Source organism: Periophthalmus magnuspinnatus, chromosome 11, assembly GCF_009829125.3.
Source record: "Periophthalmus magnuspinnatus isolate fPerMag1 chromosome 11, fPerMag1.2.pri, whole genome shotgun sequence".
NCBI lineage: Eukaryota > Metazoa > Chordata > Actinopteri > Gobiiformes > Gobiidae > Periophthalmus > Periophthalmus magnuspinnatus.
In genome coordinates, this window is record NC_047136.2 from 3318685 (window position 1) to 3605414 (window position 286730).

A 286730-nucleotide genomic window follows, 5' to 3' on the forward strand; every position below is an offset into this window, starting at 1 on the left:
GGGTCAAATACAGACTTTTCAACTGTTAGCCCGCCATTAGCATTAGCCACCTCCTCTGACGCACCAACAGAAGCATCAGATAATAGTATTTATACATGTTTTATTACTTAATCTTTGTGCTTTTTATCTGAGAGTTATTATAATAATCATTTTTCTACCAGTTAATGTTGACAAATGGTTATTAAAGAAACGTTTCACCCTCTGACTTCAGTCCTAACTGTCTTTAACTGAAACTCAGCATCATAAAAATTTTGGATTTGAATGTTTCTTACATAAACATCTGCGTTTGGCTTCACGTTTCACACTATTCTCCCTGTAAACACGATCGTTTCTCTCTGTTTCATAGTGAAATCTTCAGCAGACTGAAACTCCAGGGCAGGGGGGTTAAACACATTTTTGCCAAGGGCCACATCCGCAAAATGGCTGCCGTCGAAGGACCAGATGTAAAATAAATGTAACTACTTTTTTAAATTGTTAATTAACGGTTTCTATATTTATTACTTGTTCAAGTTACAGATATGACACATGCATTTGTAAAGATGTAAAAATATAGCTGTGTAACCGTATGTCTCCTGATAAATTGACTTTTTAAGGCAGTCATACCTTTTAATTTACCTTGTCGAGGGCCACAAAAAATGATTGGGAGGGCCACATTTAGCCCGTGGGCCTTGAGTTTGACACATGTTCTCCAGGGTCTGAGATTAACGTCGACGCTAAAGCTTTGACCGCAACTGCAACGACAACATGAACCATTTTGAAATCATTTTACTGCAGAATTAATAACGTGATGCTGTTAATTACATTCAAAATATGTCATGGCGTTATTTAAATATCACTATTATGGTCGTTAAAAGCAATTAGCACGTTTATGGGGAAGAATTAACACATCAGCAGTTCATTATAATCTAACCCAGAATTGAGTAGAAAAAATAACCCAAAAGTTGTTAAAAGAATAACCCAAACTGCTGGGTGAAAATGTCCCAGAGCTGTGTTGGGTTACTCATTTACACAGGTATGGGTTATTTTACAGGTTGGGTTATTTTATTTTTCAGTTTTTAAAAATGTAGATCGTATTTTTACAATGTTTTTCACAGATAAAACTCGCAAGTGCTTTTACATTAATAAAAGTACTGTGCTTTTACTGAAATAGAACTATATAAAACACAAAAAATGTAATTAAGTAAACAACCCAAGGCACTAAACTCCTTTTAAAATCAGTGTCTTCCGTTGCTTATTAATACTTTGTCTTTTTTAATTCAAAAGCTTCAGAACAGATAAACACAATCCTTAATATTGTGTTTATTTAATTTCCTTTGCATATGATGTTACATAACTATTGTACATATATACGCAAACATATATTGAATAAAGTAAAAACTATACCAACTGGGGGGCCCTGAATATGGTGTATTTACAACTTTTTAAAAATGTGTATGGGATGTTTTTTTGTTCATCAAATTACTGGTATTGTCCCATGTAATTATCCAGTCTTAAAAGTCCTGGATTACGTGAAATGGACTCACATAAATCCATGTTTTTAATCCATGTTTTAATGCTATTCCCTCCTCAAATTACTCTGTCTACATCTCCAAAGCTCAAAACGCTCTGTTCCACCTTGTGATGTCATGAAGCGGTTGTTTTCACGTTAACAGCTGCGTTTTACTTTTGATTCAGTAGTAGATTGGCAGTTGCAGGGGCGGAAATATCCTGAAATCATCCAAATATCTCTAGTGAAGGTGTGTGGAGTTTAAAAACACAGTGGAGCACTTCCTGTGTTATCACTTGATGACATCACAAATTGGAACAGAGCTGGATCCTTTTATTATCTGTCTTCAGTTGCCTCTTAATACAATATGGGAGTGACATCTAGTGGCGGATCACACGTACTGCACTTCAGAACAGCTACATCCTTAATATTGTGTTTATTTAATTGCATTTGTATATGACATTACGTAGCTTTTGTACATATATTTACGTATTTATATTCTACATACAGTATTTAGGACGTTTACTTTTCATTTACATCTGCTTTAAAACTTTTGCGTGTCGTTCTTTTTGTTGCATCTGTTGTAGATCACTCTGCACAAAGCGTAGAAGGGCAGGGCCAAACTGGGGACGCCGGCCAACAGAAAGACCACAGCGTAAACCCAGTCTGGATAAGGAACTGATGCCAGAGATGGGAAATTATCCTGGGAAAACACGGAGCTAAAGTGAGTAACTGCTTTTAAAATCAAGCATAAGGAATATTACAGATGTTTTAACTTACAGAACTGGGGTCCCACACTAAATAGGTCAGTTCTCCTTGTGCTTGCGTTACCAGGTAGAAAATTAAAATAACCAGTATGATGAGAGGACTGACGAACCTCCACGTGACTTGCCAGAATATTCCAGGTTTAGACCCAATCATAAACTTGATATCTTCATTAAACCTGCGAGACATTTGATCGTATTTGACGTTTTCTCAGGCGTAAGTGTCAGAGTCGCTCGTACGTACCTGTCGACACCGTAGACGTAGACCACGATTACGATCTCAAACAAACCGATGCAAAGGAGAGGGACTGATCCGGCGAAGTTATCGAAGAGAGTGACCCAGTAAAACCCAGAATGTTGTGCAAACAGCAAAGTGATGATGAAGGCAGTGAGAAATGTTACACCTGAAACACAGAGATTTATTCGTGGCATTGAAGTAAAACTGCTCTGTGTACGAAAGTGTCTGGTGGAACGAAGTACAAGTAATATTTAGGTATCTGTACTGTACTTAAGCGCATTTTACAGTGGATCCTTTTTACTTTGACTTCAGTACATTTGAGAGCAGGATCTGTACTTTCTACTCCACTACATTTTTGAACAGAACTGCAAAGTAAAAAGTACTTTTCATATGATTTGAGGGAGTATTTGTACCATGTTTGTGGAAACTTCCTGACTAAAGTTTTTCGAGATCAAGCTTCGGCTTTGAGCAAAACAAAAATAAACACACACAGTTCATAAGAAAAATTAAGAAATGTATTTGTAAGAAAAGTATTTGTATTGTTAATCTGTTGTTAAAATCTGTCAATTTTTAATCAATATCACAAAATGTTTCACTTTAAGAGTAAAAATGTCTCCGTAAACCCTCAGTTGTCCAGGTTGTTAAAAGTAAAAAGTAAAAGCATTTCACAAGTATTGTTAATTTGTTCAAGTACATTTTTTAAACAGGTACTTAAATACTTTTACTTAAGTTGATGAGTTTTTCATGTGACACTTTTTTTGAGTAACTTTTTACCTCTATATCTGTACTTTTACTTAGCAAAATTGAGCACTTCAAATAAAAATTAATAAATATTTAAAATTGAGGCAGTAGACAGGGGTCAGGGGGTCAGAGGTTAAGGGGTTAGGGTCACGCAGTGGACAGGGAGCTGTGCGTGGATGTCACTGACAACATGTTAAACACGACACAAATGAAATTAATACTTTACCAGAGACTCTGCGTTTAGAAAGAGACATGTTTGTGTCTCAATGCTAACGCTAATGCTAACTTTGAGGCATAATAAACATTAAAACAACACCACAAACGGAAGTATTCTACATAAAAATAATCGCGCAGACTTTATTTTAATTAATTTGAACTTGAATAGGTCATTTACTTTATATTTAATCCGATTTTAATAAAAGTGACCGCTAGCTTTGAGTCACAGCGAGCTAGCTAGCGTGCTACTGTACACAGAGCCTATTGGAATAGAAGAAACAGGAAATCACCAGCTACTACTTCCTGCGGCCATGATTTAGGGAACACGTGGAGGTCTCTTAACGGGACGATCACTCCCTCAAACGTTCCAATGAGAGTCGAGAGTCCCAAACACAGGAGCATGATGAAAAACAGTACGGCCCACGCTGGAGAGGCCGGCATGTTGATAATGGCCTCTGTGAACACGATGAACGCCAGACCTGGTCCCTCCACTCCCTGAAACGACATGAAGGACATATGACTTGCGTGTAGTACTTCAAGCAACGCTAAAAAACTGTATAAGTACCTCACTAAGAAACTTTTGCATGTCACAGGTGAGAATATCCAGCCCCATAACTGTCTCTGGATACGTGCTGTTTAAATGTTTATAGGCTTCCTCGTAGTTGCCATGTGTGATGTTGTTTTCCGCTAAATCGAAGGCGTTTAATAAAGTCACGATGTTGCTGTGCGGAAAAACATAGCAAGAAGTTTAAATGTGTTACACGGCACCTACAGACTGTATAAAAAAAGTGCATTAAGTGAGTGTGACGTCACCCACAGCGTTCAGTTCCAAATGAAGCTAATCGAGGCTAGCAGTTATAGCGGCGAATTTGGAGCAAAGGTTCATATTTGGGATTTTGTCCGCGAGTATCATAGCAACGAAAAGAGCCAATCTGGAGCGAGGATATTGAAGATAACGGCCCTTTCCGCTCGCACCGCTGGTTTAGCAGGGAGTGGGCGATTAGCAACGCTGTCAGTCATACCTGTTGCTAACATTTACAGGAGCGACCGCGGCAAAAGAAGGCGCCTGATTTGTCTGTTATTAATGTTCATATCTTTGATTTACAGAGACAATCGCGAAATAAAAACCCCAGGATCATGTAGAGCGGGTTAATACGAACATTTAAGACCAAAATGACGAGTCTGACAGTGTTTTTTAAATGTAAAATGAACGCCCATGATCACTTCCTACTTGGAACGCGGCGGCTAGCAGGTTAGCTATGTCCATTTATATAAACAGTCTATGATGGCGCCCAGCAAAGAAATTCACCCAGGCCGTGTCTTACAGCTGTTAGAAAAATGAAACAGAAGAGAAAATAAAATGCTAACACTACTTTCTATGTTAGCAGTACTTACCCATCGATGCACTGATCATATTTAGCTGTAGCTCTGAACCCTATGATCGTGTAGGTCACCATAGCCGCGTAGACTGAGGTAGCAGCAGTAACAACCGACAAGATTATGGCATCATTCTTGCAGTTGTTGCTGAAAATAAAAAAAAAATAAAACTACTAAACGCTCAGAGAAAGAGGCGTCCTAGCGGTTGCGTTCTTACTGCAGTGGGTTGTAGCTGGAGAAAGAAATGAGTCCTCCCCAAGCTAATCCAAAAGAGAAGAAGACCTGCGCTCCGGCGTCCAGCCACGTGTTTGGGTTGATTAACTCCTCAACCTACGACATGTGTTCAGTCAGTCACAGTTTATTTTTTGTAATAGGCTCCGTGCACAACCGCATGCTAGCTAGCTCACTGTGTCCCAAAGCTAATGCTAACGTTTATTAAAAGCGTAAAATATAAAATAAACAACCCATTAAAAGTTAAATTGATTCATGTAAAGACTAACAGATTTTTTACGTGGATTATTTGAGTTTGTGGTGTTGTTACGCCTCAAAGTTAGCATTAGCATCTAAACAAAGACGTGTCTCCGGTGAAGTATTCGTTTTATTTGTGTGGTGTTTAACATGTTGGCAGTGACATCCACCCGCAGCTCCTTGTCCACTGTCTGATCTTTAAATATTTATTAACTTTAGCACAAATTGGGCAGGACGTAGAGACGCTAACAGTGAGTTTACAGTTACAGTTGTGCACAGAGCTAATAGTTGTCATGATTTGTTTTTACAGAGACTCACGACTGGTGTGAAGAGGAACTTGACTCCGTTCAGAGCACCTTTAAGTGTCAGTCCCCGGATCAGGAAAATGGCCAGAACAAAGTAAGGTAGGACTGCAGTGACGTACACAGCCTGAGAATGAATCAAACAAAATTAATTTCTGTGACATATTTAGGCTCTCTCTAAAATAGTAAAATTAATCCAGCATAATGTTCTGATGAGGCAGATTTACTAAATACACATATTGGGATATTTACTGATTTACTCGTCACAAACAGACCTGGAGTTGTGTTTTTTTTGTTTCATTCGCACATGTTTAACACACAAGCTGCATATTTAGGCTGAGTTCTTCTTCTCGCAAACTGAAAACACCCTATTCCACCTTGTGATGTCATCATGTGGCGATACAGGAAGTGCTCCACTGTGTTTTTAAACTCCACACACCTTCACTGGAATCATTTGGATCATTTCAGTCCTGGAATTGCCACTTATCTCTACTGAACTAAAGGTAAAAGGAGCTGTTAAGTTGAAAACTACCACTTCGTGACATCACAAGGTGGAAGAGAGCATTTTGAGCTTTGGAGATGTAGACAGAGTAATGATAAAATTGTACTCAAACGTGTGTGAATGAAACAAAACACAACTCGAGGTATGTTTTTGAGGAGGTAACATAACACAACTTAAAGCTCACAAGAGTAAATTTTGTGTTTATTTAAGACCTTTACCGTAAATTTGGGACTATAGAGCGCACCTGAATATAAGCCGCACCAGTTAAATTTGAAAAGAAAATCAATTTTGTACATATATAAGCCGCACCTGAATATAAGCCGCAGGTTTTTGTGTTGTAACATGTGACATTTACACAGAAAGACGGTACACAGAAGGTTTTTTTAGTTTAAATTTAGGAAACGCTTTTTTTTTTTTTTTAAACTGTGTCTGAAAAGCAGTTCAGTTCATAATCTTTCCCCATGTCTCACTTTTGCGTTTAGTGTTAGAGTGTCCCCCAGTGGCCGTTAGGCAGTAAAAATCTTTAAATAGTTTGCACTGTTGTATAAGCCGCAGGGTTCAAAGTGTGGGAAAAAAAAGTAGCGGCTTATAGTCCGAAATTTACGGTCATTTCTTTACAATTCAACGAACCTTCCCTGCCGTGCTGATCCCCCTAATGCAGCAGATAAATATGATCGTCCAGGCGGCTAACAGGCTAACGACCATTGGCCAGTGAATACCTCCAGAGTCACCTATCGAGGACGAGCTGTTCAAAGTGACTCTGTAGAAGAAGTAATCAACCGTGGAACTGTCTTGACATTCGGCCACGTAACCTAAAGCAAAAGACATGTTGTATGTTGATGTTTGGACATATTACGATACGTTCTGCGTTATTTTCTACCTGTTTTATTGTCATTAAGGGGGCACTGATTCCAGGGAAGGGGATCTTGAAATGAGTTAAACAAATACCACAAGATCCACGCAGTTATGGTGTTGTAGTACAGCCCAATCAAGAAGGACACTAGCATAGACGAGATGCCTAAAAACACACAGTTTATTATCTGTTTTCTGTCCATTCTCTGTGCAAACTTCTACAACATTTTAACTCACCAAGACCGGTCAGATAAGGATTAATTGCACGCCACACTCCCACGCTGCCTTTCCTCAAACGCTGGCCAATAGCGAACTCCAAAAGCAGCAGAGGCGTTCCCTCCAGCACGAGCAGGATTAGATAAGGAATCAAGAAAGCGCCTGGAAACGTTACTATAATAATTCATGTTCTCTTGACCCAAAGGTTACGAGTTTTACATTTTAGATTTGAAGAATAAAAGTCACAGTCATTTTTCTGTTCAAGTGGATGCATTTAGGCGTTTTGTGCTGTGTGTGCATGTGTGTGTCTTGTATTGTGGATTACATAAGTGCGTCATCAAAGCAGTTCATTAATCATTTGCCTGAGTATCGGTGAGTATTTAACCACGCATCCCAGCACAGTAACTGCAAATCTTTAGCGAAATATGTGAAAAAAGAGGCTTCAACTATGTCTTTTTTCAGTGATTTCTTTACAAGACATTTCAATTTTACATAGAATAGAATTTAAATGACGTAAACACAATATTTCGCTCAGACAGTACCAGCTTATAACTTTGATAGCGCTTTAGACGGCTTACGAGCTGATTCAGCGGACAAAGACGATACTCTTCTTCCTTTTTCGAAAGATGAGGTTGCAAAATATTAATTACGCTGCGTCCTTTTGCAGCCCTGTAGACCCGGGGCTGCTTGCACCATCGAAGTACAGTACTCCAGACATTCCCGTCACGTCAAATCAACAGGACGGAACTTTTGATCATTAGGAATTATTTATTTCATTGACTTTCAGACTGTGGAACTTGGGGTACACAAGCTCCCTCTGGTGGCGTGTGGGGTCCTCTGCAGTTTGAGTTTGCCTGCTTAAGTCCAAGTCCATTCCCATATGTGTCGTTCTTTGGCTAAATTCCTAAATGGAATGATAGTAAGTCCTGTTTTAGACCTAGGAATGGTTCTGTTTTGGACCTGGTTTAGATCTGGTGTTGCCCAAAAAGTAAATTAATTTCATGTGATACTTGAATAAACTGAGAGCAGCTGATCTAAACCATCACTATGTCACAATAACGCATTTTTGTAGTGCGTTATACTGTATTGATGGAGTAAATATAGATGATAAATGATAATATTCAAACAAATTTATGCCAAAATCATGAGCTGCAATAAAAAAAACAGCAGAATTAAACACTTTAGTACTTAGTTTGCATCTGTAATGAGTCATAAGTTATTTATTCAAACTTTTACAGCTTAAATCTTATTGTATATCTAAAAAAAAATACTAAAAATGTCCCAGTATTGCAAAAATATTGTTCCAGCTTTCATGTACTGAACGAGAAGTCGATATTGATTATAATGACAGGCCTTTCCATCGCAACCGCAGTGTATTCTCTTACCTCCTCCATGGCTTTGGCACAGGTAGGGGAAGCGCCACACGTTTCCAAGTCCTATACAAAACCCCACACAGGTGAGGATGTACTGGGCCTTGTTGTCCCACTTGGGCCGGCCTTGGAGCTCCTGTTGTTCCAGTTTTTCCACTTTCTCATAGTCTGGTATCCGCTGCTCGAGCCCGGGATTCGGTAGCACCAGCCTCATGGTGGGGTAGTGTGTGCTCACAATAGCCCTATCTGTAGGACGACTCATGTACTGTGTTGTACAATGCCATTATCTGTTCATAGATTAGATCTGCACCTTTGCCTTTTACTGCCTTTTAAATATTCTAGTGAAATATTTGTACAGTTAGTATCTTTGGCTTCTGTGTGTGAGAGAGCAAAAACAAACTGTTTTTGTAACCTGATCTTTATTTTAACTCTTTTGTTAATGAGTTTCAAAACATCTAAGCAACCAGCACAACATTTACAGCAAGTGTCTTCTACCCGTCAGACGTAGGAACAGGGGCGGCGCCAGACATTTTAAAGGTTAAAGGCGATAAGGAGTGGCTAAGGTTTTCGATATGGTTTTCACTTAACATATTAATTTAGAGCCTTTTAACTCTGGAGCACACCCCCCCATCCCTCTACTATGTTTGTTTCACTATTTTTCAACCATTTTGCTCTAAAATTGGGACCAAAATCTTTGAGGGAGCTGTGGGGGAGCATTCTAAGGGAGGTTAGTGCCCCCTTGAGCCCCCCCGCTGGCGCCGCCCCTGTGTAGGAACATCACAAATCACAAATGTTTAATCAAATGAATCTAGTGTAAACAATATTACTTTTGTACAATATCTATAGAAAGAGACTACTTGTTTTTACTTGACATTAACTAGTCTAGACTTGTCTAGGGTTGAATAAATACGTTCTACGGCTAATTATTGCGCCTTTTTTTTTTTCTAGCTCAGGCCTTTTGGATAATACTGATTGAAAAACTGGTTCGCTGGGATTATCTTGCTTTGTGTCAGTGGAATAAAGTAGCTTCAGCATAAGTGTTTTTTGCAATATTTCTATGAAGAAGTGGACTAAGTGAGTGTGTCGTCACCAAAGCGTTCGGCTCCAGTCAAATGAAGCTCATCGAGGATAGCGGTTATAGCAGCTAATTTGGAGCCAAGCTGGACGCTTAGCAACGCTGTCAATCAAACCTGTTGCTAACGTTAGCGGGAGTGACCTCAGGGAAAGAAAACAGCTGATTTGTCTGGTGTAAATGTTCATATTTTGAGTTACAGACACAATAGTGAAATAAAAACACCAGGATAACGTAGAGCGGGTTAATACGAACATTTTAAGAAAGGAGCAGTAGTTACAGAAAGAGGAGTGACAGTTTTCTAATGTAAAAATAACTGGAGTAAGAGTCGATGGAGCCTGAACCGTGCCCATGTTCACTTCCTGTTTGGAACGCGACGGCTAGCAGGTTAGCTACGTCCATTTATATATCCAGTCTATGTTAGCGCTACATTTCGTGCTACAAAATGTGTTATCATGACAGGCCTGACATTAATAGCAATAAAATAAAGTTACAAAACAGACATGCATCTACTTTCGCTAAATCAGGATTAAATTACACAATATACAATAATAACAAGGCAATTACTGTACGTCATAAAAGTTATAGTACATATAATGGAAGAAATGAGCAGCAGAATACACAAACGACATCGTCCGTTCATCTTACTCAGGTACAGTTAGCCTTGGGTTCAGGCTTTCCCGTTCATCTCCACTTTAGCCGAGATCGAGTCCACGGAGTCGCTGTAGTTATCCTTGTGTTTGCAGCATCTCCTCTGGATAAACTTGTAAAGTGCAAAAGCCGGAATGCTTAAACTGGGAATGCCGGCCAGGATGAATATGATGGCGTAGACAAACGTCGGATAGGGCTGTTTTTCTAGCGTCGGGAACGTCTCCTGTAGCCGAAGAAACAAAATGGCGTCAGTTCTTGAGGAGATGTTGTTGCGTAATCTCTCAGTCGTCCAAGTGTGAGTCGTAGTAATCGTAGGAGCGAAGACGTTTGGCTGCTCATCCAAGCCGCGGCTTGGATGAGCAGCCAAACGTCTTCGCTCCTACAACTTTTTGGCGTCTCAAACACAACACCGTACTCACCGAAGCCGTATCCCACACCAGATACGTGACGCTTTTGGAGACTTGCGTGACAAAGTAGAAGATGAGGATGAAGACCATGATGAGGGGGCTGACCACTCTCCATGCGATCTGCCAGAAAATGTTGGGCTTGTGGCCGATCATAAACTCAATGTCCTTATTGAATCTGATTGGACGCAGAGAAAGGAAGTGGAAAAGTTAAGTACCAGGCGAAATGGTGGTAAAAGCAAACATAAAAGTGACCTTGTACTTTTATTAGTCCCGTAAATGCTAAAAGGAGCCAGTTATGACCACTGTAAGAGCTGTTACGGTGTTGTTAAAAGCAACATTTGCAAAACGTCATGGAAATAGTGTTGAATAATACACATATATAACGTATTTTTGTAGTTTGGTTGGTTGAATGTAAGGATTTATTTACAAGAATATATAAGGAACAAACACATTTTTCCCAGTGTGAGCGTAATAGTAAACCCTGTACGATAAGAAGTACAGCATTTTGTCTGAACCTCAAGGCCAAAGGAAACTGTCTGAGGTTTTAACAGGAACCGTTGCCATTAGCAGTAGTGTTTTATCGTGCTTCGTGTGACTCAGACAGTTCTTAAGGTTTATGGTATATGTTGTTTAACTCCACGCACACTTACCGGTCTATTCCGTAGATGTAGATAACTGCGATCATTTCACAGAAGCCGATGACCAGCAGAGGGATAGATCCAGCGTAATTATCAAACAGGGCCAGCCAGTAGTTTCCAGAGCGTAGAGCGAAAATGAGTCCGAGTGCAAACGAGATGAGGCAGGTCAGAGCTAAATCACAGAAATGTTCAAATTATAGAGTGAAACAATATTTAGACAGAACATTATGACCAGGAGTGTAGCACCAAATGCTGGGCCCTGGGTAAAAATCATATCCGGGGGTCCGCACTACATTGTCTTATGAACAATGCGTATTATAGAGTTTGTGAGGGGCCCTTTCCTGCTCTGAGACCTGAGTAAACGGCAGGCTTTACCCCCCCAGTCTGACGCCCCTGATCATGACCACTTCAAATGCCATATTATATCACACATAGGAATCGGCCAGTAAATAATAATAACAAATAATATTGTTTATTATGTTTAAAAGGCTCGGCCATAATCATTGAGAATCGCCAATAAAGATAACCGCTGTAACATCAGCAGAATGTGCAGAACAAACTTCTCCTGATTATCTCTTTTACATCACTATTGTTTTCACTTATGGCAAAGCCCAATACTATAACAGATTTTGAAAATATGGAATCTATTCATAATATTGAACTTGAACTTGAAAACTTGAATCGTTAATCGCAAGTATTTTGATCATGATAAAAAAAAAAGTGAGACCAAATTTCTATATCATCCCATGCCAAATCGAACCCCATTTTTCATACCAGAGCGTTAGCATAGACTGTATAAAGAAGTGGACTAAGTGAGTGTTCGGCTCCAGTCAAATGAAGCTCATCGAGGCTAGAGCAGTTATAGCGGCAAATTTGGGGAAGAGTTCCATATGAGGAATTCCGACCCCGAGTATCATAGCAACCAAAGAGCCAATCCGGAGCGAGGTTATTGAGGGTAATGCCCCCTTTTAGCAAAGCTGTCAATCAAACCTCTTGTTAGCGGGAGTGTCCTCAGGGAAAGAAGGCGCCTGATTTGTCTGTTATTAATGTTCATATCTTGAATCATGTAGAGCAAGTTAATTTGAACATTCAAGACCAAAATGACAAGTCTGACACGAGTTGGAGGAGCAGTCGATGGAGCCAGAAGCGTGCCCGTGCTCACATTCGATTTGTAACATAGTGGCTAGCAGGTTAGCCATGTCCATTTATATATACAGTCTATATTAGTAACGCGGCAGTCATGATGTTGCCCGAATGAGCAGAAAAAAATATTTACCACAAAAGACTTCTTTCGGCCAGCTTTTGGGCAGAACGTTGAGGTCCTGCAGAGGGACCACCACTCCCTCAATGTTTCCAAACATAGTGGACAGACCGAGGCAAAACAGCATGACGAAGAACAACACGGCCCACATGGGAGAAATGGGCATTCGGATGATGGCTTCTGTAAACACTATAAAGGCCAGGCCTGTTCCCTCCACTCCCTGGACAACATGGAAAGGTTAATGACTTACTGCAATAAAAGACACGGTCCATGTTGTGAGATCTGCTTACCTGGCTGAGGAAAAACTTCATGTCACAAGTTTCTAGGTTCAAGCTGTCGACTAAAGCGGGGTTGGTCTGATTGAGGAGGGTCAGGGACTGGTCGTAGTTGATGTCAGTGATGTTGTTCTCCGGCAAATTAAAGGCATTCATCAGCTTCAGTATATTGCTATGAAAGGCAAATGTGAACGTCAACAGTGAGAGTGAGACTTAGAGCGTGACGTGAACTTTCCAACCATTTGCACTCACTCTGACATGCAGTCGTCGAAGTTCTGTGTGGCCCTGAACCCGATGATGGAGTAGATCACGGTGGCCGAGTACACCGACGTACAGCCGTTGATGATGGAGATCAGAACTGCGTCTTGTTCGCAGTTGTTGCTGTTAAAATACACGACATCTGGCAAACTGCAAGTCAGTGGAAATGCACAAATATTGGGATTTGGACTCACTGAACAGAGTTGTAGCTGGAGAAGGAGATGAGACCTCCAAAGGCCAAGGAGAACGAGTAGAACACCTGAGCTCCTGCGTCCAGCCATGTCGTTGGATTCATGAGTTCATTCACCTGGAGGAGAACAGTTTAATGCCTATTGCGTTCTTTTGTTGTAGAGTAAAACGATCTCATAAACCAAGAAAATCCAGTGCCCGGGGTTGGATTGTGAATGGTTGGTCTGGCATTTTAAAAGTACTTATTTTATGACCAATTGTAGTTCTGCTCTATATTTAGTACAGCCCCATGCACTTTCAGCCTCTGATATCATAAAGCCCTTTGGACACCTTGATGAACTCTGTACTTTTTGATTCCCTGGTCCCATGGTTGTAAATATAAAGTAATACAACTTTGATGAGCTTTTAACTTTGAGTAAGATGGTGATAAAGGGCCATTGAGCAAAATTAAATCCTGCTTTTGAGGATGGAATGTTCAGAAAATTGATTACTCCAGGTCGTTATTATGGAAGTATAATACATGAAGGCATGAGCTCATTGGTTCGAAATGCCTTTTACATTACTTCCTGAATACTGGCCTAGCTCCGCCCACTGTGCACCAGCGGATCACCTCTGACCAATCAGAGCGATAGCTGCTAGAGCGGAGCTAGCGCAGGCTCAGAGCGAAGCTAGGCTAAATCTTACAAAGCTAAATTGCAGGTGCTTTGAGGATTTAAAATTTTGAAATGCCCATGTTGTAAAAATACAGAAGAATCCTGCAAAACCCAACCTTTGTGAAAGCTGGAGCCCTGTCAGACAAACACGGGCAGTTTGTCGTGGGAGCTGCAGTACCTGGGGCAGCCACTAGTCGATCTCGCCCCAGGACTGACTTTTTCAGTTCTTATTATAGGTCTATGGTCGTTATACACCAACGTCTAGAAATGCTGCATTTTTCAAACATTGAAACACTGAATTTAAATGTGCCGCTCGCTCCAGTGACAAAAAGAAGAGTCATTTGAACAGAAAAACATGACCTGTGTTTTTGATGGTTTATGACTGTTTCTGGGATCAACACAAATGACTAAAAACTTACATCTGGCGTGAAGAGGAACTTGATTCCTTCTACCGAGCCTTTGAGGGTGAGGCCTCTGATGAGGAAGATGGTGAGGACCAGATAGGGAAGGGTGGACGTGATGTACACAGCCTATGGAGCGACAGGATGAAGTAAAGAGACATAAAACATCACAGACTCGTTGAATAATACGATTTGAAATTTGACTTTAAGACCTTTCCCGTGGTCTCAATTCCTCGGATGGTGCAGACATACAGCAGTGTCCAGGCAGCTACCAGGGCGCACACCATCCACCACTGAAGCCCCCCAGCGTCCTCAATGCCTGTAGATGTGTTCAAAGTCTCCCTGTACCAGAAGTAGTCCACTGTGCTGCTACGGGCGCACTCATCCACCAGACCTGCAGATGGCGATATCAGTGATCAGAATGCATAAATATAATGTTCAAAATTTACAGTAGATACGGACCAGTTTTGTTGGCGTTAAGGGGACATTGACTCCAAGGCAGCGGGCTTTGGAACGAGTTGAAGAGGTACCACATGATCCACGCCATGATGGTGTTGTAATACATCCCCACCAAGAAAGACACCATCAGAGAGGCAATTCCTGTGAAAAATGATGGGTTTATTTTTATGTTTTAATGCACACGGGAAAAGGAAAATAGAATCTGTCAACTGGACAAATCGTTGTAGGAGCGAAGATGTTTTAAAGAAGCAATTTTTGTCAGGAAAGACAATCCATCCTTGAACAAGAATGAGGGTTTCGGACATCATCCATCCTTTTTCTATAACTCCATCCTCAGACCCAAAGCAAACAAAGGAAACAAAGAGAATCATATGGCTGGCCAGGATGCTAAAAAGTGTGAAATCACTCATTAGTGCCTTGAATGATTATGGTAAGTAGGACTCAGGCACAGTGCACACTAATTGACCAAACAGAAACTCTAAAAAAAAATAGGTGTTTTGAGTTTCAGTGTCGTTAACTCCTCCCTTCAGACAGATATAAGGCAGTGTCCAGCAGTAATCTGACCAGAACTGAAGAAGTGGCTTGGATGAGCAGCCAAACGTCTTCACTCCTACAACATTTTGTCCAGCTGACAGATTTTATTTTTCTGCTATGGCTCAGACCTGGACGACTGAAGGATTACACCGATATCTTTTAATGCACAGTAATAAAACAATGAACAGTTAAAACGGTACTCACCCACTCCAGTGAGATAAGGGTTTATGGACCTCCACACCCCCACGCTGCCCTTTCTGAGTCTCTGACCAATCGCGAACTCCAGGTACAGCAGCGGGATGCCCTCCAGAACCAGAAGAATTAGGAACGGGATCATGAAGGCACCTGGAAAAGCAGCATTTACTTTTATTGGCATGCAAAGCTGATGATTGAGTTGTTTGGTTACATGAAAGTCGTTCAGGCATGCTTCGTATTAAAAGAAAATTTCTGTTCTGTAAAGTGGACTTTTTTTTTTTTTTGGAGCGAAGATGTTTGGCTTGGATGAGCAGCCAAACATCTTCGCTCCAAAAAACCCCCTTTTGTCCACTTTTATTATAGTTAAGTTACATTAAGACTGAGGCAGGTGGAGATTTTAATTCCATTTTGCATCTACGTCTTCGGGCTGGCAGTCGTTTCGTTGCTCTTTACCCTCTGATCCAAAGGTTACCAGTTCAAGTCCCGCTCTGCACATAAACTATGCTGAACGAGCGGTCAAATCCGTTGACCCACAGGTTAGCGGTTCAGTCTCCCATAGATATATACGGTTGTTATGTCCTTTGAGCAATACACTTAATCCCCCTTGCTCCCAGTGTCTGTTTACTGCACAAAAGTGTGTGTGATTGTGTTGAGTACTTTAAGTGTCTTGAAGGCATTATCTAATCTGTCCATTTATGACCATTTATTTGCGTTTTAAATTGGAGCAATCAGGAAACTCCGAAGACTTTTTAGCAAACAAGAACGAATAGTTGTGTACAAAGTATTTAAAATAATCCTCTTTTTGACAATACCATTTTTTTTGTGAGATGGAATTAGACGCCAGTAACACAAAAAGTCGCACAACCGTCCATTTTATGTATCAGTTTATCTAATATTTGAGTTCATATTGAGTTAATGTGATTTTGTTTGGATCAAAAAGAGCATTCTAGTTGTACATTTTCCAGGAACTTCCATAATTAGTTTTTCTTGTTAACTACGTGAGTTAATAAGTACATAGAGTCCCGTACAATCTTTCATCTGGTCGTACTGTTACGGGCCTTTCTGCACACACAGTACTGTAACTCACCTCCTCCGTGGCTCTGGCATAAATACGGGAACCTCCAGACGTTCCCCAGCCCCACGCAGAATCCCACACAGGTGAGCAGGTACTGGGCCTTGTTGTCCCACTTGGGCCTGTCTCCAGCCTCTTCCGTCTCCATCCTCTCCAGGTCCGCATGACTGGGAATCCTCCTGTCCAAACCGGGATTCGGTAGCTTTAACTTCATCGTTTCTTAACTGAATTTAAATTAAAAAGAAAGAAAATCTATATATCGGGTTGGTCTTGTGTTATGGTCCTTGTTTCATGCCCGTGTCGGCTGTTACTGATTCTCCCGTCGGCTTCTGTCCTTGTGTCTTCCAGCTCTGAAACATTTACTTTGACCCCTGGCACCTAAACCTCACTTATCAGTAGCTTATTAAAGTCTGTGCTATATTGTGTGAAGTCAGCAAGTGTCAGCGGATGCGATGGTTAAAGCTTCACATGACATCACTGACGGGTTCGAACACGCGGCTGATTTCAACGTTCATTAAGAATTTACCAATGAGAGGAAGCAAAAGGCTGATCGCTACCAACGTCACCAAAGGGGATTAGCGAATCTTATCTCATGTCCTTGAAAGGGGAATATTTTTTTATTGAAAGGGGCCATAGGCTAATGCGAGACAGTAAACAAGAACTATATCCTCTGCTACTGTGTGCGCATGATAGGATTTTGGATGTGCGCAGAATAAAATGGGGGGAAAAAACGGGAGTAAAACTGTCAAACAAGTGTATTTTATTTTCTACAGACAAGAAACCCAAGCAAACAGATATGTAAAACACACAACCTTTCAAATAAACTAAAAAACATGCTGAATGTTCACATATTTTAATGCAAAAGATCATTACGAGCCAGTGAGGTTAGTCTAATCTAATCACTTTATCCGTTTATTATAATAAGTAACTAAGGATTTGGCAGTTGCGTTGTTCAGGCCCATAGAGGGAGATGACGCGCTTTTTTCTAGCTCGTTCGTAGTTAAGTTAAGGCCGGTAATCGTTTGAGTCTTTTTAATGTTCCCGCTTGTATCTTAGGAGCCATTGTGTGGTTTATCATCATAGACATTATAAACTTGTGCATGTCTATAGACCTGCGGACATGTGTAACTGATAAGAGCGACAAAACGTGAAAACAGTTCAAGGATAAAACACACAACACGGTCATATGGTGCATTTTTACACAAAAGAAAATGAACATGATTTGACAGTCAGTTGGTCTAAACATCAAAGATCATTAAAGAAAATCATAACTAAAAAAGTCCAAATTCTTTTTAATAGTATTGGTTATCTTGTGTCTTATTGGTGGGTTTCAGGCGACATCACAACATTCTATTGGGCAATTATATTTAATACAGATGGGGGCAGCCAAAATGAATATCATTATAAGTTTTATAAGTATGAGTTCTGTAGACTGTATAAAGAAGTGGACTAAGTGAGTTTGACTTCACCCACAGCGTTCGTCTCCAGTCAAGTGAAGCTAATCGACGCTAGCAGTTATAGTAGCCAATTTGTAGGCGTGTTTCATCATTTTAATTCCAACCATGAGTATCATAGCAACCAAAGAGCCAATCCAGAGCGAGGCCGTTGAAGGTAACGCCCCTTCCCGCCCGCACAGGCTGGTTTAGCAGGGAGCGGGTGCTTAGCAACGCTGTCAATCAAACCTGTTGGACACATTGGGGGGACACCTTGGGGTCTCACCGGAGGAGCTGGAGGAAGAGTCTGAGTTGAGGGAAGTCTGGGATTCCCCGCTTAGACTGTTGGTGGAAAAGTGCTACAGTTGTCCGTCACTATATCGCGGTTCACCTTTCGTGGTGTCGCTGTTTCGCTGATTATTTAGTCAAATTTTTACAGTGTATGATCGTGCATTGTGTTCTGCGTCCTGATTGGCTGTTGGACTGTAGACTGCTCTGTTCTGTGTCCTACAAATTTACATAAACGTTGGATCTCAGTGTGACTCTGAAGTGCTGTACGTTTGCAATTTGTTTTCTCCCCGACAAAACCCACAATGTCGATGAAACGTTCTGCACCGACAAAGACGCCTACGAAGGTTTGAACTTTGAGAGAGTTTAAACGAGAGAGAAATGTGAGAAAATGTTAACGCCTGTGTGAGAAAAGTGTATAAAGTGTGTGGTGAGGAGTTTTACAGACAAAAACAGAGAGAATAATGTAAAAAATAAAGCTGATACTTCACGGATTTCGTCTATTGTGGGTTATTTTTAGAACGTAATCCCCGCGATAAAGTACAACATGGACTATGTATGACCATCATCCAATTTTAGAGTCTGAAAACCACAACTATAAAGTGCAAGTGAAAAGACACAAGCGTCACACGTGTTTATATTAAAAGTGGATTTTGTGTGTGTTTTTGTTGCAGATGCATTTTTGGAGCCACTTGTACAGAGCAAACACGGGAATGATCAGACTCGGCGCTCCAGAAAGAATGAATATGATCACATAGACCCAGTCAGGATAAGACAACTCCTCCAGCTTTGGGAAGTTTTCCTGTGGACAAAAAACAAACAATCAATCAATCAGGAAAAGAACGTCTGGTCCTCCTGTGTCCTGATCCCTCGAGATGGTTCCACTCACCGACGCTGGATTCCATGTGATGTAAGTCAATTTAGAACTGATTTTACTGACGAGGTAGAACACAAAGATGAACAGAACAATGAGAGGGCTGACCACTCTCCACGTGGCCTGCCAGAAGAGGTTCGGCTTGTGCCCGATCATGAACTCAATGTCTTTGTTGAACCTGGTGACAAAACAGTGACTATTAGAACAGCAATAATTGAAATGGAGTAAGTTTTGCTGCAGTTTTCTGAGTGACTTTAGTTGAATTCACTTATAAAAGCTACCATCTGTGTACTCAGTTTAGATAGATAAATACTTTATTAATCCCCAGCCAGGGAAATTCACCTGTCCAGCAGCAAAACAGAGACACAACACAAATTGCACACAGGTATAAAATCACAAAAGATACAAAGATAAGAATACAAAGATAAGATAATAAAGTGCACCCGATCAACAAGAGCTGTTATACAGTCTTAAAGTTTTGTTACTTAAGTAAAATTGTAGACACTAGGGCAAAAAAAAAAACTCAAGTAGAAGTAAAAGTATCAACTGAAAAATAAGTGAAATAAGTAAAATATTGAAGGGCCTGTTTAAAAATGTACTTAAAGAGTAAAAAGTTAACGTATTTCACACAGATTTTGAGTCTTGTAAAGCTTCAAATGTGGTGATTTTGATACAGATTTGAGCTGAATTTTGTTCAACAGAAACAATTGAATCAATGTTTTTTTTTTCTCCCAGCTGTTTTTATTTATATATTTTTGTTTTGATCAAATTATGAACATAAAATTAAACCCCAAGCCTTTTCAGCAGGTCTCAAACTACGATGAAAAATACTTTCACTTTTCAGTCCTGTTCAAAAATGTAGTGGAGTAGGAAGTACAGATACCGCTCTCAAATGTACTGAAGTAAAAGTAATTAAGTAAGTACTTAAATACAGTATTTTACTACTTTTGCATCACCACTGCTGTATACATAGTTGGAAATCAAGCAAGAAATCCTAATGATTTTGTGATTAGTGCAATGCTCCGCCCCCTTTTAGTCATTAACTGGCACACACGCCATGGTTTTGATGAACAGAATGTCTTTAATTGACACAGCTCCAGAAGTGATAAAATACGAGGTTTAATATTGCAGCAGCACGTTAAGCATCCGTAGTGCATTGCCTCGTTTGTTTACATTTTAAAATCAAGGTTTTTTGTAGAACCTTCCCACCTTCAAGTCTCTCAAAGCGCTTTACATCAAGGAACCACCAACACTTAACCCACGTCGCCCCCTGGTGTCTGTGTACGCCGCTGTATGAATGTGTGTGTTTCCTTGATATAAAACACTTCAAAATGACTTAAAGGTGGAAAAAACGCTACGTAAAACTGTAACCATCATTTTTTATGTCTCGTTTCTTTTCTTCCTTTTTTCCAGACAGATAATGCATTTTCTGGTGTTCCAACGATAATAACAATCATTTTTACACATTCCACGCTCATATTTGACATAAAACGACGCCGTACCTGTCAATTCCATAGATGTAGACCACAGCCACCATTTCGCAAAAAGCAATAATGAGCAAAGGGACAGAACCGGCAAAACTGTCAAACAGAGCGAGCCAGTAGTCCCCCGAGCGCATCGAGAAGATCAACGCGATCAGGAAACTTACAGCACACACTATGCCTGAAAACGCACAAAACACACAGCTGTAGTTAACGTTTTTGATCGAAAAAAAAATATGTTTGCGCCGTTCAGTTTGTCGTCCTTACCGGTGAGCGCCTCTTTCGGGAAGTTTTTAGGGAAAATTCTAAGATCCTGCAAAGGAACGACTACGCCTTCGATACTTCCAAACATGGTGGAAAGTCCGAGGCAGAACAGCATGACGAAGAACAGCACGGCCCACAGTGGAGAGACGGGCATTTTTGTGATGGCTTCTGTGAAAACGATGAACGCCAGACCTGTCCCCTCCACTCCCTAAAACACAAACGCACACGCAACCACGGTTTGATCTTAGTAAAACAAAATAAAAACAGTAATATCAGACAGGACGTAGATACTTGCCTCACTCAGAAACGTCTGGAGGTCGCAGGAGGACAGGCTCAGCTCTTGGATTATCGGGTGGTAAACGTCTGAACTGTTGAGCCTCTGTAAACTTTCGGTGTAGTTGTTCCGTGTGATGGAGCCTTCTGCCAGGTCCAGCGTGTTCATCAGCGTCTGAATGTTTCTGTCACATTCGGTTGAAATATATTTACATTTCTCCAGATTTTTGAAGCTTTATTTAAGTTTCGGTGTTCACTAGGCCTGTCACGATAACACATTTGGAAGTTTAATATATATCGCTGAAGGGATATTTTGAATATTTGATTTTTATATTGGATTTTCTTGACAAACTCACTGTATCTGTTGCTTTTTCTGCAAATAATCCCACTGCTTTTGAGTGACATTTGAACTGTTTTAAAGCTCTTCTGGAGACTGCTGCTTGTGAATTAACCCAACGCTGTGATACTCGCGCTAGATTACTGAAGCAGTTTTAGTCTGTTTGTTGTATCTGTCCCTTTTCAAATTAAACAAAAATATATAAAGAAAAAAAATTAAATAAAATAAAAAAAAATTAAGTAAAAAAAATAATAAATGAATGAATTACTACTACTACTAATAATAATATATAATTAAAACTGCAAGCAGTGATAAAGGCCCTCGCCACCCCTTGCGACCGCGGGGTACACGCCACCGTGAAGCTCCTGCGCTTCGTTCCCGCTTACATCGCCCCTCCCCCCAAAATAAGCGTCTCAGTAATACTACTCCATTCATTCCAATGAGACCATTTATGACGTCACGCCTGAACGGTTGGAAATAGAGGTATATCCTCATTGGCTTTTTTGTTCAGTATGACGAGAGGAATATGTGTACCAACTTTCAATAGTCTATGACAAAGTAATTATTTTTCATCCCAGTTAACCAAAACCCATGTATTTCAATGAGAAATGTCAGACGTTGCCATGGCAACACCTTTGAAAATAGAGGTATGTTCTATTTGGCTTTTTTGTTCAGTATGGCAATAGGGATGTCCATGCCAAATTTTGAAATGCTTGTGACAAAGTAATTTTTTTGAGTACAATTCAAAAGTTCAAGGGGGCGCTGTGGAGCAATGTAATGTTTGACATGTGTAAATTGCATATCTATGCACTCAGATCAAGATTTTGAACAAAATGTATATTAATGCCGGAAAATAGGACACTGCATGTTTGAGGTACTGGCCATTTAAAACTTCAAAAAACGTCTTTTTTCTTTGAAGGATGGCCACACCCACATTTTATGAGTTAAACTTTTTTTAGGAGAGTAGCCTATATTCCCACATGGATCTAGTTCATTTTGACCAATTTGCAAGTTTCTTGAATGAAAATCTGTGGCATTTTTTGCCAATGTTGAATTTTAGGCCATAGTTTGATTCGTGTAGAGCATCTATTTAGTCTACAACAAAGTCCAGTACTCTGAACCCCATTCATTTCAATGACACATTTATAATGTTGCCACGGTAACATGGTTGCAAATAGAGGTATGTTCTCATTGGCTTTTTTGAACAGCATGTGAAGGATATATGTGCCAAATTTCAATTGTCTAAGAGAAACTTTGTACAAAAAAAATGAATTGGGGTTGTTAGGGGGCGCTACCGAGTCATTTTTCAATATTTTTCAGTAGGAATTTCAAAAAACAAAATTTTTCGGCCATCTTGAATTTTGGGTCCAATAAAATTGACTTTTCGTTAACGTTCAGGGGGTCAAAAGTGGCTTCAATTCGGCCACCAAAATAGTAGTAATAATGGAAACGCATTTTCCACCCATTATTTTTCTCCTAAACCATAACAGCTACAGTCATGTGACTTTCTCACATTGTGCCCCGTCACAAATAAGGCCCCTGTGAATTTTTTCACACGTCCATGACAAATCGATTGTCTTCTACGAATTTTTGAAAATGAAATTTGAAGAGGGCGCTAGAGAGCCATTTTGTGAGAGAGTGTCTTTATTTGCATATCATTGCGTTCATGTCACAAATGTGCATAAACGCTGTATTAGCGTTTTCCCAACAGAAAATGTGTGAAAGATAAATATTTTTTTGAAATATTCCAAAATTTGCAATTTTGTTGAAAATTCACCCTGACCACACCCAAAGTCATAATCAAAATGTAATTGATAATCTTTAATCACACATGGGTTTAGTGGGATTTGGCCAAATTTGAAGTGTTTGTGATGAAAACTGCGAGAAAATGTCCTGAATGTGAGGGTGTGCACTTTTGTCGTTCCCGGGTTTGATCCAATATGGCCGACTTCCTGTACATTTTAGGGCGGGGCCATAATATCATTTTTGTCATGTCCCGACACGTACTATTTTTTGATGTGAGTTCCAGATTTTTATGTTGACTTTTTTCCAAGTCGGGCTCCCATTGGCCCCATGAAAATCAAAGTTTGAGGTGGCGCTACCGAGTCGGCTTTCGATATTTTTTCTCGGGGTCTTTTGTGACAATTAGAGCTCGGCGAGTTCTAATTTTTGACACCACTCACTGCCATGTCGGGGCGTGTTTACTACTTGATTTTTGCCATTTTCCATGCTCCAGACGCGGTTTTAATGAGTCCCTCGCCGGGACGTAGTCCCAGACTCGGGCCTAACTAGCACCAGCCAGTTGCTTTGTTACTGGCTCAGACTAATAATGTCAATGAAACATCCCAATCTAGTCTTAGATTGGGACAGATCATGTTGAAAAGTAAGTTGAACAGTTCAGTTATACTCATATGAACTCTGAAAAACCATAAAACTTATAAATTAAAACCAAGCAGTGATAAAGGGTCCAGAAGGGCACGCTTCAATGGGAGGGCTATGTATCGACTCTGGCTTGACATTTGATTCAAAATGGCCACAGTGAAAATAGATTTTTCCCACACATTTTAACTCTGCAGAGGGTGCTGGAGAGCTATTTTACCACAAGACTCAAATCACAATTAAAACTTTAAGTGTGATAAAGGTCCCCAACCCTTGTGATGGCAGATGGCATTGCAGGGGGCGCTGGAGAGACATTTTAAAGGTACAAGTTTAATTCACAAATCATTATGTCCAGCTCATCAAACCACACAAGTGCTACATTGGGTCCATCCAGATCTGATCATTTTTGCAAAAGTCACTTGGATTTTTATACTTTCAAAATGTCTGTTTTGTTAAGATGTCATTATGTTGAGTCGACTATATGTCCTGATGAGGCTGCTTCAGTTTGGAGTCTGTCAGATAAAAACCCTACAAGTTTGTTAAAGTACATTAGCTAGATTTTAGATATTTAGACTCAAGTTTAACCCAATATTGCCGACACCTAAAATAGACTAAACCATGGATAAGGTGGTTCAAATAATAATTAACCCAAAAGAAGACAAAAAAAATGAATGGATTTTTTTATTTTTATTAAACAATAACTCAAAAACCTTTTTTTTGAGTTATTGTTCATGTGCAGAACAGGGTGGGGGGTTGAGAAAGGGTCTAAACGCGGAACAGTCTCCTGTACCATTTCCTCTTCCTCTTTTCCAGCATTATGCTCATCTCCTCCAGCAGGGAGCGCCGTTCTTCTGTTCTCCTCAGCTTTTCCTCCAACGCACTGCATCTTTCAGCCTGTAGGGAGCTCTCTGCCTTTAGCTCCTCACAGGTCTTTAAGAGAGCCGTCTTCTCCTCCTCTAGTTCTGTTTTAATTTGTTTCCCTTGTTCTATCTGTTGCTGTAACATGTTGTTCTTAATGACCAGCAGGGAGCGCTCTTCCTCTGCTCTTGTCAACTGCTGGTCTGACGCACTGCATCTCTCCAGCAGCAGGGAGCGCTCTAACCTTAGGTCTTCGTATGTCCTCAACATGGCGGCCTTGTCTTTGTGTAGTTCAGATGTGACATTTTTCTCTTGCGCCAACTCCTTCTGAAAAACACGGTTTCGTTCCTCATGCAAGGCGCGCTCTTCCTGTGTTGTACTCAGCTCCAGCTCCAGAGCACTGCATTTCTCCATCAGCAGGGAGCGCTCTTTCTGTGTCTTTCTCAGATCCTCCTTCAACTCCTCACAGATCTTCAAAATGCCGTCCTTCTCCTCGTCCATCTTTCGGATCTGCATATCTTTGTCTTCTATTTGCCGCAACATCTGGACCTTCTGGACAGCCGCCTCTTGTTTTTTGGTTTCCAGTTCATGTTTCAGAGCAGACATGTCCGTTCTGAAATCTGCCAGTGCACGCTTCAGTTGAGAGTTCTGCTCAATCAGCTCTGTATTCTCTGAAGATTTTTTCTGGAGTTTGGAGTTCATATTGGCAGCGTCCTTCTGAAGATTCCGTTTTTTGTTTTCCCACTGTTTGGATTTTTGTCTGGAATCTTTTCGAATTTGCTCCAACATGTCTTTCATTTCAGCGACTTGTTTCTGCAGAGCCTCAATAGCGCCATCTTTGGACTGAAGTTGGCCCTTCAGTTCATCTGACTGGTGTATAAATGCTGCTCTCTCGTCTTTCACGTTGTTCAGTTCAATTTGGAGTTCTTGGATTATTCTGTCCTTTTTCTTCATTTCAGTGTTATGATCTTGAATAATCCGCTTCATTTTCCTCTTGTCCTCCTCATGCTGTTCGACAAGCTGGTTTACTTCTCCATCTTTGATCTGAATCCTACGTTTCAGTTCCTCAGATTCTCTCACTAATTGTCTGTTCTCCTTTTTCACTGTGTGCAGTTCAGATTTGAAGCCTTGGAGTTGCTTCTTATGATCTGCAATGATCAGCTCAGTTTTGTTCAATAACTTGAGCTTCTCCTCCTGGTGCTGTTCGTGGTCAATTTCTTGAACATACCTGAGGTCTTCCAGTTCTTGGAGAAGACGTTCCTCTCTGGCATCTAAAGCCTGAGCAGCGTTAGAGGCCGTGTCAAATTCGAGCATGATTAAGGCCAAGCTCTGGTCTTCTTCCTCTTCAGACCTCTGTTGGGTTTGAGGCTCCAACTGCTCCCTCTCCAACTCTTCAAGAGTTACAGAGGTTTGGACCACCTCCTCAGATGGTCCAGAGGTCTGGTCCTGATTGGCGAGTTCCTTCTCCAGGTCGAATTCCTGGCTGTAGAGGAGTTCGTCGTCCTCAGAAGTATAATCACACCAGTTTTTGGACATGTTTGCTTCAGTGAGTTCGATTGCTGCGTGCTCGTTCGAGTGCTGAGTTCAAATGAGGTTTTACAGGACTTGTGCTACACTTACAGAGTTTCAAATAGAATCTTTGTTTTGTCATAAAGAAATAGAATGAGTGATGTCACTTGTTGCTAGGTGATGTCACATAGTGGGTTGCTATAGTTACCTATGAATTGCCAGTATATCATAGATTTATTCATTGTTTTTAAAGCAAAACTTAGTAAAATTTTTAATTTTTTTTCATTAAATGTCTCTGTAAGTCTATGATGATTAAATATATATTTTTGAGCAGTTTGGATGACCCTAGAGCAAAAACTTAAAACAAAGGAATTTTCAGCTAAATTTTGACAATTTCTGTCAAAGTCATTTTTTTCTCTCCAGTCCTATAGATGGCGCTGTAGCACTGAGCATTAAGTATGAAGTATAAGTACAGTGTACACTGGTCATATGATTATTATCAAGTTACATTTAGGCCAGGATCCCACAATTATTATTCAAATTTGAGCAGTGTACACTGGTCATATGATTATTATCAAGTTACATTTAGGCCAGGATCCCACAATTATTATTCAAATTTGAGCTAGCTATCAATAGTCTATGACAAAGTAATTATTTTTCATCCCAGTTAACCAAAACCCATGTATTTCAATGAGAAATGTCAGACGTTGCCATGGCAACACCTTTGAAAATAGAGGTATGTTCTATTTGGCTTTTTTGTTCAGTATGGCAATAGGGATGTCCATGCCAAATTTTGAAATGCTTGTGACAAAGTAATTTTTTTGAGTACAATTCAAAAGTTCAAGGGGAGCGCTGTGGAGCAATGTAATGTTTGACATGTGTAAATTGCATATCTATGCACTCAGATCAAGATTTTGAACAAAATGTATATTAATGCCGGAAAATAGGACACTGCATGTTTGAGGTACTGGCCATTTAAAACTTCAAAAAACGTCTTTTTTCTTTGAAGGATGGCCACACCCACATTTTATGAGTTAAACTTTTTTTAGGAGAGTAGCCTATATTCCCACATGGATCTAGTTCATTTTGACCAATTTGCAAGTTTCTTGAATGAAAATCTGTGGCATTTTTTGCCAATGTTGAATTTTAGGCCATAGTTTGATTCGTGTAGAGCATCTATTTAGTCTACAACAAAGTCCAGTACTCTGAACCCCATTCATTTCAATGACACATTTATAATGTTGCCACGGTAACATGGTTGCAAATAGAGGTATGTTCTCATTGGCTTTTTTGAACAGCATGTGAAGGATATATGTGCCAAATTTCAATTGTCTAAGAGAAACTTTGTACAAAAAAAATGAATTGGGGTTGTTAGGGGGCGCTACCGAGTCATTTTTCAATATTTTTCAGTAGGAATTTCAAAAAACAAAATTTTTCGGCCATCTTGAATTTTGGGTCCAATAAAATTGACTTTTCGTTAACGTTCAGGGGGTCAAAAGTGGCTTCAATTCGGCCACCAAAATAGTAGTAATAATGGAAACGCATTTTCCACCCATTATTTTTCTCCTAAACCATAACAGCTACAGTCATGTGACTTTCTCACATTGTGCCCCGTCACAAATAAGGCCCCTGTGAATTTTTTCACACGTCCATGACAAATCGATTGTCTTCTACGAATTTTTGAAAATGAAATTTGAAGAGGGCGCTAGAGAGCCATTTTGTGAGAGAGTGTCTTTATTTGCATATCATTGCGTTCATGTCACAAATGTGCATAAACGCTGTATTAGCGTTTTCCCAACAGAAAATGTGTGAAAGATAAATATTTTTTTGAAATATTCCAAAATTTGCAATTTTGTTGAAAATTCACCCTGACCACACCCAAAGTCATAATCAAAATGTAATTGATAATCTTTAATCACACATGGGTTTAGTGGGATTTGGCCAAATTTGAAGTGTTTGTGATGAAAACTGTGCGAGAAAATGTCCTGAATGTGAGGGTGTGCACTTTTGTCGTTCCCGGGTTTGATCCAATATGGCTGACGTCCTGTACATTTTAGGGCGGGGCCATAATATCATTTTTGTCATGTCCCGACACGTACTATTTTTTGATGTGAGTTCCAGATTTTTATGTTGACTTTTTTCCAAGTCGGGCTCCCATTGGCTCCATGAAAATCAAAGTTTGAGGTGGCGCTACCGAGTCGGCTTTCGATATTTTTTCTCGGGGTCTTTTGTGACAATTAGAGCTCGGCGAGTTCTAATTTTTGACACCACTCACTGCCATGTCGGGGCGTGTTTACTACTTGATTTTTGCCATTTTCCACGCTCCAGACGCGGTTTTAATGAGTCCCTCGCCGGGACGTAGTCCCAGGCTCGGGCCTAACTAGCACCAGCCAGTTGCTTTGTTACTGGCTCAGACTAATAATGTCAATGAAACATCCCAATCTAGTCTTAGATTGGGACAGATCATGTTGAAAAGTAAGTTGAACAGTTCAGTTATACTCATATGAACTCTGAAAAACCATAAAACTTATAAATTAAAACCAAGCAGTGATAAAGGGTCCAGAAGGGCACGCTTCAATGGGAGGGCTATGTATCGACTCTGGCTTGACATTTGATTCAAAATGGCCACAGTGAAAATAGATTTTTCCCACACATTTTAACTCTGCAGAGGGTGCTGGAGAGCTATTTTACCACAAGACTCAAATCACAATTAAAACTTTAAGTGTGATAAAGGTCCCCAACCCTTGTGATGGCAGATGGCATTGCAGGGGGCGCTGGAGAGACATTTTAAAGGTACAAGTTTAATTCACAAATCATTATGTCCAGCTCATCAAACCACACAAGTGCTACATTGGGTCCATCCAGATCTGATCATTTTTGCAAAAGTCACTTGGATTTTTATACTTTCAAAATGTCTGTTTTGTTAAGATGTCATTATGTTGAGTCGACTATATGTCCTGATGAGGCTGCTTCAGTTTGGAGTCTGTCAGATAAAAACCCTACAAGTTTGTTAAAGTACATTAGCTAGATTTTAGATATTTAGACTCAAGTTTAACCCAATATTGCCGACACCTAAAATAGACTAAACCATGGATAAGGTGGTTCAAATAATAATTAACCCAAAAGAAGACAAAAAAAATGAATGGATTTTTTTATTTTTATTAAACAATAACTCAAAAACCTTTTTTTTGAGTTATTGTTCATGTGCAGAACAGGGTGGGGGGTTGAGAAAGGGTCTAAACGCGGAACAGTCTCCTGTACCATTTCCTCTTCCTCTTTTCCAGCATTATGCTCATCTCCTCCAGCAGGGAGCGCCGTTCTTCTGTTCTCCTCAGCTTTTCCTCCAACGCACTGCATCTTTCAGCCTGTAGGGAGCTCTCTGCCTTTAGCTCCTCACAGGTCTTTAAGAGAGCCGTCTTCTCCTCCTCTAGTTCTGTTTTAATTTGTTTCCCTTGTTCTATCTGTTGCTGTAACATGTTGTTCTTAATGACCAGCAGGGAGCGCTCTTCCTCTGCTCTTGTCAACTGCTGGTCTGACGCACTGCATCTCTCCAGCAGCAGGGAGCGCTCTAACCTTAGGTCTTCGTATGTCCTCAACATGGCGGCCTTGTCTTTGTGTAGTTCAGATGTGACATTTTTCTCTTGCGCCAACTCCTTCTGAAAAACACGGTTTCGTTCCTCATGCAAGGCGCGCTCTTCCTGTGTTGTACTCAGCTCCAGCTCCAGAGCACTGCATTTCTCCATCAGCAGGGAGCGCTCTTTCTGTGTCTTTCTCAGATCCTCCTTCAACTCCTCACAGATCTTCAAAATGCCGTCCTTCTCCTCGTCCATCTTTCGGATCTGCATATCTTTGTCTTCTATTTGCCGCAACATCTGGACCTTCTGGACAGCCGCCTCTTGTTTTTTGGTTTCCAGTTCATGTTTCAGAGCAGACATGTCCGTTCTGAAATCTGCCAGTGCACGCTTCAGTTGAGAGTTCTGCTCAATCAGCTCTGTATTCTCTGAAGATTTTTTCTGGAGTTTGGAGTTCATATTGGCAGCGTCCTTCTGAAGATTCCGTTTTTTGTTTTCCCACTGTTTGGATTTTTGTCTGGAATCTTTTCGAATTTGCTCCAACATGTCTTTCATTTCAGCGACTTGTTTCTGCAGAGCCTCAATAGCGCCATCTTTGGACTGAAGTTGGCCCTTCAGTTCATCTGACTGGTGTATAAATGCTGCTCTCTCGTCTTTCACGTTGTTCAGTTCAATTTGGAGTTCTTGGATTATTCTGTCCTTTTTCTTCATTTCAGTGTTATGATCTTGAATAATCCGCTTCATTTTCCTCTTGTCCTCCTCATGCTGTTCGACAAGCTGGTTTACTTCTCCATCTTTGATCTGAATCCTACGTTTCAGTTCCTCAGATTCTCTCACTAATTGTCTGTTCTCCTTTTTCACTGTGTGCAGTTCAGATTTGAAGCCTTGGAGTTGCTTCTTATGATCTGCAATGATCAGCTCAGTTTTGTTCAATAACTTGAGCTTCTCCTCCTGGTGCTGTTCGTGGTCAATTTCTTGAACATACCTGAGGTCTTCCAGTTCTTGGAGAAGACGTTCCTCTCTGGCATCTAAAGCCTGAGCAGCTTTAGAGGCCTTTTCAAATTCGAGCATGATTAAGGCCAAGCTCTGGTCTTCTTCCTCTTCAGACCTCTGTTGGGTTTGAGGCTCCAACTGCTCCCTCTCCAACTCTTCAAGAGTTACAGAGGTTTGGACCACCTCCTCAGATGGTCCAGAGGTCTGGTCCTGATTGGCGAGTTCCTTCTCCAGGTCGAATTCCTGGCTGTAGAGGAGTTCGTCGTCCTCAGAAGTATAATCACACCAGTTTTTGGACATGTTTGCTTCAGTGAGTTCGATTGCTGCGTGCTCGTTCGAGTGCTGAGTTCAAATGAGGTTTTACAGGACTTGTGCTACACTTACAGAGTTTCAAATAGAATCTTTGTTTTGTCATAAAGAAATAGAATGTGTGATGTCACTTGTTGCCAGGTGATGTCACATAGTGTGTTGCTATAGTTACCTATGAATTGCCAGTATATCACAGATTTATTCATTGTTTTTTAAAGCAAAACTTAGTAAAATTTTTAATTTTTTTTCATTAAATGTCTCTGTAAGTCTATGATGATTAAATATATATTTTTGAGCAGTTTGGATGACCCTAGAGCAAAAACTTAAAACATAAAGGAATTTTCAGCTAAATTTTGACAATTTCTGTCAAAGTCATTTTTTTCTCCCCAGTCCTATAGATGGCGCTGTAGCACTGAGCATTAAGTATGAAGTATAAGTACAGTGTACACTGGTCATATGATTATTATCAAGTTACATTTAGGCCAGGATCCCACAATTATTATTCAAATTTGAGCAGTGTACACTGGTCATATGATTATTATCAAGTTACATTTAGGCCAGGATCCCACAATTATTATTCAAATTTGAGCTAGCTATCAATAGTCTATGACAAAGTAATTATTTTTCATCCCAGTTAACCAAAACCCATGTATTTCAATGAGAAATGTCAGACGTTGCCATGGCAACACCTTTGAAAATAGAGGTATGTTCTATTTGGCTTTTTTGTTCAGTATGGCAATAGGGATGTCCATGCCAAATTTTGAAATGCTTGTGACAAAGTAATTTTTTTGAGTACAATTCAAAAGTTCAAGGGGGCGCTGTGGAGCAATGTAATGTTTGACATGTGTAAATTGCATATCTATGCACTCAGATCAAGATTTTGAACAAAATGTATATTAATGCCGGAAAATAGGACACTGCATGTTTGAGGTACTGGCCATTTAAAACTTCAAAAAACGTCTTTTTTCTTTGAAGGATGGCCACACCCACATTTTATGAGTTAAACTTTTTTTAGGAGAGTAGCCTATATTCCCACATGGATCTAGTTCATTTTGACCAATTTGCAAGTTTCTTGAATGAAAATCTGTGGCATTTTTTGCCAATGTTGAATTTTAGGCCATAGTTTGATTCGTGTAGAGCATCTATTTAGTCTACAACAAAGTCCAGTACTCTGAACCCCATTCATTTCAATGACACATTTATTATGTTGCCACGGTAACATGGTTGCAAATAGAGGTATGTTCTCATTGGCTTTTTTGATCAGCATGTGAAGAAGGATATATGTGCCAAATTTCAATTGTCTAAGAGAAACTTTCTACAAAAAAAATGAATTGGGGTTGTTAGGGGGCGCTACCGAGTCATTTTTCAATATTTTTCAGTAGGAATTTCAAAAAACAAAATTTTTCGGCCATCTTGAATTTTGGGTCCAATAAAATTGACTTTTCGTTAACGTTCAGGGGGTCAAAAGTGGCTTCAATTCGGCCACCAAAATAGTAGTAATAATGGAAACGCATTTTCCACCCATTATTTTTCTCCTAAACCATAACAGCTACAGTCATGTGACTTTCTCACATTGTGCCCCGTCACAAATAAGGCCCCTGTGAATTTTTTCACACGTCCATGACAAATCGATTGTCTTCTACGAATTTTTGAAAATGAAATTTGAAGAGGGCGCTAGAGAGCCATTTTGTGAGAGAGTGTCTTTATTTGCATATCATTGCGTTCATGTCACAAATGTGCATAAACGCTGTATTAGCGTTTTCCCAACAGAAAATGTGTGAAAGATAAATATTTTTTTGAAATATTCCAAAATTTGCAATTTTGTTGAAAATTCACCCTGACCACACCCAAAGTCATAATCAAAATGTAATTGATAATCTTTAATCACACATGGGTTTAGTGGGATTTGGCCAAATTTGAAGTGTTTGTGATGAAAACTGTGCGAGAAAATGTCCTGAATGTGAGGGTGTGCACTTTTGTCGTTCCCGGGTTTGATCCAATATGGCTGACGTCCTGTACATTTTAGGGCGGGGCCATAATATCATTTTTGTCATGTCCCGACACGTACTATTTTTTGATGTGAGTTCCAGATTTTTATGTTGACTTTTTTCCAAGTCGGGCTCCCATTGGCTCCATGAAAATCAAAGTTTGAGGTGGCGCTACCGAGTCGGCTTTCGATATTTTTTCTCGGGGTCTTTTGTGACAATTAGAGCTCGGCGAGTTCTAATTTTTGACACCACTCACTGCCATGTCGGGGCGTGTTTACTACTTGATTTTTGCCATTTTCCACGCTCCAGACGCGGTTTTAATGAGTCCCTCGCCGGGACGTAGTCCCAGGCTCGGGCCTAACTAGCACCAGCCAGTTGCTTTGTTACTGGCTCAGACTAATAATGTCAATGAAACATCCCAATCTAGTCTTAGATTGGGACAGATCATGTTGAAAAGTAAGTTGAACAGTTCAGTTATACTCATATGAACTCTGAAAAACCATAAAACTTATAAATTAAAACCAAGCAGTGATAAAGGGTCCAGAAGGGCACGCTTCAATGGGAGGGCTATGTATCGACTCTGGCTTGACATTTGATTCAAAATGGCCACAGTGAAAATAGATTTTTCCCACACATTTTAACTCTGCAGAGGGTGCTGGAGAGCTATTTTACCACAAGACTCAAATCACAATTAAAACTTTAAGTGTGATAAAGGTCCCCAACCCTTGTGATGGCAGATGGCATTGCAGGGGGCGCTGGAGAGACATTTTAAAGGTACAAGTTTAATTCACAAATCATTATGTCCAGCTCATCAAACCACACAAGTGCTACATTGGGTCCATCCAGATCTGATCATTTTTGCAAAAGTCACTTGGATTTTTATACTTTCAAAATGTCTGTTTTGTTAAGATGTCATTATGTTGAGTCGACTATATGTCCTGATGAGGCTGCTTCAGTTTGGAGTCTGTCAGATAAAAACCCTACAAGTTTGTTAAAGTACATTAGCTAGATTTTAGATATTTAGACTCAAGTTTAACCCAATATTGCCGACACCTAAAATAGACTAAACCATGGATAAGGTGGTTCAAATAATAATTAACCCAAAAGAAGACAAAAAAAATGAATGGATTTTTTTATTTTTATTAAACAATAACTCAAAAACCTTTTTTTTGAGTTATTGTTCATGTGCAGAACAGGGTGGGGGGTTGAGAAAGGGTCTAAACGCGGAACAGTCTCCTGTACCATTTCCTCTTCCTCTTCTCCAGCATTATGCTCATCTCCTCCAGCAGGGAGCGCCGTTCTTCTGTTCTCCTCAGCTTTTCCTCCAACGCACTGCATCTTTCAGCCTGTAGGGAGCTCTCTGCCTTTAGCTCCTCACAGGTCTTTAAGAGAGCCGTCTTCTCCTCCTCTAGTTCTGTTTTAATTTGTTTCCCTTGTTCTATCTGTTGCTGTAACATGTTGTTCTTAATGACCAGCAGGGAGCGCTCTTCCTCTGCTCTTGTCAACTGCTGGTCTGACGCACTGCATCTCTCCAGCAGCAGGGAGCGCTCTAACCTTAGGTCTTCGCATGTCCTCAACATGGCGGCCTTGTCTTTGTGTAGTTCAGATGTGACATTTTTCTCTTGCGCCAACTCCTTCTGAAAAACACGGTTTCGTTCCTCATGCAAGGCGCGCTCTTCCTGTGTTGTACTCAGCTCCAGCTCCAGAGCACTGCATTTCTCCAGCAGCAGGGAGCGCTCTTTCTGTGTCTTTCTCAGATCCTCCTTCAACTCCTCACAGATCTTCAAAATGCCGTCCTTCTCCTCGTCCATCTTTCGGATCTGCATATCTTTGTCTTCTATTTGCCGCAACATCTGGACCTTCTGGACAGCCGCCTCTTGTTTTTTGGTTTCCAGTTCATGTTTCAGAGCAGACATGTCCGTTCTGAAATCTGCCAGTGCACGCTTCAGTTGAGAGTTCTGCTCAATCAGCTCTGTATTCTCTGAAGATTTTTTCTGGAGTTTGGAGTTCATATTGGCAGCGTCCTTCTGAAGATTCCGTTTTTTGTTTTCCCACTGTTTGGATTTTTGTCTGGAATCTTTTCGAATTTGCTCCAACATGTCTTTCATTTCAGCGACTTGTTTCTGCAGAGCCTCAATAGCGCCATCTTTGGACTGAAGTTGGCCCTTCAGTTCATCTGACTGGTGTATAAATGCTGCTCTCTCGTCTTTCACGTTGTTCAGTTCAATTTGGAGTTCTTGGATTATTCTGTCCTTTTTCTTCATTTCAGTGTTATGATCTTGAATAATCCGCTTCATTTTCCTCTTGTCCTCCTCATGCTGTTCGACAAGCTGGTTTACCTCTCCATCTTTGATCTGAATCCTACGTTTCAGTTCCTCAGATTCTCTCACTAATTGTCTGTTCTCCTTTTTCACTGTGTGCAGTTCAGATTTGAAGCCTTGGAGTTGCTTCTTATGATCTGCAATGATCAGCTCAGTTTTGTTCAATAACTTGAGCTGCTCCTCCTGGTGCTGTTCGTGGTCAATTTCTTGAACATACCTGAGGTCTTCCAGTTCTTGGAGAAGACGTTCCTCTCTGGCATCTAAAGCCTGAGCAGCTTTAGAGGCCTTTTCAAATTCGAGCATGATTAAGGCCAAGCTCTGGTCTTCTTCCTCTTCAGACCTCTGTTGGGTTTGAGGCTCCAACTGCTCCCTCTCCAACTCTTCAAGAGTTACAGAGGTTTGGACCACCTCCTCAGATGGTCCAGAGGTCTGGTCCTGATTGGCGAGTTCCTTCTCCAGGTCGAATTCCTGGCTGTAGAGGAGTTCGTCGTCCTCAGAAGTATAATCACACCAGTTTTTGGACATGTTTGCTTCAGTGAGTTCGATTGCTGCGTGCTCGTTCGAGTGCTGAGTTCAAATGAGGTTTTACAGGACTTGTGCTACACTTACAGAGTTTCAAATAGAATCTTTGTTTTGTCATAAAGAAATAGAATGTGTGATGTCACTTGTTGCTAGGTGATGTCACATAGTGGGTTGCTATAGTTACCTATGAATTGCCAGTATATCATAGATTTATTCATTGTTTTTAAAGCAAAACTTAGTAAAATTTTTAATTTTTTTTCATTAAATGTCTCTGTAAGTCTATGATGATTAAATATATATTTTTGAGCAGTTTGGATGACCCTAGAGCAAAAACTTAAAACAAAGGAATTTTCAGCTAAATTTTGACAATTTCTGTCAAAGTCATTTTTTTCTCTCCAGTCCTATAGATGGCGCTGTAGCACTGAGCATTAAGTATGAAGTATAAGTACAGTGTACACTGGTCATATGATTATTATCAAGTTACATTTAGGCCAGGATCCCACAATTATTATTCAAATTTGAGCAGTGTACACTGGTCATATGATTATTATCAAGTTACATTTAGGCCAGGATCCCACAATTATTATTCAAATTTGAGCTAGCTATCAATAGTCTATGACAAAGTAATTATTTTTCATCCCAGTTAACCAAAACCCATGTATTTCAATGAGAAATGTCAGATGTTGCCATGGCAACACCTTTGAAAATAGAGGTATGTTCTATTTGGCTTTTTTGTTCAGTATGGCAATAGGGATGTCCATGCCAAATTTTGAAATGCTTGTGACAAAGTAATTTTTTTGAGTACAATTCAAAAGTTCAAGGGGGCGCTGTGGAGCAATGTAATGTTTGACATGTGTAAATTGCATATCTATGCACTCAGATCAAGATTTTGAACAAAATGTATATTAATGCCGGAAAATAGGACACTGCATGTTTGAGGTACTGGCCATTTAAAACTTCAAAAAACGTCTTTTTTCTTTGAAGGATGGCCACACCCACATTTTATGAGTTAAACTTTTTTTAGGAGAGTAGCCTATATTCCCACATGGATCTAGTTCATTTTGACCAATTTGCAAGTTTCTTGAATGAAAATCTGTGGCATTTTTTGCCAATGTTGAATTTTAGGCCATAGTTTGATTCGTGTAGAGCATCTATTTAGTCTACAACAAAGTCCAGTACTCTGAACCCCATTCATTTCAATGACACATTTATTATGTTGCCACGGTAACATGGTTGCAAATAGAGGTATGTTCTCATTGGCTTTTTTGATCAGCATGTGAAGAAGGATATATGTGCCAAATTTCAATTGTCTAAGAGAAACTTTCTACAAAAAAAATGAATTGGGGTTGTTAGGGGGCGCTACCGAGTCATTTTTCAATATTTTTCAGTAGGAATTTCAAAAAACAAAATTTTTCGGCCATCTTGAATTTTGGGTCCAATAAAATTGACTTTTCGTTAACGTTCAGGGGGTCAAAAGTGGCTTCAATTCGGCCACCAAAATAGTAGTAATAATGGAAACGCATTTTCCACCCATTATTTTTCTCCTAAACCATAACAGCTACAGTCATGTGACTTTCTCACATTGTGCCCCGTCACAAATAAGGCCCCTGTGAATTTTTTCACACGTCCATGACAAATCGATTGTCTTCTACGAATTTTTGAAAATGAAATTTGAAGAGGGCGCTAGAGAGCCATTTTGTGAGAGAGTGTCTTTATTTGCATATCATTGCGTTCATGTCACAAATGTGCATAAACGCTGTATTAGCGTTTTCCCAACAGAAAATGTGTGAAAGATAAATATTTTTTTGAAATATTCCAAAATTTGCAATTTTGTTGAAAATTCACCCTGACCACACCCAAAGTCATAATCAAAATGTAATTGATAATCTTTAATCACACATGGGTTTAGTGGGATTTGGCCAAATTTGAAGTGTTTGTGATGAAAACTGCGAGAAAATGTCCTGAATGTGAGGGTGTGCACTTTTGTCGTTCCCGGGTTTGATCCAATATGGCCGACTTCCTGTACATTTTAGGGCGGGGCCATAATATCATTTTTGTCATGTCCCGACACGTACTATTTTTTGATGTGAGTTCCAGATTTTTATGTTGACTTTTTTCCAAGTCGGGCTCCCATTGGCCCCATGAAAATCAAAGTTTGAGGTGGCGCTACCGAGTCGGCTTTCGATATTTTTTCTCGGGGTCTTTTGTGACAATTAGAGCTCGGCGAGTTCTAATTTTTGACACCACTCACTGCCATGTCGGGGCGTGTTTACTACTTGATTTTTGCCATTTTCCATGCTCCAGACGCGGTTTTAATGAGTCCCTCGCCGGGACGTAGTCCCAGACTCGGGCCTAACTAGCACCAGCCAGTTGCTTTGTTACTGGCTCAGACTAATAATGTCAATGAAACATCCCAATCTAGTCTTAGATTGGGACAGATCATGTTGAAAAGTAAGTTGAACAGTTCAGTTATACTCATATGAACTCTGAAAAACCATAAAACTTATAAATTAAAACCAAGCAGTGATAAAGGGTCCAGAAGGGCACGCTTCAATGGGAGGGCTATGTATCGACTCTGGCTTGACATTTGATTCAAAATGGCCACAGTGAAAATAGATTTTTCCCACACATTTTAACTCTGCAGAGGGTGCTGGAGAGCTATTTTACCACAAGACTCAAATCACAATTAAAACTTTAAGTGTGATAAAGGTCCCCAACCCTTGTGATGGCAGATGGCATTGCAGGGGGCGCTGGAGAGACATTTTAAAGGTACAAGTTTAATTCACAAATCATTATGTCCAGCTCATCAAACCACACAAGTGCTACATTGGGTCCATCCAGATCTGATCATTTTTGCAAAAGTCACTTGGATTTTTATACTTTCAAAATGTCTGTTTTGTTAAGATGTCATTATGTTGAGTCGACTATATGTCCTGATGAGGCTGCTTCAGTTTGGAGTCTGTCAGATAAAAACCCTACAAGTTTGTTAAAGTACATTAGCTAGATTTTAGATATTTAGACTCAAGTTTAACCCAATATTGCCGACACCTAAAATAGACTAAACCATGGATAAGGTGGTTCAAATAATAATTAACCCAAAAGAAGACAAAAAAAATGAATGGATTTTTTTATTTTTATTAAACAATAACTCAAAAACCTTTTTTTTGAGTTATTGTTCATGTGCAGAACAGGGTGGGGGGTTGAGAAAGGGTCTAAACGCGGAACAGTCTCCTGTACCATTTCCTCTTCCTCTTCTCCAGCATTATGCTCATCTCCTCCAGCAGGGAGCGCCGTTCTTCTGTTCTCCTCAGCTTTTCCTCCAACGCACTGCATCTTTCAGCCTGTAGGGAGCTCTCTGCCTTTAGCTCCTCACAGGTCTTTAAGAGAGCCGTCTTCTCCTCCTCTAGTTCTGTTTTAATTTGTTTCCCTTGTTCTATCTGTTGCTGTAACATGTTGTTCTTAATGACCAGCAGGGAGCGCTCTTCCTCTGCTCTTGTCAACTGCTGGTCTGACGCACTGCATCTCTCCAGCAGCAGGGAGCGCTCTAACCTTAGGTCTTCGCATGTCCTCAACATGGCGGCCTTGTCTTTGTGTAGTTCAGATGTGACATTTTTCTCTTGCGCCAACTCCTTCTGAAAAACACGGTTTCGTTCCTCATGCAAGGCGCGCTCTTCCTGTGTTGTACTCAGCTCCAGCTCCAGAGCACTGCATTTCTCCATCAGCAGGGAGCGCTCTTTCTGTGTCTTTCTCAGATCCTCCTTCAACTCCTCACAGATCTTCAAAATGCCGTCCTTCTCCTCGTCCATCTTTCGGATCTGCATATCTTTGTCTTCTATTTGCCGCAACATCTGGACCTTCTGGACAGCCGCCTCTTGTTTTTTGGTTTCCAGTTCATGTTTCAGAGCAGACATGTCCGTTCTGAAATCTGCCAGTGCACGCTTCAGTTGAGAGTTCTGCTCAATCAGCTCTGTATTCTCTGAAGATTTTTTCTGGAGTTTGGAGTTCATATTGGCAGCGTCCTTCTGAAGATTCCGTTTTTTGTTTTCCCACTGTTTGGATTTTTGTCTGGAATCTTTTCGAATTTGCTCCAACATGTCTTTCATTTCAGCGACTTGTTTCTGCAGAGCCTCAATAGCGCCATCTTTGGACTGAAGTTGGCCCTTCAGTTCATCTGACTGGTGTATAAATGCTGCTCTCTCGTCTTTCACGTTGTTCAGTTCAATTTGGAGTTCTTGGATTATTCTGTCCTTTTTCTTCATTTCAGTGTTATGATCTTGAATAATCCGCTTCATTTTCCTCTTGTCCTCCTCATGCTGTTCGACAAGCTGGTTTACCTCTCCATCTTTGATCTGAATCCTACGTTTCAGTTCCTCAGATTCTCTCACTAATTGTCTGTTCTCCTTTTTCACTGTGTGCAGTTCAGATTTGAAGCCTTGGAGTTGCTTCTTATGATCTGCAATGATCAGCTCAGTTTTGTTCAATAACTTGAGCTGCTCCTCCTGGTGCTGTTCGTGGTCAATTTCTTGAACATACCTGAGGTCTTCCAGTTCTTGGAGAAGACGTTCCTCTCTGGCATCTAAAGCCTGAGCAGCTTTAGAGGCCTTTTCAAATTCGAGCATGATTAAGGCCAAGCTCTGGTCTTCTTCCTCTTCAGACCTCTGTTGGGTTTGAGGCTCCAACTGCTCCCTCTCCAACTCTTCAAGAGTTACAGAGGTTTGGACCACCTCCTCAGATGGTCCAGAGGTCTGGTCCTGATTGGCGAGTTCCTTCTCCAGGTCGAATTCCTGGCTGTAGAGGAGTTCGTCGTCCTCAGAAGTATAATCACACCAGTTTTTGGACATGTTTGCTTCAGTGAGTTCGATTGCTGCGTGCTCGTTCGAGTGCTGAGTTCAAATGAGGTTTTACAGGACTTGTGCTACACTTACAGAGTTTCAAATAGAATCTTTGTTTTGTCATAAAGAAATAGAATGTGTGATGTCACTTGTTGCTAGGTGATGTCACATAGTGGGTTGCTATAGTTACCTATGAATTGCCAGTATATCATAGATTTATTCATTGTTTTTAAAGCAAAACTTAGTAAAATTTTTAATTTTTTTTCATTAAATGTCTCTGTAAGTCTATGATGATTAAATATATATTTTTGAGCAGTTTGGATGACCCTAGAGCAAAAACTTAAAACAAAGGAATTTTCAGCTAAATTTTGACAATTTCTGTCAAAGTCATTTTTTTCTCTCCAGTCCTATAGATGGCGCTGTAGCACTGAGCATTAAGTATGAAGTATAAGTACAGTGTACACTGGTCATATGATTATTATCAAGTTACATTTAGGCCAGGATCCCACAATTATTATTCAAATTTGAGCAGTGTACACTGGTCATATGATTATTATCAAGTTACATTTAGGCCAGGATCCCACAATTATTATTCAAATTTGAGCTAGCTATCAATAGTCTATGACAAAGTAATTATTTTTCATCCCAGTTAACCAAAACCCATGTATTTCAATGAGAAATGTCAGATGTTGCCATGGCAACACCTTTGAAAATAGAGGTATGTTCTATTTGGCTTTTTTGTTCAGTATGGCAATAGGGATGTCCATGCCAAATTTTGAAATGCTTGTGACAAAGTAATTTTTTTGAGTACAATTCAAAAGTTCAAGGGGGCGCTGTGGAGCAATGTAATGTTTGACATGTGTAAATTGCATATCTATGCACTCAGATCAAGATTTTGAACAAAATGTATATTAATGCCGGAAAATAGGACACTGCATGTTTGAGGTACTGGCCATTTAAAACTTCAAAAAACGTCTTTTTTCTTTGAAGGATGGCCACACCCACATTTTATGAGTTAAAATTTTTTTAGGAGAGTAGCCTATATTCCCACATGGATCTAGTTCATTTTGACCAATTTGCAAGTTTCTTGAATGAAAATCTGTGGCATTTTTTGCCAATGTTGAATTTTAGGCCATAGTTTGATGAGTGTAGAGCATCTATTTAGTCTACAACAAAGTCCAGTACTCTGAACCCCATTCATTTCAATGACACATTTATAATGTTGCCACGGTAACATGGTTGCAAATAGAGGTATGTTCTCATTGGCTTTTTTGAACAGCATGTGAAGGATATATGTGCCAAATTTCAATTGTCTAAGAGAAACTTTGTACAAAAAAAATTAATTGGGGTTGTTAGGGGGCGCTACCGAGTCATTTTTCAATATTTTTCAGTAGGAATTTCAAAAAACAAAATTTTTCGGCCATCTTGAATTTTGGGTCCAATAAAATTGACTTTTCGTTAACGTTTAGGGGGTCAAAAGTGGCTTCAAAGCGGCCACCAAAATAATAATAATAATGGAAACGCATTTTCCACCCATTATTTTTCTCCTAAACCATAACAGCTACAGTCATGTGACTTTCTCACATTGTGCCCCGTCACAAATAAGGCCCCTGTGAATTTTTTCACACGTCCATGACAAATCGATTGTCTTCTACGAATTTTTGAAAATGAAATCTGAAGAGGGCGCTAGAGAGTCATTTTGTGAGAGAGTGTCTTTATTTGCATATCATTGCGTTCAGCTCACCAATGTGCATAAACGCTGTATTAGCGTTTTCCCAACAAAAAATGTGTGAAAGAGAAATATTTTTTTGAAATATTCCAAAATTTGCAATTTTGTTGAAAATTCACCCTGACCACACCCAAAGTCATAATCAAAATGTAATTGTTAATCTTTAATCACACATGGGTTTAGAGGGATTTGGCCAAATTTGACGTGTTTGTGATGAAAACTGTGCGAGAAAATGTCCTGAATGTGAGGGTGTGCACTTTTGTCGTTCCCGGGTTTGATCCAATATGACTGACTTCCTGTACATTTTAGGGCGGGGCCATAATATCATTTTTGTCATGTCCCGACACGTACTATTTTTTGATGTGAGTTCCAGATTTTTATGTTGACTTTTTTCCGAGTCGGGCTCCCATTGGCTCCATGAAAATCAAAGTTTGAGGTGGCGCTACCGAGTCGGCTTTCGATATTTTTTCTCGGGGTCTTTTGTGACAATTAGAGCTCGGCGAGTTCTAATTTTTGACACCACTTACTGCCATGTCGGGGCGTGTTTACTACTTGATTTTTGCCATTTTCCATGCTCCAGACGTGTTTTTTTAAATTAAAAAACAATAAAATGAAAAAATACGTAAAAAATTTTATAATAATATTTAAAAAAAACAATAAAATGAAAAAATACATAAAAAATATAATAATAATAATTTAAAAAAAACTGTTAAATGAAAAAATATGTAAAAAATAAATATAATAATAATAATAATAATAATAATAATAATAATAATAATAATAATAATAATAGTATGACAATAGTATTAATTTGTGGGGGCTGGAATCGCACCACCAACCTGTGAGGGAGTAGTGGATTTGACTGTTCTACCAATGAGGTTTATGTCGAAAATGGGATTTGAACTGCCAATTTTCAGATCAGTGAACAGTCCCACTTCCCAATTGGGAAATAAACAATAATATTGAAACTGATTTACGCCACTAACACAAAAACCTAAGAGCAGATTTAAACCACAAAAACTATTCTAAATCTACAATATTGTTAAAAATCATGAGCTGCAATAAACAAACAGCAGAATGAAACACTTTAGTCGTTAGTTTGCATCTGTAATGAGCCAAAGAAGTTATTTATTAAACCTTTTATGGCTTAAATCTTATCATATAACCAAACTAACTAAAAATCTCCCTGTGGCGCAAAGAAAAAGTAACTTAATAATAGTGACGCTCAACCAATACTGTTCCATAGTGTCTGGTACATAGAACGATAAGTGGATCTAGTGATTATAGTGACAGGCCGAGTGTTTTACCCATCGAGACAAGCGTTGAACTGCTCTGTGGCCCTGAAGCCGATGATGGAGTAGATCACTGTGGCGGCGTACACAGACGTACATCCGTTTATAATGGAGATGATCACGGCGTCCTGCTCACAGTTATTACTGAAGCAGAAACAGAAAATATTTTAGAAACAGCTACACCTTTATCTGATTAAACTGGGTAAAAGTAAACATATTTTTGTGTAAGTGCAGTAGTGGATGGAGTACGCAATGTTGTTACTCAAGTAAAAGTACAGATACAGAGGTAAAAAGTTGCTTGTGTAAAAGTAAAAGTATCACATGAAATCTACTGAAGTAAAAGTATTAAAGTACCTGTTTAAAACTGTACTTTAAGAGTAGAAAGTAAAAGTATTTCACAGTGTTGTTCATTTGTTTAAGTGGAACTGTAGCGATACTGATTTAAAATGAGACATATTTTGGTCACAGTAAAAATACAAATCGATTTCTTAGTTTTTCTTATGATTTTTGTGGGGGTTTTTTTGTTTTGCTCAAAGCCGAAGCTCAAACTCGAAAACTTTAGTCAGGATGTTTCCACGAACATGGTAAAAATACTCCCTCAAATCATATGAAAAGTACTTTTTACTTTTCAGTCCTGTTCAAAAATGTAGTGAAGTAGAAAGTACAGATACTGCTCTCAAATGTACTGAAGTAAAAGTAAAAATTATCCATTGTAAATGTACTTAAGTAAAGTACAAATACAGAGGTAAAAAGTTGAGTAAAAATATAATAAAAAAATCTACTTGAGTAACTTTTTACCTCTGTATCTGTAGCTGTACTTTTACTTGAGTAAAAGTGTAAGTATCACATAAAAAAATGTAATTAAGTAAGAAGTAAGTACAGATACAGATAGAGATACAAAAATATCACAAAAGTAAATCACATGAAACATGATACACATGAAAAAAATCAGCTCAAGTAAAAATATCCAAATACTTGTTTAAAAATGTACATGAAAACTACATTTTACTTTTCAGTCCAATTAAAAAATGTAGTGGAGTAGAAAGTACAGATACTGCTCTCAAATGCACTCCAAGTAAAAGTAAAGTATCCAGTGTAAAATGTACTTAAGTAAAGTACAGACACTTTAAAAGTTCCACCACTGTAAATGTGTAAAAATATCTGAACCTCACAAATCAAAACAGACAAAAAAGAACGTCGATTTGTCTGCGTTTTTTAGTTTCTTATTTCTATCCTGAAGTGTTTTTTTTAAAGCAAACATTAACCGTTTGTGCACTCCTTGCATGTGAAGTGTTAGGTGTTGTTTTTTTCGTATCAGCTCAGATAAGATTAGAGCAGAAGTGACTCACTGCACAGAGTTATAACTGGAGAAGGAGATGAGCCCTCCGAAGGCCAGCGAGAACGAGTAGAACACCTGAGCTCCTGCGTCCAGCCATGTGCTCGGATTTATGAGCTCGTTCAACTGTGGAGAGACAAAAAAGAGCTTTACAATACACTGTGTACTTTTAGCTCCAGGACGTGTCGCTCCACTAACATCAGGCGTGAACAGAAACTTAATTCCTTCTAAAGAACCTTCCAGCGTCAGTCCTCTGATCAGAAAGATGGTGAGGACGGCGTAGGGCAGCGTGGACGTGACGTACACAGCCTAAACGAGCACAAAAGGCGTATAATTTCTCGTATCGCCGTAAAAATCCAGCCGTAGACAAGTACGTTCAGAACCTTCCCCGTCGTCTCAATGCCCCTGATGCAGCAGACGTACAAAACGGACCAAGCGGCGACCAAACACAGCACCATGGACCACTGCAGCCCGCCCGACTCCTCGATCGACGTGGAAATGTTCAGCGTTTGTCTGTACCAGAAATAGTCAACGGAGCTGCTGCGGGCGCACTCCGAAACTAGATCTGTAGAAACAAAAGCACAAGTTAGCTGCTGTCGGAAGTCGGAAATATATTTGTACGCTGCCTGGCCAAAAAAAGTCGCCACCAAAAAAAAAAAAAAAGCTGTGGCATTGTTTTGATTTCGCTTCTGCAACGTCACAAGATTTATTTCCGTCCAGTGTTGCATTAATGTTTCACCTGTTTCATTGATGATGGTCGAGTCTGACGCTGCAGCTTCTCCAGCTCATCCCAAAGATTCTCACTGGGGTTAAGGTCTGGACTCTGTGGTGGACGATCCATGTGTGAAAATGATGTCTCTGTCTTTTCCTCTCTCTGTCTCTCTCTTTCTGCTTCTCCCTCTCTCTGCTTCTCTCTCCCTCCCTCTTTCTCGCTCTCTCTCTGTCTCTCTGTGCATCTTTCTGTCTGCCTCTGTTTCTACCTCTTTCTCTCTCTCCCTCTCTGCTTCTATTTCTCTCTTCCTCCCTCTCTCTTTCTCTCTCTCACTGTGCATCTCTCTCTCTCTGCCTATTTCTCCCTCTCTCTGCTTTCTCTCTCTGTCTGTCTCTCTCTCTGCTTCTCTTTCTCTCTCCCCCCTCTCTGCTTCCATTTCTCTCTCTCCCTCTTTCTCTCACTGTGTATCTCTCTCTCCGCCTCTGTTTCTCCCTCTCTCTGATTTCTCTCTCTCACCCCCTTTCCCTCTCTCTGTCTCTCTCTCCCTGCTTCTCTTTCTCTCCCTTTTCCTCCCTCTCTCTTTGTCTGTCTCTCTGTGTCTCATGCTCCTGATTCTCTCTTTCACAGTTTAATCCTGATAAATCCTGACATTGTCGTCTTGGAATCTGCCCAAAAATCCCCTGATGGAATAACCTGGTCATTCAGTATATTCAGGTGTCAGCTGACCTCATTCTGCTGAACCTCGACCGGACCAACTGCAGCAGGAGACGACGTATTTGCTGAGTTAAATCCAAATGGCGACTTTTTTTTTGGCCAGGCGGTTTACATTAACCAAATGGATTCATAAATTATATCCTGCCTGTTTTATTTTCCGTGAGTGGACATTGGCTCCAGGGCAGGGGGCTCTGGAAAGAGTTGAAGAAATACCATAACACCCAGGCGATGATCGTGTTGTAGTACATTCCCACTAAGAACGACACAACCATGGATGCGATTCCTACAAAAAAAAACAAAAAAAAAACACCAAATAAATCTGTAAACACGTGTTACTACAGCCGTACAATTACCGTAAATTTCGGACTATAAGCCGCTACTTTTTTCCCACACTTTGAACACTGCGGCTAATTTAAAGATTTTTACTGCCTAATGGCCACAGGGGGGCGCTCTAACACTAAACGCAAAAGTGAGACATGGGGAAAGATTATGAACTGATGCTTTTCAGACACAGTTAAAAAAAAAAAAAAAAGCATTTCCTAAATTTAAACTAAAAAAATCTTCTGTGTACCGTCTTTCTGTGTAAATATCACATGTTACAACACAAAAACCTGCGGCTTATATTCAGGTGTGGCTTATATATGTACAAAATTGATTTTCTTTTCAAATTTAGCTGGTGCGGCTTATATTCAGGTGCGCTCTATAGTCCCAAATTTACGGTACAACTTCTGACTTCACTCACCCACGCCGGTCAGGTAGGGGTTAATACTACCCCAGACGCTCAGGCTTCCCTTTCGGAGGCGTTGGCCAATTGCAAATTCTAAGTGCAGTAACGGGATACCCTCCAGAACGAGTAGAATCAGGAAAGGGATCATGAAAGCCCCTAAAGAGTTAATAAACGTTAATATTTTGCGTTGTAAATTGTGTAATCGTCGTGGGTTCTTATTATCAGCACATAGTTTGCCGTGCATCCCTGGCAAACCGCCCGCTGTCGTATCAAATAAGACCCGATCTCTTTATGCTCCTTATCTCTGAGGCAGGTGGAGCGCGCTGAAAGGTCACTGTGTTGTTATGGAATCAGATGAAAACAAGGTGATTAGAAACGGCTGATTCACAACTATGGACGGGATATGGAGGGTTTTGGATTGAAGATCAGCTTTAAAACACAAAATAGGAAGACTTTTTGTACAATTTGACTGAAGGGTTCATTGACAGACACTTACAAACACACTTCAGCTGATGTTTATTGTAAAAAGACTGTGTCGAAATACCAAAATACCCAAGACAAGACCTCGCTTCGTTTATAAAAGGTACTTGAATTAAAGAGCGACTGACTGATTCCTCATGTTGTACCCGTTGTGGGAATATTTTCATTCAATCTTTCTCTCCATTATTAACAAACTCACATCATTAAAGACAGAGATTTTCTAAAAAAACAGGGATTGTTTTTGCCATGGATTCCAAAAGAGCAAATCCATTTAAGGAACAAACTACGGTCACACTCCAGATCTGCTCGTTCACAAATCGACTGGAAAATGAAATGCGAACACGTGTTTGATTTTAAGCCGTCAAATTCACTAAACTTTGCCAAAAACTGAAGAAATCTGCAGGTGTTATAGCCGAGCCGATGACCCAGACTTTTAACTTGATTCTCTTTTCAAACGTCATCCCTAAAAAAAAAACGGAAAACACCACAAATTCCACCTTTATTTAAACGAGTCCCATCAAATATGAACTGTCGATCGATTTTAAAGCTTTAAACCCTGACACAGATCTTTAATTTACAGATAAAACTCAAACAAATCTCAGTCTGGCTTCAGAAGTGGCCGTAGCACAGTCGCGTCACAAATGATCGGGACAAAAGCGACTCAGCAGCTTAATTTGTGGATTTTTTTAAGCGTTTTTTTCACTGCTCGCTCTTAAATAAATAAAGATCAGTTTGGCTCAGGCTAAAACCGAGTAAATTATTCAAAAATGATGTTACAGACCATGTGTGTGCTGCCAGAGCGCCACAGATCACACAGTGTTAACAGTGTGCGAGGGTTCCACAGGGATCAGTCGTAGCACCTGCATTATTCACTATCTTTTATAAATGATTTGGGAAAAGAGCTGCCAAATATGAGACGATACAGTGGTTTACTCCCAAGGTCTGTCTATCACCGAGGCAAAAACTAGAGTCAGCATTTCATTGGGACAAACACTGCTACGTTGACGCTAAAACACTCTAAAAACTCAAAAAACGAAAGGTAAATTATTCTCAGAAGGTCGTTCAAGGGAAGATCACAACATCTTTACATTTGAAATAGTCCAATAGTTCAAATAATCATACAAATACTGGGGTATGCAATGATTTTCTTACATTTAAAGTTCATATTTCAGCCCTAATCTAAAAACTCAAACTAAAGATTATTTCTCTTTTACACCCAAACTGTTTTTCTTTCTGTTATGGACTACGGTGATGTTTTGTATGTGCTTCCTTTTCCACTTCACCGGACTCTACATCACGCCTCATTGAAGTTTATGGCCAATGCTAAATCCCTCACTCATCTCTGGTGTCTTTATGGTTTCGTTGGCTGGACGTCGCTCACAATTCTTAGAAAACAGTGTTGGGTCGTACAGTATTTATCTATAAAGCCAAACTGGAGGCTTTGGTGACCTCGTCTCCAGTTCCTTTCCCAGTTCCTTTTCGATGTCGCTGGGAAAATCTGTAGAAATAATCTACGTAAAGATCTTAAAAATGGAGTCAACTACTTATTTATCTGTCCAATGAATTTACAGTGACTTTATGGTAAAAATGACGGTATAAATCATACTCCTCTCAAATGTAGCTTTACATTTTGGCTCCTGTTGGTAATGACAGCGCCCCCTTGTGTGTTTCTTCTTTTTTTTTCTTTTTTTCCTTTTTTTCCTTAACGTATTTGTGTATTTATATGTGTAGATGCAAGTATTCGTATGTATATGGGTGTATGTGTAAATATGTGCATGTGTATTTTATATGCATTTTGAATTTATGTATTTATTTATTTATTATTATTGTATTTATTTATTATTGTATTTATGTATTTGTATGTTTTTATTATTATTGTATTTATTTATTTATTGTATTTATGTATTTATTTATTATTATTATTGTATTTATTATTTATTTATGTTTTTTTCTTATATGTATTTTATTTTAATTTATTATTATATAAAAAAAAGTTTTCTCTTTTCTCTTGTTTCTATATTTGTGTTATTATTAATATATTTGTATGTATGATTTTTTATTTTTTTTATTGCGAAAACCATGAAAATAAACAGTTTTAAAAAAAAAAGAAGGAGTTTATGGATTCAAAAGTGCGTTGATCAGGTGTATGTGAGATGTAACTATGTTTATAATGTGATATTTTGTGATTTTTAGTTCAGTTTCGATCGTGTCGGCTGCTCCTACGATCTGCGACTTCCTGGTTAAATGAAGGTCGGATTAAACGCGTAAAACATGTGGTCCAGATGTTGGGTAAGGTCTTAAACAAAATGAGAAAGACAGTTCCTCTTTACAGAACATCTTACGTAATATAATGTATTTTCAAATCGCTTGTGTCTATTCATAGTCTGTACCGTCTGAGCATATTAAACTTATTTTATTGTTAAACTGCAGGTGGTTTCAAAGCGTCTGAAATGAGATGAAGGATAATAACAGCGATGGGCACTTCAGTCTAAACTCTAGATCCTACAGCAATAAACTTTAAACAAACATGAGGGTTTTCTGTAGTATCTTAATTAATAATGTTGTTTTTATTGCATTCATTTATTTATTCATTTCGAGCTCGTATCAGGCACATTTCACAGATTTGTTCCGATACAAACTCGAAAAAGGAGTGGGAAGAACAAAACTTAAAGCACGAATGTTACGCTGTTTCTGATCTGTTCTAATGTCGTTTCCTCATCAAAAACAGACCTGGAGTTGTGTTTTGTTTCATTCACACACGTTTAACGCACAAACTCTGCACATTTAGGCTGTGTTCTTGTCTCAAACCGTAAAAAACGCTTTGTTCCACCTTGTGACGTCATCATGTGGTGATACAGGAAGTGCTTTTCTGTGTTTTTAAACTCCACACACCTTCATTTCTGGAATCATTTGGATCATTTCAGCTTCTGGAATTGACAATTTACTACTGAAATAACGGTTAAAAAAAAAGGAGATGTTAACTTGAAAACTACCACTTCATGACATCACAAGGTGGAACGGGGCATTTTGAGCTTTGGAGATGTTACAGACTAATAATAAAGAAACAAAACACAACTCCAGGTGTGTTTTTGAGCAGGAAACAACATTATAACATGACTAAAAGCTCAAAAGAGTCAATTTTGTGCAATAAAAGTATGAACTTTTTTTGTTTATTTTTTGTATAATTTCATTTTACGCTTCAAAACTGTAAAATCTTAATAAAAAAACACGTCCTTCCGTTCACCCACTGCAGCGTAACAAACCAAAGTGACCATGTTTTTATTGTTACTCCATTTTTATAATCATATTCTCATTTTAATCATATATAATGCAACACTTTAATGTTCTTACGTGTCATTTATTTGATTCTTTTTTATGTTTTTTTTGCGTTGAATAGGATCCTAAAGCCGACCTACCTCCTCCGTGGCTCTGGCATAAATACGGGAACCTCCAGACGTTCCCCAGCCCGACGCAGAACCCCACACAGGTGAGCAGGTACTGGGCCTTGTTGTCCCATTTGGGCCGGTCTCCCACCTCCGTCTCCAGGTTCTCGTACGAGGGGATCCTGTCCTCGAGCCCGGGGTTGGGTAAAGCAAACTTCATGTTGTCCTTCCCCAGCTGCGCCGTAAATGGTCATGGGTCTGTCACTTCACTGGGTTTGTAGGTGACAGTTTCCAGGTCACCTATTAAACTGGACTTGCACCATGTGTCCTGCCATAAACGGGACAAAACCTCATCTTGTGTGTCATTTTATCCCTTAATTTAAAAAAATGTGATTTCCCTGCAGCCTCTGTGAATATGTAACTAACAGACGAGAAAACATTTAGTTCAAATTAGCTACAAAATTGACTTATTAACACTGGTTTAATTATTCTCAAGGATTTAACTCCGTGTAGCTGCTAAGTTAATGTTCTTTTTTTTTTGCACTCGTAAAAATGTGTTGATAAGAAACTGATCAAGTCACTGATTGCCAGGGTGGTTTTTACAGCGGTCCGTTAGCAACCACAATCAGAAAGGAAAAAAAGTGATTATATTTCACCCAAAGTAGCGTCTAGGTTGTTTTTTATCTTTATGAACTTATCTCATGTTATAATATTGTGCGCCTATAAGTGGAATCTACAGATATTTTTAATAATTTTCGTTTTTATTCCACACTTTTCTCCTTTAATGTTAGTTTTATGATGATTATTTGTGATTTTTTAATGTTTTGGATTTGCTGTATTGTGATTTGAATGTCTTTTATTCTGTAAAGCACTTTGAATTACTTTGTGTATGAATTGTACTACATGAATAAACGTGTCTTGTGTTGCTTTAACAGAACAGCTCTTTTGAATCCCTTTATGCAATGGAAAATGTGGAGTCACCATTAGCTGTTTAAAAAAAAAAAAGTAAAATAAGAAAATAATAATAATAAATCAGGCAAAATAGTCTATGAAAAATATAATTATTTTTCATTAATTTCTTTCATTTTTTTATTAATTTCGTGCAGATTAACAAACACAAGAAGCCAGTATACATGCATCCAGTTCATTTAATGCACATTTCACATATTTTTTTGTTATTTAAGCTTGAAAATAGAGAAGAAAATGTGTTAAATCCCACCTCTGTGTCCCTTTAGTCCAATTTTCACAAGTGGAATTAACACAAGAGCTGCGTTTGCTGTTGTTCGCCACTAGAGGGAGCCACTGCAGCGTCAATTACAACAGTCATAAACTCATCAGTGGATTTGAGACGTGAAGGAGCACTTGCCTCTGCGTTTTACCCCCACACCACGGGCTATGAGCTGCTGAATATCAGATCCAGACCTTCTTTCTGCAGTTTAGTCACGATTGTTACAGTAATGACCCATAGTCGTGTCACTTCTACAGTTTACGCATAAGAGACACAGTGGATTTAGATAAACATTTGCCACATGCGCAGTTGTTGTAGCTCAGTTTAAAGCGTTTATTGTTTTGTGTGTTGTTTATTTTCATGCAGGAATCTGGTGCTAAGCTGAGACAGTGATTTGAAGAGAGGAGGAGGAGGAGGAGGAGGAGGAGGAGATGAGGCAGAGGGGGAAAATAGATATGGGGCTGGATTTAGTGGGACTAGACAGACAGCAGACCGGCTGTCCCAAGCTGCTCTGATCCTGAGTCTGCGGCCACCTGCCTCCACCAGAATAACAGCAGGAGTCCAGGGAAGAGTCTAGTGAAGATTTCAAGGTAGAGTCCAGGGAAGAGTCCACAGAGGAGTCAAGAGTCCAGGAAAGCGCGCAGGGAAGTGTCCAGAGAAGTGTCCTGCGCCTCCCCACGCCTCCTCACGCCTCCCCACGCGTCCCCTGACCCCCCCTGTCCCGCTAGGGCCAGTCTGTCCCGTGCGCACTTCTCTTGGAGACGTGGGTTTGTTGTCGTTACCAGGACAGGACCGTGTGTGTGTGTGTGTGTGTGTTTGTTTGTGCGCGCGCCGCCGCTGCTGCCGGAGCCACAGACGCTGCGCAGAGACGCTGCATGGATGAGCCATGGCCACGTTTGTGTGCAGGGTTCAATTTTTAGACGATACCGATCCTTTTAACAGCACAAACTTCCCGGAACCGACCAGACCTCCGCTGTACACCTTCAGAGAGGACATCCCGCTCATCAACCAGCTCGCGGGCATCCACAGACTCCTCAAAGCCCCCCACAAGGTACTCCCCCACTCTGCAGCACTCAGGACATCCAGGATCAGGTTTTGAGGTTTTGAGGTTTAGTTTAGAAAGTTTACACGTTGATTTATTTAATTTTATCCCACTGTTCCCGCTGGTTTAATAGGAACAGGTCACGTGACACCATATTCAGTAACCTCAAGCTGAACTCAATGCAGCTTAAAACTAATATTTAACCCAAGATCTTGCTTTTTTTTGCCTGTCCAACCACCCCCCCCCAAATAAACTTCCAGGGCCACACATCTATATTTAACACCAGCAACAAGTGATTGGCTCTGCAGCTCCAGGAATGCAGCAAGCTTCCAAATGTTAAGAGACCTAAGCAACATCTAACCCCGATCGCTCCAAAATAGACTGAGATTAATCTGACACAATAATCTCATAATGTGACTGTGTGAAACGGCGAGCAGGTGCGTCTCAGCCACAGCCACACGAGCTCTTCTGAGTGCGGTTTAAGCCAGAGTTTCAGCAGGTCGGGGGGATGAAGGACCTCAGATTGTGCAGGATAACTGAGGATTTTTGGAAACAGAAGAAGAAAACGACACAAAGATGAGAAGCGTATGGAGCGTTTTGCTATTCCAACTCTCTAGTCTCTCAAAAATCACTTCACTTCCACTGCAAAGACGTCCCACGCTTGTATATTTAAACTTGCATTCGCACAAACGACTTGAAAATATCTAGAGTTATGCCTTAGAACCAACTTCCCTCGGTCAAATCTATGGCCGCCGCCGCCGCCGAGACGGATTTGAAGACTCTAAACCGGCTTTCAGCGGCAAAGCACTTTTCCAGCCCAGTGTATTTTGCCCCGTCTTAGAAAAGCCACAACACAAATGAAAAATGGCCCGAGGAGCAGAAAAGCCCATGATTATACCTCTACAGGGACATGGCACCGGCCCCTGTTCTTGTTTGCAATTTTGTTCCCATCAGATGAGTCCAAAGAGCTCTGCAAAAGTCTAATGCTTTTTGATTATACACGCGCCGAGCTGTACTGAAGATGCTAACGGGACCGCTAGCTTAAAGCAGACGTATCCTGCAAAATGGACTTTTCAGAGGTTTTAACCACGTTTCTAGTCGTTTCCGTCTCATTTTACAATCTGAAAGTTGTATTTGGAGTGATTCATGTTTGAGGACTGTATTTTCCAGCCAAAAAATGCAAAATAATGGAAAAAAACAACCATATATTTCACATATAAGTCGCATCTGAGTATAAGTCGCACCCCTGAAAAACTATGAAAAAAGTGCGATTTATACTTTATTTATGCGGAAAATACGGTCATCTTTAATCGCTTATTTTCAAGACGCCATTTTGCCGATCAACCTCGTTTTCATCTCCACTGGTACACGCCCACTGTGACGTACGGACACGCCCACTGTGATGTAGTCGCACACTGTGACACGCCCGCTGTGACGTACATACACGGCCACTGTATCATATGCGCCCACTGCGACGTACACGCCCACTGTGACATCCGTAAGCACACACTGTGACGTACGCGACCGCTGTGACGTACCTACACACCCACTATGACGTTCGTACGCGTCCACTGTGACGTATGCGGTCGCTGTGACATACACGCCCACTTTGACGTACGCACTTCCTTCTCTAGTTTTCTTAATCGGCAATACTCGTAGGATTCGGCAGCGTCGCGTCGTCATTTTGGTACAAATTTAAAAATAAAAACATCCACGGTTCGCTAGTGTGACTTGCAGCTATCCATAGGGGGCGCCAACAGCTCCACGCCTCTTTGTTGTCATGACGTTTACGCCGACGTCAGCTCCCGTTGGACACCGTGGTCTTCTAACGCATAAACCAATGGACTTGTTTCTTTTATTAAGTTGTTTTAGATGAAGATTGTGATTTAAAACGTGTAAATTACAACATAACGATCCACACGTGTCATAAATTAAAACTTTAGAGCGTCACAAGGACAAAACCGGTCAGATTTTACCTACTGACCCAGGTGAAGAAACGTCTCCTCGTCTCTTTGTTTTTCTCACGGGCTCCGCAGTGTGTGATTATATTGTGATGATAGCTGAGTGCGTATATGGCTCGCTGCCTCACATGTAAAGTATAGGTCACTTGTCCCAGAATTCTTGTGGTCACCGTCTGGATACTTTGTTCTCTCCTGACCGTCCCCTCCCCGCGGCGTCCACATCCATCCACTCCACCTCAGTAGTGTCACCGCAGAATCCAGCTCACACTCCTCCTCCTCCTCCTCCTGCTGCTGCTGACAGAGCCAACCTGCTACTGTAGTACTCAGCTGGTTGCAAATACTGTTACTTTGTCATCAACTTTCACTAGGGATGTGATGCTAACCGGAGGCACTGGTCCGTCTGGGGCGCGTTAGACTTTAATCTGATCTTTGTTTTAACACAAACTGACTATACAGAGCTGAACTATAACAGATGAGCTGCTTTGTGCTGTTACATAAGTCTCTCACACGTAACAATACAGTCACGAGCTAGCTAGCATTAGCATTAGCGTTAGCCAACAATATTTCTGTTAGTTACTCTCACCTTTTTGTTGAAAATCAAACTCCTAAACAGAACCATAAATACTCAGATTGATCACAAGCTCCTGAAAATGTGCTGTTTGAATCCGTTTTGTGTTTTTTTTTTTGGTTTTTTGGGCATTTTCAGACTTAAAACTTGCTTGCGTTTGCTAATGTGTGCATTGTGTCTCCATGGTAACTTCTAGGAGTACGCAAAAATATCAAAATATCGGCATATTGTATCGTTTAATTATGGTTATGTTCATTCATCTTCAGTAAACAGAAGATAAATGCTCCATTTATGTTTATTTTGTGTGGTTTTGATCATTAATGGTCACAAAAGCTTATATTTTTCCCTGAATCATATCGAATCCATTTGAAATATATCGTATCGTATTGTATCAAATCGAAAAAGTACTGTATCGAGGTATGTATCGGATCGGGAAAATCTTAACGATACCCAGCCTTAGTAACTTCTGAACTTTTATAAATACATTCCAGACTATTTAAAAACTTTTTCGTCAGCGTTTGCTAATGTGTACATTGTGTCACCATGGTAACTAAAGAACATTCCACCACGCACATACATGTACAACACCCCCAGAGTGACGTCACCGCAAAGTGTCAATACGCCTGGTAAAAACAAAACAAGTAATTTTTGTTGTAGCGTTTATCTGTCACATGATAATCTACATCTCCAAACGTCAAAACGCTCCGTTCCACCTTGTGATGTCATGAAGTGGTAGTTTTCAAGTTAACGTCTACCTTTTGTACCTTTACTTCAGTAGAAATCGGCAATTCCAGAGCTGAAATGATCCAAATGATTCTAGAAATGAAGGTTTGTGGGGTTTAAAAACACAGCGGAGCACTTCCTGTATTACCACATGATGACATCACAAGGTGGAACAGAGTGTTTTCAGTTTGAGAAGAAGAACTCAGTCTAAATCTGCAGGGTTTGTGCGTTAAACATGCGTGAATGAAACAAAAAAAACACAACTCCAGTCCGTTTGTGACGAGGAAACGACATTATAGCACAGAGAATAGCGTAATACATGCACTTTAATGTCAAACTCTGCGAGAAAAGTTACATAATACACCTTTAAGCATCTTGAACGAGCTGGATATGCTGCTGAGAAATACCTCCAAAGTTAAGTCACTTCCCCCTTTAAACTGCTCTCCCAAACAATCCAACATTTATGGAATTATTCAGAGCCGCTCATTAAATGTATATTAGCTGATTTTACGGCAGCACAGAGCACGCCCTCGTTTATCTTCAAAGAGCGTTTTGCTTTTGGGACTTTTAACGGTAAATACAAGAGTTCCTAAAGTTCCCAGTTACGTAAAGGCATCGTTAACAGTTCGCCAGCCTCTGTGTTGTTTTAACATGTTAGTAATTACTCCGTTCGCCCTCGTCGCTGCCCTCTGCTGACGGGTTTTAATGTAAGAGCGTGCGGTTGTGCTCACTCTGATGGATTTTGTTTTGTTGTTTCTTATTACAAAATGAAGTGTTTTTGGACTCGCTGACATTAAAATCTTACATTACAAAGCGTCTAGTTGCCCGCGCAGTGTTCATCTGTGGGTTATAGCGGCTAATTTGGAGCCGGGTTACGTATTTGGAATTCCCACCGCGAGTATCATAGCAACCAAAGAGCCAATCCAGAGCGACGCTGTTGAAGGTAACCGCCGGCACCGCTGGTTTAGCTGGTAAAGGGTCAATCAAACCTGTTGCTAACGCTAACAAAATAAATGTGCATTTCTCAAATCATAATTTCTGTGACATTAGAGGAGCTTTGACCCAGTTTACCACACGGTTGCTAGGTGACACTTCTGATGTCACGATTTACAACCAGGAAGTAAAATTTTAAACTTGAAAAATATCACCAAACTGGGAAAAGTTTTTAAAATTTGTATAAAAATCTTAAATATAATGATCTTAATCTTGTTTTAGTGAAAAGAGTCGTCCAATCTGATACTTTAAAGCTTCACTGTGTAACCTTTTCCGGTGGAGTGTCTGTTATCTTCTTGTCTCCATGGTGACGTTATCACTTTGGGATGTTCCAAAGCAAATATATCTTGTGTTTATTCAATCGCAGCTGTTTTTATTTCTCAAAACTACCGCAAAAACACGCTTTATTACTGCGTGAGCTTCTCCACAGATCTGACCTGTAACTGTAACTTGACCTGGTGATGTGGCCAGCTCGTCTCCATGGAGATAGTTAAATTAAATGCCATACTGAAGAACATTAAAGGAAAAAACAAAACAAAACATGGAGTCAAGGAGGTGGTTGAGTTACACAGACACTGAAAAGTTACACAGTACGTCTTTAAGTTGTCAGGGAAAAACCTCAGGGAAAGAAGGCGCCTGATTTGTCCGTTATTAATGTTTATATCTCGATTTACAGACACAATAGTGAAATAAAACACCCAGGATCATGTAGAGGGTTAATACGAACATTTAAGACCAAAATGACGAGTCTGAAGCAGCAGAGACAGAGAGAGCGGTGACAGTTTTTCAATAGAAAGTGAATTGGAGCCAGAGTTGATTGAGCCGGAAGCGCGTCCATGCTCACTTCCCATAACCGGCTAGCAGGTTAGCTAGGTCCACTTATACAAACAGTCTATGCTCCGCGCTCACATGTAAACAGATGAATATAAGTATTGTTCCTGGATAATGGTGAAACGTGCTTAAAGGGAAGTGGGGCACTGGGGCAGGTTGTGATTAAGTTCCCCCGTCCCCCCCATGTGGACCCCCCCCCCCCCCCCCGCTTGCCTGCGACCCCTTTATTCGATCACTCCTTTGTTTTAAGATTACCCCAGAGCGACCGTATCCTGAAATGAAAGAGTCCACAGTGTTTAGTTCTAATTAAAGTTGTCACCGGGCGTCACAGGCTCTTCATTTAGGAGTCAGATTTGTTGTACTAACTAGAAAATGTGAAAGATATTTTAAAGGTGCACTGTGAAACTTTTTCCGGCGGAGTGTCTGTTATCTACTTGTCTCCATGGTGACGTTATCACTTTGGGATGTTCCAAAGCAAATATATCTTGTGTTTATTCAATCACAGGTGTTTTTATTTCTCAAAACAACTGCAAAAACACGCTTTATTAGTGCGTGAGCTTCTCCACAGATCTGACCTGTAACTGTAACTTGACCTGGTGATGTGGCCTGTTCGTCACCATGGAGATAGTTAAATTAAATGCCATACTGAAGAACATTAAAGGAACAAAACAACAAAACATGGAGTGAAAGAGGTGGTAGAGTTGCACAGACACTGAAAAACCGACACTGAAAAGTTACACAATGCGGCTTTAAGTTGTCTGGGAAATGAAATAACACTAAATGGTAAAAAAAAAAAACTCCCACCTCCGCTCCTCTCGGCTACTGGGCTTCTGCAGACACACCCACCCGAGCTCCCGTTAGCGCGGCTGCCTCAGAGCGGTGTAAATATAGCTGAGTTATATTTAAGCCTGAGTCCATCCAGCAGACTGCGTCTCACTTACCCCAAGAGAGGGAGGGAACGACGGAGGAAAAGACGGAGGAAAAGACGAGAGCAGAGCAGAGGGCTGGTGATCGGGACCCAAGTGTCGTCATGAAGCCTGAGCACAATGCCACATGTCGCTTTTAAAAGTCCAGTTCAAGTTAAACGCTGAATAAACCCCGGGAGCGTGGACTTAAGAGTGTTTTTATTTACACTCTGACACGGGCCTGTTACAATAGAACAGTTTAAAGTGGGATTAGCAAATACAGACCCGTGATTCTCAAGCTGCGGGTTCGGTCCTCTCCGGAGACTCTTCCTCTAGATTTTCCGGGTCGATCCAAACAGACTCAGGCTCAGCTTTGTTCAGTTCAGTTAACGAGTGCAGGGCTCAGGCAGCGACGACGAAAGACACGAGTATTAAGTGTAGTAACAAGTGTATTTGTGTTTGTCCAGACACTGAATGATGAAGTGAACTCAAATGTCACGTCTTCACATTGTTAAACTCAACGCTCCGTGTGCAGTCTGCTCTGTTCTGTGTAAAAAGCCGAGGAAAAGTCCACTAGCATGAGGCGCAAGCTAATGCTAACATGTCAATTTCTGAAAAAAAACTTGTTAACACTTTTGTTGCCACACTCGCTTTATCTCTGCGATTTACCCTGGTATAAACTTATTAAAATCTTAGCCCCGCCCCCTGCTGTTTTCAGTCGCCGCGATCACGAATCTTTTTGAGACAAACTCGGCGCAACGATTGTCTCAAAACTCGTTAGAGCGTAATTTTCAGTTTGTACATGTAAAATTACTAAGTTGTCAGAGTAAAACGATATTAGAGTAAGAGTAATATGATACTTGTATATTATATTATCTTGTATATTTATATTATTTTTATTTGCCATTGTACAAATCAACATTTACGTGTTCAAACTTTCTGGAACATTTGTACGTTCACACCAAAACGTGTCCAGCGAGGCCTCCAGGTATCAGTTTATGTTTTTATTTTTTACCGATAGTGCAAAAAATAATAGATTTGTTGGGTAAAACATGTTTGTAGGTAAAAGAACAAGATGGAGAGGCTGAGGGGGTGGAGTTTTCTGCTGCTGCGGTACAGATTCGCCGCAGGGAAAGGAGAAGAATGGGCGATGCTGGAAACGTGGATTCAGGAGGTTAACAGTATTTTAGCTTGTGTAATGATATTTAAAAATTACGATACTTTTTACAGCATTAGTCCAAATCCGAGTACAAGGCGACAGTGGTTTAGTCGGTCGAGCGTTTGTCCACCGATCTTGAAGGTTCGTGGTTGGAATCGACATAAACTCGCGAGCCTCTGTTGCGTAATTATGCAAACACAAGTCGATCCTTACTTCAGTCTTGTCATTTTCGCATAAGCAAATGTTCAAACAAATGAGATTTCTGCGTCTCGTCCCACTGCGGGGTTGGTCTTCGGGCTTAACAGCTTCATCGCTCTAATCCCTTTAACAGTAATGCACAAAACAGAGCCACCTCACCACACTGAAAAGCAGCTTCTTTTTCTGCACCATTGTACTTGTTCAAACGACCGGGTCCCATAAAACAACGTTATTTTACAAGAGAGTGGTTTTAAGAACAGGGCGAGAGACACACGGACTGGCGAAGAGCGGGGACCATAGACTAACTGTACATAGACATGGACGTAGCTAACCTGCTAGCCGCCGCGTTACAAACAGGAAGTGATCACATAACTGCTGCCGTCAGACTCGTCCTTTCGGTCGTAAATGTTCGTATTAACCCTCTACATGATCCTGCGGTTTTTATTTCACTATTGTGTCTGTAAATCAAGATGTGAACTTTAATAACGGACAAATCAGGCGCCTTCTTTCCCCGAGGTCACTCCTGTTAGCGTTAGCAACAGGTTTGATTGACAGTGTTGCTAAGCGCTCGCTCCCTGATAAACCAGTGTTGTGACACAATTCATACGCAAAGTAATTTAAAGTGTTTTACAGAATAAAAAAGACATTAAAATCACAATACAACAAATCAAAACATAAATCATCATTAAAGTAACATTAAAGGAGAAAAGTGCAGAATAAACCCCTTTCAGTCACATTCACAGATAAACAGAACAGTTTGAGTCTGGATTTAAACATTGTCAAAGCCGAGGCCTGAGTCACATCTTCAGAAAGAATGTTCCAGGTTTAAACTGCACAAAAGTCCTGCTTTAGTCCTAGTTTAGTCCTAGTTTAGTCCTGGTGTAGACCTGGTTTAGTCCTGGTTTATTCCTGGATTAGTCCTGGTGCAGACCTGGTTTAGTCCTGGTTTAGTCCTGGTTTAGTCCTGCTTTAGTCCTGGTTTAGTCCTGGTGCAGACCTGGTTTAGTCCTGGTTTAGTCCTGCTTTAGTCCTGGTTTAGTCCTGGTGCAGACCTGGTTTAGTCCTGGTTTAGTCCTGGTTTAGTCCTGGTTTAGTCCTGGTTTAGTCCTGGTTTATTCCTGGATTAGTCCTGGTGCAGACCTGGTTTAGTCCTGGTGTAGACCTGGTTTAGTCCTGGTTTAGTCCTGCTTTAGTCCTGGTTTAGTCCTGGTTTAGTCCTGGTTTAGTCCTGACTGGGCGACAGGCTGAAGTGTCACTTGTTTCATAAAGGTTGTAAACTGCACACGTCTCACTCCACTCTTCACTTTTATTCACACATCAATGTTTTCGGTCCCTCTGAAACCTGAGGAACGTCAGAGTGACACGGTGTGCGGGAGTTTTCTTAACCTTTCTGAATCAAGCGTTACCTTCAACAGCCTCGCTCCTGATTGGCTCTTTCGTTGCTATGATACTGTTGGTCGGAATTTGGCTCCAAAATTCACCTTTAGACCTGCTCTGGCCTCGAGGAGCTTCATTTGACTGAACGCCGTGGGTGACGTCACACTCACTCAGTCCACGTCTTTTTACAGTGTGCGGTGGGGCTGGCGGGGCTGGTGGGGCTGGTGGTGCTGGTGGGGCTGGTGGTGCTGGTGGGGCTGGTGGGATCGGTGGGGTCATTCCTGTGGCTGGAGTGCGCACATCACACCTCCACCCGGAGAGTGACCATGCCATTCCTCTGTGTTCATGTCCACGACGCAATCACAGTTTCCAAAGACTATTTATGTTTGTATCAATGTGCCTGGATCAGAGGGTTTAGTTTACAGAGAATAGTCAGGGGCGAACACCACGGGCCACAACGGGTCTAACATCTGACAGAGGGGCGGGGCCAGAAGATGTATATGTTTATATTAAATCATGTATATGTGTATATTACATTAGAGATTTGTCCTGTAACATGTAGCAAAGCATAAATATTCAAAGCTCATTGTACAAATTGTTTTCCAAATGCATTAATTAAATCTGTAAATTGGCTGCGACCCTCTGAGCCTGTTCCTGCGTTGATTGTTTGCTAGCGTAGTTAACGTGCTTCGTAGCAAAGTGACGGCTGACAGTTTCTTCATACCGCATTTGATCAGACTTCAGTGAAAAAATATTTTGTTGTCCGCTCCGTATTAAACACTCGGCGCTCGTTGTCCACTTTTCTTTTCTTTGATAAGCTCATTTTTGCAGAAGGGCTGATAAAAGTAACACGCGCGAACAAGGTTGATGTCGCTGACGTGCGCCATCTTTTGGGGAAACGTTGGTATTACAGGAGAAAGATAAATCGAACAAGTTTTACTCTTACCTATTTTAATATAATTTGGTCACGTTCGGCGGCCCGGATTAATAAACCCAAAGGTCCGTGTGTTGCCCCCGGGCCGTAGTTTGCCCATGTCTGGTCTAAGTCAAAACACTGCACTGGAAAAATAAAACTGTAGTAAACACTGAAACGCTGATTGTGAGGCGACAGTGGCTCAGTTGGTAGCGTGTTCGCCCACTGACCCACAGGTTGGCGGTGCGATTCCAGCTCCTACACATGAATCCTGTCGTCGTGTCCTTGAGCAAGACACTTAACCCCCAGTGTCTATGGTGAAATGCTACTCTGAAGGGGCAGAGACTGGTTTTGGATCAGTATTGCAGTTTATAACAAAATAAAAACGTTAAATAATTACGTTCGCCCGCACGACCTTCTTGTAGTACCAGTGAAGTCGTCGCGTGTTAACGTTTTAGCCTACAGGGGGCGACAGAGAGGTAGAGAGTTTGGAGATTGACGTTTCAAATTCTGCTTTTAACATACAAAATAACACTACTTTGTTTATTTTACATTAGCATTAGTCTAAAAATGTTAAGAAAAGGTCAAATTTGGTGCCGTTTATGTGAAATCGAACTAACCTGCGGAAATGAGTGTCTAGTTTCAGTCCTAGTTTTAGTTTTTTTATTGTTTTCTTATTATCGATACTCGAGTTCTACGACTACTAAGGATGAACTTAACAGGAGACACTACAGACACAGCCCTTTTCTTTTGTATATTTTGGTTTTGGTCAGTTTTGTCTCTCAGCAACAAGTTTTTTTTTATATGGAAACAGTGAAATGATCCACTCTGCTCTGAAACATGTTTTAATATTTCATTTAGTCCACCTGCCTCCATAGAGATATATGAGACACTGAAGGTTCAAAGGTCGTTTTCTCCAAATACATTTCCTCCATAGAGACATAAGGATCAGCTCTTAAAGTAGCACCGACACACACCAAACTTTACAACGTCGTATTTAACAAGATTTAGATGAAACGTACAGAAGGATTTTTTGATTTCTTATTCCAAATCTGATTTATTCAAGTTTTAACCAAAAAAAATGAGGCAAAATTGCAATTTTTAGGCAAATTTTCAGTCAGATCTATTTTACTCAAAAACTAAATAAGATCCAAAATCACCTCTGTGTATTTTTTTTTTTTTTTTTTTTTTTTTTTGTCTCTAATACGACAATAAAAAGAAGCAAGGCATTTAAACCTGGCTCTGTTCATGTTTCTGTTTTGAATGGGCCAAAAATGGTCAGTTTTGGCTGTTTTTACACATAAAACGCCTTATTTTTATATAAAAACATGACATGATGAAAAACCTGTAATACATTTGTTTCTTACATTTATGTGAGTGAACGACAGGAGAAGATTTCAAATGGATATCTCGAAATTTACGATTTTAACTTAAAGCGCTCATATTACGATGTTTTCTGATCTGTTCTAATGTCGTTTCCTCGTCGCAAACAGACCTGAAGTTGTGTTTTTCTGTTTCATTCACACATGTTTAACGCACAAACCCTGCAGATTTAGGCTGAGTTCTTCTTCTCTCAAACTGAAAACACTCTGTTCCACCTTGTGATGTCATCATGTGGCGATACAGGAAGTGCTCCGCTGTGTTTTTAAACTCCACACATCTTCATTTTTAGAATCATTTGGATCATTTCAGCCTTGGAATAACTGCCAATCTACTACTGAGCGAAAGGTAAAAGGAGCTGTTAACTTGAAACTTGAAAACTACCACTTGATGACATCACAAGGTGGAACAGAGCGTTTTGAGCTTTGGAGAATACTAATAATAAAGTGCTACTCAAACATGTGTGAATGAAACAAAACACAACTCCAGGTCTGTTTTTTGATGACGTAACAGCTTTATAACGTGACTTAAACCTCACACAAGTCCATTTTCTGTAATGTCGTCCCTTTAACCTCATCACGTCCTTATAAAAAACACGGCGTATCTCGATTATAATGTTTTTTTGCGTGTGTTTTTGTTTTCACAGCTCGACGACTGCGCGCTCCAGCTGTCTCACAATGGCACCTATCTGGATTTGGAGTCGTCCCTGGCCGAGCAGAGAGACGAGTTGGAGGGATTTCAGCAGGACGACACAGGGTACGAACGGTTTCTCACACCTCCACACGCCAAGTCCTCACTGTCAAAACACCTTTACCTCTCCGGGCCGTCCCGTCGCCGTCCCGTTCGGTGCCGTGGCCCTCAGACGCGCGCACTTCTCGCATGATTTGTTGCTTTTCAAATGGGAAGAATCATAAGCTGCTGGATGAGGAGTTCTTGGAAGACTGTGTCCACGGAAAATATGAAACGCTTTGGAAACCCAGACTGATAGACCCTCAGATTCTCCAGCTACTGCCATTTTACAGTCTACAGCTTTATACTGTTTCATTTTCCTCCAAATGAACAGATTTAAACCCAGTAAATCAAATACCTTAGTTAATAGAGGAGGGCGAATGTAAACGTCTGTGGGATTTCGGTGAAGCTGCGTTTCCAAGATAATTTAAAGCTTCTATGTTACAGAAAACTGACTCTTGTGAGGTTTAATCTGTGTTGTCTCCTCAAAAACAGACCTGGAGTTGTGTTTTGTTTCATTCCCACATGTTTGAGTAACACTTTATTATTAGTCTGTTCTAAATTTGTCAGCGCAAAATGGTCTGTTCCACCTTGTGATGTCATAAAGTAGTTGTTTTCAAGTTAACGTCTACCTTTTTTACCTTTAGTTCAGTAATAGATCGGCAATTCCAGGGCTCAAATGATCCAAATGATTCTAGAAATGAAGGTGTGTGGAGTTTAAAAACACAGCGGAGCACTTCCTGTATCATCACATGATGACATCACAAGGTGGAACAGAGTGTTTTCAGTTTGAGAGAAGAAGAACTCAGCCTAAATATGCAGGTTTGGGTGTTAAACATGTGTGAATGAAACAAAAAACACAACTTCAGGTCTGTTTGTGATGAAGAAACAACATTAGAACAGATCAGAAAACATCGTGACATGGACGCTTTAAGTTATTAAGTTGAGACGCTGCAGGTGAAAAGGAAAAAATCTTAAATTTCGAGATATCCATTTGAAATCTCTCCTGTCGTTCACTCACATAAATGTAAGAAACAAATGTATTACAGGTTTTTCATCATGTCGTGTTTTTATATAAAACTAAGACATTTTATGTGTAAAAACAGCCAAAACTGACCATTTTTGGCCCATTCAAAACAGAAATATGAACAGAGCCAGGTCTAAATGTCTTGCTTCTTTTTGTTGTCGTATTAGAGACAAAAAAAATACACAGAGGTGATTTTATGTTAGCATCTGAGTAAACTGGATCTGACTGAAAATGTGCCTAAAAATTCAAATTTCGCCTCATTTTTTTGAGTTAACAGCCCCTTTTACCTTTAGTTCAGCAGTAGATTTACAATTCCAGGCCTGAAATGATCCAAATGATTCTAGTGAAGGTGTGTAAAGTTTAAAAACACAGTGGAGCGCTTCCTGTATTACCACACAATGACATCACAAGGTGGAACAGAGTGTTTTCTTGACTATTCCAATGCCTAACTTGATTTAAATGTCGTCAGTCAGTTGCGGGTGTTGCCTTGACGACGCTTTCTGTTGTCGCTTGTTGCCTGGTTACGTCCAGTGTTAGAACGTAATGAAGTAAAAGTAGTAAAGTACTGCACTTAAGTATACATTTTAGGTATCTGTACTTTACTTAAGTACATTTTACAGTGGATACTTTTTAGTTTTACTTGAGTACATTTGAGAGCAGTATCTGTACTTTCTACTCCACTACACTTTTGAACAGGACTGAAAAGAAAAACTTTCATCATTTGATAAAACAAAAATATACAAATAAAAACAGCTGGAAAAATGATCGATTCAATTGTTTCTGTTGAACAAAATTCAGCTCAAATCTTTATCAAAATCACCATTTGGAGCTTTATAAGACTCAAAATCTGTGTGAAAAACTTTTACTTTTTACTCTTTAAGTACGTTTTTAAAGTGGTACTACGTTACCTTACCTTATTTTTACTTAAGTAGACTTTTTCCTGTGATACTTTACTTTTACTTTAGTACATTTTTGCTGTGGTATCTGTACTTTTACTTCAGCTGTGACAAACTTCTCGACTGTGTGTAAACATGAAGACGCTGGGACGCTGAGATGTTTGACACTTAGCCATTGTTTTTAGTGACGTCACTCTGGGGGTGTTGTACATGTTTGTGCGTGGTGGCATGTCCTTTAGTTACCATGGTGACACAATGCGCACATTATCAAACACTGTCCAAAAAAGCTTTTAAATAGTCTGGGAACCTGTGATCAATACTCGCGTTCACGGTCTTGTTTAGGAGAGCGATTAACTGAAAAACTGTCGGCTAATGCTAGCTAGCTTGTGACTGTAATGTTACGTGAAAGAGACTCGTTTAACGGCACAAATCGAGCTAAAATCAGTAAATCCTGACAGATCGGACGGTGGACAGGGAGCTGCACTTTACAAATGTGCGGAAAACTTCAGCAGAGGAAGTTTTTGTGTTTAGAAAGAGACGACGTCAGCGTTCAGCTCCGGTCAAATGAAGCTCATCGAGGCCAGAGCAGCTACAGGAAATTCTGACCACGAGTATCATAGCAACCTAAGAGCATGGCTGGGGGCGGGGCTGTTGAAGGTAACGCCCCTTCCTGGCCACACCACTGGTTTAGCAGGGAGCGGGCGCTTAGCAACACGATCAATCAAACATGTTGCTAACGCTAGCGGGCGCAACCTGTGGGAAGAAGACGACTGATTTGTCTGTTATTAATGTTCATATCTTGATTTACAGACACAATAGAGAAATAAAAACCCCAGGATCATGTAGAGGGTTAATATGAACATTTAAGACCAAAATAACGAGTCTGACAGCAGCAGGTACTTCCTATTTGTAGCATGGCGGCTAGCAGGTTAACTACGTCCATGTATATATACTGTCTATGGAGTCAATGCTAATGTTAATGCTAACTTCTATCCAAATATTAAATACAACATAACAACAAAATGTAATTTGTTGTAAGGACGATTATTTTTAGGTGTTGATCATTTCAGTCAGCGGCGTTATTTAAATATTTATTAGACTTCGAAATTAGCATTAGCATTAGCATCGACACAAAAAGACGTCGCTTTGTAAACACAGACATATCCTCCGATTTGTAAAGTGTTAAACATGTTATCAGTGACGTCAACCTGCAGCTCCGTGTCCAGTGTCTGACCCTAACCTCCTGACCTCCTGACCTCTGACCCCTAACCCACCTGCAGCCCACGATCTGATCTGTCATTTAGCGATTTTAGCGCAGCTCATAGACATTAAGAGTGGAACTAGCCGCTGCCGTCGCGCACAGAGACAATTAATTAAATGTGCCTCAAGTTGTCGGAACAAATTTGAGGTAAATCTTTCAAATCGAATCAAAGTTCAGATAAAATATGAGTATTCTTTTGCTGTTATAAAATGTTGTATCTGAAACGAGGTGGACTCATGTTTCCACAGACCTGCATGTCACTTATCGCTCATTATCACCGGGACGATCAGGACCCAGACCAGCTGTTTGGACTGGGACTATGAGCAAAAGAAAGAAAATGAACCCCCATTCTGGACACTGCCTGTATCCTGCCGTATCACACACGTGTTTTTTTCCACAGTTGAGTGAGTGTTTGTGTGTTAGCATGCCGGTATAAGGACGTGTGTGTGTCTAAGTGTGTGTTGTGTCTATCTACTGTGCGTCGTCCTCAGGGCCCGGGAGATGTGCATCAGTATAAGTGGGAACGCTGCTCGTGCGCAATTTTATGGAAACTGTTTGGAATTTGTATCCCCACGCTGTAAAAACAACTAACTACCGTATTTTCCGGAATATAAGTCGCACTTTTTTTCATAGTTTATCCGGGGGTGCGACTTATACTCACATGCGACTTATATGTGAAATTATTAAAGTATATATATTCACATCTGTGTACCAGTGTCTACTACGCTACTATGATTTAGTGATTTGGAGTGAGATCCAGAGTAAACTTGTTGCTTGTTTTTTCTGCTTTATTTATCTGATTAACTGTTAATATCTTACGTTAACAAACCAGACACGTGTTCAGTTCTGTCTGTGCTTCATGTCGCTGAATAAATATAAATGTGTGACGTTAGCGTGATGTACTGATATTCAGCCTGTCGTTCCACATTTTATTTTTAATATTATAACTTACCTTTAACGATAAAATGTCTGTTCTTGGTCTCGGATTTTGTAAAGTAAATCTCCCTTATACTCCAGTGCGACTTATATATGTTTTTTTCTTCATTATTATGCATTTTTTGGCTGGTGCGACTTATACTCCAGAGCGACGTGTAGTCTGTACTTCCTCAGTGATTTTGAAAACGTCATGTCCAGGTGTAATGATGAGAATTTGTTTGGCTGACAACAAGTTTAGTTCACACTTTGACCAAGAAGTGTTTATATTTGAGCGTTCATATTGTCTCTAAGGCAGTGGCTCGACACAGTGGGTTTGGACATTTATATCTGACCAGCTGAAGGTTGTGTGACCCCTAAATTAAAAAAAAAAAAAATTAAAAATAAATAGCATTGCATTGGGCGGAGGCTGTCATTTGTCATGTTTCATAATTTTTCTCTTTGAATGCAGTTGAAACGCATTTCCCCGCGCACTTCTCTTCTCTGATACTGTGCAGCTGATGTCATCAACATTCCCTGGGGGTGTGATGCTAACTGTAAGCACTGCTCTGTCTACAGCTGTTACTCAATTTGATCTGAGCTTTAGTTTTTATTTGCATTGGGCGTCACGCAGGTCGATGTGGTGATAAAAATCCAATCATGATCTGACCCTCATGACGATCTTGTATCATTTTGTCATACCGTGAGTCGCAAATTTTTCCTGGGGGTGTGATGCTAACTGTAAGCACTGCTCTGTCTGCAGCTGTTCCTCAGTTTAGACTTTAATCTGAGTTTTATTTTAACACAATCTGACCAGAACGAGCTGATTTGTGCTGTTAAACGAGTCCCTCTCACATAATATTACACTCACGATCTAGCTAGCGTTAGCCAACAGTTTTTCAGTCAGTCACTAAATGCCTAAACAGTGTGTCACCACGGTACCTGCTGAGTATTCCGCCATAGACAAACATGTAGAACACCCGCAGCGTTATGTCACCGTAAAGTATCAGTCGAACAGCGTCCTCGAGTGTGAGCGACAATCATGGTGAAGTGTGAACTTTCAGAAGAAACAGATGACTTTGTTTTACCTCTTAATTCACTGAAATTAACTGAAGAATACTACCATAAATTTCAGATTATAAGGTGCTACTTTTCCCCCACGCTTTGAACCCTGCGGCTTATACAACGTTGCAGCTTATTTATAGATTTTTACCGGCTAAGGGCCACCGGCTTTTAAAATTTAGCAGGTGCGGCTTATATTCATGTGCGCATTATAGTCTGGAATTCCGGAAAAATTAACTGTGATCTGGCTGCAAGAAAATCGTGGTATTTACTTGTTTTTGAGTCTCCTGGTTATGAGCCTTGTCCCAGTTCTGACAGTTTTCTGGTGTGACGTTTACATGCGCTCGGAGAAACCAGGATACTCTACTGTGTATATATGAGGAATCTTGGATAATTAGAGAGGTACAGAGTGAGCCTGGTGTTAAAATGTGATCGTATTAAACAGTAGGTGGCTTTATTTTGGTATAAACAGGCCTGGTGACAGAAATATGGGGGCCCAGGGCAAGAAGCCTCACATGGACCCCCTCTAATATGAATGAATAACAGGAAGAGGGTCTAATTCTGGGCCCCTAAGACCCCTTTGTCCCCCCTGTTGACCGCCCTGGGTATAAAATAACGCTTTAATCCTGCTAGAAGTTTGAGTCGTTTTGGTAAAGTTGCTCTTCCTACTTCAGTTCGCACATGCTCAGTACAGCACCAGCGTCAGACCTCGTGTTGGAGCCTTGTGCAAATATTTATCACGCACTACAATGTCATTTCATTTGTCACACCCAATATTTCTTTCATGCTGATCACAAAATCCAACCTCAGCGATTTGTTTTGTTTTGTTTGGTACTGAGCGCTGACATCTTTCATCTCTGTCCCCCCTCAGATCCAGAGGCAAGAAGCACAGCGTCATTTTACGCACCCAGCTGACAGTCCGAGTCCACGCTTGCATCGGTGAGTCTCCACTGTGTTGGAAATACCATCGACTGTTTATATAAATGTACATCGCTAACCTGCTAGCTGCCACGTTCTAAACAGGAAGTGATCATGGACAACCACAACCAATTCATAACCCGCTCTACATGATCCTGTGGTTTTTATTTCGCTATTTTGTCAAGATATGAACATTAATAACAGACAAATCAGGCGCCTTCTTTCCCCGAGGCCGCTCCCACTAGCGTTAGCAACAGGTTTGATTGACAGTGTTGCTATGGAAGGGGTGTTACTTTCATCAGCCTCGCTCTGGATTGGCTCTTTGGTTGCTATGATACCTGTGTCACCTTCTCCCTCATGGTCGGCTCTTTACATATATATATTTTTTGTTAGAATCAGGATCTAACTGTGTGGAAAACATAATGATTTTAGTTGCAGTCACTTTTGTTAGCTTAAGCTCGTGTCAGGCTGAAGGAGCTCAACTCTTGACCTGGATCACTGGCACCTGCTCTGTACATCTAGGCTAAATATATAAATAGCCAAACATGTTAAAGTCTCACGTGAGCGCTACAGTTTACACTTAAAGGTCCTTATATGACGCCAAACGGACCCTCATCGACTTTAAACCTCGTTATAATGCAGTTATTTCTTCAAAAACAGACCTGGAGTTGTGTTTTGTTTCATTCACACATGTTTGAGTGACAGTCAAAATGCTCTGTTCCACCTTGTGATGTCATGAAGTGGGTGTTTTCAAGTTAACAGCTCCTTTTAGCTTTAGTTCAGCAGAGACATTAGAACAGAGATCAGAAAATAGTGTAACGTGGGCCGTTTAAAGTAAAGAGTAGAGCGGCTCATTTGTAAAACAGATATTTCACAATGGTCAAAATGAAATGGTCAGTTATGTAATAAACTATAACCTGTGTATAAGTCCATACTGTACTGTACTGTACTGTACTGTACTGTACTGTGCTGTGCTGTACTGTACTTTGCTGTGCTGTGAGGAGGCTGCTGTCTGCTGTGTGTGTGTCTGGATTAACTGAATTTGTGAATTACATAAATGCGACTCGTGAATGATTTTCAAACACTAATTCCACGGATGTTCTGCAGCTTAGAGGTTGTTTACTCAGTTCCTGCGTCTAGTGTCCTGTGTCATATCTGCACCATAGACTGTATATATAAATGGGCAGAGCTATCCTGCTAGCCACTGTGTTACAATTAGGAAGTGATCATGTGTGCACCTCCGGCTCAATCAACTCTGGCTCCAGTTCAGTTTTTGATAAACTGTGTCCTCTCTCTGTCTCTGCTGCTGTCAGACTCATTTTGGTCTTAAATGTTCGTATTAACCCTCTACATGATCCTGGGGTTTTTATTTTGCTATTGTGTTAAGATATTGTTGAGGAAATCAGCCTTTTCCTTTTGTGTTCGTTGGACAAAGAATAACCTTGACCCATAGATGAAATTCAAAGAAGAATTTACTTGATCAGCCAGTGAAGAGTAATACTTGTACAGAGTCTGTGTCACTGACATTCCCAGGCAGAGTCTGAATGTTTACACCTGTACAATGAGTTTTATACACATGGTTTAGACTTAGCGCCTCTTCGTTGGTGCACAGGCTCTTGGCACGTTGCACAGTCTTATCAGAATGAGATGAACATCCTCGCGGGGGGGTGTCTCTTGCTCCGATTGCTGAAACATATGTTGCTGAAACATATTTTGCCGGCTTGACCAGGGTGACGAGTCATGAGTCAGTAAATGCCTATCAATAGGTCATTGCCCTACTTAGTTATTTGATTAGATACATAGATAGATATAGAATATCTTGTACATTTCCTGAACATGTATCTGTGTCACACAGTGAGGTCTAGAGCTGAACGCTGTGGTGACGTCACACTCACCCAGTCCATGTCTTTACACAGTCTGTGTGTGTGTACTATTACTTATATTTACAGTACCATACTACAGCACATGTCTCAACATTTTGCTCATTGAATGGCTAAACTTTGAGATCAGTTTTAATATACAGGGGTGGGATTTAACAAGTTTTTTTCTTCCCGCTCCTTTTTGAGCTTAAATAAGAAAAAAATAGAAGATACATGTATACTGACTGCGTGTGTTCATTAATCTGCTTGAAATCATTTACATTAATACATTTGTTTCTCAGCTGATCAGTTTCTTTAAAGCATTTTTTACATTTTCAGGCTCCACATATGTTGTTACTTATAAACTGCAGATTTGTTTTTCTGTCCCGTTGGAAGTGTCTCAATGAGCTGCTTCAGTGCTGTTCTCATCACCCTCGATTAATGCGCTCTAATCCCTCAGAGCCTTGACCTTAAACTCGCCCGGATGGTGGTCAGCGCGCTCGCCACTAAATGAGAACGCTGCTGCATCCGACTGCGCGGCTTCAGTTCAGTTTTTTCCAGTGTTCCGTCGAGCTTTGCTCCCCCATCGAGTTTGGCTCTGGCTTTTATTTCTACGATTCAGTGAAGTATTCATCCCATCTCAGGAAGCACAATTTTATGTTACAATTTCACAAATGAACTGAAGAACATTTGAGCTCATGATTATTAAACATGTTTTATTTTACATTATAAATATTAAAAACTTTTAGAACAGGTGACCACAAGTTAGTGCTGCTGCTGATCTGTTATAATAATGACAGCACTATTTTACTAAACTTAATACTTTACTTTTTGGATGAGGCTAACTTTTTTTTTTATTATTACAATTTCAACTAGAAAATATCAATGTAAAAATGTAGAAATATGAATAATTTCTTGGTAAAATTACAACATTTGTAATTTATGTACAAGAAACAGCAGAGTTTTGGCTTCAGTGTTGTGAGCGTGTGCAGTAGTGTTCAGTAGTGTTCTGAGAATGTGCAGTAGTGTTCTGAGCATGTGCAGTAGTGTTCAGTAGCGTTCAGACCGTGTGCAGTAGTGTTCAGTAGTGTTCTGAGAATGTGCAGTAGTGTTCTGAGCACGTGCAGTAGTGTTCAGTAGTGTTCAGACCGTGTGCAGTAGTGTTCAGTAGCGTTCTGAGCATGTGCAGTAGTGTTCAGTAGCGTTCAGACCGTGTTCAGTAGCATTCTGAGCGTGTGCAGTAGTGTTCAGTAGCGTTCTGAGCGTGTGCAGGGGTGTTCAGTAGTGTTCAGAGCATGTGCAGTAGTGTTCAGTAGCATTCTGAGCATGTGCAGTAGTGTTCAGACCGTGTGCAGTAGTGTTCAGAGCATGTGCAGTAGTGTTCAGTAGCGTTCTGACCATGTGCAGTAGTGTTCAGACCGTGTGCAGTAGTGTTCAGTAGCGTTCTGAGCGTGTGCAGTAGCATTCAGTAGTGTTCAGACCGTGTGCAGTAGTGTTCAAACCGTGTGCAGTAGCGTTCAGTAGCGTTCTGAGCATGTGCAGTAGCGTTCAGTAGCGTTCTGAGCATGTGCAGTAGTGTTCAGTAGCGTTCAGACCGTGTGCAGTAGCGTTCAGTAGTGTTCTGAGCATGTGCAGTAGCGTTCAGACCGTGTGCAGTAGTGTTCAAACCGTGTGCAGTAGCGTTCAGTAGCGTTCTGAGCATGTGCAGTAGCGTTCAGTAGCGTTCTGAGCATGTGCAGTAGTGTTCAGTAGCGTTCAGACCGTGTGCAGTAGTGTTCAGTAGCGTTCTGAGCATGTGCAGTAGCGTTCAGTAGCGTTCTGAGCATGTGCAGTAGTGTTCAGTAGCGTTCTGAGCATGTGCAGTAGCGTTCAGTAGCGTTCTGAGCATGTGCAGTAGTGTTCAGTAGTGTTCAGACCGTGTGCAGTAGTGTTCAAACCGTGTGCAGTAGCGTTCAGTAGCGTTCTGAGCATGTGCAGTAGTGTTGGGACATACATCTTAACACATTTTGAATTCTGATATATCGCTGAAGTAAATACAGACGATAAACGATAATAGTGAAACTAATTTACGTCACTGACACAAAAACACAAGAGCAGATTTAAACCACAGAACTATTATAAATCTACAAAATGTTAAAACTCATGAGCTGCAATAAATAAACAGCAGAATGAAACAGTTTAGTACCACAGAAGTTGTTAAATTCAATCTTCTGTGGCTCAAATCTTATTATACAGCCAAAAAATAACCAGAAATTTCCCAGTAGTGTAAAGAAAATAAACACATGATAAATACTGACCCCAAAACGATTATTCTATGTAACATAAACTGAACGATGAGTCGACAGAGTGTGACAGGTTTAATCCGTTGGTGCTTTAGCTCTTGAAATGAAACATTCTTGTTTTGTTTTTTTAACTGGATTAGAGATTTTTTTGTTGGTAATCTTCTGTTTCAGATGATGTCTGGGGATTTGGTTGTATTGGGGACAAACGTTACAGAGGTTGTTGTGTAATCATTTATTCTTCAATTGATCCTCCTTAAAGGTCCTGTATTACACAAACATGACTCTGTGGGGTTTAAATCGTGTTATAATGCTGTTACCTCCTCAAAAACAGACCTGGAGTTGCGTTTTGTTTCTTTATTATTAGTCTGTCACATCTCCACACCTCAAAACGCTCCATTCCACCTTGTGATGTCATGAAGTGGTAGTTTTCAAGTTAACAGCTACCTTTTTTTTTACCTTTAGTTCAGTAGTAGATCAGCAATTCCAGAGCTGAAATGATCCAAATGATTCTAGAAATGAAGGTGTGTGGAGTTTAGAAACACAGCGGAGCACTTCCTGTATTACCACATGATGACATCACAAGGTGGAACAGAGTGTTTTCAGTTTGAGTGAACATTATCAGTTTGGGATCACTCTCTCTGAAAGCCATCGGGAAAGTGTTTTTTTTAAGTTTTTTTTAATGTATCGCTCTGGTCGGGCAAAGCGTTAAACTTTGGCTTAAACCCGCCCTGTTGAGGTTGTGTCTCTATGGTTCTCACTTACGTTATAATTTACACATTTTAAATCACAACATTCATCTAAAAACGACATAATAAAAGCAACAAGTCCGCCGATTTACGCGTCGGAAAACTGCGGCGTCCAACGGGAACTGACGTCGCCGTAAACGTCATCACAACAAAGCGGCGTGTAGCTGTTAGCGCCCCCTACGGACAGCTGCGTTTGTACCAAAATGACGCCGCGACGCCGCAGAATCCTACGAGTATCAGCGATTAAGAAAATAAAACTGGAGAAGGAAGTGCGTACGTCACAGTGGAGGTGAAAACGGGGGCAGATAAACAAAATGGCGTCTTGAAAATAGTCGTTTTTGAAGTTGTATTTGGAGCGATTCATGTTTGAGTAAATCTTTAGAGGCTCAATGAAGGAAAAAAACGACTATAACGTGTTTAAAACCTCTGAAAAGTCCATTTTGCAGCACAGTTCTGCTTTAAACTCCAGTCCAGACCTCTTTTTCTGGACTCACATGCACACACCACTCCGCTCGTTGTATTTATGTGTATTTCTGTTATATTGAGTCCACATTCGTCTGCGTTGCCATGTTTGCTTTGGTTTGTTTGGGTGCTTCTGTCCAAACCACAGTGCTGCCCTGTGATTGGTCACATGGGTCCCAGCCGCCGGCGGATTCAAGCTCAAACGCAGCAGTGGGAGCGGGTTTTTACATCCAGACAATGCTCCAAAAAGATCCTTGTGTTTGCGAACTAATATTACGAGAACTGAGCGGAAACGGGGACACGCTAACGTTATTATTAGCGTTTCTTGGAATAGTCGACGTAAAACTGGGAATCGCGGGGTCCGTCATGATTCGATGCACGATATATGGCTCGCGGTACGATATTATCACGATTTTTTGTTTTGTTTTTTAAGAACCAAATCCATTTTATCAACAACATTTCTTCGTTAAACTGCTACGTTTGCAAATTAATATGAAATGCTTCTATTTTAAAAGGCACATTTGACGCTGTTTTCTGATGTTTTAATGTTGTTTCCTCCTCACAAACAGACCTGGAATTGGGTTTTTTTTTTGTTTCATTCACACAAACCCTGCATATTTAGGCTTCTCTCAAACAGAAAACACTCTGTTCCACCTTGTGATGTCATCATGTGGCGATACAGGAAGTGCTCCGCTGTGTTTTTAAACTCCACACACCTTCATTTCTAGAATCATTTGGATCATTTTAGCCCTGGATTTGCACCAATCTCTACTAAACTAAAGATAAAAGGAGCTGTTAACAACTGTTGACAACTACCACTTGATGACATCACAAGGTGGAACGGAGCATTTTGAGCTTTGGAGACATTATAGTCTAATAATAAAGTGTGACTCAAACATGTGTGAATGAAACAAAACACGACTCAGGTCTGTTTTTCTTTATTCTACATGAAGGGCATAGTATAAACACGGTCGAGTCTTTGTCTTCTGATCTGAAGGTTGCCGGTTCGAACGCCGCTTTCGATATAAACATCATCAATTGAGCGTTCGTTGTTGTGTCCTTGGGCAAGACACTTAACGCGCCTCGGCCCCAGTGTCTGTGTACTCTGTTTGTGAATGTGTGAGTGGTTCCTTGATGCAAAGCTCTATATAAAAATGTGACCGTTTACCATTTAAAACACCCCAAAAAATCCTCTTGGCGATATATCGATACACAAGCCCACGATAATGATACTGTACCAAGTATCACGATATTTCAAAATTCTTATATTTTAGCTGTTTTTTATTGAGTAGTGTGTATAAACCTGCCATGATCACAAAAGAAATTATATGAAAACTGAAACGATATATAATGGGGCTCAATTTTTTATCATAATCATAATTGTTTTGATTTTTTTGCAGACCGTTTTTTTGTTCTAAAACGATAAGATCTGACTTGTAGAGCTGTGAATAACTTCATTTTATGGCTAACTATTGGTACATTCTGCTTTTTATACGTCTTTTAATGAAACGATCTATTTAAAAAACGGTTCACTGTGATTATCTTGCATTATAAAGTCGTTTCAATATTACCGTTTATCGCGATATTCCTCTGTAGCGACACATCGAGCTTCCAAATGTGTTATCATGACAGGTCTAAGTGCGTCCGAGCCAATCACTGCGGTCAGAGGCATAGTTTGGCCGGGGCTCCGTGTATCTCTTGGCGTTCCGGCGGCGTGGGCCTGTGCGTCGGGGTTAAGTTTAGCCCCCGGGGTGAGTTTGATGCAGGCTCTCGGCAGCAGCGGAGGGGTGGAGACAGGAGGTGGTGCCGGCACGGAGCAGAGGTGGAGGTGTTATCTTTAGAAAGTGTTGACAGCGCAGACACATGTGAGGAAGAGCCGTGCCAAGCTGCGGCTCGGCTCATTAGACGCTGGAAATTAAAGAAACAAATGACATCATACGGAGAGGTTTTGTTAAAGTCGACGCGGACACGGACCACACAGACTATCCCCGACTGTTTTTGTAACAGCCACTTTTGTTATCCTATTTTTAACGTAATTACATGTTTACGTTCGCGAAGTCTAACAATATCTGTAAAGCTGAACAAAAGCGCGTGTGTTTTGAGTCCGTAGCTTAGCGTTTTTCGAGGTCTTTCGTTCGGCCTCGCTGCTGAAGAACACGTCGAGGAAAAGGGTCGATTACAAGTCACACGATTAGATTTTAGTCTTGTGCATAAACCGTACACACTGATATGGGATTTAACCATCGACTATACGCGTAAATAGACGTAGCTAACCTGCTAGCCGCCGCCTTCACGCAGGTTAAACTGGACTCAAATGCAACACAAAGAAATACTGTACCGCCACACGTCTTAGTCTCAGTGAATAAAGAAGGTTTATTCAGGAAACGGAGCCTGCGTGTGTCTCTCGTGATGGAACAAATGAAATGACAATCCAGCAACGACGCAATGAGCAATGAATATAGGCTCCCCTGGGCTGATTAGCGAAAAGAAAACAAGGAAAACAGGGAGGTAACAATAAGAAGGACTGGAACAGACGGGAAAATTAAAGAACAGGTCACTCAGACAGAGATTAATACAAGTTCAAAATGCAGACGGGCAAATAACAGATACGTGTCTTTCAAACTGGCAGAACTGTGACACCCGCGTTCTGGCTCCAATTCACTTTCTACTGAAAAACTGTCATCCTTCTCTCTGTCCCTGCTGCTGTCAGACTCGTCATTTTGGTCTTAAATGTTCGTATTAACCCTCTACATGATCCTGGGGTTTTTATTTCACTATTGTGTCTGTAAATTAAGATATGAACATTAATAATAGACAAATCAGGCGCCTTTTCTTTCCCCGAGGTTGCTCCTACTAGCGTTAGCAACAGTTTGATTGACAGTGTTGCTAAGCGCCCGCTCCCTGTTAAACCTCGCTCCTGATTGGCCGTTTGGTTGCTATGATACTCGCGGTCGGAGCTGCAAATATGAAACTCTGCTCCAAATTGGCCGCTTTAACCGTTAGCCTCGATGAGCTTCATTTGACTGGAGCTGAACGCTGTGGGTGACGTCACACTCACCTCTTTGTCCAGTCTGTGGATTTAACTGATTTCTTTTACACAAAAACAGTATTATGTCCTTCGCACCTATTGAATCCAGCCTCATTTCTGTGGCTGGACAATGGAGGAAACTCAATAATAACAGTGTAAGTGTGACGAGAGAAAAAACACGTGCCTCCGGTTTCTAGAAAATGGTTTACTGGACACTCCTTCCCTTTGACCTATGAGGACTGTAGGCCAGCGGTTACACCCGATTAACAATACCACTGCTTTTCTCGTAATTATAAATCCAACAATACTAGTACAACATAAGTTACAACTAAAATATTTTCTTGTTTTTTTATAACATTTAAAACAGGAACATTATTAAGGATGTAAAATGAGTTGCAAAGAGTATTTCACATTCAAATTCCACTCAGTGCCACCTTTATTTTAAATGTGAAATCATTCTGTCGCGCCCCCTGGCTAGTGTTCGCATCGTAAACTGTAAAAAGAAGTGGACTAAGTGAGTGTGACGTCACCCACGGCGTTTAGCTCCAGTCAAATGAAGCTCATCGAGGTTAGAGCGGTTATAGCGGCGAATCTGGAGCCAAGTTCTGACCACGAGTATCATAGCAACCAAAGAGCCAATCCAGAGTGAGGCTGTTGAAAGTAACACCCCTTCCCGACCGCACCGCTGGTTTAGCAACGCTGGTTTAGCAACGCTGTTAATCAAGCCTGTTGCTAATGCTAGCAGGAGCAACCATGGGGAAGGTTGCTCCTGCTAGCTAGATTCGTCTGTTATTAATGTTCATATCTTGATTTACAGACACAACAGTGAAATAAAAACCCCAGGATCATGTAGAGGGTTAATATGAACATTTAAGACCAAAATGAGTCTGACAGCAGCAGGTACAGAGAGAGGAGACACGGTTTTTCAATAGAAAGTGAATTGGAGCCAGAAGTTCGCCCATGATCGCTTCCTATTTGGATATTTGGAACGCGACAGCTAGCAGGTTAGCTCCATTTATCTATACAGTCTATAGTTAGCATATTCCCGTACCCCTGATTGAGTAACACAGCTGTATATTGCTTTTTATATTTGACCAAAATGAGTAATCGATTCTACATCAATTTATTCAGGGTAAAACTGAAAATAGATGTTGTTTAGTTCAGTTAAACATGATCAAAAGTTCATTCAGCAGAACTCAAACAGCACCCTCCTCTCTAAGACGTCTGTTTGTGAGCGTAAACCGTTATCGTCCCACGCGTTCACAGCAGCCGACAGCAGTCACCGGCGTATGTTCCTCTCCCGAAGGCGTATTGTTGTTGACGTTTCCTGAAGAAGCGACACAAGAGGGAGGTCCCCAGCTGCTCGTAACAGCGCTCCAGTGCGAGCCGGCCCCGCTCTGGGAGATAAGGCCTGGTAATGGCATCGTGTGACTCAGAGATAATGCGCAGTAATGGTCCAGTTTGAGCCGACAGCTGGGCCCGGGGTAAAGCCGGAGTCAAACAAGTTTTTCTGACACACTGGAGTCAAAAGTGGGCCGCGCTCACACACACGGCACTGGGCTCTTGTTGCTCCAAATGTTTCTATTACCAGCTGTATATTTATGGCTGTCAGACGGGGCAGCTGCCATTATGAGGACTTTTTTAAAATGTTTTATTTATTTAATGCAAGACGGACAAATATAGTGACACATTTACAGGAGCGACAAGTGATAAGACATGGCCCCTAACCTTTAAATATTTATTCTTTTTAGCATGACTCGGTAAAAACCTTATAGAGATAAAGCTGGACAGGAAGTAGTGACGCTAACAGAGAGGTCGCCGGGCGCTACTGTGCACAGTTGTCCCTCGCTACGTCGCGGTTCACCTTTCTCGGTCTCGCTGTTTCGCAGATAAACGTTGGATCGCAGTGTGACTCTGAAGTGCTGTACGTTTGCAATTTGTTTTCTCCACCGACAAAACCCACAATGTCGATGAAACGTTCTGCACCGACAAAGACGCCTACGAAGGTTTGAACTTTGAGAGAGAAATGTGAGAAAATGTTAACGCCTGTGTGAGAAAAGTGTATAAAGTGTGTGGTGAGGGGTTTTACAGACAAAAACATAGAGAATAATTGTAAAAAATAAAGGTAATACTTCACCTATTTCGTCTATTACGGGTTATTTTTAGAACGTAACCCCAGTTTATCCAATCAAACGCTAGAATACAGAATCCAGATGGTTCTAGTGCTGGTGTAAAGGAAAGGGTGGAGGTTTTAATAAGCCTCTGTCTCTTCTGTTTGTTTTTTTTCTTTTGTGATCTCATAAATGTTCTGGACAAACCACAAGAATGATGCTAAAACGACAGCCACACCATCCACGTTTACAGACACACTCACTGTACTTCATCTAGTTTAAATAAAGTACTTTTACCCTGGTCAAGATAATTCAAGATATCACCAGACTTGCCCCAGACATTAAAAGTTTTACATATATATCACACAAAACGGACTCTTGTGAGGTTTAATCTGTGTTATAATGCTGTTATTTCATCAAAAACAGACATGAAGTTGTGTTTTGTTTCATTCACACGTGTTCCGTTCCACTCTGTGATGTCACGAAGTGCTAGTTTTCAAGTTAACAGCTACTTTTAACCTTTCGCTTAGTGGAAATTCGCAATTCCAGACGCTGAAATCACTACAACTGATTCTAGTGAACTTGTACCCCGTTTAAAAACACAGTGGAGCACTTCCTGTATCACCACACGATGACATCATAAGGTGGAACAGAGTGGGTTTTTTTTCAGTTTCAGAGAAGAACTTAGCCTAAATATGTGCTTAAACATGTATGAATGAAACAAAACACAACTCCAGGTCTGTTTGTGACGAGGAAACGACATTAGAACATAAAGAGAATAGAGAGAATAGTCTATAACCTCGAATATTTAAAGTGCACATAGTTTCCTCCGGTGATTGACAGCAGAGGTCTGGACGCTCTGATCCGCACGAGCCAAACGCACCGGCTCAGCACAGGCTCGGCGCTGTCACTCATCCACTTTAATCTCCCTCTCTGTGATATCTTTAGTGTAACCGGGTTCGCTGTTTGTGTTTTGCGGCGTGTGTTTGACTTTCAATGAGTGGTTATACATCCTAAACAAACAAACCGTGTTCCTTCCTTTGGTTCTTGTTCACAGAGGCAAAGCGCTACGTAAAAAAAATCATGAGAAATATTTTCCCCTCTGTCTGACCAGCCCTTAGACCCCGAGGAGTGACTGCGCTGTACCCACATGAGTCATGGCTCACGGGCTGCTGACATGGAGCTGATGGGGCTTTGGGGAAGGAAGAGCAGAGCGAAGAAATGGGAGAATAACTTAACGGCATAAGCTGCTGCTGCTGCTCCTAAACGCTAAACGCGAGCTCGTAACAGGCATCGATCCTGCAGCTGTTCACATGTTTCTGCTGTACGGGACGAGGACGCAGACGGGGCGATGGGTGGAAAGGATCTGTGTGACTCTGTGAAGTGTGGAGAATCAGGCCACACAGTCGTTCTTTTTAGAATAAGTCCCGGTTATACTAAAGATAAAAGAAAATCTATATTTAATTTGAGAAAGTAAAGTCACGTTTTTGGTGGGAGAGCAGCTCCAGGTCGTGTCTCTCCAAGAACATTACAGTAAAACAAAAATTCAAATCTGTCAACTGGACAAAACGTTGTAGAAGTGAAGACGTTTGGCGGCTTCTTCAGTTCTGGTCAGATTACTGCTGCATTGTGTTCTGTGTTCTGATTGGCAGGGGGGTTACGTTCTAAAAATAACCCGAAATCTGCGAAGTATCAGCTTTATTTTTTACAATTATTCTCCATGTTTTATGTCTGTAAAACCCCTCACCACACACTTTATACACTTTTCTCACACAGGCGTTAACATTTTCTCACATTTCTCTCTCGTTTAAACTCTCTCAAAGTTCAAACCTTCGTAGGCGTCTTTGTCGGTGCAGAACGTTTCATCGACATTGTGGGTTTTGTCGGGGAGAAAACAAATTGCAAACGTACAGCACTTCAGAGTCACACTGAGATCCAACGTTTATGTAAATTTGTCTGAACACAATACACGCTCATAGGGGGTAAAAAAAAAGCATGCAAAAGTGCATTAAAACGTTCTGCAAAACAACGAGACCACGAAAGGTGAACCACAATATAGTGATGGACAACTGTATTGTCCTAAGTGTATGATATTATAGTGTGAGGAATGTTGAGACGTGTGAATGGCACACAGCCTGCAGTCCTACAGAACAATGACTGTCATAACTGTGGATGTGGCAGCTTTGTGTCTAAGCTCTCGTTTCACTCAAACAGGAGCAGCCAGCTGTTGGGATCTGGCAGCACAGGCTGCTGTTTGGGGTTAGCTCTCCCAAGGCACGCTTCATTTACTGGAATCAAGCACAAAATATATCACTGGAAATCTGCGTATGTGAGCATCACGGCTCAGTGGTCCACATGCACCCCTGTGTGCCTACACAAACCCGGCTCTGGTCTGTTTGAGTACTTTTCAGCCTATTACATAACATAATAAAACATTACAGTGGCTGAAGGTAAACATGCCCCAAACACAGCGGAGAATGTGCAGGCTTGGCATCTGAGGCGGACGTGAGTTTGAGACGTGATGGCTTTAAGAGATGTGAGGAATGAGACAGGCACAGGGAGAGTTTCCAGAGAGCTGCTCCATCGCTTTGGTGAGGAACACAAGGGAAAACGAAGCAGGAGCAAATGCACCTGCCAGATTATGACAGGAGTGTCGACCTGTCAATCATGTGCAGGTGCAAAAGGCACAAAGAATCCAACGAATCCACTTCCACAGAGGCGTTCTGTTTGTTCTGCTTATTTCCATATAGCCACAGTTGCTCTGTCTCAAAATATTGTTAAGACAGTTGATACTTTGCAGTGACATCACGCGGGGGGGGGGGGGGGGGGGGTTCTATATGTATGTGTATGGTGGAATGTTCAGCAGTTACAGAATGAATGAATCTATTTTACTATTGTGTCTCGCAATAAATACCGAGCTCTTTAATGAGCTTATAAAACACCATTAACAAAATACAGTAAAATACAACATGCCTGTTACCATGGCGACACAATGCACACATTAGCAAACACTGCTCAAAAAGAGTTTAGTCTGAAACTCAAGAAAAAACACAAAATAAATTTAAACAGCACATTTTCAGGAGCCTGTGATCAATCCAAGCGTTCATGGTCGTGTTTACGAGTTTGATTTTACACAAAAAGGTGAGAGGGACTAATTAAAAAACTGCTGACTAATGCTAATGCTAATGCTAGCTAGCTTGTGACTGTAATGTTATTTGAAGCGGAATTGTTTAACGGCACAAATCAGCTCATCTGCTGTAGTTCCAGCTAAATCAGTTCTTTCTGGTCAGATCATGTTGAAATAAAGCACAGATTAAAGTCTTCAGACATAGCAGTGCCTAAGGTTAGCATGACACATAGGGCTCTTACATTTAAACTACATCAGTTCATTATAAAGTGGTTTGAACTGACAAAAGCATACATGTGATTCTATATGAGGGTTAGTTTTGTGTAGTTTTGTCAGTAAAAGAGAGAATAAACAGGTGATGTTGAGCAGGGGCGGTGCAGGTGGGGGGGTCTTGAGGGGCCCTAGCCTCCCCTAGAATGGCCAATGCTCCCCCATAGCTCCCCCAAAGACTTTTCCTCACTTTCATAGTACATCCAGTTTCAACTAAAGTTTTTCAAATGGCAACCACAGAAATCCACCTTAGTTTTTATAAGTCACTGCATTTAAATGTGTTTGAAACAGTGAAACACACATGTTGGGGGTGGGGCTCTGCTGTTAAAAGGCTCTAAATGAACTTGTTAAGTGAGTACCCACATTGAAGACCTTAGCCCCCCTCCCCCTCCTTACCTCCTCCAAACAAAAATGTCTGGTCTTACGTTTCATAATGAGCCCTGAAACAAGGCCTGGGACAATATTGAAATTTTGTGTGATGATTAATAACTGTGATTAACGATTATGTCACGATTATGATTAAAGTTGTTATGGATATGAATAATTTTAACTTTAACAGATAATATTATAGATGAGCAGGGCCGTCAACTGAAATTTGGAGGCCCTGGGCAATAAGCCTCACATGGGCCCCCTGTAATACAAATTAATAAGAAGAGGGTCTAATTCTGGGCCCCCTAACATCTTGGGCTCCCGGACAACAGCCCCCTTTGTCCCCCCTTGACGACTCCCCTGTGGATAAGTCATTTTTCTGCACGTTCAGGTGATATAAAGACGATTATCTTTGTTGGAGATTATCACAATTATATAAAATGTCCCATGAGCGTTTATTGCCGACCCTTTTTAATCACGATTAAACAACATTATTGTTTATTGTTTATTGCTCCATCCCTAGCGGGCACATGCGCCACCGCTGCACATGGACCAATTAGCGAGGACGCTCCAGAAAGCTCTAGAAAAACAAAGACCCGTGAAGGGAAGGACGTACATGGGGACAGTGGGATGTTGTTGTGCACGTGCGTCGCTGTATGTGGGAATGGACCTCGTAATATTTCTCACAATCGCCTGTTGTGTGGGGCAACTGGGTCAGGTTCACAAGTGTAGGATCAGCAATTTAAAGAGGCATTGTGGAGCTTTTCTGCTGGTCTGTCGTGTAATTATTCACTCACTCACCCGTGTTTTATTGTTAAATCAGACCTGTTGTGCTTGTTATGTTAGAATTTGCACATTTTAAATCAAAATATTCATCTAAAACAAGTTAATAAAAGAAGTGAATCCGCTGATTTCCACGTCGGAAAACTGCGGCGTCCAGTGGGAGCTGACGTCGCCGTAAACGTCCTCACAACAAAGCGCCGTGTAGCTGTCAGCGCCCCCTATGGATAACTGCACAACACACTAACGAGCAGCACATTTTTTTTAAAGTTGTGCCCAAATAACGACGCGATGTTTCATGATTTATAAACTAAAACTGGAGAAGGAAGAGCGTATGTCACAGTGGGCGTGTACCAGTGGGCGTGTCACAGTGGGCGTGTCAAAGTGGGCGAGTACCAGTGTCCGTGTACATCACAGTGGGCGTGTACGTCACAGTGGGCGTGTCCCAGTGGGCGTGTCCCAGTGGAGGTTAAACAGGGGTAAATCAACAAAATGGCGTCTTGAAAATAGCTGATTAAACATTTCGCCTGAGCTAAAACCCAACAAAAACTCCACAACACAGATGAAGGAAACCCAAAGTCAAACGTCTGGAGGAACTCACTGCTACACAAACAAACACGTTTCCCTGAACATGTGCTTCAGCCGCAGAGCGACCAGAGGCAGAGCGCTGTGCCCTTCACTCGGCCCTGGCATCTCTGTCCCAGTCAAAGCCACCTCCAAGAATAGTCTCCCACAACACAAACAAACCCAACGTCAGCCTGCGCTCCCCATGTGTTACCACGGCGATGACAGGCCAGAGCCGACCGAGCGGGGCACTCACACCGGATATTTTAATTGACACTGTTATGCTATCGTTAGCTGTTCACTAATTATTTCACAAAGCTCTAATAAAACTCTTGTGGTTTTGGATGTAAGATGCAAGATTTGTGTAGAAAAAAATCTGTACTGTTTGAACCTGGACTTTTCATCTGTTGACGTACGGCTAGCTACAAACAATAGCTTCGTTAGCGTTAGCATTTTGAGACTGCTGCCTTATGCACGATTACGGAAATAAATACGAGAATCTCTGAGCATGTTTTTGAGGAGAAAACTATTTAACATAAAGGCTAAAAGTGAAAAAAGTTGATTTTGTTTAAAGATGCACAATGACGCTGAGCTTCCCTGTCTCCACGGAAACAAGCAAGTCAAAGGTCAGATCTGTGGAGAGGTGACCCCGCTGAACAAAGTAAAAAATAAAAATAAAAAATTAGACCTTTTCTGCAAACTGGACTTTTCAGAGCTTTTAACCATGTTCTAGTCGTTTCTTCTCACTGAGCGTCTGAAGTTGTATTTGGAGTGATTCATGTTCGAGTTTAATCTTTAATCGACTATTTTAAAGACGCCATTTTGCCGATCTACGCCCGTTTAACCTCCACTGTGACGAACACACTTCCTTGTCCAGTTTTATTTTATTAATCGGTGATACTCGTAGGATTTGGCAGCATTACGTCTTAATTTTGGTGTGAATGAAAAAAAAAAATCTGCTGCTCGCTAGTGTGACCTGCATCTGTCCATAGGGGGCGCCGACAGCTACACGGCTCTTTGTTGTGATGACGTTTACGGTGACGTCGGCTCCCGTTGGACACCGCAGTTTTCTAACGTGGAACTCGGCGGATTTGTTTCTTTTGTTAAGTCGTTTTAGATGAATATTGTGATTTCAAATGTGTAAATTATAACACAAGCACAACAGGTCTGATTTACGTTAGTCAAATGCCACTACCACCTCTTTTTTTTGTGATTATAATTATGAAAATGGGAATTATCCAAAAGTTAGAGATGGTCAATCCTCTGTATCTTTATGGGGGATTCTGGGATGACTTCATGTACTGGTGTAGGTAACATTTCCAGGCCAGTATTTTTCTTCTTCTGCAGATTTTGGCTATTTATAATAAAAATATAGTCACAATGAGGAGGCTGTGTGTTATATAGATCATAATCAAAAGTACTGCACATTACATTACATCTAAGAACATGTATTTATTTACTTCATGTGGACCAGAGATGTTCAAATAGTGATTTTTATATCTGCAAATATTTGTTACCGGCCACAACAGCGAGACAAATAGGAGACATTAGTATAGCTGAAAAAAAACATACTGCATTTTCCAGACTATAATGTGTATATGTGTATATTTTATCATTATTATAACTTAACTTTAAAGATAAAATGTCTGTTCTTGGTCTTGGATAAAGTAAAATTCCGATGCACGACTTATATGTGTTTTTTTTCTTCATTATTTTGCATTTTTTGGCTGGTGCGACTTATATTCTGGAAATTATGGTACATGCTTTTGCTTAACTAGAAGTAAAGTTGATTCTATTTGCTGCAGTCTGTATTATGGAACAGCGCCCTCTACCTGTCGGATCGTCTCAGTCTTTAGCGCAGTGTAAGACTAGACTAAAAACCCACCTCTTCTCCCTGGTATTTAACACAATTTACACAGAATATCTTGGTGTTTTATTGTTTTTTTCTCTACGTATCTTGTGGTTTTATGTTTGTTTTGTTTTATGTGAAGCACTTTGCTGAGCTCCAGTCGTTTTAAATGTGTTTTATTCTGTAGTTTATAAAGCTTTTTTTACTATTAGCTCCTGGGTTCTGCAAATATTTAAACCTCTTGAGCTAATCGTTTAAATAAACACATTGCCGGGTCGTCTTTGTCATATTCGTTTCCATTCTCTCACGGATCCATTGAGACTTTGTTGATGTCGTTCTCCGCTGCGCCACTGTCATGATCTGCGCCGCCCTCGTCATCGCTCTGGCCCTCGCCGTCTGCACCAACAGTAACAAACTCAAAACAAACACTGAATATCCAAGTCAGCTTCTGCGATCTCCGCGAGCTGCCAATTAATACTTTTCCAACCGTTTGAGCAAAGAAATAATGCGTTATTGTCAAAGCAACGGCCGATCGTGGTTTTATTTATGCTGAAACAAATGAAACGTGAAAAGCTGCACAGTATTATGGGAAATATTCAAGATACAGCTTCCCAATTCCCCATTTTGTTCAGATACAGAAGTAAGACGTTACTCAAGGAAACGTAAAATTATCCCATGAAAAAATCAACTTAATTAAAAGTATTAAAGTATCTGTTTTAAAATGTACTTTAAGAGTAAAAAGTAAAAGCGTTGTTCATTTGTTAAACTGTTAAATGTAGTGATATTGATTCAAATGAGACGTATTTTGATCACAGTAACAATACACATCTTTTTTTTTTTTTCTCATGAATTTTGTGTATTTATTTTTCTTTTGCTCAAAGCCGAAGCTTAAACTCGAAAACTTTAGTCAGGATGTTTCCACGAACATGGTAAAAAATAACCCCTGAAATCCCCTGAAATATGAAAAGTACTTTTTACTTTTCAGTCCTGTTCAAAAATGTAGTGGAGTAGAAAGTACAGATACTGCTCTCAAATGTACTCAAGTAAAAGTAAAAAGTATCCACCGTAAAATGCACTTAAGTAAAGCACAGATACCTAAACATTCGACTTAAGTACAGTACTTTACTACTTGTACTTCTTTACTTTTCACCATGAGAAACAACATAAGGAGAATATAACAGTCACAACAAAATCTGGATGTTTGAAATAGTTGTAGAATAAACTGCAGTAGCCCGACAGCAGAAGAGAAGAAGTGTGACGCAAGAGAGGTTTATTTACCCCGAGTCCAGGACCCAGCCCCCGGAGACACGACCCCTCGAGGCTCTGACGCACTGGTACAGTCCAATCCATAGACTGTTTATATAAATGGACATAGCTAACCCGCTAGCCGTTGCATTCCGAACAGGAAGTGATCTTGGCAACGCTTCCGGCTCCATTAACTCTGGCTCAATCGGGTGCCTTCTTTCCTTGAGGTCACTCCTGCCACGGTGGTACGTTCAACAGCCTCGCTCCGATTGGCTCTTTGGTTGCTATGATACTTGTGGTAGGAACTCCAAATATGAAACTATGCTCCAAATTAGCCGCTATAACTGCTAGCCTCGATTAGCTTCATTTGACCAAACGCTGTGGGCGACGTCACACTCACTTAGTCCACGTCTTTATACAGTCGATATCTTCAGAATAATAATATCTGTATTTATTAACCAATGCTCTTTGACATACTTCAAGACCTCACTGGTAATTAAACTATTAACTAATTAAATTAACAACTTAAAATAAAACAAAATTCTGAAGTGAGTTCCTGTATCTGTAGAGATGTTACTGCTTGATTGACAGCGATGCTAAGTGCCGTTGTGGGCGGAAAGGGGCGTTACCTTCCACATCCTCGCTCCTGATTGGCTCTTTGGTTGCTATGATACTTGCGGTCAGAATCCTAAATATCAAACTCTGCTCCAAATTAGTCGTTATAACTGCTCTAGCCTCGATGAGCTTCATTTGACTGGAGCTGAACACTGTGGGCGACGTCACACTCACTTAGTCCACTTCTTTACGCAGTTGTAGGGAGTATTATACCTCTAATAATGTAGGCCAACATAACAAGGGCTGAGCTGAGTGAGACAGATGCCCTGGATACAGCACAGAAATGGAATACTGTTTATCTGTATCTTATTTCCTGCAGATAAAATGAACAGTAGTTTGTCAGTTGTGTTTGGTTTGTACTGTGTGACCTGGGCATCGAGTGACCCCTGTGCGTATGTTTAACACACTGCTCCTATATTTAGAGTGATACTGACACCCAAAGGCAGAGGCTTCCTGAGATCAGCTCCACACTGTGTCATTGGCACGTCTTTATTTTAGATCCCACTGAAGACCTAGTTCCAAGTCGACTGACTGATCGGCCCGGACAGCCGGGCGGCCATGCTTTTTACAGAGGGCGTCTATGTTCAAGTCTCCTTCAAACACGAGTCAGCACTTCTAAGTGGCATGAACGCCAGCCCCCCACTGTGGCATCACCTTTGAATGACACCGTTTAACACACCCAGCGCTCATGGGCCTGATAATAATAGAGCGTCTGAAAATCCACACAGGCCATGGGCTGATAAAATGGATTAAGTACTGCTGTTAATATCAACTTGTACCAGGAAAAGTTTATTTGTATAACACAATGTATAAATAATCAGTCATACGCACCGATAAACAGAGGAGTCTGGAGACCGGATTTAAACATTGGCAAAGTCGAGGTCTGTCTCACATCTTCAGGAAGAATGTTACAGGTTTAAACTGAACAAAACTGAAACACTGATTCAACATGTTAGCCCTGGTTTAGTCCTGGTTTAGTCCTGGTTCAGTCCTGGTTCAGTCCTGGTTCAGTCCTGGTTCAGCCCTGGTTTAGTCCTGGTTCAGTCCTGGTTCAGTCCTGGTTCAGTCCTGGTTTAGTCCTGGTTCAGTCCTGGTTTAGCCCTGGTTTAGTCCTGGTTTAGTCCTGGTTTAGTCCTGGTTTAATCCTGGTTTAGTTCTGGTTCAGTCCTGGTTCAGTCCTGGTTTAGTTCTGGTTTAGTGCTGATTTAGCTCTGGTTTAGTCCTGGTTTAGTCCCGGTTTAGTCCATGTTTAGTCCTAATTTAGTCCTGGATTAGTCCATGTTTTGTCCTAGTTTACTCCTGGTTTAGTCCTGGTTCAGTCCTGGTTCAGTCCTGGTTTAGTTTTGGTTTAGTTTTGGTTTAGTCCTGGTTCAGTCCTGGTTCAGTCCTAGTTCAGTCCTGGTTTAGTTGATGTTTAGTCCCAGTTTAGTTCCGTTTTAGTCCTGGTTTAGCCCTGGACTTCTACTTCTACTACTATTACTCCTTTCTGCTTATTTCTGCTGATGCCAGTTATGGTCCTGCATAAACAGAATATTGATTTGTGTAATAAAGTCGTTTGAAAACATCACAGTCCTGGATGAATAGACTCTGTGGCTTCCCCTTCTGTCCTATTTCTCTTTCTCTTCCTTTTAAACCCGTCCTTCACAAACGCTCTGCTGATATGCGGCTGATGTGGCGTTGGCGTTATAGACGAGGATGGTGCAGTACATGTTGCAGGATTATTCTGAGCTGAAGGGTAATCTCATTATGGCAGGACCACAGCAGTGGGACTAAGCTCAGGTCGTCTGGGGAATCCCTGTGTTAAACTGGAGCTCACACGTGAACTCATGCAAACATATTTAACTCGTGCACTGCCTTTTCCTCAGAGAACAGCTACAGTACATGTTATTATCTATGAAATATATACAAATAAATGTGTTCTTAGCATCTAAAAAAGAGCACAAATTAAAAGTGTACTGTCTAAACCAGACGTGGAGAGACTTATCCATGTGGTTGTCTCCCGTAGATTAGACTCAGACTAAATACAGTTGTCCCTCACTATATCGCATCTTTTGTGGTTTCACAGATTTTTTAGTGCAATTTTTCAGGCTTTTTTACAATGTATTATCGTGCATTGTGTTCTGATTGGCTGTTGGACTGTAGACCATTGTGTCGTGCGTCCTGATTGGCTGTTGGACTGTAGACCATTGTGTCGTGCGTCCTGATTGGCTGTTGGACTGTAGACCATTGTGTCGTGCGTCCTGATTGGCTGTTGGACTGTAGACCATTGTGTCGTGCGTCCTGATTGGCTGTTGGACTGTAGACCATTGTGTCGTGCGTCCTGATTGGCTGTTGGACTGTAGACCATTGTCCATCCGTCTCCTCCGTGCCGTGTCTCCTGTCCAGTACAGAATGTGTTCAGACAAATTTACATAAACGTTGGATCGCAGTGTGACTCTGAAGTGCTGTACGTTTGCAATTTGTTTTCTCCCCGACAAAACCCACAATGTCGATGAAACGTTCTGCACCGACAAAGACGCCTACGAAGGTTTGAACTTTGAGAGAGTTTAAACGAGAGAGAAATGTGAGAAAATGTTAACGCCTGTGTGAGAAAAGTGTATAAAGTGTGTGGTGAGGGGTTTTACAGACAAAAACAGAGAGAATAATGTAAAAAATAAAGCTGATACTTTGTCGATTTTGTTTATTGTGGGTTAGTTTTAGAACATGCCCCAGCGATAAATGAGGGACCACTGTATATAAATGGACATAGCTAACCTGCTAGCCACCACATTCCAATCAGGAAGTGATCTATTGAAAAACCGTCCCCCCTCTCTGTACCTGCTGCTGTCAGACTCATCATTTTGGTCTTAAATGTTCATATTAACCCTCTACATGATCCTGGGGTTTTTATTTCACTATTGTGTCTGTAAATCAAGATATGAACATCATTTTAGCTGAATATTGTGATTTAAAATGTGTAAATTGTAACATAATGATCCACGAGTGTCGGTGTCTGATTTAAACTCTTTCTTCTGTCAGGACCTGAACAATCCTCTGTCCCTCTTCGTTTTCCAAATAAACTCGAGTCTTATCGGCGGTGACAAGCGGCTGACGCTGAGCAGACGTGCGTGTAAAGGTTACCGTGACGACGCCGTGACCGTGACCCGGCGCGGCGGGCTGAGTGTTCCCTGCATCACGACGACACTTTATTTCCAGGGAGACTTCAGGATTTTACTTTTAAAAGACGAGCGGATGTAGATGTGAAACGAGTTATTTTTAGAGTTAACAGAAAACTCCTCTGGGTTTAATCCTCTCTTAAAGTGTTTTTGTCGTCTTGATACTTTGCAGCTGATGTCATCAACTTTAAGTGGGGGTGTGATGCTAACTGTAGGCACTGCTCTGTTTGACACTTTGTTAGTTTAATCTGAGCTTTATTTTAACACAATCCGACCAGAAAGAGCTGACTTAGTTGGAGCTACAACATTTGAGCTGATTTGTGCTTTCAAATAACATTACAGTTACACGCTAGCTAGTATTAGCATTAGCATTAGCCAACAGTTTCCATTAGCCACTCTCACCTTTTTGTTGAAAATCAAACTTAAACAGGACCACGCACTCTCGGATTGATCACAGCCTCCTGAAAATGTGCTGTTTAAATTCATTTTGTGTTTTTCTTGTGTCGCTAATGTGTTTTTTGTGTCACCATGGTAACTGATAAACATTTAAGCATACGGTCATAGTGACTGACGGGGGGGGGGGCCTAAAGATTCAGATTCGGGTAAAAGTTTGAACAAAGTTTATCGACAGGCACGGAAATGTAAATGAAGGTAGACAGAGCGGAGAGTCGAGAGCGGTGTCGTAGGCAGTCGTCTCGGAGCAGGTCGCAGGGGCTGAGGCTGAGGTGTTCGTACCGGTCGAGGAAAGCTGGGACGGAGGCGAAGGTGCGTCGTACTTTCCAACGAGCAGGATCACGGCGGATACACGGACGAATAAACCAGAGCATGACGTGAAGAACCACTTGGGGGAAAAATCCAGAAGATGACAAGACGATCTGGCCCTGAGTGTCGGGTCCTCAGTCCTTTTGTCCTCAAAGGTGCAGCTTGACTGAAGATGAGTTGCAGGTGCGTGCGACGAACCAGAATCTCCGCCCAGCTCCAGGCTAAAACGCAGTAAAGTCAAGCGGGAAAAACGGCACAGAACACACAAAAAAAAACCAAATCCTGAGAGTTTGGTTCATGAGATTTAGGGAATAATAGTAATGTTTTATCTTTAAGCCTGACAGAACTCCAAATCCCATCAGGCCCGTGCGTCCTCCTGTGCGTCCTCCTGCGCGTCCTCCTGTGCGTCCTCCTGTGCGTCCTCCTGTGCGTCCTCCTGTGCGTCCTCCTGTGCGTCCTCCTGTGCGTCCTCCTGTGCGTCCTCCTGCGCGTCCTCCGCTGCCCTCGCCTACACTCCGAGGCTTTTACTGCGTCCTCGTCCAGATGAAGGATTTGTCGGTAACGTGCAAACAGCAGATTTGTGTGCGCGGGTCGTCAAAACTCAACCCGGCTCCTTTTAGTGGCTCTTTTCAGTTTGTGCATCTGGTGACCCTCAGATGCCACGAAAACCAGCCGAGTCTTTGTTTTGTGCCTTTGTTGTCGGGGTTTTGACTTTGGTTTGTGGTGTTCGGTTTTTGTAGAGGCAGATTTAAGAGCTTTTTTTTCTAAATGTGTTCGTTTTCTAAATGAGATCGGCGTCCGCTGTGGATCAACAATATTATACAATCACATTACGTCACTTTTGTTTGTCTGTTGTTTCCCTGTGAACCGCACGATGCGAGTACAAATATACACACACATATATATTTACACACATACACATACATTTATATCGTGAGACAAAATCCCACAGTATCGTCCACGCAGGAGGAAAATGATCTTGTGTTTTTTTTTATGTTTTCTTTTATATTGGACAAAAAAGTTCCAAAATGCAGCAAAAATATTAAAGGTCATGTATTACACGAAATGGATCATGTACAAAAACTAATCTCGTTCTCGTGGATCCAATCTCGTGTCTAAAAGTAGTAAAGTACTGCATTTTTAGGTATCTGTTCTTTACCTAAGTACATTTTACAGTGGATATGTTTTACTTTTACTTGAGTACATTTGAGAGCAGTATCTGTACTTTCTACTCTACTACATTTTTAAACGGGTATTTGAATACTTTTACTTAAGCTGGGGTTTTTTTTTCATGTGATATTTTTACTTTTGTGATATTTTTTACATCTGTATCTGTACTTTTACTTGAGCAGATTTTTTTGTGATACATGTACTCAAGTAACTTTTTATCTCTGTATCTGTACTTTACTTAAGTACATTTTACAATGGATAATTTTACTTTTACTTGAGTACATTTGAGAGCAGTATCTGTACTTTCTACTCCACTACATTTCTGAACAGGACTGAAAATTAAAAAGTACTTTTCATATGATTTGAGGGGTTATTTTTACCATGTTCGTGGAAACATCCTGACTAAAGTTTTCGAGTTCGAGCTTTGCTTTGAGCAAAACAAAAATAAAAACACAAAAATCATAAGAAAAATTCATACATTTGTTTTGTTATTGTGACCAAAATATGTGTCATTTTAAATCACCACATTTACACTTAAACAAATGAACAGCACTTGTGTGAAATACTTCAATACTCTTAAAGTACATTTTTAAACAGATACTTTAATACTTTTGCTTAAGTGGATTTTTTCATGTGATACTTTTACCTGAGTAACTTTTCACCTCTGTACTTGTACTTTTACTTGAGTACCTTTTCAGCTCTGTACTTGTACTTTTACTTGAGTACCTTTTCAGCTCTGTACTTGTACTTTTACTTGAGCACCTTTTCAGCTCTGTACTTGTACTTTCACTTGAGTACCTTTTCACCTCTGTACTTGTACTTTTACTTGAGTACCTTTTCAGCCCTGTACTTGTACTTTTACTTGAGTACCTTTTCACCTCTGTACTTGTACTTTTACTTGAGTACCTTTTCACGTCTGTACTTGTACTTTTACTTGAGTACCTTTTCAGCTCTGTACTTGTACTTTTACTTGAGTACCTTTTCACCTCTGTACTTGTACTTTTACTTGAGTACCTTTTCAGCCCTGTACTTGTACTTTTACTTGAGTACCTTTTCACCTCTGTACTTGTACTTTTACTTGAGTACCTTTTCAGCCCTGTACTTGTACTTTTACTTGAGTACCTTTTCACCTCTGTACTTGTACTTTTACTTGAGTACCTTTTCACCTCTGTACTTGTACTTTTACTTGAGTACCTTTTCAGCCCTGTACTTGTACTTTTACTTGAGTTCCTTTTCAGCCCTGTACTTGTACTTTTACTTGAGTACCTTTTCAGCCCTGTACTTGTACTTTTACTTGAGTACCTTTTCACCTCTGTACTTGTACTTTTACTTTAGTACCTTTTCACCTCTGTACTTGTACTTTTACTTGAGTACCTTTTCACCTCTGTACTTGTACTTTTACTTGAGTACCTTTTCACCTCTGTACTTGTACTTTTACTTGAGTACCTTTTCACCTCTGTACTTGTACTTTTACTTGAGTACCTTTTCACCTCTGTACTTGTACTTTTACTTGAGTACCTTTTCACCTCTGTACTTGTACTTTTACTTGAGTACCTTTTCAGCCCTGTACTTGTACTTTTACTTGAGTACCTTTTCACCTCTGTACTTGTACTTTTACTTGAGTACCTTTTCACCTCTGTACTTGTACTTTTACCTGAGTACCTTTTCACCTCTGTACTTGTACTTTCACTTGAGTACCTTTTCACCTCTGTACTTGTACTTTCACTTGAGTACCTTTTCACCTCTGTACTTGTACTTTTACTTGAGTACCTTTTCACCTCTGTACTTGTACTTTTACTTGAGTACCTTTTCACCTCTGTACTTGTACTTTTACTTGAGTACCTTTTCACCTCTGTACTTGTACTTTTACTTGAGTACCTTTTCAGCCCTGTACTTGTACTTTTACTTGAGTACCTTTTCACCTCTGTACTTGTACTTTTACTTGAGTACCTTTTCACCTCTGTACTTGTACTTTTACTTGAGTACCTTTTCACCTCTGTACTTGTACTTTCACTTGAGTACCTTTTCACCTCTGTACTTGTACTTTCACTTGAGTACCTTTTCACCTCTGTACTTGTACTTTCACTTGAGTACCTTTTCACCTCTGTACTTGTACTTTTACTTGAGTACCTTTTCACCTCTGTACTTGTACTTTTACTTGAGTACCTTTTCACCTCTGTACTTGTACTTTTACTTGAGTACCTTTTCACCTCTGTACTTGTACTTTTACTTAAGTACCTGTCGTGTCTGTGGATAATGGGCTCATATCAGACGCAGTTGCAGATTATGAGATCTTTCCGTGTCGTGACCTGAATCCAGCCCCAGCCAACAGCTCATTAACATTCTTAAAGAGCTGTGTGTGTATGTGTGTGTGTGTGTGTGTGTGTGTGTGTGTGTGTGTGTGTGTGTGTGTGTGTGTGTGTGGGTGTGGGTGTGTGTGTGTGTGTGTGTGTCTGAGAGTCTGCAGGGGTGTGTGTGTGTGAGTGTGTGCAGATATTTATCACATTGTGTGGACTAAGCTCTGTATACTCTTCACTCTTCCTGTGGACCTGCCTATGGTCACAGTGGGGACAAAACTCTGGTCATGATGTAAATCTTTATCATTACATTGACCTGGTGTAAAGGTCAGAGGGCGACAGCAGGTCAAGGTCTGGAAAGAAGTGACTGTGGTTAAAGTTAGAATCAGTCTCTAGGAAATGAATGCACGTCAATCTAATGTGTGTGTGTGTGTGTGTGTGTGTGTGTGTGTGTATCTGAGAGCGTGCACGTGCGTAGTGTGTGTATTTATATGTGATAGAGTGCGTCACTTGTGCAGTGGGGGGGTCTAAGACTGGATTGTGTCTCCAGAAGCATCACTCACAGTCAAAGCTCCTGTATCACACAAACCCGACTCTTGTGAGGTTTAAGTGATGCAGAGTTTGTGCGTTAAACGTGTGTGAATGAAACAAAACACAACTCCAGGTGTGTGTGTGATGAGGAAACAACATTAGGACATAGATGAGGAAACGGTGCCGTCTGCTTCACTTCAGAGCCCGGATATGACCTCATATTTAATCATGTGGTGTCACTGTTCCCTGGAGGTGTGATGCTAACTGTAGGCATCTCTCTGTCTGAAGCTGTTACTCAAGTTACTTCAAGAAAAACCTCAAGCCTCATCTGTTTAGAACCAGTTTTAATGTTTCAGTTTTCTCCATGTGCTTTTCTGTTTTTATCTTTCTGCTTTTATTTCTATTACTGTTAGATTAGTAGAGTGTTTGTCCACTGATCCGAAGGTTGGTGGTTCAAATCCCGCTCTCGACATAAACATCATTGGTTGTGTCATTGGGCAAGACCCTTAACCCCCCTCGCCCCCGGTGTTTGTGTGCACAGGTGTGTGAGTGTGTGTGAATGTGTGTGTGAATGTGTGTGTGGGGGTGTGTGTGAATGTGTGTGTGTGAATGTGTGTGTGGTTCCTTGAAATAAAAAGCTTTGAGTGTCTTGAAGGTGAAAAAGTGCTGTATAAAAATGTGACTGTTTTCACCATTTGTTCTGTAAAGTGTCTATTATTATTATTATTATTATTATTATTATTATTATTATTATTATTATTATTATTATTATTATTAAAATTATTAAAAGGTGATGATGTTTTTGTCTTGCAGAAAAGCTGTACAACTCCAATGGACGAGACTTGAGACGAGCTCTGTTCTCCCTGAAGCAGATTTTCCAGGTAACATTTGTTCACTTGTGTGTTGTGTTGTTGTTGTGGTGTTTTGTTGTTGTTAGTGTGGTTATGGTGTGTTGTTGTTGTTGTGGTGGTGGTGTGTTGTTGTTGTGTTTTTGCTGTGTTAGCGTGTTATTGTAGTGTTGTTGTGGTGTATTTGTTATGTTGTTGTGTCATTGTTGTATTTTTGTTGTGTAGTTGTTATTGTTAGGTTGTTGGTGTGGTGTATTTATTGTTTTTTTTGTCGTTGTAGTATTTTTGTTGTGTTGTTGTGGTGTTGGTGTAGTGTTGTTGGTGTGTTGTTGTTGTTGTGTTTTTGCTGTGTTGGTGTGTTATTGTACTGTTGTTGTGATGTATTTGTTATGTTGTTGTGGTGTCGTATTTTTGTTGTGTAGTTGTTATTGTTGTGTTGTTAGGTTGTTGGTGTGGTGTATTGTTTTTTTGTGTCGTTGTAGTATTTTTGTTGTGGTGTTGGTGTAGTGTTGTTGGTGTGTTGTTGTTGTTGTGTTTTTGCTGTGTTGGTGTGTTATTGTAGTGTTGTTGTGGTGTATTTGTTATGTTGTTGTGGTGTCGTTGTTGTATTTTTGTTGTGTTGTTGTTATTGTTGTGTTGTTATGTTGTTGGTGTGCTGTATTTATTGTGTTTTTGTGTCATTGTAGTATTTTTGTCGTGTTGTTGTGGTGTTATTCTGTTGTTGTTGTGTCTTTGTGTGTCTGTCAGAGAGCTGTGTCCTCTGTGTGCGTCCATGATGTGTTATTGTGTTGTTCTTGTGGTGTTGTAGTGTTGTGTTGTTGTCTCTGCGTGTCTGTCAGAAAGCTGTCTCCTCTGTGTGCGTCCATGTTGACAGTGTTGTCCATCATCGTGTCGTTTTGTGTGACCTCGGTCTGTGTGGCGTCTGCAGCTGTTGTTGTTGTTTTTTGCTTCTGTTTCACTGCATAAAACAAAACAAAAACACAAAAATCTATAGAGTTTAGAGCAAAAACATCAGATTGTACCTAAAGAAAAGAGAAAACATGGCCACCCATCCCCACAGGAAGTAAATTTCACAGCTTTCTGGAAAAAAAAAAGTTTGAAAGCTAATCAGGGCTAATCAGCTACATGCTAACTAATGACTTTTATATTTAAAGGTCTTATATTACACAAAATGGACTAAATATGTGTGAATGAAACAAAACACAACTCCAGGTCTGTTTGTGACGAGGAAACAACATTAGAACCCCTTTAAAGTCTGTTTCTGAAACTTTATGAACCGCTAAATTATTAAAACATTTCACAGAATCTAATATTTTAAACCACGTATTTTTATTTTTATTAAAATCACTCTGTTATGGGTATTAGTTAGCACATAGCTGGTTAGCATGTATCTGGTTAGCACGTAGCTGGTTATGACATAGCTGGTTAGCATGTAGCTGATTAGCATGTAGCTGGTTATGACATAGCTGGTTAGCACGAAGCTGGTTATGACAAAACTGGTTAGCATGTAGCTGGTTAGCATGTAGCTGGTTATGACATAGCTGGTTAGCATGTAGCTGATTAGCATGTAGCTGGTTATGACATAGCTGGTTAGCACGAAGCTGGTTATGACAAAACTGGTTAGCATGTAGCTGGTTAGCATGTAGCTGGTTAGCATGTAGCTGGTTAGCCTTCCGCGATGTCTTTAAACTCATTATTAGAGTTTTTTTGAAAAGTGTAAGGGAAAAATGAATTTAAACTGTTCTTCTGGGACCTGCTGCCCTCATTTTAAATTTACCTCTGAAAATAAAAAGTGCACACTGCTGCCCCCACATGGCTGAAAAAAGCAAAGCGGTTTGATACCTGCTCTGTGATGATGTTTTTTGCGTCATTTTGTCTCGTGTTCAGGACGACAAAGACCTGGTCCATGAGTTTGTGATGGCCGAGGGTCTGACATGTTTGATCAAAGTGGGAGCGGAGGCCGATCAGAACTACCAGAACTACATCCTCAGAGGTGCGTCTTTTATTTATTTTATTTTATATTTTCCTCTCTCCCGTTGCCCCATACTCTCTTTCTCTCTTCCTATCTCTCTCCCTCTCTTCCTGACCCCATACGCCCTCTCCCCCTGCCCCTCCATACTGTCTCTCTTCTTCTCCCTCTCTCCCCCCTGCCCCCCCATATTCCCTCTCTCCCTCTATCTCCCCATACTCTCTCCCTCTCCCCCTCTCTTCCTCTCTCCCCCTGCCCCTCCATACTCTCTCTTTCCTTCTCCCTCTCTCCCCCCTGCCCCATATTCCCTCTCTCCCCCTCTCTTCCTCTCGCTCTCCTGACCCCATACGCTCTCTCCCCCTGCCCCCCTACTATCTCTTTCACTCTCTCCCTCTCTCCCTCCTGCCCGCATACTCTCTCGCCCCCTCTCTTCCTCTGTCCCCCATACTCTTTCTCTCCCTCTCTCCCCCTGTCCCTCCATACTCTCTCTTTCACTCTCCCTGTCTCCCTCCTGCCCGCATACTCTCTCTTCCTCTCTCCCCCTGCCCCCCCCCCTATACTGTCTCCCCCTCTCCTCCTTTCTCCCTCTCTCCCCCCTGCTCCCCCTTTTATTTCACACAGATTATCCATGGGTTTCGCAATAATGAAAAATCGGTACGTTGCCATAGTGATAAACAACTTAAAACAAATGATGCCGTTTTCTGAATGGGAAAAGTCCTCAGAATGTTTCTTTTAAGATGAATCAAACCCACACAATGGATAAACGAAACAAACTGTGATTGAAAGTAAATAAATATGGAACTATTTTAAGCCTCACTCCACTGCTCCTTTGACTCGCTCAAAAACATTTATTTTTGTGTTTTATTATTTATTTGTTTTGGGGGTAAAACCATAGACTGTTTATATGAATGGACGTAGCTAACGTGCTAGCTGCTCCATTACCAAAAAATTGTCTCTTTCTGTGTCCTTTCAAGTTCCTTTTCATTTTTTTTTTTTTCACAAGCCAAAAAAAAAATATATATAATAATAATTTCATTCGCTAAAAATTCGACTTTCAAACCGTTAATAATCCACATTTACACGTAGAAAAGTGCAGAGAGAAAACGAATATTCAAGCTCGATTTGCTACGCTTTGGTTTACTCTGCGCATTGACCGGAGTAGGAGCAAAGCATTCTGGGATTTGTAGTATTAATATAAACCAGCAGGGCGGCTCTACTGCTCATTTGACATGATCTCACGGGCCAAATATTATTACACCGAGGGCCAGATTTGACCCCGTGGCCTGAGTTTGACATATGTGGCGTGTGATATTTTTCTTTGCTTTTGTTGTAGCAATAGTTACTTTTTACTATTTACTCCCCCACAAATACATCCTAGCACTAATACTTTCACTTTACCCCAGCCACGGTTCCAAACGTCGCCTTTGTTTACCGTTTTGAAGCCGAAGCAAACCGCTGCAGAGGACTTTCCCTGTTATTTTTAGCCATAGACACATCCACAGTTGCTCCACACTTGTCATTTAGTGCCATGGTTTTGTGCGTTTAGTCATGTTTCTAAATTAGCTGTGTGTGTGTGTGTGTGTGTGTGTTTGTGTGTGTTTGTTTGTGTGTCGTCTCCCTTCGTCTCAGCTCTGGGGCAGATCATGCTGTACGTGGACGGGATGAACGGCGTCATCGCGCACACGGAGACCATCGAGTGGCTCTACACGCTGGTCGGGTCGAAGGTAGAAGGAGCATTGTGTAAACGCAAACCACACGCAAACCACACGCAGATATTTTCAGTCCCTTTTTGCACGTTCTCCCTCAGTTTCGTTTAGTGGTGAAGACGGCCCTGAAGCTGCTGCTGGTGTTTGTGGAGTACTCCGAGTCCAACGCCCCTCTGCTCATAGACTCCATCACCTCTGTGGACACTCAGAGAGGTACACAAAGGCCCTGCGCCTCTGGAATGTGGTGGCAAACTATGTGTAATTGTCATAAAAAAAAACACAACAATTTTGGATTATTTATTTTACCTAAATATAATGGATTTGTTTATACACAGGAAGTAAACCCTGGTCCAACTGTATGGAGATTTTACATGAGAAAGACGGAGTGGACACAGAGCTGCTGGTGTACGCCATGAGCCTCATAAACAAGGTACAGGAGCAGCTTCTTCTGCTTCTCCTTCTTTTTTTGCTGATTCCTGTGCTTCTTCTGCTGCTTCATCTTCTGCCTCTTCTTCCTCTGCTGCTGCTTCTTCTTCTGTTTCTTCTTCTGCTTCTTTTCTTCTCCTTATTTTCTTTTTCTGCTTCTTCTTGTTCTTCTTCTGCTTCCTCTTCTGCTTGTTCCTATGCTGCTTCTTTTCTTCTGCTTCTTCTGCGTCTTCTGCTGCTTCTTTTTCTTCAGCTGCTGCTTCTTTTCTTCTTCTGCCTCTTTTGCTTCTTCTTCTCCTTCTTTTGCTTCTTCTGCTTTTTCTTCTCCTTCTTCTGCCTCTTCTCCTTCTTTTCTTCTTCTGGTGCTTCTGCTTCTTCTTCTCCTTCTGCTTCTGCCTCTCCTCCTTCTTCTTCTTCTTCTTCTTCTTCTTCTTCTCCTCCTTCTTCTTCTGCCTCTTCTGCTGCTTCTGCCTCTGCTTCTTCTTCTCCTTCTGCTTCTGCCTCTCCTTCTTCTTCTCCTTCTTCTTCTTCTGCCTCTGCTTCTTTTCTTCTTCTGCTGCTTCTTCTCCTTCTGCTTCTCCTTCTTCTTCTTCTTCTGCCTCTTCTCCTTTTTCTTTTCTTCTTCTGCTGCTTCTGCTTCGTTTTCTTCTCGTCCTCCTCCTCTTCCTCCTCATTATCATCATTTCAAAACTACAGTTGCCTTTGTTTCTAATGTTTCCTGTGGTTTCTCTCCTTCCTCCTCAGACTCTTGCTGCGTTGCCAGATCAGGACTCGTTTTACGACATGGTGGACAGTTTGGAGGAGCAGGGGATGGAGACCGTGTCCCAGAGGCACTTGGGCCGAAAAGGCACCGACCTGGACTTAGTGGAGCAGCTGAACATCTATGAGGTTCAAAACATAAATGGCCCATAGACTTTTGTCCCTGTGTGCGATTCTTCTTCTTCTCCTTCTCCTGATTCTCTTTCTTCTTCTCCTCTCACCAGATGACTCTCCGCCACGAGGACGGAGACGACGCTCAGCCGCCCCCTGCAGGACGCCGGGACAGACGCAGGCCCAGTTTGGAGGGCGGAGAAAAGAGACACGGTTTACAGAGACGGAGGAGCCGGAGAGCGTCTTTGAACCGATCCGGACACGACTCCCCGCAGAGAGCCGGCCTGCCCCCGCTCAGTGGACGCAGGACAGAGGACAAGAGCGACAGGTGAGACATTTTCAGCTGTAAGAACAACAAACTCCTCCAGAACTTTGACTGTTGTTGTACTTGAACTCCAGAGCACTGTCATGGTGTCTCCAGTCTATGTAAGTCCCTGAAATGTGACACAGAAAACGATGCTCTGACCCCTGACCCTCCACTGCAGTCACGACCTTTGCCCTCCCTCTGTCCCTCTCACACGGGGCGTTGACCACTGGTTTTCCTTTTGAACACAAACTAAAAACATTTATAATTCTGTTTTTATTGTTACGTAAGTGGCACTTTATGGAACAGAGCAGGTTTTTTCATGGCTGTGAACCTCTGCACATCTGGTTAATCTGAATAACAGTTCTGACTTTATTAGCTGTGTCTTTATTTACTCACCTCAAGAGAATTATTTACACTAATATTCACAGTAAAAATAGCCCTAGTATTTATAATAATTGTTCCAACTCCCTTTAAATAAATAAATAAAATTACTTTGGAAAGACTCTTTAAATCAGTGCTGTACAAACTACGGCCCAGGGGCGAAATGCGGCCCTCAGACCAATTTTTGTTGGCCCTCATGCCTCCTCCTAAACTGGCCCAATTGATCAGGAAGTATTTTTTACTACAAATTGAAGATATTTTACCTCTATAACCTGAATAACATCACAGTGCATTGTGACACAGACCTAAAAATAATCTTCCAAGTCGTATTAAAAGTACAACGGCTCTGTCAAAGCTGTGTTAAATCCACTGTTTGACTCCCTGTATCGACATAGGTCCGTGGCCCTCTGCTTCAGATATGTTTCAGTATACGGGCCTTGGTCAAAAAAAATTTGACACCCGTGGTTTACATAGTTTAGAACATTTTTGGGTATGACTTATTCAGTGGTTCAACATAACAAAATAAAATACTGTGCTAAAGTAAAAAAGTTTAGGTATCTGTACATGACTTAAAGGTGGATTATGTAACTGCTTGTATCCATGGAGATGTTATCACTTTGTTTGGCATGTGCCACTGTATACCATTACATTTAATTTATTTATTTATTTACTTGGTTGCGACAAAGCATGTTAATGAACAGACATGACATGAACGTAAACACACTGGATCAAAGCCAAAGGATCATCAAGGGCTGGGGTCACAGAGGGGTCAAAATAAAAATCGCACAATTTCCACACATTGCACATTTCACACATTGCACATTCCACACATTGCACTTTACACACATTGCACATTCCACACATTGCACATTACACACATTGCACATTACACACATTGCACATTCCACACATTGCACATTTCACACATTGCACATTCCACACATTGCACTTTACACACATTGCACATTCCACACATTGCACATTACACACATTGCACATTACACACATTGCACATTCCACACATTGCACATTACACACATTGCACATTACACACATTGCACTTTACACACATTGCACTTTACACACATTGCACATTACACACATTGCACATTACACACATTGCACTTTACACACATTGCACATTACACACATTGCATTTTACACACATTGCACTTTACACACATTGCACTTTACACACATTGCACATTCCACACATTGCACTTTACACACATTGCACTTTACACACATTGCACATTTCACACATTGCACTTTACACACATTGCACATTACACACATTGCACTTTACACACATTGCACAGTTCACATTATTGCACCATCCAAAATATTGCACATTCCATTATTTACATTTTATACCCGCCTCCTCCATATTTTGCCCAAACATACAAAATATGTCTCCATACAGCAGTAATTTCTGTTTTTGTTTCCTCCAAAATCAGATCACAATCACAGATCTGACCTGTAACTTGCCTCGTGACCCGCTTTTCTCCATGGAGATAGCTTAGTTTAATGTTGTACTGTGTAACATTCAAAGCAAAGCAAAGGGATGGAAATAAGCAGAGGAAAGCTACATAGTGCACCTTTAAGTATGTTTTACAGTGGATACTTTTGACTTTTACTTCAGTACATTTGAGAGCAGCATCTGTACTTTCTCCACTACATTTTTGAACAGGACTGAAAAGTAAAAGTATTTTTTATTATAGTTTGAGACCTGCTGAAAAGTCTGAGAGTTTAATTGTAACACATTCGTAGTTTGAGTGAACAAAATATACAAATGTGCAAAACACTTTTACTTCTTACTCTTAAACATTTTAGAGTAGATTTTTTCACTTTTGCTTAGTATTTTTTGCTCTGCTATCTATACTTTTACTTAAGTAGCAGGATTATGTACTAATAAGTGAATTTGTTGGACAGAAGCTGCAGATCACACTCTGTCTCTAAACTCTCTTCTTCTCATCTGTGTGTGCTGAGCTGAGCCTTTGCATGACGATCACTCCTTTCATTCATGTTCATAGACTGTATATATAAACAGACATAGCTAACCTGCTAGCCGCCGCGTTACAAACAGGAACTGAGCAACAACTCTGGCTCCAATTCACTTTCTATTGAAAAACTGTGTCAGATTCGTCATTTTGGTCTTATTAATCCGCTCTACATGATCCTGGGGTTTTTATTTCACTATTGTGTCTGTAAATCAAGATATAAACATTAAAAACAGACAAATCAGGCATCTTGTTTCCCCGAGGCCGCTCCCGTTAGCGTTAGCAACAGGTTTGATTGACAGCGTCGCTCTCTTTATACAGTCTATGTTCACGCTTTACTAACTCCACTCTTGTCCGTCTCCATCTTTCTCCATCTTTATGTTTTGCCATGTTCCATGTCTCTTCCATGAAATCACGTTTCTCTGTGCGTCTATCTCCTCCCGTCCCTCCCTGTGCATCTGCAGAGAAGAGGAAGGTGAGGATGAGGAGGATGATGAGGAGGAAGAGGAGCCTGCGGTCACTGAGTCAGACTCAGATGAGCAGGGAGGGGCTCAGACAGTGTGTAGTGAGACCTCGCTCAGGTAGAGGAAGAAATCAGATTATGTGAACAGAACTACTCCTTAAACTATATCTGTACAAACTAACTCCACTCAGGTTTAACAGAGACTAAGGCAAAAAATAAACTAGAAAACACACTATTGATACTTTGCAGCTGATGTCGTCAACGTTCCCTGGGGGTGTGACGCTAACTAGAAGCACTGCTCTGTCTGAAGCTCTGTTACTTGAGTTAGACTTTAATCTGAGCTTTGTTTTAACGCAAACTGATCATAAAGAACTAATTTCGCTGGAACTACAACAGGTGAGCTGATGTGAGCTGTTAAACAAGTCCCGCGAAAATAACATTACACTCACGAGCTAGCTAGCATTAGCATTAGCCAACAGTTTTTCCAGTTGCAGTATTTTCCAGACTACACATCGCTCTGGAGTATAAATCACGAAGAAGAAAAAAACATATATATAATATCGCATTTTGTGGGACATTTATTTTACAAAATCCGAGACAAAGAACAGACATTTTATCTTTAAAGTCAAGATATAATAATAATAATAAAATATAGAACACCAGGCTGAATATCAGTACATCACGCTAACGTAACACATTTATATTTATTCAGCGACATGAAGCACAGACAGAACTGAACACGTGTCTGGTTTGTTAACGTAAGATATTAACAGTTAATCAGATAAATAAAGCAGAAAAAAACAGCTAACAAGTTTACTCTGGATCTCTCAACAACTCCAACAACTCCGGACGTAAATTAACTCTCGGACTGATCACAGACTCTTGAAAATGTGCTGTTTTATCCTATTTTGCATTTTTTTCTTGAGTTTTCAGACAATTTTTAAACGTTTTTATCTGTTTGCTAATGTGTGCAATGCGTCAACATGGCAACCGCCGAACATTCCGCCAGTAGATATACACGTAGAACACCCCCATCGTGACGTCACTGCAAAGTATCAATACGAGTCACTACAGCAAACACAGATTATAATTGATTTGTTGATATTTTTCTTCTGTATGCTGCGATGCTTTTCCCCTCAGCTCGGACGCACGGGTTCCGTCTAAAGTCCACACAGCTACTTTTCAGTCCATCTGCGTTACTTCCAAGAGGGACTGTATTAAAGAGGAACCGCAACGGATCCCGAACGAACCGGAATCATCGCCGGCTTCGTCTTCTCACGGCTCTCCCTCGGTCCCTCTCAGCCCGCCAGCTCAGCCCTCTATCCTCGCCACACTTTTGGCTCGCAAGAAGTCCGTAGTGACCGTCCCAGCCGCTAAGGAGGTCAGCCCGCCGCAAAGAGGAACCAGCCGGCCCTCTCCCGACCGGCTCCTGTACACGCCCCACTCTCCCTTTCACCTTTTCTCCTACGACATCGACGAAGAGCCGTCTCCGAGCAAATCTAAAGACGACTCGCCCAAAACGACGCCTCCCAGGTCAGACGAAGTCCCCAACTCTTTCTCTCAAAAGGACTCTCCGCCTTAACATCACTGTCGTCTTTTTACTCTCTTTGGGCACCATCTTGGATTCATTTACTCTCCTTTTCTTACGTTATCAGCTTGTTTTCACTTTTTCGTTTTCACTTTTATCTTGAGTGCTTCTTCCTTTCACTCTCACAGCGCACTTTTGTTTCTTCCTCGTGCCTTGAGTTTAGAATCTATAACAGAATTTGTGTATTTTCTTTCTCCCATTTCTGTAGAACTATGAACTTTTAACTGCAGTCATTTTATTTCTTTTAATGTCATTGAGAACTTCTTGATCTGTGCCAACCATAGACTGTTTATATAAATGGACACAGCTAACGTGCTAGCCGCCGCGTTACGAACAGGAAGTGATCATGGGCGCACTTCCGGCTCCATTGACTCTTACAGTTCTAGATGAAAAGTAAATCCATTTGCGAAGCCCGGTCAGTTTTGAAATACAAAAAAGGCTTATTTTGTCACAGCAGATACAAACAGGACGGTTTCCGCTACTCCGTCCCCCGTTTGAGCTCTGAGTATTTGTACCAGAATGACAAAGCTACATACATTTCAAAGCAGAGTGACTTTTGTTTCACACCCATGAGATAATTAACTTTTACCCTTAAACAAGCAGAACAACATTGCATTTCCTGTGGGGTGGAGACAAAGACTTCAGATGTGTCCTCTCTCTGTCCCTGCTGCTGTCAGACTCGTCATTTTAGTCTTAAATGTTTGTATTAACCCTCTACATGATCCTGGGGTTTTTATTTCACTATTGTGTTTGTAAATCAAGATATAAACATTAATAACAGACAAATCAGGCGCCTTCTTTCCCTGAGGTCGCTCCTGTTAGCGTTAGCAACAGGTTTGGGTCCAAATACGCAACTTAGCTCCAAATTAGCGGCTATAACTGCTAGCGATGTGCTGTGGGTGACGTCACACTCACTCAGTCCACTTCTTTACACAGTCTATGGCGGTGTCCGTGTTATATTGTTGTTTTCTGAATGTTTTATCAATTCCTCTTCACATAAAAAACGATCGCACTTGCTTCTCCAGTTCATTGTGGTAAATATTTATCGCTCTTCAAAGCGTCTTTTCATGCTCACAGTTTATGAAAACACATGTACCAGGAAATGTCCACCAACTTTTAGGAATAAATACCCCTCCTGTTGCTAATTAGGGCGACTCTCGTGTTGCGCCGGCAGCATTCCTCTTATGTAACGAGGCATCTCACTGACCACATCGCCAAAGCACCGCCCTTTAGGTCAGAGGTTTGAGGCCAGGGACCCCATATCGGTGTGAAAACATCCCAAAGGACTCTCTATCGTCCTCCACAACTACATCGCAATCAAATCAGAAGTTCAAACTGTTCGTAACGTCTCATAGTCCTTATTATATTGGTGTAGTTTGTAGCTTTCCATCAACATAATTCCAAGTTTGGGATTGTTGACCATAAGAAACTGTGGTATTTAAATGCTTTAGGTCAGAGGTCACTCACTGTCCTTTCTTTATCACTCTCTTCTCCAGGAACAACGGCTTTACGGCGTACCCATCTGTGAGCACCCCGCCGACGCCCACGAGGTCAGTCAAAACAACAAACTGAACTATATACAAAATAAATTCAAAGTTATCTTATATGTTCACCAAATTATTCCTACCTACAGTTATATAATCAGGATTAAAGTGCAGACGTGTCCTGTTATTTTGGACTCGACGAGCTCCTTAAAGGTCTTATATTATGCAAAACTGACTCTTGTGAGGTTTAAGTCATGTTCTAATGCTGTTTCCTCCTCATAAACAGACCTGGAGTTGTGTTTTGTTTCTTTATTATTAGTGTGTTACGTCTCCAAAGCTCAAAATGCTCCGTTCCACCTTGTGATTTCATGAATTGGTAGTTTTCAACTGGTTTAACAGCTCCTGTGCGGTTTGAGGCCTGGCTTTGCGTTGTCCGGTGTTACTCGTATCTTTTTATTGAAGAGAAAATAACTTCCACTGGACTCCGATGTAAAAAAAAAAGAGCCACAAAATGTTAATTCACAGGTTGCAAAATCCTTTTACAGAAGTAATTAAACCAAGTCAGTCTCAAAAATAATCAATACCACAGTAAAAAAAAAACATTTGGCACCGTCTTTATGCTTTGCACGTTTCTCAAGCGTGTGCTCTTTTCCTCGTACGTGCTGTCGCTCTTAAAGTGACAGTAACATATTTACATAAAACTTAAATAATAACAATCCTATCCAATAAAACAGTAACATAAAACTGCATTTATAACAAAACATCAACAATCCGAACTTACATGCGTTAAGAAAGAGGTGCCCGATCTTTTTTTGATTGAGGGCCTCATCTCACAACATATTCAAAGCGGACGACTACAGACCGGTGATCAGTGCAGTGCGGTACTTTTTCCACAGCTTTGACAGAGCCGCTGTGCATTAATAAGGCTTGAAACACATTCATTTTAGGTCTGTATCACACTGCAATGTCATATTTAAGGAAATAGTGGTAGAAATAGTTTAATTTGCTGTTAACAGTACAACTTATGATGAATTGGGCCGGTTCAGCAGGAGGAGGGCCAATAAAAACTGGTCTGAGGGCCGCATTTGGTCCCCGGGCCATAGTTTGGACGCCCCTGCATTATAATATATGAATTAAACTTGGCTTCCACAGCTCCTTTTTCCCTTTAGTTCAGTAGAAATGGGCAATTCCAGTGTTGAAATTATCCAAATGATTCTAGTGAAAGTGTATGGAGTTTAAAAACACAGTGGAGCACTTACTGTATTACCACATGATGACATCACAAGGTGGAACAGAGTGTTTTCCGTTTGAGAGAAGTGTATTAAAGATGTGTGAATGAAACAAAACACAACTCCGAGTCTGCGCGTGATGGGGAAACGACATTAGAACAGATCGGAAAACAGCGTAACACGGGCCCTTTAATATTCGACTGCTTCTGTTTCATGGGGTCAAAATTAGGACTTACGAGGGAAAAAAAAGCACAAGAAATCTGTCAAACACCTTCTCAGTCGGCCTGACGCAGCACGACTGAGACGGAAACACAACAGATCTGGCGGATTTCAAAGAGTCACTGCGTTTGCCATTGCCTACAAGCGATTTTCCACAGAGTATTTAAAATGTCACGAACGAATTTAAAACTGCTGGTTTATAAAGTTTGGGTAATAGCAAAAGCTGGATTTTGACGTAACAAAACAGAGGGGACAGTGCGGTGGTCCCTGGTTTATCGCGGGGGTCACGTTCTAAAAATAACCCGTGAAGTATCAGCTTTATTTTTTACAATTATTCTCTCTGTTTTTGTCTGTAAAACCCCTCACCACACACTTTATACACTTTTCTCACACAGGCGTTAACATTTTCTCACATTTCTCTCTCGTTTAAACTCTCTCAAAGTTCAAACCTTCGTCGGCGTCTTTGTCGGTGCAGAACGTTTCATCGACATTGTGGGTTTTGTCGGTGAGAAAACAAATTGCAAACGTACAGCACTTCAGAGTCACACTGAGATCCAACGTTTATGTAAATTTGTCTGAACGCATTCTGTACTGGACAGGAGACACGGCACGGAGGAGACTGATGGACAATGGTCTACAGTCCAACAGCCAATCAGGACGCACAACACAATGCACGTTCATACACTGTAAAAAAGCACGTGAAATTGCAATAAAAAAATCTGCGAAACAGCGAGACCACAAAAAGTGAACCACGATATAGTGAGGGATGACTATAGCTCAGTTGGTAGAGTGTTCACCCACTGATCTGCAGGTTGCCGGTGCGATTCCAGCTCCTGCAGATGAATTCTGTTGTTGTGTCCTTGGGCAAGATTATAGACTGTGTACAGGAGTGGACTAAGTAAGTGTGTCGTCATCCACAGCGTTCAGCTCCAGTCAAATGAAGCTCGTCGAGGCCAGAGCAGTTATAGTGTCTAATTTGGAGCTGAGTTCCATATTTGGAATTTCAACCGCGAGTATCATAGCAACCAAAGAGCCAATCAGGAGCCAAACCTGTTGCTAACGCTAGAGGGAGCGACCTCGGGGGACAAAAGGCGCCTGATTTGTCTGTTATTAATGTTCAGATCTTGAGTTATGCTTCTGCTTTTTCTGCTTCATCTGCTTCTTCTCTTCTTCTGCTGCTGCTTCTTCTCCTTCTTCCTCTTCTTCTGTCTCTTCTTCTTCTTCTTTTCTTCTTCTGCTGCTTCTGCCCCTGCTTCTTCCTCTTCTTCTCTTACTTCTTCCTCCTCTGGCTCTTGTTTTCTTTCTTCTTCTGCTCCTTCTTTTTCTTCTTCCTCTTCTTCTGCTTCTTCTTCTCCCTCTGCTTCTTCTTCTTCTCCTCCTCCTCTTCCTTCTCCTCCTTCTTCTTCTACTGCGAAATAAAATATAAAAATGTGACCGTTTACTACCAAAAAAGTGAATAAAACTTGTTTTGTGTAATTCGAGACATTGTTTGTTTGTTTGTTTGTTTGTGTTTGGTCAAGGCCGGCGTTGGGAGGCCTCCTCTCGTCTTCGTACCGTCAGCATCAGGAGTCTTTGGCGGCGGAGCGAGAGAGGAGGCGCGTGGAGCGAGAGGAGCGTTTGCAGAGGATCGAGCGAGAGGAGAGGAACAAGCACAGGTGACTTGTATAAATAGCTCTGCGGTGTAGTAAATTTCACAAAGCCCAACACACAAGTATGCGCCTCTGTGTGAGAGTGTTACACAACTCGGGACTAAAACACACACTTTGTTTATCTCACGCTCCGATTATTGTTTTAAAAATCTTTCTGTTTTTGTGTGTCTTGTGCAGCCGCGATTATGTGGATAAAATGGAAGAAGCTCGGCTGGCACGAGAGGAGAGGTGAGTGTGTGTGTGTGTGTGTGTGTGTGTGTGTGAGTGGGGGGGGGTGTGTGTGAGAGTGTGTGTACAAAACCCAAACAGCACATGCATTATACCCACAGGGAGCGATTCACTGCCAGCTTTAGGAACCAGCGTAATGGGCTAATTGTTTTCAGGTTAAAAAGGGTCCGGCCGCTGCCAGACTGAGCCGACACTGAACTCTCTGTAGTTGTTCTCTTCATCGGAGCTCGCCTCTCCACGGACCTGACAAAGCCCTGTTTATGTTCGGGCTTGAAATCAGAATTTGTCAAGGTTTTTACGCTCAATTCATGTGCAAATAGCTCCAACCAGCACAGTTTAGCATGGGAAAATACTGCCATTATTTCATTCACACATGTTTAACACACAAAACCCTGCACATTTAGGCTGAGTTCTTCTCGAAAACACTCTGTTCCACCTTGTGATGTCATCATGTGGTAACACAAGCAGTGCTCCATGGTGTTTTTGAACTCCACCTCAACCGAACATTGCTAAAATACAGATTTGTGTTGTTATACAGTGAGTTTTTGGGTCTAGTCGCTAATAAAAATGATCAGGTTCAATGACATCATCACCAATTTGCTTGTCTCCACGGAGATGTTGTGTCTTTTCTTGGAATGTCCCGCAGTAAAAATACGCATTCTTACTGTAAGCAGTGTTGAGTCACCACAGATCTGATCCGTCACATTGCACGGTGGCGTCATCTACTGGTCTCCCTACAGACAGACATATTAAACTCCATTCTGGCATTCCAGGTATGAGGAAAGTTACATAATGCACCTTTAAACATAACAGGCTAATGTGACTGACTGGGTGTTTGTTAAAATTACCCCAAAGAAATTATTAATTTATTTTCTTTTAGGTATGAGCCAAGGAGGTCAGAGAAATGCTACTCTCAAAAACGTAGACGTCAGATGTCAGTTATGTGCACATCTATTGAAACGTGCAATGGGAGTTCTATATGTTTGTGTATGGTGGAATGTTCAGCAGTTACCATGGTGACACGATGCAGACTCAAGAAAAAACACAAAATGAATTTAAACAGCACATTTTCAGGAGCCTGTGATCAGTCCGAGTGTTCATGGTCCTGTTTAGACTAACCGAAAAAACTGTTGGCTGGTGCTAATGCTAATGCAAGCTAGCGAGTGACTGTAATGTTAAGTGTGAGAGACTTATTTAACAGCACAAATCACCTCAAATGTTGTAGTTCCAGCTCAGTCGCCTCTTTCTGATCAGATTGTGTTAAAAGAAAGCTCAGATTAAAGTCTAATTTGAGTCACAGAGCCTCAGACAGAGCAGTGCCTACAGTTAGCGTCGCACCCCCAGTGAATGTGGATAACATCAGCAGCAAAGTGCCAATATTTTAATAGTGTTTTTATTGGGCAAATTTGCTTGACTTATGTAAAATGGCTCTAAACCCAATACAATATGTCCAAACCAAAGTCACAGGAGCAGAGTGTCCAGTTTCTCAGGTCTGTGAAGTGGCTCAGCTCTAATGAGCCTGAAACAGAAGATCCTCACATTTATGTTTGGATGAAAAGAGGAGGGGCTTAAGAAAATACAGGCTCCACTCACAGCGTACAGTCCAGGTAAAGATCAGTGCATGGAGTTTAAATGCATTAGGTGAACCCAGAGAGGCAGAGGCAGACCAGGGAGAACCCAGAGGAAGACGAGGTGAGAACCCAGAGACAGAGAACCCAGAGGCAGAGAACCTAGAACCCAGAGGAAGATGAGGTGAGAACCCAGAGACACAGGAGGTGAGAACCCAGAGACAGAGAACCCTGAGGCACAGAACCCAGAGGCACAGAACCTAGAACCCAGACGAAGACGAGGTGAGAACCCAGAGACACAGGAGGTGAGAACCAAGAGGCAGAGAACCCAGGGGCACAGAACCCAGAGGCAGAGAACCCAGAACCCAGAGGCAGAGAACCTAGAACCCAGAGGAAGATGAGGTGAGAACCCAGAGGGAGACGAGACAGAGAACCCAGAAGCAGAGAACCCAGAACCCAGAGGCAGACGAGAGAGAGAACCTAGAACCTAGAGGCAGACGAGAGAGAGAACCTAGAGACACAGAAGCCAGAGGCAGAGAACCCAGAGGAAAACAAAGCAGAGAACCAGGAACCCAGAGGCAGACGAAGCAGAGAACCCAGAAGAAGACAAAGCAGAGAACCTAGAACCTAGAGCCAGACGAGGCAGAAAACCCAGTGGCAGAACCCAGTGGCAGAACCTAGGGGCAGACAAGGCAGAGAACCCAGAGGCAGACGAGGGTAGAAGAAACAAGTGCGGAGAACTGATATGGAAGCATCTTAAACTGGTTTGAGATCTTTTGAGCGGCTCCTGTAGCTTTTTTCCTTTCTCAACTGAAGTATTATTATGTTTTGTTTTTTTTACTACGTCCCAAAAACAAAATATCCGTTTTGAATTTTTTTATCTACAAGACCAATTTCTTCTGTCGTTCAAGGTACAAAAACGTGGAGCGACTTGCGGCTGAGGAGTTTGAGAGGGAGCACGTCAAGCCGTCGAGAACTCGCCCCAACTTTGACCTGACCTTTGAACCTTCGGAGGCGTGGCCCGCATCGTCGCGCAGCAGCACCCCGTCCTCCTTCACCTCCCAGGACGACGCGGATATCGAAACAGAAGCTCCTGCCCCCTACAGGCCGGCTGAAGACACTGGTAGGACACTTACACCAATACTAGCATCAAAACGTCTCTTTTCTCGTAATCGTCTTGTTGTTGGATAATAGCACGGGTTTCAATCCATGTTGTCATAGCAAATAAGCAGTTTAAATCTAAATATTGAAGGTTTTAAATGGAAAAAAGTCCTCGCAAAATCATTCAAATCAGGACGGAATGAATAAGTAAATCAAGCTACGTTTTAAAGTTTTAGCATCTGTTCTAATGTTTCCTCATCACAAACAGACCTGGAGTTGTGTTTTTGTTTTGTTTTTTTGTTTCATTCACACATGTTTAACACACAAACAAACCTGCAGATTTAGGCTGAGTTCTTCTCTCAGACTGAAAACACTCTGTTCCACCTTGTGATGTCATCATGTGGTGATACAGGAAGTGCTCCACTGTGTTTTTAAACTCCACACACCTTCATTTTTAGAATCATTTGGATCATTTCACCTCTGGGATTTCCGATCTACTACTGAACTAAAGGTAAAAGGAGCTGTTAACTTGAAAACTACCACTTTATGACATCACAAGGTGGAGCAGAGCATTTTGAGCTTTTGAGATGTTACAGACTGATTATAAAGTGTAACTCAAACATGTGTGAATGAAACAAAACACAACTCCAGGTCTGTTTTTGATGATGTAACAGCATTAGAATATTCTTTAAACTTCACAAGAGTCAGTTTAGCGTAATATAAGACCATTAAATGCCATGGGAAAAGAGGTGGGTTTTCATTTCAATTTCAATTTGTGGATTTTGATTCTTGACATTAAACTGTTATTGTATTAAAAAAAAAGGCCCTGCACAACTTCCACGGCTAAATATTGGTCTGTTCTGTCACTTACCTGAAGCAGCTCATGGTTTTTAATGTTTCTGTCTATTTAAAAATGGATTAAGTGGGATTATTTTTGCGTTTGAATTATTACGTTAGTGTCAAGTAGTTTCAGAATTAAATCTACTCATCCATTTTCTTCCTCTTATCCGAGGCTGTGTCTAAGCAGGGACTCCCAGACTAGTCCCAGAAGTAGTTTCAGTATATTATTAAATAGTAAAAAAAAAATATGTAATCTGTCAACTGGACAAAAAGTTACAGGAGCTCATTAGACGGAGCTAACGAACAGAAACCACGAAGCAATAGGTGTGTTAGCTTCAGTGTCGTTAGCTCTTCTCTTCATACAGATATAAAGCAGAACTGAAGAACCAGCCAAACATCTTCACTCCTACAACTTTTTGTCCAGTTACGGATTTGATTTGCTCTTTTACTCTTTCTTCAAGTGTGAGCGATGGACTTCTGCGTTGTGTTGTTTTGTGCAGTTTGTGATGCGTTCAGGAGCCATGGGACACGGGAAACTCGTGGATGCGCTCTCCGTTTAATCTGCTGCTTCACAAAAATACAAAACGGTGTCAACATGTGCCGCTATTTATCTATAGGAGAGAAGACAATGGACAGAGTTAGTAATAAATGAAAACAACAGAGCAACAAACTGCATGAGCTCAATATCAACTTAAACACAAGTAAAATGTAATTACAGATGTAAATAAAAGCAAAAATAATAACAGAAGGACACTTTAATATTGGGATTACAATAGATGACTGACCTCTGACCTCCAAAACTGGATTTGCAAAAGGAAGAGGCAGAGGTCGAACCCTGAATTTATACGAGGGGCAAAGGTCACACGAAGAAGAAACAAAAACGCAGAAGAAGAGGCTGGAGGACCAACACTGCACATTAAATCAAACGCGAGGAATGAGCTAAACTAATAAACAAAAGCATCGTTTTGTGTAATTATACAGATATATATGAACCGGTTACATAAATTCAGTTCAGTTCAAACTTGTTGCTGTGAGATACTGAAAACTATAAAAGGGAGGGACCGTCCGCAGACCTCTCGTCCAATCAGAGACGTGGGTGAAAGGGTCAAGTGTGTTTGAAAGAGCTTTTAAGAGGCGACGCCAAACAGCTTCTCGCGTAAAGTAAACAGCCTTGTGTTGGAGCCGGGCGCACGCGGAGCCCTGAGCCGACGTTCTGAGGCTCAAACAGGCCAGTGTGCAGAGGCCGCCGTGTTATTCGAACCCCGCCTCCGTCACCACACACACACTGCACTCACCTGTGTGTGCCCCTGTACCTCTGCGTGTTTTCACATAAACAGGAACTTAATGCTCCACTTCCTGTTCATTTCCTGCCAGTGACAGCCCACCTCTATATCTGTAGCATTGTTGATTTTAAAGATGTGTTTTTAAATTTTTTTTTTCATCGTGCGGCGGTGATAAGACGCGTTTAAAGCAAAAACTGTTTGAAGCCCGAGCGACATAACCGTCTGCGTCTGCGGGGGGCGCTGTGGTGAGCCCGGTTTGACTCTCACGCGGGTCACACAGGGTCTTTTTGTGTGGAGTTTGCAGATTTTCCAGCTGGTGTCGCCAACCTTCCCCGGGGACGTGATGCTAACTGGAGACACTGCTCTGTCTGAAGCTCTTTTAGACTTTAATCTGAACTTTAATTTAACACAGTTTGACCGGAAACACGACAACGAACGCTCACAAACTCCTGAAAATGTGCTGTTTAAATCCATTTTGTGTTTTTCCTTAAGCTCTCAGACTGTTTTAAAACCTTTTTCGACAGCATTTACTCATGTCTGCGTCGCGTCACCATGGTACCCGCTGAATATTCGCCCAAACACACACATATAGAGCACCCCCAGTTTAGTTTTACGTCATGTTATCGCACCTATAGTTGTTTTGTTTTGTTTTCTAAATCCTATTTGTGTTGAAGGTGAAGCCGACGACTCCAGCGCCAGCGTAGAAGAAGCAGAAGAAAGAGAAGCCGAGGTCCCCGCCGAAGAAGAGGAGGAGCAGAAAGGAGAGGAAGAAGAAGAGGCAGAGGAGGCGCAGGAAGTGGAGGAGGAGGAAAAGGAGCAGATCGAGGTGCAGCCAGAACCAGAACAAGACGAGGAAGAGCGGGAAGAGGCAGCGGAAGAAGAGAAGGAAGAAGAAGAAGTCGTAGAAGCAGAAGTGACGGAGGAGTGTGAGCCGGAGCCGCAGGAGCCGGGGGAGGACACCGGGATCCTCAGCGACAAAGAACGACAGAATGAAGAAGTGAATGAGAAAGACAACTGCTCCGCGTCCAGCATTTCCTCAGCCAGCAGCACTTTGGAGCGAGAGGAGCGAGCCAGTAATGACGACGGTTGGTGTTTAAAACTATAAAACTAAACTTATCATGTTTTTTGTTTTTTTTCTGATCAAGTATTTTAGTGATGTCCAGCTTATATTTTTAGCATCATTGGCAAATACTGTAGATGTTATTCCCCTTTTGTTTTGTCATAGGCAGACCAAAAGGGTAGACCTGACTGCACAATGAACATAATGGTTTACTTAATAATAATAGAAATAAAAAAAATAAAAAATAAATAAATAATAATAAAATAAAATAATAAAATTAAAACTAATAATACAATAAAATTGTATACATTTTTTAAGATAATATAAAACGATTAAATTAATAATAATAATAATAATAATAATAATACAATTGAAAATAAATTCAATATAAAAAAATAAACATTAAACATTACAACAACATTAAATAAAAATAACAAATAAAATGACAAATTATTACAAAATAAAATAAAATAAAATGATAATGTTTTTCATGCTCCTTTGCCATGCTATAGAATTTAATACATTTTTATACGATTTTAACATTTAAAAGATAAAATAAAACAATTAAATTAAATTAATAATAATAATAATATAAAAAATTAAATTACAAAATTACAAAATAAAATATAATAAAATTTAGTTTTTATGCTCCTTTGCCATTCTGTATATTCACAGTGTTTTCTCTTTTAGGCTTTAAGGAGCCAGAGGTGAAGGAGCCCTGCACCAAACTTCTCGACAGTAAACTCTTCATGCTCGATATGCTTTACTCTCATAACAAGAAGCCCAGTGATGAAGAGGAGGAAGAGGAGCTGGGACGAGAAAAGGGAGAAAAGGAGGATAAGGACAGTCACGAGGAGGTGGACAGTCACAGACAAGAGACTCAGGACAGTGACAACAGACACGAGCCGTGTGAGCGCGGCAGCATCCGGGCGTTTGCAGAGCGATTTGGAGACTTGGTGAAGGACTTGAGTTCACCTCACGCGCTACGAGAAACAATAAACGAGCCCCCTCCTCCACCTCCTCCTCCACCCAAAAAAGAATCAGACACAATCTGGGACCAGCTGCTGGCCAGCCCCCGAGAGCTGCGCATCGGAGACATCAGCTTCACCGACCTGACGGACGACGACGATAAGAACGTTCTGGACGCTGCTTTGATGGGCGGCTGTGGAGACATGCCCCCTCCGCCCCCGCCTCCACCTTTCATTCCACGCTTTCCTCCACCTCCGCCTATACTGGGGTGTGGTCCTCCACCTCCTCCTCTGCTGGGCATCATGAGACCTCCTCCTCCTCCCATGTTCAGTGCACCAGCGCCCCCTGCAGCCCCAACGACAGAACAACCGCTTTTCAACAAGAAGAAGAAAACCATAAGGCTGTTCTGGAGCGAGGTTAGTTTGTGTTCATATATACTACAAAAATAATTAATATATACTACAAAAATAATTAATATATACTACAAAAAGAATCAATATATACTACAAAAATAATTAATATATACTACAAAAAGAATCAATATATACTACAAAAATAATTAATATATATTATAAAAATAATTAATATATACTACAAAAAGAATTAATATATACTATAAAAAGAATTAATATATACTACAAAAAGAATTAATATATACTATAAAAAGAATTAATATATACTACAAAAAGAATCAATATATACTACAAAAATAATTAATATATATTACAAAAAGAATTAATATTTACTACAAAAAGAATTAATATATACTACAAAAAGAATTAATATATACTACAAAAAGAATTAATATTTACTACAAAAATAATTAATATATACTACAAAAAGAATTAATATATGCTACAAAAAGAATTAATATATACTACAAAAAGAATTAATATATACTACAAAAAGAATTAATATATACTACAAAAGAATTAATATATACTACAAAAAGAATTAATATTTACTACAAAAAGAATTAATATATACTACAAAAGAATTAATATATACTACAAAAAGAATTAATATTTACTACAAAAAGAATTAATATATACTACAAAAGAATTAATATATACTACAAAAAGAATTAATATTTACTACAAAAAGAATTAATATATACTACAAAAAGAATTAATATATACTACAAAAAGAATTAATATATACTACAAAAAGAATTAATATATATACTACAAAAGAATTAATATATACTACAAAAAGAATTAATATATACTACAAAAAGAATTAATATATTCTACAAAAAGAATTAATATATACTACAAAAATAATTAATATATACTAGAAAAATAATTAATATATACTACAAAAGAATTAATATATACTATAAAAAGAATTAATATATACTACAAAAAGAATTAATATATATACTACAAAAATAATTAATATATACTAGAAAAATAATTAATATATACTACAAAAGAATTAATATATACTACAAAAAGAATTAATATATACTACAAAAATAATTAATATATACTATAAAAAGAATTAATATATACTACAAAAAGAATTAATATATATACTACAAAAAGAATTAATATATACTACAAAAAGAATTAATATATACTACAAAAAGAATTAATATATACTACAAAAATAATTAATATATACTACAAAAAGAATTATATATACTACAAAAAGAATTAATATATACTACAAAAAGAATTAATATATACTATAAAAAGAATTAATATATACTACAAAAAGAATTAATATATATACTACAAAAAGAATTAATATATACTACAAAAAGAATTAATATATACTATAAAAAGAATTAATATATACTACAAAAATAATTAATATATATATACTACAAAAATAATTAATATATACTATAAAAATAATTAATATATACTACAAAAATAATTAATATATACTACAAAAATAATTAATATATACTACAAAAATAATTAATATATACTACAAAAATAATTAATATATATATACTACAAAAATAATTAATATATACTATAAAAATAATTTATATATACTACAAAAATAATTAATATATACTACAAAAATAATTAATATATATATACTACAAAAATAATTAATATATGTACTACAAAAATAATTTATATATACTACAAAAATAATTCATATATATACTACAAAAATAATTCATATATACTACAAAAATAATTCATATATTCTATAAAAATAATTCATATATATACTACAAAAATAATTCATATATACTACAAAAATCATTGGCCACTATCAGGACTAAATAGAATCTAAAACACAGATCCGGGTTTAAAAAATGGGTACGACCTGGAGAACTTTGACAAACTGTGAATATGTGAATATGCAAGTATATTATTATTATTATTATTTATTTTTATTTATTTACTTTATTATTATATTTTTATTTTTATTGTATTTTGTATTATTATTTGTCTGTTGTCTTATTTATTTATGTATACATATTTTTTTACATTTATATATTGATTTTATTTATCACTTATTATCTTAATTTTTCTGTCAAGCGATGTTGAGAAATATATAATGCTCTTACCAACTGTTATGCTGAAAAACTTGAATAAAAAGATTAAAAAAAACCCAACAGTAGCTCAATTAGTAGAGTGTTTGCCCACTGACCCACAGATTAGCGGTTTGATTCCAGCTCCCACAGATAAACGCAGTCGTGTAGGTGGCAAAGAGCTGTATAAAAATGTGACCATGCAGATGTATTTCATTTGGCAGCATCTTTCAGCCTTAAGTTTCAAATTGATTTTAAAATCTCTCTCTCTCTGTTGTATATAATGTTCTGTTACTCTGCTGTTCAGGTCCATCCAAACGAGTCTCACTACAGCCACAAATGGAGGGGGGACTCGTTCTGGTCCAAGCTGGACGACGTAAAGGTGGACACGGGGAAACTGGAGCATCTGTTTGAGTCCAAGTCTAAGGAAATGGCCGTAACAAAAGTAAATACTGCAAATATATTTTACTTACTTCGCTTAAGACAAAAAAGCGACACTTTTTGTGCGTGTTTGTGTTTCAGAAAACTGCAGCAGATGGAAAACGAACAGAAATAATTGTACTGGACTCAAAGAGAAGTAACGCCATCAACATCGGGCTCACAGTTCTGCCTCCGCCTCGCACCATCAAAACCGCCATTCTGAACTTTGATGAATACGCACTTAACAAAGAAGGAATCGAGGTGAGTGGAAGCGTAAAGACGACCTATTCTGTAAAATGGACTTTTCATGTTGTATCAGTTTTCTTCTCATTTATGCTCTCGAAGTTGTATTTGGAGTGATTCATGTTTGTTGTGACGATGTTTACGGCGACGTCAGCTCCGTTGGACACCGCAGTTTTCTAACACATAAATCAGTGGACTTGTTTCTTTTATTAAGTCGTTTTAGATGAATATTGTGATTTAAAATGTGGCAAGGCGAGTTTATTTGTACAGCACAATTCAAAGTGTTTTACAGCATAAGAAAGACATTAAAATCACAATACAACAAATCAAAACATAAATAAGCATCATAAAAGTAACATTAAAACAGAAAAGTGCAGAATAAACCCCTTTCAGTCACATTCACATAAACAGAACAGTTTGAGTCTGGATTTAAACGTGGTCAAAGTCGAGGCCTGAGTCACATCTTCAGGAAGAAGTTTTTTCCAGGCTTTAGCTGCAGAAGACTCAAACGATGATTTACCAGGTTTAGTCCCGGTTTAGTCCTGGTTTAATCCTGGTTTAGTCTTGGTTTAGTCCTGGTTTAGTCCTGGTTTAATCCTGGTTTAGTCTTGGTTTAGTCCTGGTTTAGTCCTGGTTTAGTCCTGGTTTAGTCCTGGTTTAATCCTGGTTTAATCCTGGTTTAGTCCTGGTTTAGTCCTGGTTTAGTCCTGGTTTAGTCCTGGTTTAGTCCATGTTTAGTCCAGGTTCAGTCCCGATTCAGTCCCGATTTAGTCCCGGTTCAGTCCCGGTTTAGTCCCGGTTCAGTCCCGGTTCAGTCTTGGTTTACTCCTGGTTTAGTCCCGGTTTAGTCCCGGTTTAATCCCGGTTTAGTCCCTGTTTAGTCCCTGTTTAGTCCCGGTTTAGTCCCGGTTTAATCCCGGTTTAGTCCCGGTTTAGTCCCGGTTTAGTCCCGGTTTAGTCCCGGTTTAATCCCAGTTTAGTCCCAGTTTAGTCCCGGTTTAGTCCCGGTTTAATCCTGGTTTAGTCCTGCTTTAGTCCTGCTTTAGTCCTTTTTTTGTCCTGGTTTAGTCCTGGTTTAGTCCATATTTAGTCCATGTTTAGTCCCCGTTTAGTACTTGTGTAGTCCTGGTTTAGTCCTGGTTTAGTCCTTGTTTAGTCCTGGTTCAGTCCCGGTTTAGTCCCAGTTTGGTTTTGGTTTAGTCCTGGTTTAGTCCTGGTTTAGTCCTGGTTCAGTCCCGGTTTAGTCCCGGTTTAGTCCTGGTTTAGTCCCGGTTTAGTCCTGGTTTAGTCCTGGTTTAGTCCCGGTTTAGTCCTGGTTTAGTCCCGGTTTAGTCCTGGTTTAGTCTTGGTTTAGTCCTGGTTTAGTCCTGGTTTAATCCTGGTTTAGTCTTGGTTTAGTCCTGGTTTAGTCCTGGTTTAGTCCTGGTTTAATCCTGGTTTAATCCTGGTTTAGTCCTGGTTTAGTCCTGGTTTAGTCCTGGTTTAGTCCTGGTTTAGTCCTGGTTTAGTCCATGTTTAGTCCCGGTTTAGTCCCGGTTTAGTCCCGGTTCAGTCCCGATTCAGTCCCGATTTAGTCCCGATTTAGTCCTGGTTCAGTCCCGGTTTAGTCCCGGTTCAGTCCCGGTTCAGTCTTGGTTTACTCCTGGTTTAGTCCCGGTTTAGTCCCGGTTTAATCCCGGTTTAGTCCCTGTTTAGTCCCTGTTTAGTCCCGGTTTAGTCCCGGTTTAATCCCGGTTTAGTCCCGGTTTAGTCCCGGTTTAGTCCCGGTTTAGTCCCGGTTTAATCCCAGTTTAGTCCCAGTTTAGTCCCGGTTTAGTCCCGGTTTAATCCTGGTTTAGTCCTGCTTTAGTCCTGCTTTAGTCCTTTTTTTGTCCTGGTTTAGTCCTGGTTTAGTCCATATTTAGTCCATGTTTAGTCCCCGTTTAGTACTTGTGTAGTCCCCGTTTAGTACTTGTGTAGTCCTGGTTTAGTCCTGGTTTAGTCCTTGTTTAGTCCTGGTTCAGTCCCGGTTTAGTCCCAGTTTGGTTTTGGTTTAGTCCTGGTTTAGTCCTGGTTTAGTCCTGGTTTAGTCCTGGTTCAGTCCCGGTTTAGTCCCGGTTTAGTCCTGGTTTAGTCCCGGTTTAGTCCTGGTTTAGTCCTGGTTTAGTCCCGGTTTAGTCCTGGTTTAGTCCCGGTTTAGTCCTGGTTTAGTCCTGGTTCAGTCCCGGTTTAGTCCTGGTTTAGTCCCGGTTTAGTCCTGGTTCAGTCCTTGTTTAGTCCTGGTTCAGTCCTGGTTTAGTCCCGGTTTAGTCCTGGTTTAGTCCCGGTTTAGTCCTGGTTTAGTCCTGGTTTAGTCCTGGTTTAGTCCCGGTTTAGTCCTGGTTTAGTCCTGGTTTAGTCCTGGTTTAGTCCTGGTTCAGTCCCGGTTTAGTCCCGGTTTAGTCCTGGTTTAGTCCCGGTTTAGTCCTGGTTTAGTCCTGGTTTAGTCCCGGTTTAGTCCTGGTTTAGTCCCGGTTTAGTCCTGGTTTAGTCCTGGTTCAGTCCCGGTTTAGTCCTGGTTTAGTCCCGGTTTAGTCCTGGTTCAGTCCTTGTTTAGTCCTGGTTCAGTCCTGGTTTAGTCCTGGTTTAGTCCTGGTTTAGTCCCGGTTTAGTCCTGGTTTAGTCCTGGTTTAGTCCTGGTTTAGTCCCGGTTTAGTCCTGGTTTAGTCCTGGTTTAGTCCTGGTTTAGTCCTGGTTTAGTCCTGGTTTAGTCCTGGTTTAGTCCTGGTGCAGACCTGGTTTAGTCCTGCTTTAGTCCTTTTTTTGTCCTGGTTTAGTCCTGGTTTAGTCCCGGTTTAGTCCTGGTTTAGTCCTGGTTTAGTCCTGGTTTAGTCCCGGTTTAGTCCTGGTTTAGTCCTGGTTTAGTCCTGGTTTAGTCCTGGTTTAGTCCTGGTTTAGTCCTGGTGCAGACCTGGTTTAGTCCTGCTTTAGTCCTTTTTTTGTCCCGGTTTAGTCCCGGTTTAGTCCTGGTTTAGTCCTGGTTTAGTCCTGGTTTAGTCCCGGTTTAGTCCTGGTTTAGTCCTGGTTTAGTCCTGGTTTAGTCCTGGTTCAGTCCCGGTTTAGTCCCGGTTTAGTCCTGGTTTAGTCCCGGTTTAGTCCTGGTTTAGTCCCGGTTTAGTCCTGGTTTAGTCCTGGTTCAGTCCCGGTTTAGTCCTGGTTTAGTCCCGGTTTAGTCCTGGTTCAGTCCTTGTTTAGTCCTGGTTCAGTCCTGGTTTAGTCCTGGTTTAGTCCTGGTTTAGTCCCGGTTTAGTCCTGGTTTAGTCCTGGTTTAGTCCTGGTTTAGTCCCGGTTTAGTCCTGGTTTAGTCCTGGTTTAGTCCTGGTTTAGTCCTGGTTTAGTCCTGGTTTAGTCCTGGTGCAGACCTGGTTTAGTCCTGCTTTAGTCCTTTTTTTGTCCTGGTTTAGTCCCGGTTCATTCCCGGTTTAGTCCCGGTTTAGTCCCGGTTTAGTCCCGGTTTAGTCCTGGTTCAGTCCTGGTTTAGTCCTGGTTTAGTCCCGGTTTAGTCCTGGTTCAGTCCTGGTTTAGTCCTGGTTCAGTCCCGGTTTAGTCCCGGTTTAGTCCTGGTTTAGTCCCGGTTTAGTCCTGGTTTAGTCCTGGTTTAGTCCCGGTTTAGTCCTGGTTTAGTCCCGGTTTAGTCCTGGTTTAGTCCTGGTTCAGTCCCGGTTTAGTCCTGGTTTAGTCCCGGTTTAGTCCTGGTTCAGTCCTTGTTTAGTCCTGGTTCAGTCCTGGTTTAGTCCTGGTTTAGTCCTGGTTTAGTCCCGGTTTAGTCCTGGTTTAGTCCTGGTTTAGTCCTGGTTTAGTCCCGGTTTAGTCCTGGTTTAGTCCTGGTTTAGTCCTGGTTTAGTCCTGGTTTAGTCCTGGTTTAGTCCTGGTGCAGACCTGGTTTAGTCCTGCTTTAGTCCTTTTTTTGTCCTGGTTTAGTCCCGGTTCATTCCCGGTTTAGTCCCGGTTTAGTCCCGGTTTAGTCCTGGTTCAGTCCTGGTTTAGTCCTGGTTTAGTCCTGGTTTAGTCCCGGTTTAGTCCTGGTTTAGTCCTGGTTTAGTCCCGGTTTAGTCCTGGTTTAGTCCCGGTTTAGTCCTGGTTTAGTCCTGGTTCAGTCCCGGTTTAGTCCTGGTTTAGTCCCGGTTTAGTCCTGGTTCAGTCCTTGTTTAGTCCTGGTTCAGTCCTGGTTTAGTCCTGGTTTAGTCCTGGTTTAGTCCCGGTTTAGTCCTGGTTTAGTCCTGGTTTAGTCCTGGTTTAGTCCCGGTTTAGTCCTGGTTTAGTCCTGGTTTAGTCCTGGTTTAGTCCTGGTTTAGTCCTGGTTTAGTCCTGGTGCAGACCTGGTTTAGTCCTGCTTTAGTCCTTTTTTTGTCCTGGTTTAGTCCCGGTTCATTCCCGGTTTAGTCCCGGTTTAGTCCCGGTTTAGTCCCGGTTTAGTCCTGGTTCAGTCCTGGTTTAGTCCTGGTTTAGTCCTGGTTCAGTCCTGGTTTAGTCCTGGTTTAGTCCTGGTTTAGTCCTGGTTTAGTCCTGGTTTAGTCCTGGGAGATATGCAAACATAAACATAATGATCCACAGGTGTCAGAGATTATAACTATAGAGTGACACAAGCGCAATATATCTGCTTTAATCCTTGTTCACGCCTCAACCCTTGTTCACTCCTTGTTCACTCCTTGTTCACTCTTTGTTCACTCCTTGTTCACTCCTTGTTCACTCCTTGTTCACTCCTTGTTCACTCCTTGTTCATTCCTTGTTCATTCCTTGTTCACTCTTTGTTCACTCCTTGTTCACTCCTTGTTCACTCCTTGTTCACTCCTTGTTCATTCCTTGTTCACTCCTGGCAGAAAATCCTGACGATGATTCCGACGGAGGAGGAGAAGCAGAGGATCCAGGAGGCGCAGTTGGCAAACCCAGACCTGCCTCTGGGGTCAGCGGAGCAGTTCCTCCTGACGCTGTCGTCCATCAGTGAACTCTCAGCCCGGCTCCAGCTCTGGGCCTTTAAAATGGATTATGAAGCAACGGAGAAGGTTTGTAAAAGCACACGGACATTTAGAGTACGCCGTAAATGTGCCATATTTAAAGGTGCACTATGTAACTTTTCTGAACGAGGCTATACTGCTCATCTCCGTGGTGATAAAGCTTTGCCCGGAGTGGCGTTGAAACTTTTTTTTGTCATCCTGCCTATTGATACTACTCATGCAGCTGATGTCATCAACCTTCCCTGAGGGTGTGGTGCTAACTGTAGGCACTGCTCTGTCTAAAGATCTGTTACTCAAGTTAGACTCTAATCTGAGCTTTATTTTAACACAATCTGACCAGAAAGAACTGATTTAGCTGGAACCACAACAGATGAGCTGATTTGTGCTGTTAAACAAGTCGCTCTCAAGTAACATTACAATCACAAGCTAGCTTAGCATTAGCATTAGCATTAGCACCTTTTTGTTGAAACTCAAACTCCTAAACAGAACCATAAACACTCGGATTGATAACAAGCTTCTGAAAATGTGCTGTTTAAATCTATTTTGTGCTTTTTCTCGAGTTTTCAGACTGTTTTAAAACTTTTTTTTTGGCAATTTATGCTAATGTGTGCATTGTGTCTCCACGGTAACTGCTGAACATTCCGCCACATACATACATAAAGAACCCCCCCCCTCCCCCAGCGTAACGTCACTGCAAAATATCTGCATTTATTGAATATAGATGATTTTACTGCTCATTTTTACTGTGAGCGGGTTCACCTTTCCACAGATCTGACCTTTAAATAGTGCTGTTGTGTTATTCCCAGAGAGACAGATACATGAAATCTCTCTCGTAGACATGCAGGTGGCAGATCCTTCTCCAGAAAAGTTACATATTACAACTTTAAATCAGATCTTTTCAGAGTTTTTAACAATGTTCTAGTCGTTTCTTTTCATTGAGCCTCTGCAGTTGCATTTGGAGCGATTCATGTTTGAGTTTAATCTTTAATCGCTTATTTTCAAGACGCCATTTTGCCGATTTACCCGCGTTTAACCTCCACAGGTACACGCCCACTGTGACACGCCCACTGTGACATGCCCACTGTGACGCACACACTTCCTTCTCCAATTTTATTTTCTTAATCGGTGATACTCGTAGGATTCGGCAGCGTCGCGTCGTCATTTTGGTCCAAATTTTTTTTTTTAAATCCGCTGCTACTCGCTAGTGTGACACGCAGCTGTCCGTAGGGGGCGCCAACAGCTCCACGCTTCTTCGCGGCAATGACGTTCACGGCGGCGTCAGCTCCCATTGGACACCGCGGTTTTCCAACGCAAAAAAATCGACGGATACATGTTTCTTTTATTAAGTCGTTTCAGATGAATATTGTGATTTGAAACGCGCAAACTCAAACATACAAACATAACGATCCGCGGGTGTCGTCGATTATAACTATAGAGACACAAGAACAATAGGTCCGCTTTGAAGTTTTACTAGGACGTTTTGCTTGTAAATATAAAACGGCGTACTAAAGTGTTCCATGCAAAGTCAAACCGCAGTTGGGCATTAAAACCACCTGTTGCGTAGCATGTAACGTCGCACATATGCAGAACATGTGTTTGTCTGAGGTGTGTAATGTCCCCGCATCACCATCGCCGCTCAGAAAACAAACAAAACAAAACATCTTCGCCGTGACCTCATCATAACGCCGTAACCCTTTGGCGTGTCCGCTGCGCCCCCCCCCCCCCCCCCCCCCCCCCGTTCCACACTCACGAGGAAGCGAAAAGTTCACCACCTGCGTATCTGCTGTGACCGTGTACGTTTATAGATTTCATCAGGAAGTAACCGTCTTTAATCCCTCCACTTTAAATACTTGTGGTTTTAGCTGCGGAAGTTCGCGCGATCTTAACGAAATCAAAATGGCGTTAATAAATCAAACGGGATCTACGCTACCTCTGCTAATCCTGCCCGAGCTAAATGTTCGTCCCAGGTCTCAAACGGAGCGATTCCTTGCACCTGCTCCGAATCCCCCCGCCGTCAGAGTCTGAAGTTGGACGTGCGGTAGACGAGGTTAACGAGGGGTGTGTGTGTGTGTGTGTTTTTTATTCCAGGAAGTAGCTGAACCGCTGCAGGACCTAAAAGAAGGAATGGAGCAGTTAGAGAAAAACAAAACGCTCCGGTCCATCCTCTCCACTCTGCTTTCAATCGGGAACTTCCTGAATGGGAGCAGCGTAAGTCACACAAACACGCTGATTATGTTTGACTGTGTCTGCGGGAAATACAAAAAAAGACAAAAAGTTAGCAAAAGAAAAAGAATGGTTTGAGAAGGGAGTTAAAGAAGCAGTTTTTGTTAGGAAAGACAATCTATCTTTGAACAGGAAATGTGGGGCTTAGACATCCTCGATCTCCTATTTATAACTCCATCCTCAGACCCAAAGCAAACAAAGGAAAAAAGAGAAAAATAGGACAATCCAGGATGCTAACAGGTGTGAAATCACTCATTAGGAGACAATAAACAATTACGTCCGTGTAAACCCTCAGTCGTCCAGGTCTGATCCATAGAAAAAGACAAAGTTTAGGCCTCGACTTTGACAATATTTAAATCCAGGCTCAAAACGGTTCTGTTTATCTGTGCAGACGACTGGAAGGTTTTTATTCTGCACTCTCCTCCTTTAACGGTAAATTTATGATGACAAAAGAAACATGGACTGACGGACTTTTATTAGACATAGTAAAGTGACAGGAAAGTATTTGAGAAGTGACAGGAAAGTTTTTTTTGTAAAGTAATGGGAAAGTTCTTAAACTGAACAAGACGAGTGTTTAAAGAGCGAGAGAGAGAGTTTTTAAAGGGTGAAAACGAGCGGGTGAGAGAGCTGCAGATTGGGTGATTATTTATGTTTTGATTTGTGTGATTTTAATGTCTTTCTTATTCAGTAAAGCACTTGGAATTACCTTGTGTACGAATTGTGCTGTACAAATAAACTTTAACTCTTCTCTCAAACCATTTAATTTCTCTGGCTCAGATCTGAACTTCACTTATTGTGATTTAATCGTTAATTGCAATTATTTTGGTCATGATAATCACAACACCAAATTTCAATATCACCCCAGGCCTATACGGGGCTTGAATGACTGTGCTAAGTAGAACACAGCGCCCTCTGCCTGTCAGTCTGTTCCATAGTCTCAGCTCTGTCACCTCTGGGTTTGAGCCTAGTCCCAAAAAGTACAAATATGGTCCATTTCCCACGTAACGGTTCATTTACAAAGCCAGTAAAATTCAAATAACACAAGACAAATGTGATACTCAGACGCACGTGTCAGTTAATCAATGCGTTTCTTGAACAACTGTTGTATTTTGATTGTGAAGTTCAGATCTGAGCCAGAGAAAAGAAACGGTTTGAGAGGGAAGTTGAAGAAGCTATTTTTGTTAGGAAAGAGAATCCATCTTTGAACAGGAATGAGAGAGTTGGACATCATCTCTCCCCCATATATAACTTCATCCTCAAACCCCAAGCAAACAAAGGAGACAAAGAGGACAATAGAGCTAGCCAGTAGGTCCATTAAGGCTACAATAGTTGTTTCCAGTTTCAGTATAGTTAGCTCCTCCCTTCAGGTAGATTTAAGCAGTGTCCAGCAGCGAGACGTCTTCACTCCTACAACGTTTTGTCCAGTTGACAGATTTAACTTTGGGTTTCACGACGTTGTATTTTGAACATTTCTTAAAGCTGCGTGTTCATGTTCACAGGCTAAAGGCTTCGAGCTGACGTACTTGGAGAAAGTTCCTGAAGTAAAGGACACAGTACACAAACAGTCGCTGCTGCATCACGCCTGCTCCATCGTGGTGGAGAACTTCCCTCAAAGCACCGATCTCTACTCCGAGATCGGCGCCATCACAAGGACAGCAAAGGTACTGCACGTTAAACTCACGGGCCTGTTTATCGCATTTACAGCGTCGACTCATTCTGACACGGTTCGCTTCAGGTGGATTTCGATCAGCTGCAGGAGAATCTGTGCCAGATGGAGCGGCGCTGCAAAGCATCATGGGACCATCTGAAGGTGATCGCCAAACACGAGATGAAGCCTCAGCTCAAGCAGAAGATGTCCGACTTCTTAAAAGACTGCGCAGAGAGAATAATCATACTCAAGATAGTTCACCGCAGAATCATCAACAGGTATTAAGACAGTTTGCTTTAAAGTTTCACTGTGTAACTTTTCAGCCGTCTACACCGAGTTCGTTCCCCCAGAGTTTCCCGGTTATGAGCTGAATCCTGGTCATGACAGTATTAGTATTTTTACCTGCGCTCAGAGAAACTAGGAGACTCTTTATCCTTTTTTACATGCACAATCAGTGTATTTTGAATATTTAGAGCGGTCGCTATGGCAACCATGGCACAGCTATGGTAACAAGCTAAATATTTTGGTAACCTTGCTAGCTTGCTAACACTTTTAACCCTGTTTCTAATAACAAAGGAACAAGATAAACGTTAAAAGGTGGTTGTATTGAAATGATCTGCTTTATTTTTGTTTATATAAGATAATGTAGACGTTTTAGTCATTTTGGGAAAGTTGCCGCTCCTACCGTATTTGTCGCTTCACTCCATACATGCCGCAGTATCGGAATATTATCAGAACATTCCACTGAGAGTTTCCCTGTTTCTCATTCCCGGGAAACTGTCTTATCCGGGACACTGCGTTGACACGGACACTCACAAAACCAAGATACTCGAAAAACAAATTCATAACCGGAACACTCGTACGCATGCAAACACACTCACTGACACGTTATTGGGTTGCCTGGAATGTTCCACAGTATGGCATTAGACTTATCTCTTCATGGCGAAAAGCAAGTGGCGCCTCAAGGCCAAGTTACAGGTCAGCTCTCTGGAGAGATGACCCCACTTACAGTAAGAATACATAGTGAGATAGACAGGTACAACTGTAAGTGAATAAATACTAGATTAGTACCGTATTTTCCGGAGTATAAGTCGCATTGGAGTATAAGTCACGCCAGCCAAAAAATGCATAAGAATGAAGAAAAAAACATATATTTCAAGTGAATAAATACAAGATTAGTACTGTATTTTCCGGAGTATAAGTCGCATCTGAGTATAAGTCGCACCCTCAGCGAAACTATGAAAAAAAGTGCGATTATAGTCCGGAAAATACGGTAAGATTATTTCTATTTTATTTCTGTAGTACATTTAAAATACGACTTGAACTGCCAAAAGTGCTTCACACCATAGTCAACAAAAACCCTCCATCAGAAAAGTTACATCATGCATCTTTAAGTGTTTCCTATCATTTAATTATCTATATTTTGATGGTATTTTTTTTCCATTTGTGCAGGTTCCATTCGTTCCTGTTGTACCTGGGCCAGCCCGCCTACAGCATCCGAGAGATAAGTGTCCACAGGTTTAGCAAAATACTGAGCGAATTTGCACTAGAATACAGGACGACCCGAGAGCGAGTGTTACAACAGAAGCAGAAGCGAGCCGACCACCGCGAGCGAAACAAAACCAGAGGAAAGATGATCATGGACGTCAACGCTCCTGTGAGTCTCACACAGATCCACAGTTTATATATGACCCCTTTCATTTTGGCTTTATCTTTTACCATTTTCATTTTCAAATCCTTGCATAGACTGTTTATATAAATGGACGTAGCTAACCTGCTAGCCGCCACGTTCTCGTCATTTTGGTCTTAAATGTTCTTATTAACCCGCTCTACATGATCCTAGGATTTTTATTTCACTATTGTGTCTGTAAATCAAGATATGAACATTAATAAAAGACAAATCAGGCGCCTTCTTTCCCGCTAGCGTTAGCAACAAGTTTGATTGACAGCGTTGCTAAGCACCCGCTCTCTGGTAAACTAGCGGTGCGGGCGGGAAAGCCGTTAACTTCAACATCTTCATTCCAAATGGGCTCTTTAGTTGCTATGATACTCGAAATTCAGAATTCCCAATGTGAAACTCTGCTCTAAATTAGCCGCTATAACTACTAGCCTCAATGCGCTTCATTTGACTGAAGCCGAACGCCGTGGGTGACGTCACACTCACTCAGTCCAATTCTTTACACAGTCTATGCCTCCACCTGAGCCTTTCCTTACATTTCCATTTTCTTGGTTTCTGCTGTTTTTTCCCTGTAGTCTGAGGATGAAGAGGAGACTGAGGTATCTTAGCGTGCGCTGCTCTTTTTGCATGAACACATTTGCATGAGACTCCTAACACTTTGTCATTATCTTTCCTCTTTAAACGTCATTGTGCAAAGCTGAACTGGCTGCGTTTAAGCTTCTGCTGTGTCTTGTGTGGAAAGAAGAATCACGTACACATAGGGCTGGGCAATCAGGATGTTTGTAAAATTTAATTAAAAGCAAATATAAATGGGTTTTGTGTCAGTTTTCTGAACATAAACATGGCAGACTTTGAATTTACCGTTTAACTCAACCAAATTCTGAACTTATACTGAAAACCTTCTAGTTAAAGGGCACATATTACTCTGTTTTCTGATCTGTTCTAATGTTGTTTCCTCGTCACAAACAGACCTGGAGTTGTGTTTTTTTGTTTCATTCACACATGTTTAACACAAACAAACCTGCAGATTTAGGCCGAGTTCTTCTCCCAAACTGAAAAGAAGTTCCACCTTGTGATGTCATCGTGTAGTAATACAGGAAGTGCTCCACTGTGTTTGTAAACTCCACACACCTTCACTAGAATCATTTCAACTCTGGGATTTCTGATCTCTACTGAACTAAAGGAGCTGTTAACTTGAAAACTCCCACTTGATGACATCACAAGGTGGAACAGAGCATTTTGAGCTTTGGAGATGTTACAGACAAATAATACAGTGTTACTCAAACATGTGTGAATGAAACAAAACACAACTCCAGGTCTGTTTTTGAGGAGGAAGCGACATTATAACGTGACTTGAACCTTACAAGAGTCCATTTTACATAATATAAGACCTTTAAAAACCCAAAATGGCAGCATCTCAATTCAAAGTCTTTGAATGGCCCAGCCCTACGTCCACAGACATTACACATTTATAATATATTTGTGTCTGCGTTCAGTGCGGTCGACGCAGCTCCAGCGCCGGGATCAGTAACAGCGGCCCGAGCCTCAGTCAGGACAGCGAGCAGCCTCAAGGCCTCGGACACGCCGAAGACGCCGCCGAACACGAGCACATGAAGGCCGTCCTCAGAAACAGTCTCAGTGGAGGAGACAAGGAGGCGAGCGCCGTACCAGGACTACGGACACGCACACGCTCCCGGCCCGGGCGCGGAGGTGAGACACACACGACTAAAATGGTACATGGTCACATTTTTAAATAGAGCGTTTCCGCCATCAAGGAAACACTCACCCCACTTCCAGCTCCATCGACTCTGGCTCCAATTCACTTTCTATTGAAAAACTTTCGATGTCAGATTTGTCAGTTTGGTCCTAAATGTTCGCGTTAACCCGCTCTACATGATCCTGCGGTTTTATTTTGAGTTTATTTTTTCAATTTTTTTTGTTATTTTGAGTTTTTCTTTTTGCTATTTTGAGGTTGTTGGGTTTTTTTTTTACTTTTTGTTATTTTGAGTAATTATTATTTTATTTTTTTGGTTATTTTGAGTTAATTTTTTCCATTTTCTCTTTTTAGTTATTTTGAGTTCTTTTTTAAAATTTTGAGTTTATTTTTAACTTTTTTTGTTATTTTGAGGGTGTTTTTTTGCTGTTGTTTTTTTTAGTTAATTTGAGGTTGTTTTTTTGTTTGTTTTTTTAAGTTAATTTGTTCAATTTTTTTGTTATTTTGAATTCTTTTTTTATTTTGAATTTGTTCTATTTGGGTTTTTTTTTTACCTTTGTTACTTTTATTTTTTATTTTTTTTATTTTTTTTTAGTTGTGTTTTTTTTAAGTTATTTTGAGTTAATTTTTATTTTTTTTGTCCTCTCTCTCTGTACCTGCTGCTGTCAGACTCGTCATTTTGATCTTAAATGTTCGTATTAACCCTCTACATGATCCTGGGGTTTTTATTTCACTATTGTGTCTGTAAATCAAGATATGAACATTAATAACAGACAAATCAGGCGCCTTCTTTCCCCGAGGTCACTCCCGCTAGCGTTAGCAACAGGTTTGATTGACGGTGTTGCTAAGCACCCACTCCGCACTAAACCAGTGGTGCTAAGCAGGAAGGGGCGTTACCTTCAACAGCCTCACTCCTGATTGGCTCTTTGGTTGCTATGATACTCACGGTCGCAATTACAAATATGAAACTCTGCTCCAAATTAGCCGCTATAACTGCTAGCCTCAATGAGCTTCGAACACTGTGGGTGACGTCACACTCACTTAGTCCACTCCTTTACACAGTCTATGGTTAAGTGTTTTGCTCAAGGGCACAACAGCAGAATCCATCCCAAAAATAGAACATTGTGAAGATGTTTTTCACTTCCTGTCCATTATTTTGGGACAGAACTGTTTACATTCGCACTGTAAAAGAAACACTGATCTGTAGTGACTTATATCGCGGCACATGCTAACCTCAAAGCTACAAGGAACCGAGTTAGATTCCCTGGAGATAAAGGGGCTTGCTATGTGAAGGTTGCACGTTCTCCCTGTTATTTGTAGGTTTCTTCCAGGTTCAAAACAGCAGAACATTCAGATCATAGCTCGTGTCGTGTGCATATTTACTTTATGTTTACTTTATTTGTTATTACATTTCAGGGCTAAATACACATCTGGTGAGTGATATCTGATGTTTTGTTCAGGTCGCACCATTCAGGCTCGGAGCCCCGCCATCGAGGACACGCAGGTCACAGGAGAAGACGCCGCCGACGAGATCATGGAGCGAATCGTGAGGTCGGCCACGCAAGGTCCGTCTGCACGAGCCCAGCCCCGAGAGAGGAGGAGGTCCAGGGCCAACCGCAAATCTCGTAAGATCCTCACACGAAATACAGGGTGTCCATAAAATGTCTTTAGAATTTAAAATGTAAAAACAAAGGCAAGTGATAAGACGTATGAATTAGATTTGTTCTGTTGTACTCGGTGGTTATAAAAGTTTTTAATCACGTTGCATTTTTGTAGTTTAGACATCGTGTTGATTAAAGAGGCTTCGTTTTGAATGAACCTCTAAGAAATGTCTCCTCCTCAAGAGAAGCACATTGTGGATCATGGTTTACTGAGACAAAATGTGAACCGCAGACTCAACGAAACAACAGAACAAAGTCTGGAAGAGACAAACCATCACGTCCGGCTATTCATGCATGAAACAAGACATTTATGGAGACAGGGACAGTGTCAGAGAGAAAGAAGTGGGACAAGAACATCTGAGGAACATCTTTATATCGGGCGGTGTTAAAGATGCGGGACATTACTGAACTAAAGCGAAAGATACAGACGTGATTGAACCATTGATGAGTCTCTGCTACAGCGAAAACAAGGCAAGAAATCCAGTCCGTCTTGATGTGTTTCATGTGATTAATGGAGCTTATATAGAGGTGTAATTAAATGAGATAAACCACTGAGTGCAGTAGAACACGTCTGATTAAGATCTCATCAACTGCCTTTGTAAAACACTGCCTGGCCAAAAAAAAAAAGGTCACACACACTAATATTTGGTTGTTCCGCCTTTAGCTTTGATCACTTCTGCTTCTGCAACGTCACAAGATTTATTTCCGTCCAGTGTTGCATTAATGTTTCACCTGTTGCATTGATGCTGGTCGAGTCTGACGCTGCAGCTTCTCCAGCTCATCCCAAAGATTCTCACTGGGGTTAAGGTCTGGACTCTGTGGTGGACAATCCATGTGTGAAAATGATGTCTCTGTCTTTTCCTCTCTCTGTCTCTCTATTTCTGCTTCTCCCTCTCTCTGCTTCTCTCTCTCCCTCCCTCTTTCTCTCTCTCTGCTTCTATTTCTCTCTCCCTCCCTCTCCCTCTTTTGCTCTCTCTCTCTGCCTGTTTCTCCCTCTCTCTGCTTTCTCTCTCTCCCCCCCTCTCTGCTTCTATTTCTCTCTCTTCCTCCCTCTCTTCCTCACTCCCTCTCTCTGCTTTCTCTCTCTCCCCCCTCTCTCTGTCTCTCTCTCTGCTTCCCTTTCTCTCTCCCCCTCTCTGCTTCCATTTCTCTCTCTTCCTCTCTCTCCCCCTCTTTCTCTCACTGTGTATCTCTCTCTCTCCGCCTCTGTTTCTCCCTCTCTCTGATTTCTCTCGCTCCTCTGTCTGTCTCTCTCTGCTTCTCTTTCTCTCCCTCTCAGCCTCTCTTTCTCTCCCTTTTCCTCCCTCTCTCTCCCTCTACCTCTCTTTCTCTGTGTCTCATGCTCCTGATTCTCTCTTTCACAGTTTAATCCCGATAAATCCTGACATTGTCGTCTTGGAATATCCCCAAAAATCCCCTGATGTAATAACCTGGTCATTCAGTATATTCAGGTGTCAGCTGACCTCATTCTGCTGAACCTCGACCGGACCAACTGCAGGAGGAGACGGCGTATTTGCGGAGTTAAATCCAGATGGTGACTTTCTTTTGTGGCCAGGCGGTGTATGTTTTTAATTGTAAAGAGACTTAATGGACCTGTACTTCATTGTTAAATTCATACAGTTGTGTAAAAGTGCCTGTGTTTTCCTTCAGTGCGACGGACGTTGAAAAGTGGTTTGACTCCAGAAGAAGCTCTGGCTTTAGGATTAGTTGATTCTCCAGAGCCTCCAGTTTGATGATCCGCTCTTCACCGGGTTCAGGGCGGCTCCGTCTCTGTTTGTCTGCATCTGTCGGCTCGTCCTCACAGACTCAGAATAACAGAATAACCCCACAATACAAACCATCATATCAGATATTCAGAATATCTGGAGTACGGTCATTGAAATATTAATAAAATTGTTTTTTTTTTTCATAAATTATACAGTACAATATTTATAATGCAACTTTTTTATTTTAAGCTGTGAATTTGAAATAAGACGAAAACTAAAAAAGGATTTAAAACTATTCAGCACCTGTTTATTAGAATTTAGTTTTTTAAAAGAATGTGGTGGTTTTCAGTGCCTTTACATTCAAATACATGACACCTCCATCACACAGAACCATCAGAACCATCCAGAACCTGCTCCGGTCACACCAGAGCCGTCCCACGTCCTCTTGTGGTCATTTATGGTCAGTATATTGTCTGTATGTGGTGGACACCAGACATTTGCCTAATTGTTCTATTTATTTGTGATTTGAAGATAGTGTTTTGTCTTCAGTTGTGTGGATTATTGCACCTTACTCTCATGTTTGACTCACAGTGAGAGGTAAAATCAAAGACAAAATATGTTTTACATAAACTGTAAAGTGTAAAAGTTAAAGACTTCGACAGTTTGAGGACAACCACAGATCTGAAACGTGTACATGTGTATGTGTACCTGTGTACTAGCGGTACACAGGTACACATGTGTACCTGTGTACTAGCGGTACACAGGTACACATGTGTACCGCTGGAGTGACTGTATCAGCATGTTTAGCGTGTTCAGGTTGTGTATTTTTGTAATTTCTGTAGAAATTTGTATTATAGTCTGGTCACGCTGTTCTGTGAACTGTATTTAAAATGAAATACTTTTGCTTAAATGTTTTTGCTCCAAGGACACAGCTGGATTTGTACTGAACACAGTGGTCACTTTATACTTTGTATTGACTTGAAAAGATTAGGGGACATTTTGGATCATGTGTCATACAGAGCAGTGTCCTCAGTATGCAGCCTGTTACACTTACAGTGTATTCACTTTCTGCAATAAAAAAGTAAATATAAAACACACTGGTATTAAAGTATTTTACTTAAAGGCATTTTTAAATATGAATATTTCACGTTCTGTTTTGTGCAAACGAGTGGGAGGAGCAGCAGCTTTGGAGCATTTAAAGACAAACAGCAGCACTACACACCTATGTTTGAACAGATTCAGGCTGTAGTCTGTTCTGATCTTCTACTGCTTTTTAAAAGGGTTTTACTCTGACCACGGTCAAATGCATGAGACTTGTGTGAGGTCCGGCTCTGCCCCCTGCTGGGGGCTGCAGAGACTGCAGGGCCACAGTCATGAGCTGCTGAGAGAAGAAAACTGGAGTCAGGAGTCTGGAGATCAACCCCAGAGGACAGGCACCTGTTTAAAAACACGGTATTTTTGAGGATTCATAAGGTTCTGTTCAGGTACAAATGATTCACTCTTAGTTGTGTTTTAGCCTCCTGCTTAAGACAGATGGTGAATGAATCAGTTTCCAGAACCACACTTCACACAGACAGCTGCATGTAGTATCTATAACATAGTGCACAACACAAGTTACCTTCATACCTCACATGGCACTAAACCCACCTGCTCCCAAACAAAACATAACACTGCAGTGCCATCTGGCAAGACACTTCATCCTCTGGTGTTTTTGAGTGAACAGCCAGCTGTGTAGAGTATTATTTCTAACTTTAAATGGGATAAAAATGAATAATAAAAATAATAAAATGATAAGATGTAAAATATATATATATATATATATATATATATATATATATATATATATATATACACACACACATATATATACACATATATACACAAAAATAAAATAATATATAAATTATATTCAAATATATAAAAAATCTAATATTATAAAATATATTTAAAAAATTAAATCAAATTGGGGCTTTTGTATTTCCTTGTCCGCTAGAGGTCGACAACGCCTCGTAAAAGTCTTTATTTTATAAGCCCACCAGATAAGACCGTGAGTTAGCTTTAGCTTTAGCTTTAGCCCGCGGGACTCACTAAAAGCTCGGCATTTGCTCCGGAGGCGGGACTTAAGATTCTATTGTAACCGCTGCAGCCACTTTCAAACATCACCTGATCTGTCAAGTCTTAAAAAAAACAGACTTTTTGACAAGACAAAGCGAATTTAAACCTAAAATTGTACCAAAAACACATCACGTTTTTCTGTTACTTTCCATTGATGCATCAGAGGCGCCATTTTCCTCCAAACACAATAAAATAACAGGCACTTTGTATTAGTGGATATACTGTAAATGTTGTTTTTGTCAATATATCTTTTCATGGCAAAACTGCATAAAATGATTAAAAAAAAATTAAATTAAATAAATAAATGCGAGATCACAAAAATACTGTAAATGTTGCTTTACATTCGCTAATAATGAAATAAATCGGTCTCCTTGGAAACGCAGCACTCGGTCTCCATGGAAACAGCACGTAGCAGTGAGTTAGCTTTGATTGACATGGACCGCTAAGTCCCGCCCCCGGACGAAATGCTTATGATTTAGAGCGTCCAGCCCCCGTTACACCGCCCCGCTCAGCTGCAGACCTGTTGTGTCGACCCTAGGAGCTGTTAAACCCGCGCTAACCCGTGCAAACCCGTGCAAACCCGTGCGAATCATGGCTAAAGACGTGACTCTGTACTGGGGCTCCGGCTCTGCGCCCTGTTGGAGGGTCATGATCGCTCTGGAGGAGAAGGCTCTGCAGGGATACAACCACAAACTGCTCTCGTTTGACAAGATGGAGCACAAGTCTCAGGAAGTTTTGAACCTGAATCCCAGAGGACAGGTAAGCTCCCGGTGTGTGGGGCAGAGACGCGATACTAGTGTTTAAATAAAAACCTCTATTCAATGTTTACGGCCTGTGGTTTATGAGGACTGAAGAGTGGCCTTTGGAAAATAAAAATGGCTTCTTTATAGTTAATCAAACAACAAGGCCTTTCAGTGCCACGGTTGATATCACGTATCAACGTCATCACGTCATCATCCCGTAACAGACTTTTATTTGGAGAGTTGAAACAATGTCTTGAATCAATTATTATTATTTTTTTCCAATTTATTTAATTAATTAATTTATTGGTTTATTTTATGTAATGTTTTAAATTTTAATTATTTTTTTTATATTTTTTCATATTTATTTATTTTAATTTTATGTTTTATTTCATGCTTATAATAATAATTATATATATGTATACATTATTTTTTTATTTTTTTTATTTTACATGTATTTATTTATTTATTTTAAACAAAAAAATTTACCTTTTTTGGGCTGTCTCTCTCTTTTTTTAATATGCAAATTTCAAACTGATGCTATATTTCAACAACAAACACCAGATAAGCAGTTTGAGTACTTTATCTCTGTGTTTTGTGTTTCCCTAGCTTCCAACTTTCAAACATGGGGATAACATTGTGAATGAATCATATGGAGCCTGCTTATACATTGAGGTAAGAGGTAAACTTCTAATAATCATCTTTGTGTTGTTCATCACTGTGCATCACTGTATGTAATGGTTTGTTTTTGCAGAATCAGTTCAAGTCCCAGGGGAATAAGCTGATCCCAGACTCCTCTGCTGAGATGGCCCTAATGTATCAGCGCATGTTTGAGGGACTAAACCTCAACGACAAAATCAGTAAGACTTATTAAATCAATTATGTACTTTTCACAGCTTTTAGCCATGTTATAGTTGTTTCCCCTCGCTGCATGTTTTTCAAGACTCCATATTACCGATCAATCCCTGTTTTTACCGCCACAGAGACACGCCCACTGTGACGTACACACTTCGGTCTCCAGTTTTATTTTCTTAATCAGTGGTGGCATTGGATTCAGCAGCGTCACATCGTCATTTTGATCCACTTTTTTTTTAATAAGTTCAACTATCCACAGGAGGGCTCGACTCTTTGAGATGACGGTTACGCCGACATCAGCTCCCACTGGGCACCACCGTTTTCAGACTTGTTTCTTTTTATTAAGCTTTAAATACAGACCCATGGGTGAATATTGCGATTTAAAATGTGTAAATTATAACATAATGACGCACGGGTGTCACAGATTATAACTATAGAGCGACACACAAGCACAATACGTCAAACACTGATTTACAATGAGGTTTATAAATGTTCATTATCCAGGTGTTACTAAAAAACATCTAACACAAAAATGAAGTGGGGAAGGTTATCCAATTATTCAGTCAAAGAAAAAGGGTAAAAAAAAAAAAAAGAAAAGGAAGAGGGGGAAAAAGGGGAGAAAGGAAAAGGAAAAAAATAAAATAAAAGAGAATGGAGACTCGACCCTGAATTACTAGTTTTAACTTCATAACTTTACTCATTCATTCATTTTACCTGCTCCATAATAAAAAATTAGCTCCCCCCCTGAACCCGCCCCCTCAACCCGCCCCCTCAACCCGCCCCCTCAACCCGCCCCAAGCTCTGATCATTGTTTTATTTCTGTTTCTTGTCCTTTGTTTATCTTTTTTTCTTTGTCTCCTTTGCATGTTTCTATCTCTTGCCAAGTCCTGTTATGTTTTGTACTGTACTGTTTTTCTTTTTTCATTTACAAAAACATCTAACACCGCCCCCTACTGTTAGTACATGATATACCAATAACTGCGACGCACATGTATTTACCAACTGGATCGCTATATTTGATCATACAGTACACAAATATAATTCTACGTTCTGAGTGTAGACTTGTGCATTTCCTCGTAGATGCGGTGGTGTATTATGAGTACTATGTGCCTGAAGCGGAGAGGAACGAGTCTGTGCTAAAGAAACGCAAAGATGACCTGGCCTCCGAGCTGAAGCTGTGGGAGGGTTACCTGGAGAAGGTTTGTGTTTGTGTTTGTGTTCATCACCGCACCTTAAACGCGTCACATCTGCTGCCCCGTTGACTCCTGTGTTTTCGCTCTCGTTTCAGTTGGGCCCTGGCTCGTGCTTGGCGGGTCAGCACTTCTCTCTGGCCGACGTGACAATCTTCCCAGCGGTGGCTAACCTCGTCAGATACGGGTAAATATGAACTTTTTTTTTGTGATTATTACATATCGGCAACTTAAAATTAAAATGTGTTTTTTCTGGCTTGACTTTCTTAGGTTGTCGGCCGATCGTTATCCCAAACTGGCGCAGTATCACGCTCTGCTCAAGGACCGGCCCAGCATTAAAGCCAGCTGGCCCCCACACTGGCTGGAGAACCCACAAGGACAAGGCACGCTCAAAGACGTCTAGAAGTGAAGAGGAAGTAAACTTAACAGGAAATGAGCAAGCATCTGTAGTGAAAGTAAATCATCTGTTCTACTAACGTAATGTGAGGATGTTGTTTACTGTACCGTTTCATTTCAGTTTATGTCTGAAGCATTTGCACTATCGATATTATTGCACTAGTACAGAAGACGCTGCCCTTCTATAATCCTGAAACTTCAAGCTCGCCACTAAAACTGTTAAAAGCACCTATGGCCTTGTACCTCCTGATCTCATTGTACAGAAATACAATCAAGCTTTGCAAAATATCCTCTTGTTTTATTTCACTTTTTCTAAAACGTTTCAGATCAAATGAATGCAGTTTTAGTAAAGAAGGACACTAAGACATATTTATTATTGTGCAACACATTACAGTACAAGTAGAAAGTACAGTGAACCACGGTTCGAAGGTCAAAGGTCATAGGAAAAGTCTATCACGTAGCAGCATATTATGGCACTCCATGGAGTATAATGATTACTAGATGTAATTTGCTCATTCAACAGGACAGTCAAATGAAAGTGGGTCTAATAAAACGTGTTTGATTGTATTTTTAAGTTTAAGGTACATTTACATCGTGTCCTCCTAAAGACTAACATCAACACCGGGGCTGTTCTTTAAAGCTAGTACAGGCACATTACGTATTCACATTGCACAGCGTCAGCCGTCGGCCTTCCCACTGAGTCTCTTCTCCGCAGAGGTCATTCCCGCAGCGCTCCGGCTGTAAGTCTTCTGCTTGGAGCGCTCCTCGTGTGATTGGCTGGATCTCAGGTGGCGTAAAGGTAGTAGGGTTAGCACAGGCACATTCACTGATTTAGCTCAGCGTCACCAGTGGTTTTCTGAACAGCTGTAGATTCAGTTCAAGGCTGTTCTTTAAGGCAACAAATGATTCTGGACAAAAAAAAAAGTCTGATCCCTGAGAGCCGGGCGAGGTCAGGGATGTGCTGTCCCGCGCTTTAGTCCGCCGGGTGCTCTGGACACGAGCGATTCACCTCAAACCATTCGTCTATACACCTGTGATCAAAACGACACTTAGACCTGCGCAAACGTCAGAACTTTAAGACTTTTACCGGTCAGTTTACCCTTTGTGGTAGATGCAGAGGCAGGGCAGCCGGGCGATCGTGTCTCCCTGCTCCATTTCGTCTAAACATATGGCACATTCCCCCGAGTCTCTGGAGAGAATGTCCTCTGTCAAACACAAAGCAAAATATAACATGAGATTAACCAGAGAGTAAACTAAATCTAAAGTGTGCTCATTACAAAAGAACGATCCGATACGCGCACTTTTTTTGATGCAAACATGAGAAATGCAGGCTTATGTTCCAGCTGTAGGTGCGCTCTACATTTTATTCCATTTTCTTGTGCATCGTAACAGTGCCATCTAGTGGTGAGGCATACAGTAAGTTATAACCACGCTAATCTGTAAATACACTATGAAATTAGCAAATAATATAGAAACTACTACTACACTACAGACAAAATAACCTCAAAATGATTCTAAATGTAAAATATCCTTAAAAAAACATGAGCTGGAACAAATAAACACAAGAATGCGACACTTTAGTGCTTCGTTTGCATCTGTAATGAGACACAGAACTTATTTTTCAGCTCTAATTAAATCTAACCAAATCAGAAAAATCACTTAAAGTTCAAACTACTACAAAGAAAAAGTACACATGTAAATATTGACTCCCAAAAGTGACGTTCCAACTAACGTATGTCTATATTTACCTTATTCTAACTCGCCTACTTTTTTCCGTAAATGCAAATAAACCGTGCCTTTATTTATTTATTTTTTATAGCAGCACTTAAGTGGAAATCCCGTTCTTTTCTATGAATTTGTGAAACGTTTCAGCGCTAAAATGTTATATAAAGTAGGTTGGTTTGTGTCAGATGTTCAGGTCATTAACATCAGCAGTCGTTTCCCACAGTCCAAACGTAAATAAAAAATGATTCTGTGCGGGTTTTACAGTGAATACCTCTCGCTCTAACCATCAGAAAAATCATTTAAAGCTCCACACTAGTACATCGAGCGAGGCGTGGCTATAACTTCCTCAGCACGGACTGGAACGTCGTCATAATCACCCGGCGTAACGCACAAAAACATCTCCGCCCAGTCCCCCGCTGCGTCCTTACTGTTGTAGGTGAGGCGTGTTTTGCTGAAACACATGAGCAGGTGCTTTTCGATCTCGTCCGTGGCCATAAACTTGGAGCAAACGGGGCAGTGGAAACCTGGAGGGAGCAAATAAAAAGAACAAATCAGCTCAGACGCTCTTACGATACACATAGGATTTTTATTGATATGTACACAGCCTGTCCTTAAAGAGTCTGTGTGTGTTTACAGTCAGCGCTCTGTTGAAATCTGTATCATTGTTGTGATACCAGTTCATGCTTTTTTTTTTTCATTTTTTTGCTCCAGTTTGACCTTTTACACAATTCAGATGTCAGTATCAGTTTGTATTTACAGTCTACGGTCAGTAAAAGTACTTTTCATATGATTTGAGGGAGTATTTTTACCACGTTTCTGACTAAAATTTTCGAGTTCGAGCTTCGGCTTTGAGCAAAACAAAAATAAAAAACACAAAATTCATAAGAAACGTGAAAAAATTTATTCGTACTATTCCTGTTCACCAAAATACGTGTAAATTTGACCAATATCACAACATTTACGCATAAAAAATGTGCACTTGTGTGAAAATTTTACTCTTTACTATCTTCACAAAGTACATTTTTAAAACAGGTACTCCGATACTTTTACTTCTGTATCTGTACTTTTACTTAAGTAACAGTGCTGAGTACTTTCTCCACCCCTGGTATAGATTAGTACAGAGATGTGACGTAGGTTTTCATACACAGGACTTTCTATTTATTGAGGCTTGGTGTTGGCTCAGGGTGTTTCCTTATGACTGCAACAGATTTAACAGACTTATCAAACGTAGTAGTAGTAGTAATAGTAGTAATAGTAGTAGTAAAACCATACAGCGCCGTTTATAGTCTGATAATCTGGCTACATTTCTGCTTAAAACTTGCAACATGAGTGTGAGAAACATAACGTGGACCTTGAGGCTGACACTTTTTACTCTAAACTGTGACTGTTGCACTGTGGTTCCTGATGTTTCATTGTGAGCAGGTTTCATAAAGTTTCATAAAGTTTCATAGACGTGAGCGCCGGAGTTTCAGATGGAAGCGTGCGTATTTCAGGCGCTTTGAGGCCTCGCAGCAACACGTCTCACATGGTTTTTAAAGTGCAATAAGAAGAGGAACCCCCGAGGACGTGTGCTGCAAGCCTGTTAGTTCTGCTCAACAGAAGCAAAACAGAGAAGCAACAACACAAACGGCTGCATTTTGAAATGTTTCCTCTGATAAAGTAGAACTTCAAAATGTCACTAAACTCAGACCGAGACCAAACGCTCCCATCCCAGCGTCACAGTCCACAGAGAAGGACGTCCCAAACATCACTGTCCTTTAATGAGATGATTTAGTGTTTCCTGAGACCAGTGCAGATAATTATAAACCAATCTGTTTTACTATCGACTGTTTAACTATTGCACATCACTGATTCTGTGAGTATCATAACATCACAACTGCAATTTGTTTTACGTACAAAAGTTACACACTAGTACTGCTATTACTACGACTACTACACACTAAAAAGTATGTCATGTTTATAATGTGAACTCGGTGATTAGTTCGTGTGATCCCGGAAATGGGACGAGAGAATCATGTCGTCTGTGAATCCACAGAGCAAAGGTCGTTAATGGGGAGAATAATTAGACTTCCTCATTTGAAAATTACAGCCTTTTCTTGTTAATCATTTATATTATCTACAGTTTATGTCTCAACAACTTAAGAAATTCACTTCACTCTTTTATAGGAGAAAATGATTATTATGTCGTTATGTTATTAAAAACATCATTTTCCTGATGTTCAAAGAAAACGTCTGCAGCTTTTATCTGGCTCTGAATATTGACCATTGTCAGATAGGGCCAGTCCCAAACACAGGTCTGTGCGTTTCTCATGTTTTTAGTTTTGTTGTTTTTCGTGTCACATTTTGAACTTTGAGGCCCCAGACTCTGGTTGATAACAAACCTGTTATGAAAGACCCTGGTCATGTGACTGAGGTGTTTTATCAAAATCTCCAAAAGCTTCATTTTGAAAAGTGCACGTGCGCGTGCATGTGTCTCTATCCTGCAATGTGTAACCAGCAGGAAGCTCTTATCAGCTGACCCACATACACAACACTACACACACACACACACACACACACACACACACACACACACACACACACACACACACACACACACCCACACACACACACACACACTCCTCTGACTGAAAACAGGTCAGTTTAAACTGTAGCACAGAAACACAAGAGCCCAGACCTGCAGCTGCTCAAAACACAACGACAACTACACAACAAGACAACTACACAACTACACAACAAGACAACGACACAACAACACGACAACTACACAACTACACAACTACACAACAAGACAACTACACAACAACACAACAAGACAACAAGACAACTACACAAGACAACTACACAACAAGACAACTACACAACAACACAACAAGACAACTACACAAGACAACTACACAAGACAACTACACAACAAGACAACTACACAACTGTGCGTCACTATTAAAGTTACACAATGTGACACAGAAGATGACTTATATTAAAGCAGGTAAACGGGTTATTTTATCCCCATGAGAAGAAAAAACTACGTAAAACTGTTTAAAATAATAATATTCTGGACACAAAGGCTGATCCAGCTCATTTCTTATTGAACCTTTTCTCTGATCATTTTATTGATGTTTGTCCCGTGGCCCTGGGGCCTGAGACACAGAATGAACAGACAAACAGCTCCTGGCGTCAAGCAGCACAAAAACATGTACATGTCCACTTGTCCTCCTTCATGTGTCTCATGTGTCTCTGCTCTTCATGTGTCTCTGCTCTTCATGTGTCTCGTCTCTTCATGTGTCTCATGTGTCTCTGCTCTTCATGTGTCTCTGCTCTTCATGTGTCTCTGCTCTTCATGTGTCTCTGCTCTTCATGTGTCTCTGCTCTTCATGTGTCTCGTCTCTTCATGTGTCTCGTCTCTTCATGTGTCTCGTCTCTTCATGTGTCTCGTCTCTTCATGTGTCTCGTCTCTTCATGTGTCTCTGCTCTTCATGTGTCTCTGCTCTTCATGTGTCTCTTCATGTGTCTCGTCTCTTCATGTGTCTCGTCTCTTCATGTGTCTCTGCTCTTCATGTGTCTCTGCTCTTCATGTGTCTCTGCTCTTCATGTGTCTCTGCTCTTCATGTGTCTCTGCTCTTCATGTGTCTCTGCTCTTCATGTGTCTCTGCTCTTCATGTGTCTCTGCTCTTCATGTGTCTCTGCTCTTCATGTGTCTCTGCTCTTCATGTGTCTCTGCTCTTCATGTGTCTCGTCTCTTCATGTGTCTCTGCTCTTCATGTGTCTCTGCTCTTCATGTGTCTCTTCATGTGTCTCTTCATGTGTCTCTTCATGTGTCTCTTCATGTGTCTCTTCATGTGTCTCTTCATGTGTCTCTTCATGTGTCTCATGTGTCTCTTCATGTGTCTCTTCATGTGTCTCATGTGTCTCTTCATGTGTCTCTGCTCTTCATGTGTCTCTGCTCTTCATGTGTCTCTGCTCTTCATGTGTCTCTTCATGTGTCTCTTCATGTGTCTCTTCATGTGTCTCTTCATGTGTCTCTTCATGTGTCTCATGTGTCTCTTCATGTGTCTCTTCATGTGTCTCTTACCTCCGAGCAGGTGAGAGTTGAGCTGCGCCGGTAAAGAGCCAATGAAGAGCCGGTGACCCTCGGGGGGGACCTCGTGGTCTCCATCTGTGCCGTCCACGCTCTGGGTGAATGGCCCTGTCCGGCCCGTGGGTATGCTGAGTCCGGGGCCCACGGGGCCTCCTCCCGTGTACCGGATCCGAGGCCCCTCCGGGCCGTTCGTGTATCTGAACCCGGCGATTCTGTCTCCGCCGCTGGAGTTTCCAGACGGAAGATCTGAGCTGGAATAAGCCCGAGTCCTGCCATCAAACACCGGGCTGCTCTGTTTGCCCCCCATGTCCTCTGTGTCTCCTCACGATGATCTGGACACGAGTTAAACTCGAGTCATGACGCGCACGGCCCAGACAAACCAAACAAAGGACGACAGCAAACAAAGAGCCGAGAAGTGTCCAACACTTTACAGTGTCATGGTGCGCGCTGTGCGTAAAGTGCGCACTCACGGCCACAATCACCAAGTGGAGCTTATTTTGAGTTAAACCCGCTCCTCTTTTCACGGGCCCGGGGTGAAGATTTAGTCCAAGACCGAGGAGAAAAACACACGCGCACTGTCGACCCCGGGCTCGTCTGGTTCAAGTTTGTTTTTGTGGACAACAGTGTCTGCAGTGGAAGAAAAATATAAGCCCGAGCTGCTCTCCTCCCCCAGCAAGCTCCAGACACAGAGACACAACAGGAAGTGTGTCCTTCAGAGTAAAAGCACCGAGAGTCGAGACAAATGTGGAAACTCAGACTCCGCCCCGCGCAGAGGCCTGAGTTTATTCACTGTGGCTCATTATGTTTCAATTTAGCTCATTATTTTATTTAAACATCAGGAATAAATAAATGTGTGTGATGTGCTGTTGTTATGGAGACAGTCTCACGAGGCAGAGCTTTTATTCTGAATTCTCTTCCTGCAGGTGATGTATTTGCTCTTGACGCGTCTCCTCGTGGATACGTCAGGTGGGACGTGACGTCACGGCGTCAGCAGCGCCGCAGGGCCGTGTGCGCGCGCCAGTGCCAGAAGTGCACGGGCTGATGCACGCGAGGCCTCCATGTTCTGCACCGCGTGTTTCATCAGGTTTGGTTGACAAAGACGCACAAAGAAGAAGACTTTACATTCTTTGACACGTTTATTGAACAATCTCACACACACACGTCTATAATGACAAACAGAAGAGTCACTGCAGAGAAACACTTCATAAATAAATAAAGACAAAACATTTACAAGCGGGAAACAGGCCAAACAAAACTGCTAAAAACAGTCTGAACGTTTAGGGCTGAGTGTTTAAAAAGGAATCCAAGCTTTGCAATGCAGAAGTGATTTACAATGTGACAATAGAGAGGGGCCCCTGACGCTCCTCGGGACTCACAGCTTCAACAAACTGCCTTTTACTATTTTCACTTTGGGACAGCGCTAAAACGACACTATTTTGGAATTTAGATGGGCCAATTTCATGAACTCCCCCCACACAGAGCTTTAAAGAAAAAAAAAAATAAAAATAGGGCAAAGTGTGAACCACCAACCAGGAAGACTACGGGACGATGGGGCTGCGGTGTCACGGGACAGAGACCCCCGGACCGGGAAGCACTTCAGCTGCGTGGGGCCCGAAACATCCTCAGATCGAGATAATTTAAATGCGTTTGAGACTCTTTATACACGAGGAACGACCCCTTCTACCGTCGAGCCGCACACGAAAGGAGCAAATGTGTTTAAAGTGGAGCAGACGTGTCGCCAACCACCACCTGGGATTACGTCACAACAACAACAAAAAAAAAACAACAACCCTGTTCCTCTGTTTCTAAATGGAAAAATAGCGTTATCTCACATGGGTGTTACTGCAGTCGAAGCCTCCAACCGTCACCTTTTAACCCAGATTCCCCTCGGCGCGGCCTCTGAATCAACAAAACCCGCAGAAACGAGGCTCCTCCCACAACGAGGCTCCTCCCACAACGATCTCATCTCAAAAAATCCACACAGGAACCGTCTCCACCGCCGTTCCGCCCGACGAAACCCGCTTTACGTTTACGTTTTAACTACCCAGATGGTGAATGATTACGACGGGGGGTGTTGCGTTGCACACGGCCGCCGCTCACGTACCCCGCCCCGCCCCGCCCACGTTTGTGTGTGTGTGTGTTTGTCTAAAAAGGGGTCGACACAGAGCAATAAAAGTGCGCCCATCGTAGGAAGCGAAGCAGCACGGAACATTCAAGGGAGATATATTTAAGTGTGTGTGTCTGTGTAAAGATCGCCGAATGGGGCCGATGATGATGACGACGAGGAGGCAGAGAGCGCCCCCTAAGGTCTAAGCCGGAGCCGCCTCACTGCTGACTGACTCCCATCTGCTGGTGGTCGGGGCCCGGTTCGCCCTCCATGTCGGCGTGGTAGTGCTCGAAACTGTCGTCGTCGATGTCGGGGAGACCTAAGAGCTGAGAGAGAAGAAAAACGAGAAAGTTAATGTGATCAGAGAAACGTTCACTCTCCCAGATAATGTTTAACTTTAACTAACGTATTAAGTAACATCTGTTTGGGTTCACGCTAGTCCTTCGAGCAGCAGTGGAGGAAGTACTCAGTTTTGGAAGTTAAAGTAGAAGTACAGATACCGGAGCAAAAAAAAATACGCGCGTAAAAGTAAAATATCACATGGTAAATCGACTTAAAGCGTTATAATGTCGTTTCCTCGTCACAAACAGACCTGGTTTTGTGTTGTTTTTTTTGTTTCGTTCGCGCATTTTTAACACACAAACGCCACATATTTAAGCTGAGTTCGTCTTCTCTCAAACTGAAAACGCTCTGTTCCACCTTGTGATGTCATCAAGTGGTGATACAGGAAGTGCTCCGCTGTGTTTTTAAACTCCACACACCTTCATTTTGAAATCATTTGGAGCATTTCAGCGAATCTAAAATTGACAATCTACTACTGAATTAAAGGTAAATGGTGGATGTTACCGTGAAAACTCCCACTTCATGACATCACAAGGTGGAACAGAGCGTTTTGTTTTGTTCAGATTCTGGACGTGTTAAAAATAAACCTCAGACTTTTCAGCAGGTCTCAGACTATAATTAAAAAATACTTTCACTTTTCACTGGTTGTGCTCAGTGATTGTGTTTGTGTTTGTTTCACTTCACACTGGACGATCCAGTTCAACTTTAACAAGTGTCTGAATATGAACAGTATGTGAAGTACACACAAGTACACACAAGTACACACAACAAGTACACACAAGTACACACAACAAGTACACACAAGTACACACAACAAGTACACACAACAAGTACACACAAGTACACACAAGTACACACAGGTACACACAGGTACACACAACAAGTACACACAACAAGTACAGACAAGTACACACAGGTACACACAACAAGTACACACAAGTACACACAACAAGTACACACAAGTACACACAACAAGTACACACAACAAGTACACACAAGTACACACAAGTACACACAAGTACACACAAGTACACACAGGTACACACAACAAGTACACACAAGTACACACAACAAGTACACACAAGTACACACAACAAGTACACACAACAAGTACACACAAGTACACACAAGTACACACAAGTACACACAACAAGTACACACAAGTACACACAACAAGTACACACAAGTACACACAAGTACACACAACAAGTACACACAAGTACACACAAGTACACACAACAAGTACAGACAAGTACACACAGGTACACACAAGTACACACAACAAGTACACACACGTACACACAGGTACACACAAGTACACACAAGTACACACAACAAGTACACACAAGTACACACAACAAGTACACACAAGTGCACACAAGTACACACAAGTACACACAACAAGTACACACAAGTACACACAACAAGTACACACAAGTACACACAACAAGTACACACAGGTACACACAACAAGTACACACAACAAGTACACACAAGTACACACAACAAGTACACACAAGTACACACAACAAGTACACACAAGTACACACAACAAGTACACACAACAAGTACACACAAGTACACACAGGTACACACAGGTACACACAACAAGTACACACAGGTACACACAACAAGTGCACACAAGTACATACAGGTACACACAACAAGTACACACAAGTACACACAACAAGTACAGACAAGTACACACAGGTACACACAAGTACACACAACAAGTACACACAAGTACACACAACAAGTACACACAACAAGTACACACAACAAGTACACACAAGTACACGCAGGTACACACAACAAGTACACACAGGTACACACACATACACACAGGTACACACAAGTACACACAACAAGTACACACAAGTACACACAACAAGTACACACAACAAGTACACACAAGTACACACAGGTACAAACAAGTACACACAGGTACACACAACAAGTACACACAGGTACATACAAGTACACACAACAAGTACACACAGGTACACACAAGTACACACAGGTACACACAAGTACACACAGGTACACACAGGTGCACACAAGTACACACAGGTACACACAAGTACACACACGTACACACAGGTACACACAAGTACACACCAGTACACACAACAAGTACACACAGGTACAAACAAGTACACACAAGTACACACAGGTACACACAAGTACACACAGGTACACACAAGTACACACAGGTACACACAAGTACACACAGGTACACACAAGTACACACAGGTACACACAAGTCTACACACAAGTACACACATGTCTACACACAAGTACACACAGGTACACACAAGTACACACATGTCTACACACAAGTACACACAGGTACACAAGTACACACACAAGTCTACACATAGGTACACACAAGTCTACACACAAGTACACACAAGTCTACACACAAGTACAAACAGGTACACACAAGTCTACACACAGGTACACACACGTACACATAAGTACACACATGTCTACACACAAGTACACACAGGTACACAAGTACACACACAAGTCTACACATAAGTCTAAATACAAGTACACTCAAGCCTACACACTAGCACTCACAAGTCTCACTAGTACACACAAGTACACACAAGTCTACACACAAGTACACACAAGTCTACACACAAGTACACACGTACACTCAAGCCTATACACTAATACACACAAGTCTACACACAAGTAAACATGAGTCTACACACAAGTACACACTGTCTACACACACTCTTACTTTTATTTACTAGTACACACAAGTACACAAAAATCTACTCCCTAGTACACACGAGTCTACACACAAGTCTAGAGATAAGTACACACAAGTACAGAGAAGTCCACACCCAAGAAGGACACAGAGCATCTCTGAGGGCATGGTATGGCACAGGTCAGAGGTCACACAGGTCAGAGGTCACACAGGTCAGAGGTCACACAGGTCAGAGGTCAAAGTTGTGTGTGAGTGTGTGATGTTGTGTCGCACTCACAGGCCTAAATGACATGAAGACTTTCTCCAGCACCTCAGGCAGAGTCTTCTTCCCACAGGACGAGATGTAGTCCTGCGCCATCTGCAGGAAGGGAAGACAGTCCTCGCTCTCGCTCCACACATGCTGCAGAGGACACACACAGGGTTAACACACACACACACAGGGCACAGGGTTAACACACACACACACACAGGGTTAACACACACACACACAGGGCACAGGGTTAACACACACACAGGGTTAACACACACACACACACAGGGCAAAGGGTTAGCACACACACAGGGTTAACACACACAGGGCACAGGGTTAACACACACACAGGGTTAACACACACACACAGGGCACAGGGTTAACACACACACACACACACAGGGCACAGGGTTAACACACACACACACAGGGCACAGGGTTAACACACACACAGGGTTAACACACACACAGGGCAAAGGGTTAACACACACACACAGGGTTAACACACACACAGGGTTAACACACACACAGGGTTAACACACACACACACAGGGCACAGGGTTAACACACACACACACAGGTTTAACACACACACAGGGCACAGGGTTAACACACACACAGGGTTAATACACACACAGGGTTAACACACACAGTGAACACACACACAGTGAACACACAATCCACCCCCGTGTGTTTGGACCATAGACTGTAAAGTTGTACAATGACCTCATTCAGCCCCGCCCCAATTTTCCGTAAATACAACTAAACTGCTCTTTCTTTGTAGTCGCACTTCCGGTTAAGTGTAAATCCCGTTCCTTTCGATGGAGAATTTGGGAAAAGTTTCGCCTCTAAAATATTATTTAAAGGCGGTTGGTTTGTGTCAAATGTTCAATGTTTATGTACAAAAACAAGTCAAACTGCACCGATTCTCTGGAGGCTTCAAAACGGCTCTGTAGTTTGTAGATTTGTTGTCCTGAAAATAATAAATAATAATAAAATAATAAAACCCAAGTGACAACGGCGGCGCACACGGAAACTTAGGAATAAGATGAAAACAGTCTGTGGTTTGGACTCGGCCTTCCCTGTGCCGTTTTGTTTTTTTATGGATCTACAACATGTTCAAAAGATGCATCATGTAACTTCTTGAGTGGAGACCTCACCACCTGCTTGTTTCCATGGAGATGTAATTGTTTTTTTGTTTTTTTTTTGTTTGTTTGGTTGTTTTTTTTACCTTGAATATTCCACAGTCTGGCATTAAACTTATTTTTAGAGGCAGTTGGCGCCATGAGGCTGAGCTGCAGATCTGTTTTGGATGTACGTTTAAAGCCATACTGCGGGAAATTCCACGCAGCAACATCTCCACAGAGGCAAGCAGATGGCAAACCCCACCCATAGACTGTTTATATAAATGGACATAGCTAACCTGCTAGCCACCGCGCTCTAAATAGGACGTGATCACGGGCGCGTTTCCAGCTCCATCGACTCTGGCTCCAGTCCAGTTTCTATTGAAAAACCGTCAGCCTCTCTCTCCGTACCTGCTGCCGTCAGACTCGTCATTTTGGTCTTAAATGTTCGTATTAACCCGCTGTACGTGATCCTGGTGTTTTTATTTCGCTATTGTGTCGTTAAATCAAGATATGAACATTAAAAACAGACAAATCAGGCGCCTTCTTTCCCCGAGGTCACTCCCGCTAGCGTTAGCAACAGGTTTGATTGACAGCGTTGCTAAGCGCCCGCTCCCTGCTAAACCAGTGGTGCGGTCGGAAAGGGGCGTTACCTTCAACAGCCTCCGCTCCTGATTGGCTCTTCGGTTGCTATGATACTCACGGTCAGAACTCTGCCCCAAATTAGCCGCTATAACCGCTAGCCTCGATTCATTTGCTTCATTTGACTGAAGCCGAACGCTGTGGGTGACGTCGCGCTCGCTCAGTCCACTTCTTTACACAGTCTATGACCCCCACCAGAAAAGTTACGTAGTGCAGCTTTAACTTTGTCATTATTAAATCTCTCTGAAGTTTTAGTTTTAACTGACAAAACGCGAGGGTATAATAAGATAATGATGAAAATGAAAACGTTAATCCATCCAACGTCCAAAGGGCCCTCACGTCAGTCTAATTCTCCTGGAAATTAAACACAGAATCGAGTTGGATCTCATTTTTTAAAAGAACCGAATCTTTTTCTGTCTAATTTGTTTGCATTTTTACACCGATTAACACAGAACCGACACAAGAATCATCTCAGAATCAGGGCAAGCGGCACAGGTTACAGCTTTACGCACACACAAAAAAACACATTTCGGATCATAATAACAGTTAGTTTAGCAATTATTATTATTGTAGCGCGACATTTTGGTTCGATTATGCTTAATTTCAAAGGGTAAACACTGTCCCACTCTCGGTTTGAACCATTTTAAACAGATAACGCACAGATTTCAAGAGATTCAGATCCCATAAAAGTGCCAAAAAGTCCCATTACTTTGCCTATACGAAATCACTAACAGTTTCAAACATAAACCCTGTGCCATACCGCAGATCACATTTAGTATCAGTGATATTAATGAAGTCATAAAACACACAACAGCGCGAAAGGCCTCATATCTGTTAGCGTTTCCATGGCGTCTCTCTTTGTATTACCAATCTGAGAAAACTGCTGTGTAATTTCATCCAGTAATGAGCCTCTGGAGTGGCTTAAAACTTTGAAGTGTGGTTTTATTTCCCTGATATGAGATGTCGATCATTGATAAAATTAAACTTCCTCCTCCACACTGCCAGGCGCTTACGGGATGTTATGAAAAAAAGCTCCAGCGCTGCAGCTCAATAGGCCTCGTTCTCGTATTACATGAGCGCTTCTGCAACGCCACGTATGTAATGTAAAGTGCTATTCTTTTTACGGCGTTGTGCCAAAACGTGCATTAGTCGTGAGTTGTTTTTTTTTGGACACCTGGAGCACGCTGGCTTTCGGGGGGGGAAGGTTTCTGAAAGTCATTTGAGAGCCTTGAGAACGAAAACATTGCTGCGATTGAGCCAAAACTATCTCCTTGCATTATTTTTTGAGGATTTAAAGCGTAAGAAGAAGAAGAAGACGCCAAAGATGTGTCTATAGTTTCGCCTTGAGCAGAGCGAAAAAGAAAAGAAAAACCAAACATAAATAAACGATTCGTCACGCTGAGTTTGTAATCTCATCCCGTGTTTTTTTGGCAGAAGTTTTGCAGCGTTTGATATTAGTGGAACGGAGCCAAGTGCACCCCCTTGTGGACAAATAAGCAAGCGGCTCCATCCTGCAGCTTTTCCTGAAAAAACAAAGCGAACGGAGATAAACAGAGGAGCACGTGAGGCTGCCGCTGATAGGTCTATTGATCAAATGAAAGTAACGAGATCTAAACGCGCTTAAAGGCAGACGGGCCGTTATTCAGGGTAATCAGGGCAGCTGTGTGTGGACACGTGCAGCTGATAAGAAAATGGTGGTGAAAGGACGAAAAAAAAAACACTCTGGATGTCGATATATCTGCACAAAATACTGTAAATAGAATCAGAGCGGGCGATAGTAAAAATACTGATTCGTTTTAAGTTATTTTAAGCGTGTGAGAGGCAGTTGGTGGCACCTCACGACGAGAAAGTCCGGGGTTGTATTCCTTCCCAAACCCCCAAACTCTGTGGATTTAGTTTAAATATACATAGTTTATACGGCGCTTTTCCACGTTCAAGCCTCTCAAAACGCTTTAAATCAAGGAAACACTCACTCACTCGTACACCAGCGTACGCAGACACTGAGGGCGAGGTGGGTTAAGTGTCTTGCCCAAGGACACAAGGGCAGAGTTCATGTGTAGGAGCTGGCTCGGTGCGTCTGACCTAGATTTAAACTGTAAATCTTCAGTCAGAGCCGACACGCCGCCGCTGCTGCTCCTGGCTATAGTCCCGACATGAACCAGAGTCATTAAAACATACGGTGGAACTTTGCACATTTAACTGACAAATCTCCAGCTCTGTGTTTCAATGGGATTTTCTTCGTATCTTTGTTACATTGATTTTGCTTAGTGTTTTTTAAAGGTAAACTCACATAAGGCCAAAGATTATTGTCATGAAGCCATTTTAATATAACTTTTGTTGTCAGTTGAATGTATTTTTTATATTATAATGATGATTATTATTATTATTATCATTTTATTTGCTTATTTTTTCATTTATTATTATTTTATTTTATTATTTTTATTTCTGTTATTATTAATTTATTAGTTTGTTTATTTATTTATGTATTTATTTATTTATTTTATTATTTAATTTTTTATTGTTATTATGATTTATTACAATTATGATTATTTATTTATTTGTTTATTTATTAGTTTATTTATTTTTTAAATTTCATGATGATGATGATTATTTATTTATGTATTATTATTATTATTATTATTAATTTATTTTTTTTATTGTTTATTTATTATTATTATTTTTAGTTTTTTTATTTTTATTTTTAGTTTATTTATTTATTTATTTATTTTTATTAATCACTAACTTAATTCAAATCTGCTCACCCCCTTCACCCACAGTCATCGTTGCGGAGCAGTGCCTTTCCCCTCGTCTTCCCACAGCGCGCCTGAACTCATCGCTCTATATACATGTTTCTATGGCTCTGCAGAGTGGTTATGTAATTCAGCTGCCCTGTCTTTGCTCTGCCTCCTTCCCCGGGACACGGTTAAGCTTTCAATCTGCACATATCGTTATGAAAATGACTACAGACCTACTTAGAACCGACGCACTTTAGCAGATGTGTGTTGTGTCCTGTGTTCTCGGCGAGCGTCTCTATAGAGTTTCATACCGTCATCACCTTTTAGAAGACATGGCTCGTGTCCTGTGCATTTATTATTTATTTGCACCGGGGAGCGTTATTGTGGAAGGGATCCTTAACCCCCCTCTGCTTCCCTCTTACATAACGTCAGCTCCCTGTAGACTGTGTAAACGCACGGTTTGATCTGGATTTCAGACTTAGACGTATTACAGAGCTGTGGTTTTCAGCAGTATTGCCAATGGAAAGCCCCAGATTTTGCAGTTCATTTGTGTGTTGTGTTGTGTGGAGCGGGGCCGGGGCGGGTGCAGAGGCAGGGGCGGGGGCGGGGGGGAGGCCGGGGCGGGCGCAGAGGCACGGAGCCAGTGGTCAGTGTGTGTGACATAATGTGTTATTGAGTGAGCAGAGTTCTGTCCAGGGTCATGTCCGTCTGCTTCGGCTTCACTCTGACTGAGCCGGTGCAGGGAGAGCAGCTCGGCCAGAGGGAACGACACAAGCTAGGACGCCTCCTGCTTAATAAACAGAAATAATTTGACTTTTCTTAGCTGGAAAGTGGTACAGCTCATCACTTTTACAGCTGTAGCCACCACTACCACCACATAAATGATCATAAAGTCATTTTACAAGTATCACTGCCTCTCTCCAGAACATATTTTGCAAGAGAAGTCCACAAAACTATCCCCTGGAAAAATCTTCAACATATTGCAGTGTTTTCTTATATTTGCATGTGTCGTTTTGAGCGTTAAAAATAAAATAAAAAACACCAGCGCATCCTGAGTTTGGAAAAAATTTGAAAGGAAACCGGATTCACTCTGCTGAAGAGGATCGTTTCCATGGCGACGGTTGAATAAATAAGTTATAATAATAGATAGAAGTGTCTTATGAGAGAGTGTCAGGTCAAAAGAGTCCATATAGTTTGGATTTGTTGCAGTTTGTGGGCTGTTGTTAGTGTGAAATAGTCTAGAGATGTTTTTATGTATCAAGGATGCTCTTTTCTTTCAAAAAATTACACATAGGCCCAAATTAAACTCAAACTTTTCACTAGAATGTGGCTGAAACCTGTGTCTGTGGAGCTGCTCTGACACTGTCCTGTTTCCTTTATGGTGCGCGCGTGCGTCCTCCTGTAACCCGGATCCTTTGACGCTGTTGTGGGTCTGGGGGGAGGCTGTAGGAGGTGAGATGGGACAGAGCCTCCAGCGCACACCTCACCGCACTAAAACCAAACATGACATCATCACCTCAGCAACACAACAGGCAGCGACACACCAGAGACACACCTAGGCCCACAGTGAGCCACGCGCAGGGCCCACAGTGAGCCACGCGCAGGGCCCACACTGAGCCACGCGCAGGGCCCACAGTGAGCCACGCGCAGGGCCCACAGTGAGCCACACACAGGGCCCACAGTGAGCCACGCACAGGGCCCAGAGTGAGCCACGCACAGGGCCCGAACTGAGCCACACACACGCTGCCACGGGCCACAACTCACGAATGTGTCGGTTCCTCCCGGACACAGCACGTAGAACGACACTCCGGGCTCGGCGTAGAAGTCCAGCCGCCTCTCGTCGTCCTCCTCGGCGAAGATGAGGTCGAATGGGTTCCCCGTGCACCACTTCTCCGCCGCCTCCACCAGATGTTTGAAGTCCATGCTCCGCTCCGCGCTGCGCCTGGCTCCCGCTGGGCTTGACGTCACGGCTAAGATGCTCCAGACACAAATAAAAGGCGTGTGGACCGCAGCATCAGCAGCAGCGTGAGGACATGGCCCGGGACGCGCGCTCTGCAGCCTGAAATATGGGATGAGTCCGGCTGTTACTGCCCCATCCCTCTGGTTCTGGCCGCGTTATGAAATCAGCCCGTCGCTCCCAACATGCACGCGCCAAAGGACGCAGCGTGGAGCAGAGCGACGCGATGACGAAGAGGAGCGGACGTCCACGAGAGAGAGGCGCGCGCCAACAGACGCACCGAGACTGAGTCATCCGCCGCGTGCTCCACTAAACTACAACAAGAGACAGAGATAATAAAGATAATGGAGGAGCATCAGGCCCGTGGCGCAGGTGTTTCAGTGTTTCAGCTCGTGTCAGGGTCAGGACCGTGGCATCTGAATGTTATGTCTGTGGACAAAGACTCGACAGGGACAAACACCAAATATAAATATAAGACAGAAGACTCAGAACAAAGAGGCTTTACGTCACCATCCTATAGTTGAACACAAAGACACGGGCCTGTAACAGACTGGAGCTTTGTTTTCATTTGTGACATTATATATGTATGTTGGCCTCTTCAGTCCAGCAGAGGGCGTGTGGAGCCCACACACAGCCGCGTGAGTCCTGCCCACGCGCCTCACACTGATGTAAAGTGACACTGAGGACAACAGACCGGAAAAGCGCAGGTCTTTCAAAATAAAACTTAGTGAAACGCGGCTCCCGTGCAGCTCTGAGCCGCAGCTCTGAGCCGCAGCTCTGTGCGCCTCTGTCCGCAGCTCAGGGCTCAGGGTCTGTCTGTTTGGCGCTGCGTCTGCGTAAAGTGACGTGTCCTAGTTTTATTTTGAAAATCTCCTTCAGCCCAGGGGAGATGTGCGCGCTCTCGTGCGCGTGCTTTACGGGGTGGAGGAGTTCAGAGAGTCTCTGGTGGAGTCTCTGGTGGAGCCTCAGTGCGGGTCAGAGCTGCGCTGGAGCCGCGCACTTTAGAGTTTACAGACACGATGGAGAATGGCTCAGGATCATGACGCTGCTAAACTTGTGTTTAATATAATTAGACTTTTGGACATTTCACTGAACAGATAACGCAAACTACACCAAACCAAATGGATCCTTTACAGAGTGAAGGAAACAGTCAGGAGGACGCCCAGTGCGCAGAGGAGGACGAGGTGGACCCGAGGATTCAGGTGAGGGGTTTGTCTCCTGTTTGTTGAAGAGTAAATGGACCTGAAAAATAAAACCTCTCTGTTCTTCAAACATGAGCAGCCTCATGTCCCACTGCAGACGGGCAGCTCACAGTCTGTGGAGACGCGCGGATGTGGACACTCTTGCTGTTCACTCATTTGTGTGAAAACTCTCTCTGTTTGTTGTTGTTGTGTAAACAGGGAGAACTGGAGAAGCTGAACCAGTCCACAGACGACATCAACCGATGGGAGAGTGAACTGGAGGTAAGACTTTAGTCACAGTCTGACTCTGCTGCTCGTGCGCTGCAGCTGGAGTTTATTATGGTTCGTGTTTCTAAAATCTCTTTAGCAACACAGAGTCATCAGAGTGTGGAAGTGTGTCAAAGAGGGTGTAGCAGACTCTGCAGAGGGTGGAAAAAGTGAAGCAGAACAGCAATTTTAGGAAAACGGTATAAACCCAAAGCAGTTTGATCTCAGCTCTGGACATGGCTCTTCATTGTGTCCTTGAGCAAGACACTTCTGCTGCCTTGTGATGTATTTCTTGAGTGAGGTGGTACTTCTTAAAGCTCCAAAGTGTTTTATCTTCTACCCAGACGATCACAGACTCTTGGTAGTTTTTTAAGAGTTTTGTTTTGGTTGTTTTTTATTTTGCATTTCTCAAAAACATCTGCTCTACTCTCCGACCTCGTCCTGTGCCTTTTGTTCCGGCTCTGGGGGGGGTTTGCAGCAGCATAAATGTGTAGCAATGCGGTTACTCTTCACCAAAGCAAAACATTCCACAGGACGCCCATGTATTTCTCCACAGCGCTGCCTCGTCTGCTCCTCATTAAGCCTCTTCCCTCCGGTCCAAACCTGACCCGGAGTCAAATTTAAACCACAAACCACCGGAGAAAACTGAAACGTGTGGACTCCACTCTTCCCCTGATCACAAGATTGTTAGATTGTTGTTGGGACGTACCAGAAAACATGGCACAGTTTGGCCTGTAGCTATAATCACTATAATGACTTCTCATTCTACGTAACCCCACAGATGACAGAAAGGAGAAGAATAATATTAACAAGATAAAAAAAAAATAAAAAATGCATTGTGTTCTGCGTCCTGATTGGCTGTTGGACTGTAGACCATTGTGTCGTGCGTCCTGATTGGCTGTTGGACTGTAGACCATTGTGTTCTTTGTCCTGATTGGCTGTTGGACTGTAGACCATTGTCCATCAGTCTCCTCCGTGCCGTGTCTCCTGTCCAGTACAGAATGTGTTCAGACAAATTTACATAAACGTTGGATCTCAGTGTGACTCTGAAGTGCTGTACGTTTGCAATTTGTTTTCTCCCCGACAAAACCCACAATGTCGATGAAACGTTCTGCACCGACAAAGACGCCTACGAAGGTTTGAACTTTGAGAGAGTTTAAACGAGAGAGAAATGTGAGAAAATGTTAACGCCTGTGAGAGAAAAGTGTATAAAGTGTGTGGTGAGGGGTTTTACAGACAAAAACAGAGAGAATAATGTAAAAATTAAGCTGATACTTCACGGATTTCGCCTGTTGCGGGTTATTTTTAGAACGTGACCCCCGCGATAAACGAGGGACCAGTGTATATATATTTTCACAAGCGCACAAGATATTTCACTTAAAAAATAAAAACAATATCTCATTCCCTTGTGATAAATAAGTTGTTCCTTCAAGATAATATCATGTGGGAACAGATATTATCTCCTGGCCACGCATTAATTTTATATTTTGGAAATGTCCTATGCCGGGCTCCGTACCTTCCATATGTGAGAGGTGGAAAAATACTTGTTGGGGTCAGTATTTATCGTGTGGACTTTTTCTTTGCACTACTGTTAAATTTGTGTTAATTTTATAGCTGTATGATCAGATTGAAGCCATAAACGTTTGAATAAATAACTTGTCTGACTCATTACAGATACAAAACTAACAGCTAAAGTGTTTCGTTCTGCTGTCGCTCATTATTTTTAACAATATTTCTGATTTAGAATAGTTTTGTGGTTGTGTTTATTGTATCAGTGGCGTAAATTTGTTTCAGTATTATCGTTTATCGTCTATATTTACTTATACTGCGATATATATTTACTTTTGTGGTACTTGATCACACAGTTTAGGCTTCAAACTGCACCGAACCAGTGAGGAAAACATATAATAATATAAAACCCAGCTCTTGTGGTGAGGCCGGTGTTATTTTAGTACCTCCAGTTTGTGATAGGAAACGCAAACAAACTGTGAAGCAAACATAAAGCTGTTTATAATCCGATGTTGCGGCTTTACGCTATAATTTAAATGCATCTCTGCGTGAAAGTATTCTAAGTATGTAGTACAAACTAAGGGATGAGACAATAAACAATAATATAATTGTATCGTGATTAAAACGGTCGACAATAATAGAAAATCGACAAAAAAGATGACAAAGGAAGCCTGGCCGATCCAGACTGAAAGCTCTCTGTACTTTTTTTATACAGATTGATATCAGTCTGGTTGCCGCTCCCTTCAGTCGTCCAAGAATTCACACACACAGACGCAGACACTGGGGCGAGGTGGGTTAAGTGTCTTGCCCAAGGACACGACGACGAGTATTCATCTGTGAGAGCTGGAATCACACCTCAGATTAACAGACTTTATTGCTTTGCTCACAGACTCTGCAGAAATCCGCCATGTTTTCAGTCTCCTGTGATATTTTTTTCCAATACGGACAGACCACGCTCGCCCCTGATTGGCTAATCCACCTGTCAATCACACCCATTTGAATCCGACATCTTTGTAAACTAAGTGTGTGTTCTGGATCTAAGGCAACTAAACTGGTCCAATAGTAACCAAATGTTTTATATATTACTGTATTTTACGGGCTATAAGTCGTACTTTTTTTCATAGTTTGTCCGGGGGTGCGACTTATACTCAGATGCGACTTATATTGGTATATTTCACCTTCCTCCAGAGTTGGTGGAGTTGTTCAGAAGCGACACCGAGGACAAAGAATTCAACGGATTTAGTGATTTGCAGTGAGATCCAGAGTAAACTTGTTGCGTGTTTTTTCTGCTTTATTTATCTGATTAACTGTTAATATCTTACGTTAACAAACCAGACACGTGTTCAGTTCTGTCTGTGCTTCATGTCGCTGAATAAATATAAATGTGTTACGTTAGCATTAGCGTGATGTACTGATATTCAGCCTGTTGTTCTATATTTTATTGTTTTTATTATAACTTCCTTTAAAGATAAAATGTCTGTTCTCTGGTCTTGAATTTTGTAAAATACATTTCCTCAAAAAACGCGACTTATATGTGTTTTTTTTCTTCATTGTTATGCATTTTTTGGCTGGTGCGACTTATACTCCAGAGCGACGTATAGTCCGGAAAGTACAGTACTCCTACTTATGTAAACGAGTCTCACATATTTACTTAATTTCCAAAAAGTATTCATTTCAGTCATACTCATTTGTTCCACAGACTGTATATATGAATGGACCTAGCTAACCTGCTAGCCGCCTCATAACCGCTAGCCTCGATTAGCTTCATTTGGAGCCGGTCGCTGTGGGTGACGTCACGCTCACTCAGTCCAGGTCTTTACACAGTCTGTACTAACCTCGCTGACAAACTGTAGTAATCGCTGTAACGGCTCGTGCAGTACAGGGAAGTGTCGTAAACCTACAGTCGTTGAAAATCCAAACAATGCAGTACTATTGTGTCTTTGAGCATGACACTTCACCTGCATCGCCAGCGTATGAATCGTGTGTATGTGTGAGTTGTGTGTGGTTGCGTTTGGAAAGTCTGTGGGCGCAAATTGGCAGAGAGTGTGAGGAGTGGAAGAAACACGACCTACAGAAGCACTTTGAGAAGCTTCAGATATAAACTATTCACTGTTCAGTTTGTATCTGTTTAGTTTATCGCACTTTTACTTTCAAGAATTCATTTTGTTTTCCCCAGTGTGCTACGAAACAGCGTTAGCTTAATCCGATATCGGTTATCGGTATCGATATCAAGTTGTTCTGTCGTTACTCGAGACATAATAACCGCTTCATAACAGATCTGGGTCAGTTTTATGTTGTTTTATTTTTGTTTAAAGGAAATAAATGCTGTTTTCAGTCTCATAGCTCTGGTACAGTACTGTTGGGCGACGGTGGCTCAGTTGGTAGAGCGTTTGCCCACTGATCTGAAGATTTGCAGTTTGAATCCCGCTCTCGATATAAACGTCATTGGTTGAGTGGGAAAAAAAACCACTGATTAACAGGTTGGCGGTGCGATTCCAGCTTATTAATTAACCTCGTAGGTCACATGTGTCAAACTCAAGGCCCCCGGGTTAAATGTGGCCCCCCCACGTCATTTTATGTGGCCCACAACAAGATAAATAAAAAGGTTTGACTGTCTTAAAATGTCAGTTTATCAGGAGATACAGTTATACAGCCATATTTTTACATCCATAGAAATGTATATGTAATATTTGTAACTCGAAAAACAAATAAATACAGAGACAGTTAATGAACAAGTTAAAAAAGTAGTTTATTTATATTACATGTGGCCCTTTGAGGGTAGCCATTTTGCTGATGTGGCCCTCGGTGAAAATGTGTTTGACGCCCCTGTCGTAGGTCATAGCAAAATAAGAAGTTTAAATCTGTCAACTGGACAAATTGTTGTAGGAGTGAAGACGTTTCGCTGCTCGTCCAAGCTGCTTCTTCGGTTCTGGTCAGATTACTGCTGGACACTGCCTTATATCTACCTGAGGGGAGGAGCTAACGACACTGAAACTATAAACAGCTGTTGTCTTCAGTTTCAGCTGAGACTACCCTATTCAACCTTTAATGATCCTGCTATTGTTCTCTTTGTTTGGGTCTGAGGATGGAGTTATAGATGGGGGACAGATTATGTCTCTGGTCCTCATTCCTGTTTAATGAAGGACTGTCTTTCCTAACAAAAATACCTTCTCTTCTCCTCTCAAACCATTTCTTTTCTCTGGCTCAGATCTGAACCTCACTGTCTTCAAAGGAGCGTTTAGTGTCTTTGAGATGGAGATGAACAGCCGACTGGGGTCCTGAGCTGCCCTCTCTCTGTGTTGGTTCATTCTCTTACGGAGTGTCTGTTTAGTTTTACTCCAGTGTAACGCTCACTGCACTCTTCACTCCACGGAATGGAGTAGACCAGGGGTGTCCAAACTTTTCTCATTAAGGGCCAAATATAAAAACACAGACAAAGCTGAGGGCCGATTGAAGACCATAGACTGGTCACCAACACAGTGAATACTTAAAATCTGTGTTATTATTACAAGTTAGACTGAACTACTAGACCTTTATTCACGCTTACAACCTCAATGGGACACATTAAATATTTGATATGGGCTTGTTAAAGTAGATTTTCAGAAATGTGAAGTAAAAAGTACTGTTTAAGCTAATATGGGCCAATTCACCTGGAAAACTGGTCATGCCTGGAGTAGACCATTGTTAGAGGCTCAGAGTCTTTAGGGTGGACCAGTTTTTGTCTCCTAGGTCCTGGCATTTTTGAGTTGTCTAGGCCACAGTACAATTTTTTTCTCTACAACGTCCTGGTGTCCACACATGAAGTCATTAAACTGTCACTTAAGGAAAAATATCGCTGTGGCAGACATTTAATAAACAGCTTTTGCTAATTGTTATTCAAATGCGATTTTATTTAGTTTGATCAAAATCCTTAAAAAGTAGAATGTATCTTGTGATATGTGGACATCATTTTCCTCATAATGTAAAGAGATAATTCTTTATTTTTACTCTCATCATGTCCCAATCAGCCCAAATAACAAAGAGAAATTAATAAAGCACAGTCATGTAAGAGCTCGTGTCTCAGGAGGTTAAAGTTACAGAATCGAAATTCCGTATCAGAAGTGAAAAAGCCATAAAGGTGCATCCCCCGGTACTGAAAACCATGAGTCATTATGTTAAAATAAGAGACTTTCAGACTGTGCAGGGTGCCCTCGGGTGCTCTCGGCTGTTTACCTGTTCCCCTCCAGTCTGCGGTTAGCGTTAGCGTAGCTCACGAACATCATGACTTACACTTCTCTTTTTGTGTGTCAAAGTGTACTGGCGTCTCAGACATGTACGAGCCCGTCCTCATTCTATAGGGACACGTCTGCGGGGCCCGTGTCGCTATCGGAGCCGAGCAGTCAGTCAGGAACCGCGACGATGATGTCACAGGAAACGAGCGCTTCCTCCCTTTTGACGCTTCATGTCGTTTTCCTCAGTTTTTCCCAACAGGACGCAGCTGCCGCCCGTTCGAACGCTGCACGAAAATCGGCAGTTTTATAACGGCGCTAGCTAGCATTGTGAGAATAGAAAAGCCAGCTGGGTTTTCAAGATGTAGATTTCCTGCCGTGTTGTGGTTTTTGCAAAAAAAAAAAAAACCCGCAGTTACAGACGTTTTAACCAGATTTACCAAACCAAACAGCCAAATTTTCCTATTATAATCCGTATGTAAATGTGTAAAGTCATGTGTTGATTACTTTAAAGCTGTTCTCTTTGCGATTTGCCAAGGATAAATAAATATACCTGACCAGTGTTTGCAGAACTCATTGCATTTTACATGTGATTTTCCATAGATAACAGTGGAAACGTCTCATAATCTAACTACGTACATGAGTTATCAGGCACAGATGATAAAAACATGTCTCCTTCTTCGTGCAGGACTACCGCCAACGCTTCCGGGCCGTTCTCGTGGAAGCAACTCTGAAGCTGGACGAGCAGATGAAGAGGATCGGGAGAGCTGTGGACGACTCTAAACCTTACTGGGAGGCCCGTAAAGTCGCTCGTCAGGTGAGGACAAACCAACCTGGCAACCCAAACTCACATGTCCAGCGCTCGGTGTGAGGCCAAGGCCGCTGCGATGTGGGGATGACAAGTTTAAAGAGCTTCTTAGATCTACTTAAAGGCGGCTCTGTCACGTGCGGGCTATTTTTAGACTCCTTTACACCTCTGCACATCCACTCTGTAAAACGCCATTTCAACGGTTTAAGCACATTTAGAGCGTGAGAGAGGCACAGGGTCAGAGAAAATGCATCGTTTTGTGGAAAAAAAATCCTTAAAATGCTGCAAATTCCCCCAAAATGTAGATGTTGATCTGCCTCGTCTGCACATTTTAGTTTTAAATTGAATACAGTTAAATAATGTGAATGGGATTTGTGTTTTGTTAATGTTAAAAACCTGAGGCTCATTTTAAGGCTGTAAAGAGTCGGGTCGAGTTATTACTATTTTAAATCAGACCTAAGCTGCAAACTGGACTTTTCAGAGCTTCATGTTCTAGTTGTTTCCTTCTCTTTTACCTTCTCGAAGTTGCATTTGGAGTGATTCATGTTTGTGTAATCTTTAATCACTTATTTTCAAGACGCCATTTTGTCGATCAGCCCCCGTTTTCACCTCCACTGGTGCACGCCCACTGTGACGTACGCACTTCCTTCTCCAGTTTTATTTTCTTAATCGGTGTTACAGTCCCTCGTTTATCACGGGGGTCACGTTCTAAAAATAACCGTGAAGTATCAGCTTTATTTTTTACAATTATTCTCTATGTTTTTGTCTGTAAAACCCCTCACCACACACTTTATACACTTTTCTCACACAGGCGTTAACATTTTCTCACATTTCTCTCTCGTTTAAACTCTCTCAAAGTTCAAACCTTCGTCGGCGTCTTTGTCGGTGCAGAACGTTTCATCGACATTGTGGGTTTTGTCGGGGAGAAAACAAATTGCAAACGTACAGCACTTCAGAGTCACACTGCGATCCAACGTTTATGTAAATTTGTGTGAACACATTCTGTACTGTACAGGAGACACGGCACGGAGGAGACTGATGGACAATGGTCTACAGTCCAACAGCCAATCAGGACGCACGACACAATGGTCTACAGTCCAACAGCCAATCAGGACGCACAACACAATGCACGTTCATACGATGTAAAAAAACATGCAAAATTGCGCCAAAAAAATCTGCGAAACAGCGAGACCACGATATAGTGAGGGACAACTGTACTCGTAGGATTCGAAGCTACACGGCGCTTTGTTGTGATGACGTTTACGGTGACGTCAGCAGAACTTGCTTTTATTAAGTCGTTTTAGATGAATATTGTGATTTAAAACGTGCAAATTATAATGTAATGATCCACAGGTGTCAGAGATTATAACTATAGAGCGACACGAGCACAATAGGGCGGATTTAATTTTAAAAAAAGAAGCTAATTAACAGTTGAGAGAGCCACTATTTTGGTCTAAATCCACTCTGACCCCACTGTAGAGTCTTTATAACCTCCTCCACGCTGCTCTTTACTCGCACAAATCATTGCCCCGTCGTTCCAGATGGCACTCAGGTCACTCTTTCCAAACATCTTGCCAATTCCCTGCACCTGCACCTGCCTGTCGACGCTTTAACTTGATTGGACAGCGCCCCCTAGTCTTAACCAATGAAGGAGCGGCGTTTGTGCCATTATTCACCGTGACGTTAGTGTGTGTGTGTCAAGTGCCGGGCTAAAATAGAGTGTGCATTCTGTGTGTGTTCTTCTGTCATTCTCAAGCACTCCTCTGAACGCCGAGGATTACGGGAATGCTCGGATTAACCGTTTTCCGCGTCATTTCTGCCGACTTGAGGATGGGATATCGCTGAACTCGTTTTGTAAAGCTTATGTCTTATAAATGAGTTTTCAATTTTTAATTCCTGACCTACTTCAGAGGGATCCGATTCTCAGCAGCGGTGACCCCCGAAGCGCAAAAAACAAACACAGCAGACCCGACCCCCGCGTTTAAGCCGGCGTCTCTTATCCCCCGGACCTCTCCCCTCTTTACATTCCTGCTCTGAGTGCCGCTGCTCCCAGGAATTCACCCATTTTCCGCAGTGTTGTCTCTTTCCCGTTAAACCTGTCATTTATAATCACTATATAAACTTATTTTTCTACATATGAAGCCTGGAATGATAGAATCTGCAGCTCAAAATGTATCATGTGCACGTTTTCTTAGTAAAAATGGGGAAATTCGAGGCGTTTTTTTAACTTTATTTATACGTGGAACTTAATGAGAGCACTTGTCTTTCTCTTTTTCATGGGCGCTCTGTTTAAAATATAAAACAACAAGTGTACAAGGCCATATAAAACACTTAAAACAGCTGCGTTTGTGTGTATAAAAGTTTGTTATCAGGTTATTTTTGTTGTAATAAGATAAGTTTTAAGATGTAGAAGGTTGACTAAGTAACTTCTGCAGCGTCTCTGTGTCCCTCAGTCGTCCGGGTCTGATTCAGGGTAAAACAAAAATTCAAATCAGTAACTGGACACAACGTTTTAGAGCGAAGACGTTTTGCTGCTCGTCTAAGCCGCTTCTTCAGTTCTGGTCAGATTACTGCTCGCCGCCACAAAGAAGACAAGGGAATAATAAATAAATTATAAATTGTAATGTTTATGCTTCCAGGAGCCTCTGAACCATGTCCTAAACCCGTGGCTCATTCAGGACAATTTGGCTCGTTCATGTCGTACCATGTGACCGCCCTTGAGTTTAGTTGGAGCGGGCATAGAGTGTAGATAGCGTAGCTGAAGTTAATGATTAAAAAGGGTTTTTTTAAGGCGACTGATGGATTTTGAGCTGAGAAAAAGTTTATGATCTGAAAATAGGTAAAAAATGGTCACAGATTTGGAGCTTTGTTGCAGCTGTAGGTCCGTGTCAGTTTCTGTCAGTCAAACATGAGCAGTTTGTGATCACGTTTCGCTCTGTGACAAAAATCCTTTCTGGGCAGGAGGTATTTTTTTATTGTAGTACCAATGAATGGCCACTAGTCCAACTCAAGACAGATCTACGATAGCAATACACTGTCCAGATATTTTAACAGATCCATGGAGCTTTCACACCTATTAGCATACAGGCTATTAGTAGACTGGCTATTAGCATATGGGCTATTAGCGTACTGCCTAACACTCTTGTTTTCTTTGTCTTGACTGGGGTTTAACTTCTACAGTTAATCCTTGTTTCATTTTGATACTGTCTATTTAAAACAGGTTTACTGAGATTATGTTGTTTTATTGTTTTTGTGTCAGTGGCTTAAAAAAAAATCTTTTATTTACAAAGCTATACTTGGATTGCTGCCTCCTTATATTTGTACTTTGATCACAAGGAAAAATAGTGGCTCTTACTCCTTGCGGTCAAATGATCAGTTGTTGCTGTCGGTTCCTTTTGCCGCACAGAGCTGGGGAAGAAAAGCCTTTGTTCACTCTGCACCTTTTACTTGGAACTTGTTGCAGAAAGACTGGAAACTGACTGAACTGTTGTAATTAAATTTGTTTAAAACTAAACTCAAAGCCTTACAGACTGCCTCAGTAATGTGCAACTGTTTTTCATGATCTGTGCAATTTTAACGTCGTTTGTTTGTATGTACTTGTTTTGAAATGTACTGCCTCTTGACTCCCTTGAAAAAGAGGTTTTTAATCTCAATGGGACCTTCCTGGTTAAATAAAAAAAAAAAAAAAGTTTCAGTATCATCGTTTATCGTCTATATTTACTCCATCAACACGTCGCACTTCTAAACATGTTCTCATACCAGGCGTCGTCTCCGTCAGGTTTTGTGTCGCCACATGTCTGAGAGAGACAGAAGTGTCGAGACAAGTCCCATTTGCATTTTGATTCTCGATAGTGATTTCGATACGTGACTCCAATCAAATGTTTTTTATTTCTCTTTCTCTAAAATAACGTGTCAAACTCAAACAGTAAAAGAAAGAAAGGAAATAAATACAGTAAAAGCCAAACGTATCTGTGAGGGATCAGATTGTGTAGAGCCTTGAATTAAACACTAACTGTAGTTTCTTTAAAGCTCCTATATCCCACAAAACTGACTCTTGTGAGCTTTAAACCACGTTATAATATTGTTACCTCTTCAAAAATGTCATGTCAAGTGGTAGTTTTCAAGTTAACAGCTAAGTTTTACCTTTAGTTCAGTAGAGATTGGCAAATTTGGAGCCGTTTTGCACATTAGAAGCTCAATCTGCGAGTGTCATGGCAACCAAAGAGCCAATCAGGAGCGAGGCTGTCCCTTAGCAACGCTGTCAATCAAACCTGTTGCTAACGCTAGCGGGAGTGACCTCAGGGAAAGAAGGCGCCTGATTTGTCTGTTATTAATGTTCATATCTTGATTTACAGACACAATAGAGTTAAAACTTGAATAAGTCAGACTTGGAATTAGATATGAAAAAATCCTTGTGTACGTTTTGACAAATCAGGCGCCCGAGTTGTTTGTTATTAATGTTCTTATCTTGAATCACGGACAAAAAATCGAAATAAAAACCCCAGGATCATGTAGAGGGTTAATACGAACATTTAAGACCAAAATGACGAGTCTGACAGCAGCAGTTAGAGAGAGAGGAGTGGCTGTTATTCGGAAGCGCAGCAGCTAGCAGGTTAGCTACGTCCATTTATATAAACAGTCTATTGTCCAACACTTGTTCCCCTTGTAACGAATGAAACATTATAAAGTAATATGCTCTTTTACCGCAGTATGCTAATGAGGTGAGTGTGTCGTTTACATACTCCCTCACTCCCTCGTGTTTACAGACAACGATAATGGGACGTGTTCTGTTCTTGTCTTGACACGCGCATTTCTCATCTGTATCACGTCACCACATCTGTGACACATTAAAGGTCCTATATTATGCAAAATCTGACTCTTGTGAGGTTTAATCCATGTTATAAAGCTGTTTCCTCCTCAAAAACAGACCTGGAGTTGTGTTTTTTTTCCCATTCACACATGTTTGAGTAACTGCATTATTAGGTTATTTCAATCTCCAAAGCTCAAAACGCTCTGTTCCACCTTGTGATGTCATAAAGTGGTATAGTTTTCAAGTTAAACAGCTCCTTTTAACTTTAGTTCAGTAGTAGATTGTGAACTCCAGAGCTGAAATGATCCAAATGATTCTAGAAATGAAGGTGTGTGGAGTTTAAAAACACAGCGGAGCACTTCCTGTATCGCCACACGATGACATCACAAGGTGGAACAGAGTGTTTTCAGTTTGAGAGAAGAACTCAGCCTAAATATGCAGTTTGTTTGTGGGTTAAACATGTGTGAATGAAACAAAAAAAAACACAACTCCAGGTCTGTTTGTGATGAAGAAACTAGAAAATAGCGAAACTTCGGCCCTTTAAAACCTATCGACTTTAAGAACAAACAGCCACTTGGGATAGGAAACGTCTTGGAAGGAAGTCTCTGGAAAAACAATAAGATTTAGGTGACATTTTTTTCTTTAGTTTGACATAAATCTGTGATGGATGCCCCTGGGCCGATTGTTCCGTTTCTTGCCGAGTTCATCAAATATAGACGATCCTCCTTCTGTTTTTATGGTTTCCCGTTTCGTTCCGGAGTCTGGGAAGTGGGTCGCGAAGACGGGCAAAATGGTGGCCGCTATCTGGACTCTGCGCAGTATCTTTTAAGGCTTCGGTATCTTTACAATTGCAGATATGCTCGCAGTCAGATCCCAGGCTTTGTGTTGGGTTTTGAGTCGTGTGAGAGCAAGCTGACGGGAACTTGCTTGCGTCATTGGGTGAACCTTATCTCGACGGTGCAAGGAGGGTCTCGGTAAAGAGGTCAATGAATACGCTGACCTCTGAGGCCGTGAGAAAGGGCCATAGGGAGGTCGTTTGAGCGCCCACAGATCTCAGGCTTTTCCTCAAGAGTTCGAATGTTTCAAATCAAATGCGAAATTAACAGATATGATTCACAAAGCAAAAGATAAAAAGAGTCCGGAGCTGCAGGACGAGGAGGGGCTCTCTTTTTTTTTACGCGATTTGAAACTACGCATTATGAAACTGATACTAGAGCAGAGACTGAAAATAGAATCAATTTCCTTTACGCTAAGAATTTTATTAACCAGAACTGATCCTGATGTGTTACGCAGCTGTTTTTTATCTGTGAAATGGCCACAGCTTTATCTACAGCACAAATAGTACACAAAGTTATTCAAAGAGCTTTACAGACTATGAACCACAATACACCTAATCAAAAATATAAATAATCATCATAAAAGTAACTTTAAAAGAGAAGAGGCAGAATAAAACCCTTTCAGTCGAATGCACAGAGAAACAGAGGAGTCTGGACACGGGATTTAAACATCGGCAAAGTCGAGGTCTGAGTCACATCTGCAGGAAGAATGTCCCAGGTTTAAAGTGAATGAAACTGAAACACTGATTCAACATGTTCAGTCCTGGTTTAGTCCCGGTTTAGTCCTGGTTCAGTCCTGGTTTAGTCCTGGTTCAGTCCTGGTTCAGTCCTGGTTTAGTCCTGGTTCAGTCCTGGTTCAGTCCTGGTTTAGCTCCTGTTTAGTCTCGGTTTAATCCTGGTTTAGTCCCGTTTTAGTCCCACTTCAGTCCTGGTTTAGCGCCAGTTTAGTCTCGGTTTAGTCTCGGTTTAGTCTCGGTTTAGTCCTGTTTTAGTCCCACTTCAGCCCTGGTTTAGTCCCGCTTTAGTCCCGCTTTAGTCCCGCTTTAGTCCCACTTCAGTCCTGGTTTAGCCCCAGTTTAATCTCGGTTTAGTCCTGGTTCAGTCCTGGTTTAGTCCCGTTTTAGTCCCGCTTTAGTCCCACTTCAGTCCTGGTTTAGTCCCAGTTTAGTCTCGGTTTAGTCTCGGTTTAGTCTCGGTTTAGTCCTGTTTTAGTCCCACTTCAGTCCTGGTTTAGTCCCGCTTTAGTCCCGCTTTAGTCCTGCTTTAGTCCCACTTCAATCCTGGTTTAGCCCCAGTTTAATCTCGGTTTAGTCCTGGTTCAGTCCTGGTTCAGTCCTGGTTTAGTCCTGGTTCAGTCCTGGTTTAATCTCAGTTTAGTCCTGGTTCAGTCCTGGTTCAGTCCTGCTTTAGTCTCGGTTTAGTCCTGGTTCAGTCCTGGTTCAGTCCTGGTTCAGTCCTGGTTTAGTCCTGGTTCAGTCCTGGTTTAGTCCTGGTTCAGTCCTGGTTTAGTCTCGGTTTAGTCCTGGTTTAATCTCGGTTTAGTCCTGGTTTAGTCCTGGTTTAGTCCTGGTTCAGTCCTGGTTCAGTCCTGGTTCAGTCCTGGTTCAGTCCTGGTTCAGTCCTGGTTTAGTCTCGGTTTAGTCCTGGTTCAGTCCTGGTTTAATCTCGGTTTAGTCCTGGTTCAGTCCTGGTTCAGTCCTGGTTTAGTCCTGGTTCAGTCCTGGTTCAGTCCTGGTTTAGTCCTGGTTCAGTCCTGCATTGCTGGAGTTCGTGGCCAGTGTTTCATATTAAGATTTAAGATTATCCAAACCACAATAAAGATTAAACATCCATCAGTAAAATATCTTGTTTATCGGCTGCGGGAGGAGGACGTCTGATGGACATCTTAAGTTTCTGAAGATCACTGAAAATGACTGAAAAGTTAAATAAATCAGTATTTCCACGTGACGTCTGGTCCGTCCTGTGGGTTGAAATATGCCGAGAATGATGAGAATAACTGTTCCATTGATCTGACTGTTGGCAGGAAGCGCCCACTGACACTGTGGCACATTCACTTAATGACTTCCTTTCATCGGGGTCTCACTCCTCGTAGAGCGGCTCCTCGTCCTTCTATGGCTGTCACAACGAATCAGCCATGGCTCCTTCACAGTGAATATGGGTCATAAAACAGGCACGCTCCGAGAAAATGGATTTCCTCCGACCGAGTTAAAGAGTCCGGAGTGTCGTTTTTTCTCTGATTTCTGCTCTAATGTCGTTCCCTCGTCACAAACAGACCTGGAGTTGTGTTTTTTTTGTTTCATTCACACATGTTTAACACACAAAACTTGCATATTTAGGTTGAGTTCTTCTCTCAAACTGAAAACACCCTGTTCCACCTTGTGATGTCATCAGGTGGCGATACAGGAAGTGCTCCGCTGTGTTTTTAAACTCCACACACCTTCATTTCTAGAATCATTTGGATCATTTCACCCCTGGAATTGCCAATCTACCACTGAACTAAAGTTAAAAAGTAGCAGTTAACTTGAAAACTACCACTTCATGACATCACAAGGTGGAACAGAGCATTTTGACGTTTGGAGATGTTACAGACGAATAATAAAGACACAAAACACAACTCCAGGTGTGTTTTTGAGGAGGTAACAATCTTATATCACGACTTAAAGCTCACAAGAGTCATGTTTGCGTAATACGAGACTTTAATTAACGTTTAATTTCTAAGTCTAAGTCCACAAATGCGCTCTGTGAACAGTAGCACGCTAGCTAGCTCACTGTGTCTCAAAGCTAACCGTCACTTTCATATAAATAAACAACCAAATTCAAATTCAAATAAAGACTACCCGGTTATTTTTATATGTAGAATGTTTTGGTAGAGTTTTTTTTAATGTGTGTTGAGTTGTTTTAATGTTTATTATGCCTCAGAATTAGCATTAGCATTAGCACTGAGACACAAACGCCTCTCTTGTGTCCTCTAGTGAAGTTTTCGTTTTATTTGTGTCGTGGTTGTAACATGTTGTCAGTAACATCCACCCGCTTTTTCCTGTCCACTGTCTGACCCTAACCCTCTAACCTCTGACCCCTGACCCCAACAAAAACCCATAGACATAAAACTGGCAGTACAGGCATAGTATAGAAACAGGAAGTAGTGACGCTAACAGTGAGGTTGCCGAGTGCGCAGAGCCTGTTGCTTATTCATGAATTACTTGTTCACCCTTGACCTAGATCTTACTCACTTGAACGACAGTAGCTACGTCAGTCTTATTGCGTAATTTACATATGTTTTGACCTAGTGTTTGTTCTGTTGTTCTGTTTACAGGCCCAGATCGAAGCCCAGAAGGCCACGCAGGAGTTCCAGCGCGCCGTGGAGATCCTCAGAGCGGCTAAAGAAACTATAGCTTTGGCTGAAGAGCGTCTGTTGGAGGAGGACAGCCGCCAGTTTGACTCTGCCTGGCAAGAGATGCTAAACCACGCTACGCAAAGGGTATTTCAACATCGGTTTGGAGCAGAGATTGTTTATATAAATCGACTCTGGCTCCAATTCTCTTTGCGCTTTTACGTAACTGCTGCTGTCAGACTCGGCGTTTTGGTCTTAAATGTTCGTATTAACCCGCTCTACATTTTTATTTCACTATTGTGTCCGTAAATCAAGATATGAACATTAATAACAGACAAATCAGGCGCCTTCTTTCCCCGAGGCCTCTCCCGTTAGCGTTAGCAACAGGTTTGATTGACAGCGTTGCTAAGCGTCCGCTCCCTGCTAAACCAGCGATGCGGGTGTGAAGGGGCGTTACCTTCAACAGCCTCGCTCCTGATTGGCTCTTTGGTTGCTATGATACTCGCAGTTAGAATTTCAAACACAAAACTCAGCTCAGCATATTAGCCGCTATAACTGCTAGCCTCGATTAGCTTCATTTGACTGGAGCTGGAACTCATAGAGAAGTGAAGAGCAACAAAGAGTTAACTGAACAGATAAAAGTTGACACGGATCCCAAACCGAGTAATGCAAAATATTAAATACTGTGTGCAGGGCGGAGCTGCAACATTACTCGCCAACACATGTTTAAAAATCAGCTCATATGTCGGTCTTTTGGTCACTTCTTCTAGACACGTTAAAATGTGAACTTTGAACAGAATCCTATTATTGAAACATAACAAATCTGTAAATCTAAACGCAACGCTTGTCCTAAAAATGGTAAGATTATTTATGATACTTTTCCCCAAAGCTTCAGTCTCAGTATGGGGCAACACCCGTGGATCTTTAGGTTATATTTTACACATTTTAAATCACAATAATCATCTAAAACGACTTAACGAAAGAAGCAAATCTGAGGAATTCTGCGTTAGAAAACTGCGGTGTCCAGTGTGAGCTGACGTCGCCCGTAAACGTCATCACAACAAAGTGCCGTGTAGCTGTCGGCGCCCCCTATGGATAGCCAAATCTTACGTGTATCAGCGATTAAGAAAATAAAATTGGCGAACGACGAAGTGTGTGCACCAGCGGAGGTGAAAACGAGGACTGATCGGCAAAAATAAGCGATTAAAAATTACGCAAACACGCACGAAACGAGAAGATAAATGCTACAGAAATAAGATATTGCAGAATTTATGCCTATTTAGCCCATAAAGTAAGACAGAAACAATCCGACATGTCCGTTTTAGTTCAAATGTCCTCCTATCGCACAGGTGATGGAAGCCGAGCAGGAGAGAACCCGCAGCGAAGCCGAACACCGAAAAACCGCCACCAGTTACAACTCCTGCATCAGTCACATGAAACAACTCGAGAAGAAACTCAAACGCTCCATCAACAAGTCGAGGTTTGTCTTATTTCTTTCTGCACAGCTCCGTATCTGCCCCTGCCCCGGCCTCAGACACTGGGGAAACGGGAGAAAAGAGGCTTCGCTGTGATGAGGTCCAGATGTTTCTCGAGTCCAGTGTTGGGGTGTGCTCGGTTTGTAAGAGCCGAGGAATGCCAGACCAGGATTAGCCAACTCCTCCAGTGCTTCTCCAGTGACAATAACAAAAAGGTCCTCCCACTCATGTTCTCTCTCTTTCCCCCCCTGCAGGCCGTACTTTGAACTGAAATCCAAGTATTACGTCCAGCTGGAGGTATGTATTTTGTTTTATCTTGTGGTTAGTATTGAGAAGTAGCTAAATACTTCACTGAAAATCTACTGATTACCGTATTTTCTGGGCTATAAGTCGCTCCAGAGTATAAATCGCACCAGCCAAAAAATGCACAATAATGAAGAAAAAAACATATATTTCACATATAACTCGCATCTGAGTATAAGTCGCACCCCCGGCCAAACTATGAAAAAAAGTGCAACCTATAGCAAAGATAATACGGTACTAATTTTGAGTAACTGTATTCCAGACTGCACAATATAATATAATGCAACTCAGTGTGTAAAAGTATCCAAGTATTCAGAATACAGTACTCTGACTGGATTATGGGTTACGCATAGACAAGTGGACTGAGTGAGTGTGACGTCGCCCACAGTGTTCAGCTCCAGTCAAATGAATCTCATCGAGGCTAGAGCAGTTATAGCGGCTAAATTTAGAGCCAAGTTACAAACACGAGTATCATAGCAACCAAAGAGCCAATCCAGAGCCAGGCTGTTGAAGGTAACGGTCCTTTCTGCCCATGCTTCTGGTTTAGCAGGGAGCGGGCGCTTAGCAACGCTGTCAATCAAACCTGTTGCTAACGCTAACGGGAGCGACCTCAAGGAAAGAAGGCGTCTGATTTGTCTGTTATTAATGTTCATATCTTGATTTACAGACACAATAGTGAAATAAAAACCCCAGGATCATGTAGAGGGTTAATACGAACATTTAAGACCAAAATGACGAGTCTGACAGCAGCAGGTACAGAGAGAGGACACAGTTTTTCAATGTAAAGTGAATTGGAGCCAGAGTCGATGAAGCCCAAAGCGCGCACATGATCACTTTCTATTTAGAACATGGCGGCTAGTGGGTTAGCTATGTCCATTTACACATACAGTCTATGGGAATACTCTGTATACAGGTCGTCAGTATTCTGTAACTAAACACATTTTCAGAGTTTTCTTCCCGTCTCTCCTGGCCGTACACTGTGTTCTGTTTTCCATACATAGGTAATCATGTTTGCTAAATTAGGTTAGGTGTAACTTAAGAGAAAAAACCTTAAAATGACCTTTATAACTGTTATATTTAGCAGTGGAAAAAAGCTGAATAACACTACAATCTATACATGAACTTTGAGAACTTTTGTTTCCACACTAACAATAACAGCAGACACCACTATTTACACTGACCTTTAGTTCCATTCATCTATTTTCTTCTGTTTTTTTGAGTCGCAGGGGCAGCGTTCTAAGCAGAGACTTTAGTTTAGTTGCCTTTAGTTACACCAGCAGAATTTTCAACCACCAGTTCACCGTTCACTGTGTGAATATTATACACACAGTTCAGAGGTCAGAGGTCAGGTTAGATCAGCTTCCCTCCCTCCCTCTCCATTATCATTTTGTTTATTACTACACAGCTTAAAAATATATATTTTATTATATATATATATATATATATATATATATATATATATATATATATATATATATATATATATATATATATATATATATTTTATTTATTTTTTATTATTATCATTATTATTTTATTTTGTTAATTTTTTTCATATGTATTGTACACTTCATTTGATATTTTACATTATTATTTATGTTCAAAGGTCAGGTTAGCTTCCCTCTCTTCTTCCCTATTATTATTTTATTTATTTTTACACAGTTTAAAAAATTAAATACTATTATTAATTTTTTTTAAATTATTATTATTTTTTTAATTATAATTTTATTTACTTTTGTTAATTTTTTTCAGGTATTGTACACTTCATTTGATATATTCCATGATTATTTATGTTTTGATTTGTTGCATTGTGATTTTTATGTCTTTCTTATTCTGTAAAACACTTTGAATTACTTTATGTACAAAATGTGTGATACAAATAAACTTTCCTGGCCGTAGTTACATCACCTTTTGGAAATTTCTCTTCTGAACAGTGTAACTTTTCTTTCTTTTTCTCACAGCAACTGAAGCGCCAAGTGGACGATCGTCAGGCGAAGCTCGTGGTGGCGAAGGCCGAGTACCGCGCGGCTCTACGTAACCTGGAGACCATATCGGAGGAGATCCACGCTCAGAGACGCTCGCTGGCTCTGGGCACCCGGGAGCAGGGCGTGGGCGCGGAGAAGGACGCCGCCCACGACGACATCGACAACTTCAAGATGGAGTCAGACGGTTTGTCGAGTAAGTGCGAGTCACATCGAGCCATTACGAGGTTTATTATGGAAACACAACAACCGCAGTGCTATAAAAATGTAAAAGTAATGAATCAAAATCAATAATAGTTTAATATGTCTCACAAAAGTGAAATGGGGGAAATACATAAAGTACAAAAACATAATTATTGGAATATGTGCGGAAAATCACTGGGGGAACATGGGGACGAAGGAAATGTAAACGTAAATAGAAGAATATACGACTTCCACGTCTTTTATTTCAATAAAATAATACGATTTTATGTCTTAAAATAAAAATTCCCCCCTCCCTTTGGTTACTACTTGGTTTAGTCCATAACTGTGTAGATCTGGATGATAATAACAAAATAATAAACCACAAGGCTAGTGTTAAATACCAGGGAGAAGAAGAGGCGGGGCTAGTGTTAAATACCAGGGAGAAGAAGAGGCGGGGCTAGTGTTAAATACCAGAGAGAAGAGGCGGGGCTAGTGTTAAATGCCAGGGAGAAGAGGTGGGGCTAGTGTTAAATACCAGGGAGAAGAGGCGGGGCTAGTGTTAAATACCAGAGAGAAGAAGAGGCGGGGCTAGTGTTAAATGCCAGGGAGAAGAAGAGGCGGGGCTAGTGTTAAATGCCAGGGAGAAGAAGAGGCGGGGCTAGTGTTAAATGCCAGGGAGAAGAAGTAGAGGCGGGGCTAGTGTTAAATACCAGGGAGAAGAGGCGGGTCTAAAGTTAAATGCCAGGGAGAAGAGGCGGGTCTAATGTTAAATGCCAGGGAGAAGAGGTGGGTTTTCAGTCAACTTTTAACTGTGGCGTTAAATACGGAGAGACTCTAACAGGCAGAGGGCGCTGTTCCATAACCTGGACGCTGCCACACTGATGACTAATGAACCTCTTGAACTTTTTTATTTATATGTTTTTCTGTCGTTAGTTCAGAGATAACAGCAGCTGCGTAACACATTCAGAGTTCACAGTTTTTAGTTTAGTTTAAAGGTTGTTGTCCGTCTCTCGATACCCATTTATTTCCCGGGTTGCACTGAGCACGTGCGGTGACCCTCTTTTACCCCGTGTGTTGTGCGTGTTGTGTTGTAGTGGTGTCCGTGTGCACTGATGAAGAGAGCAGTCAAAGCAGCTGCTCGGAGGAAGAGACAGACGCTTCCTCCACATCTCCGTCCTCCTCATCCTCCTCCTCCTCCACCTCCACCACGCCCTTGGACATGCCCTCCCCTTTCATGCCCCCCCTGTCCCCCCTGTCCCTCCTGTCCCCCTGTCCCGGCACAGTGGAGCCAGATTCCCCTGTCCTGGGCCCTCGCAGCCAATGCAGCGGAGCCTCCTCTCCAGAGTGCGACCAAGAGAGAGGTGTGTGACCCTCGTTCCTCATTTCACTCCCAATGTGTGTGTTTGTGCGTCTGTATTTAAATTTTACCCAAATGTAACTAAAAACACTCCATCAGACTCGAAATTCTCTGTTCAAAAAATCGTCCTGGTCTGTTTAGCTTTGAGTGAACAGTTGGTGCTTCGTTGGATTTAAAATTGCGATGCCGTGGACACATGATTCACATGATTCCGCCGTGGAGTACTGTATTTTCCAGACTATACGTCGCTCTGGAGTATAAGTCGCACCAGCCAAAAAATGTATAATAATGAAGAAAAAAACATATAAGTCGTGTTTTTTCAGGAAATTTATTTTACAAAATCCGAGACCAAGAACAGACATTTTATCTTTAAAGGGAAGTTATAATAAAAACAATAAAATAAAGAACAACAGGCTGAATATCAGTACATCACGCTAACGTCACACATTTATATTTATTCAGCTCCATGAAGCACAGACAGAACTGAATACGTGTCTGGTTTGTTAACGTAAGATATTAACAGTTAATCAGATAAATAAAGCAGAAAAAACAAGGAACAAATTTACTCTGGATCTCACTCCAAATCAATAAATCCGTTGAATTCTTCATCCTCGGTGTCGATTCTGAACAACTCCACCCACTCCAGAGGAAAATGAAGATGTGAAATTATGTATTTTAATAATTTCACATATAAATCGCACCTGAGTATAAGTCACACCCCAGACAAACTATGAAAAAAAGTGCAACGTATATTCTGGAAAATACAGTAATAACATTAGTGATGAAAATTATATATTTATGCAAAACTACATTAAGATGAGCAGATGCAATCCCTCGTTTGTCCAGGAGGGGCCAAAGGTAGAAAAGGAAGAAAAAGTTGGCACTAGTGTCACTACTTCCTGTCCAGTTGTTTCTCTATGAGGCTTTTGCTGAGTCAAGCTAAAATGAATAAATATTTAAAGATGAGGCAGTGGACAGGGAGCTGTGGGTGGATTAGGGGTCAGAGGTCAGAGGTTAGAGGGTTAGAGTCAGACAGTGGACAGGAAGCTGCGTGTTTGTGCCTCAGTGCTAACGCTAATGCTAACTTTGAGGCATAATAAATATTAAAACACCACAAACTGAAGTATTCTACATATAGAAATAATTGGGTGGGGTTTATTTTAATGAATTTGGATTTGAATAGGTTGTTTATTTTATGTTTTCCAATTTTAATAAAAGTGGCTGTTAGCTTTGCGACGCAGTGAGCTAGCTAGCATGCTACTGCACACAGAGCTTATTGACTAGTGTCTCCTGTCAAAGTAATTTATCAAAGTCGTCATCATATCACATAATGTAAAAATGTAATCTGTTTGCTCATATTATTTTACCACGTTACATTTTCACTATAACATATCCAACTGATTACGTAACCCACTCCTTCAACGTCAAAGCGGGGTACAACGACCGCAGTAAGACGATAGCGTTTGAATCGAATAACTGTAAAATCATTTGTCGTTTTGTCTTCCAGGTGACAGAGCAGAGGGAGCAGAGGGGGCGCTAGAGGCCGGCTTAAAGACCCTCACACTGACCGTACAGAACCACTCAGGAGACTCTGGCGAACAAAGCGATGACCTTGGGTACGTGAGCCCAGACGTTCCCCTGTCCAGCCCGTCTGCACCTGTCCTACTCCTCAACAGCGTCTGAAATTACTCTAGACTTTGAGATATATTAAAAAAACAACAACTTTAAAACTGTGACCCGGGTGTGCATTAAAGAAGCATGACGTTTTTTTATGTTTTAGCTAAGTGTATTAACAGGGCCGTCGACGGGGAAGGGGCAAAGGGGTCTGTTGTCCGGGGGTCCCAGGGTTTAAGGGGCCCAGAATTGAACCCTCTTCCTATTAATTTATATTAGAGGGGGGCCATGTGAGGCTTATTGTCCTGGGCCCACAAATTTCTATCAATGGGCCTGTGTAGTATTCTGAGGTATAGAGGGACAGTACTCCTTGGAAGGCCGTTACTTGTCCTAGAATAAGTTGTACACAGCCATAAAAAAAAAAGCTTTCCTGATTCAAAAAGCATCGCAATTTATGACTGTCTTTAATGGGTCTTGTGTGGCCACTGCACTCATTTCAATTTAACATTTCACCTGTTTTCTTGTGCAAAAACATCACCAGTTCGTGCAGTAAAACATGTCTATATCTTAAACATTACGCCATTGTCCTTCTTAACTCTGCCAATGGTTTATCGACGCAACACTAAGATTTCGTGTTATTCTAGGCCGAAGTAAGTGTATAACTGTTTATAGTTAAGTTTTAATATGTTAGCTATGATCTGAAGGAAGTTGAAGGTTCATGTTCAGTTTGCAGTCTAAATAAACAAAGCTCCACTGAGAGTAAATACCACTCATCTTCCGCTCGGATTTGGACGTGTTAAAGAGATCAGTATCTGATTGCTCGTTGATATTTTATGTCAAAAACTCCATTTGAACAAATAATCTATATTTATACATGTATAATTTTGTATATGACCTTGTTGTGTGATGAATGTTGTTAATAAATGTGTTTTGTAAAACCTTTGGCATTTTTAAAAATATACTTTCAAATGTGATAGACTTCCCATAATGATAAAAGCACAATGTGTTAATGTAATTATAAAACAGGTTCTAGCAAAACTGGCTCTTGTGAGGTTTAAGCGAATGTGTCAATGAAGTAAAACACAACTCCAGGCCTGTTTGAGATGAGGAAACATTAGAACAGATCAGAAAACAGTGTAATATGAGTCCTTTAATCACATAATGTCTGTTCTGTCTGTTTCCCTGCCCTTTTAGCCACAGCTGAAGTACTAAATGATCCACATTGGCACACATTGGCTGCTGTGTGCTTAATAAAATCCTCATGACTTAAGTTTGCAGCCTGACATCAGAGTTGATTTGGGTCACTTGAGGTTTGCCTGTGTGCACGTGCTTCATTAAACCTACACTTATATTTTGCATTATGCCTTTTATTATCACTTAATTACGGCAATTATTGTGGCATTATGGGGAATTTTCAAAGGAGTGCATGTTTTGAGGCTGACACGTAAATTTTGTAGGAGCCCATTGTGGTGTGTGATAGTGACCTCTAGCGGTGTGTTTGTGTATTGCAATAAATTAACTGCCAACAATGACCATTGAAGTTCTTAAAATATTTCACAGAATCTTGCATTTTAAACGGCCTTTTTGGACTTAAAACACCCGCTTTATGGATATTAGTTAGCAGGTAGCTAGTTAGCCCACGCGATTCCCTTGAATTCTTAATATTTCGAAAAGACTATGGGAAAAATGAATGGGAAATACAAAATACAATATATATCAATGGCTCAATTTGCAGTTGGAAAAAACTAAAATAACGTAAGGTGGGGACTATGTTGCTAATTAAAATAAATAAATAAATAAATAAAAATATAGGGCTTTTTTTTTTTTAATAATAAATCCAATTTGTCCATACATGAAAGAAACAAGAAGGCTGTCACTTTTGAGCTCCATTGCAAAAATCATGCAGCTTTCCGTGTAAATTCTTAAACTAGACCTGCTGTTTGCTTATATTTGAACATTCCAGTGTCTTATCTTGACGAATTATTTAAGACATTTACATTTAAACAATATTGTTCCGTACTCTAGACTATAGTTAACTGATTACAAGATTTAAAAAATAAAAATCTAATCAAAGTTCTTAGGAATCGATCAAAAACGTTAACACAATTTAGGTCATATGACGTTAATCACATGACTCTGATATTGAGGACCCGCCTCCTTGCCGCTGATTGGCTGATTCTTTGTGTACTCTTGCTGTGATTGGTTAAATGTGATATCAGTTTCCTGGTTCAGCAATTTCCCAATAAATTGCTGTTTGCAGATGTCGTAGGAGGTTTTTAACTTTTGTTTGTTGTATGGCGGCGGTCGTGTTGTCGTAGTTCGGACTTCATGGTTTAGTTTTGATAGTTTTTTTGCGTTTAGTCAATAGAAACCATGCAAGTTTGGACACATGTCGTGGTCTCCCTTTTGTGCATTGTCATAGGTAAGTCCAAAACAACAAGGTGAAAGAGATTTATTTTAAAATGACCCATAAATATGATCCTGTTAATCACTAATATGGTTAAATTTAAGAGAAACATTTATGTGAAGTGCTCTTTTTGTGAGACTGTTAAGCATCTTTTTGGATCTGCTTGTTCTCCATGTTTTTCTGGAAAGACTTGAGCAGATGCATCATGGGATACCTCCTTAAGGACTTTATTTTGAAAAGGGAGAATGTGGGATTTTGTTTCTTCTGCAAGCAAACAAAAACAAACTCCGGTGTCATTATAAATCTGTTAATTATGTTTGGCAAAATTCTACCTGCACAAATGTAAATCAAAGCAAAGCAATCAAAAAGCTAATTTTGCACATTTCTATACTGTTTTTCTCTTTCTTATATAAAACTTTTAAGGGGCTCCACTAACAAAAAGGCTATAAAAACAGTACACAATAAAAAATATCTGAAATCCCTGGCATATGGCATATACTACTTATTTAACTTTGTATGCTTGTTCAATAAATTCATTAAAAAAAGTCGAAAATACGTTGTTTATTTAGTCCTCTGCATTTGTTTTCAGTCTGGAATACTTTGCTTAACTTTGTTTTCATTCATTTATGAATTTTGCAGCTCATTTCACACCACATGAGTCTGAACACGAAACAAAAACAACAGCAAAGATTTCTGCGTGTGTTAAATTTATTACATTTTCATATTGGGCTGTGTTTTTTGTAGGTGTCAAGGGGAAAGCCGTCCCTTCGCTTCCAGATTTTGGAAAAACGTATCATGTTAAAGGTAAAAGATTGCATTGTCAACTTAAATTGAATCACTTTGTATATGATATTGTGTAGAGCTGTCACAATAACGCATTTTAAAGTACGACATATCACTGAAGTAAATGTATTTATGCCACTGACACGATTACCCTAAAGCAGCATTATCCCCAATAAACTACTCTAAATGTATAATGGGGTTATGTATTCAACTAATCTTTTTGTAGTACAGAAAAATCACAAACTGTTCCCCATTAGCACAAAGAAAAAGTACCCATGAAAGGCAATTGACCCAGAAATTATAGTTCCATCTAACATCTACTGAACGATAAGTCGATATAGTGTTTATCATGACCGGCCTCATTTTATTTGCTTCCGTTGTTCTTCACAGGTGTAATCTCACTGCCGTACGCTGAGATCATAGAGCCGTTCGAGGCCTGGTTGGACCTGGACGCCAAGTCGAGTAGGATTGACTACTATCACGGTAAGATACAGGAGCAGAGCCAAAACCTGAGTCAGGACGTGTCACATGATCGCTGATGTGAAACCAAAAACCACTTGTGTCAGACCCGTGTGACTGGACCGTAAAGGCACTTGAACACAGAAATGAAAAACAATGAGTAAGCACTAATGTTCTTGCAACTTTCCTTTTATGGATGGTAAAGGACAAATTCAAATCTGTCACTGGGCAAAAAGTTGACAGAGCCACAGACAAAGTAATGCGTCTACTCCATTCAGTGTAGTGAAGAATGCAGTGAGCGTTACACTGGAGAAACTAAACGGACACTCCAACACCATCGAGAGAGCTCCTCTGAACCCCAGTTTGCTGCGCATTTCCATCTCAAAGACACTAACCACTCCTTTGAACATAGTTGGGTACAGAGCTGAGCCAGAGAAAAGAAATGGTTTGAGAGGAGACTTAAAGAAGCTATTTTTGTTAGGAAAGACAATCCATCCCTGAACAGGACTGGGGCCTTGGACATCATCTCCATCCTCAGACCTAAACCAAAACAAAAAACAATAGGGCTGTTATTAGCCAGTATGCTAATAGGTGTGAGAGCAGCCATTAGGGGCCTGAATGATTACACTAAATATGACTCAGCCAAACATCTTCACTCCTACAACATTTTGTGGAGCTGACAGATTTGATTTAGGTCTGAGGATGGATAGTAAAAGCCAAAAGTTAAAACAAGGTGAACAATAGTGAAAGCCAGTATGCTAATATGTGTGAGAGCAGCCATTAGGGGCCTGAATGATTACACTAAATATGACTTGGGCACAGCTCACACTTGTGTAGTTCAATAGACTTTGCTAACAAACTGTAAACAAATACAGTTAAAATCAGTTCACATACACCATATAAAAAGGCACATGCATGTTTTTTTTCTCTCTGTCTGACATGAAATCAGACTAAACTTTTCCAGTTTTAGGTCAATTAGGATTAACAAAATTATTTCTATTTGCTAAAAGCCAGAATAATGAGAAGGATATTTTTTTAAAGATTATTTTTCATAATTTTCTTCAAAGTCAGTAGTTTACATTTATATTTCATTAGTGTTTGGTCCCACTGTATGTTTTTGTCCATGTAGTTGGCGCCTCCTTCAGACAGATATAAGGCAGTGTCCAGCAGTAATCTGACCAGAACTGAAGAAGCGGCTTGGACGAGCAGCCAAACGTTTACTCTAAAACTTTTGTCCAGTGATAGATTTGAATATTTCACACCTGGACGACTGAGTGATCACACAGACATGTTTTTATGAATATACAAAGGCCGACCACATAACCAGTTTGCCAAAGTAAAGTAAAAATAATTTGCTTTTGTTGTTTCATAAAGGTCAAGTTTCTACGTACCAGCTGGGGGCAGGTCAGCAGTATGGCACCTCGTACAAGATCAGCCCAGAGACCACAGAGACCGAGCTCAATGTCATGAAGTGTTTTCAGGTTAATGGAACCAAAGATGATCTCATCAAACCACAAACATCATTACCGGATGTACAGGGCTTCCAGGTAAGAGGAGAGAACAGAAGGTGAAATCATGATGGCGCCATGTACAGGAAAACTCTGTAGATCACTCAAGATGTTCACTTATTGTGGTTAATGATGAGTTAGTTTGCATATTTAATACATACATTTCTGCTGTTAATATTTCTTATGTTTTTCTCATTGTTTAGTCTAATTTACTACAGTTTACCTTAGCATGTTTTCTGTTCTGGTTTAGTCTGTGGGGCACCTGGGAGATACAGGTGGGTGGTTCACATAGACCAGAATGCACCTGGGCGGGACTTGTTTTTACCAGTCGACAGGTGCGGCGGTGGTTGGGCCTTGAGCATGTAAACTTGTTTATTTGCCTGCGTACATGGAAATAAACCTACAAAAATACATTTCTGGGCGTGGATGTTGATTTTTTTATTATGTTTTTTTTCTGTGGAAACCATGTCCCCATGTTGCAGTGAGTTGCGTTTAGTTTGTTAGTTTTCATTGTCAAATATCCACTACAAGTTGCACTGTGTAACTTTTCTGGTGGTGTGTCAACTACCTGCTTGTTTCCATGGAAATGTTGTTTTGCCTGGAATGGTCCACAGTATGGCATTAAACATGTCCATCTTTAATTTATTCAACTACAAGTTTTATATTGCTCAAAAATAGTGCTCATTTCAGCTGTGAGTGGGGTCGGACTTGGCCTGCTCGCACCAGTGGACTTAGACTTTATCATTCAGATGTGAACACAGAACAAAATGTCAGAATAATCTAAAGTGTACAGTCATTAAGATTAAAAATTCATATTAAAAAAAGGGGGGGTGAAGAGGGAGCCGTGGGGGCGCAGAGGGACTCGTGGGGGCGAAGCAGATGAGTTTTTTTTACAGCCGCTGCAGGAAGTGCAGACGTTGCTGTGCCCAGCGTTCATCAGTCATGTGCACTCCCAAAAGAGATGGATACATCTACTAGTGTGGAACATTCGGCAGTGTGATGGCGTCTCCATGGGGACGAGCAGGTGGCTGACCCTCCACCACAGAGTTTCCTATTGCACCTTTTTAACCAAACTTCTCCCGGCTTGTCTTTAGTTTCTGAGGATGGAGTACTACGGAGGATCTCTGTGTGAAGTTTGGCAGAACGTCACAACAGTGGGTAATAAGAAGAACACATACACATTGTGGGTGACCCGCGCCGAGAGTGGCCCTGATGCCACGCCCTTACACTATGAGATGATGGGGTACAACACCCTGCTGGGCTCTCACTACGACAAATACCTGGTGGACTACAAAGAGTACAGCGCTCATGTGGACCCCAAAGTCTTCTCTCTGCCTGAAGGTATCTGGAAATGACTTTGTGCCATTGTTCTAAAGTGTGCTTTTTTTCTTCATTACTGTCGCTGCCCCACTTCCCCCTGCTCCCTTACTCCTCTCTCTCACTCTACTCCCTTGCTCCTCTCCCTCACTCCCTCCCTCACTCCTCTTCCTCACTTCCCTCCTCTCCCTGGCTGCCCTCGTTCCTCTTGTTCCTCTCCCTAACTCCTGTCCCGCCTCTCCCTCACTCCCCTCTTTAACTTTCCTCTCTCCTCCCTCCTCTCCCTCACTCCTGTCCCTCCTCTCTCTCTCTGCTCCCTCACTTTGCTCACTCCTCTCCCCTTGCTCCTCTCCTTCATTCCCCTCACTCCTGTCCCTCCTCTCCCTCCCTCACTCCTGTCCCTCCTCTCTCTCTCTGCTCCCTCACTTTGCTCACTCCTCTCTCCTTCATTCCCCTCACTCCTGTCCCTCCTCTCCCTCCCTCACTCCTGTCCCTCCTCTCCCTCCCTCACTCCTGTCCCTCCTCTCCCTCCCTCACTCCTGTCCCTCCTCTCCCTCCCTCACTCCTGTCCCTCCTCTCCCTCCCTCACTCCTGTCCCTCCTCTCCCTCCCTCACTCCTGTCCCTCCTCTCCCTCCCTCACTCCTGTCCCTCCTCTCCCTCCCCTCCCTCACTCCTGTCCCTCCTCTCCCTCCCCTCACTCACTCCTGTCCCTCCTCTCCCTCCCCTCACTCACTCCTGTCCCTCCTCTCCCTCCCCTCACTCACTCCGCTCCCTCCTCTTAATCCACTCCCTCACTCCTGTCCCTCCTCTTCCTCCGCTCCCTCACTATTTTTGTATTTATTTCTCTTCTCGATCCTTCCATCCTGATTTATTTTGATCCATACACCCCAAAAAAGATAAAAAATGAAGTGCAAAAGCCAAAAAACAAAAAGGAATATACTGTAAATATCTGGTTGTGTGTTGTGTTTTTTGTTTTTAAGGTTCAATACTTTGTTTATTTTTACTTCTAGGCATGACTTGTGGAGGATTCCCTGGGCCTGGAGTGGAGCACCATATACTGGCCAATCCGATGAAAGAACTGATCCACACGTCCGCAGAGGGCCACACGCAGCACGTATTTAACCATTTCAAAGACAAGTTTCAGCGGCAGTACAGCAGTGAAAGAGAACACGAGGAAAGGGAGCACGCTTTTGTCCATAATCTTCGGTAAGTGAAGCCATTACAGGAATATATAAAAAAAATAAACACCCAGTTTTCTCATGTCACGTCACTCTTGGTTCAAACAATCAAATTTTTAGGTACGTCCACTCCAAGAACAGAGCCGGCCTCTCTTACACGCTCGCCCTGAACTCTCTGTCGGATCGCACCATGTCAGAACTGTCTGTGATGAGAGGAAGGAAAAGCAGCAAAACTCCAAACCAAGGGCTTCCTTTTCCTAAAGTTTACAGCAGCGTGAAGGTGCCAGACTCCCTCGACTGGAGACTCTATGGTAAGTGTCATCTTAAGCAATGAGAATAGTTGTAAACGCATTTATTATATCGAGTGTGTGTGTTTTCTTGTCAGGTGCTGTGACTCCGGTGAAGGACCAGGCCATCTGTGGTTCATGTTGGAGCTTTGCCACCACTGGAACAATAGAGGGCGCACTTTTTCTGAAGGTGAAGTAAGAACTATCCTTAATGTTTTGGCATGGCTGTTATGTTGTATATATGTGGGGTTTTGTTTTTTTGTTTTTTGCTTAAGAGGAAAGAACATAATAAAAAGTCACTCTTTCTTACAGTTCACATACAGTGGGGCATAAAAGTATTTACTCAGCCACCAATTGTGCAAGTTCTCCCTCTTAAAAAGATGAAAGAGGTGTGTAATTTTCATCATAGGGTTCACTTCAACTATGAGAGACAGAATGGGGAGAAAGAATCCAGCAAATCACATTGAATTAATTGGTAAAGTTCATGGTCAAATAAGTGTTTGGTCACCTACAAACAAGCAAGATTTCTTCTTTAAGAGGCTCCTCTGTCCTCAATGAGTTCAAACAGGTGCCATTAATACAGGTAATGAGTGGAGGACAGAGGAAAAAGAAGTTAAAGGTTTGTGAGAGCCAGAAATCTTGGTTGTTTGTAGGATTTTTAATGAATGAACTGGCAAATTCCTTTAGTAAAATGAATATTTGATGACCTACAATGTGATTTCCTGGATTGATTCTGTCTCTCATCATTGAAGTGACCCTATGATGAAAATTACAGGCGTCTCATCTTTTTAAGTGGGAGAACTTGGACAACTGGTGTCTGACTAAATCCTTTTTTGCCCCACTGTAGGAGGCCCACAGTTATTTGCCTCATTTCCACATTAACATGAGAATGAGCTGGTGCTGCACATGGCGTCACACAGCGAGATGACAACAACAGTAGACGTCGCTTTGGGCCTTGTACCGTGAAAGCAGTGAAATTCCTTTTTATGCGTTGCCGGGAAACTCTTTGAGCCAGTTAATTGTGAGATTTGGTCACGCCCAATTCAAGTGACAAAATTTAGACCTCATCTGGTTTAAAATCCAGTGTTGATGCTTGAGCTTGAACAACAGGATTTCTACTGATTCTGTTACACAATTTACAAGTTCACTCAAATATTCCTCACATTTAAACAAACTGCAAACTTTAGAACACACATTTAAATGAACTACAGCAGTGTTTGACTCTTTTTGCATGTTTATGGCCCCTTTAACTCTGCAAACATGACATCATTGAGTGAGTCCAAACAGCCTGACTCTGTACTGATGTTTTTTGTTGTTTTGCAGACTGGGTCCTTGCAGATCCTGTCCCAGCAGGTTCTGGTCGACTGCTCCTGGGGTTTTGGCAATAACGGCTGTGATGGAGGAGAAGAGTGGAGAGCCTACGAGTGGATGATGAAACACGGAGGCATCGCCACAACTGAGACATACGGAGCTTATCTGGGCATGGTGAGATTTTCTGCTCTTTTTAAATAATGGCACAGCTGCAGATGTTTTCTGTTGGACTCTGGCAACACACAGTGAAAGATTCCTGTTTGTGTAACTTGTTAAAATATTCCAATAATGTTTGTCTTTTGCTGGAACAGAATGGGTTTTGTCACCTGAACGATTCCCAGCTCACAGCTCGTATTCAGAGCTACACCAACGTGACCTCGGGCGACGCAGACGCTCTCAAAGTCGCTCTGTTCAAAAATGGCCCTGTCGCCGTCAGTATCGACGCTGCCCACCGATCCTTTGTGTTTTATAGCCACGGCGTCTACTATGAACCTGCCTGTGGTAAGTTTTTACAGTTTACTAACATGTTACAGGGTGGATTTTACTAGTTCAAATCTGACATTTTTAATGTTTTAGGAAATACCCCAGATGCCCTGGATCATGCTGTGCTGGCCGTGGGATATGGCAGCCTCGACGGGGAGCCGTACTGGTTGATTAAGAACTCCTGGTCCACTTACTGGGGCAACGATGGATATATCCTCATGTCTATGAAGGACAACAACTGTGGAGTGACCACAGACGCCACATTTGTGACTCTGGCCTGAGGAGGTTTGGGTCATGTCCTAAAGAGGAAGGACGTTTAGGTTTTGTCCTAAAGCCACTGTAGCTGCGTGACACTGTTGTACATGTCGGCTTCTCTGTTGCCTTGTGCTTTATGTAATATTTTTAATTTTTGTAACAAGTTGCACTCAGAACTGATCAGATTTTAAGTCTGGCCCAAAGGCCGTCACTTTATTATTTACTTGATTATTACAGTTTTTAAATGCAATGCATTCAAATGATACAATAAAGTTTATTTTGTAAATGAGACCCACAAACACAATCTGAGTTTGACAGATTTAAAAAAATATTGTTGGAAGTCACCAAACTGATGCTACATTTTCACCTTAGACTGTTTTGATTGTGCCTGTAGCTTCAAACTAAAACAATGTTTATATCAAACTTTTAAAGGTTTAAGTGTAAACACATGAATTTGTAAAACAAGCATCACATTTACATTCACTGTAAACTTTAAATTGTAGCTCTTTGTTAAAAACTCATTCAGTTTGACATTGCCACTGTAGAAATGCATTCAGTCGGCACACTCTGTACAAACAGTTAAACATCTGGAAACACAAAACATGCTACAAAAGGTCAAAGGCCATGCTACTAAAATGCTGTAATGTAACATTGCCGTCACAAAAATGTTGTTATAAAACATTCTCGTTATTAGAAAAACAGTTGTGCGTTTGAAGCGTTTTCTCCCCTGGTCCGAGGGAAAGGTTCATATGACAAAACAAATCAACACAAAGGAAACAAAAGGCTTAAAATTTTAAAACTGTAAACATCTCAGTCTTGAGAGTATTTTATATCAAGAACACACATGTTATATATAAAACCAGCTTGGCACCAGAAAAGTCCCTTGTGTTTGCTCTGAGTGAACTGTAAAACCTGAGTTTATTGCATAGAGTGAGTTGCATAGAGCAGTGTGAGACATGTTTGAAGTTTTGGCTCAGACTTTCTGTAAAATGAACAGTAAAAAAAAGCAAAGTTCTACGTTTGACTTTCAAGCTGATGTTCTCCTGAGTTTGATAATTCAGATGTTTCACCGGGAACTTTAGGTTTGTCAGTGTCAGCTGATCTGCAGAAAAGAACGTTTCACAAAGTTAGACAGTCTATTGTTTTACAAGTTGAACTCTGACGAGCAAAACTACTGTTAAAAGCACTCAAGGTATTAGACAAAAAGCTCATTAAGAGTCGAGTCTATCCACAACATCACTGTGTAAAGAAGTGGATGAAGTGAGTGACCCACAGCGTTCAGCTCCAGTCAAATGAAGCTGATCGAGGCTGGGGCAGGTAGAGCAGCTAATTTGGAGCCCAATTCCACATTTGGAGTTTAGACCAAAAGTATCACAGCAGCCAAAGATCCAATCTAAGAGCGAGGCTGTTGAAGGTAACGCCCCTCCCCCCCACACCGACTCTGGCTCTCAGACTCGTCATTTTGGTCTTAAATGTTCATATTAATCCGCTCTACATGATCATGAGGTTTTTATTTCACTATTTTGTCTGTGAATCCAGATATGAACATTAACAGACAAATCAGGCACCTACCTTCCCCATGGTTGCTCCCGCTAGCGTTAGCAACAGGTTAGCCTCCTGCTAAAGCAACAGTGCGGGCGGGAAGGCTCCGGATTGGCTCTTTGGATGTTGGAATTCCAAATGTGAAAATGCTGGTTTGGCAGGGAGCGAGCGCTTAGCAACGCTGTCAATCAAACCTGTTGCCAACGCGAGCAGGAGCGACCTCAGGGAAAGAAGGCGTCTGATTTGTCTGTTATTAATGTTCATATCTTGATTTACAGACACAAAAGTGAAATAAAAACCCCAGGATCATGTAGAGGGTTAATACGAACATTTAAGACCAAAATGACGAGTGGAGACGGAGTCGATAGAACCGGAAGCGTGTCCATTGCTCACTTCCTATTTTGAAGGCGGTGGCTAGCAGGTTAGCGATGTCCATTTACATACACAGTAGAGTTGTGTGTATAGTGTGTTGTATCCTCTTACCGTTTGTACCAGTTCTCCACATCCTCCACAGTGTCTGGCAGAGGTTTGTCCGCGGTCTCTGGCAGCATCAGAGCCAGCGCAGCCCCGAGCACAGGCGCAGTTCCAAAAATAACCAGCGGGGTTGTGGGGCTGTGGCTGTGGATCATATTAATAATAGGAGCCAGAACTCCACCCATTCTGGCAAACATACTGGACACGCCAATCCCCGTTTGGCTGAGAGGTGCGAGACAGATGAGATGTGTTAGATTCCACATATACACGAGAAACTCCAAAGCTCGTCACGCTACGTTCCTACCGAAGCACAGTTGGGAATATCTCTGCAGTGTACACATAGACAACGGCAAAGGAAGCGGTGATCCCAAATTTTCCCACCATGGCAAGACCCGTCATCACATTGGACTGATCTATGAAGAAAAAAAACAACCAGACATCGTACACAGGAAGAGTCTCCGTTTACCTGATTGTACGGACATTACCTGCAGGAACCGTGAGCATGAAAAGACAGGCCAGACCCCCAACAGCCAGGAAGCCGCTCTGGGAAAAGCGGCGGCTGAACGGGAGAACGAACAGAACGATGGAGCGAGCCGGGATCTCCACCAGCCCGAACACGAACTGAGTGAGGTACAGGTTCGTGCCCATTCTGGAGACGCCCAATGAGAGGCCGTAGTACACCAGCACGTTCACGAACCTGGGAACAAACACGCAGACTATGGTTCAGTCGGAATGATATTTTACCAAGGCCTTGAAATCGGAATATTCATAGACTGTGTAAAAGAAGTGGATGAAGTGAGTGTGACCTACAGTGTTCAGCTCCAGTCAAATGAAGCTCATCGAGGCTAGCGGTTATAGCGGCTAATCTGAAGCGGAGTTTCATATTAGGAATTCTGACCACGAGTATCATAGCAACCAAAGAGCCAATCCAGAGCGAGGCTGTTGAAGGTAACGCCCCTTCCCGCCCGAACTTCTGGTTGAAAAGAGAGCAGGCCCTTAGCAACACTGTCAATCAGACCTGTTGCTAACGCTAGCGGGAGTGACCACGGGCAAACAAGGCGCCTGATTTGTCTGTTATTAATGTTCATATCTTGATTTACAGACACAATAGTGAAATAAAAACCCCAGGATCATGTAGAGGGTTAATACGAACATTTAAGACCAAAATGACGAGTCTGACAGCAGCAGGTACAGAGAGAGGACACAGTTTTTCAAGAGAAAGTGAATTGAAGCCAGAGTCGATGGAGCAGAAAGCGCGTCCGCGATCACTTCCTATGTGAAACGCAGTGGCTAGCAGGTTAGCTATGTCCATATATATATATATATATATACAGTTGTCCATCACTATATCGCAGTTTCATTGTTTCTCTGAATTTTTTGCACAATTTTTCATGCTTTTTTCAAGTGTATGGGCATGCATTGTGTTCTGCGTCCTGATTGGCTGTTGGACTGTAGACCATTGTCCATCAGTCTCCGTTCGATCGACACTACAGCGGAGCGACGCCAGCTCAAAAAGGCGTGGTCAGAGGAACTGCGAAATACACGTGAGTCACTATTAATTAATTAAACGAGAGAGAAATGTGAGAAAATGTTAATGCCTGTGTGAGAAAAGTGTATAAAGTGTGTGGTGAGGGGTTTTACAGACAAAAACATAGAGAATAACTAAAAAATAAAGCTGATACTTCGCGGATTTCGTCTATTGCGGGTTATTTTTAGAACGTGACCCCCGAGATAAATGAGAGACCACTGTACACAGTTTATGGGATTACCAGATGTAGAACAGGATGAGGGCCTGTTTTCTCATCTTCGGGGTACGAACAAGATCCAGGGCCGTGTGACGTCGCCTGCTTCCGCCTTCGACCACACACTTTTCCACCTGGGCATAAAAAACACTTTCACTTTCACTTTCTAATACAGTTATGCAGTGTCCTCTGTAGATACACATCACAGCTTTATAGTAACAACAACAGTAATGGAAATGAAGGATAATGTTCTGTTTTCAGGTTGTTTTTGGCGTGACTTTTAACGGTCAGGGGGCGGGGTTAAACAGAGCTGCCGTGGAGCGTTCAGTGGAGACAGAGGTAAAAGTATGTGGTGAGGAAACAAAATGACAAATTAAACTGACCCATAAACATTATCAACATTAATTATTAACATTATTAACATTTATCATCTCCCACGTGAATCATCTCACACAAACCAAAACTAAACCGGGCCTAAACCAGGACTAAACGGGGCCTAAACCAGGACTAAACCAAGACTGAACTAGGGTGAAACCGGGGCTGAACTGGGAGTAAGCCAGGACTAGACCGGGACTAAACCGGGACTAAAAATTGACTAAACCAGGAACAAACCAGGACTAAACAAGGACTAAACCAAGACTGAACTAGGGTGAAACCGGAACTGAACTGGGAGTAAGCCAGGACTAGACTGGGACTAAAAATGGACTAAAAACCGAGACTAAACCAGGATTAAACCAGGACAAGACCAGGACGAAACCACAGCTAAAAAAACTAAACCGCAACTAAACAGGGACTAAAGCAAAACTAAACCGGAACTACACCAGGTCTAAACCAGGACTAAACCAGGACTAAACATGTTGAATCAGTGTTTGTTTTGTTCAATTTAAACCTGGAACATTCTTCCTGAAGATGTGACTCAGGCCTCGACTTTGACAGTTTAAATCCAGACTCAAACTGTTCTGTTTATCTGTGACTGAAAGGGGTTTATTCTGCACTTTTCTCCTTAAATGTTACTTTTATGATGATTTATGTTTTGATTTGATTTGTTGTATTGTGATTTTAATGTCTTTCTTATTCTGTAAAACACTTTGACTTTCTGTGCAAATAAACTTTCCTTGTGTAACTATGGCAACCTAAAACGTGGATTCCATTGAAGAAAAATCCCTAAAACCAAAACCAAGTATCGCACCACAGTCCCAGACACGAGATTTTACAGTTTCTGCTCATATACTGCATGCGCCAAGCTCCTAAAAACTTGGACTTCCTCTGGGCATCACTAAACTCCAGCTGTGACCAGTGGCTTTGCATTTGTGGAATCTGGACACGGCTCCTGTTCAAGAATGTGAACTTATCCAGAACAGACGCGTGTGAATCGGTTTATACTCTGAAAAGCACGACGTCTGCTTCTCGTTTGCTCAAATATAACCTTTTCTTTTCACCAGCTAAAGTAAAACGTTTATTTTGTAATTATTCAAAAACATATTCCTCCTCGTGGCGTTTGTGCACAGGTTCAGGTTGGAGCCGGGGTCAGCGGCGTCGACAAACGGACGTCACATAAGACAAAATAACTGGACAGTAAACAGTCCCTCAGGCGTCACACGTCTGTATTGGGACATGTTGGTATTTAATTTTATGGACTGGGGCATGAACGAGTTTTTGTACCTGTTGTTTTTACATAAAGGAACCAGTGTCTCCTCCCAGAATGCACCAGCTCACTGTTCAGTCTGTCTCACTGCTCAGAGTCTGTCCAGAGTCTGTCTCACTGCTCAGAGTCTGTCCAGAGTCTGTCTCACTGCTCAGAGTCTGTCCAGAGTCTGTCTCACTGCTCAGAGTCTGTCCAGAGTCTGTCTCGCTGTCCAGAGTCTGTCTCGCTTTCCCGAGTCTGTCCAGAGTCTGTCTCGCTGCTCAGAGTCTGTCCAGAGTCTGTCTCGCTGTCCAGAGTCTGTCTCGCTGCTCAGAGTCTGTCCAGAGTCCGTCTCGCTGCCCAGAGTCCGTCTCGCTGTCCAGAGTCCGTCTCGCTGTCCAGAGTCCGTCTCGCTGCTCAGAGTCCGTCTCGCTGTCCAGAGTCCGTCTCGCTGCTCAGAGCCCGTCTCACTGTCCAGAGCCCGTCTCACTGTCCAGAGCCCGTCTCACAGTTGGTTTATGGTCCCGTCAGATTAAACACACTCATGATGTTGGAGCCAGTTGGACCCGTCTGAGGATCTGCGTCATGTTTCCAAACCTGAGCACAGACCAGGTCCATAAACCTTAGTTGCCCCGTCCACTTTTTCCGTGAATGCAACTTAACCGCACTTTATTTGGAGCGACACTTCCGGTTAAGTGTAAATCCTGTTCCTGTCAATGGAGAATTTGGGAAAAGTTTTGACTATTTCATAAGTTTTAAATATTACATAAAGTTGGTTAGTTTGTGTCAAATGTTCAATGTTTCTGAGCAACAACAAGTCAAACTGCACAGAGAAGCTTTAAAACGGCTCTTTAGTCCCTATAAAAACTATTTGCCGTCAGGATCGACAGCACCAAACAAAATAAAAAAAACCAAATGACGATGGCACCGCTCACGACAACATCCGGAATAAGGTGAAGAGAAAGTCAATATTATATTTCATCTGACTCCAAACCCCCTTAATCTCCTGATAAAGTGCAGACGCAGGGCCGGTTCAGACTATAATCAGACTGAGCAGCTGCTGAGGGCCCCGAGGCCAGTAGGGGCCCCCAGAAGCCCATGCATTTATATAGAAAATAACATAATATATCGAGTTTTATTGGACACTGGGCTTGTGTGTTCACGGCAGACTAAATATCCCTCTAAAACAATTACATTTGGTTTATATCTATAGTTTAAAATATCTGCTACTGCTACGTTTTAAAATGGGCAGAGGTGAGGGCAGCCATTTGATTTATTTTTAATTTTATTTATTTATTTTGAGCACATGTATCGGGTTCACTTAAAAGTACATTTCACAAATTCACCCTTATATAAGCTCAAAAAGGAGTGAGAAGAAAACTTATTAAATCCCACCCCGTCTTCATTTAAGACATGTGTCAAACTCAAGGCCTGTGGACCAAAAGTGGCCCTCCACATCATTTTATGTGGCCCTCGACAGGGTAAATTAAGAGGTATGATGGTCTTAAAATGTCATTTTATCAGTAGATACGCAGTTACACAGACATATTTTTACATCTAGGCAAAAGTATATGCAGTATTTGTAACTTGAATAAATAATAAATACAGAGCCAGTTAATTAACAAGTTAAAAAGGTAGTTATTTATTTTACATCTGGCCCTTTTGGGAGGCTATTTTGCTAATGTGGCCCTCGGTAAAAATGTGTTTGACTCCCCTGATTTAAGACATAAATTCAATGTTTTGTTTAAGCTTCCTATTCCGTTGAAAAAAAAAAAAAGTGTTTTATAAGTATGTAAATTTGTGTTAACACCGGTGCAAGGACCCGACATAATGTAAATTTAAGCCCACTGTCGCCAACAGGAACATTAAAATCCAACAGAAACGAAGAAAAACTGTCTAAAATTAAAAACCTTGCCTTGACGTTCTGGATGTTTTCAGTCTGATCAAATAAACACAAATAAAACTGGTCAAAGTGACGAGAGCAGAGTCAGAATGTGTCAAATGTGAATCACCAACAGCTGAGCCAGGAGGGGGCCCCAGAGACACATTCAGCTCTGGGGTCCCCTAAAAGCTGGGGCCGGCCCTGTGCTGGCGTACTCTGGCACACACTGCTCATATCATCGTCCACTTGAACCTCTAAATATTTCTAAGTTGAGCCTTCAGTTTCTGTCCACGTGTCGCCGTGACCCACCTGCAGACTGGGGGGCAGCACTCGGCCGTTCACTCGCGCCGCTTTACGCAACAGCGCCAGGGCCTCGTCTGTTCTGTTATTCGCCAGCAACCACCGAGCCGACTGAGGAAGAACCCTGAGGAGGAGGAGGCAGAGGTGGAGAGGGAGAAGGACAGATGCCAGGAAAGAGAGCAGAGGAGAACATGAGCTGCACAAAGAGCCCCTTCAGGCACAAATCCATGAATACACAGAGACGTTTAAACACCATATATAGAAAATAAGCAGGAAGCCGGGGGCCGATATCGCCAACTGCAACGTTCTCCAGTCTCGGATAAAGTACGCCACGCCCGCTAGCATCATGTAGCCCAGGCCAAAGGCGTAGTCCGTGGTGATGCCGGCCAGCATGCGGCGTTTGGTGCATGTCCACTCAGTACCTTTAAAAAACAACAACAACAGATTGTGGGGAGGAGGGAGGAACGGGGTCAAAGGTCAGGGTTAAACGGAGCTGGTGTGGAGCGTTCGGTGGAGACAGAGGTAAAGTGTGTGCGGAAGAAACACGCAAAACGCCAAATTAAACTGTCCCGTAAACCTGCGGAGTATTAACCCTGTAACCACGGCAACGGAACACTGGGATTTCATCAAAGCGGAGCCGGAAAACCACGATAACTCGAACAAAACAATTAGTGTGATATGAGTGTATTTATAGAGCGACACCTGATACACACACTGTACGACACGCCACAGCGCTGACACACACACTGCAACACGCCACAGCGCTGACACACACACTGTGCAACACGCCACAGCGCTGACACACTCTGAGGGTATTTATACTGCATCATCTGCCACATACAAAGTAGAGAGTGTGTGTTCCGTTGTCGTGTGTGTTCTGTTGTCATGTGCGTGTGTGTGTGTTGGGGTGTGTGTGTGTGTTCTGTCGTCGTGTGTGTGTTCTGTCGTCGTGTGTGTGTTCTGTCGTCGTGTGTGTGTTCCGTTGTCGTGTGTGTTCTGTTGTCATGTGTGTGTGTGTGTGTTGGGGTGTGTGTGTGTGTTCTGTCGTGTGTATGTGTTCTGTCGTCGTGTGTGTGTTCTGTCGTCGTGTGTGTGTTCTGTCGTCGTGTGTGTGTTCTGTCGTCGTGTGTGTGTTCTGTCGTCGTGTGTGTGTTCTGTCGTCGTGTGTGTGTTCTGTCGTCGTGTGTGTGTTCTGTCGTCGTGTGTGTGTTCTGTTGTGCGTCAGTACCGAGCACAAATGCGTTGATGATGACTCCTGAGATCGTGGCGCCGACGACAAACCGAAGTATCACGTAAACGGTGAAATTCGGGGCGAAGGCGACGGTGACGCCGAAAACCGTCTGCAGAGCGATGGAGAGGAGCAGGATCAGGCGCCGGCCAAACCTTCAACACAAACACACACACAAACACACACACATGAAATTAACCTTTTATGAGCAGTGAACACACACACACACACACACACACACTTTCAGAACTGCCAAACAGACACCGCCAAAAAACTCAAAACGTCAGAGTCATTAACAATTTCTGGATTTCCCTGGATGTTTTTCGAGCCGTTTTACAGCCGCCATTTTGTGAATAAAATCTAAAATGGAGGCAAAAGTGAAGAGGAACAAATGGAACATACTGTGATCTGCAGAGGTGGAGGAAGTACTCAGGTTTGTGAAGTAAAAGTACAGGTACAGAGGTAAAAAGTTACTCAAGTAAAAGTATCACATGACAAAATCTACTCACATAAAAGTATTAAAGTATCTGTTTAAACGTGTACTTTAAGAGTAAAAAGTAAAAGTATTTCACAGGAGTAGCAGCCTGTGGCCCTGTGTCAGTTTACCGGTAAATGTTAGACGAGTTTAAAGAGTCTAATACTCACGAGTTTAGTGAAGAATCCTTTTATTGTTATTTTCTACATATTTATTTTATTTTATTTCTTTTATTATTTTTTATTTTCTACATGTCTCTGTAGCACTGAGTCTTTATTAGTCTTTAAATAGATCCACCTGAGCAAACACAGTGAGACCAAACAGGAAGTACAGTGACACCTGGTGGCCGGAGGTGCAAACATATAAAAAGACTTACACAAGTGTCATTCATTTGTTCAAGTGTAAATGTGGAGATATTGATTCAAAATGACACGTGTTTTGTTCAACAATAATCAATTTCTGAATTTTTCTTATGAATTTTGTGTGTTTATTTATGTTTTGCTCAAAGCTGGAAAACTTTAGTCAGAAACATGGTAAAAATACTCCCTCAAATCCTATGAAAAGTACTTTTTACTTTTCAGTCCTGGTCAAAAATGTAGTGGAGTAGAAAGTACAGATACTGCTCTCAAATGTAGTGAAGTAAAAGTAAAAAGTATCCACTGTAAAATGTACTTAAGTAAAGAACAGATACAAAGGTAAAAAGTTATTCGAGTAAAAGTATCACATGAAAAATCTACTTAAGTAAAAATTTTAAAGTACCTGTGTGAACGTGTACTTTAAGAGCAAAAAGTAAAAGTATTTCACACAAGTATTGATTAAAAACTATTCAAATTTTGGTCACAGTAACAATACAAATCAGTTTTTTCATGTTTTCTTTTGTGTTTTTGTGTTTTTATTTTTGTTTTGCTCAAAGTCGAAGCTTGAACTCGAAAACTTTAGTCAGAAACATGATAAAAATACTCCCTCAAATCATAGGAAAAGTACTTTTTACTTTTCAGTCCTGTTCAAAAATGTAGTGCAGTAGAAAGTACAGATACTTCTCTCAAATGTACTCAAGTAAAAGTAAAAAGTATCCACTGTAAAATGTACTTAAGTAAAGTACAAATACATAAAAATTCTACTTAAATACAGCACTTTACTTCTTGTACTTCACTACCTTCCACCTCTGGTATTTCAAATGACGTTTACTTTTATTTATTTATTTATTTATTTATTTATTTATTTATTTATTTATTGTACTCCTCAGTCTTTACAGAAAAAAATCTACTGTTTCCAGGGTCAAACTTAAACGAGATTATGACACTTCAGAGTTTTTGAAGAAAAGAAAATATAAATACTGACCCTTAAATGACTTTTATTTTATCTGCAGATACACGACCAGTCAAAAGTCTGGACAGTTTTTTTTTTTTTTACTAGTTTGTACATTTTATTTACGCACAGAAGACATTAAATACATGAAGAATGATATATGGAGTTATGTAGTAAAGAAGAAAAAACAACTAAATACTACTACTACTACTACTACTACTACTACTACTACTACTACTACTACTACTACCACTACTACTACTACTACTACTACTACTACTACTAATAATAATAATAATAATAATTTTACACAATTATATATTATTAAAATGTATATATTATTAATTATTTCACTTTTTTCCTTTGCTACATAATTCCATATATCTTACTTCATATACCTAATGTCTTCTGTTTCTATATAAAATGTAAAAAGTAGTAAAAATTGAAAAAAATCTTATACTATATTATTATTATATTAATCTTATACTTTTTTTGTGAATTTCAAACATAATTCCATCTTTTGTCATAGAAAACAGACACACGACCAGTCAAAAGTCTAGACACAGGTTTTGAGGTTTTTTTGTTGTTGTTTTTTTTTTTTACTAGTTTCTACATTTTATTTACGCACAGAAGACATTAAATACATGAAGAACAATACATGGATTTATGTACTAAAGAAGAAAAAAACAACTAAATACTACTACTACTACTACTACTACTACTACTACTACTACCACTACTACTAATAATAATACTAATACTAATAATGATAATAATAATAACAATAATAATAATAATAATAAGAAGAAGAAGAAGAATTTTACACAATTATATATTATTAAAATGTATATATTATTAATTATTTCACTTTTTTCCTTTCCTACATAATTCCATATATCTTACTTCATATACCTAATGTCTTATGTTTGTGTATAAAATGTAAAAAGTAGTAAAAATTGAAAAAAAAATCGTACACTTTTTTGTGAATTTCAAACATAATTCCATCTTTTGTCATAGAAAACCAAACTGTCTGCCCCTTTAAATTCAAAATGGCCGCTGTTTTTTTGTCACACAGACATAAATCTTCATATTTAGACGGTGATGATGTAAATGTGTCACGTGTTTCGTTTCTGAATGTTCTGACGTTATGGTATTTTAAGTCTGTTGGCGACGCTACCAAGAGCCGGAGGGAAAGTGGGGTGGCCCTGGAGGTGCCTTTTTATACCGGGACACACAGGGGCGCTCCCGCTCTGAGGCCGGACGTACCTGTCGGCGAGGGACCCGAACACCAGGGACCCCACCAGCAGCCCCGACATGTAGATGGACGAGCCGATACTGTTGAGCCGCGCGTCGTCACACACCAGGTCCCACTGCGAGCGACACAAACACACACACGTCACAATCCGGTCGACACAACACGACACACAACTCTGTCCACACGTCCAGTCTGAGGCAAACGGTGAGAAAAGACGAACAAAAAGTGCATCGTTTCACAAAGATCAGACGTCTTTTCATTTCAAACCATCAGAGGAATCAGCTCCAGACTCTGAAACTGAAACTGAAACTGAAACTGAAACTGAAACTGTCTGTACGTCTGAATAATTTGAGTAGAAATGTGAAACAGTAGATTTTAAATAATCAAATGTGTCCAGTTCTTCTGTTCTGTTTTCAAACCTGCACACAATGATTTTTATGTGTTTGGACTGAAGGAAACGTCCTGAACTGGACAGAGAGACGTTTTATTGTTTTTCTGTTAAAGATGAACTGAGAGTTTTTCATGTAAATGAGATGAAATGTGTGTTTTTCATCTGCACAGACACGAAGAGGAAAAGAAACACCAGAGAAATATGAGAAGGATCAGATCTGATTTTTTTGCAAGAGAAAAGAAAAGAAGGAAGGAAGAGAAAAGAAAAGAAGGAAGGAAGAGAAGAGAAAAGAAGGAAAGGAAGGAAGGAAGAAAGAGAAAAGAACAGAAGGAAGGGAAGGAAGTAATTAAGGAAAGGAAGGAAGGAAAAGAAGGGAGGGAAGGAAAGAAGGAAGGAAGAGAAAAGAAAAGAAGGAAGGAAGAGAAGAGAAAAGAAGGAAAGGAAGGAAGGAAGGAAGGAAGGAAGGAAGGAAGGAAGGAAGGAAGGAGGAGAAAAGAAAAGAAGGAAGGAAGGAAGGAAGGCAGAGAAGAGAAAAGAAGGAAGGAAGAAGGAAGGAAGGAAGGAAGGAAGGAAGAGAAAAGAAAAGAAGGAAAGGAAGGAAGGAAGAAAAAGAAAAGAACAGAAGGAAGGGAAGGAAGTAATTAAGGAAAGGAAGGAAGGAAAAGAAGGGAGGGAAGGAAAGAAGGAAGGAAGGAAGGAGAGAGGAGAAAGGAAGGAAGGAAGGAAGGAAGGAAGAAAGAGAAAAGAAATAAGGGAAGGAAGGAAGGAAGGAAGAAGGGAGGGAAGGGAGGAAGGAACATCCCCAGCTCTTCGCACGTGTCAGAGTAAATGTGATATGTAAATGTGTGAGTTTATCAGGCAGGTTTTTGTTTATCTCTGTCTCTTTTGTCTCTGTCTCTTTTATCTCTGTCTCTTTTGTCTCTGTCTCTTTTGTCTCTGTCTCTCTGTGTCTCTGAGTCTCCTCGTGTTTATTCTCCTCTTATAACACTGTCCTTTTTATTCTCTCATAATCACACGCGTCACCTTTATATTTCTGTCCTTCCTGTGGCTGCAGACCTCACATTTAACCTCAGAAGTGCACAGTCCTCGTCCCTTCACGTCCTTTTACCTCAGTGACCGTGGTGCTGTGGAATGTCTCGTTGCTGTAAACCCATCCGTGGACGCACCGCGGGGGGGCGGCGCGGCTGTCCCCCGGAGCCCCCTCCTCGGACCCGGGACAAGCCTGTGCGTCGCTGGAGTTGAGGATAAGCGCAGTGAAGTCCGCGGTGCCATTGCGCGCGCCGGGGTCAAGTCTGTCCCGGCACAGATGAGGCGGAGTGGCCCCGGTGAAGACGCTCACCATCATGTGGAAGGCGAGCAGCACGTTGGGCAAACAGATCCACACGTACAAAACCTTCTGGTATTTTCCAAACCCTCCAACAGCGGCGAGGATCTGGTCAAAATTCATGTTTGGTTCCTGTTTTGTTTTTTGTTTTTTTTGGTTGTGTTTCTGGAGGAATGGCTCGTCCGCAGCTGCGTCCTGGAGAAAAAGGTAAACAGATAAATCAAACCCCCGTGTGATGGTTCCTCCAGCCGCGCGCGCTCCCAGCTGTGTGCGTCTTGGAGTTACACAAAATGCCCCTGCACCCCCTCCTCCTCCTCCCCCTCCTCCTCCTCCTCCTCCTCCTCCTCCTCCTGCCTCTGATGCTCGCGCGCCACACAAACCAGCGCGCGCACGTTTAAAGGCAGGTGTGGCTCCCCCAGACTCCTCTCTACGGCGCAGAAAAACTTGCAGAAAGCCCGTGTTTGCGCGCGTTTTCTGTGCGTAAAAAAACAAACCAGACGCGTTATTCTGAGCGTGTCTGGTCTGTGGCGCGCGGGGCAGCTGTGAAAAGGTCAGTTAAATGGTCAGGATTGGGTTAATTGACGTGTTTGTGCCTCGGGAGTGTTTGGTTTTGTTGGTTTGGAGTCTCTCTGTCACACTCAGGTCTTGTTTCCACAAAAGCAGCTGTTTGTGCCATAAATGCCGCACATAAAAGAGACTCTGCTGCCCCCTGCTGTCCGCTGTGTCAAGGGTGATCTGGGGCCACATCCCCAGAGTCTATTTCTGGGCCATTTTATTAGACTCTGTCAGTCATTCTAAAATGGATTTGAGCCTGGGCCTTTAAAACAAAACAAAACAAAACCAAAAGGCGAAACTGTCTGATCTGGAGACACAAAGACTCTGTCCATCTGTGCGTAAAAGACAAACAAGCATTATTAAAGAGGGAGGAGGAAGAAGGGAGAGAAGGAAGGAGGGACTGAGAGAGGGAGGAAGGAAGGAAGAAAAGAAGGAAGGAAAGAGGAAGGTAGGGAGGAGGAAGGAAAGAAGGAGGAAGGAAGGAAGAAGGTAGGGAAGAGGAAGGAAGGAAGGAAGGAAGGAAGGGAGGATGGAAGGGAGGAAGAGGGAGGGAGGGAGGAAAGAAGGAAGGAAGGAAGGAAGGGAGGGAGGAAGAGGGAGGGAGGGATGGAGGGGGAAGAAAAGAAGGAAGGAAGGAAGGAAGGAAGAAGGTAGGGAGGAGGAAGGGAAGAAGGAAGTAAGGGAGGAGGAAGGAATCAAGAAGGGAGGGAGGGAGGGAGGAAGAAAAGAAGGAAGGAAGGGAAGAGGAAGGAAGGAAGGAAGGAAGGAGGAAGGAAGAAAAGAAGGAAGGAAGGAAGGAAGGAAGGAAAAAGGGAGGGAGGACTGAGAGAGAGAGGAAGGAGGAAGGAAGGAAGGTTTTTATTGGCTAAATAACAAAACTCCCTCGTTAAACCTTTATTAAAGCCCAAGTGAAACATCATCATCTCTAAATGGATCATTTTTGTTTGAAGCTCGTTTATTTTCGAGGGGCAGACCGGAAGTGAGCGCGCGCGTGCTCTCGGAGCTGACAGAGGTGTTTGTCTGTGGAGACGAGCACAGACACAGAACAGAAACCAAAAAGGGACATGGCTGCGGGGCGAGCGCACGGGACCGGGACACGCTCGGGACTCTGCGTCACCCCCACGACCCCCTGACGCGTCCGGACACCCCGCGGGTTCAGCCCAGAAGAGAAGAGCATCACCGCCCTCCATCATCAGGCCTAAAGTCACCCCCACAGGAAGAGAGGAGGAAGAGAGGAGAGGAGGAAAAGAGGAGAGGAGGAAGAGGGGAAGGACTGTCCACTGCGGGTCACCGGTGTGCGTCCTGTGTACGTCCTGTGTACGTGTCCTGTGTCCGTGTCCTGTCCGTGTCCTGTCCGGGTCCTCTCTGGGTCCTCTCTGGGGTGAGTGTGTGCGTAAAAACGTGACTGCATCGTCCTCCTTTTGAACGCGTAATTGTGTGGCACGAGGTCAGCTGACTCCATGGACATGTCCCATAAACCATTGAGTCACTAAGGAGAAAATGTAAACCACATCCTGAACTCAGCGAGATGTTTAAGCCACACCCTCCCTGAGCTGATGCCTCTCCTCCAGCAGCTGTGTCAGGCCCGTGTCCTTGTCTTTTTCAGGGCAGATAAATGTTCTAATGTGTTGATTTAAGCCACATCGTCCCCAAAACCTGGATCTACTTCAGAAAAACAGACTCAGGCTCGTTCTGAACTTTATTTTACTTCCATTAACACTGATTATGATGGAGTCTTTGGAAACCTTTAGTCCTGATGCTGATGTTTGGAGGTTTCTTCTGTAGCCACATCTGTGTCTATTTATAACCTGATCACTGCTGGTTTGTGTTTGGAGCAGATGTGAACCGTGAGCTGCAGCCACAGTCACGTCTTTACTTTTAAGATTTGTGCAGGTGAAGGAGAAGTTTGTGAGCGGACAGGAAACAGTCAGAGGGAGACACGAGGATCTACTGATGTTTGAGAGCTCATGTGTTTGGACCAGAGCTCATGTCGTTGGACGGGCCGCTCACTTTGTCCAGTATTGTGTAACTTTACGTTCACTTTGTGTGTTAGTTCAGAGCTGTATTTGGCTGAGCTCTTCTGGACTGTGCCGTCTTCAGGTTAATGCACCGGCACAAGTTTATCAGAGCAGATGAGTTTATCGTGGTCCATTACATTAGTGTTCTTATATAAATAGCAGCACTATAGGTCGTTATAGTGAGTGTGTGTTATGTGTGCGTTATAGTGAGTGTGTTTGTTCCTGTGAGTGTGTTTGTTCCTGTGAGTGTGTTTGTTCCTGAACAGGTAGCTCTCACACTGGTCCATTTGGCTGTAGACTTTCTGGAAGCGTCTGTCATAACGTATCACGTCAGTTTCACCTGCTGCAGACTCTGCCAACTGAGAAATCCATTTAAATGTTGTGTTCAGATTGTGTAATAAAATGAGATCTCCCGGGCTCAGACTCACTGTGGGCTCGTGCTGTGTCTCTTGCAGCTGCTGTGATCTCCAGACTGGACGTCCCGTCTACAGGAGCCTCAGCTCCAGTGGCCCATGGCCTATGTCTCTTTAACGCAGTGAGAGGTGAGCAAAGCTGGCCTCCTCCGGCCCCCCGCTGCCCCCAGACCCAGACCCTGACTCTGAGGGGCAGTGGCACACCCAAGAGGAGCAGTATGTGAGTGAGGGGCTGTCCTGCCAGGGGGACCCCCAGCCCGCGGTGCCCGACTGCAGAGATGCTGGGACCATCACAGGTGAGAGGACGTTTTTGCTCTGACACCAGAGAAAGTTCACGTGTCACTGTGACCTGTTTTTGTGCAGATGTTTGTAACAGCACCGACCTGCCTGAGTTTGAGATCATCAGCCTTTTGGAGGAGCAGCTCCCGGTTTATCGTCTCAGGGCCGACACCGTCTACGGATACGACCATGACGACTGGCTGCACACGCCGCTGGTGGCTCCAGAGGCCAGTCTGGACCTGACCACCGAGCAGATCGAAGAAACACTCAAGTACTTCTGTAAGTACCACACACTCCACGTGTAGAGGGGACGAGTAAATACGACACAGATATCTGCAAAGAACATGTTTGAGGACTGGATTTTAGAGTTTGTGGATGATTCACTTTCAAATACTCGGGTTAAACTGTTATGAGAGTCACATGACAAAACAAACTATAACATCTGATATACGTGTTTATGAAGGGAGCTGAGTTGAAGGCCACATGTGCTTTTGTTCTGATGTGCAGATCATAAAACATAAATAGTGTTTGAATCTTTGTTAAATTTTAGATTGGTTAAAAACACTAAACATCTGGGCATCTGATAAGAACGAGGCAGAATTTTATACTGAAGTTGCAGGTTTACTCTTGGATGGTTTGGATGTAATGACAGTCTTTGTGCAGAAGGGGGTGCTGTGTGCTCATTTTCTGTGTGGCACTTATACTTTATTGTCACATAAATGAACATAAATACAGCTGTAATTAGTAGTTTTGTGGGAGCATTTTGCACTTCATCGATATTTATGCGCTTCAGTTTTGTTGCGTCTGCTGTGCCGGAGCGTCAGGATGCTGCTGCTGTGCTGTGGCAGTCACCTTGTTTTTAAAAAGTATAAAAATACGAGGGTCATTCAATACATAAGGTGAATTTTTCGGTATAAGGACTTTTATTACAGTTAGAAGCTTACTTTTTTGTTTTTGTTTTTTTTGTTTTACTTGTTTTTCACATGGATTTAATTTCTTTTGCAGATAAAAAACTAAAACAAAATGGAGAGTTTTGGCGATTAACAAAGATGGCCGACCAAGAAGCTCCAGGTATGAACAGTGGTCAGTTATCAAGTTTTTGGTTGCTGAAGGTGCAAACCCGTTGGAATTCATAGGAGAATGTCACTGTGTCTGGTTCGATCACCTCAGGAGACGTCACTTCTGTAGACCTCCCTGCCTTCATCCTCAACACTTCTCCGTCCGTCTTTAAACTATTCAGCCACTTGTAGACATTTTTTTTTTGGCTGAAACATGTGACACCAGACACAGTGACATTCTCCTATGAATTTCAACGGGTTTGCACCTTCAGAAACCAAAAACTTGACAACTGACCGCTGTTCAATCCTGGAGCTTCTTGGTCGGCCATCTTTGTTAATCGCCAAAACTCTCAACGCTTTTTTTTTAATCTGCAAAAGAAATTAAATCCATGTGAAAAACAAGTAAAACAAAAAAACAAAACAAAAAGTAAGCTTCTAACTGTATTAAAAAACCCTTATACTGAAAAATTCAACTTATTTATTGAATGACCCTTGTACATATAAGTTCACATAAAGCTGATGTGGAGAACCAAACACTCACTCTTTTGTTTGACTCCTGCTCTTCACAAACACATGATCCATTTGCAGCTGATGGACTGAGAGGGTTTGACCTCTTTAATGGCAGCGGGCGCCCGGGCGTTCACAGGTCTGAAAGCTGATGCAGTGAGAGGGGTAAATGTTCTGTGAGTGCGTCGCGCGTCGACAGTTTAGTTCTGCGGGGGAGTAAGTGTAGTCGGTGTTTGTCCTCGTTGTCATTTCGATGCTGTGGATGAGACCGGAGGGACGGAGATGGACAGTGACCTCATGAAGACGTATGAGATGCAGCTGCAGGACTGGGCCGGTGCCGGAGACGGAGACGGTAACTCACAATCGACCGATCCACGTCGTAAATCAGAAAGCTCGTTGTTCGTAATCGTTGTTTCAAAATGTCTCTAATCGGACTTGAGTTTGGTTTATTTTACCTTTGCTATGCGTCGAAATTAATCTACAAAGTGTCCAAAAAGTCTCTTTAAAATGTGATTACAAAGGCAGTTAGGCAGAATTGTTTTGTTGTACTCAGACGTTATAAGAGTTTTTAATCATGTCGCATTTTATTTAAATTTTCAGATCGTGGTATTAAGTTACAGGGTTCATTATTTGACCAAATGCTGTGCTGTAGTCATTCACTTTCTGTCTTTTTTTCTTATTTTTTAACAGAAATGACACAAACAGAACTGTATACACTGGAGAGAAAGAAGCAGTGAACCAGTGCAACTTAACTAGACATGTATGATTTAAAAAAAAAGAAAAGAAAATGAAGTACAAAAGCAGAAACAAAATGAGAAGCAACATGAGATAATTGGGCCGAATCTCCACAAAGTCTGACCTTTCTAAAGACTTTATATATTTAATCCAGGTAGGCCATAATTTAATAAAAACAGGTTTCCTTGGACCAGGGGCGTCAAACTCATTTTCACCAAGGGCCACATCAATAAAATGGCTGCTCTCAAAGGGCCGGATGTAACTGTAAGATAAATATCACTACGTTTTGATCTTGTTAATTAACCATCTCTATATTTATTACTTATTGAAGTTACAAATATTTCATATGGATTTGCATAGACATGAAAAAAAGGCTGTTTAACTGTGTATTTTCTGAAACACTGACATTTTAACGCAGCCATACTTTTTAATTTACTTTGTCGCGGGCCACATAAAATGACGTGGCGGGCCGCATTTAGCCCATGGGCCTTGAGTTTGACACATATGCACATCACATATGCATCTTTCACTGTTTATCTGCTCTGAGCTCGTGGGGGTCTTGTTATTGTCGTTTTAGCAGCTGATGTTAAAATTCTAAATAAATATCTGTTTGTTCGTTGACGCTGATTTATCAAAATGACCAAAAAAGAGTTGAAAATTGTAAACGCGTTGCATCAAGAGGCATCGTTTTGAATGAACCTCGAAGAAATGTCTCCTCCTCAAGAGAAGCACAGTGTGGATCATGGTTTACTGAGACAAAATGTGAACCGCAGACTCAACGAAACAACAGAACAAAGTCTGGAAGAGACAAACCATCACTGTCTCGTGGATTTTTTAGAGCAAATCTTCATGCTTTTTCACATTGTATGAACGTGCATTGTGTCCTGCGTCCTGATTGGCTGTTGCACTGTAGACCATTGTGTTCTGCATCCTGATTGGCTGTTGGACTGTAGACCATTGTGTCGTGTGTCCTGATTGGCTGTTGGACTGTAGACCATTGTGTCGTGCGTCCTGATTGGCTGTTGGACTGTAGACCATTGTGTCGTGCGTCCTGATTGGCTGTTGGACTGTAGACCATTGTCCATCAGTCTCCTCCGTGCCGTGTCTCCTGTCCAGTACAGAATGTGTTCAGACAAATTTACATAAACGTTGGATCTCAGTGTGACTCTGAAGTGCTGTACGTTTGCAATTTATTTTCTCCCCGACAAAACCCACAATGTCGATGAAACGTTCTGCACCGACAAAGACGCCTACGAAGGTTTGAACTTTGAGAGAGTTTAAACGAGAGAGAAATGTGAGAAAATGTTAACGCCTGTGTGAGAAAAGTGTATAAAGTGTGTGGTGAGGGGTTTTACAGACAAAAACATAGAGAATAATTGTAAAAAAGCTGACTATTTCGTCTATTGCGGGTTATTTTTAGAACGTGACCCCCACGATAAACGAGGGACCACTGTATTAAATGAGGTCAAACCACTGAGTACAATAGAACAAATCTGATCAAACTGCCTTAAATTGTGATTAGAGACTTGATAAACACACTGTAAATCTGTTTTTTATTGACTTTGCGCGAAGCTTAAGTTGCATTTTAAAATATAAACGCATAAATAAACTTGAATTGAAGCTTTTACATTGAATTAATCTTGTATTCTCCAATTTTACAGCATCATCGGAAACAGAACAGCTGCCGGAGCCTCACACTTTGCTCATTTTCTACGATATATTGGACCGATATTTGGCCTTTTTAGCGTATGAGAGATCGGCCTTAAACCTCCAGCACAGACCGATATTTAGTTTTGGTCGCTCTGCTGCCTCAAAATCGCACAAAAAGCTTTAAATTAACACTTTAATACCAACAGAACTGCGCTTTTCAAGTTAAAAAAGGGTCGGTGGGAGTGTTGTAAATTTATATCAGCCCAAAACCGGTATCGGCATCGGTATCGGCCACGGGAAAACCCATATCGCTCCATTTGTCGTGCTACGTTTTCCCATTTACGTTTGTGTATCATAATGTGTTGTCCTCACAGAGCAGAGGATGTTATTGACGGGTTTTGTCGATGAGCCCTGTCGCCCCGGGGAAACAAACCAAACGCCGTGCGCCATGGAAACAAGCCCCCGCCCTTCACCTTTGACCCCTTGGCGCTCGGTGAAGCTCCACTTTGTAAACATCAGGAGCGAGAACTCTTTGTGTTGCGTAATTGTTGTGTGTTTGTTTGTGTTGCAGTGCTATGTGCAGACAGAGTGGGCCAGATGACAAAGACGTACAATGACATCGACGCCGTGACTCGACTGCTGGAAGAGGCGAGTCACGTGTCATTTGTGTTAATTTAATAAAAAATAGGGAAGAGGGAGAACTTAATATGGTAAAAACTACGTAGAAAGCAAATCAGCAAACACAAAAATCCCCAGAAAAATATTTACGAAGAGAGAAAGTGATTACAATTTAAGGAGTTTAAGGAATTTAAGTCTTAAAAATAAAAAAAACAGGTTTAAGTCAGTCAGTTTTATTGGTGGTCGGGAACCTTTTAAGATTTTTGTGTAACTATTTTACCATATTTTCCAGAGTATAAGTCGCACAGGAGTATAAGTCGCACAGGAGTATAAGTCGCACAGGAGTATAAGTCGCACAGGAGTATAAGTCGCACAGGAGTATAAGTCGCACTGGAGTATAAGTCGCACTGGAGTATAAGTAAAAAAATACATAATAATGAAGAAAAAAACATATTTCACATATAAATCGCTGAGTATAAGTCGCCCCCACGGCCAAACTATGAAAAAAGTGCGGCTTATACTCCGGAAAATACGGTATATCCAGCTTTAAATGAAAGAAATAAAACGAAAAACACTTAAAAAATCACTTTTATCCCTTTTAAAATTGTGTCTACCTCTGAGTTCTGCCCGTAAAGTTATATTTCACACCACGTTCTGTGTCATCCCTCCAGGTCCAGGTCTGATCCGTCGGAAAATAAAAATAAAATCTGTTCAAAAACTGGACAAAACGTTGTTGGAGTGAAGACGTTTGGCTGCTCGTCCAAGCCGCTTCGTCAGTTCTGGTCAAATTATTGCTGGACACTGCCTTATATCTGTCTGAAGGGAACACCTGAACACCTTAGCATAGTCAGTCAAGCCCCTAATGAGTGATTTCACACCTTTTAGCATCCTGACTAGCCATATTGTTCTCTTTGTTTCCTTTGTTTGCTTTGGGTCTGATGATAGAGTTATAGAGGACAGATGATGCCAGTAACTGAAGATGAGCAGCCAAACGTCTTCACTCCTACACCATTTTGTCCAGTTTTTGAACAGATTTTGTTTTTCCTTCGCCGTTTCACACCATGTTCTTTGTGTTCATCTTTTTTGGTTTGAAACTGAACGTCTTCTGTGTCGTGTCGTTGCAGAAAGAGAGAGATTTGGAGCTGGCCGCGAAGATCGGACAGTCGCTCCTGAAGAAGAACCAGGCCCTGACGGAGCAGAACGACTATCTGGAGGAGCAAGTGGCTCAGATCACAGAGGAGGTGCTGGGGCTTTTCTGTCGTCATGGTAACACTCTGTCATAAAAAAAACAAAAAAAACACGTTAAACACATTCATGTTCACGTTTTCAGGTCGCTCAGTTACATCACGAACTCAACCTAAAAGATGAACTCCTGCAGTTTTACACCAGCGCAGCAGAGGACAGCGAAGAGGAACCGGGCAGCTCGCCAACGTCCGTCTCTTCTGTTAATAAACGACAAAAGTTCACGCGTTTGACATGTTTACGCTAAATGTTTTGGTGTTTGACTTTATCCAGGAGCAGGAAAAGTAAAGTGGAGGCAGCGTCAGGCGGCTTTGTGAGTGACACTCTGCAGAGAAAACTCAAAGACCTGGAGGAAGAAAACCTGTCTCTGCGCTCGGAGGTGAGAAAACATCCACCATAACCCTAAACCACGGACTGTTCATGTAAATGGACTTAGCTAACCTGCTAGCCGGCGCGTTACAAACAGGAAGTGATCATGGGCGCGCATCCGGTTTCATCGACTATGGCTCCAATTCACTTTCTATTTTGGTCTTAAATGTTCGTATTAACCCTCTACATGATCCTGGGGTTTTTATTTCACTATTGTGTCTGTAAATCAAGATATGAACATAAATAAGAGACAAATCAGGCGCCTTCCTCCTGCTAGCGTTAGCAACAGGTTTGATTGACAGCGTTGCTAAGTGCCCGCTCCCTGCTAAACCAGCTGTAGCGTCGCTGAGCCTTTGTCACTTACAGAGGAGATCAGGTCCAGAAAAAAATGTAGGACTACACAAAAATAGTACAGTAACGAGCAAAACGAAGCAGTCAACGAAAAAGCTACCCGGCGTCTCCACCTCCAGACAACAGGAAACCCAGTGCCTTTGAATCTACATCACCTTTGTCCACGTGAACCCCGCCCCTCACACATCGCCATAGCAACCAAATCACCCATGTGGCTCCTATGCTACCGATGCTAACTCTCCAAGTGAACTAACAATTTCTTTTTGTGCACAGGCGAGCCATCTGAAGTCAGAGACTGAAACGTACGAAGAAAAAGAGCAGCAGCTGGTTAATGACTGTGTGAATGAACTCAGTAAGTACGAGTGTTTATCATCTGGATTTAATGAGGCCGTTTTATTTAGTCAGTTGTTTTACTTCTAGGATTGTCCAGTCTCCAAATCTCTGCCATTGCTGAAGAATTGGCCCGAAAGACTGAAGATGCCTCCCGTCAACAGGAGGAGATCACACACCTCCTGTCTCAGATCGTGGACCTGCAGAAAAAAGCCAAATCTGTGAGTTTGAAGTCACAATAAAATCTGTGACTAAAATGTCTCTGACTCATTCACCTGTTTGTGTGTAAATATGTGTGTTTGTGTGTGTTTGTGTGTGTTTGTGTGTGTTTGTGTGTGTGTATATACGTGTGTGTGTACATGTGTGTATAGTTTGCGGTGGAGAACGAGGAGCTCTCTCAGCACTTGATCGCGGCTAAAGACGCTCAGAGGCAGCTCACAGCAGAGGTACGTCACGTTGGTGAAGTTTCAGACTCGTGTCTGAGTTTGTAAAAATAACAGTTTTTGTTTTGCAGCTTCAGGATCTGGAGGAGAAATACTCCGAGTGCATCGAGATGCTGCACGAGGCTCAAGAAGAACTGAAGAACCTACGCAACAGAAACTACCCCACGGGCACAGCACGCCGCTACCACCCCCTCGGACTGTACCCCATGGTCAGTACACAGGCCTGTACATGTACTACACATGTACTACAGAATATTACACATGTACTACAGAATATTACACATGTACTACAGAATATTACACATGTACTACGCAGTATTACACATGTACTACGCAGTATTACACATGTACTACAGAATATTACACATGTACTACAGAATATTACACATGTACTACAGAATATTACACATGTACTACGCAGTATTACACATGTACTACGCAGTATTACACATGTACTACGCAGTATTACACATGTACTACAGAATATTACACATGTACTACAGAATATTACACATGTACTACAGAATATTACACATGTACTACAGAATATTACACATGTACTACGCAGTATTACACATGTACTACAGAATATTACACATGTACTACGCAGTATTACACATGTACTACGCAGTATTACACATGTACTACGCAGTATTACACATGTACTACGCAGTATTACACATGTACTACGCAGTATTACACATGTACTACGCAGTATTACACATGTACTACGCAGTATTACACATGTACTACGCAGTATTACACACGTACTACGCAGTATTACACACGTACTACGCAGTATTACACACGTACTACGCAGTATTACACACGTACTACGCAGTATTACACACGTACTACGCAGTATTACACACGTACTACGCAGTATTACACATGTACTACGCAGTATTACACATGTACCATGTGGTCTTTGGCAGGATTCTCTCGCTGCTGAAATTGAAGGAACGATGAGGAAGGAGTTGAGTTTGGAGGATCCAGAGTGTGAGGAACAGAAGTAAGACTTTAGAAAGTAAAAATACTGTTCTGCTCGTGAAAAAACTTTTACCACAATCATTTATAAACTGCACAATTTAAACCTTTTTTAACCAATTTAAACAGAACGATCTGAGAATGAATAAATATGAACGAATAAATATGAACGAATAAATATGAACGAATAAATATGAACGAATAAATATGAACGAATAAATATGAACGAATAAATATGAATGAATAAATATGAACGAATAAATATGAATGAATAAATATGAATGAATAAATATGAACGAATAAATATGTCATTCAGATGTTTAAACCTGTCCCATATGATGCTGTCTGTTTGTTTGTGTGTTTGTTTGTGTGTTTGTCTGTTTGTTTGTGTGTTTGTCTGTTTGTTTGTCTGTTTGTGTTTGTGTGTGTGTTTGTCTGTTTGTCTTTGTGTGTTTGTCTGTTTGTTTGTCTGTGTGTGTTTGTCTGTGTGTTTGTGTGTGTGTTTGTCTGTTTGTTTGTCTGTGTGTTTGTGTGTCTGTGTGTTTGTGTGTGTGTTTGTCTGTGTGTGTGTTTGTCTGTTTGTTTGTCTGTGTGTGTTTGTCTGTGTGTTTGTGTGTCTGTTTGTGTTTGTGTGTGTGCTTGTGTGTTTGTCTTTGTGTGTTTGTCTGTTTGTGTGTGTCTGTGTGTTTGTGTGTCTGTGTGTTTGTGTGTGTTGTCTGTGTGTGTGTTTGTCTGTTTGTTTGTCTGTGTGTGTTTGTGTGTCTGTGTTTGTGTGTGTGTTTGTGTGTTTGTCTTTGTGTGTTTGTCTGTTTGTGTGTTTGTCTGTTTGTGTGTTTGTTTGTCTGTGTGTTTGTGTGTCTGTTTGTTTGTGTGTCTGTTTGTTTGTGTGTCTGTTTGTTTGTGTGTCTGTTTGTTTGTGTGTTTGTCTGTGTGTGTGTGTTTGTCTGTGTGTTTGTCTGTGTGTTTATCTGTTTGTGTGTTTGTGCATTTGTGCGTCTGTGCGTTTCCAGGAGCCACCGTCGCCGAGTGTTTGAGACGGTCAAGACGGTGAACCAGACGGTGAGGCAGAGGTCGCTCACTCCGACCAGCAACATCCCGGGATCCAACCAGTCCCTGTCGGCTCGGACGTCGCCCCAGTCGAGCGGACAGACTACACCTCGCTCCACCATGTTCAGCACCGACAGCAACGTGATGGACAACAGGACTCAGAGCATCCTCATGGAGGTCGCAGAAAACCAGGACAGGTGAGACGTTTGTGTGATCCCTCCGTCCAAACCTGATCCGTCGCAAAAGAAAAATATAAAATCTGTCAAACGTTGTAGGAGTGAAGACGTTTGGCTGCTCGTTCAAGACGCTTCTTCTTCTTCAGTTCTGGTCAGATTTCTGCTGGACACTGCCTTATATCTGTGTGAAAGGAGGAGCTAACGTCTATTGTGCTAGCCTAAGTGTGCAGTGTGCCTGAGACATACTTAGCCTAGTCATTCAAGCCCCTAATGAGTGATTTCACACCTATTAGCATCCTGTTTCTTTGGCTCTGAGGATGGAGCTATAGATGGAGGATAGATTACCGTATTTTCCGGACTATAAGTGGCACTTTTTTCATAATTGTCTTATACTCAGATGCGACTTATATGTGAAATTATTAAAGTATATAAATTCACATCTTCGTTATTGTCACACTGACCACACGAGGGCGCTCTAGGCTTGCGTACCAGTGTCTACTACACGGTTTATCTTCCTCCGGAGCAGGTGGAGTTGTTCAGAAACGACACCGAGGATGAAGAATTAAAAACTAAGCTTTGTTATCTTGTTTTTTCTGCTTTATTTATCTGATTAACTGTTAATATCTTACGTTAACAAAACCAGACACGTGTTCAGTTCTGTCTGTGCTTCATGGAGCTGAATAAATATAAATGTTACGTTAGCGTTAGCGTGATGTACTGATATTCAGCCTGTTGTTCCACATTTTACTGTTTTTATTATAACTTGGCTTTAAAGATAAAATGTCTGTTCTTGGTCTGATTTTTGTAAAATTAATTTCCCCCAAAAACGCGACTTACACATGTTTTTTTCTTCATTATTATGCATTTTTTGGCTGGTGCGACTTATACTCCAGAGCGACGTGTAGTCCGGAAAATATAGATGCCAAAGAACAAAACAAATCAGTTCTGCTCGTGGCCAAGTTCGATCTATGTGAATGGTTTGAGCTGCATAACGGTCATTTATTTGAAGATTTATCCATTTTCAAATATTAGTTTTACATTTGAAAGTTTAGAAGCGTTTGTGTGATCGTTTTAAGTCGTAAACGTTTGTATAAATAACTTGTCTCCTTCATTACAGACTCAAACTAATGACAAAAGTGTTTCATAAAGCTAAAATATTATTTAAAGTGTCAAGTCAAGTTTGTGTCAAATGTTTATGTTTGGGAAATACGGTAAGTCTAAGGCCTCCATTTCTGTTCAAGGAAGGATTGTCTTTCCTAACAAAAATGGCGTCTTTATCTCTCCTCTCAAGCTATTTCTTTTCACTCCTTCGCTCCTACAACATTTCGTCCAGTTGACAGTTTGTATTTTTCTTTTGCGACAGGTCAGAGGTCAGAGGTCAGACGTTTCCACTTCACCCGAGTCACTTCTTCAAACATTTCTGGTTCTGTTGTATTTATTTTGTGTATTTTGCAGCGGCGGAGATGAGGAAAAGAAGCCGAACGGGGCGGACGAGCTGCGACTGGCTCTGAGGAGACTGTCCCTCCGTCGCCAGAACAACCTGAGCGAGCGGCGTTACTTTGAGGACGAGCGGGAGCGTCGCAGAGGGGGGCACGGGGGGCTCAGCCTGGGACACGACGGCCCCGTGACCCCCTCGGACAGCATCATGTCCCTGGGAAACCTGCAGCTCTGGGCCACTAGGGGGCCCTACCTCCCCGATAAACTGCAGATTGTCAAACCGCTGGAAGGTGAGAGCAGGGAGCCCGGGAGGAGCGGCAAGACGGGAAAGAAACGGGACGGGGATAGATATAGAGGCGTCGGGGTGAAAAAAGTGAGCAAACACTCCGGGGCGGTGGAGGCGGGGAGGAGGCACGCGGCGGAGGGGGACAGGGCGCGGGTGTGGGGCTGGGTGAGGAAGACGGCGGCGGGGATAGAGCGGGAGAGGGGCAGACGATGGGCCCGGGGCAAAGCGGGGAGCAGCAAGAAGAAATGCCCCCAGGAGAGGAGAGAGCGCCCCCTGTCTCTCATGCTCTTTAACTCGCTCTGGTCTTTAATGCACCACCATAAGTCCGGCAGTTTCACGTCCCCTCACTCGTACTACAAAGACACGCGTCCCAGAGGCTGGTTTTAGGGTTTACACCGACCTTATTACGCCCCGCACGCTTTTTCTGTAAATGGAAATGTTACAAACCGTTCCTGGGATAAACGGGAATATTCAGCGACAACAATTACAATTAAATCAACAATAACAATTAAATCTTTCTTTTTTCATTCATCAGTTTTGTTAATATTATTACGATATGATGGATAATGTCATTTTTACACGTCCAAATACAATCAAACTTACAATTAAATCTGGCCACGTATTGAGCCGGGAATGTTTAAAGATATTCCGGATGAGCCTCCAGTATGTTACAAAACGTTCCTAGGGCTAAAGGAAGTAACATGACCCTGGTTTTAAAAGGGTAAATAATAAGCAGCTCTTTTAATTCTAAAGTAAATGAGAGTGTTATAATTGTCATAAACTTTTTAGTTTTTAAACATAGAATATATTTGTGTTTAGGTTTATTTGGGTTTATAGAGGCGGCTTATGTAGGTTATTTGGATTTGTAAATATTTGCTATGAGCTACACGACCAGTCAAATGTTTGGACACGCCCTCGAAGGCAATGTTTTTTTTTTATTTTTTTATTTTTTTTATTTTTTTTTTTACAAATTTCTACATGTTATAAACACAGAAAACATCAGATATATGAAGTACGACATATGGAATTCAGGAAAAAAGTGAAGTCATATTTTTCAACAAAGCAAAGTGTGGAAACTTTGAGGATTTTTTTCTTTACTGCATAATTCATCATATCTTGTTTTGTTTTGTTTTTTTGTTGTAATTTTTACATTTTACAGAAAACATCAAATTTATGAAACAACACTGAATGAGCAGGTGTGTCCAAACCTTTGACTTGTAGTGTTTTTATCTAATTAATAAATAAGTAATTAATATATGACAGCATGTATATGAAATTAATTAAGTACTTTTCCCTGTGACTTATTGTATATTTTAACCACTTTTGTTCCTTTTTATCTTGTTATTTCCTTTAACATAAGTGACGTTAACGTTACACAAATATATAAGTTTGAACTTTTAAGCGTCTTCGTTTAGATTAGATTCTTTAAACTCTCTAAAGAGCCACGTACGGCTCTTTAAAGCCTCCAACTCTTTGCACTTTGAGTTTTGTTTAAGTTTGTATTTGAGTTTGTAACATAAGAGTATTCAGTCTCTCAATCATTTTTATTTTTTTACTCTTTGTCTGAGCAAATCCCAGGCATCAAATTTTAATGAATAATGATCATTTTGTTGCGTAAAAATGAGACATAAAATCCACCAGACGGCAGGAAATCACATAAAACTGTCTCAAACCCCCAGACTCCCTAAAAAAACACTTCAAATAAGTCCACAAAGTTCATAAAAACAAAGTGTTGCATATTGTTAATAATGTGTTTTAGCTGCAAACTGTTAAATTACTGTTTTAGATTCATTTCACTTTGTCTTGTTACTTGTAAAAAAAAAAACATGGCTCTTTCTGACTTTTATTTGGTTTGAAACGGGTCCGTGCGGCTCTTTTGGGTCCGTGCGGCTCTTTTGGGTCAGTGCGGCTCTTTTGGGTCAGTGCGGCTCTTTTGGCTCTTCTGCTGTTCTGAAAAGCCAAGTTTCTTTTACTGCTCCCCCTACAGGACACTTGAGGTATTGTAGCTGAACACTGGACTGCTCTTCTTCTTCTGCTCTTTTGTTTTCCTCTCTTCACTCTCCAGCTCTTCTTCCTCCTCTCATTCACTGGACTCTGTCTCTGCTGCCACCTCCTGGTCATCTCACGTACTGCATTTCATTTTTATTTTTATTTTTTTTTGCAGTATATTTTTGTGTTTCACTGTTCCATATTTTCATGTATCTTTTGCTTTGTTCCATTTTATACTTTTGTTTCTTTCATTTCTTGTGTTTGAACAATAAAACTCTGGACTTATTTCCATTTTCACTCTATTTTGTGTCTGTTTTGTGCGTCTTTTTTTTCTTTTTTCATACATTTTTCACTGCCATTTCCATCTTCTTTTTCTCCACACAATAAAAACGGAGGACTCAGGTTTGCAGCATCTTATCCAGTCTTTTTTAGAGTTGGATTTTAAACTCTACACACATTTCTTCCTCTCTTTTTCCTTTCCGTTGGATGTTTAAACGTTCTCTTTCTGCCCCCCTCAGGCTCTGCCACCCTGCACCACTGGCAGCAGCTGGCACAGCCTCACCTCGGCGTGATCCTCGACGCCAGGCCCGGAGTCGTTCCCAAAGGATACAGGCCCCTGGAGCTGGAGCTGGAGCAGGTGTGAAGCGGCGCCATTATCCTCCGTTGTGTTTGTTTGTTTTCCTTCATGATGTTTATGTTTCTTAAACCGTCTGCTCCTCCTCGTCGTTTTGGAGTTTTATTTTTGTGAAGCTCAAAGTCAAAGTCGATTAAAGGCTGAACGTGAGGTTTAGTTTAACTGAGAGAACGTTTGAAAAACAGGAACAGACGGATTAAAAAGAGTTTATGGAAAAGAAGGAAAAGGAGGAGTGTCCCAGAGCGCCCCCTGTGCTCAGACCCTCCTCCTGCAGGAACAACTGTCAGGGACTAGACCAGGACTAGACCGGGACTGGACCGGGACTGGACCAGGACTGGACCAGGACTGAACCGGGACTAGACCGGGACTGGACCGGGACTGAACCGGGACTGGACCGGGACTGGACCGGGACTGGACCGGGACTGGACCAAGTTACTCAAGTGAAAGTATCCCATGAAAAATCTACTTAAATAAAAGTATTAAAGTACCTGGTTAAAAAATGTTCTTTAAGAGTAAAAGTATTTCACACACGTCTTAAAGTGTAAATGTAGAGATATTGACTCAAAAATGACACATATTTTCATCACAGTAACAAAACGAATCAATTTCTTAATTTTCCTTCTGAATTTTGTGTATTTATTTTTGTTTTGCTCAAAGCCGAAGCTCGAACTCTTAAACTTTATTCAGGATGTTTCCACGAACATGATAAAAATGCTCCTTCAAATCCTGTTCAAAAATGTAGTGCAGTAGAAAGTACAGATACTGCTCTCAAATGTACTGAAGTAAAAGTAAAAAGTATCTACTGTAAAATGTACTTAAGTAAAGAACAGATACAGATAATTCTTGTACTTCGTTACTTTCCTTCACTCGGGTTAAACTTTATTTCACTGATAAAATATTTTGCATCTGGTCCATGTTTTTAAAGTTTCCTCCTTTACACAGAGACATGTCCTTTTCAAACAATGTCTCCTCCTCTGTCTCCTCCTCTGTCTCCTCTGTCTCCTCGTCTTTTCTGTCTCTGTCTCCTCTGTCCTCTGTCTCCTCGTCTCCTCTGTCCTCTGTCTCCTCTGTCTCCTCCTCTCCTCTGTCCTCTGTCTCCCCTGTCTCCTCTGTCTCCTCTGTCCTCTGTCTCCTCATCTCCTCTGTCTCCTCGTCTCCTCTGTCTCCTCTGTCCTCTGTCTCTGTCTCCTCGTCTCCTCTGTCCTCTGTCTCTGTCTCCTCGTCTCCTCTGTCTCCTCTGTCCTCTGTCTCCTCTGTCCTCTCTGTCCTCTCTGTCCTCTGTCTCCTCATCTCCTCTGTTTCCTCTGTCCTCTGTCTCCTCATCTCCTCTGTCTCCTCTGTCCTCTGTCTCCTCTGTCTCCTCTGTCTCCTCATCTCCTCTGTCTCCTCGTCTCCTCTGTCTCCTCTGTCCTCTGTCCTCTGTCTCCTCTGTCTCTGTCCTCTGTCTCCTCATCTCCTCTGTCTCCTCTGTCTCCTCTGTCTCCTCGTCTCCTCTGTCTCCTCTGTCCTCTGTCTCCTCGTCTCCTCTGTCTTCTGTCCTCTGTCTCCTCAGGCTTATCCGTGGAGCGGTTTTGAGGAGGACGATCCCGGGGAGCAGTACTTCCAGAACCTGCCCACCTCCTCGGCCTCCGCCCTCGCCCCCGCCGTCCCCTCTACCTCCGCGCCCTCCAGCAGCAGCAACAGTGAGGCGCCTCCGTCCGCCTCCGGCCTGGCTCCGCCCTCACCGCCGTCGCCGTCACCTTCGCCGCATCTTAGCAACACGGACGGTCTGGGTGAGTGGGACGTGCTCGTTTTGTTCTTGTTGTTGGATTTTAAAGTTGTTGGAGCGATTCGTGTTTGAATAATCGTTAATCGTTTATTTTCAAGACGCCATTTTGCCGATTAACTCCCGTTTTCACCTCCACTGGCCACGCCCACTGCTGTTTTATTTTCTTCGTAAAAACCTCGTGTCTGATCTTGTGTCTCCAGCTGCGTATTATCCAGGGAAATGCATGGCCCACACCAGCTCCACCTACACCTTCACCACCTGCCGCATCCTCCACCCGACGGACGAGCAAACACGGGTCACGCCAAGGTATCAAGACGGGACTAGACCGGGACTAGACCGGGACTAGACCGGGACTAGACCGGGACTAGACCGGGACTAGACCGGGACTAAACCAGGACTGAACTAGCACTGGATCAGGACTGGATCAGGACTGGATCAGGACTGGATCAGGACTAAACTAGGACTAAACATGGACTAAACCAGGACTGAACCAGGACTAAACCGGACCAAATTGAACCATAGTAGTCGTAATGATATTTATATTTATTTAGATGGGTTTTTTTTGGGTTTTTTTAAGACTTTTTAACCAGCACTTTTGAACTAAACCAGGACTGCAGTTGTTGTAGTAGTTGTAGTAGTTGTTGTAGTTGTTGTAGTTGTTGTAGTTGTAGTAGTTGTAGTAGTTGTTGTAGTTGTAGTAGTTGTAGTAGCTAAGACTTTCTAACCAGCACTTTTGAATACTTTATAAGTGCTAATGATACTAATTGTGAGGAGCAACGGTGGGAGAAGTACTCAGTTTTGTTACTTAAGTAAAAGTACGGATACTAGAGCAAGTATAGAGCAAGATACTCAAGTAAAAGTATCACATGAAAAAATCCACTTAAGTAAAAGTATTAAAGTATCTGTTTAAAAATGAACTTAAAGATTAAAAAGTAAAAGTTTTCCACACAGATTTTGATTTCGTTTTTTCTGTCTGTTTTTATTTGTATATTTTTGTTTTGTTAAAAATAAACCCTCACACAATAGTAAAAGTACTTTTACTCTAAAGGTACTGTTCAAAAATGTAGTGGAGTAGAAAGTACAGAAACTGCTCTCAAATGTACTGAAGTAAAAGTAAAAAGTATCCGCTGTAAAACGTACTTAAGTAAACATTTTAGGTGTCTGGAGTTTACCTAAGTATTTTTATTTATTTATATATTTATTTGACAGGGACAATGCAATCTGACATAGTTACAACATGAACATTGCAGCTGATGTGATGCATATAGAGTTTGTAGCAAAAGCTAATTCTCAACTCCCGTCCCTGGTTGAGCTTCTCCACAATTCACCAATATGCAAAATATATTAAAACACCTGCCCCATAAAATAGATACATCAGTGCACAAAAATACATTCAACACTCACACGTTCTCTCTCTCTCTGTCATACTGCCTATTTACAAGTGGGTACAGTTTTGACTCATTTTCAGCCAGTTCTTAACCCTAGAGGTGAACATTTTCAACTCAGAAATGTTTTTTATTTCAGTGGGCAGTGAGTTCCACAGTTTGCAGCTCTGATATGAAAAGGCGGACTGTCCAAAAGAGGTTCTGCGTTGTGGGATTGTACAGTTCTTGTTTACGGTGCCTCTTGTCGCTCTGGTGCTGTTTAATCTTTGTATAAATGTACTGAGTGGTTCTGGGGCCAAGTTATAAATACACTTAAAACATAATTTAAGAAAACATAAACTAGTAAAACTTTCAAAACTTAATAGATTATATTTTTTAAGGATGTGACAATGATGAAAACGGATTGGCTTTCGATCCATAATTTTGATTGCTTGGTTGTACAAAGAACCAATGTGCTTTGTGGCTGAGGGAGCTGCCTGGGCCCATGCTGTCATGCAGTAGGAGATATGAGAAAAAATCATACCATGCATGTACAGCAGGGCTGCCTGATTTGGAATATATTGCCTTATCAATTTAAAACAATTTAGATTTTTTTGTATTGTTTTGGCTATACTCTTAACATGCTTATCAAATTTTAGTTGGGGGTCTAAGACCAACCCAAGATATTTCAAATCGTTAACTACTTGTATTTTATCATTTTGTAAATTTATTTGAAATCTTTGGTCTACATTTATTTTTTTAATAGAAAAACACATAGAAGTAGTTTTTGCAAAATTTAGAGTCAGCTTATTTTGAGTTAGCCACTGACTAACCTCAGCCATGCATGCGGACAAAACATCCGCCGCCTGCTCTGGTGTCTTGGCGGGTGCATAAAAAACTGCGTCATCCGCATAAAGTTGGCAGCGGACACCTGGGCAGATCAAAGGCAAGTCATTTATAAACAGACTAAACAGCAATGGTCCCAATATGGAGCCCTGAGGTATGCCCATGCGAATATTTGCGAATGGAGATTTATTTTCGGCCACTTTAACACACTGTTTCCTATCCTGAAGGTAAGAGGCAAACCAACAAATTGCCTCAGGGGCGATATTGAATGATGTCATTTTTGATAAAAGCAAACTGTGATTAACGGTTTCGAAGGCTTTTTTTAGATCGAGAAACACAGCTCCTACGACCTCACCTCTATCGAGGGACTTTTTTATATTTTCAATAAAACAGCAGTTTGCTATTTCGGTTGAATACCCTGCTCTGAAACCAAACTGCTGCGAGCTGAGGAGCTGATTAGCCTCCAAGTAGTCAGTAAGTTGTGCTGCTACAATTTTTTCGATTACTTTGGACAGTATAGGTAAAATTGATATTGGCCGGTAATTGGACATAGAATCTGGGCTTCCTGCTTTAAAAATTGGCACAATCACTGCTTTTTTCCAACCTAAGGGAAATTTTGATTTTTTTATGGACAAATTGACTAGATGTGTCAAAGGTTTAACTAATACATTACTGTAGCGCTTGAGAAAACAGCTATTTAGATTATATACATCATTTGATTTAGAATTTGATAACTTTTTTATTATCCGTGTGACTTCTTTCTCATTCACTTCTTCAATGCAAAAATAATTCTCAAGGTGCATTAAAGGTGGTATATTCACATAATCAGTATTCTCAAAACATTGTGCCAATTCTTCAATTGACTGGACAAAATGAGTATTAAGGCTGTCAGCCATAGTGGCACCGTTATTAGTAGTTTTACCATTTATGGTGAGTTCACTAATTCTTTTAGGTTTGAATGCTTTGTTTGTCAAAGTATTTAAGTGTTTCCAAAGAGAATTTGTATTCCCCTTTGCATTGCCAATAAGCTTAGTATAATATGAAGCTTGTGCTTTTCTCAGTTCTTGTACTACTTTATTTCTTAAACTTTTGAATGTTAAATGGTCAGTACTAAGTCTTGATTGTACTGATTTCTTCAAAGCTAAATCTCGTTTTTTCATTAGTTTTTTTATGTCATTATTTAACCATGGAAGAGTACTTTCCCTTTGTTTACACTTTTTTTGCTCAGTAAATTTGTCAGCTATTTTTGTGATGGCTTCAGTTAAAAAAGTACAACATTCATCTACATCTTCCATATCCTTGATTTGCTCCCAACTGAAATTATTTAGTTCTCTTTCAAACAGTGTAGTTTTAGATTTAGGTATTACATATTTGATATCATTATCGTTGTTGCATAATTTACCAAAATATTGCAGTCTTTTTTTAGTCAGTTTTCTAACCATTAGAGTCATGTTGTGGTCAGATAGCCCTGTTAGTAAATTATACTAGTACAGTGCAGTACAGTACTTTACCCCCTGTACTTGGTTGCAGCACTAGTATAGTATTTCCTGCTATAATAAACATGAATCCTACACCTGTTGTGATGTTTTTGTACTTCAGTCTGAATCCCGTCCCGGCCTCGTCGTCTTGTGTCATGTCCAGTTCTTTGGGGACTCCTGCTGTGACGCCCGGGGCCCAGCGACGCCTCAGCCTCAGACCGTCAGAGTCGTCCACCAACCTCAGGTACGGCCAGGAAAAAGTCTGGACACGCAGTCATTCAGTGTGTTTTTATTTACTTTTACTACTTTCTACATTTATATACAAAGAGACGACATCACATAAAGTAAGAAATATGGATTATGTACTAAAGAAAAAAGTTGAGAAGTTAAAGTTTATATTTTCTTTTCAAATCCTCAAAGTTTCCACTCTTTGCTTTGTTGAAAAATATTTAGTAGAGCTAGTTAACATTTTTCTTTACTACATAATTCCATATATCTTATTTCATGTACTTGATGTCTTCTGTTTGTTTATCAAATGTAGAAAGTCGTAAAAATAGATGCAGACAGAAGACGTCAAGTGTGTAGAAATTGAAGTTGAAAAGTCTTGTATATATATATTTAGTAGAGTTATTTACCTTTTTTCTTCTTTACTACATAATTCCATATATCTTACTACATATATTTGATGTATTTTTACTTGCTCATCAGTGTTTTATTTATTTTTACTACTTTCTACATTTTATATGCACAGAAGACATCAAATATATGAAGTAAAATATATGTAATTATTTAGAAAGGAAAAAAGTAACACTACTAAATATTTTGCTTGTAAAATAAAATAAAATACATTTAAAATAAATTCAATTAAAATTAAATATTTAGTAGTTATCAAATATATGCAGTAAAATATATGGTGAAATAAGTGAAATGTCTTCTGTGTGTATATAACATGTAGAAAAGTAGTTAAAAAAAACTTGATGACTTTGTGCTGTAACATTGGTCTTTATATTTATTACATTCTTTCATCTGTAGGTGGCAGTAGTGTTTCCTGTTTACTTGACCTACTAAACAACAAACACGTGACCCTGTTTTATACCTGCGCTCGCTCATTTGGACCTGGAATAGTCCTGTTATGGAGCTGGTTTAGATGTTTTATATAAATGGACAAAGCTAACCTGCTAGCCACTGCGTTCTAAACATCTCCGGCTCCATCGACTCTGGCTCCAATTCACTTTCTATTGAAAAACTGTGTCTCCTCTCTCTGTACCTGCTGCTGTCAGACTCGTTTTGGTCTTAAATGTTCGTATTAACCCGCTCTACATGATCCTGGGGTTTTTATTTAGGATTTTTAAGCTTCTGTCTTTTTCAACGGGGTTATCTTTGTATTACTTCCGCAGAGATGCCACTCGCACCACCAGCATGTCCCTGGGGTTAGTGCGTCTACTCCAGGAGCGGGGGATCTCGGCCGCCGTGTACCACCAGAACCAGGGTCTGGAGCACGGCCCGGGCAGCGGCGGAGTCTTATTCAGCACCTCGGTCGCTCCCAACAGAACAGCCACGTCGAACCCTCTGCGGCCTTCTACCCCCCCCAGCTCCCCCACGCCGCCGGCAGCTTTAACCACCTCCACCTCAGCGAGCTTCGACTTCAAGAGCCCGTCCTACGACAACTTCCTGGCGTCCAAACCGGCCCGGTCCATTCTCAAAGAGGTGACCGGGGGACTGCGAGGGAGACAGCGAGGCCGGGACTGTGAAAGCCAGACCGATGTTAGCGTTAGCATTCACAATCTAAACTTACTGGACAAAGTGAAGCGGCTCGGTGTGTCTGGAGCTCCAGGGGGCAGAGCCATCAGCCCTGGCCCCATCCTGGGACCTCTGGGCGGGCTGCGTAGATCCGGCTCTCCCTTTGGACCCGATGGGATGAGGAGGAACCGGAGTTATCCAGCGATGGTTGGAGCTAGCATGGCCATGAAGGCTCCAGGGCCCCAGGAGTAGTCAGGAGTTTTGGCTGTTCATGTCGTCTGGAGCCCAGGCACAAAGCCATCACTGTTTATGATGTTTGCCAGAAACTATTCGCTATTAGCTCTGAGCGCAACGGCGTCTGGCAACTTCAGTGTTAGCGTCACCACTTCTTGTCCAGTTTTATCTCTTTTATGAGGTTTTGTAGAGTCGCGCTAAAGTTAACAAATATCTAAAGATCAGGCACTGGACAGGAAACTTCTCTGGAGGACTCGTTTATGTTTAGAAAGGGATGCTTTTGTGTCTCAATGCTAATGCTAAAGCTAAGGCTAATTTTGAAGCATGACAAATACTTGAACAACACCACAAACTGAGATAATCTACATTTAAAAAAATCTTTACATTCATTGTTATAGGTTGATTATTTTACGTTTTTTATAAAAGTTAGCAGTAGCATTGAGACACAGTGAGCTAGCTAGCATGCTGTGGTGCTCAGAGCCAATTGAACAACATTATGTTGACTCCAGCTCTACTTTATCAGAGTCGACCTCATATTTCTCCAGATCAGTCCAGGCCTTTGCTCTGTCGTTTGCGTTGAAAGTCACATTATTAACGTCAAACTTAACACACGAAATGTAGGTTAGTAAAAGATCCGCTTCTCATTTCACGACGGTTATGAACATTCTTGCATGAAATAAAAATAGAGGATAAAAGTGACAACGCTGAGAACCTGAAGTGTACTCGAGATACACTGACGTCAGATTTAACTGCAACAATTTTAGTTTCGAGGCGCAGTTGTTTCGTAGTCCGTGACAACCACAGACTGTTTATATAAATGGAAGTAGCTAACCTGCTAGCCAACAGTAATAACAGACAACTCGGGTGCCTGATTTGTCAAAACGTACACGAGGATTTTTTCATATCTAATTCCAAGTCTGACTTATTCAAGTTTTAACTCCGAAAAATGAGGCAAAATTTGAATATTTAGTCAAAATTTTTACTCAAATACTTAATAAAATATGTTAAAATGGTCTTAAATGTTCGTATTAACCCGCTCTACATGATCCTGGGGTTTTTATTTCACTATTGTGTCTGTAAATCAAGATATGAACATTAATAACAGACAAATCAGGCGCCTTCTTTCCCTGAGATCGCTCCTGCTAGCCTTAGCAACCGGTTTGATTGACAGCGTTGCTAAGCGTCCACTCTCTGCTAAACCAGTGGTGCGGGCGGGACCTTCAACAGCCTCACTCTGGATTGGCTCTTTAGTTGCTATGATACTCGCGGTCAGAATTACAAATATGAAACTCGGCTCCAGATTAGCCGCTATAACTGCTAGCCTGGATTAGCTTCATTTGACTGGAGCTGAACACTGTGGGCGACGTCACACTCACTCAGTCCGCTTTTTTTACACAGTCTATGGTTTAACAAACTGTCAACAACCTCTGAACACAAACGTAAGAATAAAAACAGCATGTCAGTTCGTCCCAGCGCTAAAACTGAAATCTGAATTCTCGTAAACTCTATATATAAATCCACTTCCTGTCCCTTAAGTCGAGCATGCGGCGTCTTTCGGAGTCTGACTCTGCTGGTTAGATGTAGAACTCCCACCTCCCCCTTTTTACACAAACTAAAAACACGACATCTGTCCCCTTTAACACGAGGATGTAGCACGGATTTCCTTTTAAATACGTCGGAATATTACGAAACGTGATCGAAAACACGAGTAACGTCCTCACTGTCGTCGTTTTGTTTCGTTTTGTTTTGTTTACACTTGAATCGATTCGGTGCTGCTGTGTCTGAGTAGAACGAAAAAAAAAACTTGTGTCGTGGGGTATAAATACTTCACGAAAATGTGCGTCTGGTCTTTGTTTTCAGATGGGCGTGATTGACAGGTGGATTAGCCAATCAGGGACAGGCTTGGTCCGTTCGTATCGGAAACAATCAACCAATGAGCGAAGCCTAAACTGTGTCAATCTGAGGCGAGAGAAACTGATTTTATTGTGAATCAGACGTGACCAATGAGCTCCTTCGCTTCACACGTGTCACTGAAATAAACCGATCTGATTGGACGATGAAATTGGTTGATGGAAAACTGTACGAGTCTAAGTCTAACAGTGCCTGAAGCGTTAGTTTTGTGTAGCGTCGGGTTTGAGCAGGTGAAAAAGACTGCGTTCATGTTGCACTTTTCTCTCTAATTTATTTTAATTCGTTTTGTGAAGTTCAGCCGTTTCACACTGTACATTTGTAAAAACCTGAATATTAACGATGCAACGGTGTCAGGAACACAATCTGCTGTTGAAGCGATCTGTAATCTCAAGACCCGAATAAATGATATCTATAAACGAACTGTGATGTTTTATGAGCTTGATTTTCAGATAATTAAACATTTTATTCAGAAAACGCCTTTTAAAACACCGAAGAACACTGCACAGAACAAGGTAAAAACAAAAAAAACAACTTAAAACTGACTCTTGTGAGCTTTAAGTCATGTTCTAATGCTGTTTCCTCCTCAAAAAAAGACCTGGAGTTGTGTTTTGTTTCTTTATTATTAGTCTGTAACATCTCCAAAGCTCAAAACGCTCCGTTCCACCTTGTGATGTCATGAAGTGGTATTTACAGCGGTATTTTTTTTTTTTTCAAGTTAACGGCTCCTGTTACCTTTAGTTCAGTAGAAAATTGGGAATTCCATAGCGGAAATAATTCTAGAAATGGAGTTTAAAATCTACTGGAGAATATTCTGGATGAGCAGGGCCGTCAACTGAAATTTGGAGGCCCGGGACAAGAAATCTCGCATGGGGCCCCCGTCTAATACAGAGGTGTGTGTGTTAAACATGTGTGAATCCATCCATCCATCCATCCATTTTCTTCCGCTTATCCGGGGCCGGGTCGCGGGGGCAGCAGTCTAAGCAGGGACTCCCAGACTTCCCTCACCCCGGACACGTCCTCCAGCTCCTCCGGTGGGACCCCAAGGCGTTCCCAGGCCAGCCGAGAGACATAGTCCCTCCAGCGTGTCCTGGGTCTTCCCCGGGGCCTCCTCCCGGTGGGACATGCCCAGAACACCTCCCTAGGGAGGCGTCCAGGAGGCATCCTGAGCAGATGCCCGAGCCACCTCAGCTGGTTCCTCTCAACGTGTAGGAGCAGCGGCTCTACTCCGAGCTCCTCCCGTGTGACCGAGCTCCTCACCCTATCCCTAAGGATGCGCCCGGCCACTCTGCGGAGGAAGCCCATTTCAGCCGCTTGTATCCGCGATCTTGTCCTTTCGGTCATTACCCAAAGCTCATGACCATAGGTGAGGGTAGGAACGTAGATTGACCGGTAAATCGAGAGCTTCGCCTTCCGGCTCAGCTCCTTCTTTACCACAACGGACCGATACAGCGACCGCATCACTGCAGACGCTGCACCGATCCGCCTGTCAATCTCACGCTCCATCCTTCCCTCACTCGTGAACAAGACCCCGAGATACTTGAACTCCTCCACTTGGGGCAGAGACTCACCACCCACCCGGAGAGAGCAAACCACCTTTTTCCGGTCGAGAACCATGGCCTCGGATTTGGAGGAGCTGATTCTCATCCCAGCCGCTTCACACTCGGCTGCAAACCGCCCCAGTGCCTGCTGCAGGTCCTGGCTCGAAGAAGCCATCAGGACAACATCATCTGCAAACAGCAGAGATGAAATCCTGTGGTTCCCAAACCAGGCCCCCTCCGGCCCCTGGCTGCGCCTAGAAATTCTGTCCATAAATATAATGAACAGAACCGGTGACAAAGGGCAGCCCTGGCGGAGTCCAACATGCACTGGGAACAGGTCTGACTTACTGCCGGCAATGCGAACACAGCTCCTGCTCCGGTCATACAGGGACCGGACAGCCCTTAGCAAAGAGCCCCGGACCCCATACTCCCAGAGCACCCCCCAAAGGACACCACGAGGGACACGGTCGAATGCCTTCTCCAGATCCACAAAATACATGTGGACTGGTTGGGCATACTCCCATGAGCCCTCGAGGACCCGATGGAGAGTATAGAGCTGGTCCAGTGTTCCACGACCAGGACGAAAACCACACTGCTCCTCCTGAATCCGAGGTTCGACTATCGGTCGGATTCTCCTCTCCAGCACCCTGGAATAGACCTTACCGGGAAGGCTGAGGAGTGTGATTCCCCTGTAATTGGAACACACCCTCCGGTCCCCCTTTTTATACAGAGGGACCACCACCCCGGTCTGCCATTCCACAGGTACTGTCCCCGACCGCCACGCGATGTTGCAGAGACGTGTCAGCCAAGACAGTCCCACAACATCCAGAGACTTGAGGTACTCAGGACGGATCTCATCCACCCCCGGAGCCTTGCCACCGAGGAGCTTGCCAACCACCTCAGTGACTTCAGCCAGGGTGATGGACGAGTCCGCCTCTGGGTCCCCAGTTTCTGCTTCCTCCTCGGAAGACGTGACAGTGGGATTGAGGAGATCCTCAAAGTATTCCTTCCACCGCCCGACAACATCCCCAGTCGAGGTCAGCAGCTCTCCACCCGCACTGTATACAGTGTTGGTGAAGCACTGCTTTCCCCTCCTGAGGCGCCGGACGGTTTGCCAGAATCTCTTTGAGGCCGTGTGAATGAAACACAAAAAAACACAACTCCAGGTCTGTTTGTGATGAGGAAATGACATTAGAACGTGAAAAAACATAAAAACCAGTGGACAGGTCACTGGTGCAGACAGGCTTGATCTGGGAGACGTGGAACGTGGGATGAATGCGAAGAGATGGGGGGAGCTGATGTTGAACTGCGGAGTCATTGATGAGTTTACAGATCTTGAACGGGCCGAGGAAACGTGGCGAGAGCTTACGTGAGTCAGTTTTAAGTGGGATATTCTTGGCGGATAACCATACTGACTGGCCAGGTGCGTACTTGGGAGCAGGGATGCGACGGCGGCCACTCTCTTGGTGCGGGCCCAGACTTAAGGAGTGCGGCCCGAGTCTTCCTCCAGACCCGACAGCAGCGCTGGAGGTGGTGCTGGACAGACGGCACTGCCAAGTCTTTCTCCTCGGAGAGGAAGAGTCGTGGTTGATATCCCAGCAAGGCCTGAAACAGAGAAACTCCCGTGGCGGAACTCACCAGAGCGTTGTGGGAGTATTCAATCTACGGGAGGTAGGTACTCCAGGCGGACGGGTTGGCGGAAACCACACAGCGAAGAGCCCTCTCCAGGTCCTGGTTAGTGTGCTCGGTCTGTCCGTTGGATTCAGGATGAAACCCAGAGGTGAGGCTAACCGAAGCCCCCAGCCCCTCACAAAAGGAGCGCCAGACCTGGGAGGTGAATTGGGTCCCCCTGTCGGACACAATGTCTAGAGGGATACCTTGAAGGCGAAAAACGTGGTTAGTAAGGCAGTCAGCCGTCTCCTTGGCTGTCGGGAGCTTGGGCAAGGCCACGAAGTGAGCTGCCTTAGAAAAACGGTCCACAATGGTTAAAATTATAGTGTTACCCTGGGATGGGGGAAGGCCAGTCACAAAATCCACTGCCACGTGAGACCAAGGTCGACTTGGGACAGGAAGCAGATGCAGCAGACCAGACGGGGGCGAGTGGGAGGACTTCCCCCGGGTACACACTTGACAAGCGGCGACGTAGGCCCTGGTATCTCTGTCCATAGTAGGCCACCAGAAATGTCGCCGAAGCAGGGAAAGAGTGCGGGAAGCTCCGGGGTGGCAGGCAAAACGGGATCCATGAGTCCATTGCAGTACCTGAGAGCGGACAGAATCGGGGACAAATAATGTGCCGGGGGGAGCGTTACCTGGGTCGGGGAAATCTCGCTGGGCGTCCCGCACCAAGTCCTCAATCTCCCAGTGGAGGGCAGCAACCACACGGGACAAGGGGAGGATAGCCTCCGGTGTGGAGCTAGCTTCCTCTGGAGCAAACTGGCGGGAGAGGGCGTCCGGCTTCACATTACGGGTCCCCGGGCGGTAAGTGAGGGTAAAGTTAAAACGACTAAAAAACAAGGACCAGCGGGTTTGGCGAGAGTTAAGACGTTTAGCAGATTGAATGTACGAAAGGTTCTTATGATCTGTCCATACCAGAAACGGTAGCTCCGCCCCCTCCAGCCAGTGCCGCCACTCCTCCAGGGCCAGCTTGACGGCGAGCAGCTCGCGATCCCCCACGTCATAGTTGGCCTCCGCTGGGGACAACCGCCGGGAGAAGGCGGCACAGGGGAATAACTGATCGTGGGGGTCGAACCTCTGGGAAAGGACCGCCCCTACCCCGGTGTCGGAGGCGTCCACTTCTACAATGAACTGCTGGGAGGGGTCAGGCTGGTGCAAGATAGGAGCCGAAGTAAACATAGTCTTAAGTTTTTCAAAAGCCGACTGAGCCTACAGGGACCAAGTGAATGGTTGAGCAGGGGATGTGAGTCTAGTGAGAGGGGAAATGACTCGGCTAAAGTCTCTGATAAAACTTCTGTAAAAGTTTGCAAAGCCTATGAATCTCTGTAGTTGTTTTTGGTTAGTAGGGGTTGGCCAGTCCCTCACGGCTTTAATCTTCTCCGGGTCTGCCTTGACCTGGCCCCGCCCCACTATGAAAGGAAAGTAACTAACCTGGTCGGCGTGAAACTCACACTTTTCAGCATTGACAAACAGCTTGTTCTCCAACAGCCATTGCAACACCTGGCGGACGTGCTGTCTGTGCTCCTGCAACGACCTGGAAAAGATTAGAATATCATCCAAATATACAAAAACGAACTGATTAAGAAAATCGCGGAGAACATCATTGATTAGGGCTTGGAACACTGCGGGGGCATTTGTGAGTCCGAAGGGCATAACCAAATATTCAAAATGTCCAATGGGCGTTTTAAAGGCCGTTTTCCACTCATCCCCCTCCCTCACCCGCACCAAATGATAAGCATTACGTAAGTCTAATTTAGAAAATATAGTGGCGCTGTGGAGAGGGGTAAAAGCAGAGTCAATAAGGGGAAGTGGATACTTATTCTTAACAGTAATGTCATTTAGGCCTCTATAATCTATACATGGGCGAAGGGTCTTGTCTTTCTTGGCCACGAAGAAAAACCCCGCCCCCACAGGGGAGGAGGAAGGGCGGATAATTCCTGTGGCCACAGAGTCCTGAATATACCGCTCCATAGTCTCTCTCTCGGGCTGGGACAGGTTGTAGAGGCCGCTAGTGGGTAAGGGGGCCCCGGGCAAAAGGTCAATGGCACAGTCGTAGGGACGGTGAGGAGGCAGAGAGAGGGCCCGGTCCTTACTGAAGACGTCCCGCAGGTTGTGATACTCCTCCGGAACCAGGGACAAGTCAGGCACCTTCGGGACGGGGTCACTGGACGGGGAAGCTCCCTCCGCAGGAGACCGGGCCGACCGTAAACACCCCGCATGGCAGGCGGAACTCCACCCCGCAATCTTACCCCGGTCCCAGTCAATGACCGGGTTGTGAGCCCTTAGCCAGGGGTAGCCCAGAACCAATGGCGAGGAAGGGGTGGCGACGACATAGAACCTACGGGTTTCATGGTGGTTCCCAGACAAAAGCATAGTAATAGGTTCCGTAACATGAGTGACTCGGGCTAAAAGCAAACCGCTGAGGGCACGAGCAGTGAGGGGGTGATCCAGAGGCTCCAGGCTGATTCCCCACTGCTCTGCCAAATGATGATCAATAAAGTCTTCTTCGGCCCCGGAGTCCACAAGAGCCTGGACAGACAAGGTCTTAGAGCACAGGCAGAGCGTAGCCGGGAGCAGAAGTCTATTGCTTTGGGCTGGGATGTGTGACTGACCCACCAGTACTCCCAGGGCTACTGGTGGGCCCTTCCTTTTGGCCGAGCTGGGCAGGAGGTGACGAAATGCCCCCTAACTCCACAGTAGAAGCACTCCCCCGCCTCGCGGCGCCGCACACGCTCCTTGGCAGATAGGCGCGCTCTCCCGATTTGCATGGGCTCCTCCGCAGCCGGTGACGGGAGGCGGGCCACGGTCCACACAGGGGAACGACGGGTCTCCCATCAATGCGCCCGTAGTCGATGGTCTATGCGGTTGGCCAGCGTGATAAGGGCTCTCAGGTCGTAGGGCTCATCTCATGTGGCTAATTCGTCCTTTAATGAGTCATTCAGTCCTCTCGAAAACACAGCCTTAAGTGCACTAACCGACCAGTCAACTTCAGCAGAGTGTCCAAAATTCAATAGTGAAGTCCGCCACAGACCTGAACCCCTGGGTTAAGCCTAGCAGGTGGGAGGCGGCGTCAGCTTGATAGTGGGGGTGACTAAAAACCAACTTAAACTCATTCAAAAAAGTCCCGAAGTCTGTACTGTCCAAGGCAGAATGGGAAAATTTAGCCTCCGCCCACTGGAGCGCCTTTCCCCTGAGCAGCCCACAGATGTAACGTATCTTGGCCGCATTAGATGGGAAACGGCCTGGGCGCTGCTGAAAGACGGACAGGCACTGGAAGAGAAAACCCCGGCAGAGGCTGACCTGCAAAAGGCTCCGGGTCGGTGCTTCTCGATTCTGGAGGACCGGGCAGCGGAGCGGAGGCAGCGGAGCGGAGGCAGCGGAGCGGAGGCAGCGGAGCGGAGGCAGCGGAGCGGAGGCAGCGGAGCGGAGGCAGCGGAGCGGAGGCAGCGGAGCGGATCCAGCTGTGGCGGCAGCGGCGGGGGGTAGGTGCGCAAGCAGCATAGCGACGTGACTCCCGAGCTGCGACACCTGCTGAGCGAGGGACTGATTGTGCTCCAGCAGGGACCGGATAGTTTGTTCGTGCTGCCCGAGCACGTCACCGTGGTGAGTAAACGCCTGCTGAAGCGTAGGATGTGGTTTTGAGTCCACTTGGTCCATTTCTGGCCGGAACGTTCTGTCGTAACCAGCGGGGCGTAGGGACCACAGGTGCGAGACTCACGAAATGTTAACAAAGTTTTTATTCACAATAAGTGTTCATAAAGACCACAGTTCAATTATCCACAAGGCCGGGGAACAAGGGTGCTTCATAGCATAGTGTCCGAAATAACACAGTTCATAGATCCAGAGTAGCTGAGGAGCGTGGGTGCAGGTCCGTGGGTGCAGGTCTGTGGGTGCAGGTCCGTGAGGGCGGAGAGACACAAGTGCATGACAAGGTAAGACACAAGACCATACCAGGGCGGAGGTGCGGGTGCTGGGGGAGTCCGGAGCTGGTTCTCGGGCGGAGATCTGGAGAAGAGCAAAAAAGTTCCAATAAGAAAAGAGTGTACAAGAAAGGATCAAAGTACTAAGCCATGAGCATAATCACGTGAAACGAGTGTCTGGTCCTGACTCCTTTTATCCACGGCGGGTGGTGTTGATTGCGTTGACGGGAAGCAGGTGCGCGCAGGAGGAGTCAGGACTCCGCCCAGCTCCGGAGACGGGCAGGTGAGGGAGGGGGGAGCGAGAACACAAGGACAGCAAAACAGGAATCACAACAGTGTATCTATCTTTTCAAAGAACCAAATCTTTTTCTTTCCAGTTTGTTTGTATTTTTACACTGATTAACCCTGAACCAACACAAGAATCAGAACAGAAGCAGAACAGGAGACACAAGTGAGAGATTTACGCACAAAAAACACATTTGGAATTGTAATAACAGTTTTAAAACAATTATTATTTTTATCGTAGTGCAACGTTTTATTTAGATGTTCATAATTTCAAAAGGTAAAACACTCGACTTTAACTGTTTTAAACACATCTAAACTTTGATCGTTTCTCTCTGTGATTACTGTATTTTTCTGGACTATAAGAGCCACTTTTTTCATAGTTTGTCTGGGGGGCGACTTATACTCAGATGCGACGTATACTCCAGAGCGACGTATACTCCAGAGCGACGTATACTCCAGAGCGACGTATACTCCAGAGCGACGTATACAGAGCGACGTATACTCCAGAGCGACGTATACAGAGCGACGTATACTCCAGAGCGACGTATACTCCAGAGCGAAGGCGTTAAACTCATTTTCACAAGGGCCACATCACCAAAATGGCTGCTCTCAAAGGGCCAGATGTAACTTTAAGACAGTAAAAATGCAACTAAATGTAAACAAATGTAATGTAAAATAAATGCAACTACTTTTTAATCTTGTTAATTAAGTGTTTCTATGTTTATTACTTATTCCAGTTACAAATATTGCACATGGATTTGCATAGATATGAAATAATGTCTGTGTAACTGTATCTCCTGTTATTTTTAGACAGTCACACCTTTTAATTTACTTTGTTGGGGGCCACATAAAATGACATGGCGGTCCACATTTGGCCCACGGGCCTTGAGTTTGACACGTGTGCTCCAGAGCGACATATAGTTCGGAAAATACGGTAGTTTGTAGATAAAATGAGTTCACATCGACTTCTGTCGTAAATAAATAGTAAAAGAGCTTTAAGAGTTTTAATGGCTCTTTGAAGAGAACGGCTCCAAAAGATTCGAATCCCACAAAAGAGCCGAAAGTCCCATCACTAATATTGTTATTTTAAGCAGATCAAAGGCGTTTGAGTCTCTAGTGATGGGACTTTTGGGTCTTTTGTGGGATCTGAATCTTTTGGATGTTCATATTGTGAGGACTCAGTTTAACATCAAACGAATCTAAAACAAATTATAAACTGTTATTATGATTCTAAATGTGTTTTTTTATGCGTAAAGTTCTTATTTGAGTCGCCTGCTCTGATTCTGAACTGATTCTTTTGCCGGTTCAGAGTTAATCAGAGTAAAATGCATAAAAAACGAGAAAAAGATTCGGTTCTTTTCAAACGTTAGATCCGATTCATCCGTTCACATTAAGGAAAAGAACCGGATCTAAGTTTTGAAAAGAGACAAATGTTTTTCAGTCTTTTTGGCCCCGGTCATCGTCTCGTTAAACCCACGTGGGGGCGGAGAATCGGAGGTAAACACACCTGAGGCGTCGCCATGACAACACAGAACTATTGTAATCAGAAGAAATGAGTTTGAAAATGTCACGACGTGTTTTCTGAGTCTCGTCTGCTCCCACCTGCAAATCACAAGAAACAGTTTAGAAAAGACAAGAATCTCATGAAGCGGGGAAGAAAGAGTGAGTCACATTCCCACAATTCAAAGCAAACGGCAAAGAACAAAGAGATCACAAGGGTTAAAGGTCAAATTTAACGCAAAAGTGACACTAATGAGCTTTAAGTCGTGTGATCATGTTATTACATCATCACAAACAGACCTGGAGGTGAGTTTTTTCTCTCAAATGAAAACACTCTGTTCCACCTCGTGATGTCATCATGTGGTCATACAGGAAGTGCTCCACTGTGATGGAGGAGAAGAGGAGAGGAAGAAGAGAGAGGAAGAAAAGAGGAGAGGGAGGAAGAAGAGATAGAGGAGAGAGAGAGGAGAGGGAGGAAGAAGAGAGGAGAGGAAGAGAGGAGAGAAATGAAGAGAGGAGAGGGAGGAAGAAGAGAGTAGAGGAAGAGAGGAGAGAGATGAAGAGAGTAGAGAGGAAGAAAAGAGGAGAGGAAGGAGAGAGAGGAAGAAGAGAAGAGAGGGAGGAAGGAGAGAGGAGAGAGGAAGAAAAGAGGAGAGGGAGGAAAGATGAGAGGAAGAAAAGAGAGGAAGGAGAGAGGAGAGGAGCGGAAGGAGAGAGAGGAAGAAGAGAGAAGAGGGAGGAAGAAAAGAGAGGAGAGGAGCGGAAGAAGAGAGGAGAGGAGGAAGGAGAGAGGAGAGGAAGGAGAGAGAGGAAGAAAAGAGGAGAGGGAGGAAGAAGAGAGGAGAGGAAGAGAGGAGAGAGATGAAGAGAGGAGAGGGAGGAAGAATAGAGGAGAGGAAGGAGAGAGAGGAAGAAAAGAGGAGAGGGAGGAAGAAGAGAGGAGAGGAAGAGAGATGAAGAGAGGAGAGGGAGGAAGAAGAGAGGAGAGAGGAAGAAAAGAGGAGAGGGAGGAGAGAGGAAGAAGAGAGGAGGGAGGAAGAAGAGAGGAGGGAGGAAGAAGAGAGGAGAGAGGAAGAAGAGAGGAGAGAGGAAGAAAAGAGGAGAGGGAGGAAGAAGAGAGGAGAGGGAGGAAGAAGAGATAGAGGAGAGAGAGGAGAGGGAAGAAGAAGAGAGGGAGGAAAGATGAGAGGAAGAAGAGAGGAGAGAGAGGAAGAAGAGAGGAGAGGGAGGAGAGAGAAGAGAGAGGAAGAAGAGAGAGAGGAGAGAGAGGAAGAAGAGAGGAGAGGCATAAATAACGCCTTGTTTTTGATATTTGTACCTTTGATGACAGTGGCTCAGTTGTTGTGTGTGTGTGTGTGTGTGTGTGTGTGTGTGTGTGTGTGGGGGGGGTGTAAATGTGTGTAAATGTGTGTGTTTAATCATTATATAGAACATTCCAGAACACTCTACTCCCTTAAACACAGAGTTTTATTCTGGACCAGGAGGAAACACACAGACTGTTCTATTTGTGTCACATTTTGCTCTAAACGTCTTTTAAACCTTTTATTGTCACACAAAGAAGTTTATCTGTTGCGTCAGAAACACTTTTTCAAGGCCAGGTCTTTTAAGGTGTATTTCGTCGGTTACATTGTGTTGCTTCACTTCACCGTCGGGGATTTTGTTTGGACTCGACCGTGACCTCGACACGACCCACAGTGAACAGGATCTGAGTTTTGTTTCATTCATGTTTGACTAACACTTTATTATTCGTCTGTCTGTCTTGGCTGGAGTTGCCGCTGGTCGTCCGATCACAGCGCGAGGGCGTGTCCGGCACCTCCCCCCTACGACCCGGTCACAGGTCCTAAACGCCCCAGACACTTTGGAAGCTCGAACCTCCAGTGATTCACTTTATACGGAAACGAGGCTTTATCTGCTCGTGTTCCGCTGTCGTTCTATGGGATGAACATTCTGTCCTCCACAAATCCTGTTTACCTTTTTGTCCTGAACTAAAACATGTTTGAGTTTGAGACATTAGTTTAGATTTTTACACCAAAAGAAAAATACTGTTTCTGGATACGGCCTCGTTCTTCAGCAGCACAAACGGTCACAATTTTCCACCTTCAAGACACTCAAAGCGCTTCACATCAAGGAACCACTCACCTCAACCATTTAAGTGTCTTGCCCAAGGACACAACAACAGTATTCTGCATTACACGAGCTGGAATCGAACCGCCAACCTTCAAATCAGACGACAAACGCTTCACCGACTGAGCTACTGTCGCTCTCGATTCAATTTTGCTTTGGAATAGTAACAAACAAATCTCAGAAAACTAATTATAAACTTGGACATGACGCAGACGTAATTCTTCATGTTCCTCATGTCCCAAAAATCCCATATTGACTCAGAAAATATTTTTAATAAAGACCTTTCTCCGTCTAGAGTCCAGAATTGGAGCTGTCCAGGGGTTTAAAGTGGACCAAATGTAATACTGTTTTGCTTATTTTCTTACAAAGCTGCAAAATGTTCTGTTTCCCATCATGCAGCAGTGGACGTACATCACATTAAGAAGATAACAGCTTCGTTTTGGCCACATTTCTTATCTTCAGCTCCTTTTATCAAGAAGAGAGAGGTATAAAACACTCCGACTTTGTGTTAAATTTATTATAATATGTGACCTCCACTCTGGGACGGTGTAATGTGCAACTTTAGCGGTTCAAAGATATATATACAGATGTGATATGTAATTTATTTTGCTCTATGTAAATACTTTTTAAGCTCCGGGATCAATGTACAAAAGCAACCACATGATTTTTGAAGCTACGATATGAACAGGGGTGGGTTAATATAAGTTTTTCTTCTTCCCACTCCTTTTCGAGAGATGTGCTTTTCTTTTGTTTACTTCATTACGTCAACACTACGTTTCGAGCTCTGATTGTCCGCTGCTTTGCGGGAAGTTTGAAGGGGATTGGTTTGTAATTATGTCATAGCTATAAAAGAGTTCAGATAAGATAATATAAGATCAAAAGGCCTGTCTAGTTAATGTAAACCCCCCAATGCCATACATATAAATACGCAGCAGATGTCGCTGTTCTAACATCACTCTCTGCTTCGAAACAGTGCGCCAGTTCAAAGCAGGTGTTTCATAGTGATTCAGTGGTTCACGGGGCTTCAGTTTCTCCAACACGACAATGTACATGTAGTAAACGTGATTATTCTTTTTCTCTTGGCACTAAACTCGAAATAAAACCAATCAATCAATCAATCAAAGAGGAACAGAGCAGAGCTGAGACAGATTAGTCCAGTGCAGACCCAAGTGCGTTTATTGTTCACCAAAAAAATTCACAAAAAACAAGAAAAAAGTTTAAAATAATCAGTATTTGCAGTACCTGTTAAACATACAGCACCACCTCGTAGCCACTGAGATTTCCTCCTTTTATAGAGCCCCTCCCCAATTGGCTGAGTCTTTCCCAAATCCAATTCTCTTCTTAAAATTTAGCTCCAATCAACCAGTGTAATAATTTATTCAATTAAGTTGTTAATTAAAATAGAGCTCTACGTTTTACTTTAATTGTTTTAACAGTGAAAACTAATCACGTTAAAATATACGACACCCCTCCTTGTTAACCCCCAGTGGTCTGCCCCGGAACCTTCTTAAGGTGCTTCAGCTGCCCGGGGGACTCATTTGGCTGAAACACCTAAGGCAGACGACGACATGGGTGAGTTAAAATTCGCACAATTCAATTACAATCAATTCAGTGATACACATTTATCAATAAAACATTTTAAACGTTTGTGTGTGTCCTTTCTTTCTGCCTCGATGATGATAATGGACGAGCTACATTACAGACGGGTATAAAACACGGTTAGACTCCGCTTCAGACGCCGCGTAGGGCACTTGACTGTTTTAAATGTTGCTGGACGCCGCCTTTAACCCGACTGTGCTGCTGTAGCCGACAATAAAGATCCACAGAACGATCCCTGAGCCTCTGCGCCTGCTCGTCACGCAACAAAACCCAAACCGACAAGGTACTACGATCTGAAGGGGTGTGGACCTGGGATCAGGCCACGCCCCCACGCAGTTATTGGAGGAGCAGCGGTAATTCCAGCCGAGTTGCGTTTGCATTTTTCAGGTACGGCTCTGGGTCAAGGGACAGGGCCATCGATGGTAATTCAACATACCGTATTTTCCGGACTATAAGTGTCACTTTTTTTTTCATAGTTTGTCCGGGGTTGCGACTTATATGTGAAATTATTAAAATATATCATTTCACATCTTCGTTATTGTCACACTGGCCACACGAGGGCGCTCTAGGCTTGTACCGGTGTCAACTACATGACGCAACGCTTCATCTACGTCTGGAGTTGGTGCAGTTGTTCAGAATCGACACCAAGGACGAAGAATTCAACGGATTTATTGATTTGGAGTGAGATCCAGAGTGTTGTTGTGTTGTTGCGTGTTTTTTCTGCTTTCTTTATCCGATTAACTGTTAATATCTTACGTTAACAAACCAGACACTTGTTCAGTTCTGTCTGTGCTTCATGGAGCTGAATAAATATAAATGTGTTATGTTAGCGTCCTGCACTGATATTCAGCCTGTTGTTCTATATTTTATTGTTTTTATTATAACTTCACTTTAAAGATAAAATGTCTGTTCTTGGTCTGATTTTGTAAAGTTAATTTCCCCAAAAAACGCGACTTATACATGTTTTTTTCTTCATTATTACGCCTTTTTTGGCTTGTGCGACTTATACTCCAGAGCGACGTATAGTCCGGATAATACGGTACCTAATACTAACTTCATAAATAAAGTCTAAATTGTACCTGAATTATACTCTCATAATAAAGAAAAAATACAAATCTGTCACTGGACAAAAAGTTTCAGAGTGAAGATGTTTTGCTGCTCGTCCAAGTCTCTTCAGTTCTGCTCAGATTACCGCTGGACACTGCCGTATATCTGTCTGAAGAAGCTAACTACACTGACGCTAACACACTAGCTATTTGTTTACATTTTTTTTTTATGTTAGCTAGGTTTATTGTGCTACCCTAAGTGTGCAACGTGCCTGAATTATACTTAGCATAGTCATTCAAGCCCCTAATGAGTGATTTCGCACCTATTAGCATCCTGGCTAGCACTGTTTCGCTGCTGGACACTGCCGTATATCTGTGTGAAGGGAGACGCTAACAGCACTGAAGCTAACACACCTATTTGTTTACCGTTTCAGTTTGTTGTCTCGATCTATTGAACTGCACCTGAGTGATATTAGCGTAATCATTCAGGCCCCTAATGGCTGCTCTCACACTTGTTAGCATACAGGCTAGCACTGTTGTTTTCCTGGTTTAGATTTAAGTCTGAGGATGGAGTTTAAGGTCGTTTACGTCGAATCAGACCTGGACGACTGCGGGATTACACAGATATACTCGCAAAAACACATTTAATATTCCAAGTTTGTGACGCGGCTAAAGCTAAACTAGCATAAACACTCAACGAATTCCAGTTTATCGTCACTTTTTTGCGTGCGTTCCATTTAACTGCACCTCTTCTTGACCTCTCCGTGTTTAATGCGTTGCCGTTTGCTCGTTACTTTCCATAAACGCTTAAACATGTTCGGGTAAAAGATGTAACGCTGCGAGAATGAAGATCTGAGCATCTGCTCGTGACGCCGCCGCCGCCACTTCTCAGACACACTCGTGGTTCTATCCAAGTGTTGTGCCTCCCCTCCATTAGCGCACAAACACGCCGCACTTAACCATGCGCAGCTCCTTCAGCCCCCGTGACCTCCTGACCTTTTGTGCGCTGTACTTATCTCCGTACTTTCACACCTGGAGTCTCCAAAACCGTTAACGTTCGCTCTCATCCCCCGCGATTCTTCCTGCGTCTGGGCTTATTCCCGATTCAAGACATCGACTACAACAACAGGCCTCTCCCTCGGGGCAGTCCACGCCACTTGCCTGAGTAATTCGCTGGTCTTTCTACATCGATCCCTCCTCCTCCCTCCTCTCTCTGCTAAGCGCGCACATGCAGACACATCTTTCACTTAACTCAAGTGCCCACAAGCTGCATAATGAGCCACTCCATCACTATTCTCTGCTCCAGTGTGACGCTCACATGTCTGGCTGCTGTTTTAGCCTCTTTGGACAGAAAGTTTTAATGTTGTTTCCTCATCACAAACGGACCTGGAGTTGTGTTTTGTTATTGTGTTGTGTTATTTTTTGTAGTTCATCAAAAGTAGTAGTTTTTGGAGGAAGGGACACTTATGTTCTGAGGGATGTTACTCTCCTTTCGTTACTTTCTAATCTCTTATAATGTTGTTTCCTCGTTACAAACAGACCTGAAGTTGTGTTTTGTTATTGTGTTGTGTTAGTTTTTGTAGTTCATCAAAAGTGGTAGTTTTTGGAGGAGGGACACTTATGTTCTGAGGGATGTTACTCTCCTTTCGTTACCTTCTAATCTCTTATAATGATGTTTCCTCGTTACAAACAGACCTGCAGTTGTGTTTTTTTGTTTCATTCACACATGTTTAACACACATACCCTGCAGATTTACGCTGAGTTCTTTTTCTCTCAAACAGAAAACACTCTGTTCCACCTTGTGATGTCATCATGTGGTGATACAGGAAGTGCTCCTCTGTGTTTTTAAACTCCACACACCTTCATTTGTAGAATCATTTGGATCATTTCAGCGAATCTGCAATTGGCGATCTACTACTGAACTAAAGGTAAAAGGAGCTGTTAATGTGAAAACTACCACTTCATGACATCACAAGGTGGAGCAGAGCGTTTTGAGCTTTGGAGATGTAGACGCAGGATTATTCAGACATGTGTGAATGAAACAAAACACAACTCTGTGTATGTTTTTGAGAAAATAACAGCATTAGAACACAACGAGTCCATTTTGTGTGATATAACTCTTCTTATTGATTGTGGAGAAAACTTTGTGTTTTGAAGTTATATAAGGGGCCAAACGTACATTTATATTACATTTATACTGTGTTTTAAAAGTTAAATTGGCCTGTTTTGATACTAACAAAAGCAGGATTTGTATGAGCAGGGCCGGTCTTAGCTTTCAGGGGGCCCTAAGCAGAATGTGTCTCTGGGGCCCCCTCCTGGCTCAGCTGTTGGTGATTCACATTTGACACATTCTGACTCTGCTCTCATCACTTTGACCAGTTTTATTTGTGTTTATTTGACCAACATCAGACTAAAAACATCCAGAACGTCACAAAAACAACCACAGTCACAAGAACAGAACACAAACATATACGGGAGGTGTTAAGAGTTTAAAATTCTGGACAGTTTTTCTTCGTTTCTGCTGGATTTTAATGTGTTCCAGTTGCGACAGTGTTTCTTACATTTACATTATGTCGGGTCCTTGCTCCGGTGTAAACACAGAGCTGCCCTCACCTCTGCCCGACTCAAAAACAAACATAACAGCAGTAGATATTTTACTACTATAGATATAAAACGAATGTAATTGTTTTAGAGGGATATTTAGTCTGCTGTAAACGCACAAGCCCTGTGTCCAATAAAACTTGATATATTATTTTCAGTATAAATGTATGAGCTCTTGGGGGCCCTCTGCTGGCCTCGGGGCCCTCAGCAGCTGCTTAGTCTGATTATAGTCTGAACCGGCCCTGCGTATGAGTTATATTATGTTTCTTTAAAGGTTCTATATTACGCAAAATTGACTTTAATCCATGTTTTAATGCTGTTATCTCCTCAAAAACAGACCTGTAGTTGTGTTTTGTTTCATTCACACATGTTTAGTTTAATTTTCCACCTTGTGATGTCGTGTACTCAGATCGTGGAAACACCACTTGGCTGGAGTTACTGAGGTTCTCCAATGACTTTATATAGAAACAAGGCTTTATGTGCAGGTGTTATGAAGTCGATCTATTTAGCATTTTGTCCTCAACTAAAACATGTTTGAGTTTGAGGAATTCGTTTAGATTTTTACACCAAAATAACCTCAAAGATTCACACATTTATAACTCGCCTCGGCCGTATGTAGCACCTATGGACGTAGCATCAGCAGCGGTTAGACTTTATTAATAATTCAGTGTTTTCCGTTTCTCCCAAACTCAGACTTTCTCAGCGTTTAACTCGCATGTCGGCGCTCATAATGATCTTCCGGCTCTTTTGAAGACGCTCTCCAGCTTCCCTGCGAGGGTCTTTGATCTCGGAGTTTATCTGGCTTCTTTAAACCACCAACTTTTCCCATGATCCTCTCTGATCCGGTCCGATTCCTTTTGTATTTGTGTGTGTTACGTTTCCTTACAAAACCTGTTGGAAGTTTGACCCATGATCACAGTTTTATATCGCGCTTTTCCGCCTTCAGGGTTAAGTGTCTGGGCCAAGGACATAGCGACAGGTTCATCTGTAGGAGCTGGAATCGATCGACCAGTTTTTTTTACGTCGAGAGCTGGATTTGAACTGCCAGTCTTCAGATCAGTGGACAAACACTCTACCAACTGATCCATGAAGTACCAACGAGAGCTTACATAATTGAAGAGGGTTCTGGCTGCAGACCTACCCCCAGAGGACCCTCCTTAACAGTAAATAAACAGCTGCTGGCCAAAAGTCCGAAGTTTCCTGACCGCTGTTGTCAAGGTAACATTACAAAAGTTGACCCAAACCCTTTTCCAACTCTAACCATTACAGCTTTAAAGGGTTGATATTACACTACCATAAATTTCAGACTATCGAGTGCACCTGAACATAGGCCACACCTGCAAAATTTTAATAGAAAATACATTTTGTACATATATAAGCTGCACTTGAATATAAGCCGCTGGTTATAAATATGTTGTAACATGAGATATTTACACAGAAAGACGATACACAGACATTTTTTTTTTAATTTAAGACATGCGTTTTTTTAAACTGTGCCTGAAAATCAGCACCAACACAACATCAACACGGGAGATTTTGTCTTTTGTTTTTTTACATTGATTAAGTTCTTCCCACTGCCACCTCCAACGTCGTACCATCCGTTCATTAATGCCAAACTTACGTGCAGAGGTTCTATTTCCTTCTTTGATTCCAAACCTATGCGCAGTGGTTCTATTTCCTTCTTTAATACCGAACTTACGTGCAGTGGCTCTATTTCCTTCTTTAATACCGAACTTACGTGCAGGGGCTCTATTTCCTTCTTTGATGGTCAAATTTATGTGCAGTGGCTCTATTTCCTTTTTTGATTCCAAACTTACATGCAGTGGCTCTATTTCCTTCTTTGATGGTCAAATTTACGCGCAGTGGCTCTATTTCCTTTTTTGATTCCAAACTTACGCGCAGTGGCTCTATTACCTTCTTTGATTCCAAACTTACGTGCAGTGGCTCTATTTCCTTCTTTAATACTAAACTTACGTGCAGTGGCTCTATTTCCTTCTTTGATGGTCAAATTTACACGCAGTGGCTCTATTTCCTTTTTTGATTCCAAACTTACGCGCAGTGGCTCTATTTCCTTCTTTGATTCCAAACTTACGTGCAGTGGCTCTATTTCCTTCTTTAATACTAAACTTACGTGCAGGGGCTCTATTTCCTTTTTTGATTCCAAACTTACGTGCAGTGGCTCTATTTCCTTCTTTAATACCAAACTTACATGCAGTGGCTCTATTTCCTTCTTTGATGGTCAAATTTACGCGCAGTGGCTCTATTTCCTTTTTTGATTCCAAACTTACGCGCAGTGGCTCTATTACCTTCTTTGATTCCAAACTTACGTGCAGTGGCTCTATTTCCTTCTTTAATACTAAACTTACGTGCAGGGGCTCTATTTCCTTTTTTGATTCCAAACTTACGTGCAGTGGCTCTATTTCCTTCTTTAATACCAAACTTACATGCAGTGGCTCTATTTCCTTCTTTGATGGTCAAATTTACGCGCAGTGGCTCTATTTCCTTTTATGATTCCAAACTTACGCGCAGTGGCTCTATTACCTTCTTTGATTCCAAACTTACGTGCAGTGGCTCTATTTCCTTCTTTAATACTAAACTTACGTGCAGTGGCTCTATTTCCTTCTTTGATGGTCAAATTTACACGCAGTGGCTCTATTTCCTTTTTTGATTCCAAACTTACGCGCAGTGGCTCTATTTCCTTCTTTGATTCCAAACTTACGTGCAGTGGCTCTATTTCCTTCTTTAATACCAAACTTACGTGCAGTGGCTCTATTTCCTTCTTTAACGCCAAACTTACGTGCAGCGGCCCCATTTCCTTCTTTGAGGCCAGATTCTTTCCCTTTATCTTAAAAGCTACATTTCTTTGTGTGTTTTCCATGATGAGGCTGTGGCATGATTCCCAAAATGACAGCTCAAACTCAAAACTAGTGTATTCTTCAGCGTAATCTTTCCCCACGTTGTTTCACTTTTGCTTTTACTGCTAGAGAGTGCCCCCTGCTGGCCTGGAAAAATCTATAAATTGGCTGCACTGTTGTATAGGCCACAGGGTTTAAAACGTGAGAAAAAAGTAGCAGCTTATTGTCCGAAATTTACGTTATTTTCTGATCAATGTTCTAATGTTGTTCCCTCATCACACCTGGCACACATGTTTAACACACAAACCCTGCATATTTAGGTCCTGAGTCCTACTTTCAACACTGTGTTCCACCTTGTGATGTCATCGTGTGGTGATACAGGAAGTGCTCCACTGTGTTTTTGAACTCCACACACCTTCATTTCTAGAATCATTTGGATCATTTCAGCCGTGGAATTGCGAATCTTTACCGAACTGATGATGAAGGGAGTGAGGAGGTTGGTGTCGGCTGATCTGAGGCCGCGGGTGGGACGGCGTTGACGGAGGAGGACAGTGAGAGGGGGTGGAGCCAAGTTATGAAGGGACTTGTGGGTGATGAGGACCTTGTATTGGGAGCTGGTGGAGTTGTTGGAGCACAGGGGTGATGTGGTGTCTGGAGGAGGTGGGTGGCAGGGTAGAATGTGAGGAACATGTGGGTGGAGGTGCATCCTGGTGGAGGCGCTTGCATAATTGGGGTGTTCGCCATTAACATTAGTATTGTCTTGTCCGGTTACACCTGTTCTATAGATATACGGGGAAGTACATGATTGAGACTGATTCTGGGTGAACACATGACTCACAGGTCCATGTATTCACCATCTTTCTTGTGTAATTGTATTTTATTTTTTTGCAGTCCGCGATAGAGATGATTGAAAAGTACGATGGTGACGTCCTAATGGTGTCTCTTTAAATTAGCTGGAGAAAATAAATAGGCCTGACTCACAATGACTCTGGAAAATAGAATTGTCAGTGGACGAAATGAACCCGTCTCATGTGGATTAATAGTATTTTAAACTGATAGAAGACTCAGCCGCACGTTAGCTAGCTCACGGTGTCTCAAAGCTAAGTCACTTTTATTAAAATCGGAAAAGATAAAATAAACAACCTATTCTAATTCAAATAAAAACTACCCAATTATTTTTATATGTAGAATACTTCAGTTTGTGGTGTTTTTTAATATCTATTATGCCTCAAAGTTAGCATTAGCGTTAGCATTAGCACTGAGACACAAACATGTCTCTTTCTAAACGCAGATGTTTCCTCTGGTGAAGTATTTATTTTATTTTTGTTTTTGTAGTTTTTAACATATTGACAGTGACATCCACCTGTAGCTTTGTGTCCACTGTCTAAGCCTAACCCCCTAACCCCTGACCTCTGACCCCTAACCCACCTGCAGCTCTCTGTCCACCGTCTCATCTTTACATATTTATTCATTTTAGCGTGACTCAGTAAAAGCCTCATAGAGATAAAAGTGGACAGGAAGTACTGACGCTAACAGTGAGTTTCATACAGAAAGAGGTGCCCAAAAAGGCTCAGGTGACGTCTGTATCGCTGTCATTCTGTAGAACAAAACGGTCCATGTAATAGACAGAATTAGCCTCATGAGGTCAGGCGGTGTTCGCTTCAGCACAGTCTGAACAACTACAGCAGGGGTGTCCAAACTTTTTTCACCAAGGGCCGTATATTGAAACATATTTGAAGCGAAGGGCCACAAACCAGTGCAAAATGGTGCATTTAACACAGTTTTGAAAGAACCATTTTACCGTTATAAGACTTGGATTATTATTTTTAGGTCTGTGTCACAATGCAGTGTGATGTTATTCGGGTTATAGAAGTAGAATCTCTTCAGTTTGTAGTAAAAAATACTTCCTGATCAATTGGGACAGTTTAGGAGGAGGCATGAGGGCCAACAAAAATTGATCTGAGGGCCGCATTTGGCCCCTGGGCCGTAGTTTGGACATCACTGAACTACAGGGATCGTTCAGGGTCTGCACATTTTTGTTTTGTAATGATTCTTCAAAATGGACTTTTCAGAGATTTCGACCATGTTATAGTTGTTTTCTTCTCATTCACCATCTCAACGTTGTATTTCGAGTGATTCATGTTTGAGTAATCTTCAGTCACGCCCACTGTAACGTACGCACTTCATTCTCCAGTTTTATTTTCTTAATCGCTGCTCGCTAGTGTCGTGCAGCTGTCCATAGAGGGCGCTCACAACATGCTGTAAAGATGTGCACTGAGCAGAGTGTGCAGTTTTTATTTTGACCCTTTTGTGACCTCAGCCCTTGACACAACAGATGGAAATGATCCTTTGGTTTTGACCCGGTGAGTTTACATTTATGTTGAGTCATGTCTGTTCATTAACACGCTTTGTCTCAATCAAACAGATAAATAAATAAATAAATAAGTTGACTTCTGACCGGGGTCTGTGGGTAACCTGCGGGTCGGGAGAAAAATATGTAGGCTATTAGTTCTAAAGCCTATAACATATTTTAAAATAAACTAATATTCAGCTACAGTGGCCTATGTTTGATTATTTTAATAATAATTTGTAGATGGAAGATGAAATATTATTTTGCTTTGAAAGAAATCTGCAGCTGGTTCATTATATTGATGGATTAACTTCCATTAGGTCTGTTTTCAAGCACGTTTTTCACTAAAATAGCTGCATTTATTGACATATTTTTAGAGTATATTTAATGATTTACAGGTTGAGGCGGGTTGTACGAATAGATTCTGCTGAGGGGGGCGGGGCCTGGGCGGGACATACGTCATCAGACATGTAGGAGGGGGGGGGGGGGGGGGGGGGGGATTTATATCAGAGAGGGGCCCATACAAGGCTCCTGACCAAAATTTCTGCTTTAAACAACCAATGAACGCACTTGAATAACAGTGTGTGCCAATAAAGAACCACTCTGGGGATTTACATTTTCCACTTTTATTGAGTCCAGTGAAACCCAGCAGCCCCACTGTCACCAGCACAAATCTCACCACCCGAAATCATAAAGAAACTAGAAACAAACAAACTGTTAGAGTTTCCTGCAAAATTTGGCATATGTGTATATTGCATCGTTACAGTTTTACAAACCAATGTACAACAAATACATCATAAATAAACGTTTTATTGTGAGACAGTGAAGAGCCAGCTTGATTTTAGATTTGCGATTCTCCCTTTTGTCTTCTTTCTTTCTTTTTCTTTCTTATGATGGATACTCGTATTCCTCTGCACTGCGGCGGCCGAAGTCCATCCAGCCCAAGTAGTCCCTGTCTGCTATCCGATGGTTGGCACTGAGAGCGTTGCTTCTGCTGTTGGCTGTGGAGTTTCTGCGCACGGATCCTGGGAGGAAAAGTACACAAGGATGATGTAACGACCTGAGATTCTCATCGCAATGTTTTGGTAAGAAATGAAATCTTGGTTTAATAAGCTACGCTCACAAAACCAAACTGAAATTCTGCGTTGGTGCCGGTTTTTTTTTTCCCATTCACAGCAAGAAGCCTGTTCAGTTTTCTGCCTCACTGGTTTTCAACGTTTTAATTAAGTAGTAGATCCGCCCCGTCGCATGTGTTTCATTGTAAAGACGCACAGCAGCTGGACCTTAGACTCTGACAACACGCTATCAACACGCTATCAACACGCTATCAGCATGTTCCTCCGCTCTCCCAGTCCAAATCCAAAACCCTCACCCCAAAATAAAAAGTTTGGATTGTTAACGTAATTGGTAATCGATTTTATTCTCACACACAGATTCTGATCCCCAGCCCACCCACGGCCGCCTCCGCACACATGCACACACACGCGCGCACACACACACGCACGCGCACAAACGGAGCTGCCTGGCGAGCTCCCTGGCGAGTCGAGGAGCCTGGCCGCAGAAGGCTCGACGATGACACCTCCCACTATGAAACATGCAAGTGAACAGCGAGCTACTCAACACCCACTGCCGCCACACACACACAAACACACACACAGACACACATATACACACACACGCACACATTTGGAGATGGTATTTGTTTTATTATTATGCAGCAGTGCACCCTTTGACTCTCTCTATCACGTAATATTCTCCAGATGACCACTTCATGAAACGTTTGTTAGAAATGTACGGAGCCCGGCATAGGACATTTGCAAAATATAAAATTAATGCGTGGCCCCGAGGTAATATCACGTTTCCACACGATATTATCTCGAGGAAACGACTTAATTATCACCAGGGAACGACTTAATGATTATGAGGGAACGGGGTTTTATTTTTTAAGTTAAATATCTTGTGCGCTTGTGAAAATATATGTATAGAAATGATTACGTTCCCTCAAGAAAATATCTCGTTCCTTCAAGATAATTATGCTGTTCCCTAAAGATAATATATATTTTTATTTTTTTATTAATTTTGTTTATGGCTTGTTTTGTTTATATTATTCTTCTCCTTTCGGTGATCTGTGGGGCTCCGTAGAAACTTGCAGCTTCGATATTTAAAAATGAACACAGTTTGATTGTTTTACTTCAGTCTGGATCAGTCTGGTCTCCACGTCCTTCGTTACTTCTCAAACTCGGTCAAACGCGATCGTCCAATCAGATTCGTTTTCTTTCAGCGACACGTGAAACGAAGGAGCTCATAGGCCACTAATGATCTACGAATGAAATCTCACCTCAGATTAACAGTTTAGAGTTCAGGCTTTGCTCACTGATTCTGCAGAAATCCGACATGTTTTTCAGCCGCTGTGAGATTTTTTTCCTTCATTTTTCTGGACTATGCTTGTCCCTGATTGGCCGATCCACCTGTCAATCACGCCCATTTGACATTAGTGCTTTGTAAAGTATTTAAAGCTTCAGGATTCCAGGCAAACTCGTTGACGTTCTTTAGAAATCTCTCAAGACTCGCACCGGCAGCTTGAGTTGTTCAGATCAACTCGGGGGGTAAGATGGAACTGAGATAAGTAAACAGCAAGTTGCCCGGAAGACTGTACGAGAAATACACGCACTTTCAAACCGCAGAAGCTCTCCGGGACCACTAATCCGTTTTACAAAGCACTGTCCTGATTGCAAGTAATTAGCAGCATTGTGGGAAAACGGCAGGAAAAGCACTAATGCACAACAACAACGCTCTGCCCACAACCGCAACGAGACACACGAGCGACGATCACAATCAAAACCAAACCGGATGTGAGACGATGTACCTTTTCTGGAGGAGATTATTCTCGCCAGCAGCTCGCTCAGGTTGGCTCTGGAGTCCGCTTCCTCGTCGTCGGCGGGGACGGATTTGAGGTGCGAGACGGAGCGCTTGTGTCTGGGATGGGGTTCTTCGAAAGTGTGCATGGCGGTCCCGGGATGGGCTGCGACGAAAAGGACGAGAACGAGGCGAGATTAAGGGTGAAAGTGTGGAGGATTGAGGTGGATTGAGGTGGATTGAGGTAGGATTTCGGTGGCGTTGGTGTGAACCTACCTTCAGCTGGATCCGAGACAGAGCGATGTCCTTCCTCGTGGGGCGGCGTGGAGACGGGGAGCCCCAAACAGCTCGTACACAAGACCGCGAGAAGGACGCACACACACAGTCCTGCAGTCATCTGAACGAGAGGGAAACGGAGTGACAGCTGCACGTACACGGAGCGGATGTGTCCTACTTGTCTTTTACAGCCGTATCTCTCATTAAAATTCAACTTTTTTGGATTTATTTAAGCTTAATTTGCAAATTCCACACAATGCACTGTTATTATTTTAGTGTTTTTCCTGTTTATTTGCAAAAAATGTTCGAGTTCATGTGACAAACAACACATCTCCTCACATCATACGCTCAATACAACATCAATTCCAGCAGGATTTTTGTATTATAGAAATGATGTTTTTACAAATAAAGAAAAAAAGAAGCAAAGCAGGGATGTAAATGTAACTGTTAATTATAGTTTTTGCATTTTAAATAGTCCCAATCCATAAAAAGTACAAAAGGAAAAGGTTAAGAAGACATAAACAGCACCTTAACCTCAAATATGTACAAAACCCAAACTCTTTTTTCATACATAACCAGAGACTTTAGTGCAAAAAAATGATGAAAAACTGAAATTATTTTGTTACTTCTAAATAAACTGATATATTCTGAATCAAAAGAGTAAATATTCTTACCGTGAGAAGAGGCGTCGTGTCTGTAGGAGCGAGGAGAGCAGTGAGAACACTTGTGCGCTCATTGGGAGACTGGCCCCTTTTATACTCCGGCTCTGTGTGTGTGTGTGTGTGTGTGTGTGTGTGTGTGTGTGTGCGTCTGTGTGTGTGTGTGTTCTGCAGTTTACAGCGTGCGTATTTGATTTGTGCATCTCCGCGTCAGTGTGTGTTCTGGTTACAAGCTTATTACACCGGTGAGTTTCGTTAGTAATTTGTGTCTTAGAGAAATATCTTTAATATAAATGAATAATCAAGTGAAAGTAGAGTTTTACGGTGTCGAGCCTCAGTCCTGGGGCAGTTTGGTGTAGAACTCGCCCTGCGTCAGACCCGAGGCTGAGACGTCAATGCTACGTAACGCACACGACTTCAGTTTATGTCTTTGTGCTGCTTCTTTTATTAGACTATGGACAGAACTATTATTATTATTATGATTATTGAAACATTAAAGGCGCTATATGACACAAAACTGACTCTTGTGAGGATTAAGTCGTGTTCTAAAGCTGTTTCCTCCTCAAAAACAGACCTGGAGTTGTGTTTTGTTTCATTCAGACATGTTTGAGTAACACTTTATTATTAGTCTGTAACATCTTGAAAGCTCAAAATACTCCGTTCCACCCTGTGATGTCATGAAGAGGTGGTTTTTAAGTTAACAGCTCCTTTTACTTTCATTACTTTACTTTTTATTTCACAATTTGAATTTTATTTTATTTATAATATTATTTATTTATGTATTTATTTATTTATTCTTTTATTATTATTATTATTATTATTATTATTATTATTATTATTATTATTATTACCGTATTTTCCGGATTATAATTCACACTTTTTTCATATTTTTGGGGTGCGACTCAGATGTGATTTATATGTGAAATTTTTCTCTTTTTTTTTTCATTATTATGCATTTTTTTTGCTGGTGCGACTTATACTCCGGAAAACATGGTACACTGTATTATTACTGTATTTATATATATATTTTTAAATCATTTTTGTGTATACATTGTTTTCTCCTTTGTATATGCCCCATCAAAAGGGGAACTCGGGTAAAACAGGCAGGAGGTGTGGGGTTTAAAAATGTAATCAAACTGTAACTTGTATAACTGCAGACGAGATCAACACTTGATTGAAAACAAAAATTATCACAAAAAACAGCTCCTTTTACCGTTAGTTCAGTGGAGATTGGCGACTCCGGGAATTCTGAAGCTGTGTGGAGTTTAAAAACACAGTGGAGCACTTCCTGTATCGCCACATGATGACATCACAAGGTGGAACAGAGTGTTTTCTCAGCCTAAATCTGCAGCTTTGTGTGTTAAACATGAGCAAATAAAACGAAAACGCAACTCCAGGTCTGTTTGTGACGAGGAAACAGATCAGAAAATGGAGTAATACGTGCGCTTTAAATAAACACGGGATAATTATTGTTCTTCACTAATTATGGCCTATAAGTTCCCTTTTTTATGCCAGATGCCCTTCCTATTGCAACTGCTACATTACATCGTGACTGGAATAAGTTGAGTGCTGCTAAACTAGTTAACATCTATCTATAAATCTGTAAATTCACCGTTTTTAAAGTCTCAAAACCGTGTTATGAGACTGAACAAACCGCGAGCCGTGTTAATAAAAATTCCAAAAACAGGCAAAAGTTTAAAGATTGGATAACTCCCCAGATATGTTGCCGCAAGTGGGCTGCGTTGGTGGGTGAATGGGGAGGTTGAACGCGCCGAACACGCCCACCCAGGCAGGAGATGTCAGCGGAGGCAGGAGCCGGATCTGTGGGCGGAATCTGGAAGGAAAAAAAAAAAACGACTTGGATCAGGAGATTTTTTTTTCATTTGGAGGTGATTGAGATCCAAAAACGAGACCTCCTCCTCCTCCTCCACCTCCTCCTCCTCCTCTACGTCCAACGAGTCCCTCAACGTCTCCCTAACCACGCGCAGGTGAAGCCGATCTATGCGATGCGGTCAAAACGTATCGATTGACCCGTGAAACCGACTGTGTGTGTGTTTTAACGAGGGCGGCGGTCCGAGAGGATGAGCTCGCCGTTACCACATTGGAACAGTTTTCTCCAGAGACAGCTACTTTGAATATGTGCACTGCAAAACGGAGCAGGGAGAGTTTTTATTGGCAGAAATAATCCACAGGGGAATCACACACACACACACACACACACTTCCTTAAAAGCTTTAGGCATTGGTTTAAGCCGTGCACACATTTTAACAACAAATCTATTCTCAAATTGAATAGTGAAGACATGGAAATAATGATCCGCGGAGCTGGAAAGAATCTTCAGAAGTAAAACTGAAATATTCATAAGCGGGATGAGTTGCGAGGTGGATGGAGAGTTTTTGACCCATTTTTCCGTAATTGTCTTGTTGTTTTATTCATTTGAACGTACCATTATTTTTTCCATCGTTGTTGCGGGACCCAGGAGCCAAAAACCGGACGACTTTGAACTCGCCGCAGAAGCTGAAAGTGTGAGAGAACTGGGAGACGTCTGAGGAAGCTGTAGGTTTTACGTGTAAATGGACGTAGCTAAAGCGCTAGCCGTTGTGTTTCAAATTGGAAGCGATCACGATGCGCTTTATTAACCCGCTCTACATGATGCTGGCGTTTTTATTTCACTATTGTGTCTGTAAATCAATATATGAACATTAAAAACAGACAAATCAGGCGCCTTCTTTCCCCGAGGTCACTCCCGCTACCGTTAGCAACAGGTTTGATTGACAGCGTTGCTAAGCGCCCGCTCCCTGCTAAACCAGCGGTGCGGGTGGGAAGGGGAGTTACCTTGAATAGCTTTGCTCCTGATTGGCTCTTTGGTTGCTATGATACTCGTGGTCGGAATTCCAAATATGAAATTCGTCTGCTATAACTGCTCTAGCGTCAATTAGCTTAGCCATAAAAATCATGTTAAAGGAAGTATCAGAATTTACTGCATTTTTTCACTCTATTTTACACATCCATCCGTATTTTTTCTTTGACGCATCGAATAACTGACTGGCAAAATCCCCACGGCTCCTGCGCTCTGATTGGTCGTCTTCGAGGTCGACGTAAGCACATGACCGTAATGACAGTAACATATTTAAAGAGCCTCGTGCCTCTGCTGTGAGACGCCGTTTGAATTTACATGAAGCACAATCGGTTGCGGAGTTACGCTGATGGAAAGTCCGCAACCGCGAGTCTATTGGTGACGATGGCATCTGACGCTTTAGGGTTAATCCACGAAATACTAAGCGTTTGGGAGCTGGACAGGGCTCCGGGGCTTTAAGTGAGTAACTAGATGCCAATTGTGTGTAAAGGAGTTAGAAAAGTACCGTAAATTTGGGACTATAGAGCGCACCTGAATATAAGCCGCACCAGCTAAATTTGAAAAGAAAATCAATTTTGTACATATATAAGCCGCACCTGAATATAAGCCGCAGGTTTTTGTGTTGTAACATGTGATATTTACACAGAAAGACGGTACACAGAAGGTTTTTTTAGTTTTAATTTAGGAAACGCTTTTTTTTTAAAACTGTGTCTGAAAAGCAGTTCAGTTCATAATCTTTCCCCATGTCTCACTTTTGCATTTACTGTTAGAGTGCCCCCCTGTGGCCGTTAGGCAGTAAAAATCTTTAAATTAGCCGCACTGGTTTAAAGTGTGGGAAAAAAGTAGCGGCTTATAGTCCGAAATTTACGGTATTTGATTAATTCATGGATCAAGAGACAGATAGAAACAGGTAGTGGGAAGTGACGTCAGCTCACAAGGACAATATTTGATTTATTTTGTCTGTAAATCAACATATGAATAATAATTAATAACAGACAAATCAGGCGGCGTCTTTCCCCGAGGTCACTCCCGCTCTCGTTAGCAACAGGTTTGATTGACAGCGTAGCTCAGCGCCCGCTCCAGCTCCGGATTGGCTCTTTGGTTGCTATGACAGCCGCTATAACCGCTCTAGCCTCGATGAACTGAACGCCGTGGGTGACGTCACACTCACTCAGTCCGCTTCTTTATACAGACTGTGGCATTTTTAGGAGGATGAAAGTGTTTTTGACCCATTTCTCCTTAACGATCGTGTTGTTTTATTCATTTAACCACACCGTCGCTCCGTTCTGTCATTGTAGCAAAAGTCAGGAGTCAAAGAGGAGGCAACTTTGAACTCACGACGGAGGCTGGAGACGACATCGCCGGCTGTTTTTCTTCTCATCACGGCACAATGTTCTCTGTTTCGTCGCTGTAAAATGAGTGCGAGTGTAGATCTGACAATACGAGGAACTGAGAAAGACGCCTGAGGAAGAGGAGCGTCTGAGGAAGAAGAACGTCTGAGTTTGTGGGGCTGACCCGGGATCAGCGCTGCTCCAGTTAAACATGGCGGTTTTGTGTTCAAACAGAAACATAAAAATAAAAATGATGTTCCTGAGCCTGATTCATTCTTAAAATTTTGGGGGATTAAGTCTTTGTTTATGTGTCATTAAAACCAGACACTACAGGCACAACTCATGTTTTTTGATCAGTTCCGTCTCTGAGCACAAAAGCTTTCATCTGGAAACAACATGATTATCCACTCTGCTCTGAAACATGTTTTAATATTTCATTTAATAAACTCAGTGGAGTTATACGGGACAGAGTCACTTCAAACGTCGTTTTCTCCAAATACATTTCCTCCACAGAGACATAAGGATCAGCTTTTAAAGTAGCACCGACACAGACCAAACTTTACACTGTTGGACTTTTGACAAAACGTACAGAAGGATTTTTTTATTTATTATTTCTAACTCCATGTCAGATTTATTCAAGTTTTAACTCCAAAAAATGGGGCAAAATTTGAATTTTTAGGCAAATTTTCAGTATTTTTTAGTGTCCAATATGTCAACAAAATAAAGCAAGACATTTAAACCTGGCTCTTTTCATGTTTCTCTTTTAAATTTTGGCAGTTTTTACCCTTAAAATGTCTTATTTTATATGAAAACGACATGATCAAAAACGTACATTTGTTTCTTACATTTATGTGAGTGAACGACCGGAGACGCTTCACATGGACGTCTCTAAGTTTAAGATTTTGTCCTGTTCACCTGCAGCGTCTCAACTTTAGACTCATTTATTTACGTTTATTTAACCGGGAAAGTTCCAGTGAGAGTCTAATTTTCAGGGGAGTTATAGTATTTAAGATGCAGATGTTACGACGTGGCTCTGAAACGATGACGCCAGCAGCAGAAGGTAGAAGTTAATCATCTTATTTAGCGTCTTATGGTTTTATAATTAATGCTTTATACTGGTACATCTGGTAAAACTAAAAATGACCAAAGTTCCTCTGTCCAAACAGGGTCATATTCTGAAAAACAACACTGAAATATCAGAGTAAAACTGTTTTAAAGAAACGACAGAACACAATCTGAAGTTTGGATTTTTCATTTTTCCAGTAGAAACAGAAGAAGCAGAAGAGCCAAAGTTGCTCATGTCAGAGGTGAAGAGTCTCTCACATCCTCCGTCTATAGACTTTTCATTTGCACTTCACTCTTACTTTTTCTCCTCTGTTTCCCTCTCTGTCTCCCCCCTCTTCAGTCTCTCTCTACCTCCCTCTCTCTGTCTCTCCCTCTACTGCCTCTCTCTCGCTCACTCTCTCCCTCTACCCCTCTCTATGTGTGTCTCTTTCTCTCTCCGATTTCTCACTCACTGTCTACCGCTATCTCCCTCCTCTACCTCTCTCCGTCTCTCTCCTCCTCTCTCCCTCTCATGCCGAGCCCCCACACTCTCTCCCTGTATCTGACTCTCTTCCATTCTTTCGTTCGCTCTGTTTTGCACTCTCTCTCTCTCTATCACTCTCTGACCCACTCCCTCTACCGCTCAACCTCAATCTCTCTTGCCTCTAGATCCCTCCCTCTCTCTCTTCTCCCTCTCTCCCCCTCTACATCCCTCTCTCCCTACCCTCCCTCCTTCTCTCCCTGTCTCTTTCTATTCCCTCTCTCTCCTACTCCCTCCCTCTCTGTCCTCTACCTCTCTCTACTCTCCCCTCTCTCTATCTTTCCCTCCCTCTCTACTCCCTCCACCCTCTCTGTCCTCTCCCCCTCCCTCCCTCTGTGTCCTCTCCTCTCCCTCCCTCCCTCCCTCCCTCCCTCCGTCTCTATCCTCTCCCTCCTCCTCCTTCCCTCTCTGTCCTCTCCCACTCTCCCTGTCTCCCTCCCTCCATCCGTCTCTGTCCTCTCTCTCCCCGTCTTTCTCTCCCTCTCTCTGTCCTCTCCCTCCCTCTCTCCATCCCTCCCTTTCTGTCCTCTCTCCTCCTCTCTGTCCTCTCTCTTCCCCTCTCCCTCTGTCCTCTCCCTCCCTCTCCATGTACTCTCCCTCCCTCTCTCCTTCCCTCCGTCTCTGTTCTCTCCCTCTTTGTCCTCTCCCCCTCTCCCTCTCTGTCCTCCCTCCCTCCCTGTCCTCCCTCCCTCCCTGCTCCCCCCCTCACTCCCTGTCCTCCCTCCTTCCCCCCCTCCCTCCCTGTCCTCCCTCCTTCCCGCTCTGTCCTCTCCCCCTCTCCCTCCATCCCTCCCTTTCTGTCCTCTCTCCCTCTCTCTGTCCTCTCTCTTCCCCTCTCCCTCTGTCCTCTCCCTCCCTCTCTGTTCTCTCCCTCTTTGTCCTCTCCCCCTCTGTCCTCTCTCTTCCCCTCTCCCTCTGTCCTCTCCCTCCCTCTCTCCTTCCCTCCGTCTCTGTTCTCTCCCTCCCTGTCCTCCCTCCCCCCCCCCCCCTCCCTCCCTGTCCTCCCTCCTTCCCGCTCCGTCCTCTCCCCCTCTCCCTCCATCCCTCCCTCCGTCCTCTCCGTCGTTCCGTGGCTGTGGACTTGTCTCCGGGCTCCATCACGAGGCACGTGTGTGGGAGGTGAGGCCATGGGCGTTCAAATTAGAATTAATTAAGCGTGTGGTGTGGGAGGCGGCATGTGCGCCAAATGTGTGTGTCCCTCGGAGCCGCAGACGCTCGGACTCGTCTCCACAAAAGTCTCAGAGATCGAGAGAGTTTGAGTTTGAGCCTCGGCGCCTGGAGCCAACCTGCCGCATCACGGTTTGACCTCGGCGAGTGGGCGAGAGAGCCTGAGTTTAAAGGGTTAACTCACATCTGGATCTGACTCTCACCGGGTTTATGCAACATCACGGTGTTTCATAATGAGCCAACTATAGACTGTATATACAAACGGACATCGCTAACCTGCTAGCCGCCGCGTTACAAACAGGAAGTGATCATCGACTCTGTCTCCAATTCACTTTACATTGAAAAACTCGTCATTTTGGTCTTAAATGTTCGTATTAACCCTCTACATGATCCTGGGGTTTTTATTTCACTATTGTGTCTGTAAATCAAGATATGAACATTAATAACAGACAAATCAGACGCCTTCTTTCCCTGAGGTCACTCCCGCTAGCGTTAGCAACAGGTTTGATTGACAGCGTTGCTAAGCGCCCGCTCCCTGACAAACCAACATCACAGCATTCTACATTTGGAATTCCGACAACCAAAGAGCCAGTCCAGAGCCTTCGGGGAGCAGCATCAGGGAAAGAAACTGTCCGATTTGTCTGTTATTAATGTTCATATCTTGATTTACAGACAAAATAGCGAAATAAAAACCCCAGGATCATGTAGAGCGGATTAATACGAACATTTAAGACCAAAACGACGAGTCTGAGAGCCAGAATTGGTGCAAGCAGGTTTTACGAAGCTTTACCTTCAACATTCTCGCTCCTGATTGGCTCTTTGGTTGCTATGATACTCGCAATCAGAATTCCAAATAAGAAAAACAGCTCCAGATTAGCCGCTCTAACCGCTAGCCTCGATGAGCTTCATTTGACTGGACCCAAACGCAGCGGGCGACGATATAAACCACTCCGTTACTTCCTCGTACGTCCGAGTTCTACATAATTCACGCTGCTAATAGTTATATTGCAAAAAGAACACGTCGTATCTTGGTTTTTATGATCATATTTCTGTCCAGTTTAAACAGAATCTGGTATTAAACTGATATTGCTTTGGATGTTCTTTTTATCTACAGAACAAACGGGAACAAAATGAACCATGAGTAATGTGGTAAAAGAGATAACAGGGCACACTGACATTCAAACTGTGTACGCGTCTTCAAAGTACTTCTACTGTATAAGTAATTACCGCAACGCTTGTCCGCATACATATTTATACGCACTCTTCATACTTGTACGCAAATATTCATATACGTTTAGCATTTTGTTCAGTTTATTCCAACGCAAACGCATCTGAATAAGAGGCGTCCATCTTTACAATCATAACTTTATATAACCTTTAGCTCCGACTAATTTAATATCTCCCCGAAGTGAAGTGCTCCTTGACCTCGAGCGCAACCGCACCCACATCCGCAACCCCCACCCGCACCCACAAGAGACTCCAGCAGAAACACAACCGCTTCCTTATGCTGAAAGCCGCTGTGTGAATTAGACATTGAACGAAATGGGTTTTTTTCACGGCTGAAGCTGATTGGTTAGAATCTAGAGCAGCTGATATTTTTGCGGCGATATTTAGAGCCGGTTTTATCGAGTATAAACTCATCCGCAACCGTAAACTGTGTAAGGAAGTGGACAAAGTGAGTGTGACGTCAAACGAAGCTCATCGAGGCTAAGAATTTGAAGCCGAGTTCCACATTTGGAATTCCGACAAACGAACAGCCAATCCGGAGCCTTGCTGATTTAGCCCTTAGCAACGCTGTCAATCAAACCTGTTGCTAGCGGGAGCAGCCTCGGGGAAAGAAGGCGCCTGATTTGTCTGTTATTAATATTCATATCTTGAGTTAAAGACACAATAGTGAAATAAAAACAGCAGGATCATGTAGAGCGGGTTGATACGAACATTTTAAGACGAAAATGACGCTTCTGACAGCCAGAGTTGATGCTCACTTGCTAATTGGAACGTGACGGCTAGCAGGTTAGCTCTGTCCATTTATATATACAGTCTATGGTTCAGATTTAAATATTTCTCTGTTTCTAATACGTTTGTCTGAAGTCTGGGCGTCTCTCCTTGTCATAACGTCTGGGGGATCGACGATACAAACTCGGAGTAAAAGATTTATTCCAAACAAGAGAACGGGCTGGGTCGGAGGCGGAGGTGCAAGGTGGGTCCACGAAAACGGGATCACGGAGGATGTACCGATGAATAAACTGGAGGATGACGTGACGATGTGGCAGCGCGTGTAGGCTCTTTGTGGTCCGGAGGCGGAGGCTTGATTGCTGATAGGCTGCAGGTGCGTAGTGGGCGGTGCCAGAATCAGGTACAGACACAGAAGAGAGGGGAGAGACGGCGCAGAAACACAAGGAAACGCAGGGAAACACAGGGAAAACTCGGCTCCTGACACTCCTGTACCTCACTCGTGTGTCATTTGTTTCATTATCACTGCGGACGTAAACAGTATAAACCTACATTATGGCACTTTATGTGTCAGTATTGATCCTTGTTCTACAGGCGTTTGCTCAGTTTGGGGTTTAAATCTGATCTGTTTCGTTTTGTGGTTGTTTGGATATTAACTTGCTTTTGATCTGAGTGTCCTTCCTCACTCAGATCTGTAGTCAGACTCACGATTATTACAAAGAGGAACATACAATACCTAACTATACTTTAATACGTTAGAAAGAAGCTATTTTTGGTTTAGGAAAGACAATCCTTCCTTAAACAGGAATGGGGACGGATTTATGATTCCATTCTCAGACCCAAAGCAAACTAAAAGAACAAAAGGAGGGCCATTAAAGGTTGAATAGGGCCATTAAAGGCTTAAACGGGAGACAATGGCTGTTTAGAGTTTTACAGTTTCAGTGTAGTTAGCTCCTCCTTTCGGACAGATATAAGACAGTGTCCAGCAATAATCTGACCAGAACTGAAGAAAAGGCTTGTACGAGCAGCGAAACGTCTTCACTCCTACAACGTTTTGTCCAGTTGACGGATTTAAACTTCGTCTTTTGCTGTGCACTTTAATACATTTTCAACCTGTGTCTTTGCCGGGGGAAAACTGGAGCCTGACGTGTTGCCAGGTTTGTCTTGGAAAAAAATCAAATATCACACGTGCGTTTTATTGAATCATTTACTTTCTTGGAGTGTGAACTTCTGAAACATAACTGTGAAATAGAAAGAAACAAACACAGGGACGAGCTAAATATTGGAATTTGAATTTTTAAATGGTGTAATTTGGTGCTATTTAAGTCGGTGATGTGCTGTGCGATCTTTTTAAACAAAACAATGCACTGTGACCCAGAAAGGTGGAAAAACACTGCTATATTTACAGTTTTAATGTGTTGTCCCTTTACAAATAAAGTAGGAAATATACAGAATTAATATAAACAACTTCAAACATCGATTGATCATTAAAACAGCCCATATTACACTATTTTCTGATCTGTTTTAATGTTGTTTCCTCATCACAAACAGACCTGGAGTTGTGTTTTGTTTCATTCACACATGACTTCATCTCTCAGACTGAAAACACTCTGTTCCACCTTGTGATGTCATCGAGCGGTAATACACCTTCATTTCTAGAATCATTTGGATCATTTCAGCTCTGGAGTTGCCGATCTACAGCTGAACTAAAGGTAAAAAGGAGCTGTTAACTTGAAAACTACCATTTCATGACATCGCAAGGTGGAACAGAACGGAGCTCAAACTTGTGTGAATGAAACTAAACACAACTTCAGGTCTGTTTTTGAGGAGGGAACGGCATTATAACCTGGATTAACGCTGACAAGAGGCCATTTTGTGTAATATGGGAGCTTTGATGTGTCCCTTTTACATTCAGATGATACGACTTTAAACGTTTTTATGTCAAGTGCAAACCCCCTTGTGTGTGGCTTTAGTGCGGCGCGGGGCTGGGAGGGCTATTTAACACGCCGCTATCTTACTATCAATTGTTCTGACACGGGCCGATGAGTCCGACCTCTTTCTCCTCCGCTCTTCCTCTCTCCTCCGTCGCCGTGGCTCCCAGATGATGAGGTAGTCACACGTATTATCAAGTGCAAATTGCTCAAATCTTTGCCTTCTCGAGATTTCCAGCACTTTTCCCTCCCCTTTCCAGCTCGTTCGTGTGCCACCAGTAATACAGAATACATCCAGGCTCGTCACCATTCAAGTCAGCTCAATTTAGATGAAAAGTACAAATGGATGGTCACGTTTTTATGTAGCACTTTTCCAGGTACAAGTCACTCAAAAGCGGTTTACATCAACGAACTACACACCTATTCACTCACGCATTCATACACCGGTGTGCACAGACACTGGGGGGCGAGGTGGGTTAAGTGTTTTGCCCATGGACACAGCGACAGTCTGTCCATCTGTCCATCTGTGGGAGCTAGAATTGCGCCACCAACCTGTGAGTTAATGGATTTGATTTGCTCAACCGACGATGTCCGTGTAAACTCTCTGTCGTCCAGGTGTGATCCAGACTAAAAGAAAAAGTCAAATCTGTCACATAAACCAGTGTCCACCAGGAATCTGACCAGAACTGAACATAAACTGTATATATAAATGGCTTCCGGCTCCATCGACTCTGGCTCCAGTTCACTTTCTATTGAAAAACTGTGGCCTCTCTCTCTGTAACCGCCGCTGTCAGACTCGTCATTTTGGTCTTAAATGTTCGTATTAACCCGCTCTACAAGATCCTGGGGTTTTTAAAACATTGGTTTAAGCTCACCTTCTTCAGACTCTGGTACAATCTCACCCTGTGCTGCCTTTAACCCGACGGTGTTGCTGTAACTGACAATAAAAATCTACAGAATGATCCCCCTGTGCCTCTGCGCCTGTTCTTCATGCAACAGAACAGAAATCAACACAGAAAATTGGTGTACGTGATCATGCCCCCTGTTAAACCACTGGTGCAAGCACAAAGGGGCGTTTCCTTCAACAGCTTCGCTCCGGATTGGCTCTTTGGTTGCTATGATACTCGCGGGCGGAATTCCAAATATGAAACTTGGCTCCAGACTAGTCGTTATAACCGCTCTAGCCTCGATGAGCTTCATTTGACTGGAGCTGAACGCTGTGGGTGACGTCACACTCGCTTAATTAACCAGCTGTGGAATTGAAGAAGCAACTTGGATGAGAACCGCCAAACTTCGGATCAGTGGACAAACGCTCTACCAACTGAGCCACCGAAACACAATGGTAAGAATCGTTTCGTACTCCGGATCCATTTTCTTAGCCCGCATCGTTCAGACCGTTGCTGTTTTGTTTCTTTCCTCTGTTACTCCTCCAGGTTTCACTCATTTCAGATAATCGAATAACTCGTGCTAGCTTGGTGCTTTGAAAACAGGGCCGGTGTCTTGCTCGCTCTCCGGGTTCTGTAATCACTTCCTAATTAAAGGCCAACAACTTAAATCCCCTGCAGGAGCTCGATATCATTGACCAAAGCTAATGAAAACATCGGCTCAGCTGCTGTTTAACGTCTCCAGAGTCGTTCTTGTTGAAAATTGTGGCTTTTGAATAAACTTGCTAACATTTGGACTCCTTAAAACAGCCCTCGGGTTATAGTTTGTTAATGTATACTTCATTGTGTTTGCAAATCTGTGCTCTGCGTTTGACCCATTCTTCTCTGCCGCAGGGGCGAGCTGATAGGAACAGAACTATTTACAGATTTTTGTTTGGTTAGAACTCTTGCGATAGAGTTTTCTTTTTCATTCAGTTCAAGTTTCTTTCTTTAGCACATTTAAAACAATTTCATCTGACCAAAGTGCTTCACAAAAAAGTCAACACAAAACACAGAAACAGAACAATAAAACATCAAAATATTGTGTGTAGGTAGTAGGGATGAGACCATAGACTGTATAAAGACGTGGACTAAGTGAGTGTGACGTCACCCACAGCGTTCAGCTTCAGTCAAATGAAGCTAATCGAGGCTAGCAGTTATAGCGGCTAATCTGGAGCCGAGTTTCGTATTTGGAATTCTGACCGTGAGTATCATAGCAACCAAAGAGCCAATCCGGAGTGAGGCTGTTGAAGGTAATGCCTCTTCCCGATCGCACCACAGGTTTAGCAGGGAGCGGGCGCTTAGCAACGCTGTCAATCAAACCTGTTGCTAACGCGAAGAAAGAAGGCGCCTGATTTGTCTGTTATTAATGTTCATATCTTGATTTATGGACAAAACAGCGAAATAAAAACCCCAGGATCATGTAGAGCGGGTTAATACGAACAAATATGAATAAGACCAAAATGTGAACAAAAGTGAATTGGAGCCAGAGTCGATGGAGCAGGAAGTGCGCCCATGATCACTTCCTGTTTGGAACGTGGCAGCTAGCAGGTTAGCTACATCCATTTATATAAACATGCTATAAATCTATGATTTTAACTTCATTATCATGGTGGTCCCTCATCATTAGCTCAGTTTTAATTGGTTTGTTTTATGTATTTTGGCGTAATCCTCTGTTGTCCTGCATTTGAGGTGAAGTGGAAGTGCAAAGAAAAAAAGAACATGTACATTCAGATTTGCAGCTTGCGGTGAAGTGCCACTACGAGGAGGTGGGGCTTTTCAGTTCTGCAGTTTTGGACAGGAAGTCAATGGATCTATTTCTATTATTAAAGCCATTTTAGATTAATATAACACTTTACAATGAGTTATAATCACAGCTATAATCATTGTTATAATTTACACATTTTAAATCACAATATTCATTTAAAACGACTAAGTAAAAGAAACAAGTCCAGTGATTTCCGTGTTATAAAACTACGGTGTCCAATGGGAGCTGACGTCGCCGTAAACGTCATCACAACAAAGCGCCGCATGGTGTTGGCGCCCCCTATGGACAGCTACACATCACACTAACGAGCGACAGATTTATTTTCATTTGTACCTAAATGACGACGCGACGCTGCCGAATCCTACGAGTATCACCGATTAAGAAACTAAAACTGGAGAAGGAAGTCACGGTGGAGGTGACAACGGGGGCAGATCGACAAAATGGCGTCTTGAAAATAAGCGATTAAAGATTACACGAACATGAATCATTCCAAATACAACGTCAGGTGAGTAAATGTTGACGAGAAACAACTACAACACCGTTAAAAGCTCTGAAAAGTCGATTCTGCGCAATAGACCTGCGTTAGTACTAATGTCTTGTCTTCTTTAACAACAAACCAGAGCAAAAGTAGGAAATGCAGTAATGTCTTGAGTCTCACAAACACAGAGAAGCCTGGCGTTCTCTCAGATGAACACTTTAATTGGCTCTTGTTGGACTGGCAGAGACTCTATCTGTTGTTCAAGGTGTTGGGAGTGTTTGTAAGGAGCCATCTGGGACCTGGACGGCTCGGCGGCTCCTCTGGCCTCGTCTGTCGTCTCCGTGTCGCCTTTCGAATTTGGAAGCATCGCGGAATTCTCTGTAGATCCTGGTGCTGTTACCGGGATGAAGCGGATCGCATGGGAAACCGATGAGACGGCGTTGTGTGATTGAATCAGCTAAAACCCGCAGAGGACGCAAGTTTGGGAGTTGTCTTCATTATGTTGTGTAATGGGTTTGGAGCATAGATTGTTTATATAAATGGACATAGCTAACCTGCTAGCCGCTGCGTAGCAAACAGGAAGTGATCGTCTTCCGGCTTCATCGACTCTGGCTCCAATTCACTTTCTATTGAAAAACTGCTGTCAGATTCGTCATTTTGGTCTTACATTTTCGTATTAACCCTCTACATGATCCTGGGTTGTTGTTTTTTTCGCTATTGTGTCTGTAAATCAAGATATGAAATTTAAAAACAGACAAATCAGGCGACTTCTTTCCCTGAGGTCACTCCCGCTAGCCTTAGCAACAGGTTTGATTGACAGCGTTGCTAAGTGCCCGATCCATGCTAAACCAGTGGTCCGGACATAAAGGGACTTTACCTTCAACAACCTCGCTCCGGATTGGTTCTTTGGTTGCTATGATACTCGCGGTCAGAATCCCAAATATGAAACTCAGCTCCAGATTAGCCGCTATAACTGCTAGCCTCGATTAGCTTCATTTGACTGGAGCTGAACACCGTGGGTGACGTCACACTCACTTAATCCACGTCTTTACACAGTTTATGGTTTAGACGGAGAGTGAAACTATTGTAGATTTTGCTCACTTTCCAAAGTCCATAGCTGCTTTGTTTTTTCGAGGACTGAACTTTGCTAGCTCGTGTCTAGCGCTGTTGCCTACCACTTTCGCCAAACAAAGAACGTGTGAAGAATGAGTCAGATACAAGTGTCTTATGGGAAACTTTATGGTAATATTTTGGATCTTGCTTTGCTGTTGCCAAGTCATGCGTCTCTGATCTAGAAACAGTCTTTGGCCTGACTCCATAAATAATAAGTCTGTTCCATAGTTTGGACAAAAATATATTTAAAGGTCCTATATTACACAAACATGACTCTTATGAGCTTTGAGTCGTGTTCTAATGCCGTTTCCTCCCCAAAAACAGACCTGGAGTTGTGTTTTGTTTCATTCACACATGTTTGAGTAACACTTTTATTAGTCTGTCCTCATCTCCAAAGCTCAAAATGCTCTTTTCCACCTTGTGATGTCATCAAGTGGTAGTTTTCAAGTTAACAGCTCCTTTTACCTTTAGTTCAGTAGAGATAAGCGGCAGTTCCAGGTCTGAAATTATCCAAATGATTCTAGTGAAGGTGTGTGGAGTTTAAAAACACAGTGGAGCACTTCCTGTATTATCACTTGATGACATCACAAGGTGCAACAGAGTGTTTTCAGTTTGCATATTTAGGCTGCGTTCTTCTCTCAGAGTTTGACACAAAACACAACTCCAGGTCTGTTTGTGACGAGGAAACAACATTAGAACAGATCAGAAAACAGCGTTATATGGGCGCTTTAAATGTATTTTTATATTTAGTTTCAACTCTTCGTTAATAATTTGCGTAAATGGGAAGTTATTGAACAATTTTCACATTGAATTTCTGAATTCTTTGGAGTCTTGGAGCAGTACAACATGGTTTAGTAACTAGGTACAGATTCCTAAGTGTTTTCATTTCAGTCCTAAACTACACTGGGGCAGAGCTCGTCCTCGTCTTTCCTCGTCTCACCCGTCCACAGGGTGCACTCTGGGTCGTGGCCAGAGGGGGCAGTGTCACTGGTGCCTAAACTGTAAAAGAGGGTTCAGGTGTTTAAGCAGAGGCAGCATCTGCTTCTCCACACCAGGTATTCCAAATATGAAATATTCATTATGAATCCTGGAAGCACATGGGAATACCACACATACTGTGTGCGTGAGGGGCCTGAGGCTGTGTGTGTGTAGGGGTGTGTGTGTGTGGGTGTGTGTGGGGGTGGGGGTGTGTGTGTGAGGGGCCTGAGGGGGTGTGTGTGTGTGTGTGTGTGAGGGGCCTGAGGCTGTGTGCATATGTATGCAGGAAGTCTGGAGCGATGTATGTGCGTGTGTGTGTGTTTGAGTGTGTGTGTCTGTGTGGGTATATATGTGTATGTATGTGTGTCGTTGTGTATGCATCTGTATGTTGTGTGTGTGTGTAGTCACTCATTCTGTTGAGCGTCTGTGCGTTATTGTGTGTGTCTGTATGTGTTTGTGTGTGTGCGTGTGTCTGTGTTGTTATATGCGTGTCTGTTAGTGTGTATGTCGAGTGTGTGTGTGTGTGTCTATTTGCATGTGTGTATGTTTGTTTGTGTGTGTGCCTATGCCGTTTTATGTGTGTGTAGTCACTCACTCTATTGACCATCTGTGTGCGAGCGTGTTTGTGTGTGTCGTTATATGTGTGTGTTTGTGTTTTGTGTATTTGTGCGTGTGTCGTTATGCGTGTGTCTGTGTTGTTATGTGCGTGTCTGTTAGTGCGTATCTCAAGTGTGTGTGCGTGTGTCTATTTGCATGTGTGTATGTTTGTTTGTGTGTGTGTATGTGCCTGTCGTTTTATGTGTGTAGTCAGTTACTCTATTGACCATCTGTGTGTGTCTCTGTCGTTATGTGCGTACGTGTGTCATTATATGTGTGCGTTTGTGTGTGTCTCTATTTATATGTGTGTGTGTGTGTGTGCGTGCGTGAGTGTGTGTGCCTGTGTTGTTATGTGTGTGTTTGTGTAGTCGCTCTATTGAGCATCTGTGTGTGAATAATTTGCATCCAATTACCTTGACAAGTGTTCATTAATCAGACAAATTTCTAAAGTTGGTCCAATTAAAAAGCCTCAGCTGTAGCTCGGGTTCAGTTTTAAGGTTTGTAATTTATGATATAAGAAGAAATGTTATCACCTTACCTGAAATGTTCCACAGTGTAGCATTTAAATCAACCTCACTTTTATGTGTTTTTATTACTAAAAAAAACATACTTTGAAAAACATTCTCCACTGTGAGAGGGCGCGCTTCTCCACAGATCTGACCTGTAAGTTGGCTTCACATTGTCTCCATGAATATAGATAAGTTCAGTGTGGAACATTCTAGAAAATAACACAACGATACAGCAGAAATGTGACATAGTGCAGCTTTAAATGAATGTGTAATCAGACGGATCTATTCAAGATAAATAATGTAGAATAAACCAGTTTGATCCGTCAGTCTTCCAGGAGCAGTCCAGTGTATGTTTCAATCATCATAGCTAACATGCTAGCCAACACGTTCCAAACAGGAAGTGATTACGGACGCACTTCCAGTTCTATCAACTCTGGCTCGAATTCACTTTCTATTGAAAAACTGTGTCTCCTCTCTCTGTACCTGCTGCTGTCAGACTCGTCGTTTTGGTCTTAAATGTTCGTATTAACCCTCTACATGATCCTGGGGTTTTTATTTCACTATTATGTCCTTAAATCAAGATATGAACATTAATAACAGACAAATCAGGCGCCTTCTTTCCCTGAGGTCACTCCTGCTAGCGTTAGCAACAAGTTTGATTGACAGCGTTGCTAAGTGCCCACTTCCTACTAAACCAGTGGTGCAGGCAGGAAGGGGCGTTACCTTCTACAGCCTCGCTCCTGATTGGCTCTTTGGTTGCGTTGGTTTTCAGATCTTAGAATGTGATGACGTCATACTCCCAGATGGGGGCGCAAGAGCCAGTTTTCCCTATTGATCACATTGTACTTTGCCATGAAATATCTAAAAGGTAAATTCATAAATGCTGAACCTGATCGCTTGTATCAGTGACTAGACCTAAACGGCACTAAACCGGTTCAAGTCCTATTTAGAAACCAGGGAGTACTTTATTGAATTTGGAAAATGTGTCTCAGATAAAATATCCCTGACCTGTGGGGTGCCTCAGGGGTCAATCCTGGGACCCTTGTTGTTCAATCTCTACATGCTGCCTTAAGGTCAGTTAATACGCAGCAATAATGTGTCCTACCACAACTCTGCAGATGACACTCAGATCTTTCTCCAGATAAACTCAGACAAGACTCAAGTCATCGTCTTTGTCCCACAGAAACATCGAGAAAGTGTCAGCAGTCACCTCCAGTCTCTCTCTCTAAAACCTTCAAATCAGGCTAGAAATCTAGAGGTAATAATGGACTCAGACTTGAACTTTAACAGCCACATCAAATCAATAACATCTGTAGCTTTTTACCATCTAAAAACATCAGAAATCAAAGGTAAACTGTCAAAGCCAGACTTGGAGAGACTTATCCTGCATTTGTCTCCAGTAGGTAACGTCCTTCTCACTGGCCTCTGCAAACAAGCGTTAAGACAGCTGCAGTACATCCACACTAGAACCAGGAAGTACTTCACACATGTGTCCTGTGGCTCAGGTCTGTGGCTCCTGTGGCTCAGAGACTTTAAAGCAGCTCAGTGTGAACAAGTCTCTCCATGGACCAGCACCAAAGAACATCTCCCACATGAGCCACATGAACCATCTCACATGAGGAGGACTAAACCAGGACTAAACATGGACTACATCAGGGCTAAACCAAGGCTAAACATGGACAAAACCAGGACTAAACCAGGACTAAACCAGGGCTAAACCAGGACTAAACCAGGACTAAACATGTTGTATCAGTGTTTCAGTTTTGTGCCGCTAAAACCTGGAACATTCTTCCTGAAGATGTGAGACAGGCCTCAACTTTGACAATGTTTAAATCCAGACTCAAACTGTTCTGTTTATGTGAATGTGACTGAAAGGGTTTTATTCTGCACTATTCCCTTTTAATATTAATTTTATGATGACTATTTGTGATTTTGTACGTTTTGACTTATTGTATTGTGATTTTAATGTCTTTTTTATTCTGTAAAGCACTTTGAATTTCCTTGTGTATGAACTGTGCTGTACAAACACACTTACGTTGCCTTGTCTTGCCTAAACTACGACACCACTCCAACGCCTCTATGAGCTGTGTGTGCTTTACAAATATCCTCGACCTACACAATAATGCTATGCCTCCACACTTGCACCTATTGTAGCAGAAAAATTGGACATAGCTATTTTTACCTAGCGTGAATGGCTCAAGGTGTGAAGAAGAGTGACCGAAGCGGCGCTGAACAAGCTCCGACACTGGACACAGATGTGGCTTCCCGTGTGCTATCTGTACGGACGGAAACGTGTGTGGATTGAAAAAAAAAAAAAAAAAGTGGATGTAGGTCACTCCCACTGAGCAAACACGCGCGTGAACCCCAGCGGACCGCATCTCTGACACCTCCACGCCGCCTCTTGTACACTCAGGACCTGCGCCATCGCAATAACTGTGAAAGAGCATTTTCTTTTCTCACCAAACACAGAGACGGGGTGTAATGGTGTCTTAATTTTTAATCAAAGCTCCGCCGAACGAAAACAGACTCTGACTCAGAACGCTCACTCTACAAGTCAGGGTCCCAAAAGTGATTTCAGAGAGAACTTTCATCGCAGCCGGTACAAAAGGGTCACGACGACGACTGTGAGGTGCAGCTCTACGGAGACGACAAAATGGACAAGGACAGATCATCAGGTCCCTAATTAGATTTAACATTTTGAACGATATCAGTGCTAATGTTTGTACTCGCTTTACATCACACACACATTCATACACCGGTGTACACAGACACTGAGGACGACGTGGGTTAAGTGTTTTGCCCAAGGACACAACGATCAGGCTTCATCTGTGAGAGCTGGAATCGCACCGCCAACCTGTGGATCAGTGGATCAGTGGGATTTGACTTTACCGACTATAAATGGACATAGCTAACCTGCTAGCCGCCGCGTTACAAACAGGAAGTGAACATGGGCGCACTTCTGGCTCTTATTGACTTCCAATTAACTTTTTATTGAAAAACTGTCACCCCTCTGCTGCTGTCAGACTCGTTATTTTGGTCTTAAATGTTCGTATTAACCCGCTCTACATGATCCTGAGTTTTTACACTGCCTGGTCAAAAAAAAAAGTCGCCACCAAAAAAAAAAGGTCTTTGGATGCGTTGGACAGTTCTTAGCCCAATTTTAGTAGTTCCCGCATTTGACCCTTTTCAAACAGACTAACATCTTTTCCACAACTACGGGATGTGTCTTTTCACATTGTCGTTTAAGAAATGAGATGCAACTCTTTGTACCAGTTGGGGTTAAATAACTTGTTGCCAGATGAAAATTATCCAATAGGAGGCTCGTACCTATTTGCTTAGTTAAATCCAGGTGGCAACTTTTTTTTTTTTGGCCAGATAGTGCATTTCACTATTGTGTCTGTAAATCAAGATATGAACATTAAAAACAGACAGATCAGGCGCCTTCTTTTCCCGTGGTTGCTCCTGCTAGCGTTAGAAATAGGTTTGTTTTATACCATTGCTAAGCGAAGGTGCGTTACCTTCAACAGCCTCGCTCCGGATTGGCTCTTTGGTTGCTATGGTACTCGCTGTCGGAATTCTAAATATAAAACTCTGCTCCAAATTCGACGTTATAACCGCTCTAGCCTCGACGAGCTTCATTTGACCGAAGTCGAACGCTGCGGGTGACGTCACACTCGCTTCGTCCACTTCTTTACACGGCAGTCTATGTTTCCGAAGTTGCTGTCACTTTGGTACAACCTTCCCACGTTTTGGAGGTAGCGAAAACCCGTGCAGCTAAAAAGAAACTACGCCAACACAGAAAGAACATGCAAACTCCACTCAGAAAGGCCTCATCTGGGAATCGATCCTTCTCTGCGCTTCAAAACGTCTTCATCTGAACACATCCAGACCGTATCGTTTTAAATACAACACTTGTCGTACACGTCTAGCCTTAAATGATAGGTTATTACGAGCCAAAGTAAAAGAGTCTAAATCCATTAGAGTTCATTAAATATTAAAGATTTTACCACCAGGAGAAAATGAACGTACGAGGTCACCACAGAACACTCTCAAGTTTGTATCTGCGTTTACGAGAATCGATGAGCTAACTCGAGCAGATAAACAGACAAACAGATAAGACACTGCCTTTGCATCGATCTCACCTGCTGTAAAACTCACCCGTAGTAACCAGGATTGATTTTCATTCATAAATATTGCGCTGTTCCTTCAGTCAGATGCGTGAGTGTGTATCGCAGAGGGACTTCGTGTTCACATGTAGCACATTTAACTACTGTTTACAGTTTGATCCGTCTCCAAACACAGTTAAAGCCAAAACAAAAAAAACAGCTGGGGATGAGCTCATTATGAGATTTTCCAAAATGGAGTCTGAACAAATGAACGAATACAGGAAGTGTGAGTCTGTTCTGTGGTATTGCTTCAGGCAGTGATTCGTAATGCGTCAAAAAGAGCCCGTGTAGATTTAAAACAGCTTAGATTTATATTCTTTCTAAAAGGAAAACTATAAAACTATAAAAATTATTGATTTCTTACCAATGATTCAACCTGCGTAACCTGAAAAGGGACATTTGGCATTTCAAATTTACTCAGGTAGCTCAGAAGGACAGTAGGCTCGCTAATGCTAATGCTAATGCTAATTTTCGGAGCGTAATAAATATTTAAATGCAACTGACTGAAAGAATCTACACTTAAAAATAACTAGGTGGTCCTTACAACGATTAAATTTAGTTGTAATTTAGTTGCATTTAATGTTTTAATAAAAGTTAGCATAAGCATTAGCATTAGCATTAGCATTGACACACAAAGACTTACTTTTCTAAAAGCAGAAGCGTGCTCTGGTGAAGACAGGATTTATTGATTTCAGCGTGACTCCAGAAAAACCTCGTAAACGTGACATTACGCCTGAAACGGTCGAGCCGACTGTCCCTCGAATTGGACCTAGCCGGCTGCCGTAGTCCACAGAGCCGAGGGAACAGTTTATTTGTAAAAACAGAAACGTGCCATTGACACTTGAGAATATCTGCACTAAACTGGACACTTTTTAATACCAGTCACCCTATTAAGCTATTACGATGTTGTTGTATAAATGTACCTCTAAGTATTTTATTTTATTTTTAAGCGTATCTTTTTTAACTTTATGCAGGCCCTTATTCGTACTTATTCAGTCTTTTTATGTTGCACTTTATCACCAAAGAGAGTTCCTAGTTTGTGAGTTGTGTTCACTGACAATGACAATAAAAAGTCTTCTGATTCTGATTCTACCCGGAAAGAAAAGTAATTGTAAAAGTTCTTTTTGAAGCTCAGACCCCGGTAGAAGACTTTGCGCTGAAGGGCGTGGCCAGTTAGATGACGTTTAGGAGGTGTCGCCCCCTCCTGGGCCCTGGAGGTGGAGGTGAGGCTGAGGTGAGTGAAGGGACGACGACGATGATGATGATGTGGAGTCGAGGGGATGATGGGAAGGAGGAGGGGAACTGCACAAACTGAGCTCGCCGCGTATCTGCGATGGGGGTTTGAATCGCGCTGGTTGGACGAAAAGGAAGTGCGGCGAGCAGCGAGGAGGAAGAGGAATAGGAGGGGGTGATGAAGACTGAAGAGCAGGTAAACTCAGGAGAAACAGAGAGTCGACAGGAGCGGAGTTAGATCTTCATTTGAAAAAAAAAATCATCGTACTTGTAGTTTACTCTTAGTTTTGTGATACAGAGGTCCGCGAAGTATCAGCTTTATTTTTTCTTATTATTCTCTATGTTTTTGTCTGTAAAACCCCTCACCACACACTTTATACACTTTTCTCACACAGGTATTAACATTTTCTCACATTTCTCTCTCGTTTAAACTCTCTCAAAGTTCAAACCTTCGTAGGCGTCTTTGTCGGTGCAGAACGTTTCATCGACATTGTGTTTTTTGTCGGGGAGAAAACTTGCAAAATAACCCACAACAGGCGAAATCCGCAAAGTAGTCAGTTTTATTTTTTACAATTATTGCCGTATTTTCTGGAGTATAAGTCGCACCAGCCAAAAAATGAAGAAAAAAACATATATTTCACAATCACATCTGAGTATCCCTGGCCAAATTATGAAAAAAGTGCAACTTATAGTCTGGACAATATGGTATATGTGTTTTTTGTCTGTAAAACCCCTCACCACACACTTTATACACTTTTCTCACACAGGCGTTAACATTTTCTCACATTTCTCTCTCGTTTAAACTCTCTCAAAGTTCAAACCTTCGTAGGCGTCTTTGTCGGTGCAGAACGTTTCATCGACATTGTGGGTTTTTTCGGGGAGAAAACAAATTGCAAACGTACAGCACTTCAGAGTCACACTGCGATCCAACGTTTATGTAAATTTGGACAATGGTCTACAAGTGATGGACAACTGTATTTTCAAACGCCAAATTATTTTACTGTTTGATAAAATCCACATTACTTTCTTTGCTAATATCTGTACACGATGGCAAATTTTCCAAACGGACATGTCTGGTCTCATTTTAAGTTAAAAGTTTTGGACCCTAAACACTGCTCATCTCTCACAAATAACACAAATCATTTTAATAGCTTCATTTAGTCAATAGTGGCTCAGTTGGTAGAGCGTTTGCCCACTGATCCACAGGTTGGTGGTGCGTTTGTGTGAATGGGTGAGTAGTTTCTTGATGTAAAGTGAGCGCTTTATAAAGATGTGACCATTTACAATTAAAATACAAAATGAAGACCAGTCTGGTATCAACGTTTTTTTGTTTTTCTTTCAGTAGGACACCAAAAGAATGCTGCGGTCTGCGTCTGTTGTTATGTCACTGTTGTCGTTCTGCCAGCTCCTCTGAGAAGCAGACAGGCTCCAAACAGCCAACAGCCCCGCGATGTTTTTTCCATGTCTCACACAAAAACACCCAATGAATTAACGCCAATCATCCGAATATTTGTCCAACTCCCGTTCCTCCCTAATTCCTCGATACAATCCTGTGAATGGCGTCCAAGTTTGTCAGATTTTAACGAGAAAGAAGTGAACTAATGATCCAAACCGTTACACAGTTGTCAGCGCGCGTACGGCTCATTAGAGGAGGTCGAGAGCCGTAATGTGACACTAATTTGGCATTTACTTAAAAGAAGATGATCCTGTCTGCGTCAAGTTCTCGCTCCATTCATGAAAACGATCTGAGCGATTTTTTAGGGATGCACTTGACAGCGTTTGCATATTCACTCCTCTCAAAGTTGTCAAGGATTGATGCACGCTGTACTTCTGTGGAAAGCAAGCTACACAAAAGATTTTCCAAGTCCAAGCTGTGGGACGCTGCCATGTTCGTTATCAAGTAATTGCAAAAATAACCTCCGAAAGTCGTCATGGAGATCAACGAGGTTTTTGTTTTTAATTTGGGATCTTGTCTGAGTTTTCTGGCAGACGGCTTCGGAGTGATTTGTCTTTAGTACAAGGCTTTTTAGCGACTTGCACGTCTCAAGTGTCCAAGATTCTCAACTGCAAAAAAAAACATAATTGTTTGTTGGTCGGCTCCATCGCCCCAGCCCGGGCCAGCTCAGACGAGGTGGAAGAATTTCTCTAAATACACGGATATAATTGGAGCTGGACACTTTGAGTTGTTGTAGTCGGCAAAACAGGACAAGTACAAGAAAAGTACATGAAAAGTACTGTATTTTCACTGTGTTTTCCGGACTATACGTCGCTCTGGAGTATAAGTCGCACCAGCCAAAAAATGCGTAATAATGAAGAAAAAAACATCGTCGCACTGGACTATAAGTCGCATTTTTTGGGGAAATTTATTTTACCAAATCTGAGACCAAGAACATTTTATCTTTAAAGGCAAATTATAATAAAAACAATAAAATATAGAACAACAGGCTGAATATCAATAAGCACAGACAGAACTGAACACGTGTCTGGTTTGTTAACGTGAGATATTAACAGTTAATCAGATAAATAAAGCGGAAAAAACACGCAACAAGTTTACTCTG

The 286730-nt window shown here is 41.9% G+C and overlaps 12 protein-coding genes across 18 annotated transcripts; 5 read left to right on the forward strand and 7 right to left on the reverse strand.

Annotated features, from left to right (window-relative positions):
- Window positions 1-2012: 2012 nt before the first annotated feature.
- On the reverse strand, window positions 2013-8898 carry LOC117378522 (sodium-dependent neutral amino acid transporter B(0)AT1-like). 2 transcript variants are annotated; one of them, XM_033975135.2, is made up of 12 exons: window positions 8548-8898; window positions 7184-7324; window positions 6975-7112; window positions 6725-6906; window positions 5609-5719; window positions 5040-5152; window positions 4841-4969; window positions 4011-4167; window positions 3736-3940; window positions 2495-2654; window positions 2267-2429; window positions 2013-2189 (listed from the first exon to the last, which is right to left on the reverse strand). In XM_033975135.2, the coding sequence occupies exons 1-12, from the start codon at window positions 8792-8794 to the stop codon at window positions 2031-2033; spliced, it is 1905 nt and encodes a 634-aa protein (XP_033831026.2). In that variant the 5' UTR covers window positions 8795-8898; the 3' UTR covers window positions 2013-2030. The 2 variants fall into 2 exon arrangements, with proteins under 2 accessions (XP_033831026.2, XP_055081353.1); XM_055225378.1 differs by having other exon boundaries at window positions 7184-7336.
- A 1191-nt stretch (window positions 8899-10089) lies between these two features.
- LOC117378415 (sodium-dependent neutral amino acid transporter B(0)AT1-like) lies at window positions 10090-17052 on the reverse strand. Its single transcript, XM_033975012.2, has 12 exons — window positions 16613-17052; window positions 15535-15675; window positions 14800-14937; window positions 14550-14731; window positions 14356-14466; window positions 13289-13401; window positions 13089-13217; window positions 12852-13008; window positions 12577-12781; window positions 11313-11472; window positions 10675-10837; window positions 10090-10478 (listed from the first exon to the last, which is right to left on the reverse strand). The coding sequence occupies exons 1-12, from the start codon at window positions 16809-16811 to the stop codon at window positions 10275-10277; spliced, it is 1902 nt and encodes a 633-aa protein (XP_033830903.1). The 5' UTR covers window positions 16812-17052; the 3' UTR covers window positions 10090-10274.
- A 424-nt stretch (window positions 17053-17476) lies between these two features.
- LOC117378418 (sodium-dependent neutral amino acid transporter B(0)AT1-like) lies at window positions 17477-51429 on the reverse strand. 2 transcript variants are annotated; one of them, XM_033975013.2, is made up of 12 exons: window positions 51237-51429; window positions 47356-47496; window positions 46759-46896; window positions 45571-45752; window positions 45386-45496; window positions 45201-45313; window positions 43867-43995; window positions 21233-21395; window positions 20941-21145; window positions 20695-20854; window positions 19208-19370; window positions 17477-19120 (listed from the first exon to the last, which is right to left on the reverse strand). In XM_033975013.2, exons 1-12 carry the CDS (start codon window positions 51421-51423, stop codon window positions 18959-18961), a joined length of 1854 nt encoding a protein of 617 aa, XP_033830904.1. In that variant the 5' UTR covers window positions 51424-51429; the 3' UTR covers window positions 17477-18958. The 2 variants fall into 2 exon arrangements, with proteins under 2 accessions (XP_033830904.1, XP_033830905.1); XM_033975014.2 differs by having other exon boundaries at window positions 18725-19120; window positions 20941-21141; window positions 21229-21395.
- Window positions 51430-52913: 1484 nt separating this feature from the next.
- On the forward strand, window positions 52914-140553 carry fhod3a (formin homology 2 domain containing 3a). Of its 4 annotated transcripts, XM_055225368.1 has the most exons (28): window positions 53266-53482; window positions 65128-65237; window positions 71240-71307; window positions 99322-99389; window positions 101244-101349; window positions 102955-103049; window positions 103133-103244; window positions 103367-103461; window positions 104202-104345; window positions 104441-104655; window positions 108619-109011; window positions 110563-110616; window positions 113519-113653; window positions 113825-113875; window positions 116355-116566; window positions 119342-119752; window positions 120418-121112; window positions 123504-123641; window positions 123719-123877; window positions 128698-128880; window positions 130921-131040; window positions 132555-132716; window positions 132791-132981; window positions 134156-134360; window positions 134957-134980; window positions 135878-136091; window positions 137556-137720; window positions 139407-140553. In XM_055225368.1, the coding sequence occupies exons 1-28, from the start codon at window positions 53318-53320 to the stop codon at window positions 139487-139489; spliced, it is 4773 nt and encodes a 1590-aa protein (XP_055081343.1). In that variant the 5' UTR covers window positions 53266-53317; the 3' UTR covers window positions 139490-140553. The 4 variants fall into 4 exon arrangements, with proteins under 4 accessions (XP_055081345.1, XP_055081343.1, XP_055081344.1 ...); XM_055225370.1 differs by lacking the exon at window positions 108619-109011 and having other exon boundaries at window positions 52914-53482; window positions 139407-140552; XM_055225369.1 differs by lacking the exon at window positions 134957-134980.
- A 1491-nt stretch (window positions 140554-142044) lies between these two features.
- gstr (glutathione S-transferase rho) lies at window positions 142045-145046 on the forward strand. The gene is made up of 6 exons (XM_033975164.2): window positions 142045-142336; window positions 142927-142992; window positions 143072-143177; window positions 144253-144371; window positions 144461-144549; window positions 144633-145046. Exons 1-6 carry the CDS (start codon window positions 142169-142171, stop codon window positions 144763-144765), a joined length of 681 nt encoding a protein of 226 aa, XP_033831055.1. The 5' UTR covers window positions 142045-142168; the 3' UTR covers window positions 144766-145046.
- Window positions 145047-145124: 78 nt separating this feature from the next.
- LOC117378551 (E3 ubiquitin-protein ligase ZNRF2-like) lies at window positions 145125-151179 on the reverse strand. Of its 2 annotated transcripts, XM_033975165.2 has the most exons (4): window positions 150556-151178; window positions 146912-147007; window positions 145858-145963; window positions 145125-145789 (listed from the first exon to the last, which is right to left on the reverse strand). In XM_033975165.2, the coding sequence occupies exons 1-4, from the start codon at window positions 150866-150868 to the stop codon at window positions 145732-145734; spliced, it is 573 nt and encodes a 190-aa protein (XP_033831056.1). In that variant the 5' UTR covers window positions 150869-151178; the 3' UTR covers window positions 145125-145731. The 2 variants fall into 2 exon arrangements, with proteins under 2 accessions (XP_033831056.1, XP_055081362.1); XM_055225387.1 differs by lacking the exon at window positions 146912-147007 and having other exon boundaries at window positions 150556-151179.
- Window positions 151180-151681: 502 nt separating this feature from the next.
- Window positions 151682-162642, reverse strand: mturn (maturin, neural progenitor differentiation regulator homolog (Xenopus)). The gene is made up of 3 exons (XM_033975227.2): window positions 162245-162642; window positions 156007-156129; window positions 151682-152994 (listed from the first exon to the last, which is right to left on the reverse strand). The coding sequence occupies exons 1-3, from the start codon at window positions 162401-162403 to the stop codon at window positions 152887-152889; spliced, it is 390 nt and encodes a 129-aa protein (XP_033831118.1). The 5' UTR covers window positions 162404-162642; the 3' UTR covers window positions 151682-152886.
- A 760-nt stretch (window positions 162643-163402) lies between these two features.
- On the forward strand, window positions 163403-187242 carry sh3bp5a (SH3-domain binding protein 5a (BTK-associated)). The gene is made up of 9 exons (XM_033975072.2): window positions 163403-163639; window positions 163838-163900; window positions 170291-170419; window positions 179370-179534; window positions 180737-180867; window positions 181117-181159; window positions 183127-183343; window positions 184425-184691; window positions 186195-187242. Exons 1-9 carry the CDS (start codon window positions 163559-163561, stop codon window positions 186368-186370), a joined length of 1272 nt encoding a protein of 423 aa, XP_033830963.1. The 5' UTR covers window positions 163403-163558; the 3' UTR covers window positions 186371-187242.
- Window positions 187243-188485: 1243 nt separating this feature from the next.
- On the forward strand, window positions 188486-197319 carry zgc:110239 (uncharacterized protein LOC550326 homolog). The gene is made up of 11 exons (XM_033975071.2): window positions 188486-188723; window positions 189453-189512; window positions 189882-189974; window positions 191325-191497; window positions 192553-192799; window positions 193787-193982; window positions 194075-194265; window positions 194340-194431; window positions 195565-195726; window positions 195864-196053; window positions 196129-197319. The coding sequence occupies exons 1-11, from the start codon at window positions 188675-188677 to the stop codon at window positions 196314-196316; spliced, it is 1641 nt and encodes a 546-aa protein (XP_033830962.1). The 5' UTR covers window positions 188486-188674; the 3' UTR covers window positions 196317-197319.
- On the reverse strand, window positions 196480-209972 carry si:dkey-166k12.1 (solute carrier family 22 member 6-B). Its single transcript, XM_055225383.1, has 10 exons — window positions 209620-209972; window positions 208132-208235; window positions 205083-205237; window positions 204108-204276; window positions 203864-203978; window positions 200076-200182; window positions 198792-199003; window positions 198611-198719; window positions 198316-198528; window positions 196480-197392 (listed from the first exon to the last, which is right to left on the reverse strand). Exons 1-10 carry the CDS (start codon window positions 209956-209958, stop codon window positions 197305-197307), a joined length of 1611 nt encoding a protein of 536 aa, XP_055081358.1. The 5' UTR covers window positions 209959-209972; the 3' UTR covers window positions 196480-197304.
- Window positions 209973-212971: 2999 nt separating this feature from the next.
- Window positions 212972-234607, forward strand: LOC117379038 (trafficking kinesin-binding protein 1-like). The gene is made up of 18 exons (XM_033975752.2): window positions 212972-213117; window positions 213185-213379; window positions 217622-217698; window positions 218793-218909; window positions 218999-219099; window positions 219184-219289; window positions 219904-219982; window positions 220051-220181; window positions 220332-220406; window positions 220475-220612; window positions 221339-221415; window positions 222401-222634; window positions 224069-224340; window positions 226844-226962; window positions 228512-228731; window positions 228928-229033; window positions 232537-232659; window positions 233813-234607. Exons 3-18 carry the CDS (start codon window positions 217648-217650, stop codon window positions 234405-234407), a joined length of 2544 nt encoding a protein of 847 aa, XP_033831643.2. The 5' UTR covers window positions 212972-213117; window positions 213185-213379; window positions 217622-217647; the 3' UTR covers window positions 234408-234607.
- A 23866-nt stretch (window positions 234608-258473) lies between these two features.
- Window positions 258474-261647, reverse strand: cckb (cholecystokinin b). Its single transcript, XM_033975316.2, has 4 exons — window positions 261599-261647; window positions 260925-261045; window positions 260659-260814; window positions 258474-258817 (listed from the first exon to the last, which is right to left on the reverse strand). The coding sequence occupies exons 2-4, from the start codon at window positions 261043-261045 to the stop codon at window positions 258681-258683; spliced, it is 414 nt and encodes a 137-aa protein (XP_033831207.1). The 5' UTR covers window positions 261599-261647; the 3' UTR covers window positions 258474-258680.
- Window positions 261648-286730: the final 25083 nt, after the last annotated feature.

Excerpts from the sequence above, each read along its gene's own strand:
- zgc:110239 (XM_033975071.2), top strand. The coding sequence starts at position 188,675 with ATGCAAGTTTGGACACATGTCGTGGTCTCCCTTTTGTGCATTGTCATA. Across the intron at positions 195,727-195,863 it reads ACGGAGCTTATCTGGGCATG|AATGGGTTTTGTCACCTGAA; the intron begins GTGAGATTTTCT and ends TTGCTGGAACAG. Across the intron at positions 196,054-196,128 it reads CTACTATGAACCTGCCTGTG|GAAATACCCCAGATGCCCTG; the intron begins GTAAGTTTTTAC and ends TTAATGTTTTAG.
- cckb (XM_033975316.2), bottom strand. The coding sequence starts at position 261,045 with ATGACTGCAGGACTGTGTGTGTGCGTCCTTCTCGCGGTCTTGTGTACG. Across the intron at positions 260,815-260,924 it reads TGTCTCGGATCCAGCTGAAG|CCCATCCCGGGACCGCCATG; the intron begins GTAGGTTCACAC and ends TTTTCGTCGCAG. Across the intron at positions 258,818-260,658 it reads AATAATCTCCTCCAGAAAAG|GATCCGTGCGCAGAAACTCC; the intron begins GTACATCGTCTC and ends TTTTCCTCCCAG.
- gstr (XM_033975164.2), top strand. The coding sequence starts at position 142,169 with ATGGCTAAAGACGTGACTCTGTACTGGGGCTCCGGCTCTGCGCCCTGT. Across the intron at positions 142,337-142,926 it reads ACCTGAATCCCAGAGGACAG|CTTCCAACTTTCAAACATGG; the intron begins GTAAGCTCCCGG and ends GTGTTTCCCTAG. Across the intron at positions 142,993-143,071 it reads GAGCCTGCTTATACATTGAG|AATCAGTTCAAGTCCCAGGG; the intron begins GTAAGAGGTAAA and ends TTGTTTTTGCAG.
- LOC117378418 (XM_033975013.2), bottom strand. The coding sequence starts at position 51,423 with ATGAAGTTTGCTTTACCCAACCCCGGGCTCGAGGACAGGATCCCCTCG. Across the intron at positions 45,753-46,758 it reads ACTCACGGAAAATAAAACAG|ATCTAGTTTCGGAGTGCGCC; the intron begins GCAGGATATAAT and ends TTGTTTCTACAG. Across the intron at positions 19,121-19,207 it reads TCACATGGAATCCAGCGTCG|GAAAACTTCCCAAAGCTGGA; the intron begins GTGAGTGGAACC and ends TTTTGTCCACAG.
- fhod3a (XM_055225368.1), top strand. The coding sequence starts at position 53,318 with ATGGCCACGTTTGTGTGCAGGGTTCAATTTTTAGACGATACCGATCCT. Across the intron at positions 103,462-104,201 it reads CCATGAGCCTCATAAACAAG|ACTCTTGCTGCGTTGCCAGA; the intron begins GTACAGGAGCAG and ends CTTCCTCCTCAG. Across the intron at positions 134,361-134,956 it reads TCATGGACGTCAACGCTCCT|TCTGAGGATGAAGAGGAGAC; the intron begins GTGAGTCTCACA and ends TTTTCCCTGTAG.
- si:dkey-166k12.1 (XM_055225383.1), bottom strand. The coding sequence starts at position 209,958 with ATGAATTTTGACCAGATCCTCGCCGCTGTTGGAGGGTTTGGAAAATAC. Across the intron at positions 205,238-208,131 it reads TTCGGGTCCCTCGCCGACAG|GTTTGGCCGGCGCCTGATCC; the intron begins GTACGTCCGGCC and ends TTTGTGTTGAAG. Across the intron at positions 197,393-198,315 it reads GTGGAGAACTGGTACAAACG|ATCAGCTGACACTGACAAAC; the intron begins GTAAGAGGATAC and ends TCTTTTCTGCAG.
- LOC117378522 (XM_055225378.1), bottom strand. The coding sequence starts at position 8,794 with ATGAGTCGTCCTACAGATAGGGCTATTGTGAGCACACACTACCCCACC. Across the intron at positions 7,113-7,183 it reads TCCTTATCTGACCGGTCTTG|GCATCTCGTCTATGCTAGTG; the intron begins GTGAGTTAAAAT and ends GTGTGTTTTTAG. Across the intron at positions 3,941-4,010 it reads TGCAAAAGTTTCTTAGTGAG|GGAGTGGAGGGACCAGGTCT; the intron begins GTACTTATACAG and ends ATGTCGTTTCAG.
- sh3bp5a (XM_033975072.2), top strand. The coding sequence starts at position 163,559 with ATGGATCCTTTACAGAGTGAAGGAAACAGTCAGGAGGACGCCCAGTGC. Across the intron at positions 163,901-170,290 it reads GATGGGAGAGTGAACTGGAG|GACTACCGCCAACGCTTCCG; the intron begins GTAAGACTTTAG and ends TTCTTCGTGCAG. Across the intron at positions 183,344-184,424 it reads GGAGTCAGACGGTTTGTCGA|TGGTGTCCGTGTGCACTGAT; the intron begins GTAAGTGCGAGT and ends GTTGTGTTGTAG.
- mturn (XM_033975227.2), bottom strand. The coding sequence starts at position 162,403 with ATGGACTTCAAACATCTGGTGGAGGCGGCGGAGAAGTGGTGCACGGGG. Across the intron at positions 156,130-162,244 it reads CGGGAGGAACCGACACATTC|CATGTGTGGAGCGAGAGCGA; the intron begins GTGAGTTGTGGC and ends TGTCCTCTGCAG. Across the intron at positions 152,995-156,006 it reads TCTTCATGTCATTTAGGCCT|CTCTTAGGTCTCCCCGACAT; the intron begins GTGAGTGCGACA and ends CTTCTCTCTCAG.
- LOC117378551 (XM_033975165.2), bottom strand. The coding sequence starts at position 150,868 with ATGGGGGGCAAACAGAGCAGCCCGGTGTTTGATGGCAGGACTCGGGCT. Across the intron at positions 147,008-150,555 it reads CAACTCTCACCTGCTCGGAG|GTTTCCACTGCCCCGTTTGC; the intron begins GTAAGAGACACA and ends TGCTCCCTCCAG. Across the intron at positions 145,964-146,911 it reads AACACGCCTCACCTACAACA|AGGACATTCTCTCCAGAGAC; the intron begins GTAAGGACGCAG and ends TGTGTTTGACAG.
- LOC117378415 (XM_033975012.2), bottom strand. The coding sequence starts at position 16,811 with ATGAAGTTAAAGCTACCGAATCCCGGTTTGGACAGGAGGATTCCCAGT. Across the intron at positions 14,938-15,534 it reads CCCTTATCTCACTGGAGTGG|GAATTGCCTCTCTGATGGTG; the intron begins GTGAGTACCGTT and ends CATTTTTCACAG. Across the intron at positions 11,473-12,576 it reads GCCGAAAGAAGTCTTTTGTG|CTCTGACCTGCCTCATCTCG; the intron begins GTAAATATTTTT and ends TCTGTGATTTAG.
- LOC117379038 (XM_033975752.2), top strand. The coding sequence starts at position 217,648 with ATGACAAAGACGTACAATGACATCGACGCCGTGACTCGACTGCTGGAA. Across the intron at positions 220,407-220,474 it reads AGAGGCAGCTCACAGCAGAG|CTTCAGGATCTGGAGGAGAA; the intron begins GTACGTCACGTT and ends TTTGTTTTGCAG. Across the intron at positions 224,341-226,843 it reads GATTGTCAAACCGCTGGAAG|GCTCTGCCACCCTGCACCAC; the intron begins GTGAGAGCAGGG and ends TGCCCCCCTCAG.